Below are 266,252 nucleotides of genomic sequence, written 5' to 3'. Positions count from 1 at the left end.
GAATTATCACTGAACTGAGAAGGACATATCAGATTTTGCTCATGGTCATTTTATTTCAGGCCAGTTGGATTAATGTATATGATCGCAAGGCTGAGGAACAACTAATCTTGTTCACCAGAAAGGTGGGGTGAAAGTGAAGGAAATATCCAAACAAACAGCAAAACAGAGACACAGCAAAACAGAGACACAGCAATGACAAGCAATTGCTGTTGCCATGCTCTTTATTGCTTCAGCTTGGAGCCAGAAAACAACAATGGTGCATAGCAAGGGATGAATATAGAGAAATATGCTGAAACTTGCACGTAATAATTTTGATGATCACTTACAAGTGCTCTTTACAAAATCTTCTTGTGTTAGTGGGAATGTGAAATTCAATAGGACCCAAGTGAAATTTCACAAGTACTTTCGTGCTGCATTGTTCATCCCCAGAACATCTGCCTTCTTGGCAGAGCTGAGTGTCCCAATAATTTATCTTGTTTGGGATTTGCAAATTAGGCATCCTAAATCTGACTGAAATTTTCTTTGAAAACACATGGAAATGGCACTGCCAGTATGAAAGTTCGGTACCTGAGTGAGGTTTTTTTTAGCTAGTACTTTTTTAGCCTGGAGCAATTAGATCCTGCATCTTTTGTTTCCCGGAAGGTTGACCAAGGGGCTATAGGCAGGACTGGGCTCATATTCTGCAGCTCTTTGGGGACAACTAGTATGTCATACAGAAGAGAGTGCATGTTTTATGGGACCATAACAAACTATAGGAATCATGATTTTTTAAGTCAGTGATTAGGATTCCTCTTCTCTTCCAGCAAGCTAAAAAAAAATGTATTCTGTCTCCAGATGTACTCAGCTATACCCAGATGAGGATGAAATGTGCTCTTACTCCATTTTAGATGCCTGATTCTGGGAAGCACCAGACATCTCAAGAGTGATCAGGTATAAACGGTAGTCATTCTTCATCATTCCTTTAGGTAGCTGTTGTCTCTGTCATTCTGTATTCTGTCTGTGGTCAAGTGTGACTCTGCCCTTGTAGTCTCTAGAGAAGTCAGACATGTAAAGCCACAGAGTGCATTGTCAGGGCAAGAGGCTAAAAATTTGGTGTGACAGTGCTAGAAGATGTCATATTTAACTCTCTTGCTAGAATAGTCTTTATTCAGTGATGCAAATGGTTGCAGTTCACTAAGGTACCAATTTAGCAGTGTCCTTAATCATGCCTAATCTGTAATCATGTCAGTATTTACTTTGAAATCCAAGGGGCTAATTCCTTCCTGACATTTTTTCTTGCAGTTGGTGTCATCCTTGTCTTCAAGCACAAGCAATTTTGCTTTTAGGAGTCATAAGGACAGCCACAGAGTTGTTTTTTTTTTTTTTTTTTTTTTTCCCGACTTGATCAAATGCAAAAGAAATTATGTTGAAATCCTGTGAGAAGTTTCTTCAGAAATCCCTGCATTGTTAGGCTAAAGTAGAAGTGCCAGCAGAGGCATGGCATGTGGGATGTTGAATCCCATCTTTAAGAAAATAAATTCTAGAAAGCTTCCCGAAGTTCTCAGTGCATTTGAAACTTTGATTTCAGATCTGAATGGGTCCCATCAAAGGATTATATGCTCTGAACTTCCAGAGGCAGGTCCTTTTCATCTAGCTGAAAATTAAATACTAAGTTCCTTCAGTTTTTCATTGATCCCCCAGTTTTAATTATGTAGCTTGAAGTGCTTATTACAGGGGTGCTGCTATATTTTCTTATGTGTACTGATAAAAAGACTACAATTTCAAGAAATTAATTGGATAGTGTGGAAATTGCTGAAATTAATGAAGAATGTTAGGTATTTCCCATGGAGTTCATGTTATTAGATGGAAAATGTAGTTACTTGTGTGCTACATTGGTTCTGCATTTATGAGCTGAAATTGGCAACCACATGATGTAGAACTTTATCTCTAAACCATTATGTGGCATATTTTTGAGTCAGTTTATGTAGTTTCCTAAAAAATTTCTCATACTACTGGGGTAGCAGTTCTTTTTAGTACTTCATTTTCTATTGTGTTTAAATTCTCTATATGAGACATGTATTGAAACCAAATTAAGTTTCTCTTTTTATAACTGCAGCAGATTCTGAATATCCTGAGGCTATACCTGACTGGCATACAGAAAGATTAGATAACCATTGCATAATAGGAGTGGCTGAAGAACACTGGAGCTGCAAATACTCTTTTAAACATATGGAATTTTAAAAATGTGACTCAAATGAAGAAGGATTTCAGGGTCAAATATATATTAAATTAAGTTACAGCTTATGCCTTGAAGACTTCAAAAGAAAGGACATAGCACATAATTATTACTTCATTTCTGAAAAGTTATTTTCCCAGTTATCCTCTACAAACTCATTTTTTCTCCTAGTCTTCATTCTCATGTCACCTTTCACCATCTTTCAGTACATGCCTAAGGAATAGTCAGACAACCAGACAGACACTAGCAGGGCCTCTTCACTCCTGATACTCAAGTATGAGTGCTGCAATGGCCAGACGTTTCACTCTTTAGGTATTGCTCTGCATCACAAGTCTGACTTCATCCCCAGAGATCCTAATTTAGTCTTCTGTCTCTTTAAAGAAAAAAAAAAAAAACAACCAAAACACAAAAAACCAACAACAAAAAAGCTCCAACAATTGCTGTTTGAAGAGACATCATATAAGATAAAGGAAGGGGAAAAATATGACAGGTACCTTTTTGGATTGGGATCAACGTAGATGAAAGTATGTTCTGGAACTGGAAGACTGCAGTCTCTCATCAGTATCTCTGTGATGGGAAGCAGAGCTCAGGTGTTTCAAATCATGGAGAAAAGACAAGGCAAAGTGCTTGGTGTGAGGTACACTTTAATACTGCTAGTATTTTCAAGTGCATTAGAAAAAAAATCTTTGCAGTCACGAGGGCTAAACTTCTTTTTGAAAGTTTCTGCTCTGCACAAAGAAAGCAAGTGGCAATGAGAAGAGACCTAACTCCCCAGGGCATTTTTTAAGAACAAACAAAGCAGACTTTTTCTGCTTGTTTTAAAGACCTTTTAATATCCTTTTAAAGACTTTTAAAGAGGATAATGAATTGAAAGGGAAACCAGGCTATAAAATATCTTTTCAACGTATTTATAAACAGCAAAATATCACTTTATTCTCAAGCTAGGTAAATAAAGCCATGAAATACATAGCTCAGACCTGTCAAAAACATACTGCCTTTGAATCAGAAGAAATATTTCCCACTACATCTTCAAAACAATTTTAAAATTCTGTCTGGCAATGAGACTAGTCTTCAAAACAGTAACCCTACCTAGCTTTAAACTGTTAAATGTCAGAGCTGAGCTTATGTTCACAATGGAACTAAACGATGAACAGCACCAATTGAATGACCTTTATTGAGTAAACAATTTGTTGCAGTCTCTGGTGAAGCCTTTCCATTGACATGCCTTTAGATTAGAGGATACGTTAGAATAAACAGTACTGATAGCTAACAGTAAAGGAAACATTCAAAATACTACTTTATTTCCCCATCCTCCCTGAAGCCTGTCACTTCATTCTCATGTACCTGCTAAAGGAATGCCCAAAGCTGCTTGCAACATTCTGAGATTTCTTTAAAAATTAATCTGCGTGGAAAAGAAATTGAGGGCAAGGGCAACCTTCTTCCTGCTACACCGGTGATTGAAGAAAATAACTGTAATTTTTGGGTTAAGGGCCAACTTATGTCAGAAAGTCAGGTAGCAATGAGCTTTTCTTTTCCCCCACAACACTTGAATAGCTTGGAAATTAACTGGGCACAAGTGAAGTATCTTTGCTTTGAGATATTGTGGCAATGCCTCCTCAGGGAATCAGGAGTATTGAGGTGGGGCATTCATATCTAGTAAATAGCAAATTCATGTGCTTAATTTCAGAACTAAATGTCTCCAGATTCCTTCTGCTGGCAATGTGGCAATGCCTTTTTGGAATTGCATTCCAGGCTCCATTCCCTGCAGAATGTGCAATGGAAATAAGGCCATGTCTCACTTTTCTTCTTGTTGCAGTTTAGGGCATGGTATTAACATAATGTCACAGAATTACAGAATATGCTGAGTTGGAAGGAAACCACAAGGATCATTGAGTCCAACTCCTGGCTCTGCACAGGACCATCCCCAAGTGTCACACATTGTGCCTGAGAGGGTTGTCTTAATGCCTCTTGGACTCTGTCAGGCTTGGTGTGGTAACCACTTCCCTGGGGAGCCTGTTCACTGCCTGACAACCCTCTGGGTGAAGAACCTTTTTTTAATGTTTAACCTAAACCTCCTCTGACGCAGCTTCAGGCCATTCCCTTGGGTCACTGGTCAACAGAGAGAAGAGATCGGTGTCTGCCTCTCCTCTTCCGCTCAGGAGGAAGTTGTAACTGCAATGAGGTCTCCCCTCAGTCTCCTCCAGGCTGAACAAACCAAGTGACCTCAGGTACTCCTCACCAGGCTTCCCTTTCAGACCCTTCACCATCCTTGTTGCCCTCCTCTGGACATTCTCTGATAATGTCTTTATGTTGTGGCACTCAAACCTGCCCCCAGCACTTGAGGTGAGGCTGCCCCAGTGCAGAGCAGAGCAGGACAATCCCCTCCCTTGCCTAGCTGGCCCTGCTGTCCCTGATCCCTCCCAGGACATGCTTGGCCCTCCTTGCTGCCAGGATACTGCTGACTCACATTCAACTTGCCATCAACCAGGACCTACCTTGGAGAGGATATTGCAGTGTTTGGATACATCTTTTCAAAGGCCAATGTGTGGCTTTGGTTAGCCTGAAACATAGAATGGTGTTTAAGTGGTTATGGTTTGTTTTTCTGAGCACAGACAAATACATCTTCCATATGAAGTGTCTCCTTAGGCACCAGGCACTTTCAGAAGGGTGTGAAAGCAGAATACCAGCCTAAGAACGCAGCTCACTGACAAATGTTCAGAGCACAGATGGGTTGCAGTGCCTGAAGCCCACAGGGAATGAGCAACAGAGTTGAGCATGTGTTTTCTTCAATGATGGTTGGGTAGAAACTGTGTTTGGTAGTGGGTTCTGATTTTGTATTTCAGTGCAGTCATGAATTTTCATGAGGTTCAAGAAGTTACCTATTTCATTTGTCACACTGTAGGGAAATTTTGCTGAATGTATGAGTATCTTGCTCTCTTATAGCTTGTTTTCATTGGGGGAGAAGAATTGGTTCTTTTGTCAGTTATTTAAAACAAATTGGTGAAAAACAAGTGTGGTAAGCAATCTGGTAAATAAATCCTTTGTCAACTTGAAACCTATCAGTAAGTTTATCAGGTAAAGATAATTGATCTATGTATGTTCATGCTTCCGATATTAATCCAGCTGTTTATCTCCTTTTATATGTTTTCTCCTCATTAGTTGTCACATGCATAATTTATTATCTAGTTTTTCAAAGCATGGATTTCTGTACATTGGTTCTTGTATATCTTCTTGTGAAGTTTTGCTGTAGAAAACTTGAAAACAAAGAGGATCATTTCATATTAATGTATAAACCTCTTCAGAGTGATTGAAAGAAGCAGCATATATCCCCTGCAAACTGTTATTGTCTCTTTGCAAGGTTCCAGCTACATGGAGAAGGCATGAAATTGTTTGATTGCTTTTTCCAGTGAGTAATGCATGTATATTTGTTTACCTGAGACATCTGAAGTTCATTTAAAACAAGCTCTGCAAGATTTGGTGTATTTGGTAGGGTGCTTGTCACTGTTCAAGGTCATGTGGCTGGGTGACCTGCTGGAGCTCTCGGAACAGCTGAGGTATTACAGGAGGACAAAAGGATGGGAAGAGTAGGAGGGTGCAGGGGAGCAAAGGTGTAAGTAGGAGCCTACCCCAGGGCAACACGTTTGGATGTAAGTGGGGAGGTGAGAACTGGGTATTAACAGAGCTTCAAGCAGCTACACTTCCATATGGTTAAACAGCTGTGTGCTTGCTGCTCTCAGAAACATGTTTTCCTATTACAGCTTGGAGATGATTCACTCAGAGATGCACTCCAGACCATAGCATAATGAAGCAGAGTCTTGCTTTCTATCTGGGTTATGAGATTTTAATTAAATACCAGGTGAAATATTAAAAACAGCTCTAGGTGACTTAGAAATCTAATTTATTTTTTCATCAGATTTCTTAGAACAGTGTTGAATTGGTCTTAAACTCTGTTTGAACCACCGTGAAAATGGGGCCTAAATACCAGTGTCAAACGTGTAGCCTCAATTATTTAATTTAAAGAATCTTAGTGTTTGTTAGGAAATGTAGAAAATGAGAAATATTATTGTTGCACTTTTTCTTTAAATCGCTTAGGTTTAGTTGTTAGAATGAAGAGTAAGCAGTGATATTGGCAGAACAAAGTACGAGTTTTGCCAAAAATATAAAGGAGAAACCAAAGGCGAAAGAAATTGAGTGCCCTGAAGGATTATTTTTCTTATTACATAATTCTTTCCTAGATCCATAACACCTCTGGACAGATTATTCTATTCTTAATTTTTTTATCTTAAAAGTCTACATTAAAATTTCAGACTGTGGAACCTTGCATTTTAAATCTTCAATAATGTCTGTGGTAAATACCATGTTTGCATTGATGAAAGAAATGATTTTTTGTGGGGAATTAATCTTTTTGCTTCAGTACATCTTGCTTAACTTTGTTATAATCCTTTAGGTAAGCATTTTAAAATAATACATGTTAAAGAGAATCGAAATATGGAATAAATTTGGAAGATTTTAGGAAGGTAGCAAAATCTTAAATGTAGTTGAGATGTTTGCTGACACATCTTTGCTGGTTGACAAAATATGCTGCATAACAAAGCTATCAGGAATGGTGAGATTACATAATATTTGGATTTGAATCATTCTCCTGGGCTTTTGGTCCTGAGATAAAATACATCCACTTCAGATGTAGTTTGAACAGCTCTTGTTTTTCTCTATATGTAAGTAGTGCAAATATGACTGAAGCATCTGTGTACAGACATAGGTAAGAGTCACTCATCCATGTCTTTTCTGCAAAGCTGGTGCAGTTAACAGGGCTGGCAACCACAGCCTTCACTCTTTAGATCTTCCTTCTTCTTCCTGTAGAAGTAATTCCTGCTGGCCCAAATTAGCCTGAAATCAGTGAAGACAGAGCAGAACCCAAACAGTTCCGAAAATGACTTGTCATCTTGAGGTGAGGCTGTGACAGGAAAGGACTTCCTACAGTTTAGGTTTCTACTTCTGCAGAGGAAAAGCTCAGCCTGGATGTAAATAACTTTTTTACATATTCTGTGGGATGGATGAAAATTGTAGTATAGTATCACACATGGCACCATTTTCATCACATTTCATAATTTTGTAGAAAACCGCCTACTTTATTTGTCCACTTCTTTCAAGAAAAACTATGTTAAAATACTTGAATTGTGATAGCTCAATGTCCATATTACTTATTCATACTTTGACTCAAACCCCCTGAACTTTATGGAAAAATATGTACTGCATTCCATTTTTAGACCACCTACTCATGCAGTCCCATATCCAAGAGAAGTTGACTCTTAAAGAAGTGACTCCTAAGTGTTCTACTAAAATACATACCCACTTTGCAAGCAAATGTGTGTTTCTTAACAAAGCAGATTAAAAAACTTAAAGGTGCTTGTGAAAAACTCTAGACCTTTTTGCAAAAATATAAAGAATCACTAGCAACATCACTGAATATAATAAAAGATGTAAACAGAGAACTGCTTTTCCTTAAAAAGAGAAGTAAAAAATTCTCCCCTAAGAAAACCTTCAAAAAGAAAAAGTAGGATTATTTCAATTCCATGGTTCATGTCATAAATTTTCTAAAGGAAGTGTAATCCTGTGTTAATGCAGCTTCTTTAACTTGACTGTACAAGGCTGGGTTTGATCCCAAAAACTTCTTCAGGAGTTTTAATCTCTCTCTGAATACTCTGGAAGAAGAGTGAGATTTCACAAAGGAGACTTTGCAGCAGTTATTTTAAGTCTTCCAAAAAGAGATTTTGTATTTTTCATACATCAGTGGGGTTATTTTTTTGTGTTTGCAGAAGCTCAGACTTTTAATATTTTTTAATGTATCTTTCTCTTTTTTCATCACTTTGAGCATATATGGTTATAAATCTCTTTTAGAGTGATTAATGATAAAATTCTTGCAAACACAAATGTAAATACATCAGAACTGTATTTTCTAGGGTGGCAATTCTGCATCACTCCAAATTTTTCAGTCAGCATTGCATTTCTTTTAGTCAATTAATTTCCTTCAACTACAGTGTTGAGCTAGATTCAAGGACTGCTCTGTAGTATCTAGGAGATTTTTTTTTTTTTTTTAATCTTGGTGTCAGGTGACATGATTGTAAATTCTTTTCTCTTCATGGATACTGGGTCTTAAAAGGTGGGAGAGGATTGGGAAGGACATGAGCATGGAAGTTAGAAACCAGTAAATGAAGGCAGAGGAAAAAATGGCATGAAAGAGAAAAATATTAAATAAATGAGATAAAGAAGGATATAGATGAGCATTCAGTTTCAGTAAGTCAGAAAAATGTATCTGACAGACCACAACTGCAAGTGCAAGGGACAGACTTGATTGAAAAAAATTTGCTACGTTGCACATTTTCATCAGAACCAAGCTTTGCACTTAGCTGCCCAAGCCTTCAACTTCTCAGGTACACTGGTTCCATCAAATGGAGCTGAATTGATCCCATCTTTCTTTTGCCTGATACCAATCAAAAGACAAGAACATGAAGAAATTCCCAGGGCCCAGCAGGCTATGAAATGCATGTTGAATAATGCAGCTACTTCTACAATACCAAATTAAATTTATCAGCTTAGTTACTATGCCAATTAGCTATAAATAGATCTTGTCACTAGATAACACAACAGCTGTATATTTGATATGATTTACTTTGCTTCTTCTGATGGCAAACACTGCTACACTGTAGTGCCAGATTGATTTTTTATAAAGGGATTTCAAGCTGATACAAAATATCATCATTTCACTGACTTAAATCCATCCAAGTCTCAGTTTAGGTTGGGTGTTTGGCCAAAGTATTTGAAGCTGATGCCAAGAAGGGTAACTGTAATGCAGCAGAAAAAAAAAAAAAGAAAAAAAGAAAAAAGTGAGTGATGAGAGATCATCATTTTAAAAAACACTTATCTGATTTCTGGGTGAAAAAGTTATGAAATGATAGGTGCAAGCTCCTGTCTTACTGAGCGGCTCATTAATGTATGCTGACCACAGAGTCCTGTAACAGAACTCATGACTGGATACCTTAATTCTACCAAGAGCAAAAAAAACCTTTCACATACTCATTTGCTTTGCTTTGCATCAAGGAATGACAATGAATTTAATTGTCCAGTGCATGAGAACAACAATCTGCTGGCTTGTTTTGTAGTATTGGTAATTTCACAATGTTCAATTACTCCATTTCCCATCCTATAATAAAAGAGATATATTAATGTAATAGAGATACAATATTTGAACTTATTGTATCCATATCAACTCGTTTTTTTCCCAAAGCTTCTAGTAAATTGGAATCTGGTGTTTGTATGATTTCCAGATAGTATCAAAAGGCTTTTGATAATTTGTGCACCAGTTGGCTATGAATTTCTCTGGAAATTTCTGAGGTTTGAATCAAATTTTTTTGGATAGGACCTATGAACTATCACTGATTATACAAGAACTAACAGACTGAAATAAGTTAAACTACTACAAAGTGTATCAGACTTTCTAGGAGTGCCCTGGGTTACTACATTGGCTAAGAAGAATGGCTCAAGGTCCTAAAATTGCATGAATGGTGAGAGCTTTTCTTCACTGATGAAGGAGATAAAAATGCAGTTTTCTGATTTGTGTTGACTTTTAAAATTAATGGTAGTCCTAAAGAGCCAAGTGCTAGCGATGAAAAAAAGGCAAACCCAAAACGAAAACTCCATGTATATTTGAGGTTTCCTCTTTATAAATTTAAGATTAATTGTTTGACCACAGTCAAGTACAGTGTGATTTTCAGACCTTTCTAATTTTACTTAAAGGAATATTGAAATACTTCCATAGATTCTAATTTATATTTCTGGTTAACCATGTCAGAATTTTAACAGTTGCAGTTTTCCTCTGCTGATTTTATGCCTTTTGAAAACTGTTTCTTCCATCATCTGTATGGAACAAAAGCAATCTCTGAGGCTGATTGTCATGGTACTTTATTTCCATATTTTTAAACTGTGTGAAAAGAAAGAGTCTAGCTACATAAATCTTTCCAGAGCAAGGTCACTGAGTGAACATATTCAATAGTTAGCATTTAACAGAAGGTACAAGGGCACTGTTTTACTCTGGGCTTATACAGGCTCATAACTCCCTAGTGGGCAGGAATAGTTGAAGTATAGACTGTTTGTAGTCTAAAATAAAACATGTGGAGTAAGCCTTTGAAGGAAAAAGATCTAATTTTATTGGGTTTTGATGTCAGCAAAGAAGAACTCGACCTAATGTTTTAGACAGCTGTCACCTCCTTAAATGGCATACAACAGTGGATAATGCAAAATTAAAAGCAGTTTTGTTTAAAGGCAAAATCAAAGGAAGCTGTGCCCTATGAACTATTCTGCAGCCCTCTGCAATGATCTTTGCTGATGCTATCTTCAAATGGAAAAGTGAATTTGAGTGGTTCACAGAACATCAAATTTATAGTGATGTTTATCAGAAGATATTGAAGGACTCTGGAGAATGTTCACAATTCTTACAATGAGGCATCTTCAGTTTGAGTACTTTGCTGTGGAAGTTGTAGCACTGTATAGTGAGAAAGATGGGAATGCCAGATAATATTTACTGAAATAAAAATTCTTACGCATTCCATTCTGGTAAGTCTTTTTGCACATTTTTAAATTATTGTGTTGCATGTACTGAAGCAGTGTGTTTAGATAGAATAGCTGTAATATTTCACTACACAGTATTTTAGTTAATATAATGTAATTTAATACTGAAATAAACAGTGTAATTTAATACTTAGTATTTTCTAAATATGGAAAAGGCCACCATGTTATATATGTCTCCTTGATATATGGGTATGAAGTATTTTAATAAAGTACTTTTTAAATTAAATAAAGGAGAAATATCCACTTAAAATATTTTTAAATTCTGAGTCCTTTTCAATAGTGGTATAAATTAGATGGAGTGGCAACCATTTGATTGTAGTGCCTTCAGTTTTCTTAAAAATAATTTGACTTCAGGAGGGAGCCTTAATGCACATAGAGCACAGGAGAGAGAAACGAAACCCTTTTCAGTGTCTTTCCAGTAAGTCAAGTGCTGCTAATGCAAAGTTTGTTCAGCATCCCTATGGAGTTCCAACAGTGAGGCCTTGACCCTCGACTGGGATACGATAGCTCAGATTTCTGTATCTATGAAGAATCCCTTTTAAGTCATTGGTGTACACCTGAGTGGTTTTTTATCACAGTTTATCTGTTCTATTTGTTTTAGAAGACCACAAGTACCTAACTATATAAAACTAGGCTTAATACAATTCACAAAGATGGAACAAGCTAAAGAAAAGATTGATACCACAAAAATTACCCTTTTAACAAAATAAGGTCAGTGTCAAACAGAGTTTTTAATCTTGTTTCAGGAAATATTGAAATGAAAACAATGCTGTTCTTGATTTCAGGTTCACCATTCGTAACATTGGTCTTTCTCCTTGAAGGGAGAGAGGGGGAAGAGATCATTCTTATCATACTCTCTCTTCATCATGATAAGTAGGCAATTGCACCTGCAGGCAGATGAAATCTACCAGCTGTAACTAAGACCGGAGCTGCACCCCTCTTCTTTGAAGGAAGACATTGAGTGTGCACTTTGCCATATGCCTACAAAAATGGTTTCTTTTCGCTTTACTGTGCTCTGGCAGTCCAGCCAGATGTCTTGTTTATCTATACTTGCTTTTTATGTCCTTCAGAAAAGAGGTCTTCCAATAGCGTAAGTAATGTATACTCATCAGTAAGCTACAATACCCTGAGCTTGAAGAAACATTGAATTACCTTTGTTTAACACCATAGCTTGTACAGAAGATTGTAATTATTTGCAATGGGGACATGGAGAGTTCATAGCTTCCGCATTTAGAAAAGAGCATTTAAGAAATCACTTGCCTTATGTTTATTGTGTGACAATAAATGCTAGGAAAAGCAGATACAGATTTTTCAGATCCACATTCTCAGATAGAAAAAATATGTTTGAGAAACCAGGTTCTAATAGCAAGAGTGCTGTTATGCTACGGGTCTCATTTTGTTGAGAACTGTGCGCACAGAAAAGAAAAATTGTGCTTTTAGCCTATAAATTAAATCTTAAATACAAGTCTACATATTATAAAATGGGTGCAAATAAAGACCAAAGTGGGAGGACAAGGACTCAGTGGGCTGGTTTTGCTTAATCTGATAGCCCATTGTGTTAGCACACCAGTACAACAAAGCCATATATGAGGACAATAACAAGGCAGCTATGCAGATGTTAAGGTTAACATATGTCCAAAGTATCGTAGACGGAAGGAAGGAAAGCATAAATTATGTTGCTGTTTGCCTGCTTACCTGTTCATTTAGTGAACCTAAAATGAATTCAGCATTGACTGATCACCACGTTAGTAAAATTTGTTTCATAGGTAGAGATACATGTACACATTCTGAAAATGCATACCAGCCTTTTCTGATTTCTTGTAATAAGAGAGGGTAGCTAGTGGCAGCATGCCAAGAAAGAGCAGTTAAAATATGAACTTGGAAAATTACTTTTTCAGCAGCTTTCTGGATATGTATGAACAGAGCCATCTTTCATTGATCAGGACCGACAGAAAGGAGGTTGCAGTATTGCAAGGTAATGAGATGCAGATCCCATGGTTTGATAGCATGCACAGAATCTTAGAGGTGGAGTGGAAGTTTCTAACTTGATTGAGATTCATATGCAATGTGGGTGTGAGGATTTAAGAGGAAGTCTAACTCCAAAGCAGTGATCTGTTTCAAAGCTGCTATAATGAATACTGATGAGAGAGATTCGGTGATTGGCAAAGGAAGCAGAAGGGAGAGATTTAAAGAAAATGTAAGAATGTCTTAGTTTTCTCATGTTGATGAATCTGTGAGACAAAAGGAGATAGCTGAGGCATTCACTTTAACTCTTATTAGTGAATCTTATTAGTGAATCTGACTGGGTGAGTACATGATTGTCCAATGTATTCTTAAACAAACTCCGAAGTTGCAGCTTCTGCAACTTATCTACTTCTGCTACTTACCTATCTTTTATTGATTCACTACCTTTATCACAAAGATATTGTTTCTAATGCCTAATCTGAATTGATTTTGCTGCAGGTTGTGCATCTTCTTCAGCCCTTTTTTGCCATATTAGCTGTTTTTCATACTTCTCATGCAAAAATAACATAGTCACTTCACTTAATTGTTCAGTCAGTGATAGAGGTACGATTTTGAGCTAGGACTATAATGGATTGGTTCTCAAGTTACTGAGGTTCAGTTTCAGTGTCTATTCACGTCTTCTTTACCTTCTGAAGACCAAGAACATGTCTATTTCATATAGAATCAAGGAAATGATAAAACTTGTAGGGAACTTTTGGATGACTTCCCTGGTACAAACTCCAGTTCAAAACAATGCCAGCCAAGATCAGGTTGCTAGCAGCTTTGTCCAGTCTTTAATATATCAAAGAATGGAGAAGTTGCAGCCTCTTTGAACATCTTCTTTTAGTATTTGACTGCCTTCATGGGAACTTTTTTTTCTCTATATGCTCCTATGAAGCCACTGAAGACCAAGCTGCATCTTCTTCAGTGTTCTCCAGTAGCTGCTTTCTATTATTAGAAACAAATATTGGGGAATATTTGTGCGAAGTTCTTTTTGCATTTCAAGAGCTGACTAGACAAAACGTGTTCCTTCCCCAAGAGTTATCTGAGCAAGCAAACATCCCTCATTCTCACCACTCAAGTTTGTTTTTAATGATTTTGCAAAAGGCCTGCAGAAATCTTGATTTATCTGATTTTGATTGTTTGGCTTCATGATTAACCTTTCCAGAACAGATTCACCTTTTTTTTTTTTCTTTTTCCTGTTCATTCTTATGCTTTCAGTGAGTTCATCCACATTCCAGGCTTCAGAGCAAATTCTTCATGTGCAAGCTCATGTCACCTTCTCTCTTTGCTCACTTCTATCTTCCTGGAACAAACTGGGGTAAATGTAGGGCAACTGAGTTATACTTTTGCATATCTTATTTCACACCCCTGGTCATCTGCCACCTGATTTCTACCACCTTGTGGTTTTTTCTTTAGTATAAAGACATCTAAGTTGATCAGTGATTTGCAACATTTCTTGCTTTTTTCCTTCTCCTTTAATCTTCAGCCATTTGCTCAGACAATATTTCTTTGGCCCACAATATTGGATTACTATTAGTAAAACTGGATTACAATAGAATTTTAAAAATTGAAAGAAAGCAACACTTTTCTCACATTAATGTGTAGAAAACAAACTGTTTTCTATGGAGTGGGTTTTCTTCTGAAATGACTTGTAAGCACTTCAAGTGCTGACTCTGTAATGTAAAGAAACATTTCAAAAAAAATTAAGCGTAACTGCATGGAATGTCATGGTGAGAACTGATCTCATGTTATGAAAGGATGATCACAAAGAACACAGCACTTTCAAGAATTTATTACTCTATAAACTACACCCAGAATTTTAAATGAAGGGCTATAATCCTGTGAGATTGCAACATATAGGATGGATAAATTGAATTTATATATATTTATTTCCAAACATATAAACAATAAACCAGTTAATATGCGCTATGCAGTAAGGATTGCACTAGCATTTTTATTACATAGTTAAGGGCAAAAAACATGCCAAAGGAAGGAAAACAGCATAATTATTAAGTTTAAAATTACTTCTAGCAGCAGAGGAAGTAGTCTAAACCAAAAAATGTTTACTTTGCAAAGTATTCTTTTCTATGAATGCTAAATGTGAAGGTCAGCTGATGCTGTGGCCTCAACTTTTGTTTTGTAGTGTAATGTGGGCTTTGTTGGCTCTGATACACAAGGTTCCTGTGATCAGAAAACATAATTATAGAAAAACAGAATTTGAGTACTGAAGCTTAATGACCTTAGTGTATTCAATTTCATGCTATTCAAAGACAATTACACTTGAGTTTTTATAAGGCTATTTTTAATAGCTGCTGGACATTTTCCATTTAAGAGAGCACTTCCTGTAATTACAGAGCATGAGAAAGCTAAGCAGCTTTAAGAAATTTAACCCTTTTAATTGCATTGGTTCATTGCTGATTACATCATTTGACTCCTAGTTGTCAAAGTTACATGGAGTTTGTTGGGAAATAAATCCCTGTGGGTGCAGTGAACAGGGTGCTGAGCTGTCTCTCCTCTCATTGAAGTCCTGTAAGAGCAAAAAGATTGGACAGTCTAGATTAATCTACTTCAGAGTTTGTTCTTATCTTGGCTAAGAAACTGGACAACGTATTTAGTGAGTGTTTTTAGGCCACTTCAGCACAAGGCGTCTGCTTTCTGACTCACCTTTGCTTCTGCAAAGAAAGTGCTCTTCAGACAAGATTTCAGATTACCCTTTATCTTTGCTTTAATTCAAAACTATAATAACAGTACTATAGATAAATAATGCCCCTGTAGCTAATGTTATTGAGTATATTCAGGAACCTTGGTGTATACTAATGATAATAATTGAATGGCTTAAGGCAACTGTCCAATGACTCTCAAGGAAAACTCCATCCCTGTCACCCTCCTTGATCTTCACGTTCTTTGTGCTTTTCTTGATAGTCTTCTACTGAGTTTGACTATCCTGTATTCCTGTACAGGGCAACTTACTTGGATATAGATATAGATGTAGATATAGATATGCCCCCCTAATTAGGCTTCACAATGGAAAAGCATTTTCGTCTTTTAATAGTTTAAGAAAGACAATTTATTCTCCTTTTACTGCAGAAGTAGTCTTTTTACTTCTAGCTTATTTGACTTTCTAGAATTATTTTCTCAACTGTTCTAGATTAGTCACAGATCTTTCTTTCAGGTACCAATATCCATTAATCACAGATCTATGAGTCTTCTAATTTAGGTGTGAAGTTGCTGTCCATCTGTGCAGAATACATGTCTTGTGAGAGCATGGCTCCCTTACAGTCAGTTCTTCAGGCTCTCTACTGTTCTTTTTCCTCAGGTTTAGTGAGGAAGAGAATTCTACAGCAGCAGCAAATTATTGCCTGAAGAATTCAGTGGATTGCTAGAATCAGATCCTAATATAATACTATAGTATTTCCTATAAAAAACCTGTCCATATCTTTTAATGTCTACAACACCTACCAAATGTTCTTTTTGTTATATCTTACATATCATCTCTCTTTTGATCTGACCTCTTGATTGCTCATTTAGCTATAACTGACAGTAAACTTTAACAGATATATAAAAGTATTGTACTTGTTCTGTAATTGGTATTCCATTGCCGTATTTGTGTGCAGCAAATCTCATGTAAGGTGTTTGTTACATGTATTCATTTTTTTCCCATGTATTTATAGATATGGAGATGTAGTTCAAATGTTTTAGGGAAAAAGCAAATGGATTAGGAATTTAATGTGATATATCTGTGTCATAAAAGGAATTTATTGACTTTTGGCAAACATTCATTTATTTTCTGTCATTCCAGTATGTTCTTACACAGTAACGGAATAAAGGAAATCACAGGTTTGCATAATTGGATTTTTGGAGTGGTTTATACTTCAGGTTTACTTCTGTTCTCCCTCTTTCCACCTCTTCTTTCCAGTTTGGGGCAATATTTTGTCTTTGTGGCCTAAGACAGTATACTGTCTTGAAAAATTGTATCTATAAGGCAGTAGCTTGGAAAGATGTAGTTCCTCACACAGCTATGCATTTTTCGCACACATAATAATTTATGTGACCCCTTTATGTTTCCTGTGAGCAAGGGAATGAATTTCTTTGTTCCTAGTTGCAGAGTTATATTGGTAAAAGACAGGAGAGTTTCCCCTTTTTCTGTAAACTGTGAGGAAATAATTTGTATGGTCATTTCAGTTTTACTACAAAATGAATCATTTAATATAAGATGCTTCACTCTTCTTATAGATTACTCTAGTTGGATGTAAGAGACTGTAACTGCATTGACTTGGGAGGTTGCAATGCTACTGAAACTGATCCCATGTCTGACAGTGATCCATAACTGCTGTATGCTTGATTATTTATAGAAAATTTTCTGTGTTAGGTCAGTTTATTCCTCAGTTTAATTCCAGTTCTTCCAAGGGCAGTTTAAAAAATGACACTGTTTACAGGCAGAATTCTGTGTTCTGGTTTCTGGTCCAGCTACAGACTTGATTTAATTGTCTCATGGAATGGCAGTTTTCACTGACACAGTAATTGTGTTTGGGTGGTCTGCAGCTTTACAAATGCAGTGGATGCAAGGCCTTGTTTCTCAGGGAGTGTGGCAAATCATCATTGGATTGTAAATTTATGGTGGGTACTGCCATCAACATCTTAGCTGTTTCACTGGTTACCAATCTGCAGCAACAATGTAAAGGTGAAAATGAGACCTTAATGACAACAGTTAAAGTAGTCTATTAATTACAATGGAAAACCCCCTCAACTATTTTAGTTTTCTCTTGTTGGGTGGAGAGGTCAATACCACTTCTCATTTCTGAGACTTCTTACAAGCATGGAAAAATTAATCCTCAATGTCACTTTAGTTTGTATTATATTTCTAGGCTAACTGTTATTTGCCTCTTTAAATATTGTGGGTGCAGATCCATTATTGCTTTGTTTCTGCCACTATGTTCATCACCATTTTGTTTCTTGAAAGGAAGCAGACCCAAAAGTAATTTTCCAGAAGCTTGTGACTTTCTAATTTTAACACTTCGAGATTTGAAATTCAAATGTCTCCAAAAGAAAACAGAATAGGAAAATTTGTTTTCTACTTTTCTTCGACGAGTGCTCTAAAACAGACTTCATTGCTGAGCACTAAAACCAAAATTGTCTGGTTGTAGTCTGAATAAACAAGCTGTTCTTCTAAGAATATGTTTTGGAAGTCAGTGCAACTTTGAAGACAGTGGAGACAAATTCAGTAAAACAAATTCTGACCATTTGCAGGTGAGATGAGAAAAACCACCATGCATATTTCACAGTGATTTTAGAAATATAGTAGTCTGGATATGGGCTCTAGCTATTGCTCAAATATTGCATTACAAAATTTAAGACATTAACATGAACTAAAACTTTAATTTTGAATTCCTATTTCATTCATCATATTCTTTATGGCTGCAGTAATTAAATTACAGAATAAATTAAACCTGTAGTTTTTCTGATGATCTTTAGATGAGTCTTTGCGATTCTCCCAGTTTATGGAAATAAATTACTTATGATAGACCATGGGATGAAATATAAAATACTTTTCCCTTCTCATTTGTAGGTTGATGTTAGGCAGGACAGCAACAGCTAATAACCTTATTTTTGGCAATATTTTGACTCATACAATTTTTGAAAAGTGAGTTAAAAGCCTTAACTGTGCACAGATCAAGGAGCAATTATTTTTAACCTAGAGTGATTTAATATTAATAGTAAGATGCTTCTTTTCTTGTAGAAAAGCTAATGAAAGAAAAAACTGCCATGAGTAGAATCAGATGGTATAAAGGACCATTTGTTTTCATGTTTTCAAATCAATTGGTGCACCTGTGGGCTTCCACAATGCAAATAATGGTGAAAATAGAAATTATTACTTCACTTGCTTTTAAAAATTTTTAGATTCACATTCAGAAATGTTTTTGCAATATTTTTATTAATTAATGGCTGTGAAGAAGAACTCAGAGACTTAAAAGTATGAGATAAATCTAGTCACCATGTAATTACTTTAAAATTAGATTAGCAATAAAGACTTCATTAAAATTTTTGTAATATAAACCGACACAAAATATTTAGGTATTTAAGAGATCAGTCTCTAAAATTATTTAGATCTCACTTATAAGATTAGAGCCTTTAGTTTCTCTCTCTTTGAGATAAACTCTTCTTCAGTTTGCTGTGAAATAAATCCCTGTAAGTTGGAAATCTTGAAATTATTCTGTTGGAACTTGCATGAATGTCATTAAAATATATAGAGGGTAATTTTCTTTTTATCCCACTCACTTGTACCAGTAACTGTAATTTTAAATTGTAATTCCGCTCTGTCTCCTAGTATGGGCATCTTTTTACTTTGTGTGAAACATTATTCTGCATACCTATTCTACTTATTCTGTGTACTTAGTGTTAATACAGGAAATAGCGTTAACAGCGGAAATTAGTGTGTATTAGCTATTGAATTTCAAATTCACCAGTTAACTTCCTCATCTAAACAGGGCTATAGAGGAACAAAACACCCATATTCAGGCTCATTTTAAAACAGAATTTACTAGTCAATAGAGTCTTGCATCTCCTTCCCATAATTCCATGAATTTTCACATAAATAAAGGCAAGGGTGAATACTCCCATTAAATCACCTCTGTTCATGCAAATGCTATTACAAAAGTTCTGACCATTTTCACATACATTACATACCATATACACCAACACCATATCTATAGGGCATGTAAATATGCATCTGTACATCCCTTTATATGTACCTAAGATACTATCTATAACAAGCAGGTCTAATTTAAGACTTTATATTTGCTCCTGAATCTCAAGATGTAAGAAGACCTTCTGCCTACTCATTATTATGAAATCCATTTTGCTCTACATGCATACATATCTGTTACTGAATGTTAGTGATATTTTAATTTCAAAACTAACTTCCCTTTTCTTCATTCTCTCACAAAGATGGTTACAAGAACAGGCTGGTCTAAACTACTATCAGTGTCTAGTTGTTTAAAAATCTAATAGGATTTTTAAATGCATCGTGCATCTTCAATCTAATCTTGTTTCTAGTGCGATCTGGATCACAGTTTTCAGTAATCCATATCAAATTCTTCTCCAGGAATGTTTATTCAGTCGACAAAAGACAAATGGGAAATGTCTCATAAATGTGTGGGTCTCTTGTACGCACCTGAGATAATTATTGGAAGAATTATGTATTTTGAAGAAAAACGAGGGGGTTTAAGGTCTTGTTTTTACTGACATACTGAATATCTAGAGCTTAAAAAGGAAAATCTCTGCTATGTCTCTGCTAAGATTCTACACAATACAGAAGTTCTGTTTTTTCTTCTTGAACCCATATCTTGATTATTTCTTGTGTAAGAGTGATCAGGAGTCCATTCATCATTCTTAGTGTTTTGATTTTGATAATTCACGTACTCTTGCAGAAAGAAAAGACAAAAGGCAAGAATAAAACTTTTTGATTTTTTATTTTTAGGTAAGAGGATGTTTTTATCTGTTTGCAACAAAGAATGGAGGATTCTCTACTTCTTGCAGCCCTTGCAGCCACTTCAGTTTGAGGTGATGGGGGCACACAGATGGTGATGGTAACATGAAGTTTTATGGGGTTTTGCAGTGCTGTTTCAGAGGGGAAGCAGTAGTCCACACTGAGACAATGTGTGCCATATGCACTCATGAACATACGAAGTAAAATGCAGCAGTATGTGACATCCTCTTGAGGCTATAGCACCTTCTATTCATTCAGCCCATTACTCTAATAACACTGACTGAAAGGCAATGTCAGGAGTTAACAAATACAGCTCTATTCAGAAAAGGAAATGCAGTTTTAGCTGTATTTACTGAAGCACAATGGTAATCTTGTAGGAAGATCTGCTAAAGGAGCTGTTGTTTGTACACCAAATTAGGCAGATCACGGCATGCAAAGCTGCTTTGTTTCAAAGTGATGCAACAAAAGCTCTGCCTGTGTTCATATTGCCCTTATGGACATTACCACTTCTTAGCTATTTTTCATTCATTCCCTTTTAGCTCAGAGGAGATGCTAAAATATAAAAGGGCTGCTCAGAAAATGAGAATATGCTCTAAACACAGTTATAACAGGAGAAAGCCTGGTGCATAAAATCCCAGTAATTAATTGAAAATAATTAGTAAATGCCTTAGGCAAGGAGATACCCTGAATTCCTCCTGGAAAAGAAGAAAATTATGTTATTCTGTTGTATTTCACTCTTCTGAAACCTCTATAGAACTTGAGAGATCTCCTGAAATTAAAATCCATCAGTCAGAATCCAAATACTTCAATATTAAGCTTGAGAGCCATGAGCCTATGTGGTCATTAGTGAACACCAGTAGGTACAGATACAATTAGAAAATATAATACTCAAATCATATGAAAGGTGCAATGTATAATAAATAGCTGAGCAATCTGTAATTGTAAACATGGAATTAGCTGAATGCAGCGGCGTGATTTTATCTCTCAGCTGAATTCTCTTCATTCAAAGAAAAAGAAAGCTTGCAAGATTGGGAAGGTGTTGAGATAAACCTCTTTCCACTATCTGTGGAAACAATGTACTCACTTCAGGCAAGAGCCATTTGTACTAATTTCTGTGTGTCTGTGTTCATTGTGGAATATCTTCCTTTCAGTCACGCTCTTTCTCCTGTGGCTTCACGAAAACTTTGCTGCCTATTTGCATGGAACTTTTAGCTGTATGGGGAAAGGATCTGAATGGAAGAAGTGCATTTATATTGAAAATAGACATCATCACAGCTACAGCTGTAACAGAGCACATGGCCATCCTTAAAGGACCTGGACCCTGGCAACCACCATCAGTATCTCGGGCAGGGCCATTCTAGGATCATGGCTGTTGCCAAATGCTCTTCAAAATTGTCAGAGCATTTACATGTTCTGGTGTTAGGCTAGAAGGACAGAATTAGACACATGTTCTGTGGCAGTTAGGCTTGAGTATTAAAAGCGTAACTCACAAAGTTGAGAGTTTGGATCAGAAAATGTTAAGAATTTCCTTAGTATGTATCAAAGTATTTAAAAGGAGTGGCTAATTTTGCATCAAGATACTAAGTAAAATGCCAAGTAAAGCACAAAAGAATTGTTTTGGGAGTTGGAGACCAAACTGTATTATCAAATAGGAGTTTTGACCCAGGAAGAACTGTGATTCTGTGCCCAAGCACTTAAATAAATCAATTTTTTTTTCTTTATTTCCTTTGGTGTTGGAGTTTTAATACACAGAAAAGGCCAGTGTAGTGCTTTGGAAAGAAACCAAACTTCAGAGCAGTATTTTTTTTGTTGTTGTTTTAGTATTCTGCTCCCTTTGGGGAATATTACACTGAAAAACTGAGGATTAAAGCAACTTAATGGAGAACTATCTAGGCCTACTGGTGGGTGATGGGTAGGGGGAGAATATTTTGCAGATTTCTTCCTTGCTTGGAATGTTGAAGGGCTGGTAAACACAGCATTGAAGAGGGAATGATAGAAGGAAGTACCAAAAATTATAATCAAACATTCTTGGGTGGAAAAACAAAACTTAGAAGAGTGAAGAGAAGCTGCTGAAGATGTTTTGTTTTCAAAACAGAGAGGATAAGAAGGGTGGCAGGGGAGTAGAGGAGATTGTGGCCCACATATCCAGAAGTCTTAAAAGAATTAATAAAACTAAGCAATTCAAAAATCTTATCTAAAAAATAAGTAATCTACATTGGCTATCCTCTGTCTGGTGGGGAGATGAATCCATGACTCTCAGGGGATATAATAAATCCAAATGTTGTCCATGAAACCGGATGTTGCACGTGGGTTCCAGCCTGACTGACAGATATGTAAAATCTCATGAAGACAGACAGCTCCCCACGGGCTCTGCATATGAGGAAGGTTCCTGTGCAATGTTTTTAATTAAGGTTATTTATTTCTTTATTATGATGATTGCATTTTAATTGCTCATGAAGCACCCCAGGGGTGGAGGTGCCTTATAAATATTATAAGACAGTTTGTGAGGAAAAATGTTGTAGTTTGAGAAAATTCTTCTGATGCAATCGAAGAATGAAAGCAGAAATGCTTCTTTAAACCCTCTCATAGCTTTTGAATAAACAACATTATCTTATTAGTCTACTCCATTTAACATAGGTGACTGGCAGTGTAACTCATAGCCATGTCCAAGTCACAGCTATATGAAAGATCTCTGATGTACATCTCTGCTTCCAGAACTCTGGGACCTTTTGGACAGGGTCAGGGTAGACATTTATGCTTCCAGTGAAAGCACTGCCTGAATAAATCTCTACTGGGGAAGTAGAATGGGGAAAAATAACAAAATAAGGAAAAAAATCCTGTTTTATGACTAGTCTATCAGTTGTTTCTTCTTCAACTGTTGCTTAGGTCTGAGTTTCACAGATGGACAAGGTGGAGGTGAGATCCACCTTGTACAAAGGTATGCTCTGCTTGTATGGCTTTTTATAAAGCCTTAGGATTTCTCTGTCTCATCCAAGGAATGGTTTTGAGATCAGGAATTAAAGCTTCTTGTTTGTATTTCTATATACTGCTCTTCACATTCTTAGATTCTTGCAGTTACAAATTCTTGTTTGTAGTAGAAACTTGTGTTATGATGCATTGCAAAATATTTGCATCCATCTGAAGTTGGTTGTTCTTTTTCTGTTAGCTATTTTTGCAATTTATTTCTTGAATCATAAAAGTGCTTATGCGTGGGGAGAGGTATTTTTTTTTCTTCTACCCCATATTTATTTTCAATGCTTAATTTATGAATTCAGAAACTGGTATTTTTCAAGATGTTTTTTATCTGGCCAAACCGGGCTCCTTTTTGCTTCTTTCAACATTGAAAATCATTCCTTACATAAAAAGATAAAACTGAAACATTTCATTAATCTTCAATTATTTGACATTGTACAACAATTTGGAATTTATTTGAGCATTTCAGGCTTTAATATGTACTTAAATTAGGAAGAGATTTGGCATTTTTTCACACAAACATTGAAAGAGATATCTCATTGGGTTTATAAACAAGAATATTAGTACTATCTATCAGAGGATATTTTTATTCAGCAGTAAACATAAGATCATATGTATATCTCTCATTTTCTCTATCTTATTATTTAATAAACACAGGACCCTGGCGTACTGTCCAAACTGAAGTTTGTGTACTGTGACAGTAGAGACTAGCCTAAAGAGTTCTGCTGCTTTTTACACCTCTTCAGCCACCTAAAAAGTTGATTTAAACAATGGTTATCTTCAGGAATAAGGTACCTTAATTTGTGGCTGGATAGTTCCTTGTAGTTTCTGTAAGTATCAATAATACTGTGGGTTGATATTAATCCCCTTAGAAACTGGCTGCTTTATAACTTACTTTTTCAGAGGTAATTGCCTTAAACAAAATAGAATTCTGCATGTGAGAATGTCCTGTTGTATCCTTGCTGCTAAAAATAGTATCACTATTAACATGGCTACAGCTTGCTGTACATATGTGGGTGGTTTTCACGTGCAGAAATCAAAACTGCAACTTCCAAAACATTCTTTAGATCTGTTCTGTCTTTATTTTATCTGCCTCTGCTTTGTTTTGCTGGCAATGTGTCAGAAAGGATGTTCTGCTGGTCCTTTGATAGTAAAGAAACTTCTCAGCCTCTCAAGAAAATAAAAATGCAACGGTGAGGGATATTTTAGGGGCCACATATCCATGCTAATGATTCAGTTGCCAGAAATGCATCCACTGATGTCTGTTCCTTAGCCAATCACTATTACATGAAGTTGTGGTAGAGCCAGTTCTTCACCACTGGCAATTCTCTTCTGTGTAAGTTCTGTCCTTTGAGGGCTATAGGTTCAGGGTAGCAGAGCCTTTGTAAATAATTTGTCCATCACACACTCATTCATCACTGCACACTGTAGTGGTGTGTTTTGAAGTTTTCCCAGTTTTGTGTATATCTGATTGTCTCTTATTGTTTCGGAATGGTTTTTCCCATATGTCCATGTATTGTCCCATAATGGTTTGCCCCAGCTATTTATCAATCCATCATTGTTATGTGACACCTGGGTCCTGCCTGTCACTTTGAAGCCTCACCCTGATCTCTAGAAAGTTCTGGTGAGGACTTTGAGAGATTGGTAGGGTCCAGGTTCCCCTTCCCCCTGTGTTTTATGATTTGTTCTATAGTTTGTCATTTCAGATCAGGGTCACTCCCTTCCTGTTCTGGATTGGTTCCAAGTTTTATCCTCCCCACTCCCCCACCCCCACATTTAAGGTGAAAACCCCCGGGTTCAGTTGGCTTCCGCAGGCTGACTCCTGGGTGAAAGAAAGTTGTGTACATTTAATGAAACCCGGTTGAAGTTCCCCACCGGAATTCCATCCCTTAATTTCTTGTTTAGTTCATGCTTCTGCTAAGGCAAGGACCCACAGGATCGGAACTGTATTCCCAAATACAGAACCATACCTTTTTGCAACGTCGGTGCCAGAGCTGGCCAGGATATGCGGGTGAAAGCCCCAGGAAAGGCACCGTCACAGCACACAAATAATTTGCATATGAAATCTGACAAAAATTGTTCAATTGTTCCCTCTTTCCTTTCTTTGATCTCTCTCACCTGCTTCCCTTTTTTGTCTTTATAGTTTCTTTGTTTATTTCTGCCTCTTCCTCTGGTGGGTCTTCATCTTCCATTTCCTCCTACCAGTCCGTTTCCATCCCAGACAATGCTGTCTGATGCAGGGCCTGCAGTACTCAGACAGCTACAGCACACAGAGGCAGATACGAGCTAGCTTTGTTTTAGTACTGATAGCACAGTTTATATTTTTGTCTAAAAGTCCAAATATGTACCTCTGCACATACAGCCACTGTTGGTGTCCGAGCTAGTTCCAAAATGTGCAGGCACGGTGACAGCATTTTAAGTGCACCCTGAGAGTAATGCAGCCAAGGTTCAGTGCATTCACTGCCTGTAGTTTTCGGATGCTTAGTTATTGTTTAGAGTAAAAAAGGCACCTAACTTATTAAGGGGCTACTGGCTTTAATCAGTTACTTATATGCAAGACCTGTTTACTCTGCAGGAAGTTGGTCTTAAACTCTGCAGGAATCATGGCATCTGCAAGGCCCTGACTATGCTTTTCTCCATTGTCTGAATATTTTTAAACTGTGTTGAAAGCATCAAAAAGGGTACAGCTAGAGAAATTTTTTAAGGAGATTTGAGTTTTTTTATTGATTGATAATTTATGGAAATGGTTTCTGAGCCTGAAAAAATTAATTCACTAATTATTTTAGATTTATCAGAGATACAATTTTTTTTCATTATTGTCCCCCTTGCATCTCAAACTGAGTTTAATATTAAAGCAGCTTTTTTTGATTTATTGGTTTGTGCACCTGCGTCATCAAAAGCTTCAACATCTCTTTGAGAAGAGTGTTCAGTGTTTGCTGAATACACAGGGAGAAGGTATTGCTTAGGTCAAGTCTACAGCAGACTGCATTTTAATAGGAGTGGATGACATCAGTGAAAAAGTCAACCAGTCAACAACTTTACAAATCTGGAATAAACTGACTCAAAGCAGTCAAGGACAGAGGTGGTGCCTAAAGGAATGAATGCAGTTACTTTGCATAACGATGATGTGGACACAGTATCCAGAGCAGTGGCTTACTCATGACTCTAGACAAAGAGTCCAAGATGCTTAGAGAAAAAAAGCCTCTAAGAAAGTGTTGTGGTAGATCAGGACATTTCCCTTCAATCATGTTAATCTCCTTGCAGGAGTATGTTACATGTACGGCAGTATGCCATTTCCTTGCTTATTAGCAAATCTCTAACCTAGGATAGCTTAGTTATGTCAATGAATGCATTTCTCTCTCTTCCTGGTTTTGCTGTTTCTACCTGATTGGAATAGTTTAGGAATTTGGAACACGCGGAGGATAGGGCAGCATACAAAATATATGAATTGCTAAATGCCTGAAAGCTTTTTTCCCAAGGAGGCAATGTTAAGTGAGTTATGTAATACTAGGTTTGTGAGATAATAAGCTCTGTAGCACTCTTGGACAGTGCCAAGTTCCTTAGTTCTGGTACCATTTGTTTGCTAGGTGCCATTTGTGCCTGTCTCTGCTTGGATGGAAATGCTCCCTCTATTTTGTCTTAGCCACTATCCCACTCAGGTTTTCAGGATTTTATACAACTGTATTTTTGTTAATTGCTGTAATGATTTCATTGCATTGGTAGCAGGTCTGTTTCATACTGGGATTCAAGTAACATGTCTTGTAGTGTGTTAGAAATGCCATGGTAAATTACACTAGATCCAAGTGCATTTAACAAATTATGATATAGTCTGACTTTGATTAGAAAGGTCAGATGCATACAACATATATGCTCAAGGTGGAAATTCTTTTCAAAAAGCATATTTAACCCAGTTTAACAGCAGTTCAGCTCAAAAAGAATAGAAAAGGCATACTCTGTATGTAGAATGAGTACAGAATATATCTGATTCTTTCTAATCATTCTAGGTTTTTAAAATCCACCTGCAGCCGTCTGGTGAGTGCTCTGGGCACTCTGTATGATGGATTAAGACTTACAATATCAGCTTTGACAAAACTTATTACAACTGTATCTCCATTTTCTGAAAACTTCCTCAAAAGCTATAGAAAAGAAGGAGGAAAATGGGAGCTGAGAGAAAATTAGTCCATTTGGTGTTCAGGAAGCAACTAACTCTTCAGAGTTACCATGATCTTGTTGATATAGTGCCATCATAACTGAAATCCTCATAGAAGGAAGATCAGGGCCTGTGTATGTTTTGAAGGAAGAGGATTGTTGTGAACAATTTAAATAGCATAACAAAATGTCCAAAAATTCTTGGTATAATTTGTTCAGACTGTCTGAAAGATTTTTTGAAAGATCTTCTGAGGCCTGATAGAATATTAGGTTTAAGGTTTTTTTCATAATCCACACTGAGTTACCTACTCCAGTTGAGAATCTGAAGATTCTTCTGCAGAGATACATGCAGCTGGAAACCTCTGTTTTAAGTGTGTCTTTAAGCTGAAAAACCTTTGTTATTGCTTTTCAATCACAATCCTTGAAACATGAAGAAATACTTTAAATCTTTGCGGATACAGATACCTAGTCTTCAGCTTTCACACTTCAATCATAGTATGACTGTTAATAGAAACAAATTTTGCAAATGTCAAAACAGCTTTATTTCTTGGGCACACATTTCACTTTATTCTTGTTAACTTCTGCATTTCAGTCCTCTAAAGTCCATTTTATGTCACTCATTTTCTTAGCATATGAACATGATTGTTTAAAGAATAAACAGAATCTATTTTAGTTCAATGCATTTAGTTCAAGATTATTTGGGGCTGGCCTTCTTTTTGCTGAGTCTTTTCTTTGTGTACCATTGTCCTGTTTTAGTAATGTCTTTGCAAAAGATACTATTCTGTTTATACAGTCTTCAAGTCTCTGCACTGATATAACTGACTATTTTAAATGCAAGGCAACAAGGAAGTCTGCTCTTACTTAGATTCCAGCTCCCAAGGCTAAATGATTTTCCTTCTTTGTTTCTCAAGCTAAAAGACTTTCCTTCATTTTATGCTTTGTGCTGAAAATTCAGCCTATGGCTATTAAGAGAGAGATGGGGGGAGGGAAGATTTCATAATCACTGACAGTGGTACGAGATGATCTGAAAGGTTTTGTCCAGCCTAAATGATTCTGTGATCTTACTTGGAACTTTCTGTTCCAAGGTTCAGGAGATCTATTTCTAATCTCTTTCTGAATGCCCCAGTCAGGGATTGTTTATGATAGACACAACTCATATTACACAAAAAATGTAAAGGTCTTTCAGGGTCCACAGATGTTCCTTTCTAAATATTTAAAAAGTAGGTGCAACACATACTCAAGTCATAATGAAGTAATGTCAGCTGGGGGGAATGAACAGTGACTGAAGAATGACAGTTACTCATTAACTCTCAAAGATTCTGTAGGAAACCAGACATGAATATGTTGCCATCATGATGTTAATTTTCATTTCTCTGCTTTGTTTCTCCAAGTAGTTTCTTGGCTGGAAAACCAAGAAAATTTTGAATTTACCCACTCTTCATTCCAGAAAAGTCAGATACTTAAAATATCTTGTGCATCATCTTGTCATCTGTATTTTTGTAAACTTGAAGGTGTAATTTTATTTCTAGATGATTTGGCTGTAATTCTTTTTCAGCGATTCAGAAGTATTTTATTTAGCAGGATTTGCTGAAGAACACTGTCAGTGGAAAAAACCTGTGTAACTTTTTATTTAGCTTTTATTTAGGTGAGATCACTTTTGACTGGTTAAACTAAAGACCCTGCCAGGTGAAGATGTAGTTGAGATTTCTTGAAAGGTTTGACAATGAAGCTTGTTTGAGGTTTTGTCTTTTCCAGCTCTCCTTGTTTCTACATTGCAATTTCCTACGGGGAAATCAGGTTTCTTTGAGCCAGACAAGTTGTTTTTATTTCTTCTGCAATTGGCTTGAGGGTATTTTCAGTTTCTGTCTGCTGTGTGAGACTCTCATTTTCTGATGTTGGACTAATCTGGAGGTGTTTTGCTTTTTATGGTTTCTGTTGTATCCTCCTAGTATCTGTTTTCCAAAAATAAAATTTATGAACATATATTTATGATTGCTATATACTTGGAGTTGCTGTAACAGACTGCTGAAGTTCTTTACTTGATTTCTGCTGTTCTTGCTTGCCTTCAAAAACAGAGATATTTTCCAAAATACTGAAAATTAGAGTAGCTGTTGTAGCTGAGATATATTGTCATTCCGAGGTATGATCAAATGATAAGAAATATACTTAAAAGTATTGATTTATATTAGCCATCACAGAATTTGTATTCAATAAGAAAACTATCTCCTTGAATGCTGAAAACATCAACCATATTTTAATTGTGAAACATTCAATGTTTGCATGTTTTTCCAATTCAGTATAACTTGGCCAGCTGGTTATATATTCTTTGCAAAATCAAAGATACAGCTATTGATATATGTCTTTATGAACGTTCAGAAACCTAGCCATATGTATGACACACTAGATGTTACCAGTTTTTTTAAATTTCTGTAAGGGGCCTGAAGATTTAGGCCTATACTTTCTATAAGTTTTACTGATGTCACTGTTTTAAAAAGAATAACTATATGACTATATTCAGAACACAATCTTTTTCTGTGAGTGTTTTTGTAATGCAAAAAGTACAATCTGTCTACCTGAAATAACAGCAGATTTGCCTCCCGTGACTATTGGGTAAGAAGATGACACTTTGAAGATTGTAATAAATTTAGCAGAAGCTATTCTGTTGAACAACATCACAGTGTATGGAAATGCTACATGCTGTTATGTGGTGGTGTTAATTTGCATTAACAATGAATGCATTATAAACCTCTTGCATTCTTTTTAAGTACAGTCATGCTATGTGTTTGGTGGTGGATGTATTTAGAAGTTTAAATAGAAAAGCTTTGAAGAACTTCAAAGTGCTTTTGGTTTGAACCCCATCTAACAATGATGTGTAACTTACCTGAATTAAATTAGCAACCAAGAATATAGTTTTTTCATCCTGCCTTCATTGAAAAGTCTTATTAGGATTATTTTTGAAGTAGCATTTGCCCATGGTTGTTTTGGGAGAAAGAGGGAAGCATACTAACTAATAAGGATTATAATTTTCTTGTTCATTTCTACAAATCACTTTTTAGAGTCATATTGGTGTTGATAGTTTTCATTCTGCCTGGCTCGTCTGCCATGCAGGGTTGGTCTTTGGTGAAATCCATATTGTGCATAATGGATCACACAGTGTAAATTCATACTTGCAGGTTGCTCTGTACATTGAGTTTTCATAACTCTGCTTCTTAATCCAGAAAAATATCATTAGTAGAAGCCATGTGTCCTACATAGCTGAAGTGTTATACAGCATCCTAATGCTAGAAGCAAGACTTTGATGGAATTATTATAAATAAGACCATATGCTTATACAAACTCTGACAATGGTGACTGCTTAATTCCATCAGTCATCAATCAGTTCCAAAATATAGTATGTGCAAAATATATGTTATAAAGGATTTTTAAAAAGAAAACTTTAAAGGAAATATATGTGTGTGTAAGAAAATAACTCTTCTTACAGTTTGGGTTGAAGGTGTTAAATGAAGAAGCTTCCTTTCAGTTCAGTGTAAATGAAGGGATAGTTAATTCACTTTTGTTCAGCCATCGCAAAAATAGGAAGAGCAGAACACAGGCCTGGATAAAAATGAGCAGAAACCATTTTTGCTAATGCCTTTTCTTGGGAAATGATAAAATATGCAGGAACTAGGATTGACTGGAGAAAGGAGAGAGGGAAGAGGAAATGCAGACAAATTAAAACCAAAGAAACCAAAGTCACAATGACCTTTAAAAACCTGAGAGAGACGCAGTCTTGGGCTGAGTACTGACTGCAGTAAGGCATGGAATTACTCACAGGGGTTCAGGCAAACAAGAGTTTACACTCCTTTGGATACAAATAAGGATAGCACTAAAGCTACTTGTGCTTCCATTATCAGTTTTTCCTCCCCAAGGAAGCAATTTGAAAGCTGCCAAATTCTGGTGACCAAGTAGGTATTCCCTGACAGTCTTCTATTAGTAGCTCAGCTGATCTGGTCATCAAGAATAGTAAGGCATAAGAAGACATTCGAAAATTACATGCAAGGGTGTATTGGAAATGTGTGTAACTACTTGTTGGCTTTCTTCCAGGATTAGCTGCTTAGACTGTGGAATCAAAATGAGCATTTGGATGATCTAATAGTTCCTACTGCAGAGTACAGATAATAAATCTGCAGTTAGTAATTCGCTCACTAAATACATTTAGGAGGCCAGACGTTTTGTAGTTAAAACTTGTAATGGAAGGGAACTTCCCATCTCTCTAGCCTTCTCTGCATCTATTCAGCAAGCAAGGGGAGGGGAAATCAACACAGTCTTAATTTTCTAGCCTTGTTTTTCAGCTGTCCGAAAAAGTTATGGTTTTCTCCTACAAACTGAAAAATGCTGACAAGAGAAATGGATGGATCAGATTTGCTTTTCTTGTAAGTGGGTACAATTCCATTGAAATTAATAAAGTGCCATTGAATTTGCCTGAAAGTATCATTATACTCCTAAGATTTTGATATGTAGTTCAGTAATACAATATTACTGTTGGGTTCATGTGCATGATCACTTTTATTTGCATCTCTTCCAGCTTTTTGCCACATCATTCCGGTAACTGCAACTGAATCTGTCCATAAAAATATTTGTCTGGTTAAGATGGTAATTTACCAGCTTGAGGAAAGCTTTAAAAATAATGATACTAGAAGATTGAGGCGAACATTGATTGATAGTAAAAACATGGTTGCAATAGTATCAGTTTCCCACAGAAACAAAGGGAGAGTGGTTTTGAAAATATGTTCCAGTTTAGACTTTCAAGTCAGCTTTCCTGTCAACACAGATGACTGTCTGCTTTCTGAGCTAATCCTGATGTTTCTTTCCCTGGTCAGCCAAGTAGTAGAGCTACCGAAAATTCCCTTTGACTTCACACAGATCAAATGTACTCTGTAAGTTTTGACATAATAGAAGTTGAGGAGAGCATTCTCTGTCAGTATTATACTAGCCTAGAGGCAGCACCAACGATTTGCTAGCCAGGTTGCCAGCAAAGTAAATACCAATTAAGATACCTTTTTGGGAAATATTGAAAGCGGTAATATTAAGTATCAAGAGGCTGATTTGTCAAAATAAATGGGATATATAAACCAAAATTCAAACTTCAGTGATGTTGTTTTCACTTCTCCACAAACTACTGTTTTACTTTCTTAACCTCCTCAAATTACAAGTTCAGGAAAACTTGAGATAAAGCAACTTGATAAAAGGTTCCCAAATGCAAATGTTTGCAAAGTGGAAAGAAATCAACAAATGTTACCTCTGTGGCATCTATGTCTTTCAGAGGCAGCCTTCCCTAGATGCTGTTTCTTCCCAGGCAATAGAATAAGGACAGTGCCATCACAGTTAATATTTTCTTTGTTTACAGTCCCTTTTGCTTGTATGAACTTCAGTTCTTATATTCACTTTTTTGTTCATATTCACTTCAGTGAAGTAAATCCTTTTGAACACAAAATCTGCAAACAAAGGAAAGGAGAGAATGAAGAATCCTGGAAAAAGAATTATAAAGTAGTAGTAGTAGTAGTAATAGTAGTAGTAGTAGTAGTAGTAGTAGTAGTAGTAGTAGTAGTAGTAGTAGTAGTAGAAGTATAGAAATATAGAAGTGACTGGAGCCCCAAGCTGCAATTCTCAGCAATCTGTTGATGCAAGACCACAATTGCAACAGAGGAGAGTTTGTGCATAATTTTCCCAGCAAACTTTTCTTATTATGGTTGTTGTATTTGGAGTTTTTAAAATCCAATATTGATAATATTTGCATGAGTCTGACATTTGCTGCTTATTTTTCCTTATAAAACATATCAACTACCCATCGGTCTACATAGGAAAGAAATATTGTACCAACTGTGAGCCTGTATCCAGACAGGAAAATAATCACATCCTTTCATCCTCAGTGTATGCAGAGATGTCTGGAGTTGAAACAGACACAGAAGAAAAGAGACAGTGACTAAGTAATTCCTGCCTTTCTATTGTTAGGATTCAGACAGCTTGGTCAGCAGTCAACACAAATAAATTCCAGAAGGGAATTTACAATCAAGACGCTCATGTTCTCCCATTCAGCCCAAAATAACATGGGACACTGTTACTTCCAGGATGTAACTCCAGAAATGACTGATAATAGAAAACAATAACCATAGTAAAGAAGTTGAGAATACCTACCTGTATCAACCTTTATTTTCAAATCTTAGTTTTATTTAAAGACTTTACTGGTTGTGATCTGTTATAATTCAGTAGTTTTCTTTGGAAGGGATTGAGTAGAAATTATTTTATAGCTTTCTTTCAGTGATTGTGAAAATAATTCATGCTAGAAAAGGACCCATTTTTGGTTAACCTAATCTTCTGAGGCTTTTATGGTGTACCTGGCACTGTGGTGTCTTAAGAGTACTCCAAAGAGTGACTAAGGAAATGTCACACTGAAACATGCTTTGTTTTATTTCCTGTAATGTGTTGCTTTGCCTAGGAAAAAGATGCTGGCTGTGGGAGAAATGGCTTATGGGACAGGATGTGCTGATCCAAGGTAGTATAGAAGTTGCCAGTTCCTGATTACTTATTGATTCATCGTGGTTGTTTTCTAAAACTTTGTGAGACTCTGCTTTTGCAGTATCTTGTTGCATTAGTTAACACTGTGTGTATCTAAGTATTTAAAATATTGGGAAGTGCATGCTATTTATTTGGACATTGTGCAGTATACTAACTGGACCTTTTTTTAAGATTTGACAACTTAATATACTGCCTGTAGTCAAATTTTATCTGAATATCATGGGTTTTGAATGTCCAAACCATGGCCTTACCCAAAGCTGCTAGATTCTGCAGAACTAGGGGCAACGGAATCTTCTCTCTTTGTTGGCTTTGGTGGAAAGGTTGAACAACTCTGGCCTAAACTGCCACTGGCCTCATGTTAATGCCCCCAGGATTAATGTACAGTACAAGTCATGGGCAAGGATGAAATATAGACTTTCATTTTAGGGGCTGAGGAATGGACTCAGTAGTTTTTGATGTCTAAGATCTGAGAGGTAGACTAGAAGTCTGGTAGTGTGTCTTCATGTCTTCTTTTCTGTTTTTCTGGCATAGTCTTCTTCTTCTTTTTTTTTTCCCCCCTCCTTCCCACACAGGTTCTTTATGCACAATGAAAACCTCTTTGGCTTTTTGTTGTGAGTTAGGAATGGTACTTCCCAATTCAGTGCCCCCACCCAGACTTCTCAAACCACGTTGCTGCTTTCTCTCACTCCCGTTTTTCTTGCCCCCTTCCCACTGCAGTGGGATGGAGTTGAGAATTGGAGGTACAAAAGGCAAAGATCACGGGTTGAGATAAGAACAACTTACTGGAAATGGCAATGAGATAAGAAAATGAACACTAAGAGCCACAATATTAATAACAAATGTAACAAATGTATGGAAGAAAAGTGGTTCACATGCAAAATGCTCATTGAGCCCAACCTGACCCAGCCGCATCCAGAGCCACTCCACTGCTCTCTCCAGCTTGGGACCGGCACCCTGCTAACCCCATCCCCCCATCTATCCACAATTTTCTTGACTGGAAGGAACCCCTTCCACCTGGAAGAGAGTTCCTTCCCCCCACCCCAGCAATAACATGAGGTGGTATAGAATAGTCTCAGTATCCTAGTCGTGGCCCACTCCTGGCTACTGCAAAAATTAGCCCTGTCCTGGCCAGAACCAGACACTTCCATTTGAATATTCCTATAAACAATGGGAAACACTTTGGAGTCTTATTTTTCTCTACCTCTGCTTTTATTTTCTTTTGAGATTTTTATTGTTGAGAAAAGTCCTGTGGCAGTCTTTACCTGTCTAGGAGGCATAGTAATTTTTATTTTTTTAATTCTCTTTCTATTGTATTGGGGGTTTTAGGGATAACATTCTACACCTGCATGTAATTCTGGAAACGAGGATACACCTGTGATTTTGATATTAGCATTATATCTTCAAATCTGTATTTCCTTCTTAATGAAACCTAGTGTGTTAGCATGATTTTTAGGTACTGGCTGAATACTGAGCAAATGTCTTTATTCAGTTCTCCTTGATGACTCCTTTTTTTTTTTTCTTTTTTTTTTACCAAGATCTTACAACTAATTCAGAAGTTATCAGTGCATATGAGTAGTTTAAATTGTTCTTTCCAAGGTGCACTGCCTTGCACTTTTCTACCTTCAATATAATATGATCATCATAACATCCAATTGCTTCGTTATAATTGGTGCTGGTGGAGCTCTTCAGAATGGCTCATTCAGAGGTTCCTGAACATTTTATCCTGCTGCCTTCTTTGTCAGTATGGTAACATGCAGCACTTTGGCAGGAGTTAGGAGATCAATATGTTACCCCAAGGGGAAAGCTGTGTGTAAGGTAACAGAAATAAAACCTCCACATACATTATTATTAAGACCATGTTCCCCTTATTAAAAAATGACCTTTTTTTTTCCCCATGGGTTTTTAAATTATGCCTAATGTAACCCTTTATTTTTAGATGAACTTTAGTTGGCAATTCAAAAGGATAAGACACCATGGAAAATTGATGTTTTTTCTAAATGGCATTGTAAAAATCCCTTCCATAAGGGGAAGCACTAAAATATAATGATGTATTTGAATAACAAAATGTACTTTCAAGGAGAAAATAAATGAGAAAATGTTCATAAATTTTAGAAAGCCCTTTTAAACAGACCCTATAAATAGAGAGAAACAGATACAAAACATTCCTAAAATATTATAGTATTGCATGATTTCTGGCTTACTGGATGCCATTTCAATCTTGAGTCATTTGCTGTATATGTGTACCCCTACATTTGAAATATCTTTAGTACTGTACCAAATCCTTTATTGCTCTTGGCATTTGATGGTTTTCTAACTAAAATTAGAAAACTAAAGTTAGAAAACCTGACCTTTTAGAATTTTACTTATTTGCACTTACTTTGCAGAGCTTTTGCTCTCATTCGGCGTTTAATTAATGATACTAGAATATTCTATTTTGAAGCTTTGAATAAAACAGTTTTCCAAGGTATTAAGTTTTTTTTTCTCCAGGCAAGTGTTTGGTTTTCATTGTAAATTGAATCTGCTCCCCTTTTTTTTTGTTCTCGCTTATCCCATGTTTCAGTTTGTTTGTTGATTGATTCAGGAGGGTCTTGAAAACATTTTAACAATTCCGTGAAATAAAATATATTGCTATATTCAGGGTAAATTTTTCTAACATGAAAAATAAAATTCACCCAAACTAAAGGCTATATTGAATACTGGGTTTAAGTTAAGATTCCAGTAAATTTACTTCTTCCCATGTAAGGCCATCTATAGTTTAAAAAAATTATCATCTTGTAAACTGGTTGGTATTAATGAACCTTCTGGGATTTTGTGGTCACAGGGACCTCCACGTGTCAATAAGGCTATTGTTACTCTTCCCCTTCTTGTGCATCTAACATTAGAGTAGTAATGAATTTTTATGCTTGATTTTAGTAATATTTTCATTACCTAATTATACATAAAATCAAATCTCAGAGGATCTTTGTCTATGGAATCATGAACCTCCCATCCCATCCATATTTATCACTTGCACAAGAAGATTAAGTTCAAATGCTTGTGTGGTACACGTTGCATATGTAAAAAGGAATAGAAGAAGCTAGAAATTAAATCAAAATGGTGTTAATTGCTAATAAATGCAGGATGCACAGCTGGAATGAAATTTTGTTGTTGTAGATAGAGTCAAGATCCATGTTATTTAGATGTTTAGCAGGATCTGCAAACTTGGCCTCCTTTATATATTCTTTTTTTTTTTCAGTGTTTCAAAATGTGGACTTGGAAAATGAGAAATCCGCACTTGTGCCCAATCCTCCCTATCCTCACTCTGGAGACAGCAAAAACATAAATCTATGGGAGAATACTGCATTTGACAGAATATTACTATTTTTATAAGCTATTCGTTTGCTTCCAATACATGTGAGGAATATTATATGGAAAGGTTCTTTCTTTCTCCAAATACTCAATATTCCCTTACAAATAATATCAAGATAGAGACTCAGAACAATATCATTTTTCAGATTATCATAAATGTGAGGATTTCATAGGGCACAAATACACTCCCTCTCAAAATACCATGCAAGATGCCAGTCAATTCTTTCAATAAAATAAACATCTGCTTGCCTGTTGTAAACAAAGCACCAAGCCATATTTCACAATTGCATAATAGATGGAAATATTTTTTCTTTAGTATTTTAAATAACATCCCCAGGAGAACTCCATTCTGTCTTTCATGATTAAAACATTTCTACAGAGAGAGTTAGAGATTAAAATCTATTCATTATGGAAACTATTTTCATGTTGTTGGAGCTTTTATGAAAGATTCCAAGTTTCCACACCATTTATTAGGCAATAACATCACAAGAGAGAACCCCCAGGAATATTTTAGATTGGAGGAAATCTAATAAGGACTTTCAGAACTGGGGTGAACATGATTTGAAAATATTTCAAAGAAATCTTATCATTGCTTTAGAGATAGGGAATAACCTCCCTGCCCCACCCTCCCATACTATCCATTTGGGCCAAAGTCATATCTTTGCAATTAAATCCAAGTTATTATGAGTCATATGGTGACTTTCTATTCGCTATGGCAAACAAGGATCTTGGAGCAATAGGATAATCAAAAGGATTCACTGAACTGGAAAATGCAGTTTTGACGATAAACTCCAAATAATTTAAAACCTATGGAGATGTGATGATGGGCTTTGCTGGCTTTTTATGGAGAGACATTTAAAACTGTCATCTGTTTAACAGTAATTTTGCTGGAAGATACAGCAACTGAACAGTGTAAAAACATCCAAGGGGGAAAAGAGATAAAAGTGTGATTTATTTTGTATTTGACTGCCCTGTGAAAAGGTCACATGTAGACCTGTGACCCACTGGGTGAGAAGCCCATCTCTTTTTCCAGTAGAAAGTGTTGGATTTTTCTTTCTCTTGCTAATATACAAAAATCCAGAAAGATAGCTGTGCTTTTCTTTTTCTTTTTATCTGGAAGTTTCTCAGGTTTTTGTGGAGTTCTTTTCCTGTATTGTAACCTTAGAGCTTCTTAGAGAAGAAAAGCACTGGAAATCTTTTGTGCCCAGAACCAGTGCAGGGTAGGACTGCTGTTTTGACCATTATAATGCACTTAAGCTCAAGTCTCAATATGCTTGTGAAACCTGTGAGATGTAAGGGATTTTCTGATGGTAGACAGCTGTCTATGCAGAGCTAGTGAAAGACGGTGAATTCCCTGAAACTGCTGGATGTACTAAAAGAGGTACTAATGTAACCTTAATACATGGTAAATACATCATCCTTAGCTGTGATATTACAGCTGCCTTGTCCAAGCAGGCACTGCATTTCTTTATTGGTTTTATTTGTTCTATTTTAATCTATTTCTTTAAAATATTGTCCAACTCTGGCCCTGTGCAGGACACCCCAACAGTCATACCATGTGCTCGAGAGCATTGTCCAAATGCTGCTTGAACTGCGCCAGTCTCGGTGCTGTGACCACTTCCCTGGGGAGCCTGTTCCAGTGCCCAGCCACCCTCTGGGTGAGGAGTTAGGTGAGGAATTTTCCTGATATCCAAGCTAAACATCCCCTGACTCAGCTTCAGGCCATTCCCTCGAGTCCTGTCACTGGTCACCTCAGAACAGAGATCAGTCTCTGCCCCTCCTCCTCCCCTCAGGAGGAAGTTGTGACTGCAATGGGGTCTTGCCTCCGTGTTCTCTTCTCCAGGCTTAATAGACCAAGTGACCTCAGCAGCTCCTCATGAGGCTTCCCCTCAAGGCCCTTCACCATAGTTGTAGCCCTCTGGACACTTTTTTTAAAAAATATTTTGTTTTATTTCAATGCTATTTTAAAACAGTTACTGTTGAAAGGCTTCAGGTTTTCAAGGACGCAATAAGAGAGTGCCAGCACTTCTTTAATCTATTGCCTTTGGCTTTACCTCCTGGAGTTGCTAATCTATATTTATTTGCTTTTATTTTAGCATGTGGTCAGAAAGATCTCTTCAAAATTATTTTGAAAAGCTTTTCATGTGTGAGTGCGTATATGTCTTTGTGTGTGTGTTTATATAGGGGAGTATATGATGGCTCATTATTAATCCATACATTATAATTTCATTTCTCTTCTGTGGTATTTTTCAAAGCCTTTACAGACAGGAGCTTCTTTTGTTTTAGTATCCATCTGCTCTGGATGCTTTTATCCTTATTACAGTCTCACATAAGTCATAAATTTCAGAGTCATCTGAAAAATGTAGTGTGTGATAAAAAGATTCAGCATTTTTCCAGGCCAGAAGGTTGCAGCTATCCAACGTAAAACAACACTGTGCAGGGATATCTGCACTAGAATACTAGAAATTGTATAGTTGTGTTCACCTAAAAGAAGAGCAGTGCTAATTGCCATTGCTGAGGAGCCTTGTCTAGCATGAGGCCAATAAAAATGTCAATAGAAACTGCTGCAAAATTAATCCAGTCAGGAACCTGCCATTAGCAGCCAGAGCCTCCTTCTACGGTAACTGGTAAATTCCTGGAATTGATCAGTAATTACACGAATTGGCAACCTTTTTCTTTGTAAGACAAAACAGTGCAAGACAGTCTGAAAGATAATAAAGAACCTATTCCTTCACTGTGCATCATTTTGTGCCATAGAAATCATACTTCTTACTTCTTTATTTCCTAGCACTATATTTTATAGCATTGTTTATTTTCATTTCACCATGCTTTTTTATTCTTTCTCAAATAATATAAATTATACTTCAGAAAAGGAGAACAATTTACTTGGAGTATTCTCTGGCATGAGTAGGGGTGGAAATACCTTATTGGATCAGTCAGTTCACTCCTTTCCAGAAACAACAATTCCTTATGATATATAATGGCTGCAACCAGTATTTGAATTTCAATTATTTATTAATTTTATTTTTTCATTGGATAAACTATTCCATGCTCTGGAAAAGCCCATGAACTAAAGGCATGTTCCCTGCAGGGCATACAAGCCTGGACACACAGCAGGACAGTCATTATTTTAAAGTTGTGTCAAAGTAAGATTTGTGAGAGATTTGTAAGATTTTGATTTCCATGTAGAAAAAGTTAAATTCACGGAACTGAATGGAGTTACTAGGTATTCATAATAATGAAAAAGAAAAAAAAAAAAACAACAACAAACAGGAAAATAAAGGGGGAAAAAAAAAAGGAGGAGAGTTTTAAAGCAAATTTTGAAATTGTTAATATCTGGGCCCAGGTAGAGATCATATATAGGCAAATTATAAAGAGGAGGTCATTAAACCCAGTAAACTTCTAGGAGTTGGTAGATGCAGAAATAAAACCCAAGGTGAATTGTTGAATGTGTAACAAGGTTCAGAGTGCTCCTTACTATCATGGCTTTTGAGCGTAGGACAGAGTCCAGCTATGCAGTGCCTGATAGTTTAGGATATCCTTCAAGAGTTGATAATAAAACTGTAGAAAACATGGTCATAAATAAATGGAAATAAAAACCAGAGCATAAAAAGAACGTTTTCTTGCAAACCCCCTTAATTCTGAAATCTGTCAGAGGCTGAGATGAGCTGGAAAGATGACAGAAAGCTCAAAACAATATAAATTATGCCCTTCATAATTAAGAATTAAAAGTCTGTAGCTCCTTCTTCAAGGAAGAGACCAAATGGTTCTAAATAGGTAATTTTGTTCCACATTAAGTCAGCAAGCACCCTTCTGACTAGTGCTGCTTCCACTGACAACAGTGAGTGTAAAAGCCAGGAGCTCTGCAACTCCTTTGTAGTTCCTTAGCTGCTTCTGTAGTAACTTTCCCTGAATGTTCTAGGTTGGAGACTGCTTTCATCTTGAAGCCCTAATTCTGATGTTGTTCTTTCCAGTGGGACACACAGAGAGCTTGGGAAAGTCACTATGAGTTTTCTAACCAGAACCAAATTCATAACTCAGAGTGCAGTGGTTAAAAGGATGGAATATTTCATTTTTAGAATAGTGTGTTATGGCACAATTACATTAACTGGGAACATCCATACTACACTTTTAAAGTCTCTAACTTCCTAAGTCCTTCTGAAATGGGAACAATCTGTTTATAAAATGCAGGCTTCATGCAGAGAAATTACTCCTTGTGAAGTTGTTTTCAAGACCTCAGCAACTTCTCTGTGGCAGTTTAATTACAGAATAGCATTCTTTATATATTCTAGCTAAAACTAATTTCTTATTTAAGAATGAGGGCAGAGAATAAAGTCACAATAAAATAAAGATAACCTGAAGCTGGCTCATTTTGTTCTCAAGGGATAAAAATTCACAGTCTAATAAATTTTATTAGAATTTCCTATTTTATTGCTGGAAAAGAGAAAGTACTGCAAGTAACTAACTGGAAAGTAGCCTGTTGAGTTATTTGTCTTCGTAGCACGTAATACATTTAAATATGCAGTCTTTCAGCAAAGTCCTCCATGAACTAAATTATAAATGCCTTGTGCTGTAGGTGGACAGAAAGACCAGAAATTAAGTTACGGTTTTCTCGTGGAAGAGCAGAATTTGCAAATATGCTCAGTGCCCTGAGCCCAGGTGAATGTCTTCCTGGAGATGTGTGAACTCAAAACAGGTGAATGTCTTCCTGGAGATCTAGTCTGGACTCTGAACTATGAATTTGGTTCCAGTTAGAAAATTCATAGTGACTTTCCAAAAGTCTTTGTGTGCCCCACTGGGAAGAGCAACATCAGAATTAGGGATTCAAGCTGAAAGCAGTCTCCAACCTAGAACATTCACAGAAAGTTACCACAGAAGTAGCTGAGGATGTACAAAGTATTTACATTCAGACATTCTGGCTTTTAAAATATGTACATCCCATCATTAGTTACTGCTCTTTGGTACAGTTAGTCAGAGTCAGGTGTAATTCTCCACTGTCATCTCTGAGTCTTCCCAAACACATCAATTAACAGGCTTTGTCCTACTGATCATAATTTGCTTAAAGCCAGGTACTTTGTTTTTCTGAATTTATATTTTCTAGGAGGAGTCAGAGGGACAGATCTGTCATCACTAATCCACAGAATACAAGAATCTATTTAGAACTGTTTCCTTTCCCTTTAAGTGGTACTTTGTAATTGTGGATGATGCAGTTCTCAGAACATGGTGATGGTAATTGACGCTTTAAGTTTTAGTTGCATAGTGGACACTACAGAGAATTGACAGCTAAGTGAAATTGGGCCTCAAATCCTAATGGAAATAAGTGTACACCAAAGGTTTGGAGCTGATTATTTGTGATTAGACATATAGGTTTTCTTCCTTTTAATTATGTAATTTTGAAATACAAGTATGTCCAAATGAGTTCCAAACATAGACTTTCAGTTGCTGTGAGACTTAGGAATTCTCTATCTGAATTCTGCAGCTGAGCCCACTTCCAGTGCAAGCTAGAAGTACCTCATCACCTCTCAGTTACCTTTCTGAGTGTTTAGAAACTTACCTCCCAGGCATTAATTGTTGATATCCTGGAGGTTTTTTTATATGCCACTGTATCTAGTGGTATGCTGTTTTCTGTCAGAACTTGACTGGCCTTAAAATAAAACCCTAAAATATTTAATGTTTGAAGATTCTGGGAGGGCATCTGGTCCAACACATCCCACACCAACAGCTTTCTTAAAGCTGGAGCTGACTTGCTAGCAGAAAAGACCTTGGGTAGAAAACAGTTTATATACACAATTTTTGGGGAAAAAAACAAGAAAAAAAAAAACGATGCTCAGCATTTTATAACATTGGATCTAGAACTATTACAGGAAGTGACATTTATTTCAGGTGCACATGTTCACAGTATCCCAAGAAAAGTGACTTTGCACTCACATTCAAAATTTCATTGTCTTCTTTCAATGTTTGATGCAGGATTTCAAGTAAGTGTTATAAAAATAAACCAGTAAGTCTGGCAGTCAAGCACATCTTGCAAGTATACATGGAAGGGATCCCTAATTTTTTAACCTGTCATGATATATTTAAAAAATGGTGTATCTGCAAGTTTCTGAGCTGCAGATTAATTAAATAAAATATAAATATGAACAAGAACAATTATCCAGCATCAAAAATATTAGCTGTTTCATTTTATCCCTTTGATATGTTTATTAAAATTATCTAAGATACAGAAATTGCTGCTGTGTAACACTGCAATTCTCAGCAAGATATCTGTATTTTGTCATTAGCTCATTAAATCTTTATGCCGTTCATTTTTTAAAATGTTTTAAAATAGAATACAAATAAACCCTGATTCTGGGTCCCATTTGTAGACTTTCAGAAAACTCGGTAATAGCCCCAAACCAACAAGTTGATAAAAATGGAATGTGAAGACTATGAGCATGGGCAGAATGGGAGTTCTGGGTCTTCACATTTTCATTAGAACTGGAAGAGAGTGAGTTGGTTAATAACCATAAACCTGTTTATAAGAAAAACCTTACAAGTACAAGATCTATTTTACCCTCTGATTATATCTTAAATTAGGCAGCCAGGCATAAAACTATTTTTCCCCCCCTCCCCTCTCCGTACCAGCATGAATCTTGGGATAGCTTAAATACCTAAGCTGAAGCTCAGATCTTGGCTATAGAGCTAGTTGGCCCCCTAGCAGGGAGTGCTTGCTCAGACATGGATTTCGTACCAGCATAAACCTTTGCTAAATGCACACAGAGCTTGCAGTGTCCATACCATTCTGCTTGCCAGGTCAAGTGGACATTTGTCATGCAGCAGTTGGGTGGGTTTTGTTGCAGCAGTGATGGTCTGAACACAGTGAAATTAGGTGTAAATTAGGTCATTTAGCTATTGCTTCCAGGCTCAACACAGAATGACCTTTTAGGTCTTTATTTGGTATCCTGGGTGCTTTTTGAGGCACAAACCGAGCTCCATGTCATTACAGCTTTGCATTTTGAAATTGCCTATGCAGCTTAAAGTTAACAAACTGATTAAACTATAATTTAATTACATACCTAAGTTGTCATCACTGTCATCACAGTGCACACATGTCCTTCTGCTTTGCATAGAGCTTATTTTGATGGTTTGATAAGATGGTGCAGAGACCTTAATATAACCTAGAATCATAGCCATAGGGTTTCCCAGGAATTATTTGCCAGAACACTTGGCTCATTCTGTACTGCAGAGCGGACAAGCTTTGGAGCAGGCAGAGTTGAACACATGCCTTTGATTTCGAGGGTACTTACATATTTTGATTAATGATGCTGTGGATCTATATCCCTTTCTGGGAGCCGTATCCAGGAACGTGTCCTTCCCTGAATAGATCTTATCCAGCAGAGTGTTATTGTGAAATAACTCTTCTGTAAAGATGCAGAAACCTCACCTTTTGGTACTGTTTTGCAGATCTGAAGATCACCTGGGGATATTACATTTTATTCTAGGTGGGTTATGAGGCTTTCACCATTGTGTGCAATCCTGCCTGTCTAAATGCATATTCAGATAAGAAAAAAATGATCTTTCTTTTCTCCTTGGTAAAAACTATCGTAAAATGGGGTTTGGATGTAGGAAATGTTCTCACATGAATATTTTAAGCCTAAGAAAATTACTGCAAAACATTGGTTAGGCAACAGGGATTCAAAACGTGCTTGACTGCAACTCTAAATGATTGATTCACAGAAAATTTGACAGATGTTTTTGAAAATTCCAGAGTTGCCCTTATATTGATAATCTTTCTGTCTGAATTTGCAAAGTGTAATTTCTTTTAAAGTCTTTACATGAAGAGCGAAAAGTGACTTCTGGTATAGTTTTAAAAGAATGACATCAGAAAGTCATTAACTAGCAACTGAAACTGAACCTATAGTTCAGACTACAGCTCTATACATCTCAAAATTTAATATGGTTCTAATTAGGGTTTTATTTTCAGAACATACATAAGTCCTTCCTGCAAATTAGCCATTATCAGTGAATCATTCTCTACATGGTATGCGTTATAAATCCTGATTTTTGAGAATGGGCGATCTTGACTTTCTGGCTGTGATCTTTTCACCTTCCACCATGTTTGCTTATTCCTGTGGGATGCTGACAACCCTCAGCTCTCTCTGTCTTTCACACAACAAAGCTTTGAGCCTACTTAGATTCTTTGATTAAAAGTTTGTTCCTGCGTTTGCTTTGTGCTCCCAAAGGCTTTTCTTCCAGGCAGCCCACATTCATTAAAGACTTTGTGGAAAACACATGGGACAAACTTAATTGAGCAGTGCCAGTCCAGAATAGCAATGCATGTTCAGCCAGAACAAGGTGCAAGGCAGTTGGCATCTTGGGAACTGTAAACCATCACCAAGGTCTTCAGAGACAGGTGCATTTGCTGGAGACAGCGCACTGTGTCAGGGGATGTTGCATCTCTCTACTGTAGAAACAGGGATTTTAAAGGTTATTGTATATCTTTCCCCATTACCAAATAGCACAATATCATTATCAAATATACTCTCGAACTATATGTAGTATACACTGTACGCTTATTCCAGATAGTTTGGGGTCTTTTTTTCTTTTGTATGTAACAGAAATGGACTTTGGTCCTGTTTCTGCATTTACTGATATACCTCAAGTGTGTCAACCACTTAAGCAAAGGGCAGATTGAACCAGAAAAACCCCAACACTGTGTTAGTTGGTGTATTGAGTAGTGTATGTACTACCTAGAGTAATAGATGCCTCATTGATACCTAGCAAGTACTTTTACATGTAAGTTAGGAATAAGTATAATGCAAATTATTAATCTCTGATCTAAAATATTTACATTCTTAATTGAAATACAACTACAAGTGTGATTTGCAAAGTTACTGTAAATACTACTGAATTAAAAAAAGAAAAAAGTACCAAGTAGACATGATTTCCCAATAAGGTGATTCAGCAAAGAATGTTTGGTCTTGGTGAAACAAATTCTGCATCTATTTCCCAAGGGACTTTAGGGAACTACAGAATTAGGATATTTATTTTTAAACATAAATGTTATTAAAGCTCTGGATTTTCCCCTAAGAACTAGATTTTCTTCTCCCTGGCAAAAAGTAATAGAACAAAATATTTTATAAAAATGGTGTTCTAAGTAGTTACAGTAGAAACTGCAAAGCTATTTTTGATCAACATGTAGATACCTTAAAAGCACCTTTTCCAAATTTCCAGATAAAGAGATTTGTACAGGTTGTGTAGGAGTCCAGACTTATGAGGCAACAGTCAGCAAATAAAACCCCAAGAGTCAAACAAAAGATTGAAGCATTCTGAATGCAAAATAATTCACCTGATAATCGCCAGTGCTACCAGGGATGCAGTCAGGGCACTGTTTTGTTTCCTAGATATTTTTTACCTGTTTTCTGAAGAAAGGTGAATTGAGAGACTGGTTTTCCTTTTTCCTACAGAAAGGAGAGGTGATGGAAAAGGTTGTTTGCAGCTGTTTTTGAAAGAGAAGGAACTAAAGTTTGATGTGTTTTAGAACTAAAATCGATGAAGTATGAAGCTAAGACCCTTATGGAGTCTAAAAGATCTTGTTTACTTTTTCATCTTATGTGTGCAACATTAAAAAAAAAATCTATTAGATAACACTGTCTCAACTACATAAGCTCATCTCTGGAAATTCCAGCATCTACACAAAAACGAAAATTAGCAATTAAAAGCCCAAGTGTCCCATAATTTCTACTTTATAAAGCTTTTCAGTATCTGTAGGAGCCATCTCTCCTCCTGATATTATTGAATCAGCCACTGATGTTTGATGGGTTATACATGCTGATGCTTTTTCTGCTGCTTTACTTGTAAAACTATGACTTGTTTCTAAGTCTATTCTATTTTTTAACTGGATTTCAGAGTCATTAATGTGATTTTGTTGTACTTAATTGGAAGTTGTATCACCATCCTGGTGATTTTAAAGAGCAGAAATAACAAAAGCTTGGTTGGATGGCTATACTTGAGAAGGATCCAAACCCATTCTGTTGTGCTGAATGAGTTTGGTTGCAGGTAAATGATGAATACGCCACTGAGAGTTTCACTTTTAACTCCTTATTCTACTACCATGAGCCCAAAACCAGAAATAGGTCACAGAAACCCTTTAGATGTTATAAGTTCAACTGACACAGTGCTGCCTTGCAGGAATGATTGATATGGCAAATTAAATCATAGTGTGTTATATGCAGCTCATATTTTTGAAATATTTCTCTGCAGTCCCACATCTTTCCTGTTTTCAAAAACAAACTTATAACTCCCATGCTCTTGTACATTGTATAAATAAAAGGAGAGGGTTAGACTGTAGGGGGAGTTGAAAATAAACAAAATAAGTTTGCAAAGTATCCTATGTGGAAGAATTACACAGAATTTAAGACAGGGGAAGACATTAATATTCTTAGTGTTTAATTGCTTCATTCAATTCTGAGTGGTGAGTGACAGTCTTTGAATAAATGACCAGCAAATCTTTTTCTTGGATGCAAAGCAAGAATATGATTTTTCACTAGGGAAAAGTCAGAACCTTCAGAATTTACAGTTTCTTTGATCAACACATGTACAATTTAAGAATATATTTTCATCAAAAGTACTCTTAGTGGCAAGGCAGAATAAGATTTACATACCATACAGCTCAATCATTTAATAGCCTTCTCAGAGGCTATTGTTGAATATAGAAGAGAGTATGTCAGGAATCCTAAAAGTCTGCTTTTAACAATTTGTTATTTTGTACGTTATTCGTTTCTTTCAGAAATTATGCGTGGTTTTGCCATTCAATTGTGTTTGAGGATGAGAACTTACTGTGTTCTATGGGCATAACTTGCCTAAGGAAAAGGTCCTTCTTCCATGCCAAGAACCTGTTTTTTAATCATAGAATCACAGGACAGTTTGAGTTGGAAGTTAACACCCTCTCTGGTTCAGTTGAGTCCCAATGCTGGGATATGCCAGAGGTCAGTAGTGCAGTGGAAATGTCCTGATGCAGACTACAGCTTACAAAGCAATACACAGAAATGTTTCTGCAGCACCAGTGTGTTGTTGGATACTTCAATGATCACACCAAAGATTCAATCTGTTGAAAGTTTCCAAATGCAGTTGGATTGTAATTGCCATCTGCATTTTCTGTTTTCTCGTCTTTCAACATCTTGCTCTGCTAGAAAAGCACTGTCTTCTCTGAAAGCATTGAATTCAGTCTCCCATGGCTGGTCATTTGATGAAACAGGTTTATTATGTGGGTTTCTGAGTGAGAAAACAAAATCAGCAATAAAAAGAAAGCAGATTGGCAGTTGCTATGGCAATTCCGTCCTTTGCTAGGGTTTGATACAAGTCTTAGGAGCTAGGGGAAATGCTCGGAAATGGTAATTATTCTTTTTTCAAGGGAATGTAATTTTCCATTGTGAACAGAGATTATAAAGTCAACAATTTAACTGGTGCAACTGGAATGTAAATTTTATATTATCCATTTCTTAAGGAGGGGCAAGGGACATTTTCTGTAAAATAGTTGTATTGTTACCTGCATTTCCAATTATGTACTGTCAAATTCTGTTTCAGATTATTGGCTTTTTTTACAAGTGTATATTGGTGGAAATGGTTAATAATATCTAAGCAAACACAAACCCAGTAAAGTGTGCTATTTTCTGCAAAGAGATTCATTAATTTCAATATAAAACATGGTGCTAAAATTACTTAGTTTTTTTCCCAGAACTTGAGAGGAAATCATTAAGTGAGTTTGGGACACAACTTTGAGAGATGATCTCTGCTGATTTCCTGAAAATGATATCAAGTCGCAATTATCCATACTGTACATTTAGTAGATAAAAAAAGGGCTTCCAAATTAGAAGTTTGATACCAACCCATTTTTTTCTGGAGAAGAAAATTCTAGTGACAATGTATGTACTACAACTACTAAACTTATGAAGTAACTCTAGAGTAAGGGTAGACTAAAGGAATATGCAGTAATACTATTCCTCATTTATTATTCCAATTCCCCAGACACCTAAAGGTTCTTATATATTGCTTTCTTATTCTGATATTCTTCGTGTATTAGTAGTTATTAAATATTTTGCAGTGACAGATTTTTTTATCTTTCTAAGGATGGATTTTGGAAGTGTAATTCTTGAAATCCTCTATAGAAACTGCAGCACAACCACAGGACATCAGTTGTGTATCACTTGACATTTGTTTCCAAAAGAGTTGAATTTGTAAGAGATAATATTTGTTGTCACAAAGAACAATTGATTCCTACCCTCTCTTTTAAAATCAGTATACTTATAAGGAATATTAAACTTCTACCATTTGGGAATAGTTGCATCCAATGCCCTGTATTTTCTAACACAGATGTAACACTGGGGAACATACAGTGAAATGCTCTCATTGCTGTGTCTGGAAAGACAAAGGAGACATTTAAGGAAAATGAACTAAAAATGGAGAAGAAGTCATTCAAAATAGCAACATATGAAAATATGGAGTCTAGCTAACAGCTGAGTCACTCTATATTCTGAAATAATCCTGCAAATTCAATCAAATAATTGTCTGGCTTTCCTTTTTTTTTCTTGGGTTTTCTGCTAGGAGATTTTTCCTCAAAGTACATTGACGAGGCAAGATTATAGTAATTTTTAGAGCCCCATTTTAATTAAATTGTCATTGCATTTTAAAACACTTTTTAAAGTATATGACAGCAGAACGCAGTCAAATTTTGAATTATTCTTTTTTTTTCCCACCAGAGTTGTATTCCAAAAAGAACTTCAAAGGAGAGGGATACTGTAAGTCAGTATTTTTCTATTGTGATCCAAGAGATTGTGATTTACAAAGCAAAACAAAACCAACAATCAAACCACAACACAAAAAGGAAGAAGTTAATTAATTGCAAGGACAAACACTTCAAAGGCTGAACATGATGTCTTTCTCTCTGCTTGCTAGTTGCTTCTGGTTCACACAAATGAGAGAAAAAGCAACATTCTTGTGTGCTTCAGCTCTGAGCTACACAGGAGTATTGGACACCTGTGTGGAGAGAAGACTCTTCATGCATGTGGATGCATTCTACCTCTGAGGCTATCTGCTCCTCACTGTCACCAAATGTATAAGGAACCCTTTAAGTGAAATGATTAAAAAAAAACTCCAGGGTAAATAACCTCTCTGTACTTCAGAAAGATGTATTTAAGAAATTAAGGGATATTATCCTAAAATCTTCATATACTTGCATATTTTGGGAGGATTTCAGGGCTAACTAAATAACATTCTTGGAACAACTAGTACTCACTTTTTGTTTATTATGGGACATTAATTAGCCTTGGAGATGACCCAAAGTTGTGCATAACCTACCTGCACTAATTTTCATACCCTGGTGTGCTCTGTAAGGAATATCAGGCATGACTGAGGCCTGTACTTGTCCAGTAAGTGCCCCCCAAATGTAAAAGATCAGATGAATCCCCTCCTGGGGACTGTGGGCTGGCACAAACAAAGGTAGTACATAGCACTTCAGAGCTCTGAGAATCCTTTAGGAGATCTCACAAAGAATATTTCTCCAAGAGAGATCATCTCTGATCAGGAGCCTGCAGCAGAGCTCTTAGAGCTTCCAGGGAATTTCTTTACATGCTAACATGTCTAGGCTTTTGAATAATTTGTGTTGCAGAGAGATGCTCAAAAAAGAGTCCAGAAAAGTATTTTCTCAGGACTCTGAGAAGGGCAGTATCTATTAAATTGTGCTGATTAGCATTTTATAACATTTTCTTAGTATTACCATCGAGGCAGTAATTTCCTATTGGTTCTATGCCATAATCCAATGAAACAGTTTAATGCAATGGAGCACACAAGTGCCAGTGTTGGTGAGAGCACTTTGTCCCCTGGCTGTCTGCATTACAGGTTCCTCAGCAATGGGAATATACATATTAGAATGCAGATTTGTTTTTTTCTTTCCCTGTAGTGGTCACAGACGTGAATGTGCTGAACAGAGTTGGAAAAGGTTTGCAGTATTCAAGACACAGAAGGGCATCTCTAAGTCTCTACAGTTGTCGTAGTGTTCTTTGCAATCTGTCTCACCTGAAGGTGCAGAGGTGACGGAGGCTGGGCTGATCTAACAAGATTATAAAAGTAACTGTAATGTTGGAGAGTGAAATTTCATCCCTGCAGGCTCTGGCTCTACACAGAGATGACCCTGAATACTAATCCAAAGCAGCCTATATCTAGAGCTATTCTAGTTAAGGTCTTAAAGAAGTGTTCAGTCTTCTCAGTAAATTGCAATTGGTTGCAGAGGTGTGGAACAATTATTCCAATCAGAAACACAGCACACACATTGTCTTCTTCCCTAGCATCCTAAAATCTGGCAAAGCAAGGCTTGCATTTATCGAGCTTGACCCTGTGTGCCATGGCTAGGGATGGAAACATTTTGAGCTCTAGCCTGCATAAGCAAAGAGGCTCAAATCCTTCAGCTCCCTCTGTAATGAAGAAAGAGAATTAACAGTAGGGGAAGTGAAAAAGCCAATGAGTGGAAGAAAACATAGCAGTGGGAGGTGTTCTGGAGCATCTAAGTATCTGGGTGCAAGAGCACCAGCTCAATGACATTAACTTTCCTGCCTTAGGTAATGGAGGTTGCCAAAGTGAGACATGGATTCTAACAGCTTTGGGAGAAACAAAGCAGGAATAGACAGGAATGCACACAGGCAGATACTTTCTGAGCAATTAAACCTTTTTAGTTCTGCAAGTTTCTCTGTGATAATGTAATTCTGATACAGTTTTACAATGTGATAAGCTTGAAGAGAACAGGGATTTCACAGTAAATGGAGGTACAGTGAAAGTGTCTTGTAAGGTTCACACCCCATATATCAATGTATTTAAAAACCCAAGTAATTTTGTATGATATCTGACATTTTAATGTATTAGTTAAAATATGGTACATGGTCTAAAATGAAACAGCCTGAGGTGATCATATGGTAGAGGATAAAATATTCATCTCCTTATAATTACGGAACTTAAATATAAAAGATTTAAACCTAGTAACGTTGCATTTTGAAAAAATATTGTATGGTAATTCTAGGGGGTTATGTGAGCAACATCCACTCTAGGATTTTAAAATATTATTTCCTGACCTTAATAAAAGCATTTTCTGTTGCATTCAACTTCTTCTTTCCTCTGTAAAACAAGCAAACTAACAGTGTCCTTTTCACTGAGTGGCACAGAGAATCATGGTACAGAGAATTTCCATATTAAAATGTACAGTTGCTATAATACCACATGAGTAATGGAAGAAACTGCTTCCCTCTCTGCCAAAAATATACACACAACAGAAAAATCCCCTTGAAGTCTACACAAGGAGGATGTGAAAAATAGCCTAGAGAAGCATAATCAGAGGCAAGGTAATACCAGTTTTCAAACAGGAAAAAGGTTACTTAAGAAGAGATATTCTGAGTCCATCCTCTCTGTTATTTTAAATGTAGCACCCTCAGAGGACATAAAAAAGCCAGTAATTTGTACCAAGAAACAGCAATCCACCTTCATTATGTACTCCCTCCCCTGCTTATAGGACATCTTAGACACAGCAATTATGGCGAGACTACATGGCTGGGAGCCATCATGGAAAAGATATTGTTATGAGAGAACTAGAGAACCTGCTTAACTTGAAACGAGGACAGCTCCCATTCCAGCTGTGATTTACTATTAACTGTAATGGCACCAAGGTTTCCTGACTCAATAGCTTTTGAAGCACAAGTTTCTGGCCTCTCTATGGCCATAAAAAGCCATAATAACGTTATAATAGGATTTTAGATTGGAGAAAGGAATATAGGATGCAAATTCAAATACCACTGGGCAGGTTTGTCATAAGAATAATGGCTAGAGACAAAGTATCAACAAATCAACTTATTTGTAGATATAAACTCAGCTCAGACTTCAAAAAACGCTTGTCAAGGACAGGATACAGTCAGATATGCATGGAGAAAGCTATTGCCAAACACATCAGCCTTTTGCTACCTCTTCAAAGTCTGCAAGGAATGGTTTAAGCAATAGCTCTACTAAATAAATGAAAATTATATGGGGTATTAGATGTAGATCCCTTTTTCCTCATTTTATCTTTCAATTATTGCAGACATGCTATTCACCTGGAGCATGCTTTTTTAATGTTGTAGCATTTATGATGCTTCCTTTGAATTTTTTTTTTCATGTGAACAACTTCTTTAGTAAAAACATAAGCTTTTGGGTCTGTTTTATACTCTGAATCTCATTAAGAAAGTGACACATAGCTGTCCATGAGGTCCAGATCAGTGCCCACTCATTATTGTCTCACCATTTTAATGGTTCTTTCACTTTGCAGTATTGTTGTTTCGTGTTTATAACACACAGGAGTGCTAAAGAACAGCCAAGAACAAGGATCTGTAAGGAACAGGTCTCTTTTATAAAAAAAAGGGAGGGAAAAAGGTACACTTTTTTTCAGTTTTTTGAGTCTTTGATATTGACTGTCAATCAGGTTGTCATCAAATTTGGTCAAACATGATGATCTTTCCTTCAGTCTTGTCAACAAAGGAAATGCCATCCTGCTCTTCATTGTTTCTCTAGTTTTCTGTTCAAAATGCTGTACATTTCATAAAATTGAACATATTCCTTGTATCAAGACTGATTTTTTTGGTTTTGTAATAAGATACTTGATAAGCTTCCAGCCACTTTGACTCTATCCTCCTTTTTCTTCTTGTATAAATCAGAAAAATTAAATGCAAACCTACACTTGTGTCACAGGCTGGTATTGAAGTTTCTAAGCTGTGCTTTTTGGGTGTCATGAAGAATGGGAGAGTTTGAGCAACTCTTTCCTAAAAGAAATAATAATTCCTCTGGCAATAGATTGCCTGCTAGATGAGGTTAAGTGAGCATGCTCTGACCTAACTACCAGTGCATTTTGTGCAAAAGATTTGAACTATTTGCAATTTTTGGAATCAGAAAAAAGTGTTAGTTGCAAAGAGCAACTTGTGTACAATGGATTTCTGGGGCAAACATGTAGATGTGTCAATATTCCTGCTTCACTGTCTCCTCCATAACAGCTGAGGTAAAACTTGAGCTTCTGTCCAATTAAAGACATTTTGACTAAAAAATGGCCTTCTCAGGGCTGCATCCAAAGCTGTAGCAGCAGCAGCAGCAAGAAGAGGGGAAAGACTGCATAATCTCTATTTATGAACAGTCCTTTGGCTTTCCCCCATCCACATATCAAAGTGAGTAAAACGCTGTTAATCTTAACATCAGCAATCTAAACCGGAAATTAGACCATGTCCATTATTTATGAGGAGGGGTGGAAAGTAAATAATCTTTTAAAGCATTAAATTGCAAATTTGGAGAGAGAAATGCAGGTTTTGGATGATATGACACAGAGAAATAAATCTTACTGCTCTCCCAATTTAACATATCAGATTCTAAAGACATAAAAGTGGTTTTATTTGCTGCATCCCATTTGATTAGTTCCCTCTTTTGGTCTTACATCTTAATGCATTTAGTCTCCAATGTTTTCAAAGAGACCAAAGTAAATCTGGGGTATATTGTCAAGATGGAATGAAAAAAGTATGGGCCCTAAGCCTCCTTTCAATTACACCAATCTAAAGGAAGAATTTACTTGAAATTACATTCCCTTGGTGAAAGACCTGCTGACATCAATACTCCCTCCACTATGAATCTAGTAAAGTAAAAGACAGTTGATGGATTTGTTCCTCACTCTGGGCAATGGCAGCACCTGCATTTCCATTGACCACACCTGAACATCAGGCCACAATAAAATTTTGCTGCTTGTTAATCTGTCATTGTAAATCTGGTGTTTTGACATAAAGGAGAAAACAAAATCGTACAATAAAATTTTTGTTTGCCATTGGCAAGTTTTAAGGAGTTCCTATTTAACAGGAAGAGACATTCTTTCCCCATTCCTTCATGGTATGGTTTTTTTTATCTCCTTCACCCTGTGTCACTTTTAAAGTCCTGTTTCTTGAGTGATGATGGAAAAATAAATCCTTTTGCAAAGAAATAAGGACAGCTCCTTTTAACTTTGCTCCAGGCTTCTTTCTTTGTTGCTGTAACTCTACAGCCACTTGGTATGAAACACTCCGTAATTACAATCCAGAAAGACAACTTGTGGAATGTGTTAGAGCCTATTGACCCTAGAAAAATAAGTTAGCATTTCCATTTAACTTCTACCCTAGAGGCTTCTTACTTGCATGTTAGGATTCATTATCTACACAGAAAATCGAGCTTAAAAAAAAACAGGCAAGAAGGGCTGGATACACAAGTGTTGAGCAAAAGAGTTTCTTGCATATCACAGCATTTCTTGCATATCTCAATGTGCTTTCTGGGGTTGCTGATGTAAATTCAAACAGAAAGTGCAGTTTTCTTAATGTCAGGGATATAGCACACTCCCAACTATGCCTTCAATTTCTGTAAGTAATTCTGTTTTTCTTCTCCCTCCACCATCCCCTTCCTACTGCCATCCCTCTCACCCCCTTGCCTTTTTCTGCCCTGCCATACTTACTTTTGATCCATTAGCTTTTCAATTCAGTGTTTTCCCTTTTTACTTTCCTCAAGGAAGCTACACTCCAGAGTGTGGCCTGGAGTCATTTAGTTCTTCTTTGCAAGATGTTGCCTGTAAGAGTATATTACTATCAGAAAGATGTTTTTCTACTCCATTGAGTGCTTTTCCCTATGCACTCCTTGCATTATGGAAGAATTCATTAGCCGATTGACTCCTATCTCTTTCCCCACAGTGGCTGGTAATGTTATCTATGAGCATTCAATTTAAATCCCAGCCCAACTCTATGTTGTGTGGTCATGAAAGAGCAGGCTAAGGCTGTGTCTGTACTGAAGGATAGTGAGATCAAACAGGAGAAAATTGGATCTTTGTTCAGGAGCTACAAATTCCTTATGTGCAGCACTCTGTCCTTTTGAGAAAAGAAGTTTACAACTTCCTCACACACAGAGTAGGGTTTATCTTCTGGTAGTGGAAATAGACATTGATCCACTGACATTACTGGAGCTTTTTGGATCAAAAACAATTAAGGACTTGGCCCCCTAATCCTGCTTTCCCATGCTTTTTCTCAAGGAGAGGCTTCCAGTCAGAATACATGAGTAGCAGAGATGGTTTATCATCACTGTTCAAAACAGAGACATCTCTGTGAGGAGCACTAAAGAGAGCAGGGCACACCTGAGCTGCAAAGACCATTGACATGGGCTTGAGCAACCTCACTGCACATTTGCATCAGCTTAGACATAGCACAGTGCCAGGTTATGCAGTTGTTTGTGTTTTTAGAGGTCAGTTGCTATCTCCACATGAGACTGGAGCATATGGAACTGCCATCCCAGTTGGAGTTGTTGTGGGAAGCAGTCAAAGTAGGGGTTTACATGGCTGAGATCTATTCTGCTGCTATCTAGCACTTAAGTGCGGTGGAGGGTTGCATATCAAGGAGGGAGTTGTCTTTGCTTGTGTCATCTGGCTGCTGCTCTGAAGCAGCAATGAAAAAATATCTGCTAGGAGGGCTTTTTTTAGGCAAACGGCATATAAATTTCTCATACAAAAGAATGGTGATTTTGTTAGTGCTTCAAAGACATGAGGGTCTAAGGACAGATTAAAAGTAAATAATGCAGATTTCTTAGGACTGAGCTTTTTCTGCATCCTTTGCAGTGTTCTGCCCTCTAAAGACAACTAGGATTTCCATACAGAAGGGAAGGTTAGCTTCAGTTGCTTGCATAGGAGGAACATTTGTTTGACTCCATTCTAGTGGGGTTTTTTGCCCCATGGCTTGGGGCTCTTCACCAATAAAATCAGTGAAGTTCCACAAACATAATCTCCACATTCATCTTCTATCCAGTCTTTCCAGATCAATAAAAGATTTGCATTTGAAATGTTAGTAAATTCTTAGTCCATCTGCATAATTTTATACTGGCTGCAAGGTTACCAACAGGAACCTTTGGTATGCACTTGGGCATCAGACCTATGTTGTCAGTGTCACTGCTTCTCCAGGCGTAAGCAAGTTACTTTACTTAACTAGTTCCATCAATTTAATAACAAAAAACAGGTTTTATGTGACTATCATAGATTTGCAGATGATGACACAGAGGATATTAGCTGAACTCTTGCTTATATTTACTGCTTAGCGAATATATTTTGTTGTAGATGGAAATGTCCTTCTCCTTTTAGTGCAACCAGAACAGATGTCAGCAGATAAACATAAAAGGCAGACTGCAGGATGTTAAAAGGTCTTGAATTAAATTTGGACACATAAAATTATGTCACAACTATCACAAATAGGGTGCCATGAATCCATTTTTTACACAACTAGCTTAAGTTCCATGCTTATAAAGTTGTGTAGGATAAAGTTTTGAAAGCAAAAGCCCAAAATCTGACATGTACAGCTGTATTCAAACACATAAATAGAAATGCATGACTAAATTGTTAATAAAGGTACCTGACTTGCTATTTCTTTTAGACTCACAGCTTATGTGATGACTGGTGATTTTGTAAGTAATATTTCTTATACAAAAGAGCTACAGCAGGTCAGACAAGAAAGTGGCCTTCCCTGGCATCTTTAGCAATGTCCAATAGTGGATGCTTTAGAGAGAATATTGAAAAATAACAAACATATGCTGACACTACTATCAGCATATCCTCCTAACTTCTGTCTGTTTAAAACATTAGAGGCATCTCTTAGATTGGAGTTTGCATCCATAATTGCAATCTATAAAACTATTTGATTCCCATTTAAGGATTGTTCTTACATTAATTTAGCTAGAAATCTTTTGGATTTTTACATACATTTGTCCTACTGTAGCCTTCAGTTCCACTGCTGAATCATTTTATTGTGTTAAATTGTTTTTCTCCTTTGTTTCTTATGTCCCTGCATTTAAAAACAATGTGGCAAGCTCAATCTTTCCTGGTCTTTAATTATTCTTCAATATTTTAAGAATTATTTAAGAGTGTGAATGATTTTCACTTAAAAAAATACAGTTCTCTTGTTTCTAGTGTTCTTTGCTGCTAACTAGGCTAAACTTCTCTCTCACGTAGATACTCTGCTAGCTTCCAGGAGACAGACAATGACAGTACCATATGCCAGTTTGTGATGTTCCCAGGTGGTAGGTAAGTGATTTCCAAACATAGGAACAGATTGGTGATGTTTTAGACTCCTCTCTCTCTATGGAAAAACACTCAAATATATCTCAATGTTGTAAAAGCAAATCAATTTCTTCAAATATTCTTTTAAAAATTCCAAAATTAGCACACACCTGAACATTTCAGAATAAATCAGAATAAAGAGATGAATTCCCAGTAGGAGAATGTGTTGTGGAACCTCACAGATCTATTCCCTTTCTAACTTTTGTTATACTGTCATTCACATTTTTTTAAATTTATGTTTCTGACAAACAGAAACCCTCTGGAACCTATTAGAGAGATGTAAGCAGCCTCTTAAGATGAGGGTGGTGCTCGCTAATGGTACACCAGTACATCTGAAAGTTTGCAAAGATTACCTGTCCAATTGACCCAGCAAATCTGAGCACTGGGTGAGATATACATTTGCCGCTGACCTTAGGGTGCCAAAACTACTATTTATTCCTCCCTAATGCATCTCCTTCACATTTCTGCTACTATTTCAAACTGCTTGTTAAGGAAAAGATGGCACAGGTATGACCTCAAATTCTGACTTTTTGAGAAAGAAACAGTAAAGTAGAAATGTACCAAATTTCCTGGAAAAAATATTAGCTTTTTGGATTCAGGATACAGACTGCTGCAAAAGGGCCATATGAGGAAAAGAAACATCCCCAGAGAAGCTAATAGCCACTAACCAAGACATTCATTTGGCTTAAAAATAGATCTGGTCGAATCAATATGTTGAATACAGAGCAAGGGCTCAAGCAAGTGCCATTGTATCTGATGAATGCCTTACACTGAAATTATTGGCTTTTCCAGAATGGAAGTCTCTCAGACTCATTGGATTCAGTTCCTGTGCTTTGTGTAAGAACTCCACCTCACTTGGCAGCAGAGAAATTAACCCTTGTGATGGATGGTTAGATTTCTCTCCTGTCTAGAATATGGGAGATTCAAGAAAGGCAGGACAGTGGACATGGGCCTCTCACGTGTTTGGTTGCCTTGATTTAAATAATCTCTGTTCAGCATGTCTCTCATTATTCCTGAGAAAATATTGGCAATTCTTTATAAAAAGAGCAGCCAATGACTGAAATCTCAAAATTTTTCATGCATTCTCATTTTCTGACCAGTTCTACAAAAACATTCATCAAAGGTCCTAAATTACAATTCCTTTGTAAGGGCAGTAGGTTTTAATTATGCAGTACTTTTGTGAATGTGAAAAACACTGCAGTTTGTTGGAGAATAAGACCTGAGCACTGTCCTTATAGTTACTGCTCCATCTAGGTAGAAATGCTTTGCTCCCAAAAAAGGTTTCTGAACAATGCAATATAAATAATTTCTGTAAATTATGTGGCATATGTAATATGCAGCATGGCATAGATGTTCAAGTGGTTCAATATGGGATGATACTCGTGACTTCAGCATCCCAGGGTAACTAGTCCTTCCACTGTTCCTTCTGCTTCTTGTCTCATGGCTAAACACATGTTCTTTCTTCTGTGAGGGCAATACACTAAGAATTTTTATCTTGTTCTATCAGTCTTCTTTAAACAGAATATAAACTCAAGACAGTTAGTCACATTTTCAAACCATTTTATTATTGGGTTACAATTGCTCAGCACGGACTCTACTCCTTTCTCCATAACTGAAACTAATCCTTAAGGGATATGCAGAATGAATTTCTATCTTCTGTAGAATGCCAGTCATGTCTGCACAATGATACAACAAGGAATTTTAAAAAATGATACATTACCATCTTCTAAGAACAGCATTTGGCATTGCTTAAAATTAACCACTGACTGTTCAGATCTTAAAACTTTTAGTGGGTATGGTAGTGGAGATCATCGCATTTTTCACTAGTTGTCTGCATGACCATGAGATGAGAGATGCGTAATTTAGCATCATTTCATCAAAAGGATGTCTGTTCTAGTTTACAGCTATTATTTATGTCCTGTGATATATTTTTGAGCTTTAAAGTAATCAGATTTTACTCACCATGTAGACTAAGGGAAAACTGGCAACCTATACGCAGTACATGAAACACTTGCCATGTACTGAGAAAGAAGTAAAAATCAATCTCTTTTTTTCACTGCTAGTCTGCTGATGGAACATTTATTTTTTGAAGTATTTCTGTGTAATAAAATTCTGAGATTCTATTTGATTATCTTTCTTATTTTACTTATAATGCATGTGGGACTTAGTCTGTATAGATAATTAAAATAGACAGGTAAAACGGATGAAGTTTTTACCAACCAAGCACTGTGGTTTGGGCTGAGGTGAAAAATATGAATCTGGTTTCACATTCAACTCTCTTTATGAGTCAAAGACATATGACGGCACTGGAATCACGAATTCTGGAACAGCAAACTCTGTAAATAAAAGGCAAGTATGGATATGGAGGAAAAAAAGTCAAATTTAGATTCAGAGTTCAGATCTGATATTTCAATTTAAGTTAAACTCCCTTTATCTCTTTCAGCTTTCAATTCAAAAAGGTAGGCATTGTGTACCCTGTTGTTAGATTCCCAGAAACTAGGCAGCTCCTGCCATCTGTGTTCCAGTTTTTCATGCTATGCTTCCCATCATCATTTTCAATAAATCTGCTATGCAAACTGACCTTGATATTTAATGTAGGGATAAACTTTTCTATTGCTACTGAGATACTGAATTTAAAGCATGGGAAATTGTGTAGCCTCACTTCAGTGCATTTTGCCATTGATGGTATCTCTCAGTTTACTCCTTAAACTCCAGTGGTTGCTAAAAGCTGTATCAGAACCTCAAGTCATTTGTCATTTTTTACCCTTACCTAAGAAACCATTTCTGGAAATCAAATTTTTAAAAACAAATAGAAATTTAAGCAATACTTTGTGTTTGTGTCTGTTGAAAAAAAAAGTGTGATGTGTAGTACCAAAAGGCAGCACTGGTTTCTCTTAGCTGGTCCTGGAAAAGCTACTTCAAGGGATGACACATCTCTGTTAGCCTCATTCTCATGTAAAGCCAGTGGTGGAAATGCTGTATGTTGGATAAAGCAGTGAAGATAGAGATGATAATAGATCTGTGAAATAAAGCAGTAGGCCAGGTGCTGAGAAAATAGTATGGTTTTGCTCCAGTTGTAGATAAAGCTGTGACTGAGTTTAATATTTTCACTTGTACTAGGACTTAGTTAGAACCTTAAGGCTTGACCAATACAGAACAATCACTCTTATAATCTGCCATGTGTAACCTATTTATGTCATGGAAAGGGCAGGGATAATTACAGGTTATAAATAACTTGGTAGACAAAACATGAGGACAGAGACCTCTCATTGTGTTTTTATATGAAATCGGTACCTTTTGATCCCTTTTCCCTTTGATTTCTTATTGAAGAAAAGATAGTAATCTCACATTATTATGCTGCTTTGCACCTCAAAGCACATCAAAAAAGTATACACACATAGTAGCATGTGTGCGTAATGTCTTACATAAATATGAGGCCTTCTATTTGATAGAAAATACCAAGGAGATGGAGGCTCAGAAGATGGAGTGTGAATATACCCCAAATAACCATTTTAAATTTGTTGGGCATTTAAATCTCCAGAACAGAATTCTCCAGGTTGGTCTGGTTCTGGGAAAGGGATTCCTGAACTTTTTAGACCACGTAGCATCCAGCATTTCAGGTTTATCAATGCATAAAGCCACCAGCTTCATGACAATACGGCTGCACAAATTTAGCCCAAATCACTGATACTGGAAGTGTTGAATATAGGTAAGACCTTATAAAATAATCTAAAATCATGGATCAGGCCTTCTACTTTGGCTAAGTAGAAGAGGACTATGGGCAACTGACTCAGTTGAATTAGAGGCAGAAAAACAAGTTAAATAACCATTACGCGTTCACATCCTGGTGTATGGTAGTTGGTTGAACTTTGTTAGTTATGATTTAAAGCAGTTCAGCCTTTATCAGTGATATAGTTTAAAAGGCCTGGTTTTTGCAATAAAGTGGCTCTCCTTTGCAGCTGCCCAGGGACTCTGCGTCACTACGGACCCTCACCCACATGAAAGCAATTTCATCAAAGCAATTGAGAATTTCAGTGACTTGCAAAGGCCAAAAGGATTAGTTTTGTTTCATCATCTGGATGACAATCACGCCCATTGCCATGGTGATGAGGAACTGTGTAGGTGTTGATTTGGTGCAGTAACTGTTGACGGTCCTGTGGCTTCGGGGTGGGGCTTCCACTGTCAAACACGGTGCTGGCCTGATCCTCCTGAACTTGTGGAAACAAAAGTTATAGCCTCAGGTTTTCCACAGTAGAGTGAGCTAGAGAATGAAGGAGCAGTAATCTCTCCCTAGAGCTGGTTGCTGTGCGGCAGAGGACATAGCATTTAGGAACAATTTTGTCATTCCTTATCTGCAATAAGCACTACATGGGCCAACCAAAGTAGGGGAGGATCAGACATCTCAGAATGAAAGCTCTGAGAAGCACAGGCTAATGGACAGAAAAAAAACAGCAGCTGTGCTCCTCATGGTCAGAATAGAAGCAACAGTGTATGGATCACTCTAATAAACACAAAGATTACAGAAACTTTGTGTCAAATATATTATGTTTCATTCTTAATTTTCTTTGTGTATTAGAAACACATGGAAAGGAGACAGCTGTGTGAGAATGATACATGGAGAACTTTGCAAATGTTGCCAATGCATAGAGTTAGCAAATAAATTTAGTAATGGAAAATCATGGAATCATAAATTGAGTTGTGATGCAGGGTTTGGTTAGGAAAAGACCTTAAAGATCATCTAGTTCCAACTCTCCCCACCATGGGCTGGGGCCCTTTCACTGGACCAGGTTGCTTAGTGCCCCATTCAAGATGGCCTTGAACACTTCCAGGCATGGGACAGTCACACCTTCTCTGTACAACCTGTGCCAGTGACTCACCACCAAGACAGCAAAGAATTTCTTCTTAAAATCTAATCTAAACCTGCCCTATTTCAATTTAAAGCCATTACCCTTTGTCCTATCACTACATCTCTGTGTAAAAAGTCTCTCTCCAGCTCTCCTGTAAGCTCCTTCAGTAACCAACTGATGCAATAAGGTCACCCTGGAGCCTTCTCTTTTCCAGGCTGATCAACCCCAAACCCCAAGTCTCTCATCCCTTCCTCATAGGGCCCTAATGATGTAGCAGAATCTTAGGCAAAAGAGGAAGGCAGAGTCTGAGTATACTTTGGAAACAGCAGAAGAAACACCTTTTAGGCTGTGCCCAGAACCTTGCAAGAGTGATCTGAAAGCAACACTGGCATATATGGAAACATAGGCAGGAAGTTTACATTTTGATGAAATCTGTCCAAGCCTTTCTTCCCCCTCAGTACTTCAAACAAACCACCATGTGTTACTCTCATGAATAATGGGGCCAGAAATGTGAGCAGTAAGTAGCATTTTCTATTGTCCCATCAAGTAAATTATGCTTTATATATCCTTTTAATCTTGGCTCTGTCCACTGCATTGTTGTGGTGTGGTATGGTATAAGTCCTGCTAATGTTAGCCTTGGTTACAAAAAGCATTAAGTTTCTCAGATGTGCTATTTCTTTTTGGAACAGCAGCAGTTGAGACAGACTGGTTTCCCCAGGGCCCAGAGTAACTGTTTTCTTTGAAGAACTTCTTCCAGTTGATCATTTGGCCTGATCCTATGGTTGTAATAGCCAAGTTGTCTGGTAGTTTTTCATTGTTGTTTTGTTTTTGCCATTAGGAGCACGAGTACCTTTGTTCTATAATTCCATCAGCCTGAGACCTACTTTGGAATCACGAGTTCAGTGGTCCAGCAACTTAATGCTTTCCTCTTCCTTTGGTAGAACCTCTGCTTTAATCTGCTTGGTAGACATAATATTGATATAGCATGCACTCTGCCTCAGACTGACATACAAAAAACCCCACTTCACTGTCTTGTCACTTACCTGGACAAGAATTCCTTGATTTCACCAAGAAAAATCATTATCAAAAGTAATGGGTCTTTAGTGGTGACAATTTCTGTGATGACTGTCAGTGCAAGGACATAATAGAGAAATGTCTTGATTTTTTTCATAATCAGATTCAGAAGTAGGGTACATTTTAGTTAAAAGTTAGCAAAAAAAATGTTTTAAATCTAACCCGTTGATGAAAAAATGTCAGATGAATGACAGCCTAGGAACATTGGTATACATGGGGATTGAGATCCTAGTCAAGGGCAAAATCTGTGGAGAAATGTCTGCAGAGGGCATCTGTAGCACTTATTTTTATTCTATATTCCCAAATACTTGTGTGATTTCATTCAGATGTGATACACTGCATTGAGCTTTGCCTTTGCATAGCTATATATTGTTTCTTGGCTGGTTTCTCCATTGTAACACTTTTCTTTGTCAGAAAGAACCTTGGATTTTGTCCTCTTCTCACAGGTGTTTCCTTTTCCCAGACTAGTTTCTTAACATTTCCAACACTTGCCGTTTATTTCTCCCCAGCTGTCACACCATACCAATAAATTAATGCAGTAAGCATCTCAACAACAGAGTAACTGGAGAGAATGTAAATCAGCACAGAGCAGCTAAAAATCTGTCATGATATAAATTTATGAAACCCAGAGGTCTATAGACATGAACCTCAATCACAGTCATCTCACAAAGAAATTTGCAGCCAGTTGTGTGCGCCAATACCTACTCTATATTAGTCTTCATAAGCAAAAAAATCTATTGTTCATTTTCAGGGAAGTTCAGTCTTCTCTCTTAACTGTTCCTCTTACCTATTTTCCTCCCCTTCTTTTCCTTGACAAAACCTGGAAATCAGGCCTTATCAATAAACCCTCCTTTGAAATTAATGTGCAAGGCACAAATAAGTAGTCTGTGTGTGATATTTGTGTTTGTGCAAGACAGAGAGACAAATCTTATGAAGAATGGCATTAAACCAGCAGACACAGTTGGGACACACAATCAATTGGCTCCAGATGCTTGTGCCTAGAAACATGTCCATTTTTCCTGACTGAATTATTTGAACTAGTAAGAGGATGTGCCCATCCTACAGACCTTGCTTTATCAGAACTATAACAATAGTTTTTTATGCACCGTAGTTTCCTCAACTCTTGACTTGCTAGCAAAGCAAAGTCTTATACAGTAATTAATTTGGCACTGCAATCCTGTCAGCACAGGGTAAATTTGAGTGACATGAAGGAATGGATGTGAGGGATGAATGAAACTAAATGAAGACTTAAGAATACACCTGTTCATCAATCCTGAGACAGCAGTGAATAAATGTGTTTCAGTAATGTTCCAAAGAAACAACAAGGCATAGCCCTCTGTTACTGGGACTGACAGGAATAAGAGCATGGGAAAAAATTAATTGCTTGCTGCCTGTATTGGATTAAGCAGTGAGTTATCCAAACAAAGATGGAGAACATAAAGTGAACTGATACTTCTTTTTATACCTGATGGGGTAAAATCTGCATGCTTGACTTGTGCTGAGCACAACCTATTTATAACCATGCTCCTGCAGACTTAGTGGAATTTTTTCCTGTAATCAGATGTTCATTGCAGCATCAATGAACCTTCAGTCAGGACCATGCCTTTCTATTCTTCAGTAGAGCAGCACCTGCAGATGGGTACTTGCAATGTGAATAAATGTGTCAGAATCGTCATCTTTTATTTTTAGCAAAGTGGGTAAAAAATTAGGAATTGAGCTATAGCAACCTCTTTCTCTCTGAAATATTTTGTGCAGTTGGAGGTCATTATAGTTGATCTCTGATTTTATAAAGGCTTATGTAAATTAAAATTAGGATTATATAATTCTATGCATTGACATCCACTACTGTTGTTTTCATGCTGGATAGCTAGCAAATGGATATGCAATAATTAATTCAGAATTACTATTACAAGAAATGACTGATATAACTATCCACCTTCTTAACACAAATTCCTGAAAATTATTTCCCTTTTAAAAAGTCCATTCCTTTTGTAGAATATCTTGTTCCCATTTCTCTATATTATTACTAATATTTTCCTCCAGTCCCTTTAAAGATATGACAAATAGGCAGCATTCTCAGAAGCAAATTGTAGAAACATTTAAATCATGGCAAATGATGTCTGAGGAACAGTTTTTAAAACAATGTAAACAAGGCAGAATAGAGGGGTAGAACTGTGTTTTAACAACTAGGATATAGAGGCTGACAAAGTTAAAATGAGAGAGATGGAAGTGAACTGCTTCTGGCTAGTGAATGGTAACTTACCTGCACTTTCTGTTAAAGGAATGCATGGAGAATGCCCCACCTTATCAGCATGTTGCTGCTGTTTCCAGTGGCATTTACTGTACATTCAATTAGGCAGAACCTGACGAAGAAGCTCTGAGCTTCTAGACTCCCCCGTGTTGTCTTACTGTACCACACACAACCTCCAAAATTTACCTTCATTCATGACAAATTTGCAAATTTGTCTCCACGTTTTGAACAGACTTAGGTCTGTTTTCCAATTATGTCTTCCTTCACATTGTCCATTCAAACAAGAGTAGTGTGCAGAAAATTACAAGTGTACTCACTTATATTTTAGTGAACTTGAACAGCTCTTTCAGTATGAGGAAGCAGAAGCCTTCTAGCAGAAACTGTAGCTTGTTGAACAGGAAGTCCCACCCAGGTCACCCCCTTGTATCATCTCAGTTGCTAAAAAGAGTGGTGATAAGATCAGAAAACTTAGTATGACTTGTGCCTTATCTATTTTCTTTTGTAATCAAGGATGTCTGATAAAAATGAATAAGCATTGCTAGACCATACTCTAGGTATGTTTTCTTAAGCAACTTCTTTTTCATTAAAATTGCCTACACACAAAGATTCATGTCTTTAATATTTCACAATCATTTGCTGCTTTAGAAAAAACTCTTGAAAGTAAAAATTCGTTTTAAGCAAAATGCAAGGAAAATTAATTCTGCAAGAGGAAACTGTCTGCTTCAAAGCCAGTAACAAACACACAGGGGTTCTTTGCAAGGGCATAATGTCCTTCCAGACAAAAAAAAAAAAAAAAAAAAAAGGTCTGATACCTTACAAAACATTTGGGAATTTGCATCTTCTAAAGGAATTATTTCTTACTCTTTCTGTACAACATTTAGCACTATTGTTGGTCCCATGACTGACTGGCGCAGCTTCCTGCTATTTTTAGTATTTCCTTAGACCTTCATTGCTCAGTTCTCTTTAATTTTTTCGCATTATGGACAAAAATCACCCCTGACTATTGGTACGTCTGCTATAAAGTTGTTAACCAAGACTGTTTGTGTCAGGCAGACAGATTTCATTTCAAAGTGAAACGTAGGTTATTTCCCTTCATTTTAATTCTTATGTCTTTCCTAACCTTCAGTCCCAAAGTTGACCAATTACAATTACACTCCAGAGGAGATTATCCTGAACAGGTTTTAAACTAATGCAAAAGATATCTCCATTTTCTTTTCATTTCCCTTTGTATTCAGGGGCATTAGTTATTTATAACCTGGTAATTATTTTTAGTCATTCAACTGAACAAGATAGGAAGAAAGCAACAGGTAAAGAGAAGGTAAAACCACTTTTGAAGCTAACAAAAAATACATTGTTTCAAAAAAGCAAAATCCTGACTTGAATCTGAAATAAAGTTCTTGATCCTTGAAGTCAACAGCAGGGCTTACATTGACGTCAGCGGGACAGTACCACTGCCAGAGGTCTTGTGATACTACTGCAAATGTGCAAAGGGATGAGCAGCAACTGAAGTACAAAAATTCTGGTAGGTCAGCATTATGTAAACTATGCTGTGTATTTAATTTTTTTTTTTTTTATCATTTGAGGTGCTGTTCAGGCAGACTTTTAACGAAGTTTATCTCTTTAGACTATATTTTCTTTTGCCTGGGCATACTGTGTTCCTCATATGATCTTTCTTGCTATGGCTAGGACAGAAAGGAAATAAAAATCAAAAGGAAAGAGGAGAATCAGTCCTAGTTTACTTTAATAGTGATAGAGTCAAAGCTGAAATTAATATAGATAATGTAGGAACACAAACTTTTCCTGGTAGACAGAAACTTTTGTGATTGGAAAAACCTGTAGTGAGCAATGAAAAAATATATATGTGCATATAAATATGTGCATGCAGTTGACAAAGTAAAACAGGTTCCTTCACTGCTTACTTTGAGAAATAGAGAATTACAGCTCTTCATTAGGTAAAGCATTTATTGGAGGAGATAAATAAGCAAGTTCCTAGCAAGACATTGGTGAAGTTGAATAGGGCTGAGATGAGGCAGATGCCACACTGAATGGCATTATAAATCAAAAGGTACCAAATAGATAAAACCACTGGTTGGAAAAAGTTGATTATGGATTGGCTAAAGTTTGACTTGAATCTGTGATGAGGCTGGAGGGGTAGAGGAAGATGAGTTTAGAGATTTCTTATTTAAGGACGATAAGTCTGAAGATTTAGCTGTCTGACACAGGTACTAAATAATTGAAGCTATAAGTTGTCTAGGATAAAAATGGTTACATCAAAGCTGGAATGTGGTCAGTGTCTCCCAAAAAAAAAAAAATCTGACTGAGAAAGAGGAATTTAAATTTTTGTTTCAATTCAAATATGTGTTGCACGAGTTCTAAAATTCCATGCGCAAATTATATTAGTTTTACAAATGCTCTTTCTTTTCTGTTCATTTCTTCATTCTTTCCTTTCATCATTCCAACAATAACTGTAGTAGTAAAAAAGTACTCATGGCCCTCCTCTAAGACAAAAAAAATAGAAAAAAGAACAGCACTAAAACATACTCTTTCTTTTTGACTGAATACAGCTTTGCCTTTACATTTTCTCTAATTAATTTTATTTTTGAATGTCAGCTTAGGAAAAATGAATTATACACTGCGTTACTACTCACATAAGTGCAAAGTTCAGTAAACTGTTAATATTGTAAATCTGTTACAATTTTCTCTGCTCGATTACGTGTACATGACTTAAGTCGAAGCTCAGCACATTTGAAAACTTGGACATAATTTTGAGTCCTGAGGGAGCAAGGCTTAATAAGTACTCACACTTCTTCCCACTTCATTATTATTAGATTATTGCTTTCTTATTCCACTATCTTAACTTGTATGACTTCGCTGTTCAAATAGAAACTCATTGACTTGAAAATGAGCCCCTTCAGTTGGCTCTACGACTTTTGCCTTAGAGAAGAATTTTTAATGATGTAAACCTTGTTAAACTGCAGATACTTGCATAGGAAGAGAGAAGAATGAGGTAAATATTTCCACATTGTCTTCAAGAGAAAAAGGGGTATGCAGGGAACATTGTATTTTTTGTTTGCAGTTCTTAAGCAAAAGCTTTAACATTTCTGAACTCCTTATTCAAGCAAAATTATTAACTTCCAAGTCTCAGAATATGGCCAGGGGCCTGTAAAACCATTAGGATCATCTTGGTTGATGCGTGTTGGACTGTGAGTTGCTAGAGGATTAATAACAAGGTTGAATTAAGCAAATCAAACCAGACACAGAGATTGGAAACCTCAATTTTCCATGTACAATGAGGAAGTTACAGGACAGATGGAAGAAATGTAAACTCTTCAATGGCTTAAGAAAACTCCTTTGCTTTTGAGCTGAAAAGTTAACGCTGATAAAATAGTTAATTTGGGAACACTGATGAAAGAGGACATGGATGCTGTGTTGGAATTGAGCTGCAAATCACAACATTTATTTACTACTGGACATATATGCACATTCACACTCATAGTTTGTTGTCTATTCTGTGAATTCAAGGCATGGCATGACACCCCTAAGAGAGGGATTCCCAAGTCCTCTTGGGTTGGTTGTTTCAGGTGAAAGAAGCCCTGCTACTATCAGTCCAAGTTCAGCAGCTACCAGCCTGATTCCTTACACTGTAACCAGAGGCCTGGGTGAGTTACTGTGAATTTCACAGCCTGAATACACCTCTTTTCTTTACAATGATTGGCCTGTTGGCATACTATTGCTTTGGATACTGCTCATTTCAGAGTGTGACCAATTTTCAGCCAAGCACGTTATAAACAAATTCACCCACATTTGACACCCTCATTTTTACTGAACATGAGTAAGAAGGCAAAACATTTGCTGACCCATTCTTTCCAGGGAAATCCCTACGTGATTCATGGAAATATCAGCAATTGACCTGCCTGCACTGAGAAACTTGTAATTGCTTTAAAATCTAGACAAAGTGGATGGTGTGCTTGGTTTATTGGATGTTCAGAGGTGATTGAGCATGCCAGTAGACAAAAGACCTGCTTACAGACAGACATCTGCAGACCTGTCAGTCTGAAGCTGCATCTGGTTGACAGTGAGAGGGTTATTATGAAGAATGTCCTTCCTGACAGTGCATAACCTGAGCCCAGCACTCTCCCCAACAGGAAACCAGGCAATGGCACTCTTTAAGACTCATCTCTCTGATGGTAGTGCTGTGTCTGACAATTAATGTCAAAGTTGATTAATATAGCTAATTCATACAGATTATGGGATAAATGTCCAAAGAATATAATCAGAACTGATGTGACAAATGTAGAATTTGGAGCTTTGTATTGCAAAGCTACACACTGGTCTTTCCAGAATTTTGGAGGGGTCAAACACCTGAACCCACAGGAAACTGATGGGCAGAGGTTGTTTAAAAGGTTGGCCCTATGAAAATGGCTGAGAACCTTTTGCAGGTGGGGATGAAGGCAACAAATGGTAGAAATGGTAGGCAAAAGGAGGATGGCAAGGTGGGGGCAAAACAAAGAGGTTTTTTTTGCCCTGGAATATACTAAAAGAAAGGAGAGCACTCTCTGAAAATGATTTTATTTTTCCTGTCTGTGGAATAAACAAAAATATCACACTCTGAATAAAAACAATCAAAAGAACTCAATATACTAGAACAGATTTCACCTTCCAGGTTTCCATGTAATACATATTTTTACTCTTTTTTTTTCCCCACAGAAAACAGCCATTTGTTTTTGTTTTGTCAATGCTCCATATTTATTTTAATAAGAAAAAAGGCAGATACCTTGGCCATATCTTCTGTTTGGCTGAAATATTTTCACACTTTAATTGGAAGTCATATGTAGACAAAGTACCTTCTTTTTCTTTTTCTTGTTAAAGGGATAAAAAATACTGTTGTCACAACATGGAAGCTGTTGTGGAACATCAACATGTGGAACATCAGACAAGTAATGCACTACGGAATCAAAATCCAGCTGTACGTTTTGTGACCACATGCACTTAAAAATCTCTACAAAATGCTAACATTTACATGGCTGAATTAATAGCCCCTGAAAAAGACTTATAAAACTGTTTTGGTAATGCAGTTGTTCAAATACTTTCATCCAGCTATAAAGAAGAGATCCAGTAGGCTCTAAATGGTTGTATTTTCATAAAACTCAGAAAATAAGTGCCATGATGGCAGAGGGATAATTTTCTAATTGGATCAGGGACAGTGCAAACAATTTTAATCAGACATCTGTTTCTGAAGTCTCTAGACTTGTAAGTTATGTGACAATTAATTTTCAGTACAAAGTGTCCCAACCCTTGAGGTTGGAAACATAAATTTTCTATTCCTTATCTATGCCTTCTCTCCCTGAAATGCACAGAAGAATGTCAGTAGAGGACAAATAGCTCATCTTATTTTAGTCTTCTTAATTTGGAGAACTATAATAATGAATTAATCCAACACCTTGCTAATTGGAATGTGATTGTACTTTTAGAGATTTTTACATTTAGGAATAAGAACTGTACTATCTTTTCAGGGGAACTTTTAGCTGAATATAACCTTTAGCAACCCATTGAAAGTTCTCACTGTCTAGATAATTTCTTCCTCTCGAAAGTTATTTTAAAAATGAATGCATCCAATCAAAAAGTGCTAGTGATACTACAAATGTGGACAAAACAACTCCAAAGGAAAAATTCAGGAAGAAAAAGCAAAGAAAATTTTACTTTACCTGTGTTTACATGACAGATGGTGAGCACAATCTTGGGTAATCTGTTAGTCCTTGTGAGTGAAATCAATTAAGTTTAGAAAATCTATTTATTGCCAGGGAGATTAAAAAGTAATTAGCAATTATAAAGAAATCTGTAAAGGTCCTAATTATAATGAAGCAATGAATTTAGTTTCTGAACAGGAGGGAGCTTCTAAATACATGGGAAGTTTGTATCTTATCTGTTGTTTATTAAGAAAATAAGCCCTATCTTTTTGCTGTTTTGGTGATGATGTCTGGAAAGCCCATCTGAATTTTTTTATCACAATGCTGACACAATAGCAATGCCCCTAATACCAGTTTATTAAAACGCAACTGCAGGATTAAGTACTTAGTTAAGAGCATTTCGCAACAGATAGGAAAATAATCTTAGATTTTTTTTTAATTTTCATATTCATTCATCTTTTCCTGCAGTTGCTTTTAGTTTTATTTAGCCTTTTACTTGCACCATTTTTTTTTCTAAGAGCTGGACATAAGAAGAATAATTTAATTTCCATGCTAAGTTTCCATGAGATGTACATCACCTGAGGTCTTTGCTGGAAAGCACATATTAAACCCCAGCCTAAAGTTGGTGGTGAAACGTTTCTGTTGACCATACAGATAGAAACTAGGGAAACACCTAAAATGAAGGGAAAGTCAGCAGCAACAAATCCATGGAGTTTATGGGACACAAGAAGATATGTGGCTTCTTGAAGAGACTTAGGTATGCTGTGGGAGGAGGTCTTACAGGTCTCTGTCCAGATTGCCTCAGCTTCTTCCCTGCTGTGCCACTGTTGTTAATACTGATTCTGATAGACACATGGTAAAACGGAACTTAAGCCTCCACTGTCCTGGTGTGATGTAGTGACCTTTCAGGAACACAGCTCCCACCAGTAGTGATTGCTCAAGCAATTTTTTATGGGTGAGGGCTACTTTAAACTAGTTTTCTTTGTTGACATGTTTTTAAAAATGCTTTTCTCTGTGTGAATTACTGTCTTTGTGCTGAACCAAAAAAACCCAAATAACCCTACATTTACTTTCAGCTACCAGTGATCTTCCTCAAAAATGTGTTTCATTAAGGTATGAGTGAGGTATACACACATCCTCAACACGTCTGGTTTTGAATAATCTATTCAACACATTTATAAGAGAAGCATTACCATTCCAAAGCCTGATGTGTAATATCTACAGATCTAAAATAATTGTGACAAGCTTTGAAAATGTTATATTTTAGTTTACTCTTTTCAGTGGCATACTCCATGCTGTTCTGCGAAATCCCTGAACAGACTCAGTCTTACCCAATGAAAAGTACTCTCAATGTCTTTTGAATTCTCCTATAAACCCTATGGTTTTTCCTTCCCTCTATGAGAACTTTTGAAGCATTAGTAGGGGTTTTGTTTGGTTTTTTTTGTTTGGTTGAAGATTTTGTATTTTTAATACATTGTTTCTTTTCTATCTTGCTTAATTAACTGCTTGGAGACCTCTGTTATGTTCATGCAACCAGCACAAGAGCAACTTTCCCCTGTTAAGAACTGCCTTTTTGAGAGTCCATCTTAACCAATATGCATCAAAACGAAATCTGTGAGCACTTTCCTAAAACCCTTTAATATATGAGCATGTCTTATGAGTAAATGACTTTGGCAATCATAGCTGATAATCTTTTCCTTCTTCAGTCCTTCTCTTTCTCTTTACAGATTCTGGGGAGCTTATGACACGCTTCTGAGAAACAAAAGAGGATAGAAAATCCCAGATATGAAATTTAGGGTTTTTGAAATCTGTAGGCTTAACGTTGGATTTCCAGGACCAGGTATAAACATTTAATTAAACAGTGCTCAGTCCTAGAGCTGCTAGGTATATAGCTTCTATGGCAGGTAAACATTTAGGATGCCTGAAAATCAGACTATTTAATAAATATTTTACCATGGATTCAGTGACTCAATGTTAAGTGTAAGCATAAATAAAAAATTACAGTAGTTAGAGAACACTCCACTGCCTGCTGTTATCTGAATTCACAATCAAAATTAATCCAGTGGATGCAAAATGAGAAACATTATTTTTAAAACTTGATAAAATGGCTCAGGCCAATATTGTGGTCCTGAATGAATGAAACTCAAATATTTTCCTTATTCTTCACAGTATTTTTATTATTCCTTTTATCAAATCTTTGTCAGGTCCTTCTTTCTTTCATTCTAACTCATCATTCTTAGCACATGCATAATTTCATGACTTTGTAAAGACCTAGAGATGAATTAAATTTGAGATGAAAGGAAAAGAGATTAATAGTGAAAAGGAAAAAGCTTTCTCCCTTAAAAAAAGTGATTCAAATACTACAGATTCACTGCCAGTGCTTTTCTGAGAAGTATTTATGGTCACAGATGTTTATAAGCCAAGACATTTTTGTAAAAATATATCAGGGATAGTTTTATGCATCTAAGGAACATATTCCTAACAACTCATCTCCAGGTTTTATTTTTAGAGCAGTGCCACAATATTTTAGTATAATTTATTAAAAATTTATTATGCTGTTAGCTCTCAAGTTGTAAATGAAGCATGTAGGAGGAGAGGGATTACTACTGTACAACTTCTGCAACAGGGAATAATTATAGTCCTTCTAGAATAAGAGGGGGGTGGAAAAATACTGTGTAATAAGTCGTGTATAGTTTTTCCTTTCAGTTACAGACTGATTCAGTTTTAAAAACTGCAAATCTCTCAGCTTCTGCTGGGTGTTGTTCACCCACCACGTGACTGGCCTACAGAGAGAAGAAATGGATATGGTCAGAGGGCTCCTATGGGGCTCCTTGTGGCTGTAGCCCTCAGCTGACAGCTCAGTGTTGCTTGTGCACCTCATCCTGATCCTTTAAAGCTGATGGGGACCTATCAGGATTCAGTTCTCTTGAGTGTTAAGGAATCCTTCAAGGACAAAGAATTCATGTATATACCCTTGTTCATCCCATTTTACAACTTCCATTCATTTTGCAAAGATAAATTTTACTTTATATCTAAACCAGTTCAGTTTGGATTCTCTGTGCACTAAAAATTTACATTCGTTTTGATTTGACACTCCTTTTTAAAAAAATTTTATTAGGCAGAAAATGAATAATGTCATGTCAAGTCCCATGAGGATTTTGAAAATTTCTTATAACTATAGTTGTAACACCAAAAAAAAATTTTGTTCCAGTGAGAAAGAAACTCCAATCATTTTCGTTTGTCCTTTATAATTACTTATGAATTACAGTCCCTCAAAGGAACTAAGCTTGCTGGCTTCTGGCCAGAGACAAGTCATACATAGCTCTCTTCAAAGTGTAGATCTCTGAAGTGGCTGAACTTCAGTCTTCTTCAGAAAACGTCTTTTAACGTGTAAATATCAGTTGCTGGCTAGTTAAATAAATGGACTTAAAATGGTTAACAGTATATAAAACGTAGGCAGACAAGTGATTTCTCTGAAATGTGGTTTCCAAATGTGGTTTGTGTGAACCCTGGGATAACGTTTTCTTAGCAGCTGAAATTTCCTCCTGAACTGTATTAAGCAACTATGGAAGAAAAAGCTTTTACAGAAAAAAAAAAAAAAAATTAAAGTTTAGCAGAGTTGATGGACATTCTGCCAACAAAACTCCCTCTGTGTGGATGGAGCAAAGGGGTCTATTTAACTTCAGGCTGTTACTTTATTCTGTATAAGGTAGCTGGGAGATTAAGCAGACTGATGTTCCTTCTCTCTTTGACTATGAACCAGAGTATCCACAGAGTGGCAGACATAATCGAGGCCGCCAGCCTGGGAAATTGTCCTCGTATCTATTTGCTCTTCATATAGGAAGGTGAAAATCTTACACTTCCTAGTCAGTAAAAGGTTACTGTGTTATTACAGCTTCATTAGCATATTTAGCCTAATTATTTAATATTTGTACTGTGATTGAAAACATAACTAACTAGACATATTGTTACTTGTTGGTGTATGACATGGATTCAGCCATTCATGCAGCAACTTGAAGGAAATATTGAGCAAAAGAAGAAATAAGAAGGGAAAGCCAGAAAAACACGGCAGTAGTTGATTTTGCACTGACAAAGTAAAATCTCACTGAATAATCCATAGTTTCAATGTTAGTGATATTCCACCAGCAGCAACTCTTTCTTTAATTAGAAGGAAATCTGCAAAGATTGCAAAGCCTGATGAATGAAGTGTGGAGCAACCAGGCAGATGGGGAGTTTAAAACAAAGTTTTTAATCAGGCCAGTTGTGGTAGGACAAGGGGTAGTGGTTTTAATCTAGAAGAGGGTAGGTTTGGAGGGTGGTAAAACACTGGCACAGGTTCCCCAGAGAGGTGCTGGACACCCCATTCCTGGTAACATTCAAGGTCAGGTTGGACAGAGCTTGAAAAACCTGGTCTATTTGAAGTTGTCCCTGCTCATTGCAGGGGGGTTGGACTAAACGACCTTTAAAGGTCCTTTCCAACCCAAACCATTGTGTGATTGTTCTATATATCAGCAGCTCTGTGTACCACTTTGCATTCTTAAATCCTTAATTCCTGACACACTCAACATTTCCACTGAAGTAATGAACAAAATGTGAGACAGCTTATATGTCAGAAGACAGATGTAGCAGGTTTGTATTGGCTGATAATAATTATATATCAACAGCAAACCTAAGGCAAAAAGAGGTAACCAAAAAAGGTAGGGTTTTCCCCTCTATCAGTTAATATGGAAAAATAGCAACCAATAATGATTCTGGCTAATGAGGGGAGAGGAAGCAAGGCTTAAAATTTTCAGGAAATAGTAGTGCTTTGGGTAAGGTATTGAACTGGGACGGACCTGGGCTGAGAGCTGCCACTCTTTCTAGATCTGCACTTCGAGGCTCAGCTTCTTTTGGGGCAGCCACACCAAGGTCCCTACAAACGTTCCCTTCCCTACGCGATAAACCCTAACTCATTTGTAGCAAATTTCCTCTGGAGGTCACTTCCAGCCAGGCTCAAACCTGTAAGAGTTGCCCTGACAGCACACCAGCCCCAGTGTAAATGAGTGGTAAAACACCGCCAGAATGTGAAACAACCCACTGCTCTCAGCGGAAGGGGCTGTGTGGAGCGAACCGCTGTGGCAGCCACCTGTAATTTCACCGTAACGCCGTATTCCTGCCAACAGCTTCTGCCGTGCATTTAACCTCTCCAGCCCGGCTCCCCCTAAATCCTGGGCTTCCCCTCTCGGCGCAATCACGGCAACCCCCCCCCCCCTCCCAGCCCCGGTAAGACCCTGCCCCTCATCCCTGACAGCCGCTGCCGCAGCCGCGGCCCCTCATTCCCATTCGCCGCCCGCGCCTCGCCCGCCGCCGCCGCTCCGCGCCCCCGCGGCGGGGCCGCCGCCTCCCCCGCCCTGCCGCATCCAGGGACCCTTCCCGGGGAGGCCGGGCCGGCGGAGCCCCGCCCGCCGCCGGGCCAGCAGCAGCAGCGGCAGCGGCGGCAGCAGCAGCGGGCGGCGGTGGATGCCCGGCGGTGGATGCCCGGCAGCAGCAGCGCCGCTCGCTCCGCAGCGCAGGGGAGGTGAGCGGCAGCGGGAAGCGGCGGCCGGCTTCTGCTCGCCGGGGCTCCGCCGCCGGGGCGGGGGCTGCGCGGCTCGGTTCGGCGGCACCAGCTCCGGGACGAGGGGTGCGAGAGGGATGGGGCTCCGCTTGTGAGGCGCGTTCGCTTCCCGGTTTGTCTTCTTGTTGTTGTTTCATGAGAGGTGATCTGAAGTGGCGGCAGGCTGGTGGTTTGCGCCCATAGTTTAAGGAGTGCTGTGTTGTAACTGTCCTTCTGCAGCGTACTGGGCTCGGTTATATGTGAATAAGCAGTTTCAGGGGTAGGCACGTAGTGAAAATAGCGTGTGGATTATTACTCTTTTCGAATGGATGGGAGCTGCGAGGGAAGGTGACATTAGTATCTGTCATTGCATGAAAAGCATCATATCTCGCGTAGAAGGCAGGGGTTTTTAAATTTTATTTTGTTTTTTCAAGCAGGAACTACCAGGTGCTTGTCACGACCAGTTTGCAGAGGTGTGTGTTGGCAATATACAGCCAAAGGCACGAGACTGCTCCATATCGTAATGAAGTGGGAGCCTGTGTCTTGCATGATGTATTTAAAGTAGAACACTGCGTGTAAGACGGCATCCTTTTTTAAAGATGTCTTGAAGTGTAACCACAGAAAAAGCCCGTTGTAGTAGTGATAGGCAGTTTACTAGAGATACCTTCATGTATTTCTCATAGTAGGAGGGGCCTGATGACTGGTTCAGCAAAATATTTTAAAGCATAGATTGCATAGATGGTTGTATCAGAGATAAAACAACTATGGATAAATAATTAAGGATTGAACAGACTTACACGGGAAAAATTGGGAAGAAAATTGAACTATGCTATGAATATATGGCCATGCTTGTGCAGCAGAACTACAAAATATATACTGTATCAGAGAAAATTCACCTCTCTCAACTGCAGAAAGAAGTCAGGCGTTCAAGGTCTATGGAGAAAGTCCTTTATATGGAGAGGCTGCTGTGGAAAAAGCCACTAATTACAGCAAGTAGGATCAGTTCCTCTTTATCCTATTGACAATTTAACGTTTAAAAATTACCCTTCTACTGCCTGAGAAGGTAAATCAGCAATGAGAATGTGCTTTTGATGCATGAGGGTGTCATTTTACACCTGGCCTTTATTTTTTGGGGGGATGGAGGGAGATGGGAAAGTGTGTAAATCAGTAGATTAAAGAATGCAATTCCAAAGGAGAAAAAAAACCCAAACATTTTCTGCTAATGCTTTGCAGCACTACCTCTGGAAGGCAGATGTAACTGTTCAAATCTATGTTAAGTTCTGACTCTGATGTTTGCAGAGTGATTTTAGCCTGAAAATTTGTAAGAATAGATAACAGTATGATAACAGTGACGCTAGCTGTATCTGAAGATACTCTAGTGGCTTAGAAACTTAACTAGACCTAGAACTACACATGCAAGCAGCTGGCCATTGCCTAGTATGCTGTTGTCCGTGAGTGACCTGCTCCCCTCTAGTTTATGTCAGATTTACTGTAAGTCATAATCATAAAGCAATACTTCATGCAGATGCAGTGAAATTATTATGCTAAATTTCTTACCAGCTATACTGATTGTGGTGGACTAGTTACTCCTTAAAAAAAAAAAAAAAAAAAAAAAAAAAAAAAAAAAGAAGTTACTTCTGAGGAATTGAAAACTGCAGAAACACCTTTAATCATGTTAGAACTGATGGAATTTGTTCCACCCTTGTAAACTGATGTTCCCGAGACTAATGCCACATATGGAATAGTTTGAACTTTTGTCTTTCCATTGGAGAGATTAAAGAAAGAGGGAAGCCAATTACAAGTGCTACAATGGTAGAGATGCAATTACGTGATTGCACTCAGGATCTGCAGTTACAACAGCCTAATGCAGAATAAAACAAAACTCAAGGCGATTATTGACAAAATCTTTTATTTCTGCTAATAAAGCGGATGTGTCAATATACTGCTGACATATCTGCAATATTGTGCATACATTAAAGAGATTTTATGTGTTGTCACTGCCTTTAAAAGTTTGAAAAAGCTGGGCAATCTTTCCTCTCCTGGCAACAGGAGGCAATATTCCTAAGTGCTTGTGCTGTGGCATCTGCTCTGGTCCTGCCTTCCGTTGGAGGTCTTGCCATGGCTGTGTGTTGCCTTAGCAGATAAGCTGAATCAGCACAGATTACATTTCTTCACAGCCTGCAGCTCCCCAAAGTAAGCGTTCATCTAAGCCTGATCCCTTGGTGGCCATGCAACAGACCTCAGTTGTATCAACAAAAACCAACTAACTCCTGCTCCAGTCTAGCTCACTGGATTATAGACAGACCAGAAGTTTTGGTCATGCCATAGATTGGATTAATCAATTGCCAGGTAAATAGAGGCAATTAATGAAGTAAATTATAATAGTAGTAGTGTATGTGTTTGCAAATAATTTATTCTTGTCAGAATTAGAGGATTTGTGTAGAAAACTTTCCCAGACTTATTCCATGACATTGCTGCTTGTGCAAAATATGAACTGGTATGCCTGGCTGTGCTAACTAAACAACTAAATGAATTAATAAGCAACATATGATTTTTTATGAATAGGTACTAAGTTTTTGTATCTGAAGCTCAGCTGTGTTTTGGAGCACAACTGAAGACAATGTGGTGTCAACAACAGATCTCCTTTGAGTGATAGGGAGCAATTTTACGACTATGATACTGAATAGATCTAAAGCTTAAAATCAGTAGAAACTAAAGTGAACCAAAAATCGTGTTATTCCCTGAATTATTTCAAGGAAACCACTAGACACAGTTACTGTGGAGTAACTACAAGTGACTCATCTGGAGGCATGTGCTGGACACAGTAAATATACAAAATAGGAAGTATGGAAATCTCTGTTAAGTTTTTAACATCCACAAAGAGAAAGCCTCATGATTAACTCTCTTGTCTGACTGAAGACTTGAGTTATTCTTCAAAAGAAACAGGAGGGAACTCAGGTTATAACTTTGGATCTGCTTTGTAGTCTGTTATAAATAAAGCTTTTCAGACTTCAAGATACTAGGATTCAGAATGGTGAGGTTAGAGGTGTTACCAGTAGATCATTAGTAACATGAATGTGGTAACTGTTGAAATAAGGAGTGATGTGTGTAGGAAAGAATGACCTATCTCTTGCTCCTGGCTGATGGAGGAGATGAATTATGCAGGACACTTAGCCACGTCTTTGGGCAAGAGCATGATACATCTCTGCTTGGTACTGAGTAATCCTTGCCACTGATGATGATATATGTAATCCATAGGTAAAACACTCATTTTGACCTTTTGTTTGCTGATAGCATTCTCTGAAAGAAGTGTATGAGCTGGCATGCTTGCCAGTTTTCCTTAGAAAAGCACTTTGGAGCTGGGTAAGGGTCCAACTTGTTCTTCATTATGGCAATGAATTCTCTGTGCTTTCTCTTCATTCTTTCTGCACCAGAAAAGCAGGTTTTGTCCAGTGTGCTGGGAGGCTGAGGAAAAGATTTGCTGAAAATTGCCTTGGCAGTCACCATTTGGGAGCATGATATAAAGGGCAAGACATAAATGTAATTTTGCAAGTGGGTAATGCATTAAATGCTGAAAGAAGGAGTACTGATCTTGCTCCAGGCAACTGTGACCACTGGAGCTTTTCTCCTAAGAAAAGCATAAAAGGAGCTGCATGATTCTTAGAGTAAGAAGCATCTCTAACATCTGGGTACATTTTCAAAGTCATTTTTCCATCAGTCCATTCCATCTGTGAAGTGTGGAGACATCAAATGAAATTATTGTACCACTGTTCAGGATCAACTTTTTAATTTGGCCAGGTCAGTAACATACTGTGGTGAACCTGTTTTAAAAAAAGAGGAAAATTTGGGAACAGGGCTCTGTTTACAGGGTCGTAGAATTGCTGTGGTTACAGGGATCTCTGGAGGTTTGTAGCCATCCCTTTGCTGAAAACATCTAGAGCAGGTTGCACAGGACTGTGTGCAGTTGGGTTTTGAATGTCTCCAGTCTCTGGGGTTGGGTGCTCCACTGCCTCTCTGGGTCACCTGTATCTGTGTTGGACCAGCCTCACAGTGAGAGTTTTCTTCTGTTTAATTGCGTGTTTTTGGTTGTCCCTGTTTCATCTTGTTCTTTCAGTGAGACCCTGAGAAGGGCTTAGCTTCATCGTCTTTGCTGTCCCATCTTTGCCACATGGGCGTACTCCTTGCCTGTGGCCAGCTTGTCCACTGGGAGTCCCAAGTCTTGCTCTGCAAATCCATTTTGATGGCCAGTAGCCCTCCAACCTGTACTAGCACAAAAGGAGAGGGAGGGCTAAACAAAAAGGTGGGAAGAAGAGAAAATGGCAAAGAGAAAAGAGCAGGAGATGTGGTGGGAGGTGGGTGGGAGTGTGCAGAGGAATGCAGGCATCTGGAAACGTTATGCTGGTTGCAGCAGGCTGGTTTACCTCAGCCCCATTATAGTGCTTTTGAGGAAGACCACATGTCAAGCCACAAGTGCTTTTATGTCTGGTGATTTAAGCAGGATTTAATGCATCCTGTCGTTGTAAACAATGACATTAGTATGAATCAACAAGGATGTGTGAGTTTTTTCTCTGAGGTTGGTACATACGCTTCCCAGGGCAGCCAGAATATTCAACAGTCTTTGCAATGGCATAAATTCAGTCACTTTTGGTGTGATTTAATAAAAGGTCTGGCTGGGCAGCTCACTTTGCCTTATTAAGCTGCCTCTTAAGGCAGACTTTTCCAGGAATGGCCTTTCAGTAAAACACCATGATGCCTAAAAGGAACAATAGTTTTATATGACAAGCCACTACAACAATATGTTAGTTACGGAGGAAATGGGTGAGACAAGCCTTCTATAGTTGCTTAAAGGATCACTGGCATTCATATTTTAATCAGTGGTAGTCCTCTAGAGTAGATGGTGCAGAACTACATTTAGGAGAGTCCTTTATGGTGGTTGTAAAATGGAGGTTGTGTAATAAGGTTGATTCTGGTGTTCCATAACACATGTATACTGAAGCAGAGAATTCCTTGGTGTTTGGAAATCACACAGGTATACTGGGAGTCTTTCCTAGCTCAGAAGTAGTTGCACCTTGTCCTTACCATTATCAAAGTCAATGGAGCAGTATCTGTTCACCCTTTGTACTTTTTTCTTCCAGAGGATTGAAAGTCCCCCAAGAAACATGAAATACGGTTTTCCTTTTCAAAGTCACCAGAGGTATGATCCATGTGATCCATGCTGAGGTGTTAGAACAGTGCCATCAAAATTCTCTTTACCTGCATCCAGGCACATGCCAAGTTCTATGTCCCAGATGTCACTTTTCTTAACCTGCTGCCTCTTTCTGCCAAGTTCAGTGGTCGTAGTCCATGTTTCGGTGAAGCTCTTCTTTTGCCCACTATTCAAAGGACAGCAGCCACTCATCTCTGTCTGAGACCTGCTTGCTTTAGGACTTGGTGTTACAGGGAAACAGAGATCACAAAGACTTGCTGGTTGCCTCTCCTGACCTACAGGCCCTGGTCCATCCAACAGGTCTGAGATGGCAGGAGGGTTTTGTGTCATAAGACCAGATTTATTTATTTGAAGGTATTTGACATTGTGTTTGATTTGTATTCTGAAAGAGTAACACAGTATTATGCCAAAATCCTGGCAAAAGCATGGTGCAGCAATTGTAATATATAGTGGAATTGCAATGCAGCTGCTTCCCCGTGCCAGTCTCTGCATGCTCCACTGTCATGAAGAACGTGGATTTATTCTAATTAGAGAGGTCCAAAACCATGGGTTGAATACAAATGCAGTCTGCAAATGTTCAGATAACCCGCATAGTGTGGCATTTTCAGTATTTTTCCCTAGCAGTTTGTATTGTGGTGTTTAATTTACAAGAGTGTGTGTTGTATTTTTTTCCCATGTTAGGGCATTTTATCCAGTACTTCTGAAGGACAAATCTTTTACTTCACAGAAACCACATCCTGAAACTTGTTGGGAGTAAAAGGAGAGCCTGTGTAATGTTTTTATTATTTGGAGATTCAAAATCAAGGATTCTGGGGTAATTGTGTGTGACCTTTCAGATCTGAGATCTGTCTGCATCAAGGCAGAGGCACAGATCCCTTAAAACATGACCCAAGATAAAGGCTTTTTCTAGCTCCATCAGGAGTTTCAGATCTGAATAGCAATCAAACCAAATGTAGTAACATGTGCTATCAGTGTGTGACATGCAGGGATGGGTGGCTTTGTGTGCCACCCTTCATGGTAAGAATTTACATCAGGAGATAAGGCTACAAATGGTTCCTATGTCACCACTTAAGATTTTTAGGCATTCTAACTGAAATGAGTTAATTTTCAAATTTCCATAATAAAAAAGGGAGGGAGAGAGCAGCCTACAGAGGATGTGTATAGTACAAACCACATATAGACAAAGCTATACTAACCTTTGAAATGCCCATAAACAATTTCTGTGGAGAGCAGGGGCTGCTTTTTAGCAGCAGGAGCCAAAATGTGGAAAGCAGCAAATATGCATCCCATTTTCTGTGCCATGGTGCTGGAGCCAGGGGTGTCTGGTGAAATCTCATAATGAAACAGTTGTTTGAGCAGTTGAATACAGCTCAGCAAAGCAGCTCTTGAACTAACATGGGCTGCCTGTCTGCCAGTAAATAGATAATTACACTCTGTTGTTTAATTGAACTTTCATGAAAACTGCAATATGTTTTTTTGTAAGATCCACCATGAAAATGTGTTCTGCTTGTGGATCCTGCATGTAGGGATCAAGATATTGTGGAGGGGTGTCAGGTACAGAGGTAATGCTCTTTGTGCTGAACAATCTGCAGTGGGGAGTCAAGCATATATAAGTGACTCTCTCATAGCTTTCACAGAAGAAAACTGTACTGTATAAGCAGAGGACCTGTTGCTTGGTTTTCTGAGGTCCTTTTGATTCAGATGATCAAATTTTAGATACCTGGAAGGCACTGCAGCTCTGGATACATTTGAGGAATCTCACTGTGATTCCCTGAGTAGTTAAAAAACACAACAATGACAACAACAACAAAATCTCTGACTGAATTTTCCTGTTGTCCCACTAATTCATTTTGTTCCTGGAAACCACTGAGCAGTGGCCAGGGTCACTTTTTGGGAAGGTTTTTTTTTGTTTGTTTGTTTGTTTTTTTTTTTTTTTTTTTTTTTTTTGTTTTGTTTTGTTTTTTTTTTTTTTTTTTTTTGTTTTTGTTTTTGGTTTTTTTTTTTTTGTTTTGTTTTGTTTTTTTTTTTTTTTTAATTACCTTGATTGCTGAATATAAATCTTGGCCACTCTGTAAACCTCCAGTTTCTCAGATTAGAATTCTTATTCTGAAACTAGTATTTAAATTGAATTTAGTCTCTTTCCACAAGAATCAACCTTTAACAGATAATTTAACAAAGAAATTGACAATTCAGAGATGGAAGTTGTACCATGTTTTTTGTTAAGCGTTTGAATTTCATAAAATTGGGAGCGTGTTCTGAAATCTGTAGGATATACACATACAGAATGTGACAGTCTGGAAAGTCTGAGTCTGCAAAGAGAGCCTAAAGAGTCTTCTACTCATACTCCCAAAAATCAATAACCTACAGAAACAATGTGGTCTGTAATCCATTACACTGAAAGCTCTGAAGGGCAATGGGAGTCGCATGGCACAGAGCCATATGTATTTAAATTGAATGCCTTATAAAATGAGATGAATAAATATCTTGGAATAACACACCCACTTCTGTAAAATTACAGATTGTACCACTTGGCAGATAAAAAATCAGAAAACAAGAAGCTAGAAGAATTTTGATCACCAGGAAGATCTGAACCAATGGACTGTATGGATATAGATATGTTTGAAGGCATCTGCTCTTCCCATTACAAGGTAAGGCACAAATGGATTTCTCTGTTGGTTTGTGTCTCTTCATTTTAGTGAAGCTCCCATTTGTGGCATTGCCTAAGGTAATAGTGGAGGTGTTCTCCAAAGCTTGTTCAACCTAGTGGCTGGCTGCTAATAACTGTGGCCAGCTATTAATAACATAAATGGACAACATGCAGACCCAAAAAAGCCTCAAGTTTCAAAAGCCAATGAAAAATTTGGATCTTCAGGGGCTGTAAAATTCAAAGTTTTACTATATGAAATACCTGTTCAGATGGCTCTAGAGATGCTCTATTTTTAGCATGTGCTAATAGAAGACCTTCCTGCTCACCTAAGGCATCTTTTTTATGTGCTTAATAATTGCTGTAGATTGAAGTCGACTTGAAACCTGTACGTAGTGTAGCAGCTAATCAGGAGAGACAGTCTCTAAACTGGATGCCTGAAAATGTCTCTGACTGGAGATGCGAGTTGTGCCACTTTCTTTGTACAGTTTTAGTGTTTAACTTTCAGGATTGTTGCAAAACCTGCTTAATTTTCTTTTTTTTTTTTTTTCCCTACCAGTAAAAATAATTACTTACTGATCTAAGCAAAGGCAGTGGAGAGATTGATAGATTTGCTGGGCATCTTTTGCCCAGATATACTGTCACTTACTCTGAATGTTTCCTTTACTGAGTTATTTTCAGGGAAGGTACAAAACACAGATTTTTCAAAAAGCTACTTGAAACTGGTAGAAACACTTGATAAATAATGAACTGGGCTTGTTTTAAAGTAAAATTTCTCATTTTAGAGATGATGTAGTTCTGCATGTCTCAGGAACGGCTATGTGGGGCTTCTACATATTTCAGCAATTCGGATCAACACAAGTTTGCTACAGAGCAAAACCATACCAGCTCTTTGTTACTCAGGAGCTCAAGTTAGGCAGCTTAGCAGTTGGAAAAAGAGGCAGCTGCAGCTGGGCTTAGCTGGTCTCTGCTTTAAGCCAGAGAGGCTGAAGAGAGGAGGTTCAGCTCAAGTCAGTGCGACGCCTAATTTCTCCGTTTTCACCAGCCAGTGTTAAATTATAAGGGAACAATCATGTGCAGTGCACTGCCATTGCTTCTATTCTGTATGGAAATACGACCACCAGTGTTATCAGTCTGCCATTTCCACAAGTGTAAGATAACCAGTCTCCTTCTTTTGTGGAAGAACTAAATTGGAGAGATCCTTAGCTGGGAATGTAACAGCCTGTGGCACTGCATCCTGTAGATATAGGGGGGGCTCCCTTGCGTGCTGAAATAACAGGAGTGACATGTATAAAATATTCAGAAAATGCAAAGATAAGCAATAGCAAACACAATTTAAAAGGAAAAACACGTTCAAACTCTTGAGTACTTGGGACATTCCAAAAATTTTCCGCAACTCTTATTAGGAAGGAATGTACATAGATCATAAAAAACTGTAGGATCTGTCTAGATAGCAGACACTTCTCTAGAGAGTTTTATTTTCTCTACCAGATGGTTGTGTAACTTCTGGTGTCCACACTCAAGTCCCCCAGAGGAGTCTGTATTGCCACCAGTTACTGCCAGCTCCCACAAGTACAAATGTCTGCTGGTCTGTGCTTTCTTGTTTGGACACCTTTACGCAAAGTGTGTACAGTGGGGGCAGGGAATGACATCTTTGGTTCTGCATGTGTGAAGGGAAAACACCATTTCCTGTGCCACCTTGCCTGCTTTAATCATATCCTTCTCTGGATCAGAGCTTCTGAGTTTGTCCTTCTTGGCACAGCAGGGAGCCCAGCCTTGGACAGGGCCTCTGGCTGTTTTGGATTTGCATTCTTGCAGCGGCCGTTCTGGGCATAGAGACTGAATGCATGGAGGCAAATTGTGCTTACACAGACATAGCTCAAGCCCAGCCATTCAGAACACCAGTCGATGACAGAGCTGCACACAAATTGAGTATCTGAGTATCTGAAAAGGACTTGTACTAGGGGCTAAGAAAAATGTACAGGGTCATAGTATTCTGCAGTGTCTTAGTTAACTGGATTTATTGGTGCTGCTTCACAGCAGAAATGTTGTTAGAGCCCCAGAGTTGCTTTGTTACTTTTCATTGCCAAAGGCTGTCCTTTCTGCAGTGTTGCTGTGTGGAAATGAGATCCTGCAACTCAGCTACCTCTGTGAACGATCTTGGTCTTCACCTAAAACATCATTGTTCTTTCAGTGCTGTGCACTCCCTGCTTTAAAGCAGCTGAGATGATCTATTGTCGTGGCTCTCATATTGGTATAGTATATATAGTATAGTTTTTATTGTAAATGTTGTATGGTGATTCTTGATGTTAGCCTGCAGCTGCTGGATAGAATAAATAACTGGAGGTAACAGTGGCTTAAATCAAAGCCAGGCTTTGAATTTCTGAGCTCCTAAATTGTGGCTTATTTGTGGGCATTAATCTTATTCTTGATAGCCTTTTGGCTGTGTTTATCCAGTTTTGGCTGAGAAATGGTTGAAGCACCAAACAAAACTTAGGAACTGAAGGAACAAATGACCCTCTGGTTTATACCTGTAGTGGTTTGAAAGCAAAACAAATGAGAGGCTCCAAGTCAGAGATACAATTTAATGGGAAGAAAGGAAAGAAAGTAAAATAAAATAGATGCAATAGTACAAAAGACCACTGACAGAGTCAGAATACAACCTGAGCAGGGTGATGGAAGCAGTCCAGATGAGGTGGTCTTCCTGAAGCAGTGATCCCATAGAAAGGTCTGGTAGCTCTGGTCCTCTGGGAATCCAGTGGGTAAGGGCCCCCCATACTATCCCAAACCCCAGATTATATCCAGGTGAGAATGCTTGGTTCCTCCCCCTGGGCGGAGCATCTCACAATGGGATAATGAGTCATGCAGGGGGTCCTTGATGGCCCATTAAACAGAGATGACTCCCGGAGGGAGTTGTCTATGAGTCATGGGCAAGGCACTTGATTGACCATTAACAGAAGTTAATGGCCCAGAGGGAGGGGGTCTGGGAAAACACTGCCCCACCTGGATTCAACAGTTCATGAAGATGGTGATAGAATACTTTGTGCACATCCTATACTAGAACCCAGGACAATACCCAACGCAGATTTTCCAATATTACAAGAATCTGTGAGTTTCAGTTAATGTTCATTTCATCAAAATGAAAGCCTGAAAACCTCTGAAATGTCCTAGATTAGAAAGGTTAGAAACTGAATAAAAATTTTATTTAACTCATCTAAATATTTTGTAGCTCTAGTTTTGTTGTGGGCTTTTAGTTTGTTTTCTCTGTAGAAGATAAGGACGTGCTTTTTCTCCATATTGAAGCACCAGTAATTTTTAATTGAAACATTTATTTTTAAACTAAGGATAGCTGAATCAAAATGAGTTCACTTTGCTAGGAGTTTACAGTCCAGTGAAAGAATTCCTTATAATTAAATTAAAAAAATTTTTTTTCTAATGACTTAGTTCTGTCTTTCTCCTTTCTGGTGCACTGAATTTTATGTTCCTATTATTCACTTTTCTAGTAGTGCTAAGGGACCCCAGGCCTTGATGAGGCCTCAGTTGTTCTACATACTGTGTTGAGTCCCAAATAAATTGCAAATGCATCTTTCTGCAAAGAATATATGATCAAAGAGGCAAGAAAGATTAGATGGGTATGACCCGGGAGCATAGGGACAGTTTCATCATCATGGTAAGCAGTTCCTTCAGGAACCTGCAGGCAGCCATTTACATATACAACTCTGTAGCCTTGAGGTGATGATGTTTTAAGGTGGTGGAGAATCAAAGCATTTCATCCATGCAAGTGGGGAAGGATCCGAGGAATTGCACATTGTGTCACTATAGTATTCCCTCTATGCTGTTTTGATTTGAATAAGAGCAGTTTGATTTAAATCATCTTGGAAATGGGAGCAGGTTCTTGGCAGTGGGGGGAAGCCTTTTTCTTTTGGAAGTTAGTGTGGCATTTAACTCACCTGTCCTGCTGTGTAATTTGTCCTGACATTTGCTGGCACAGTAAGTTCTTACTAACTGCAGTGACATTTGCCCCGTGTGACATAATTCTGAACACTTTTTCATAATACTTCACTTGAACTGAAAGCAGCCAAACTGTCTTTTCTAATTTCAGCCTTCTTGATCCCTTGTCCCCAGTGATAAGTTCTGCCTTGCAGTGTTTCCCAGTGCTGCCTGAAGAAAAAAGATGAGATAGCAGCTAACAACTCCAGGTTTTTCCCTTGTTGGTACTCAAATCATGCTAGAAGTCACTGGTCCTTTATGAGCTAAATCCTGAAGGAGCTGGCTTCCCAAGTCAGCCCTCCCGAAGCAGACATTAAGATACAGAAGTAACAACCGAGCCGCCTAATAATCAAGTGAGTTTGTTCTTGCCTCTATTACTTCTAACATTGGTCACTAGTCACAGAATGTTATATTCAAAACCCATCTAAAGGAAAACTGCATGAACAAAGATCACAGTCTAAACATGTAAAAAGCATTTTTTTTGTTTTGATGGGGAATTGCTTAAACTTTGTTTTGAATTTGTTTCTAAGAGGAAAGTATTCCGTATTCTTTAGTAAAGAATACCTAAACACTTGTTGCTGCTTATTCATCTATTCAAGCAGGCTGTGAGATGCAGCTGTTGTTTCTTGATGATTAGGTGGAAAATAAAGTTGTTTTGACAGCATTTTGTTCGTGTTGATGACCTTGAATGTACATAATTTACTCGACTTGGTGGCCTGGCCCTTACAAGTTTGATTACTGTTTCTAACAGTGAATGATAGTGTATCTTTCGGGGTAGTAGGAGACAGGGGATGAAAAGCCTTTTGGGTGCGGTTAAATGTTGTCAAATGTGGTGGAGAATTCACCTGTAAGTGGAGGAAGTTTGGGATTATGGTGTCTTGTTTGGTATCTCGTATGGAAAATAAACTTATATTGCATAAAATCCGATTGTGAAATCTGATAAAAAGATAAACTTGCTGTGAGGCTAATCTAAGAGGGCCTGTCATTACTGGCAGAAAGAAAGAAGCAGGAACCTGGCTATGAGTATGTCAGAGTGCTTCCTCTGGTTTCTCATCAAGCATAGAAATGAAAGCTGGGGGACTTTTAGGTATTTACTTATTTAGGCTAAGGTTCCTCCCAATCCATAATGAGCTGTGGTTTTGAGGACAACCTCATATCAGCTCTGTGGTGTGAGGAAATGCCCTTATCCCACCCCCCCATACAGATGGCCACTGAGATTAGCCCAGGATAGCGCAAAGCAGAGAACTAAATTCGACTTCTAAAACTAAGCGGCAGACCTGGCTATACTCTTACATCCGTGGGCTCATTTCTGCAGAATGAGTGAGCCACACCATGCCTGTCCTCAGATTAAGGATCAGTCTGTTAAATTTCAGCTGTACATTTCTAGGTCAGATTTAAAGTGAGTAAAAAGGTCACACTTCAACTCTTTGCTCTTCAGGAAGAGAACTGAAAATAGTAAATGGAGTACAGAGAGCTACAGAAATTCAAGAGAGACTCAGTTTTCAAGAAGCAGGCCACAATGAACTTTTAAACTCTAATCTGTCTGCAAAGGTGAAATTGCAGCTGAGATAGAATCACTTTGTGCCAAAGAGGTCCCTACAAATAAAGTCAGTATAGAAAATCTATACAGGGTGACTTGTGTATTTGTTTTTGTATTTATGCTATTAATTGCATGCTAGATTACTAGAAGTGAATTTTTAAAGCTCTGTTTGTGATTTAAGTTTTTCTTTTTTGTTTCTGTTTTCCTCTTGTTTTTTATTCCTTCTTACATGCATATGGTGATTGCTTAGATTTAGTTAGATGTTAAACTTCTTTAAAAAAAGCCTTTGCAAAAGCAAATGCAAACATTCTTTTTGAAAACCTCTCTTTCGGCATTTAGCATGCCAACAGCAGTGCTAAGAAACCAAGGGAATGCCTGCAAGTAGGAAGGCAGAGGCACATCAAGTGAAGTTTCACGAGTAAAGTCAGCATCCTCTTTTGCAACTAATTGGGGATGTTTATGGCTGTGAAAAGCTTGCTGACTGCAGAGTTGTCAAATCAAAGTGGTTAAAAAGTCTGGAATGATTTTGACTTCTAAATGTTCTGTAAAAGCCCATTTTCATGCATTTCAGTGTGGGATTCAAAGTTAAAATGTTCGCTTCTTTCTAAATGTGTACAGACATGGGAAACTGATGTGTATGATAGACTGTGTCAGAAGAAGGCACAGTGGTGGTTTTTTGCTGGAAAGTGAGATGAAAGATGATCTGGTCCTGGTCTTACCTGCAGGATCTGATTGCAGGTTTTTTTGCACGGCTTTAGCTAATTTCTTAATTGTCCATCTTAAATCCTTCCTTTGATTTGATGTAGTAATAGCTTAACTTTGGGAATGAAATGAAGAGGTGTAAATATATGTGCAGTTGCTGAAGCTCCAGATGGTTAAAAATGCAGACTACTGGTATTATACAACTTTGGTCTCGTTTGAACAATATGATCAGCAGGCAGCATTGTCTAGGCATCCTAGTGAACTACCAAATAAGTGTTTAATTCCTTAAATCCTCTATTGTGGTTGTCTTTTGTATGCATCAATGTCATAACTCATGTTCTCTTTTACAGCTATGAAAAGAAAAGGTTGGTGCTTTTTTTAAGGTTATATTCTTTGTCCTAATACTTTTTTTGGAATACTCTGAAGAATTGTACTTCTTTCTCATTTAGTTGGGTCCACTGCTGACTTCCCTTGCTCAGCTTAATCAAATTTTGGAGGTAGGATGTATTGTCTATAAACTTTAGGTAGTTCAGCTGCTATGCCTTTTATGCTGAGTCTTTTTTAATTTTCCACACCATTGTCCGGAAGAGACTTTCAAAGCCAAGAATGACTTCAGAGAGTCACCTTATTCTGTTCTTTCTGATTTGGTACTATTAGCTGTTCATGCCTTGTCTTATGGTAAAGGCAATTCTAAAAATGGTGCATGTAAAGTCTTATTCTCACAGCTTTTCTTTAAATTGAAACATGTTTAACCTATCCACAATAAAGATACTGATTTGCAATTGTTTCTTTCTCTTTTGAAATGTCATCTTCATGCCCTTGAGTATAATCCCTCTCAACATGATGTCTTAGGCAGACAGTGTTTATTTTATTTCCTGATTCTGTCACAAAAACTAATAGCTTTCAAAATGGAAGCTGTCACGTACCAATTGGCAGGAACCACCACACTTTTATTTTGTACTTTCTTTGGGAATTTAATAATACTATATTCTTTAGTTTTCTGTTTCTCAGTAGTAGTTTGTATCTTCCTTCATCTTTCATTAAGGCATGACATCATTTATGTCTTGCCTTGATTTTCCCCTTTTGGAGGATGTGACATCTTTCTTCCTTCCCCTTAGGCTGTAGAAATTCTTCTTTCATCTTCCTGCACCTTTCCCAGGTTAATTTTAGTTGTCTGCTTACGGCGATCAATCTGTTTTTATCCAGCTTTACACTAAGCAAAATCTTCTTTGTGTTTCCCTCCTGGGACTGTCTCATCCCTTGAACTTTTGCTCTGTAGAAAAATAGAAATATTCTGCTTCTCAATCACAGAAATATCAAACACATTTTGCTAGTAGGTAGCTTTTTTTTGTTTATTACCTAAATGCGTATCAAATAGATTTACATGGCGTCTCTTAATCTAACGCTAGCATTGCTGTAGTCCTGTGCTAAACTTACTAGGCATGGCTGACATCATGTCTGTCTGTCTCTTGCAACAGCAATTATATATATATATATATATATATATATATATATATATATATATATATTTATATTTATATATATATATATATATATATATATATATATATATTAAAAAACGGTGCTTTGTGTCCTTCACACACTTGTATAAAACTTCTCAGTGACTTTCAGCTGGGTATCTGCTGAGTTTCCAGCCTTGTTCCATCCAGAATCTTTTCTAATTTCATGTTGCTCCTCTCATGATTCAAGTTGCAGAACACCTGACTTCCAGGCCTAAAAGAGTGAAGGAAACCTGGAACTTGTTAAAAAAATTTTGGCAAGAAGTGGAGGTGGTAATTTTCAACAACCCAGCCAGAAATAAGTTGAGAAAACTTAATGCCTCATTTCTCTCTGATGTAACTGGTACCATGTATTTTAAAGTAAGCTCAGAAATAAAAGGTTGAAATTCATATGCTGTACACATGGCAGATCAGACCAAAGCAGTCCTAATGAAATAGCAGTCCTTTCTCGCTTCACATAAGCAGCTGCTGGGACAGAAGTGCTGTGATTTTCTCCTGCACAGGTAGAAAAGGCACAGAAAAGTGATGTCATGTAAGGGAAATGTTCCTTGAAAGTTTCCCTATAGTGCTGGCTTTCAAGTATGAAGACTGTCTAGATTGATCAGTAGATCAGTTTAGGTATAGAAGAAGCCATTCTGCAGATCTTTCCCTGCAAAATAGCAGAAAATTTCTAACTACCTCAGATATCAGAAGCACCATCTCATCTAAGGTGTGCATCTGTTTCAGTGGAGCAAAAAGGAAATAATTGGCCACTTTCCCAAATGTGTGTTTCCTTTTTAAGAACCATAGGGTACAGAGTACCAGCAGGGCTCCCTAAGAATTAGGTTTGGATAGATAGCTGCCAGCAGTGACTTCTCCTTAAAAGGAAAGGTGATTTTAGATATCAGCAACTAATAGTACAGAACCAGTCTAGCACTCAGTCTGATAGCAGCGCCATTGAAGTTTGGTGCTGAGGCGGGAGGTTGGGAGAGAGTGGGGGAAGGTGTTGAGGGGGTGGGAAGATAATTTTCACACTCTGCACAAGTAACATAAGCTCTGTGTTTAATCTAATATCCTGAAATCTGACATGGATAGCTGTCCTCAGGGGATATTCACAGGCTAATTGTAAGTTCTTATTTGATGAGAGCAGAACTCACTGAAACATTGCAGGAAGGGTAGCTGTGAAAATTTTTCCACACTTTTTTTTTTCCAGTGCTTCTTATCTCCAGTTTAACCCTATGTCCCACTGAATTGCCTTCACTTTCGCTGTCTGATATAGAATACATTAGTGGGTTATGAAAAATACTCAGACCTGCTGCAACAATGGGATCATTCATTATTTTTCTCCAAACTTCCAGTAATATTGTTCAGTGGCTGTGGCACACAACCTTGCAGTGATGCAATGGCCTAGCCTCAAGCTTTCCCAGTGTTTTGTGTGCAATAATTAAACGTTACAATACCCTTCTGAGGCAGCATCCGACCTGTGTTAGGCAGTGCTCTGTGAGTAGTTATATTGTAATTATTGTAGCTATTTATGAGTGGAAGTATGGTGTTGGGTAAAATCATATACATGCCATATATCCTCCTCCCAAGGTCTTAACACCATGATAACAGGAATAACAAAAATAGAAACTATGAGTCTCAACTCCTGGGAGTGTGATTTCGTCATCGGGCAGTGTCGCTTCCCTTAGGACCTCCTGTGTATTTGCTTTAACCAATCTTCTTTCTACCTTTGCTGCAAAGAGGTGGTCTAAATAAATTTTTAAATTAGGGTAATTGCAATAAGGCATCTCTTCCATAGGGGGTTTGCATTGTCTTTCTTTCTAAGTTAGGTATACTAGGAATTATACTGAACTACTTGCTGTGTAGTCAATATTGCATGAAAATTGACAACAATCAAGCACCTTTTCGGAATAGAATTCCCCTACTGATGTTGCAAGGCTATTAACAGTTCTGTTAATTTTATTTGTTGAAAATCAACCACAACACTATTTTTTGTTTCCCTCACCCCTGTGTCACAACCCTCAAATTTTTGTGTAGATGTTAAAAGCTAAGATTCTCATTCTTTAAGAGAGCCTGCACAATAACTTCACTCTGTTATTGTTTGGATTATCATCTGAGGTGTAATCAGGTCTTTTTATACCTTACATAATTAATTATATAATTAATTATTATTAAATATATTATATGAAATAATTATAATAATTTTTGCATTCTAAATGCAACAAAATTTGCAAAACGTGATCACCAGAGGACTGTTAAAGCTGATTTCTTATCACTGGAGCTTACAAGCTGTAGCTGACAGCTGGGTATACGTGTAACTAGGTAAAGGTCAGAAGTAATCCACCTCTTTGCATTCTGGCACTGCAGACCCATTCTAAATACAGTAACTAGCTGCAGAAGTGGGTTCTGTTCAGATGTCCCCCCTGGCATGAACAACGTGATGAGAAAAGGAGCTAATGAAAGCTTAGTTTTTTGTTTTGAGAGGGCTTGCCCAATTCCTTTTACTAAAGATCAGGCTGCCCACTGCTTTGCTTTAGTATCACCATCATCCAAAATTACGTACTGACTACTCCAGAATAACACTGACCACAAACCTGGTCAGTAACAGTAAAAGTAGCTGATGCCATAGTGCTGCAGGGGAGGGGCAGGAGCTGTTACAGAGACAGATTCTGTGTGTGTTTGTTCACTGGTTTCTGGGACCAGTCCCATGGCTAAATTTATTTGCTCTGTCTTCTTCTGTTTTATGAACTTTGATTTATTTATTTTTAAGTTGTGATTTGGTTTTGGTTTTGTTTGATTTGGAGGGGTTTTTTTGTTTTCTTTTTTGGTTTGGTTTGTATTTTTAACTTGGTATTGGAGATACCATCTCAAGAGAATCCACAGGGGCATTTTCTCCCATTTATGCAGCATTTTCTACTGTGGGGATAATCAAGTCCCTACTAAGTATGAGGCAATCTTTAGTAATTTATGCCTGTACCTTGGCTGCAGACTACAGACTACTTCATACATATTTTTGGAAAAGCACAGGAGATCTCTTACTGAAATTAAAAGTAAACTTTCTGTTGGCTTAATGGTTGAAATTGTTATTGTGTTTTTGTGCAGTTGTTTTCAATGATTGAGACAGGACTGATCACAGAAGAATGATGAAGGTTTAATGGCAAGAAGTTAGGGTTATTTAGAAACCATGGGGTCCTGCAATGACCCTAGAGATGACTGAGGTAGGCATGACGTTTTTGAGCATGATACTGGTTTACTTGTTTCCAAAACAGTTACACCCCAAAGTGTGGATAAAGTTGTTGTAAAATGTGCTTCTCCAGAAGGTGTCATTCATAGAGATAAAAAAGCTTATTTTTTGTTTGTTTCTGTTTTGGAACTATTTGAATAAACATGAATCAGTTACTCTCTCTCCCACTGACTCGTGAGTCAATGTGAGAGATTTTGATCCTATGCTATTAGTGATCATAGTTTTAATTGCAATGTTTTTATGCAGGGCTTTTAGTTGGAATTCTTCTCTCAGAGTTTATGTTATTTTTGTTACTTTATGTACTACAGCATTGTTTAGCACATTTGAAAATTATATTTCACTCAAACTCAGACTTTCTTCTGTCATTTTGCAGTAAAAAAGTGTTATGTTACCATGTTTTTATAATCTTCTGAAGAACACCATCGCCTGATTCCAGCATAATTTCTGTTTATTTAAAAGGCTGACACATTATAGTTTATTTCAGATCAGAAAAAATTAATGAACACTCCAGAAATATCAGGGATGAATGACAAGTATTAGTCATCTTCACAGCTTTTCTCTTTACTCCTTTTCCTTCATAGGAAGGAAATATTCAACTATTAATATTTTTATTCTTCTTTATTCAGTGAAGATATAATTCAAAACGTATCAATAGCTATTAACAGAGTGCCAAAGAAGTCTAACAAGATAACAAATTACCTTAAAAACTGGGTACTTTTCTGTACTTATTCTTGATTCTGGACCATGTACTTTCAAGGCTATGTACTTAAGCCACTGTCCTCTCAGATATTCTCTTCCAGTTATTACAGGAGGTTACTGTTTGGTGTGAACAGGAATACAGACTCAGGTTTCAAAATAATTTCTCTATTCTGATCTGTGAAATGAAATACCAGTAGTTTAATGTATTTGTTTTAATTAATAATTACAGTGTATTTATACTATCTTTCAATTTGCATAGTTACCCAGCAGATGATGAAAAAGATCATAGATAACTCAATTTATTGCCATGCCAAAGCAGGATTGTTCCTGGTGTCATGTTTTCCATTGCGTTATGCAACGGAAAAGAGTGTACCCTTTTTGGTAACTTGAAGGACAGATTTCCCATAATTTCTTCCGTCTGTCTAGGTAAGGTTGAGGTTCTTAAATGAGTTTTGTTCAGAGGCTCATTCTTTGTTGCAGTCAGTAGTTCGTCAATGTAGAATGACATTTGCTGAGATGAACCCATGTGTTTTGTGTAATAATGGAGCAGTTTATAAACCTTAAACCAGATGGTGAAATTGGAAGAGAAAGTGTGTGACCCCTTGACTTAAAAGGGTTTGAAAAGGTAGAACTGTTGCTTCTTGAGGGTCTTCTCAGCTGGTTTATTAAGTGATTGGTTTACAGACTCTGCAGTAAACACTGGGCTTTGTATTCCAACCTACTCAGAGAATTCAGTGGTAGCTAGGTTTCCTGGTTAGCCAGGAAAAGTTGTGTATTCAGTCCCTCATTATGGAAGTGGCTGTATTTCTTTACCAGAATTACTAACCTTCTTGTAATCTAGAGAGAGAGGCTGATCTGTAGTATGAGTCTTTTCCCATTTCATAACTCTTTATCTGTGTGAAAGGATTGGCAGTCCCTCCTACTCATAAAGTCACCTTAATGCAGGTAAAACTTTTTTCTCCTCTCTTCTTTCTCAAAGCCCACCAGACTAACTCTAAACATTTAGTAGTATTTAAAAGGTTATTTTAAAAACGTTTCCTTTACCTTTTGCAAAATTATACTCAGACTCTTCCAGAAATAATTTCCAGTGTGAAAGTGCTTCAAGTGAGCCCTTTCTTCAAGTGGAAAGTTTTTGCACTCTCTTACTTTATTTAGTGGAGGAAAACATGGAAGAAGTTATAAAACTTTAACCTCTGTGGCTTGTATTGTCACTTAAACCAGCTACCATAAGTGATGACTGAAGAATGTACAATCCAGAATTTATCTTGCTTGATTAGCAGACCCATCGACTGAATTTTTTTCTTCGTGACACTAAGAAAGTGAAGCTGCTTGCCCAGCCTTCTCAATTCTGGGCACCTTATTATCTCTGTAGTATTAAATGCCGACAAACAAAAAAAGGCAAATGGTTTAGGCTTGGTTTTGAAAAGAGATGTTATATATTCATTCCCATTTGTTCTCATTGTTAAGGAATTGTGCTGACAAAAGCACTTTGCTCATGAAATAAGAGGAATGGAAGGAGAGGGCAAGGCAACATTAATAGTACTGAGGGATGTGCATGTGGCTTGGCAAATTGAGCAAGTGGAGGAGGTGGGGTCAGGTCCTGACTTCACAGCTGATATACTGATTTTCTCAGTTTAACTGATTAAGTCTGTGACACAGAGTACCTTGGCTCTCCAGTACGCCCATCCATAAGAAGGTTATGTTACCTGATTTAATAAAGGGTTCTGCAGGTTATTTTGTAAAATGCTTTGGGAAATTTGAATGAGAAGATTTATAGCTGGATAGGTACAGATGTAGAAATAAATACAGATATGCATCTTAGCCTACTGCAGTTACAGAGTACAGCACTACTGCCACCAGTGGAATGGACTGAAAGAAATTCCCTGGAAGCTATTAAATAATTCCTTGAATCTTTTCATACCTGTACTAGATGCTGGTCTTGTTTAGCAACAAATGCAGGGTGCTATGCAACTTCTAGTGCATGGATAGAGGCAGAATTGTGGGGAGGGAGGATCACTTGTTGGTATTTTTTAATTCCTTTGTAACTTAAGTTGTCATTAGAACCAAAATTCATTCTTTCTCTCCTCTAGAGCCCTAGCTCTTTACTCGGTGTTAAGTCACTGGCATTTTAAATGAGAGAATTTCAATACCCACGAATTGCATCTTGAGGAGAAATAAAAAGGCTTTTTATTCAAAAGCACGCTTTTCTTGAAGACAGAGTGCTGGGTAGATTTTTCCCTGGTCAGCTTCAGTGTGGCAATTTTTAGATGATTATAGCAGCTCTTCTCTGAACGCTTACTTCTCCTATGGCTCATCAGTTCCATTTGCAAATCACTCAGTTTTTAAACCATTTAACGACTCTGTTTAAAAAACTATTTAAAGCTGTAGTGATCTGCCAAAAATAACACCACCAACCTGTTCTTCTACATCTCTATAGGATTCATTCCCCTTGCTTTGTATCTTCCATGTATTTTTCCTTTAGATTCCTCTTCCTCTTTCTTCAGCTGTCCTTGTGGCAGTGGTGTTCAAATGAAGTAGAAAGCAAGGAGAGCTACCTGAAAGCATTTTTGCTACACCACTGAGAGAGAAGCCTATTGGTGTGTGTCAGCAGGGACACAGGCAAGAGGTAACAGATGGCATGAAAGGAAAGGTAAGAAGCCATGAAGCTACAAGGGAACAGTATTTGTCAAAGAAAGATAAGTAAAGTCAAGGCAATGTTCTGGGAAGGGAGACAGCTGGGGACCTAAGGCAAAGGGTGGGCAGAGCTTGAAAGTGGACAAATACTATTCTTCCCAGAAAGAGCCTTCTCTGGCATGAGTGACCCACGGTGACCTGCCGACTACCAGGGGGATAGCTTTGGCCTCTTCACACTGAGCTGAAAGACCCTGGTTTTTTAGATCAAAAGACAAACAGACCTCTCAAGTACTTAGATTCATGTTTCTTCTTGAAAGTGTCCTGTGCTATTAGTACAAATTTAAAGAGGGGGAATTTAGGTTCAATATTAGGAAGAAATTCTTTACTGTGAGGGTGGTGAGACTCTGGAACAGGTTTCCTAGGGAAGTTGTGGATGCCCCAACCCTGGCATTGTTCAAGGCCAGGTTGGGTAAGGCTGTGAGCAACCTGGGAGATGTCCCTACCTTTTGGGACTAGATTTCTTTAAGGTCCCTTCCAATCCCTTAACATTCTGTGATTCTATGATTAAGCTATGCAATAAGGGAAGAAGCTACAGGGCTGCAGCTGGAAGGTGTTTATTTTGCCTAACCTGTATGGCTGCATTAACATTAATAAATGTGGCCAGCATGCCCAGGGTCACTCAGGCCCTGAGCATAGCTAGCTACTTGCAGCTCAGCTCTATATACAAACATTTTTTAGTTTTTAGATAATAGCTACATGTAAACTGCTTGCTGGGTGTAGTATCCGTAGATTGCTAACTCATGAAGTGTGGGAATTGTCAAATCCAGGACAGTGACCCTTTGAGTGATTTAACAGCATTGATGATTGATTTCCAGCACCCAGGATGCAATAGGTTGGCTTTCTCTGAAGGGTATAGAAGGGGGTGGAAAGCTGGCACTATAATGATAGTGGAAGGTCAGAGATAGGCTGTAAGGATGCACAATGAATCATGTTGATCTTGACATTCTTGACAACTCAAAGCCTTTTGGGTTGACTTTACTTCACCTTCAGGAACTGAAGAGAATATTTTGAGCAAGTTTTGCTTTTGAATGTCTGAAGTTTGTTTGAGCCTGAGAAGCTCAGTTGGAAAAGTGAACAGGGACAGATTGCAAGTCTTCCTCCACAGATCTGCTCCAGTTTTTTTCAGAACTCTCTGCACAAGGAGAACAAGATTCTTGGGACTTTATTCCATGAGGACCAGCTATGAAACAAGGCTAAAAAGAGGCACTTTTGTGTTGACTGCACAAGGAATTACACTTGCCAATGCCATTATGTCAATGTCATTGTAATGCCCATTTGCAGCAATGCTGTAAGCAAACTTATACCATGGTTTATTTCTAACTAATTAAAGTCTTACTTAGGAATGAGTAGTTTGTACACTAGAATGATTTACTTATTTATTTAAAATCACAGAGGCAGGCATTTCATGCTGAGGTCTGTTGCTTCTGTAATGCAACTTATTATCTCAGAAATGATCTGGGGTTGCTTCTCTCTGAATTCAGGCATCTGACGTTAATGTTACTGCATTTTATAATTGGTACTTGAAAGTTTAAGTGGATAATCAGCTAAGACATAAATGCAGCTTACCAGGAAACAATTGAGAATTTAGGATAATAAGACTGATTAGATACTGTTATGCCAGTCTCATGCCAAGATAATTCAACTGAGTTGAAGTTGTACAAATAATGGTGTAAGATGCACAGTGGTCAGGCAGGCCCCCTTCACACATGCTTAACTGCCTATCTTTGAGCAAACCCTGTCTAAAAGGTAATAAGCTCTTGTTAGTGAGAAAGATCATACATGGTCCTCAAGTGTAGGATCATATACATTGCTTTCCTGAGATCTTTTCTGCTTCTTTTAGGAGGAGTTTGAAATGAGGAGTTTGAAAAACAATAATAACATCTCAAAGCAGACATCATTTTAAATACTTTTCTCCTGTTATCTAGATGCTTTATTTTAAATTAAAACCTAAAGGGAGAAGTATCTTGCCCAGCATTACATAAGCCTGGTGGCTTCCAGCGTTCTTTGGGAATTCTTGTGTGCTAGTAAAGCAGGTTTTAATGCTTAGTGAAGGAGGGAACCGAGTGCATTTTTTCTGGTGGACAAGCACAAAGCTGGCGGCACACTATTTGTGCAGGCTCTTTACTTGGGGCCCAAGCAGTGGAAGGAGCCATGTGGTCCACTTGAGCTGTTAGGTAAAGGTGAACAAAGAAAGCTTTATATTACCTTTGGTACAAGCCTTCATCAGAACCAATTTAGTCTGTGTCACAAAAGATATCAGCCTTATTGTCTAGGCATCAAAGAGAGCTGACACAGAGACTGGTGTGGAGGATGTTGTTGCTGGATATAGTGGCGCAGGAAGGAGACCATTATTTGTAGCACAGGAAGAAGACCACTCGCTCTTTTGTCCCAAGGGCTCATTCCGGCCCTGTTTCCCATGGTCTGGGAATGGAGAGCAATTGGAGAGAGTTCAGTGATGATAATTACAAGGTTATTTTTTTTTTTCCTAGAGTATGCTTCCCTGATACCAGGAAGTGCTTCTACTAAGAGGATTGACATGTCAGTATCTTGTGCTGCTCTGGGACTTGCATAACCTGAATCTTTTGGATCCGTTTCTCAGATTCCTCTGTACTTATTAGGCTTATGAAATCCATGCGCTCTGAGGAGCACTTAATGCTCTCTCCAAAAGTGCTGGCTAATCCCCAAGTGTGTGTTTGGCACACCCTTGACAACTTCAATGTCACAGGAGCCGCAGCTGGAGCTGTATGTTCAGTGGCCACGAGGTGGTTAGTTGGGGTGTGTTAGACATATGCTGTGTGTTCAGGGCTATTTAAAGGATTAATTTACATGAGCCATGCAACTCTACTGAAGCTAGTGATCTTCAGTCTGGGCTCATTAGTCTGTCATGCTAAAGCACAACAAATTATTCATCTTATTCCCAGTTTATTTTTCCTCCCAAAAATTCATCAAGGGGGAAAAAAACCCCCCATGAAAATAACAGAACAGCTTCCATGACTGTTTGGAAGGGAATGAATGAATGAACGAATTAATTAATTAATTATTTTCCCTAACTTTCCTGTTCTAGGCTGTATGGCTGAAGGCAGCTACCCAGTCTGTCTGGTTCCTAGGTGGGAGTGAGCCACAGTGCCAAGGAAAGACACTGGGGTGGGTGGGTGGGTGGGGAACTTTTCTGAGATTATTAAAGTAGAGGGGAAAGAAAATTACTGTTTAGGAAACAGACTACCAGTGCAATGATTGCTTTTTTAAGCAATTTGGGAGAATGGCTGCTTTTTGAGCTAATAGTCCCAGATTTCTTCTTTAGTTATTCTTTTAGGTCTTTACAACAGACTTTTTTTTCATAGTGGCACTTTTTTATTTTCTGTACAATAAGGGCTATTTCCCTGTGTCTTCCAAGCATAGAAAGCTTCACTTTTTTTTTTTTTCTTTATTGAAGTTAATAGCTTTTCTTTGTTGTTCTTAGGCTGAGAATTTTTTAATTATTACTTTGTTTGTATAAGTATGGCAAAAGCCCTGAAAACTGTTGTCCAAAAGGAACTGGCCTCTGAATTTTTGCTTTGATGCCAAGCAATTTCTGTAAAGGAAGAGAAAACTGTTCTCTTTGTCACTGAGAACATATCTGAATTGATTTCAGTAGAATCTGTGAAATTGATGTAATCCTTAACTACTGGAAAAAGACACTTTGCATTATTGTCTTACTTCTTAATAACAGTACAGTACCATTTCCAAGTTAGACAATTCTGAAGTGTGCTAATAAATATCTAATGGCAACTGTTCCAGTGGATCAGCATTGCTGTGACTCAGGAAGACTGAGATTCCGATTTCTGTTCATTTTTTGAGGTACTAACTGTCCATTGATCTGTCCTTCTATCAAGCTGCTATTGCTGAGCTATACATTAACTTTCTAATAGATAACTTTTTCCTTTTCCCCCACAAAGTTCTGGAATGCTTGTTTTATTTCTTTATGTGTATATTTATTCATTTATAGTACATCCAGAAAGATGAATCTGCATGAAGAGCTGACTGTAATTCAGCCATGTCATCACAGCAGATTTTTTCAAGGAAAACTGGAAAATCCCATTATGACAGTCACAGCCCAGCTGCACATCTTAAAACTTATTGCAGCTCTGAACAAGTCAATTGAACAATTTAAATAATGAAGTGGATCTCAAATGTTTTTATTGCAACCAAACAAATAGACACACAATCAAAATGGCCCTTCCACTATTGACTGACATAAAACATTGGGAAATGTCATATTTCATGGTGCTGTTAAATACCCAACAGCCCTATGTCAGCATGGATGTCACATTTATATTGTAACAGTGCTTTATGATGGCCATGATTTTTATTGATGACCCTTGCTACCCATATAAAACATGTTTTCTTCTTGCAACTGTGTTATCAAACTGACATCACTCCTCTTCTTTCCTACTCTACATCCACGGATTCAGGCATTTCACCTGTTTAGCTGCTTTAAAAAAAAATCACTTATAGGTTAAAACTGCAAGATGAAATTACAACATTTCAAACAGTTCCCCTCACAAAAGTGTATGTGGCATGTAACTCTGTGGGAAGGAAGTGTCATATCAAAATCTTATGTAGCAAGAAAAACGAACCCATCTCCTGACAGAGGTGCTGATTTTGGGGTTTGGGAATGATCTTAGCTTTGATAATGAACTGAATATAAATCACTTGAAAAATATGAGCATGTGCCTTGTTCCTTCAGAGGAGTTACACTAAACTTATGGTTAAATATCATTTCCACTATGGTCAGCCAAAGATAGTGTTAAAGGAAGGAAGTTTGTTTAAGTTTAGAGAAGCCAAATCAGCTCTCTCAAATAGTCAGTAGGAATAGGGGTTTTTTGATTATTTTGGCACATTTTACATCCTTATTCTTGCAAAGCTGGAAATACTGTGTGAATCGCATCCCTCTGGGAAAAAAGTTGTATTTTATTTTCAGCCTGTCAGGAATGGGGAGATCTGAAAGCTGGTTAAAATGAAAACCAAAGAAAATTGTTTGGATTGGGCTGCTGCCCGAAGAAAGCTTGCTCTAAATGCTGGACTATGTATTACTTCATGTTGAAAATGTCCCTATTGTTCAAACTGTGTCTTAGTTACTAGATTGAGTTTATTTAGGGATGTCAGCTGAAGGTGCATTCTGTGTTGGGATGGGAAGTGACTTGTATGTTTTGTGGAAAGAAACCTGATTTGGTTAGGAAAATTACTTATAAATGCCAGGTACACTTGTGGCTGGAATTTTGGTCTGGTAATATACTGAATTTACAGTCAGAATTCAGTTTTAAGTGAGATGGGAAATAGAGGAGGTTAGATAATCTTTCTAGCTAGATGGGTGAGCATGTTTCCTAGGAATAAACAACTGACTGATTTTTTTCTTTTCCAAAGTAGTTAATGTTCTCCGAGGTCTCTTCTTTAACCTTTACAAGCAGAGCATAAACAGTGAGGGATGAATCTTCAGTGCATGCTGGTTTCACATCAGCCAGCATGAAGCATTCTGCCTCTAAATGGTGCTGAACCCTCACTGTACAGCAAGGCATTGCCTGAACATGTGCAGCAGTTCTGCTTCTTTCTTGTTGCATTGAACACGCTGCACTTTGGGAGGTTTAATCAACAGGGCAGGTTGTACAGTTGTCAAATGCATTTTTATTATGAGGTAGTCCTCTGACCGGGGATGTTTAGTGTCCCAGAAATTCCAGACAAAGGGTTGAAACTTTTTTTTCTTTCCCTTGTCTGTAAAATTCCTCAAGCAGTAAAAAAGGATGTGAAGAGGAAACCAGAGTAGTGTTAATTGCAGTTATCTGCTGTAATAGGCTTGGAATTCAAAGAAAGGCTGATAATCTTGAGGCTTCTAATGTGCCTCACTGCAAAAAAATTGCTCAGTCACATTGGCTGTAGGCCCTGTCCCTTTGCTTGTCCTGCTGCATGGGCTGTGCCACTCATAAACAGGATTGTGCTCTCCCCTGCTGAATTCTGTGCAAACTTGGTGTGGGTTCCATTGGAAAACTGAAGATAAAAAAGCAGACGTAGAAAATAGAATTATGTGTTCTCACCTGTTTTATCTGAGGTAAAGCAAGTTGTTTACTGACCTTTTCTTGCTTTAATGATCTCCGTGTTCCATCTCTAATTCCAGGAAGCTTTGCTTATCTGCTGGTACCTATGACTAGAAAGCATTAATTTGGATACCTGGATGACAAAGAATTGTTTATTTACACTTAGGCAGCTGCAGTGTTGGAGTGCATCCTTTGAGGATAAGGGCACATGATGGACACTAATTGGAAGACTTTGAAAACTGAACAGTATCTGCCTTGAATTATAACCTTGTGCTATGCTCTGCACAAGATCTGTAAGATCAAGGCAGAAAGTCTCATTGAGAACTAGGACAGGGTTTTAGAGGCTAAAAAAAAAAGCATTGGCAGTCCTAGAAATGCCTCACTCAGGGGTGAGTGGTAGACATGCCTCTCAACTGCATGAAGGAGAGAAAAAAATTTGATGTGCTGTTGAGTAATTCTAAGCTGCGTTGTGTTAGTTCTGCATGAATTGTAGATCTTAAAAGATCTACAGTTTAAGAAAGTGTTAAGGCTCGAGACCTGAACCAGCTGAATTTTCATGTGCAGAATTCTGCAAAGACTGCTTTGTAGATTGGTTCTTTAGATATCTATGAGCTTTACAAGCCACTGTACAATGAGCACAATGAAAAGTATATAACCCAGAAGTACAGACAGTGAAAACTATTATCGCACCAGGAAGTGTAAAAAGGGAACACCGCTGAGGCGAGCAGCTGAGTGAAAAACTTTGACAAATGGTAGCTTTTTTTCTTTGGAGCTTTTCTGGATTTGCAAGGCTGTGGGTAGAAACCAAGCATCAGTTTTAATGGGACATTTGTGATAGCAATTACTGTCATGTGAGAAGAGACAGAGAGGAGGCAGCAGCTCAATGGAGAATTACCTTGTCATTCACCTAAGATGGCAGCATCTGAGAAAGGGGAGCTAGAAGAAATGCTAGTTGTGTCTCGCAAGGTGCATTGTTGTTGTAAGGAGTAAGTGCAGTGATGTTTGCCATTTTCCTTTGCAGGACTGCCTGGCAGCCAGGCTGCTCTCAGGAGCAGTATGTTGATTTGCAACAGAGAAAGGCTTACTGTGTCTTGGTCACTTTGGGTAGTTTCTGTAGTAGACACCAGTTCAGTGGCAAGATCCTGTGTTTTCTGTGTGTCCCCTAGAAAGGAGAAAGGAGTCGCTGCGCCTGCCCACCCTTTCTTTTGTAGACGTACATCAGCCTGTGATGAAACATAAATTTAGACTATTGTCCTGTGCCAGAAATCTGTTCAATGTTTTCATAATGCAGCTAGAGTGTTTTTAGGCATTTGTTTCTTTTCTTTAACTTGCTTGCCAGTCATGTTTATGCCTTAAAGAGCACATAGTTCATTGGCACTGTTTGGCCGTCTTTGTGAAACCCTTTTTCAATTGTGTTGGCGGTTCATGTCTAAAGGTGGAAAGACAGTGTTGGTCCTTCACAGAAACACTTCAGTAAACATAAACTCTTGGTATATAAAGTACAAGGGTAGATGTAATGAAAGGGTTGTTTGCTTGTCCTATTTGGGTGCAGTGATTTTCACATGGATGCAGCTAGTGCTGCTTTCCCATGATGACAGACTTTTAGCAGGGGGTTTTCACTTACAGGGCTGTTTTGGGGATTTGTTATGTGCGTCTCTTATCATATAGGGAAAATGGTATTTTTTAAAATTATTTCTACATGAAGCTTTCAGATACCTGGGTTAGCTTTAACCCAGGTATCTGAAATGCAGATCTCACTTCTGTAGAGATTTGAGAATTAGAGGTTCACATGTTCCTGTACAACAAAAAACCCTTTATTGCTATGTGTGTCTCATCTCGTTATGAAATGCTGACCTAAAGCCTTGCTTGCATTTCTCTTTGTATATGCTGGCATCAGAGTGTAGCTGGTGTTGCTGCTGCAGGAGTAACAAAAGCTTCCAATTACCATCTGTCATGTCATACTTATAATTTTCAAGATCCAAGCACAGCTCTCCTGGTGCAATTGGCTATGAATCATGATTGACGTTAATAGCTATTTTTAAAAGTCAAAAACTGGGCTTTATTTCTGACAAGAGGAGCATGTTTGATACTGAACTCATTACAATAATATAGTCGAGTCCAGGAGTCCTGCAGTGACATTTAGGACAGCTTTGTTTCACATGCACATGTATAACTATGTTCTAGTTGTGTAGGGCCTGCTCCAATGCTTTGAATTTAATGCCATGTTTGGGGGTTTCAAAGAAAGAAGAAGGGGAGCCCTTTTAGAGAGCTGTCCTATTGCTGAGTGGAGGAAAATAAATAAAATGTAACTCTTATGCACTGACTTCAGCCATATTTTTGTTTGCAGAGATTCATTTACTTTTTTTAAACCATGGCCTGTTGGCATCAAAAAATGCTTTGCAAGGGCAGTAAATCCCAAGTATTTGGAACAGGCTTATTGTATGCTTGAGGAAGGCAGACTTTTGATTATCTTTGCTTTTGTCATTCATACCTGATTGCTTTTTATTTTATATATAGTAAGTAGTTATGAGAGATACAGGCAAAAAGTTTTGATTGAGCTTTGAAGCCAGGCTAGAAATAAAACTTTTTTGGCAAAATGAAAACAAACAAACAAAACAAAACAAAACAAAAAAAAAAAAGAAAAAAAAAAAGAAAAGGCAATCAGACTTGTGTGAGCTAAGTTGACAAAAGTAAATACTGCACTAGCTTTAGTTGCATTGATTACTAGAAAAAGAAGAGACAGCTGTGAATGAAATCTAAAGGACACCACCTGTGGCCTGAAAAATCAATATATTAGAATAAACTGTGCAAAATATCGGCTGCAGTTGAAAAGCATGTTCTGTTGAGAAAATCTTTAGAAGTAGGTATGTACGTCAGAACTTTGCCTTGTATTCAGTGGTTTGTCTTCTTCTGTATATTGTTAATAATTTGTGACAAACTAAAATGAAATGCTGAAGGGTTTTTTTTATTTTTTGTGGTGTAGTTCCAGACTTTTCAGTGCTCAAAATACTTATCTTTAAGGTTAAGTGATAACACAGTAGCATCTAAGTCTGCCACCAGAACTATCCCTATAATTTCTGTGCAATGTTAAGGTGTTTCTGATGATTATGAGTCTGTTTCTGTCCTGTATAATAAAGTTTTAAAGGGGTTTCCCTCCAGCTTTCCACCTCATTTTTTGTGTTGTGAGTTTGAAGGGCTGGGCTGGCACCAAATTAAACAGAGCTCTCATGTCTATTCTCTCTGTCTCCCTGAGACATGGAATAAGTAATAATAAACAGTAAAGACTAGATGAGTTTAGAAAATCTGCATAAATAAATAATGGGATAAAAATCAAGTTTTACAGAGGCAATTTTGCCTTTAAACCAAGTGTCATAATTTTTAGAGAAACACCTTACAAATATGTAAGTTTATGTAATAATTTTTGTAAATGGCAAGCCATGAAAGGCAGGAGTTCTAACAGGACTATATAGCAACATGATACATGAGTAGAATTTCTTACATCTAATTGTGTTCACTGCTACTTCTAAAAGAAGGCAAACTTCAAATAGGCATTTGTCATTACCATCTTCTGTCAAAAGGTGGGATAGAATATACTTATCTTGTAGTCTCTGGGAGTACCACTAGTGTTTGCCTAGCCAACAATAAAGGTTTTCTAGCAAAATTTTGCTCGTGGCTGCAAGGAAACAAACCCACATTTGAGCAAGTATATTGGATTATGGTGCTTACAAGCAGATAGCAGCTCTCAGGATGCACAGCCAAATGTTTACTAGCCTATGTACAAGACATTGTTGTTCTTGTAAGCAGTGCATGAACACTTTTGCAGGTAGTTATTGGACATTCTTGTGAAAACTTGATCTTTCATTTGATAGCCTAATGGACTGATACTATATTTTCATTTTCATTAATACACATAAACTTGAACTGGTTTTGCATGAATGTCACTGAAGAAAGGATGTAATCTGTTTGCAGACCTATTAAATTTTGTCCTTCTTATCTTTTTCTAGGCCATACTTTAAAAAAAAACAAAATTGTAAAAATTGGAGTGTTTCTTGGCACAAATTTCAAATGTCTTCTGAAGCAGACTTCCTTTTCTGAGCTGACTTAGCAAACTACCCTGTCTGCTCTGTAGCATTAATGCTCTGAAGGCAAGTTTGAAATGCAAAGAAGGTGTCTGTTTTAATACCCCCAGCCAGGAGCAGTGAAAGGAGTGCAATTCTACTTACCTTTAACATAATTCAGTGCTCCCAGTTCTGGGGGAGAGACTGTTGAAAGAAGAGTCCTCAGTCTGGAAACAACTAATGATTTGTCTTTGGTTGGGTTTGATTTCAGATCCTTGACCAGGTGTGACACATGACCCGGATATAATGAGAAGATCATATTTTGAATTAAACCTAAGTAGAAGTAGCTGGGGCAAAAGCTTTTAAGCACTTCTGTACATAATAGAGAATATTTTTCTCAAGTACACGAGTGAATGTTTTATGTGAAATTTGTGATGACCATTATGTTCTTTTTGATTCTCGTACATATTAAAAAGCTGAGACATGAGGTATTCAGTAAGGCAGATAAATTTAATCGTAAGTTGGTTTTCTTCTATTTGAAAAAAACCCAAAAACTAAGAGATATGGGACTTAGTACTATCTTCCATAGCTGTGAGGTGTGCTAAGGAAGGCTTGTGAAATTGTTTCCACTAGGAAAACAGGGTTCAAGTACAAGTTGAAGTTTCCCTGCTCAAGGACGTGCTCATACCAGTTTGGGTAGGCTCATGGAGGCAGCACTGTGGTCCTGGAGCTCAGTATACAGATGCCTGGGTAACACTGAGCTTCTTCATAAGTGTTCTATAGCACACAGCAAAGTAAAGTAAGTTTACTTCAGGAGGTTTAAAATTGATTGAAACACAGGCTCACCTCCATTGGAAAACACCAAGGGGGAGGTCTGCAAATGGAGGAAGATTGAAAATCACTAGACTACACAGTTACATGGGTATGATTATTACAGGGAGCTAATCTAAATGCAGGTAAAAGCTCTCAATATGGGTTGCTTTAACAGTTTCCATTGTGTATATACTGGAAAAGAAATTGCTGTTCTTTTGATTTCTTCAGATGAAGTACATTTAAGTGTTAAAGAACACTTGCCCCATCTGGTGGGACAAAAAACTCAGACACTCTCACAACTGTCTGGTCTGTTTTGAGGTATTTTAGGCAACAGATAGAATGCTTTTATGGTCAACCATCAACTAACAAGACTTTCAAATCAATTATTTAGATATCAAATGCTGCCTTGGCACAACTGTTATCTTCAAGCAATGACTTTTAAAGTAGATTGTACTCCAGAGAGGAATGAAAGTATCTCTCTGCTGTTAGTGTGATTTATGCTTCAAGTAATGTGCATACCTTGAACAATAATACTTGCATACTCAGTTTTATTTACAAGTGAAGCTTTTTTGTTTGTAATTTCTACTAAGTTTTGCTTACATGAAAGGTGGAATGGTTAACATAGACCAAATTCTAATGGATGGGACTAGTTACTGCAATATGGATGCTTTTTTGAGCAGACTTTATGAAATTGAGGTGAGTTTCATACATAAATTCATGTTTAGATATTACATGATTACCTTTGTCTAGAGACTCAGGTGTTCACATGTATAGATATTTGTAGATTAAGTGCTAGACTACAGTTTAATAGCCTGGAATTTTTAGAAGATACGAGTATGCTGTAGAATCTATTGTTTCAGCTTGGCTTCAATGTATTTGATGTACCTGTTGTCATTTTTTAGCATGTGCATGTTGATATTCTGGGGTGATTTTTTAAATTCGATTATTTTGCATTAATGTTTGAGTCTGAATGAAGTACATTTGTGAGCTCTCTCTTAATTTCCTTTTAAAGAAATAGATTGTTGTAATATCTAGGGGTGCTAGTCCAATAAATTCTGCACCTTGCATACGTGAAGAGCATGGAATACTACAAGGAGTTTTGCAAGTTCTTCTGTGTCTTCATTCACCAACCTTCTGCTAGAGAAAGGGCTTCTGATGAGGGAGGAGACTTTGTAATTACTACAGACCTCTCTTTTAATCATCCCTATGGTTACCTCTTACTTTGCTTACTCAAGATCATTTTCTGGGCCTTGGTCAGGATGGAGAAAGCATTGTCTGTAACATCTCTTCCTTTTGCTTACAGTCTCTTAATGTGACAGGATAGTATCATTCTGAGGATATGAGACAGCAGAGGATTCCAAACATATCCTCATACAATGAAGTCTTCCATTTCTGATTGCCAGTGAAGGCTCCCCACTGAGAGGAATGCTCTAGAAACAGCTGTTCCAGGAGCAGTGTCTTCTACATCTCAACCATTGACCAAATACAAAGTCACAGAACCATATAGATTGGTGATAAGCAGGTGTCTTAGGAGGTCACCTGGTCCAGCCTCCAGCTCAAAGGGGGCTACTGACAGCAGTAGATCAGGTGAGGTATGGCTTTGCCTTGCTGAGTCTTGCAAATCTCAAAAGGGTGTTTTGCAACCTCTTTGAGCGAAGTAGCACTGCAGCATACTAATTTTTCTCTTGAGCAGGAGGTTCAGCCAGTAGTCAGTTGGTGTTTCATGAGCACACAGTTCTAGGTGGAAGAAGAAGGAATTAATCTCTCAAACTGTAAGACCTACACTGTAAATCAAAACACTTTCCATAAGTAGGTTTGCTGAAGAAAGAATAAAGGGGAAATTCCATGCAGGTTCCCTTTAATCACTTCAAAGCTCAACAGAGGAATTTGAAAATCAGTTATGCAGACATGACTGCAAGCCAACACATCTCTTTTAGAAATAGCAGAATTGCTACTCCTCATTTTGCTGATCATGTCATGAGGAATCTGAAGCAGCAATCTGAACAAACTGCAGCTTAGGCAATGCTTTATCAGCAAAACAGTTATGGATTTGTGGTTAGCAGCCTATCGACCATGTGTTTTAGTGCATTTGGCAGTTTTATCCTTTAATCTGCTTGTAAACCCTTTTCACCAGCTTGTAAGACAGGCTTTCTCAAAATAAGTAAACTACAGAGGTGATTGTGTATAATGTTGCACTGAGATGAGCCTCTCTCGTGGTTAATATGATGCCATTTTTTCTTATTGGGACTATGGGAACAATTTGATAAATAATGTCATTATAGATTTCAATTAAAAAAGGGCAAAAACAGAGTAGGTCAAGCTGGACACCATCAGATACCACAGTAGTTGGTTTGAAAATATTTTTGAAAGTTGGAATGAACCCAATAAAGTCTGAATTGGGCAAGGAAATGCACTCAACACTTACTTTCAGAAGTCATTTTTGATTTATGCTGGAAATAAGACTGACTATGAGGGAATAACAGTGATGGAGATCCTTTGAGATACCTTGGATTTTGCAGTGTGTAGAAACTCTTCAAGATTCTTTCAAACTATTTCTCACTGGAAAATTTGTGTGCTTTTTGCAAGCAAATTTGCCCATGCCCTTGAATTTCAAGAATGAGCAATTGGTTTAAGTTACAACTCGTGGATGATGGAAAACACCTAAAAATTTACAATATTTGTTTCAACAGTCCATGTCTAGTTATCAGGAGTTCACATGACTTAGAGATGAGTGCCTGAGAGCAGGTCTTCCTTTGGGTGCCTCTTCCCTGCTGAGCCCTGCTGCTTAGGTCTGCTTATCCAGACATGAACTTGCTGCAGTTGAGTTTGCAGGTTGCCATGGGCATTAAGTAGTTAAAAATGTGTTCTCACATTGTAATAACAGCAAGTTCCTGCCCTTCTGGGGCTAGATGATAATAAAATTACTGTGTAGAAATGGATAGAGGACAAATGACATGCTGCTGAAAAGCTACATGTGACAAGCAATATGGAGGAATAAGACATTTCCAGGGCTTTCATTTGTGCTGCATTATGTGAAATGGATGAGAAATGGTTTCTTTGTTCAGTCAAGATTTTGTTATGAGGCAGCTAGGTGACCGAGGTTGACTTGAAGTGAAAACAGGAGGAGAATATTGATGACTCCTGATTGCTAGCCAAAAGCAGGAGAGGGGGAACAGCAGTTCATTTAAAATTGAGAAGCGTAAAATGTCACAGAACACAAGCTTTCTGTTTCAGGAGAAAGCTTAGATAAAAGACTTTTTGTTCTCACTGTGAATAGGCATCAGACTTGAGTGTACATACAGTCACAGGTATGCCAGGTCTTAAAGCTGTACAGATACCATTATCAATGGTCTTCCCTTGCAATTCATGCCAGCTCTGTAGTACTTGCATCCACTTACTGCATTGAAAAGTAATGACTGATAAGTTTGTGTTTATTTCCATGTCTCTTTCCTCCCTCTAATAGGTTAAACATTTTCTGTCTCTGTAAGAAATGAATCTATAAAAGTGGCTGGAACCCCTTGAAATGTACATCTAAGTTACTTTCAGTTATAGGGGTTTTTTTCACGACAGCACTTCAGGTCTATTATGTAGTTAGGAATCCTAACCTTCCCCTAAGGTAGACAAGTGATATTCTCTCCATTTACAGCTAGTTAAACTGCAGAAAAGCAATAAAGTAGCTTATCAAAAGCAGTGTAGCATCATGTCCTGAGAGGAATCCGAGGCTCACAAGTTTCTAGTGACAATGGAGTCACAGTTTGAAAAACTGTGGTGCTGGATCCCGACGTAATGCACATAAAATTTGCAGGTAGCCACACAAGTGAACGAGAATGCTGTTTTCTGTATTTTTTGACTGTTTCCTCATGCCGGTCATTCATCAGTCATTTAGCCAGCACCATTTGCTAATATTTTTGTTAACTCAGGTTTTCTGAGTACTCCGTCAGTGATACATTGAGAGTGTTATAAATTGCTAGCAAAAGGGTAAGAGTCAACTTCACTAAACCAATTCTTGAGGCCTTTTCTCCATTGGGTACAAATCCCTCTCTGGCACGTACAAAAGACTAGTTGATTTCTTGGTACAGTAAATCTTACCTGTGATGGAATGGGATGAAATTCTTCAAAGGGTTAAAATAGTTATCTGTGCCTGGTAGGGCTTCTTTTAAGTATGTTTGTTTACACCTTTTTAGATTGTCTCCATTGATCAGTGTTCAATGCCTTGTTTTCTCTTTTACTGTTTAAAAGTTACTGTGTTTCCTCTGCAAGCAAGGCAGAAGGGTTTGTACATAAAGAACACCGTGGAATATTACCTCTCTGTGTTCAGAAAAATATGGAAACAAATCCAAACCACTAAATTGTTTTGTACAAATGTTTGAAAAAAAATACTATGCATATATGTAAGCATATTAATATACCTGCATAGATGAGTAAAGATACAAACATGCTTTTCCTAAGTCACTACAGCTGCTTGAGATGCTTCTTGTTCACAATTGTATTTATGAAGTTATCAACTCATGTACATCACCACTTTATTTTTCCTGTTAGGGAAAAAAATGGTTTGAGATTGACATTGTATGATTGGTCCAGAAAAGAAGGGGTACTTGTTTTATGGTTGAACACTGGCATAAGGTTCTTGAAAGCATAAGGTCCTCCTAGCTTGTAGTTTTTCCAATCACTCTGAGCTGGAACTGCATGAATTAAGTCCGTACAGCACTTGGACAAAAAAAAAAAAAAAAAAAAAAAGAAAAAGTGGGAGACAGACATCACAGACCTTGATGAACATATCAGAAGATCTATTGATACTTTAAGACCTAAAGTATTAAAATTGCTTGGAGTTTGATATGAGGAAAGCATCCAATTCTTTGTGTAGTTTTAGTTGGACAGCAGCTCAAAGTCAGTTCATGTTTATGACCAGATGATTGAAAATAGTATATGGCCCACATGGACAGGTGCCTTGAACCCTTGCTAATGCCTTTTTGTCTCGCCAGTGAAGGTAGGACAGTTAGAGCAACGTTAATTCTTGATGCAAGTTTGCTTTATGCATTAAAAATTGGGCATTGAATGTTGCTGTTGGCCCAGATAACTCATGTCTGACATTGGTTGATCTCTGCTAGCTAGCCAAGGCATGCATGAGGTAGCAGAAAATTCTTATCTCCTACCTGCTCAGGACTGCTTTTTCACAGACCCAAGAAAATGATAAGTTGTACAGGGTTGTAAGTGAAATTCTTCTGCTTCTCTCCCTTCTGAATACAGTCACAGCTTAGTCACTTCTTTTCTGTTTAATACCAGAAAGATTCAACACTGAAACTTAAAAAATCTATACTTCAGTGTTATTCTTGTGATCTCTACTGCCTGTCTGACACTGTCTTCAGTGGCTTGTACAGAGAAATTCTGGTCTCACATACACAGATAATTTTTCATTCAGCTGAGCAATCTCTGGAGCAGGAGATGGGAGACTTTAAAATGCATGTCATGGCTTCACAAGAGTAAGGCTTTGAAATTATGAGAGAATGTCTACAGGCTGGCAAACAGCATTTCGTAATGGAACATTAACAGTTGGTCATGATCTACCAGATGTACCTTGGAGTTTTTTTCAGCCTGGTTTTTGCACCTCTGAAAGATGGCACCCCCAGCCCTTAATATCACATTTGGTTGTCTCCTCATTCTTGACTCTGAGGTAAGACTGCCATCTATTGAATCCTCAGCATTATCTCCTGCAAAATTTAGCTTTCCATCTAAATACTGACCAGTTGCAGTTCTGCTTTGTTTATGGGATCTGACATGATTGGAGGCCTCCCTGGCATGCCTTCAGGCTAGATCACCTTGCAAGCAGAGATCAAAATGTCAGAAAGCAGCAGCTGAGCAAGTGCTCTTACCTTGGTGCACTGACTCTTTTTGCACTGAAGGAAGGCATTACAGATGCATCTTTCCAGAGCGTGGTTGTCAGATGCATTTTCCAGGGCTTGTCAAATGCAGTAGGATGCAGCTGTCTTCCATCAAAGAGAATTTCAGGCACTTGAGGATAATAGAAAGAAAGAGATAAGAATAACTTTCAGAAAACACAAAATTGGAACATGATTATAAGGAAAAAACCCTTCCATTCAGCTCATTGATTCCTCTCAATGATTTCTACTTTCATTTATATGCAGGAATACTCTCAAGTGTAATAAGATTCATACCCTGCACAGTAGTAGCAGAAATTTTTAAAAGCACTGGCAGTATGCAATTCTGAAATTCTGCTGTCTCCCCAGACACCACTTCACCTTAATAGTTTGATAATGTGGAAATCCCATAAGCACAACACTTGAAATTCTGAAATTTTTTTTGCATTTCAAGATGTATTAAGAGCCTCCTCTAAGGCCCATGGAGATCCTCTGCTGAATGCAGTGGACTTTTAAATAAAACTCCCTCATTTAAAGAAGTGAACTAACCACAGCCCAAGGTTGTTTGAAGCCATGTGGCTCAGTGGTCTTTTCTGGATGCCAGCGTAGTGGGGCTCTAGCAGTTTAGCTTAGTTGACAGGCCTTGAGCATTTTTTTGTTTATCTCCAGGGACTTCTCTTGTACAGTCAACAAAGGGCCTGTGTGGGACGATGGTGAGGAAGCTGACAGGCTCTAAACACACAAGGATCACTACCAACCTAGTGTCTGTTGTGTTTCAGACATTCGTTCTCCAGGCGCTGAACAAGCCAAAGGTGTGTGGTTAAAAGCTTTGTTTCACTTGACATATTCTGCACATCTGTCTAGAAGACCTCTGTAAGGCCATCCTTCCTTAGAAATTTTCCTTGGAATATCTCCTTTGTATAATCATTTCCAGTAGTATCACCTGTTTTAAGCAAAATCGTAAATATCATGCACTGCAGGATGGAGCTAAGCTTCGAAGATGTCTGATGTTTAAGTTGTGAATCCTCAGAATATTAAGGATTATTATTATTATTTTCTGTTGCATGCAATGGAAATGTTTGCAGCTATGCCAGCTGAAAAATAAGGTAAATTACAGGTCCAGTTCTTCTTCTTCGCTATCCCAGAAACTGATGTGGAATACTGGGAGCACTCAATTCCAAAGTGTGGTATATTCCCCTTCAGTGATAAAGCAGCAAAGCTCCTTGTACCTGCAGATACTTCCCTCTGGGTTTAGGACAATGCTTTCCTGTTCAGGCACCATTAATGAGATAACCCATCACCATCAGAAGGCAACAGAAAAAACAAGGGCCAAAGGTCAGCGTGAATCTTATGCTAATTTGGCATTGCCTGGACATTGGAAATCCACTGTCCCCTGCTCACAACCTACAGCCCAAGGAGCAGAGGCCTCATCTTGTTCTGCACGTAGTAGTAGTCACTTGTGGCCCTTCTCCCGAGGCTGTATGAGCAGTGAACTCCTCATGGAGCTGGAACAGCTCAGCCATTGTAAAGTGCAGCATAAGAGATAGAAATGTCCGCATCCCTTAGGGTCATAAATTGGATGGACACAGAAATGAGAACAAAAGGTTTTGGAGTGGATTGAGCAAATAATACATTTTACCACAAAGAGTATCAGCACATGCTGGGTGAACATATTACTCAAAAGGGTGTGTTAAAGCGCAGAACTGTTCATGTGTGGGTTTGTATGCTCCAGTGCTCTTCTGTAGGTGATATCGTCACCCACTTTTCTCCCTTACACATGGGCAAAATTGGGCTTCACCCAGCCTAATGCTGCACAATGATCCTGTATGAGGACTTTCAGCACAATAAAAGTACCTGTGCAACAACCTCTATCTGAACTGCATCTCGCAGGGGCAGGACAGACGGAAAATGACCTCAAAACTGAAGCATGATTTTCTTCCTTGCGAAATCTCCATTTTCTCTTAGTCATCCTTTGGGCTTTTCATTCAGACATCAAGGAATTCTTCTTTGACTGCTGGGCACCTGGAAAATGATGTTGGCCCAACAGCTCGCTGTGTGCTCCAAATGGACGCATCTTGTCCAGTTCTTGACTTCAAAGTTTAAGGGAGATTTGGTTCCCCTGAGCACGTTGGGAAAAAAAAATAAGAAGTAGTTGGGAATTTACAAAAACAAATTTCCCCACACTTTGTGTGAAGTATTAGCCAGAAAAAACAACTAATGAGTTAATGTATGTGTTTTATTCCTGCTGAGGCAAATATGAATATGGATCATATGTTTGTGCTGGACAGAGAATTTGCATAACTTTAATAGGGCTTTCTGTTAGTTTGTGACAAATAACAAAATGCCAATATATTCATCATTCCAAACCCATTAAGCCTGTCAGCTTTGTAAATGATTGATAAAATGCTCTGATTTAGCCTTGCACATTTCATCCACATTTTACTACAACCACTGCTTCATGTGTGAGGCACAGCATTCTCACCAGTTTCTCATCAGGCATAAGTAATTGGCCAATTAAATCATAGCCATGATATCTTGTAGAGTGGAGTTAAATCAGTGATAGTCTATCTCTGAACAATTTGAATCTTAATATAGGATAAATTAAGCTCCCTCCTTTGCAGTTGTCTTCATATGGAATCCTTTGGTGTGAATAATGGAAAACCTGAATTTGTCAGTCAGGCAGGGCTTTACGTTCCTTTTTTGTCACAGATTTGTTTCCAGACTGGGTTCCACCTCTACATTTGTTACTGAGAAGACATTACCAGCTTAGTTGATGAAATAATGCCTCCCTTATTTATGGCTGAAGCCTGATATCTTGGTAGCAGGAATGTTTTGTCAGGACTAGGACTCCAGGACTTGATTTTGGAGCTTTCACAGATTACTTTCCCCCAGTAATTTTGGCTTCTTAGTGCTAGGAGTTGAACTAATATTAGTAGTCCAGTAATGTCTAGAGGTTTTGAGCTGTACCAGAGCTCCATTGTGTCACAGACTCTATATAAACCCCTGGTGGGGAAAAGTCCCAGTCATGCAGAGACTGCAGTATAATCAGGCAAGAAGATGGGTAACAAAAAGGAAATGGTATCTCTCTTTTTCAGATGGGGTTTCGCTATTCACACGGGATAACAGAACAGTAACACTGTTTTCAGAAGTGTGCAGAAATAAAGCATTTTGCCAAATGTCAAAAAGAGAATTTGTGTTAGAGTAGGGAATGAGCCGAGGTTTCTTGAGTCCCAATACACTACTCTGATAAAAAGACAATCCTCCTGCTTTGTGATTTCTAAACAAAATTCAGGCATATCTCCCATAGGCTGGAAGCTAAGTAACATTCTTCTGGTAGATGAGAAAAAGCACTGTAGCAAGTGGGGAAGGTGTAAAAAGTAAACAGAGATCATAAAAATAAATTAGCTTTTCTTCTTTTCCCCTCTAAATAATTTACAGATATCTTAGCAACAGTGCTAAAAATGTAAGAATTGCTTCTATTTGACTCAGAGCACTAGCTCATAGTTGGAATATCTCTTTTTTAGCACTCAGGGTTAATCTGGGTGCTTGGATAAGAAGGAACAAAAGAAGTGAAGTATGTGTTGAAGTTCCTAGTAACAAAAATTGTGTATGTGACCAAGGTTTGCTGTTTACACTCTTGGATCACTTTTCTGCATTCCTGTGCTGGCAGGGACTTTTCCCTAACTCAGGACTGAACGTTTTAAGCGAGGTCCCTCCCTGAAATATGCAGCAAACTCAAATCCTTGTTTTTGAATTAAGCCTAAGCCTAGGTATTTTGCCATAGAGGCAGGGACCCCAGCAGGGGAGGTACAAAACCACTGTTAAACCTATAAGTTCTCTTAAAGAAACTAGAATCATAGAATCATTTACACGGGAAAAGACCTTTAAGATGATCAAGCCTAACCATAAAAAAAACAAAACACAAACCTTTTTGGTTTTGAAGAAGCTGATAAAACATGGTTTATCTATTCTTAATCCATCCTTTAGTTGCGAGTCAGACAACACATATGCAGAAGCAGTAGCAGGACCATGAAAAGTCCTGATTTGCACTACATTTTCCATTGAATCTGTGGTAACTGCAGTTTCCAGTAGTGAGGAATTTGGTGTGATGTCACTTGGCAGTTGCAGGGGCAGATGAGGAGGGCAGTAAAGTTGCCTCTGCTTCACTCGAAAATTTTCCTGATGACAAAAGCAAAGTGTCAGCCCTGATTGTGGGGTTTTCCCAGCCCAGCATAGAAAAATGAGTATTTGAGCATTTCTTTTTGGTGCTCTGTGAACTTTTTGTAGGTGGATCATGTGTTCATACACTGAAGAAGGAACAGACTCGGCTTTTCACACCGCATCAGAAGAGCTTGATTGCTTTTTTGGAGGGAACGTGCCCAGACACCATCAGGGGATAAGTAGTAACCAGCTGGTGAGAGGTATTTAGAACAGAGATACATTTGGCGATTAAGTTTTGACTGTTGCACTGATGGCCTTCAGCCTGGTTTCCTTAATGGGGCAGACTTGGCAGCAGGGAGGAGTGGGAACACCTGTCTGTTGGCTTCCCCCGCTCCGACTTGAGCCTCCTATCATTTGAAACACTGGACATCTGCTGCTAGACCCTGTCTTTGTGAGCATTTGCATACGTTTTCAAATAGTTGCACGTGAGATAAATGCCAAATTCAGCAGGGGCAGGGTGTCAGGAGTCAAAAACTGACGCTGTACACCTTTGCCTCTGGAGTGATCAGTGGGTTTATTTAAAAAGAGCTGTAGAACAGTAGCGCAGTGGGTCTCAGCTGTGATGCATGGTAGGCTTGTGTAGACTCTGAAAACAAGATGTAAAAAGCACCTGCATTTAATCAGTCTGGGGAGAGTTGTCTCTGAGCTTTATCAGGACTTCTGATCAACCGCTGGGGCCTAACAACACCCAGGGAGGCACTGGGAGTTGTTATGTCACTGGCAAGATATAATGCTGTCGTTAATTCAATGCTCTTTAGATTGTTTAATTTGGAAATTCAGATTTAATCAAATGTCAAGCTCACTGTCCAAATTCCTGAATTAAACATGAATTGTTTGGAAGCTTCTCCAGAACTGCTGTTTGTTACATCAGTCCCACAGTCACTTTTATTGGTTGCAGAAGCAACCATTTTGCAACAAGGTAATTTGGCCCTTACTACAGGAGTAAGAATAGCTGCCTTGAGACATACAGGGCCGATTTTCTGTTAGAACCTGTGATTTCTAATAACATCATCAAAGTCATTTTGGTGGAGGCTGAGCAGGAGTGGAAAAAAACTCACAAAAGGAAGGGTAATTCCCATTCTCATTAAGGCATTAATTTGGTCTCTGTATCTTGATGTATGTCTGCTGAATGACTGTCATCTCCCCGATCCTCCCAGGGGTATTCATGTTTGTCTGCTTTTATAAGAAATGAGTCATCGAGTTTGGGCATCTTTGTCACATAAAAGCATCTACAAAGATCTGAATGTAAACACCACTAGGGTTTTGTTCTTCTAGTTAAAATCATGCTGCAGGATTCTACTGTGCAAATGCTGTGCTGGCTAAAGCTGCTTGTAATATCTTTGTGAAAAGGGGGAAGACCAGACTTGGATTGTAACTATGTATGAATATTTGTTAAGAGATGAAGTTCTGGAGCAACTTCTTAACTTGGTACTGGAGTTTTTGCTGTAGTGTCTGATTGCTACAACACTGCAGCCTGGTTCCTTGCTAACAGCAGGAGTTGTGTGAGCTGAGCATTCCTGAAAACTTGTTCCCCTTCTGTGTGTGAATAGTTCACAACAGAAGTACGGGTCCATCTGGTTTTTAGTGACTTCTTTCCACACTGGCACTTGGTAATGCCATTGAGGATGGGCTGTGAGACAGCAGCTATTCTAGATTAGAGTACAAGTGTCTCCCCATGTTGTCCTTCTGAAGAGTTGAAGGATTTGGAGCAAAGGCTTTGTGTTAGCTTGTTATTGCATAAATGTGTGTGCTATCAGAGCAATTTTCAGAACAGTATGGTTTCTGATCTTTTCTAAATCCTGAACAAATTAAATAGTTTTATTTCATATTTTTTGTAAGTGAATTGAAAGCATAATTTAGTCCTTAATGCAGAGTATAAGAAATAAAATGGTCTTAAAGTCCCTTAAAATAGTGACATTGCACTCAGTCCAGGAGGGCTTACTGAAACATACTCTGCTGCTCCTCCTTTCTCAGGATCGCAAACAATGCAAATGCCCTTGCTCCAGAAATAGACTTAATCAATACCACTCATATTTAGATTTTTATTGCATTTATGATTGTCTTTCAACTTTTCTTAATAAAACAAGCTAGCTGTAGTTCACTAATTCTGTTCTTGCTGCTACTGGCAGAAAGGCAATTACAAATGTGTTCTGTTAGTGTAAAATGGATTTTCAATATGCACTTAAATTTCAGCCTGACCCATGTACTCTTACGCTAAGACCACTGACACTTGTGTCTGACATCTATTCAGGAATTGTCCGTGGTACCAAAGAACTTGCATTCTGGGCAGTGTAAAAAGAGGTGAATCTTCACTGCAATTCTCCAGAGAGATACTGGGGTTGCTCTGTTGAGACAGTCATAGCATTTGGTATTGATGGGACCCTTTACCTTGCCAGATCCATTGCAGCAGGATGTGACTGTAAACTTCTTAGCCTAGACCAGTAAAAGTGCTTGTGTTTGTCTGTAAGGTGTGACTTCCCTCAGTTCAGCTGAGCTGATGAACATTTTCAGAAGCCAGCAAACACCTGCTGCTTACCTTTTCCTCACACACTTTGTCATTTTTGACCTGTTACTTTAATTTTGTTTCAGCCTTGTTTTCACCCAAATGTGTCTTGGACTTGTCACTCACACCTCCAGTACATGGAGCAGGAAAGGAAAAGCAGGAGGGAGAAAGGGATAGGAAAGAAGCTGGCAGTGTGGTCAAAGCCAGATGGTGTAAGAGTATGTTTGGGGAAAGATATCTGGCTTCTGAGAATATTTTATACCCTTGTTATTTATTTTTTTTAAATGACATAATTCTGTGGTTAATATTGCTTTGTCACCAATGTGTAACAGCTAAAATGTGTTCTTCCTAGTGCTGCAGAAAGCTGTGTCCCAACTAAAGTGTGAAGCAACATGTCAGAAAAGCGAAGTGACATACCGAGTCCTGAGCAAGACTTTTCTCTTTTTTTGCTGAAGGGTAATGAAATCTGAAAAACAGGGAAAGCTGTTTAGGTTTAATATATCTTGCTTTAATGCAGGACTGGTAAAGGACAATATGAGTGTGCTGTGAAGTGGATGTACAGAATGGGTAATTTAATTTTGTTGCTGTTGTAATCTGCTGGGCATTTTTCCAAAACAAGAGTAGGGAGTAACTGGCATATTTCATTACAATTGCCCAGATGACTAAGAGGAGATTAAGCCTTTAATTACAAGATGGAGCATCCTGAGCCAGCATTACAGCTTGTGACTGAAGCCACAGTCAATCCTGGAAAAATCTAGAGGGTCTCAAATAGATGACCTGTATGTATCTGCTAAAGACTTTACATCTTGCCTATTTACATATTTATTTTATTGAAATTATACAAAGGTATGGATAAGAGGATGAATATTTTCCACAAATTGGAAATACTCTCATGCGTCTGGTCTCCTAGCCATGTGGCATTGAAACAAACTGACAGCTAGTTCTTTTCCTCTGTGTTTGCATATCAGCAACATAATTTTTAGAAGGTGCTACCCTGTGTGGATAGAACCTTTAAACACCACATTTACACCCCTTGTCTCCTTTTCGACTTTTCACTTCAAATTAGCAAGGCTGATTGCCGTCAGCAGTGGTGAATGGTTAACATTCTTGATGATTTCTCTTGCCATCAGACTGTCAAGTTAGGAGATGACACGCAATACTCATGTAAAAGTGGCAGGGAAAACATTTTTGGTATTTTTTTCCCCTTATTGTAAAAATAGGTAAAAAAGCCGAATGGAGAGAAGAGCTCAAGTATCAAGAAGGGTTCTCTTTTGACAATAGTTCATTAAACCAACCTGTATGATGGAGCTGATTTCTCATTTATCCAGAACATTTATAAGGAATAATGATCTATTATTTGAATATTTTGGTTTTTAGGGAGCTCCTTCAACTCCATTTGGCTGTAATGAGAGTTGGAGGGGCTCAACTTACTGCAGGAAAAGAGCCCTAAAATTATGCCTTTATGCACAAGACTTAGGTGATTAAATCTGGGACCTTTTCAGTAAATTATGCAGGAGTAGTAGCCAGAGCAGAATGAAAAAGTTATTGTGCTAGTTCACGTATATAGGTTGAAGATTTGGCATGTATTGTGCCAGTGTTAGATAGTTTGCCAGACAGGAGCATAAAGACATAATGCTTGAGTATTGCAGGCAGTACCTGTCTGTGAAGAACAGTCATTCTCTGTCAGCTGCACTAAGTTTCAGGATGTGGGTGGTTTGGTTATTCATATACCTCAAGGCCTGGAGCAGCACCTGGCTTTAATAAAGCTCTGGTGCTGTGGAAGGTTCTGTTCTCCAGCACTGGGAGCAGGATGCACTAAAAGGGGCAGTTGAAAACAGCCATCAAGTTGGACCTTTTTTAACACACACTCTGTGTTTTCCTCACATGTGTCTGACTCTGGTTGGCATGAGGTGGCCTCTTCCTGACAGAGGTCTCTAAGAAGAAAGCAAAAGTACAATTTTTTTAGACATTACAGTGTTTGTCTGAGACAGCAAGAACTAATTGGTTGCAGACATGTCAGCTGTAGTTGAATGACTGAAACATGGTGTCTATCAGGAAAGACCTAAAAAGGAGCACAAAATTGAGCTTTAATGGGATTACTGTGAGAAACGGTGTCCTGTGAGCGTGCAGTTTTTGATGTTGCTACTCAGAAATCCTCTGGATGACAAAAAGCGTTATGGAGAAGCTGTAATTTTACATGGGGTAAGTGCACTTTTTTGTCTTGAAATACAACACATGTGGGCAATGGCCTAGTGAGTTAATACTCTTCAGCATCTCAATTCAGGCAACACTGCTGTTACATCAGTGGGATTTTTCTGCAACTTAATAGTCACTTAATAAGAGGAGAGAATATTTTCAAAAGTGAAAATATCCCTGCTAGCTTTTGTTGGAAAGGAGTTTTACCTTTGAGAGCTTTGAAGTTAACATGAGAGAAGTCAGTAAACTAGCAAGCATTATGATATGTAAAGGTCAAGGATAACTATTAGATAGAGTGGCTGGCAGAGAAAATCCAGGCATTTAGCAGTGGATTCATGCCACAGCAAGTTATGATCAGGCAGTTAAATAGCGGGGTTATTTGCATCATCCATGTGGCTCCCCTATGTTATTAACCATTCCTCCTAGTGTCCTCTGCAACAATGTTTTTGAAAGTTTGTATTTAATTGTATACATATCCTGAGGCCCAGATTTCGTGTTCTTGTGTTAGTGGCTTTAGGAAGGATATCAAGAGCTGCAGGATAGGGCATATTGCTTTAGCTTAAGAAATTCAAAGACTGCATTAAAGTAGCTCTTTCCCTTGTTTGTTCTTACATGTTCTGCTTTTCATCCTTTGAACATGACAGGAATTTATTTTCTATTCCCCAATAGTAGAGTGCATTGTGAGCACTGTATATGTCCCTCAGCTATGACTGAAAAATAAGGGAGAGAACAGTTGCAGCTATTCCGTAGCCAGCGGCAGCAATCACTGCATGCTGAGTCGCCTGCTTGGCAGGCTCTACAGCTCCCTGCTCAGTAGCTAGTACAATTACCTCAGTTTATTTATGGTTATGGGGGGACATAAAGAGTAAATTTGGGGAAAATTTCTATTTTCATGGTATACCTGGAAGCCTCAGTCACTGCACAAACTCAGCAACCTTACTTCTGTTGAGGCAGAAGCTGAAAACCCATCCATTCTAACCCAGCTCGAAGCATCTTGGATGTGGTTCTGTTGTGACCTCACATCTGTGTTTTCAGTGATGAGCCCCATTGAAAAAGAAAGATAGACAGTGGAGGGTACATCTGCACTAGTGTTTGAGTTTTGTTTAGGAATCTGGTTTTGATGAGAATCCCTCCTGTTCTTATTATTTCATTCACAGCAGTCCTGGTGCTCGTGAACTGGACTGTTTTTGGATAAAACTAAAACAGAAGCTGCAGTTCTGTATGCAAATTTGTCAACCCTTGGGAGACTAAAGCAAAGCTAGTCCCAAGTAAGCTGCCCTAAAACATGTAGGATGTGGTTGCTGGATCTTTAGCAACACTGTCATGCAAAACTACTCCAACTGGGCTACACTACTTGCTTAATAGATGTAGCCTGGAACTACCGAGCTCTGTAGTGCAACTCATCCCATGGAGTTCAGCTCAAGCTTTCATGCATCTCTACTCCCATGTAGAAGACTCTGTATTCAAAACCTCTCTTGAGGGAGGTGCTGATGGTGATTTTGTCACCAGCCCCTGGGTACTCACAGCAGGGCAGGGTGAGATCACCTCAGACATCAGCAGATTCCCAGCTGCTCAGGGAGGAATGCCTCCTTTATCCTACAATAACTGTGGTACTTTGAACATGGATGATCCGTATGAACTCCACTTTGATTTAACTTTCTCAGTGCTGTAATGAAATGCCACCACCAGGACTCCGGATCTGTTGAGGAATAGAACAACAATTGTGACTGCTTCATTTCAATTTGTTAATTAAAAGTTGCTGAATACAGCACAGGATACAAATACTTCCTGAGTAGCAATGTTTATTACTACTAGTGTCTGAATGAAACAGGAGAGATGGTTGTAGTTATATAGTTGTTAAATGATCAACAGAACACACATTGTATGGAGGCTGTGGAAATTCAGAAGATGCCCCACAGCAGCTGAACAAAAGAGTGGAGTTATTCCCACCATGTGGGCTGGGTAGTAACCAGTCCAGTTCACTCTTGCCAGGACAACTGGGTGGGCCTGTTTTCTTTCGTGCTGTACAAGAAAACTGTCTATGGTAGCCAGACAATGCCAATGTTTTCAGTATTACATTACCATAATTGAAAATACTACTGAATTGCTAGAAAACTGCCAAATCAAATGTTCCAAATAACCGTGGTGCTATTTGTCTGACAGATAATGTTTGATTTTCTGAAGAACCATACAGCATGCAGAATTAGGCAAGGAGAAATACACTGCATGGTTATTAATTCTTTAATACTTGAAACTACTTAGCAAAGAACATGTAGATCAAAGCTTTTGCTTGAGAAGATTGAGCTTCCGAGACAGGAGATAGCGGGAGCAGTCTGGAGCAATATAACAGAATCCTGGAGGATAAAAAAAAAGAACTGATTACATTTCCATTAGTTTTAAAATCTCCTTTGTGTTCAGTTTAGACATTTTCATGGCTCTTGAATTCCAGGTTAAATGTAACCTGTTAAGCACTTGATCCATTTTCTCAAGTTGACAGGCACTATCTTTCCATTTTTAATAAACATACTGGGAATTTGGGTAGCCATCCTTCAAGAAGAAAGCTAAGATGCTTGTTGATTTCTGACTGTTAACCTTACATTATGAAAAGAAGAGATGGGTTGCAATAATCCATTCTTTAATGAAACCATCCCCAAAAGACATATTTCAGACAGGTCAGAATTTCATGACCTCAATTGCTATTATGCACAGAATGAAAAAAGAAGGGATAATCCTTTTTTTCTTGTTGTGATGTGCATTTAATGATCTGATTCATATTTGAAGCCCACGTCTACCATAAGTACGTTCCCTGTTGACTTCATTGGGAACAGAAATAGTATTTTATACCCAAAAATCCTGTAAATCCAAAATCTGACCCTCCTGAAGTCAATGACAACTATACCAGAGATCTTGTAAGTGGCAAAATTTGACCTCAGGCTCCTCTGGAGATATATGGGAGCTTTGGAAAAATGGTTTGGGGCACTACTCCAGTTCAATTACGTGAAATGGAAAATAAAACATTGAGGGTGATTTTTCTCTATTGGTAGCTTTTTAGCATTTAAAGTACTCAGTAATTTGATAGTATCAAATCATCTGAGATTCTATGCTAGTATATATTGCAGTTTAGTGTTACTGAAAAGGATATATTTTGCTTAAGAAGCAAAATACTGATTTTCATTGAAAACCCATCGTATTTCATTAGAAGGAATTGCATTTCTCCTTGGGTAAGTTATTGAAGAACCTGAATTTCATCTTATAAATCTCTAAATCAGTTGAAGCAAATTAAGATCCCTACAAATCCTGTATTAATAAGAAAAAAAGATGATAAACTGCATTCTTTATACTTCCCTGACATATAATTGTGTTTATTTCTGTATTTAGCACAAGTGTGAAAAATAGCACAGATTAAGACAGCAAACAGTCCAGTTTACAGAGCTGTGGCTTTGAGTCACTGGGAGGGGAGTGCTGAGCACTGGCTTAGTTAAATACACAAGCCAAGGAGTAAATCATCAGAACACACAAGCAGGCTTTAGGAGATGTTAATGCTACTTATGTTAATAACCCTCCATGTGATACAAGAAAGTATATAAATGGTTCTTTTACCAATGCTGGTTTTACCATTTTGGTACTAAGTGGCACAGCTTCAATTAAGAAAAGGTCAGCAAAAGGTTAAATTCTTAGTGGAATTTTTTTCAGCTCTTGAAATGAAAAACACTTTTGTGTCTTCCTTCTTCTCCCCTCTCCACCCCTTTCCTGACCCCTTTTTAATGGTTATAAGCAGTAGTGGGGAGGGCTTCCAGACTGTTTAGGAGTCACTGTGGCCTCACCGATTTATGCAGACATATGTTGATTTTGACCAAACACCTGAAACTTTATTTTACTGTGTCTTTTTGTCCAAAAAGGTGCCAGAATCTTGACTGCTTTTGGAGTTTTTTTGTCTTAAAAATGCATTTAACATTGCTAGATATCAACTGGTTGTTTTAAAACAGCGGCAGTAAACAAAAATTGACAGAAAGTATAATATACCATAACAAATATAACTCTATATTCTATTGCAAATTGAAAGTTGAAAGTCAGGTTTTTACGTATAATTTGTGTGTGAATGGAGCAAGTCTTTGTAGTTGAAGGCAGTCAAAAGAAGAAACTCTTAACAGCTATCTTTTCATTTTTAAGGTGATTTGTTTATTAACTGGTTCGTGGCTGCCACAGTTTTGGGTGCACCTGAGTGTGTGGGTACCCAACATACTGCTCTGTGTTTTAGCTGTGTGCCTCTCCCCTGGAGGTTCCATCACACCTGAGACTCTTGTCTGAGGGATGAAGGGATGCAGGGTATGTAGAATATGTAACAGCACGCAGCAGCTTGGCTCTTGGTGTGTGTCACAGCCCACAGAACACACCTGAGGCATGTTGTGAAGCACCTTGGAAAGGCTCAATCACTTTTACAAACCCAAATTTACTTTCATGCTCAGTATTGGTTCATTAGTACTGAAGTATTGAACTCTTTTATGAAGGGGCAAATGTGTAAAATTCAAAATGAAGGGGTTTATGTGCGGTAGGCTGGATTGCACCTTGAGGCATCATGTGAGTCAGAGCAGAAAGGAAAGCTTTTGGCTTGCAGTGGCAGGTGTATTGAACTTTTCAAAGGTGTGATTTATGCTTCTCTCTGCTTTCCAGCCACTTCCACTAGACTGAGGGTGAGAGAAAACAATTTATCACATGCCTCTAAAAAACAAATCAAAGTAAGTTAAAATCTGCTAAATTTTCTTGAACCTTGAATTCAGTGTACAACGGTACCATTCAGTGTAATGGTATTTTGTTAGCAGCAGCACAGACATCACTGAAAACACTGAGAGAAAATCCTCAGGTTGTGCCATTAGCTATATCAGAGGAAGCACTACTTAGCAGGGCCCAGCTATGTTCTCTTGAATTTTGGACATGTTTTGTTGGTTTCTGTCCATACTTTGTTAGTGTAGCATTATGGTTTGCATGCATTTGCTTCATGGCAGAGCATTTGCCACTGATGTCATTTTGTCTGTGCATGTGAAGTGCTGTGCAGTCAGTATTCCTGTTGGCACCGAGCTTGGACCTCTTAGATATGAATTACAGCAAGCGTCAATGTTCAAAATACAATATATTTTGTCAGAAAATACTGTTGCATTGAAAGGAAAGTGTTGTTTTACTAAAATACACTGCCATTTCACCTAATCTTTGTTTGTCAAGTCCAATGTAAGACAAAGAATGTCCCTCTCCAGGGACATTCAGGGTATGTTATGCCCTGTTGATGTAGACACTCATGGGAAAAGTTGGAGCTATAGATTCAAGTCCCTGATTGAATCAGACAAAGCAAAAATTTGAGCTGGTACTTTTCGAGATCCAAGGTGAGGGTTTTTTTAGGGTTTCCAGGTTTATGGGGGGTTTTCCCGCTTTTTTTTTTTTTTTTTTTTTTTTTTTTTTTTTTTTTTTTTGCCCACTGCAATTTTAAATGTAAATTCCCTACCCCAGTGTGGAAAAGAAAAATATTTCAAAATGTTGACAATTTTCTTATCAGAAAAAAAATCCTGCCCTTTATGATAGATTGCAAGGAACTCTTTATTTAAGTGATGTGTCCTTAAGGAGGAAAACATGATGCGTTAGTTTGGATTCTGTAGTATGTGCTCTTGGGTGGGTGAGGAAGGTGCTTGGGGCTTCAGTAGAACTCTTACTGTCTTCTGTTAGAGACAGAAGAAAGCCTTTGTTTTGTTCTCCTCCTTCTCTCCATCCCCCACATAAGAACTGTGAAAAATCACTCCTTGTAAACACTCTTCAAATACATGTCCGTGTGTTAAAGTACACAAGCACTCAGATGTGAGTGTATGTGGCTGTTTCTTGGAGTGTCCTGGGGACATGCAGGTGGTCAGCAGGTGGAGAGCACTAGCACACGGCAAATGACCTGATTAGTTTTCCCCTGTTAGTCCAAACAATGCCAGCCCTGCTAGTTATTTCTGGAATGTGTTGTAGCAGAGCCATGTTCAGCAGACTAGGTTTGTTGCTAAGGAATAGCGGCAACCACAGGGAAAAAAAAAAAAAAAAAAAAAAAAGGGCTGATTTCTAAGCTTTTTGAAACAATGTCTGGAGGGATTTCCCTCTGGATTTAGTACATTAATCTTTCCATCTCTTATCAGAATTACAGTGTATTCATGTTCAGGTATCATAGCTTGGCTGGGGGAACATTTGTAAACACAGACAAATGTGTCTTCTCTAAGTATTAGGGGTCTTTTTATTTCAGGAAAGCAATTTGGCCACTTCAAATAAATTCTTTATATCTTGTGATTTTAGCACTTGGGAATAGCTCTGGCTTGACAACCTCAGGTACATGGGGCTTTTGTTTCGCTAAACAGCTTTTCCTTAGAAAAGGGAGAAAGATGTTGTTTTTTCTGATATGTGATGAGCAGATCAGCACCTGGTCCACAGAGAAGGAAACCTAAGTAATATGGCAGCAGCGGAGAGTTCTTCATATCTGTGTCTGTCCTGTGGCACTCTTAATTAGGTGGTTGTAAAGGAGAGCATGGGTTTGTCTGCTGTTGCTAGTGAATGATAATATCTGTTTAGTTGCACAAACAGGTGCACTTTGGTGCTAAAGCCCGTTCTCTGTAGCTGCTGTAGGTGGTCTGTGGTCATTCTACATGAACCTCTTAAGCGTAGGTTTCTTAGCTACTGTTCAATAAATTGAATTGGAGGTTGCATCTTTCTTGAAAGAGCAGCAAGAAATAAACATGCAAGTAAAGAAAATGGTGAGGGAGAACAGTAAATCTGTATGTATCCCTTCAATTGTAAGCATTACCTCTACACCGATATCTGGCTTAAAGCATCTACAAGAGCCAGGTGCACTTTACTGCTGTAATAGAAGGGGGACAGGTGCTTTTCTGTGATTGCTTATGGCTAATGGTCAGAAAACTGGATAAGTATGATATTAATACATAAATAGAATCATAAATATGAATTCTTACTCAATATAGCTCCCTGTTTAGCCTTTAGATATGTGCTACTAAATTGAGCCTGTTTCACTAAAGAATGAAATAATAGAAGGCTTGGTCAAGAAACTGTTTCCTGCTTCAGAAGATAAATTCTCTGTAGCTAAAATGTTTTTTTGTACCACCAAAATTATAAAGCTGAATGTAGATTGTGTAAGTTTTATTTTTCTTGAGTATTACTGTCAAGTAAATCCATAAAGATGATTAAAAACTGGCTTCCTCTCGGCCCTTTCATTTGTAAGGAAACAAATGTGCCAGTCTCAGCAAACAGATGTCCACATCATAACAATCATCATCACAGTTGGCTTGAAACTTTGCCTGTCTCATAAATACATCTAGGGACTGAAGAGACAAGGAGTTTTACCTCTCTTGGTCTCTCTAGGTCAGACCCGAGAGAACAGCAAAGGAGAATAAAGAAATCTGGTTTGTTACTTGAATGTTATATTGCATGGTTTTTGAAATCCCATGACTCCTGTTGCTGTTCTTTAGGGATATCTTGTTATTAAAACAGACTTAAAACCAAAAATATGTAGACAATGTTGTTATGCAATTGTTACTTTATTCACACCATGCTAAGGCTGGGAGGGGTATGCATTAAGGATTTAGTGCAAAAGGAGTGGGAGAAAGAATTCAGTTTTATCCCCAGCCCTGGCACAAGCACTTGGATCACTGTGAAGGAGGGAACTTACCAGAACAGGGAGTTGATTTGAGTGCTGTGGAGTGATTTTGGGGAGCTTTGTGCAAATTCTTTTACTGACTCCTATAAGAGTGTAAGTCAGACTCACTGGATATGCCTGGGATTTGGCTGCATGTTTTTCAGATTCAAAGATTGCATGAAAATGCAATTTCCTGAATCCTGGCTTTTTGTCCTTTCTCTGCATAACAACTACTCCTAAGAGCCAAGAGTAAATTTACTGACAAAATAAGGTGTTTAGACCAATACTTTATTGAGGAACAACTTCAGATTTGCTGTGGGTGCTATAGCTTATCAGCCACCAGCATATGCAAGACATAAGAGCAGGATGCTTTGGGGGTGGCTTTGTTCCCGAGTGGCTTTGTGGATTTACTAAAGCCTGAGATGTCTGCCAGTCAGCGTTGGTAAGTAGTGTCTCACTGCAGGATGAGTGGGGAGATTGCTGAAACACTGAAGTCCCACTTCACAGATTATGGTGCTGTTCAGTGCCTATGCAAAGAACAAAGAGGCTGTATCTCAAAGTGCTTTTAATAATCTCAAATTTGATTTTTTTGGGGAAAGGAGTGGGTGATTTTAGACTACTACATTGTAGGGTAAGGTCCTGTAATCCCAAACTACCACAGACTGCTATCTCTAGTTTTTATCAAGAGTCCATGGTGCCATGAATGAAGTCTGCTGGGGCACTGGGATGGGATGGATCTTTCCTTACAGTCCTTAAAGTACTGACCTGTATGAGGAATCTTGCCATATCTGGTGTGCTGTGCATGGTATGTGTGTCTTCTGCTTCTGGTGCTGTGACCTGTCTTGTGTGTAGGATGGTGGGGGTAGGGAGAGGTGTCTGGAAAATATTTCTTTCGAAAGGGCTGCATCTTGCCTGCCTATACAGAAATGATAATGCTGAATTTCTTATATCGTTAATTTCCATGGCAACGAAAAATAATCTCATAAATGTGGGATTATTGCTTTAGGATCAAAGAGGGGAGAACCTGGGCTGTGAAAGAGAAAGTTCTCTATTTAAATATCTTAGCAGCAGAAAGAGTAACAAAACAACTCTTGAGATTTGAGCATGTTTTGCTTTTACTTCTTGATCACCTATAAACCCAAGCCTTAAATATTAAGCAAATAAAAAGAATGTTCATTTCTCTTACTCTATTATCTTGTCAGCATTGTTCATTGCTTCTGAGTGCTCAGCAGACAATGAAATAATTGCAGTGGAGCAATGAAATAGATCTAAAAGAAATCCCTTCCTTCTTTCTGCAGTGCCCTCACAGCAACTGGCTGGAAAGTTAGACCCCAAAAAAGAACACGACGCTGTCCATGTTGTGCGAGTAGGTGACTCATCGCAAACAGCTCTTAATGGGGGCCCCAGTGGAAATATTTCTTCTGAACAGGCTGGTTGGAGAGCAGCAAGAACATTAATGGGCTTGCTGAAAAATTCTAGATGGAGTCCACCGCAGTTTTCACCATGAGAGGATTGCTGCAAGCATCTCAGTGTCCTCTGCTTCTTTTAATCACATGTCATTTTGAAGCTGTTTGTCTCTCACATACCTACTTACGTATTGAGAAGCTACAGAGGAAATGTAGGTTTGTAGAAAGGGGCTCACCAGCTGCCATTTTTCTTAAAAGAAAAGCTGCAATTTAACATTAACCTAGCAATTAAGCAAAAATTTACGCTAACATGCTGCTTTCTTGCATAAAATCCCTCTCAGCAACTCTGAAAATTATCTGTGAGAAAGGTAATAGAATAATTCCCAGCATCTTTGATTTGGAAAAGCCATTTTCTGGCATGATTGATATTTCCTTTGTGTTAGCATGGGAGGCCATAGAAAGACGAGTAATCTCTCTAACGGGTGTACTCCATGCTGGTGCCTGGGGTCCATGATACATTTGTCAGGCTTTAATTAAAGCTCCGGAGTTGAATTTCCACAGTAATTAACTTTTATTTTCAGTTATACTATGTCTCTCATTTTTGACACTGACACTTTCCTGTTAGAGATAGGGGCAGCAGTTGGCACAAAAAATAAAGAATGTGGAAATGAGGAATAATTTAAGAAATGGCATTGTATTTGTCATGACTTCTGACAGTAGACAAAATCAAATTTTCCTTCAAAGCTGTTTAGTTGTTAGCTACCTAATATGTTTTCTCTTCTGCATAAACACATATCCTATTATCTTGGTTACCCTTCCTTATGCAAGGTCTGGTAGTAAAAAGCAACTTTTGTTCCGTAGTATCCTACATCCCTGTTACAACATTAACATCTTTTTCATTAAGTCTCGCAGAAATATTTTGTTGCCTTTTGGCAAATCTTGACTTTTAAGCATGAATGTGTGCTTTTATTAATAGAAGTTAGGCACTTGTATCTTTCTCTTCCAGTTTTAATTCATGTGGCTTTAATACTGTGAAATAATATTATGTAGGAGCACAAATAGCGAAATCATGGGGTTACTGTCATTTGGTTTGGCCTCAACAAAACAACCTTTCCAGGAACAGAGACATGCAGACCTGGAATCCAGTCCCCTTCTGTCTGTACTGCTGTATCAATTACCCTTTGATAGACACACTGAGCTTCATTTTTAAAAGTAAGGGTTGCTTTGGGTTTTTTTACACAACCATGGTCTAAAATCTCCGCTATGTGTTGTCTGTCTTCTGATTTCCACTTTGAATGCTGTCCCAGCTGGCTGTCACCATGTCCTCACATGTGCCGGCCTGTATGTTCCTGTGCTCCTAGGTGGCACAGGTGAAGGCCTCCTTGCAGGATGCTGTAATTGAGTTAAGAACTCTCAGAAAATATTAATTTCCCTGGTGTCTGAATGTTGTCACGTCTCACCCTCAAGAATAATCTTCCAGAGAGGAGGCGGCAGCTTTCTAGCTTCGCTTTTCTCAGGCCTGTTGGTGTAAAATAACTTTGGAATTTGCTTTCTGTAATTTGCAGCAGCTTCTTCTTTCCCAAATACTTGAAATTTATCCCTTGTTTCTAAACTGCAGCTCTGGTCTTGCTGCTGTAGCTTTGAAACAGGTGATGGAATGGGCCCTCCAAATGCAATAGTACCAGTAAAGAAACAGCTAAGAATAGTATCACTTCTGAAATAAAGCAGTAGAGATAATTAAGCAGAACAGTGCAGTAAATCAATGTGGCACTTAAGGGCATGGCAAAGGCCATGGAAAAGAAAGGTAATAAATTGTATGGTGAGATATGCTAATTGATCGTTGTTTGCAATTTCAAGCTGTGTCTCCAGATTTCATTTTAATATTTCTTGTGGACTGAAAAGCAAATGCCGAGCTGAACTGATTGTGATCAAATAGAAGAATGGAAGCTGCAGAGAGACATGGGCTATTCAGGCACCAAATTCCTGTGGGGTAATTCTGACTGGCAGTTTATTTCCAAATGTTTTGCCTATCTATTTTATAATGTGCTGGCTCTACTCACCCCACTTGTCTTACAAAACTGTTCCATAACAGAATGTATCTGGGTGCTGTGCAATCCTGTATGATATTTTCTCTATACTTTCTGTGTTTTAATTTGTCTTGATTCTTCCTTGATTCCACCATCTCTGTACTTCATGTGTCCATAAGTTGTTTATCCACTATCTATTAAAATTATTCATTGTAGATAATTTTACCAGCTCTTTGATCAGCTGTATCCCTGAATGTACTTCAGTGCTAGCATCTGTTTAGCAGTGCTATGTCAAAGGTTGAGTGGCATTATTTTACATGCCACTAGAGATGTCACAGGGAGGAATCTCATCTATGTGTTCCACTGCAGTACCCACTTGGAAGAGAAGCTTGGGGTTTGTTTGATTTCTAACCCTGCTCAAGTTCCCAGATCTGATTTTGGACTAACTTGTGGTTATTGACCCATCCTATTTTAATACAGGACCTCGTTCCAACTTTGTTAAAATTGAAAAAGAGCTTATGGCTCTTTAAATGGCTAACAGGAGATTCCCAAAGATGGGCCTTGCATCAAATCTGCCATTAAACTGAATAATACTTCCTCCAGACACTTGGAGGAAATATTTGGAGTCTTGCAAAGCAGGAATTAATGTGCATGGGTCCTGTACTGGTAGAGGAATAGCCACTGATGAGGTCACAACTCTGTAAACCATATTTACTGCATTGCTTGGAAACTTGTGTGTGTGATATATTGTGTTTTATATCATTACTATTGATCCTTTTTGTTATAAGTATATTTCCAAAGTTTCCTTCTTCATCTGCAGAGTATTTTATGCCATAAATGTATCATGCAGCTCTTCCAGGATCTGTTTTCCACACAGAGCTATTACTTCATGTTTTACAGAGAAACCTCTTACCAGGAGTAGGGTATCCTGCCTATTAATTGTCCTTTGATGGAGTTTTGCAGACAAGTCTGAGTTCACTTTGATCTTGACTTCCCCAAACCCAGTTTGAATAGGAAGCCCTGTAGCTGTCTTAGCTGTGCTTGATCCAATAAGCTCTCTCAGGAGGCTGGGTTTATTCCCTAGAGCGCAGTGCCACACAGTGTGCCTTTTGCCTTCAGCCAGCTCACATTGTCAGTAAAATATGTCTGTCCTTATCTGCGAAAGGCTGTGTAGATGTAACGCTAATGTGTAGAGTGAATGTATCTTGCCTGGGCTTGCAAGCTCTTGGCTCCTTGGGGAGGCACTTCTTTATATGTAGACAGTGTCTAAGAGCAACAGTTGCTGCCATTCCCAAACCTTTGGGATGTTTGAAATCCTGCCCTTCATGTGGAGAAACAGACTGAATGTGCATGCGGGTTGCTTTTATGGCATATATTAAAGGTGAAAGCACACTGTGACATTGACTGGAATCATCCCATCACACAGGGAGGCTTTCAAGGCACCTGCTAATCATTTACAGCATCTGTGGTCTTTTGTGACTCTTGCTGTAGCCAAAATATTGTCAACACAAGTTAGCTGAGCTGCTTTGCATCCTTGTGCAAAATATCTCTGTCAAAATGAGCATACGTTGTGAACAGGATTTAATATTGACCACAAATCTCAGGCTGTTGATGTTGATACATAGATGTCTGAGTCAAGAAATAGAGAGAGGAAATAACGATCTGAGCTTTAAATCTATGTGTGCCATTTTATTCTTTTCACCCAAACTGTAAATTAACAGGCTACAGTCAGTCTGTGAAACTTAGTCCTGCTATAGCCGTTTTGTCTCAAATAAATAGTTCAGTGTTCATGGCCAGATAGAGACAGAGGAACTCATCCTTCCATTTAGTGTGGATTTTAGGGCATTCTCATTATAGAGACAAGACTCAGGTTTTGTGTCTTATTTATACAAAATGGAAAAATAGCTCCAGGAGGGCAGGGAAGGAAGCCTTATCTTAGAGTACTCAGCAGAATGATGGTTAAAGTACTTATCTAGGCTGTGGATAACTAGCTTAACCAACAAACTGGAAGGAGCCTTATTTTTCTGAGAAGAGTTCAAAGGCCATTTTTCCATCAAAGAAGAATGGTCAAATATCTGAAACCTCAATAAAAGAAAAAAAAAATTTGGAGTGGGAAAAATATCTAACTCATCTCACTGAACAACACTTTCAGTTGTACACACCTGTCTTGGTTTGGGAAGACAGGTATCTGCCAGGTAAAATTACAATCAGAGGCTCTTTGGCAAAGATTTGGGAAATAGGAATAGCAGTTCTTTACTAGTATGTAATACAAAGAAAACAAACACAAAAAAAAACTCCCCCCCCACCAAACAACTACAGCATTAATGACAAACGACAACAGTACCAAGAACCTTGAGGGCTTTGTTTCACAAAACCCAGGGCAGTTTGGTTTCGGTGTCCCTGCAGGATCCTCAGAGCACCAAGCTGGAACAGTGGAAAAGTCCCGGGCTGGTAGCTGGGATGGCAGGGTGTCCCGGCAGGCAGGGGCAGGGTGTCCCGGCAGCGCAGGGGGTGCAGGGTCACGCTGTAGCAAGAGGAGCAGCGCCGAAGAAAAACCGAAGGAGAGGCAGGGCCTGGACCAGCTCCCCGCTGGTGGCCGGGAAAACTCCGGATTCAGGCCGAACCGGTGATGGTAGATTTCCCAGGACTGGATCCCTTTGGCCACAGTGAAACTCCTCCAGCCAGCAACAGCCGTTCTCCGCTCGGCGTGCTTTGCGGCGGCTGAGCTCCTCGAGGAGCGGCAGACACGCGTCTCCCCGAACGCCGGAAAAAGAAAAGCCCGCAGCTGCCTCAAGCTTTGTCTTTTACCTGCGTTATCTCCCCCTTCCACCTTTGTCCACCTCTTTTTTTCGGTTAAGTACTCTCAAGTATCCAACACTTGGTCTCCTTGGTAACTTGTGGGGAAAAAATTCTTTAGAGAAAGAAGGAACAAACCTAACCCCCAACAACACCATCGGAAAGTGCCAACATGATATTTCACTCTTCAGTTTAATATTTCTACAGTTGACAAACCAGAGGTTGAGGCAACACTGCATCAACTCTGCTATCGCTGCAGTATTCTAGGCCTGTGAGCTGAGACAGTAAAAAAACAAGCCAAAACTTTAACTCCTGTGTAAGCAAGGATTCTCCAAAATTCACAAGTAGGTGAAACTGGAGTAAAAAAACCCCTTTACTCCTTGAATTTGCAGTTTGTGGCTAGTGCAGTTCCGAAGTGTAAATACAAGGAACTTGCACATTTGTTAAGCTCACATATACGAATTGTTCTCCTACTGACATCTGTAGAGCTGTTTACATGGCCAGCTTGCTTTCAGAGCAGTCAGGTGTCAGTAAAAGCGTCACAAACTCTAGGTAAGATAAATCTGAATATATGGGTCTCATCTGCCTTCATAGCACAATGGGAAAGACTTGACAGAGTGATGAAGATGTAAGAAATGGAAGCTTGCACAATTCAGGTGCTGTGTGCTAAGTTACTTAGGTGTTCTAATATAAAGATATGTCCTGCTTTTTCCTGAATCTGTGATAAGAAGGATTATTCAAAGCTGCAATTGATTCATGGATAATGCAGACGTAGTATATTTTCGCTGGAATGCAGAGAGAACTGGTTCATACAGATAAGTTATTAGAGAGGAATGGCACAAGATTTTCTTTCCAAGTGAATAGTCAAGCATCTGCATTGCCCTCAAAATGTCTAATATTGACTTTTCCCAACAAAAGAACATCAGATTCAGTGGGCCACTGCTTTTGTGTTTGTGCCTAGTTTATAGATCCAGGATCACTATGACAAATCCCACTGTCTTTTGGTGTGAGCTGCACTGTTTTCTCAAGAAAACATTAAATGGTTTATGTAAAGTCAATCTTGCTCCCAGCCCTAACAAACTATTCCAGAACAGCTCTTTGTTTGCATTGTTCCATGTGCATTTTGCCTTCTAGTGAACAGCAAGTGAAAGTTTTGTTCTGCTGTGTTACAGTATGCTCAGTTGTACTCCTACCTGGTGGGAACAGATGTATCTACTTCTCCTTCTTCAGAAATGCCTTGCAGGGCTTTGAGACTTGAAATGGCCTATTATCTACCAAATAACAGATGTCTTCACAGATTAGCCTCTCCGAGTAAAACACAGGCACACCACACAAAAGATGATGATTAGCTAGTTGAATGACAATAGAAAAACTCCAATGCAGATGTACAGGAAACAAGGAAAGGATCAGACGCTTATATTTCTATTTTTCTGAGTTCATTATATACATTCATTTTTACAATGACATCTTAATGTTAAAGCTGCCATTATGCAGCTTTCTGTTTCAAAGCTTCTAACTTATGATTTTTTCAAATTAAAATAATGTATTAATATTTCTCCCAATTACATGCTAATAAAAGACTTAATTCAGTTTGCATACAATTAATGCATTTGTTGCAAAAGTGTTCCATATGTTACTTCAGCTAATTTCTTTAAATGTATTTCAGTTAAAGATTTAAATTCTTATCTTCCATTATGAAGGAGACTGAAGAATGCTTCAGTGATAAATCCTGCAAATCATAATACACCTCTCTGTATGTGGTCTAGCAGAAGCCAGAAAGTTTGTTCACATAATTTGAAGTGAAGCACATGAAGAATCAGACACATTTATCTACAGGACTTTCCCTTCTTTATGGTTTGATTGTCTCCTTGCAAGGACTTGAGTGCCTGCTGATCTGGTGGGTCTTTGTCTTCCTGAATGCAGAAAAATACAGACAAGGACTGTGTTGACCTGGAGTCTGGGAAAAGTTGCCTGATGCCTGTTTTAGTCTGTAATTTTTTTCATTTCAGTAAGAATAATTTCATCTCTGAGACAAAAAAAAGATGAACAAAACGGGGACAGGCAATCATGTTTAATCACATTACAGTACCTTCTATTATTTTGTGGAATTTCCTTATCACAGATCAGGACGTTGAAATACATTGGGGAGAGAGGACAACGCAGGACAAAAACTAAGGGAGATTTCTGTAGTGGAAGTCAAGGTTAGAGTTTTTTTCACATAAGTGGAAAACTGCCACATTAGACTATCTTCTGGTCTGAAAAATTCTTATCAATGTATATTTCTTCAAATTTTGCAGTTCAGCTGTCCTAGGATTTTGTCAGTAGGGAGCATGCTTCAGATGGGGGAGATACAAAGGTTGTGGCCATGGCCCAGGTGGTTGCCTTGGGTATTGAAATGATTAAGAAAAGACAGGGCTGGGGTATGGTGCCCCTGGAAGGGAAACTAGGAAAGGGACAAAGAGATTTTTAATATGTGGAAATGAAGTGGTGAGACAGAGAGAGAAGGAGCAGAGGGGTGCTGAGGAGGAGAGGATGGGACATTTAAGAAGGGATGGAACACAGGAGAGAGAGAGAGAGGTGGACAGGATTCTCGTAGTAGGGACCAGACTAGGAGTAAGGCAAGGTCAGGTGTTAGCTCAAGGGTTAAAGTCTGGGCTCAGAATAAAAAAGGCTCCAGTTCTCTGGAGGATTGTTTTTATTTGGATTTTTAAAAAAATACAATTTTTTTTTTTTTGTTTCTAAACTGTGTAAGTTACACTTAAAAGCCTTTTAAAGGTACAAAGCAAAGCTCTCTTAAATATGCAGAGATTTCAGTCGATACTGCTCAGATGAATCAATATTTTATTTTATCATAGTAGTTCATTATGTCACCTCTTCCGCCTGTAACTGTACATCATTCAGAGTCAGCTTTGAAGCCAGAGTTATTAATTTCCTAGAGAGCACTTCTGTGGCTCTCATTATTTTGGCATCCAAGTACTTTAAAAACATTAATGAATTTATCTTCACAATGTGCCGATAAGGTGAAATGACATTATGCACCAGGGAAAATTATGCACAGAATCGTATCAACAAAGGACATTTAATTTAGATGCCCAGCTTGAGATGTTCATGCCCTGACTTTCCAGAAACAGCATTGGATCATCCTCTCTTTGTTCTAGAGTTGGCTTCTACTGAGTCCATCACAGTTGGAATTGCTCCATGCTTCCACAGTTCAGAGCACAGGTGTTCCGTGCTCTGCTCTAAGCAAACAAAGAAAATGCAATTAATAGCTGCCTGCATGGAGTTTGGGTTTTGTGAGTTCCTTGGCATTAGGCACTGAGGCAGAGAGAGCATCCAGTTCCCCAGGGCAGCTTTCCACTGCCCTAGGCACAACCATGGTCATTTTCCAAGCCCTTATCTCAGTCTTGTTGGACTGTCCAGTGCCATCAGTGGTGAGGCAGAGATGCAGCAAACAGCAAGTTCCTTCTTGTTGTGACCTTGACTTGCTGAATGTGTGCAGTCAGTCCTTGCTCTTACACTGAGTGAAGCTGTATACTGGACTAAAAACCAAGGTATTTGAGTTTATTATTTGCATTGTCACAGCGTGTACACACCGTACCCAGTGCAGATTTTTTGCGCTGCTGGGATAGATGCACCAAAAGGGCTCTAGTTCCTCCATATTGATTCATATCTTCTGGAACTCTGTTGTGGCAGTCTTAGCACACAGGAGCAGGGGCTCCTGAAGCAGAGAGAAGCTGCAATTTTATTTGAAAAGGATCCTTCATTGTGTCCCTGGATGGCCTCAAATTGTGTGAGCTGATTTGGGGATAAGGTGGGAACCGTATCACAAAATATACCTGTGGCTGGACATCTCCTGTCTTTGTGCTTGCAAGGCTGAACTCATGGATCAGAAGTGCATTGCACCCAGAAGACACAACATATTTTCCCTGACTTTTTACAGCCTGTAGGAGCAAAGCCATGGTGCAGTCAAGCAGGACACGGAAGAGGCAGTCTCTGCATCGCTGAAAGATTTTTCTTTAGTAGGAAAAGAGAGGGATAGAAAGGTACAGAGAATGTTTTTCAGGTGCACAAATAGAAGTTGGTCTCTATTAGCTTTCACAGTGGGAAGGGAGTCTCACTGAAGTCTGTAACTGCAAAAATGCTGCTTATTAATCCAGTGTCCTCCACATCCTCTCCAGTTCTGTTCAAGACTGTTCTTCCCCATTTTCCTTCATCAGTTGATTTTCATATTGGTGGTGGGACAGAGTCACTGAAATTACCCTGGGTTTGCAGTCAGCAGTTCAGAACATGGCTTAGTCCATGTCAATTGCAGCGTAGCAAAAAGTATTGGACTCACCTGAAATGGCCCATCATGTTTTAGCTGCAGACAATTATTCAGGCTCAAGTTTATTTATTAAATTCACCTATCAATCCTTCACTTAAGCAGTACTATTCTTTGCCTGTCTAGGCTCTTCCTTACTTCTGTCAGGAAAAAAAAAGAACAATCTTCTTCAAATGGTGACATTTGCTTGCACTGCTTTATGAATCTTTAGCCAGGTGCTGCATCAATACTGAAATCTCTTGTCTGGGTCAGTGGGCTTTACCTGAGGAAGAACGTCACAGTCCCAGGCAGTAAATGAGAGTTTTCACTAACCTATTAAAATAAGCTGTGCATCTGAGCATAATCTTACTTGACAGCATAATGTGTTTTTAAATGGCTGGTGTTTGAGATTTCCCTTTTTTTTTTTTTCCCTGTGCATTTTCTTCTGGCTCACTTGCACCTCTTTATATGCTTGTGAACCTTTTGAAGGAGGGAAGATGAGCTTTTTAGCCAGTAGCAGTCTTGCTGGCTGCACAAACTGAAAAGGAAGAAAATAAGACACACAGTCATCTGCATGCTAAATCCTCTCTAAAGCTACAGACCTGTCATGTAGAGCTAAATCTCTGTCAGTGCCAGGTTTGCATCTTGCCCAATCATCTTACCCTACCTCTCCTTTTGCCTTCAGTCACCCTCTCCACAGCCTTAAGTTGTAGACATCACATTGACACAGGCTTGGGCATTATTATTATTATTCAGAGTTGCATAAAACGTGAATTTACATTGAGTAAAACCAATAAGCCATGCTGCCCTGACATTTAATTTTCTTGGAAATTCTTCCTATTGAATCAGGCAGCACTACATGCATTTTCAAATGAAATTCATTGTTTGCACTACAGTAACCTTGTAGGCAGAAGAATGAATAATTTGGAAATTACCAAGAGCCTATTGCCTGCCACCTTCCTCCAAACCTAAATTTTTATGCGGCTATATTTCTGTGTGATGCCATGTTAAATTTTAGTTTTATTTCCACCCACTGTCTCAAAATAGTGTGCAAAATAGTCTTCTATAAAAAGGGTTGCTGTTAATGGCTGGGTCACTGGTTGGTAGTCTCCTGTTTTTTCTGTGACCATTTCTTCTTTTGACATCAAACCCTGGGAGAGTTGAGGATAAATAAGTGGTGTCCCTGGAACTAGACATGGTTATAATAAACTCTGAGATGAAATGTCAAGTCTAAGCCGGTGTACTGTTGTACTTTCCAGTGTATGTTGATCAGCCCACCAAAGCAGTGCAGTCATATTTCAGAGCTCACTTTATCTTCCTTCTCTTCTTACCATATTGAGTGTCTGATTATAAAGGAGGTAGTAAATGGCTCTGTTAAAAGGAAGTTTAACCAGAGAGACATAGGTCAAGACATCGTCTTAGTTTCTGTGTCAAATGATTATGCATTTATGCATCCATCCATCCAGACCTGCCAAAGATGTTCCTATTCTTAGAGCTGAAGTTGTTATAATTTCATAGAAGAAGCTAGTTCAGGCAGACTTTGTCTTTGAAGTGATAGACTTCATGTCAAGATGAATGTGTGTTCTAAAATAGCTGAGCAGAGGAAACCAGCAAACACTCCAGTTGGGTCTGCCCCTGAACTAACACCCTGTCATGGGGGCAAGAGGATCTGGCAGAGCACACAAGAAGGTCTTTGAAATACCCAACCTTTCACATCACTGATATTTTTACAAAAAATATTATTTTAAACCATGGTGGGTTTTCTTGGGATTTATGGTCTGTTAAAAAAGCTAGCGGTATAGGTTAGTATTAAATACATTAATGCACCATTGAGACTGAATTGTTAAGAATTCAAAAGGTGGTTATGCTTTCCTACCATGCGTTTTTCAATTATAATAAAATGTTTCTTTCAATCTTAGGTACTTGTGTACGTCTATTATAACCTGTCATTGTGAAATTAGATCCTTATGCTGTACTTACACATTATGATTAGAGCTGGTTTAAAACATTCAATCCAAAACTGACATGGAAATAATCTTGAACATGTATTTCAGTAGGAAATTTAATATGATTTTCTTTTGTCTGAAAAGAAAAAGGGGATATGTTGTACAAGTTTATTAATTTTTTTTCCTTTCTTCTTTTTTCTTTCTTTATTTTTTTACCTTTTGTCACTGGGAGAGTCATGCTAGTATTAATAGGGAAGGAAAGACAAACGGAAAACATAGTTATCATCTATGCATATATTCATAAACAAATATATATAGATGCAGTTCAAAATTACAATACTGAATGCACTGCTTTTAATTTAATTTTTTGTCAACTGAAGTCGTTATGTTCTCCTTAACTGTGGGATCTTATTTGGTACAATAGGATGGGCCACAACCAAAATGTGCAGGCAAGGCACTCTGACCTGGTTCAAAGTTCTTGTTTTTCACCCATCTTCAGTTCTCAGAAAGGCTGGGTCTGTGGGTTTCGCTCAGCCCCTGACAGAGCCAGAAGAGCACTACATTGCCATCCTTCACTGGTAATTATTTCCTCTACGCTTTGTAGATGTAAACCAGCCTAGGGAGTTGAGAGGCAAGATGGAATGCATGGGTCTTGGACTCAGGTCTGCTGTGCTTATCTTAAAGCAGGTCAGTTGAAATTCCCCTAGGGATGGTCCAAAACTTAATTAGCCTATCTTGATCTTTTTTTTTCCCTTCTTATCCCTCAATCTCCTTAATCTTTACAGTCTCTTAAGGAAAGTTAGTACAAGGGACCTTTTTTTACAGATGAAGTTTTCAAAACCAAAACCCAGTATGTGAGATTTCTGTCAAAACAGTTAGAGGCACTTTCATCTCTTAGCTTACATCTTTAGTTCACTGTAAGTCACAGAATGCTGATGCACGATATTGAGCCTCCTTTGTACTGGTGTCTTAAGGATTATTTGTTTAGCTGGGTAATTGTGACATTCACTATTGGGATGATGATCTTGCAGTTAAAATGTTATATTGGGATGTGTCCGTTTCTACTATAGATTTCCTCTAAAGTCATCTGAGGCCTGTTTAACAGTGTTTTCGGGACTCCAATACAGGTATGTTTGACAGCACAAGACTTGCTTGCTTGGAGTACTTAAGCATCTTTGGCCTGAATTTCAGACATGCAGAGCATGCATACTCCTCTTTGTGTACAGCTGATGCTTTCCATTCTTGAAATCTCGACCCAGTCAATCCACCTTAGAAATACAGTGCCATATTATAAGAGAGGGAAAATAGTACCTTCTCTTTTGCATGCTTTTTTATCTCCTTGAAATACTTGCATTTAATCTAGGTGAATAATATGAAATAATGTGAAAAACCTGATTTCAGCTGCTTCACAAAGGTAAACCCTTTTTCGACTCTCCTGTGTTTATTACAATGCAGACAAAGCTATTTGCTTGTCTGTCATTTACATTAAGTCTTTTTTTATTGTATATCCTACACAATGGGAACAAGAGAATAGTTTAACACAGCTGCAGAGAAGTTAACCCCATAAGCCTTGAAATCCCTGTAGCTGGAGAAAGCTCTGAGTGAGATTCCTTTTGCAGATGTTGGCATCCTCATTTTCAGTGTTATGGGCTGAAATCAATTGATTGACCTTCAGCCCTTTGAAACTCAGTGGAGAAAAACAGCCCCACAAAAGGAATGGGCCCCTTCTTCCCAAGAGAGGCATTTTAAACAGGGCACAGGCATCAGGCTGCAGAAGAGCCAAGCCACCTGCTCATTTCAGAGAGAGCTTCAGTGAGTAAATCAAATGTCACATCCACAGTGGGGACATCCTGAGGCCTGTGAGAGGCCATAGAAGATCCTCCAGGGAAAACCCACCATCACAGGAATGGTGTGGAAGTAGAGCTGGTTTCTACGTCCTTTCCTTGCTGTGTGTGAGAAGGAAGAACAGGCTGTATTTTCATTTTTCACCCCCCCCAGGAGTTATAGAAACATCTTTACTAACATAGTCTTGTGTGCCAAAAAAGTCTTTTAGCAGGAGAGCTTCCAGTGGTTTTAAAGCTTTCCTGTCAAAGAGCAGGCAATTTACACTGCTGAATGCTTCCTGGGTGTAGTGCAGCCTGTGAGATTTTCATCATGAGCTTGAAATGAATATTAAAAGATTTTCTTTGGCTTGGCTGTGATAAGAAAATGTTGAAAAATTACACAACTTAGTCTTAAATTTGTCATATTTCATTTTTAAAAAAGTCTTTACAAGAGGACAATTACAAGTTCTTTTCACTATGAACTTTTTCTGTAAAAGTTTGTTGACTCATTTCCACTTTTTTTTCATGTTGCATTGTGAAAGATTATTCTCCCAGAAACTCAGAGAAGTTGAACTTCTTTCCTTCAATCACCCAAAACAGGTGTGCAATAGGTGTTTCAGGGTGTGCAATAAAATTTCATTATCAAAGTTTCAGATGCCCATATATTTGCATGCATTGAGGGGATTGCTTACTGGGGAAAAGAATATTTCTAGATTGTCCACAGGGATTTCACAAGAATGTTTCATTATTTCATCATTGGATATTTTATATTCAGCCATATACAAGTTTTAAAATGAGTACACAAGTCTTCCCCTGCCCATCCCTAATATGTATTAATGACCAAATTCTAATTATCCCTACAGCTGCTAAGTCAGTTTGGTCTTTGTGAAGATGTTAGCTTCTCAGGGCTCCACAGACATGAATGATGCAAAGGAAGGGCTGTTTCTTTTCTTATTCTAAAACTAGACGGACAGGCACACACAGTCATGTCTTTGCACCATTGAGAACAAGAAGCAACCAGAACACCTGTTCAGAATTTACTCCGACTGGAGCTGCCAAAAGAAGTATTTCCTAATGGTAGATAATTAGGAACAAAGAAAGAGTCAAGAAATAGTCCCTTGCACCACTGATGTAGTGTGAAGGCCATTTAGTAGCCCAGTGCTTTATAGTTTTTCTGATTTTCGTCTCTGGGACTTCTCAGTTATAATTAACCAAGAGAGTAACCCTGTCTGTCACAGCTTTTCCAAAATGGTCATGTCTCTTGTGAAATGTCTTTCATTTCCACCCTGGTATCTTTCCTCTCAGTTTTCCCTGCCCTTGGAATGCTTGCCTTTTGCTGTTCAGTGATTGCTCATGAGATGACCATAGATGCCAAGACATTAACTAGCCAAAGGCAACAGTAATTTTACGCAGCCTTTTCTCACTGAGTCCTTCCCCTGGCGATGGTCACTTAGACGTGCAGTTCTTCATGCCCATCTATTTTTATGACTGTGAACCCCAAGAGTTCCTTTCTTCCCTCTCCCTTTCATTAGCATGCCCCAGGTCTGACATGTGAATAAAGGAAGATGGTGAAGGGTGAACTAGCTGGCAATGTCCTCCGTTTGCCACACGAATGACAAGTAGTCTTTAAGTGGTCGTCTTGCCTAGAGTTGTTCGTGGAAACACTGCCACAGTTGGGAGGAGGGCTGTGGGAACATAGGAATTGGAACTGTTATGTTAGAGAGATGAGGGATGGGATCTTCAACAGTTAATGATGAAGTAGGGAGGCTGAGGAAGAGGGAAAAATTGCTGTCAGGGTTTCCCTTGTATGTCAACACTGCTTTCTCTGTGTTTTTCTTGACTGGTCCTTATCTTTGTGCTTATGGTGAGGTGTGGATCCAAACACCAATACAAAAACAACAGCCAGCCTCAGGCCCAGTGGGGTTTGTAGATGCTGTGCATCTGTAATCAGAGGGGAGACGATTTGGGGAGGTTGTTTGGTTTTTGGTTTGGTTTTTTTTTTTATTTTTTCTGGATGCTCTGAGGTTCTCTGCTTCCAAGTTCGTACATAGGATGCAAGAAAAGCATGGTAGTAACTTTAGTTCAGTTCCCACCTGACTGTTCCTTATGCACATATGACAGGCCTGCACTCCACACCAAGACTGGTTTTGATCAGCTGTGATATCCTGAAGGTAGACCCTACTCTTTGGAGACCTTAGAAAAGCCAAGGATGTACACTTCTCTGGGTAATAGTGGATGTGAATTACTCATTCTTAAATCTGCAAAGAGGAATATACTTCAAAGAGTGCTGAAAGGTCTAAGTATAAAGTGGATATAAATACAAAAATTTCTGCACTCAGAATTTTATGAAGAAGGATGGTAATGGTGGTTTGCATGTTCTAAGCAGTGGGAAATAAATCACAGCAAACAATGTGGCACATGTTGAACAAGAACAGACAATTCCTGCTCAGAGAAATCTTATTGCTGCAAGTTAATCATCTTTTTATTAGCATGCCCTGAAGCTTTTTGGGATATAAATTTTTCAAAATAACATCTGGATTGTGGAAGCAGGCCTTAAAATTAAGAAACAAACGCAAAGAAAGCACAAAGTTGTGCTTGAGCCCTGTGTAGTCAAGAAGGGGACACCTGCTTCCTTTTGTGAGGCACACTGGAACACCCCCTGGGACTAACCTGTGGGATGTAGTGGATGAAGACCATGGTGGAGGAATTTACACTGGGGGAGTAACTCCTGGGGGTAGTCACAGCTCTCTAGAATTGTAAGTGAGGAGCCTCTGCTGTTGATGTCTTGTAAGAAATTCATTGAACATCCTGGGGCAATGTTATACTGAAAGGATCAAGGCTGAAAACTGTCTGTGATGTAGCATTTTCTTGGTTCCAGAATGATCCATAGCAGTCAGAAATAACGTAATGAGGTTTATGTGCTTCATGGATGGGAGTGGCATGTCTTTTGCCTGTCTCCTCTTTTCATTACCATTTTTCAGCTTCTTTATTTTAGTCTCCTGGTTTCCATTTGACAGACAACAAAAAAGAGTTCTCCACTGACTGTTGGCTTTGCCTCAACATGCAATCTTCTGTTCTTTCTCCTCTATTTCTTCTTTAATTTAAGACCTGGTTGGCATTTTTTTCCCATCAGACATAATGAATGGCTGGGAGCTGTCTGCTCTTTTGGACTCTTGTCTTCAATCCATCATTATGTCTTCATTGTCCTCTTTAATTTAACTGAGATGTTGAGGGCATCACTTACTGTGAAAGACAATATTGCTAGCTGTCCACAGGGATTTCACACATCTATTCATCATCTTGGTAAGATATATATGTGAGATATTGTGTACTAAAAAATGCAAAATACATAAGTCCATTTCAGACATCAAGTGCTTAACCAGAATTTTTAAACACAGGTGTCTGTGGCCAGGCATGTGACACCTTTTTTGGATACAAATTTTGTCTAATTTAACTATGGAAGATATATTTCAAACTTGCAATTGATTTGACTACAAACTTGACCTAACTTTGTTGCTTTGTTTCAAAGTATGTCAGTAGGTACACCAATATGAACTGCAATACAGAACTGAAACAAAAGTCATAATTACACCTTTATTTCCTGGTTTTCAGAGGGAGTTCAGAGAAATTGGGAATATGCCATTTCTCTCGGAGACCAAAATCTAGGAAATTAACTTTAGAATACTGAAAAAAATCTCAGGGATCAGGTATATTTGTATCAGATAATTCCCTCAAATACTCAGAATGGTTTCTCTAACATTAAAGCTCAGTATGTTTCAAAATTAGTATTTTGGAAAGGTCTACTTCCATAAAACCTCAGGGAAGTGTTGAAGAAATGAGTGAGGAGTATAAAATGGATACAAAACTCAGAGACTCACATTAGATTTTGCATTATTGAAGTTCAGCACACATTTTCCAACTAATTTTTTTTCCAAGACCACTTCTGTTTCTGCTCATTCTTTTTTTTTTTTTTTTTTTTTTCTTTTTTTTTTTTTTTTTTTTTTTTTTTTTGTAAGTGACATTTTGGGTATTTAAAACAGGTGGCAATACTCTGTTTTTAAATTACGCTGCCCAAAATCAGGAACTGGCTGTTTGTATTTTCCATCTGCATATGCACAACTTTGTTAATCTATTAGAGCCTACAATTACATATTTAAATACCTAAGAGAACATGGGTTGGTGAACTAGAGCACTCTCAGCTACCAGCCACTCAATCTGTGACCTTCCTTGATTGTGATAAATAAATGTACCTACAGGGCCCTCAGAAGAATATTGTGACGGCTGGACATGGGTTGATACTCAGAGAGGAGATTTCCTCTGCAGCTATTGAAATGTCTGACTGTGAGATTTTGCTTGTCTTTTTAGAGGTACAGAAGAATTTCCATGATTGGAAAGTATTATTGTAGAAACTGTGGCAACTTCAGAAGTCCTCCTATATGATAGGTATATATTTGTAGAATAATAATTATAATAATAATAGTAATTCAGTCCTTCATTGCCATCTCTCAGGAAAGTCAAGGTTGTAGATTATTACGTGGTAAAAATGGCAGATGAAGTTCTGTGATGATAATTGCAAAGCCACATCCACAGGCAAAAATTAGTCCTAACTCTAAATACCTGAGGAGAGGCTTCAGAGGAGTTATTGTTCCTTAGCAGGCAGCTCCATAAAACAACGGAGTAGAGCTCAGGAGCAGTGATGAAGACAAAGAGAATTGTAGGCACAACTGGAAAGAGAGTAGAGAAGAAACAGGAAGTATCACTGTGCAGTTTGAAACTCCAGTCCACACCCAAATTTTGGTGGCTGCATACAATTTTGTTCCTTGCTCCTCAGATCTAGAATGGATAAGTTCAGCTTAATGCATGTCAATTATCAGACATAAGGTATATCTTATTTATGAAAAAAGAAAAAAGACAAGAATTCCTCAGCTTGAAAAAGAGATTTAAAATGATCTAATGAATGACTAAAATTGCATGACATGGAGGAGATGAGTAAGGAATAATTATTCTCAAGTTAAAAAAGTATGGCACCTTAGGCAATTTATTCCACTCAGGCTTGCTAGAGATAGAGCAATCTGTGTCAGGGTGTAAAGATTACCTTGCACTGACGTTGTTTCACAAATCATTTCCCTGCTATTCTGCTGGCAGCTCAAGTTTAAGTCAGGGTAATGGGCTTGCTGGAGCTTTCACCTGGATGGGTGCAGGAGTGCTTTCTCTGTTTCCATGTCAGGTCTTGATTCTGGGACTTGATGGGCTGGTTTTCATCTGCCTCAGCTTTGTGCAGCCTTGATAGTCATTGCAAGCAGTCTCTGCCTTTGGAAAACCATCATTGGTATTCCTGGGATTCCAAAGTTATACAAATAAATCTTATTAGATGTCTCTCGCCTCACAATAAAACAAATCCGTGTTTCACACACATTTCCTGTACACAAGAAATAAACTGTTAAAAACTGTGGAAAGTTTAATTGCAGTATTTTCCACACGTTTAAATTTAAGTTAGTTGAACTAGATGATCATTGTGGGTCCCTTATGACTTAAATGTTCTCTTTCATTAAGCCCAAGTCACACTGAGGACTTTAAAGAAATTGGGACATTGTAAATTCATGGCAACATTTCATTTATGTATGTTCACTGAGTTCTCTGTGTATAATTTCATGGTCATGTGGTTGAAGGATAAATCTTCTAACTGAGACCAGCAGAAGAACATAGTGAAGTTTTCCAGTGATAACCTTTGTTTCTTTGCCCATGAGCACACTAGTTCATATTTCTTAGCACAGGGTAAATTACTGGTCTAAATAAATATATACACAAAAGCATACAATTTATTTTAACAACAATACCAGAATTTATGGGCAAATACTTTTATTTATTATGGGTGGCCATAATATGGAGGTGGAAGAGAAAAACCAAAAAATTGTGGTTCACAGCCAAGAACTGCATCACATCAACATTGCTGAGCATAGTTCAAATTATACAAAGTCAATAATGTGGATTTAGGGTTGCAATTTCAGATTCTCCCTTTTTTCCATTGTATTTTTATGACTTCACATGTGTCAGTGCTTGTAAATCCTGTTCTGATAAAAACCTAATTTATTTGTACTTCGTAGAAGTACTTGGGTGTACGGTTTCTACATTGTCAGTGGCTAATCTGGTTCTTGTCTTTTCCTGCATTTATTTTTATTAGTATCTTAGTGGCTGCTAAACACAAACCTTTTGTATATGCATCTTTGAAGAGTGCTGTAATAGATTATATGATGTCGGTTTATACATAAAGACTGAGGGGTTTTATTACATCGGTTTCATCATTTGGTAAACCATAGGGAAAAAGGGGTAAACAGAAATCCCTCAGGAAGTATCCATGATAAAATTATAGCATGAATCTAGTGCCCATTCTGATTAAAAATGGTAAGCTAATTCACAGGTGATTGCTTCCATTTAGGAGAAAACTCCTTGCAAATACTGACATTTCTGCAAGTTACAGAAATATTTTTAAAGTCCAGTTTTAAATGAAAAGCGTGGGGGCAACCCAAACACACAGCATTTTTATGCATAAATTTCCATGTGGAATAACTTAAAAAAGCCCAAGCATCTTTTGTTATGGGCAAGAGAAGTCACGATCCTTTTGAATTTTCCACATAAAAGTCAAATATTGCTCTGTTTTCACAAGCGCTGCAGCATTTATGCAGTTCAAAGGTGTTATTCATTGGTTTGATTTGTTTATCTCATGCCTTCAAGATTGCATTTTAAGTAAGCTCTGAAAGACTTATATGCATGTTAAAATGACTCAGAAATGTCACTAGGAGTTCAGAAGATGAAAATGTGTTGAACTGAAAGCTAAAGGATACTACATGCTTTTTAATACTGACCAAGGGCCTTTCAAGGAGGTGATCTCAGTGTCCTGCTTTTCACAGGAAAGTTTTGAATGTTTAGCAAATTCTTTTTTCTGGAAAAAAGGGCTTGAATGTTGTGTTGTCTTAGGGTACTTGGTGATACATTGCTCACAGCAGTGCTTTGGGACCGCATTTGCTTTTCACTTCTGATTTATGCATTTATTTTCCTCACAATGTGAATAATTAATATCAACACGATTGGGATATATTTTTTCATAGTATCTTTTAAACCGAGGTGAAAAAATATCCATGTCAAGTATTTGAAAATACCATCTGAGGACACATAGAGTATTATTAGTTGCTCCCCAGGTGGACAAAGGCAGGGAGGTGGTCACATATTTTTGCCACATCACATTTTCAGACAGCGGGCACAAGAATTATGAGATCCCCTTCTGCACCAAGACAGTTCAGTTTAGAAGAAACAGAAAATGTCTAGAGACACAGAGAAGGTTCTCCAGCCCAGGTAGCTGTTGAGGTATATCAGGAAGGAAGATGACCTACAACAGCTGATTAAAATGAAAATAAAAATGCCAGGACAAAGCTGCCCTCTGTGCTATCATTTCAGCAGAATTTGGGATCTCCTCCGCTTTGGCACCACTGAAATTTTCATTGGGAAAGGAGGGGGTGGGATTTCTCTGTCTTGTTCTTCTTGAGGGATGCGAAAAGGGGAGGCTCAGGGAGAAAACTACAGCCCCATGCGCCCAGCACAGCTGCCTTGTGGTGTCTGCATTTTGTGTTTGCTTCTCCACTGAGGACCCCTCCTCCAAACTAAAAAGGATCCTATAAAATTAATTTTATCAAGCCATAAACATGACATGAAAGTGACTTTCAGTGTGTTTATTGCACATACTCTTGAGGCATTTTCCCCTGTTTGGCCATAACTCTACCCTTCCCTGCCAAGCAGTAGGAGAACATGGCTAAAGCAAGTAAAGTGCAGTTAGGCAATTGGCCAATGTTTATCAATATAGTTTTCCTGTGAAGCTTCATCTGACTTTGTAATGAACAGGTATAACCAGGCAGCCTATGTTTTTCATATATAATCTTCTCTTTCTCTTGACTTTTTTAACAGAATCATGAATAAACTGGCAGACCAGCAGGACCACATGATACCATGAAGAGAAGCTTACAGGTCCTCTATTGCCAACTGTTTAGTAAGTAAATATTAATTTTTATTCTGTAAGAAAGAAACTATTCAAATCCTTATGTAAGATAGTAATATTTATGCAGAGCACAATTCATGGAAGTACTTAACCACATGTCTTGCTTCACGTACCTGACGGAACCATATGGAAGTTAAATTACCCTGTTGTCTGAGCTATTTAGCAATGTATTAAAAAATGAGTTGAAGGATCAGTTTATTCTGCAGAGTTTTGTACAAGAATCTAATTGATTTGCTGTACCTTGCAACTGAGGCAACTATCATCCTCAGAAAAATGAGATGTAGATACAGAGGATGGTGTCTGGAAGAAATAATGCAACATTTTTGGAAGAGGGATCCATCCCACTTAACATTTCCGGTGGTCACCACTCAATGAGATGTGTGGGTGAGGAAAAGTCTAGGCTCACACAGATCTAAGTTCTGTGTCACTTCCTGAGATACAAATTCTTTTTTTTTTTCTTAAGTTTTGGCTTTCAGAAGAGTCCATCCAATATGAAAGCAAAAAACATCAGGTGGAATTTAGACTGTGTAGACAGGGGCTGGCTCCTGGCTGTTCATGGAAGGAAGGGAAGGGAAGTTTTTAGGTGTAATACAGTACTGAGACTGTTTGGGCATTTTTTGTATACTGAGGATTTTCAGTGAAAGCATCATAAGCCACAACTTTTCTTCAAAATTGTAGAGCTTAAATGAAGTAGGAGTACACAAAATGTAAGTTTAACCACTTGGCATCAAGTTTTACAAAGGATATTGCTAATTTCCAGTAAAAATGAAAACAAAAAACAAATCCTTTCTTTTTTTTAATGCTGTCACTTCAATTTGGCAGAATGTCTCACTCTACTATATATATTTTCATAGACAGTTTTGTATGAATTTCTCTTATTCTGGCCAAAGCAAGAGAAAAACCAGGAAATCATGCTTAGTGTGCTTGGAATGAGCAATGGAAGGACTGTTATTTTTATTGGATGTGTGGAAATTAAATCTGAGGAATATTTTGTGGACTGTTACAGAAATCTGGTTACTGTCATATCTTTGCTTTACTCAAGATCATCAGGGTATAGATTGAGAAATTTCTTTTGCTTTTCTGGGTTGGTTGACATTTTTATTCCTATTTACAGCTTCTCCTATGACACAGGGGAAACAGAGGTGTGTCCTCATGACATTAGAGGGGAGGCTCCAGAGGTGCACCCAAGGTTATTTTGCTTGAGCATAAAGCTAAGCCAGATGTGCGTGCATGACCTGCCCAGCAGCACAGTTTTGGCTCCCAGAGATTTGGTGCCTGGCTGGAGTGCAATGTGGGTAGAGCTCCTCAAGGAGAGTTTTAACCAGAAATCCACCGAGAGCAGTGGGACTGTGGTATTTTTTACCGTAGCTACGGACGCAGAATATTTTGCTGCATTTTGCTGTGTTGAAATGCGATTTAATTCTAAAACTAACTTTGTTTCTGGATCAACATTAGGTTCATTGTAAAGAAAATACGAAGCAGAACTGTAGAAATACATTTCTACCAACATGTAGGGAAAAGAAGGAAAGTATACTGTTCATCCAACCTACCACAGTGTTGAGTCTTTCTGTAACTATTTATATATATGTGTATATATATATATATATATATATATATATATATATATATAAAAATACCATTCTTCCCTGCTTGGCAGCATTCCCCTTTGTCATCCCTGCTGCTTTAAACTATTTTTCAGGGTCATATGTTGAAGAGATAGGTGGCAAATAAAGGAACACAGAATATAAAGAGGGAAAACCCGAGAAAACTATATACATGTATATACACACACATATATAGGATGACTATGCAACAATATTGTCAACTCTGTGATGTAATTTGAAAAGATGGATTCTGAACTTACTGCTTCTAATGACAGGTAAAAAACCTGTTTTATTTCTCTGAGTGCAGCGAAACCTTGTAATAAATGTAGTTTACATTAACAAACGCAGCAGCAACTGTAGCGATATAAGAGGTATTTTGGGCCTCAGGAATGTGTTTTTTCACTGTTTGGTTTATAAAAAGCCTATGGCAAGTTACTTAATTTCCATTATACCAGCTTTCTTTTAGATGCACTGAGGTGTGTTACCTAAGCTCACTTTTTCCCCAGTTACATCACAATGCTAAAATCAAACTCCAAGACAGTGCATTCTGTCCAAGGAAAAGGAAATTACTTTAATGTGTTTCCTGTAAGTGTTCTTTATGGTATAAGAACGGCCTGCAGCATGGTCTTACTTGTTTCATTTGGACAAAAGAGGAAAATTGCTGCTACTATACAGCTGAAGAAAAAGCAGACTTTCAGATAAAGTATCAAAAGAGGATATTCTGCTTTGGGCTGATTCACCAATGTCTTCCACCTGCCTGCCTTCCTCATCTGCAATTGCAACAAGTGAGTCTATGATGCTGCCTGGATAATGCAGCAGTGTTTTCATCTTGCTGCTGTGGCATGAGTGAGTGATTGAGGTTCAAGGCTATAGAGAGAAGTGCCCTATGTATGCATTCTTGCAAACGTGAGCACAGGGCACGCATAAACATAGAAAACCTAGGCTAGCTGGAACAAAGCGGGTTCTGTGGTGGTTTTTGGTGGGTTTTGTAGACACAATGATCACCTGGAGACACAAGACTTTGTGTGTGCTTGTGGATGTGCCTGTGGCAAAGAAATGTCGGAAGGAGCAGTTTCACCTCCAAACTGGTGTGTTGTTATGAGAATTGCCACATTTTGCTTGAGTCCCAGCTGTGCTCCTGGGCCAATAGTGGCTGCACTCATCTGTGAATTCTTTTCCACCTCTTTTCATTTGTGCTGTGTTTAGCTGTGTTTGTGCAGTGTCTGAAACAGCAGAACTCTGTACTCTAGAGGGCTTCTTGGCTTTGGGACTGGAAGAAAAGACTTATATAGGTATTGGTTTGATTGTCAAACAGTGGGATTTGTTAGCTGCATTTTTAAAATTCAGACCCATAAATAAATAAGATTTTCGTTGTAGCTTATGTCTGGGTTTTTTGGTGGATTTCACATCAGTTATGTAAACATTCTATTGCCATGCATCTTCTTTTGCTGTGCTTTCCAAAAAGAGCACATTCCATTCATTCATGCTGATCAAGAATAGCAAGTGAAAATGGCACGAGCAACAGCTGCTGTTTTGAATAGAGTTGTAGCTGGCTTGAATCTGATCCCAGCTGTCAGGAGGTAGAGTTTGTGAAAATTGTAGTGCTACACTTGGCCCAGGACAGGGGCTCCGGGCGATGCTACTTTACCTCTAGTCATTCATAATTTATGAATAAGTAATCAAACATGTGATGTAAAACTATAAAGAAGTAGTGCTTTCATACTGTGTCTTCAAAGATTCTATTTAATCTGAAATCTCTTAAGACATTAAAGAAAAAAAAATTAAAAGATTGAAACAAAAAATTTGGAAGAGGTTTCCTAGTAAGAGCTCTTTGAAGTCACTAGCTGGATTGAGTTGATGAGGACCAATTAAAGCAAAACATGTGTCCACAATTTGCTGCCATTTGTTCTAGGCACATCTTTATGGATGAAGTTTGTTGCCTCTGTAATGATGAAGATGCAAATGTCTTTCCCATGAGGCTGAGCGATCTCTGTTTTTTATAAAGACCTAATGTGATGATTTAAACCCTACAGCATGAGCCACAATGTGTCTGCATTTTCGGTAATAAAACATGCACATTATAATTTGCCATGGGTGCACTGTTAACTCAGGGCTTCCAAGTTGCATATAAGCTAGAGAAAAATGTGGGGACTGATGAAGCTCTTGGTGCACAACCTCTATATGGGATTTCCTTCCTCAAGCATTTATTTTCCTGAAAAAATGCAAGGATTTCTATTTCTTGTTTACTTACAGCACTAGGGTCTGTGTGAGGACCTGCCACCACAGCCTCTGAAATAAACGGCCATCTGAGTGCTTCTTCATGTCATTAGCACTTAGTGTGTTCCCAAGTATCACACTTTTCATCTCGGAAGCCTGGCACAATGCCCAGTAATATCAATAGAAAGAGTTTCCTATTTGCAAGTATGTACCACTCTCTGTAGTAAAATGAGCAAAAATGGCTGTGAGTGGCCGTGCCTTATAACACAGGCTGTCACAAGTCTTGCATCCCCTTGCTGTGAATGCAACTTGCCTTCTCCAGTGTTAACTGGCAGCCTGGCTGCCTCTCAGTCAAGTCTTTGCAGTGAAGTTCACCCTGTAGAAAGGGTTAGCACAAGCCTTCACTTCCATTCCAGTCTGAAGCAATTCTAGGGGCTAATCTCTCTTCTGGTAAATATTTGATAAGCACGGTGAGTTTGTGAAATTCTTGTATTAGAGAAGACCCAGTTGTAAGTACCTTCTGAAAGGCATTGCGCAGCATTACCTCCTAATGGTTCTTGCCTCTGGTAGGAACCCCCACCCACCAGGTTTTCTATCTATTGCCAAGTGCTGTCTGTGAATAATTACGTGTTATTAATAAGATGGTATGCACCGATGGCTCGTTTATACAGTTACACATGGCTCATTTAGAGCAAGTCAAGAGGCATGGTAACAGGACCAGAAAGACTGCTGCCAGATGTAGCAGACTGTTCTCTGCCCACAGTAGTAGATGAGACGTGAAGAAATGGATTTATAGAGCAGGTAGCTTGGCATTAGGTGTCAGGCAAAAATGCTATATCAGGTTAGGGTATTGAAACTCTAGAACAGGCTAGTCAGGAGGATTTAAGTCCGCCACTGAGGGACCAAATGGAAAAAAACCACCCATCTCTCAGGGGAGACAGAGGTCATCTAGATGATTTCAAAAGCTCCCATCAAACCCTCTGTTCCTGTGACCACTAGGTACTGTGTCCTTAGTGCAAATGAGCCTGCTTGCTTCCACAGAGAGCTCTCAGCTTGCACAAGCCATGTATAATTAATCCCTGAGCCAGAAATGTACAGCTGACATGGGCTTAAATGTAATGGGGAACACTTGATACACATCAGCAGAGAGTGTCTTCCTATCATTCACAAGGACTCACAGAGAGGAAAGAAAGCAGCATTTTTGTTGTGCTCTGTTAGATTGGCAGGTATTAGCTTGAGCTAAAACAGCAGCAGGGAGTGGTTATCCAGCAACAGATTCCATCTGGTTTTCTTAAAAATTAGAAAGGTAAACAGCCTCTGGCTATGCAGTGTATCATATACAGAGCTTTTTGGGATACTCACTGGGCTGAGGCATTTGTTTATGAGAATCACGTGGCTTGGTAACAGCCTGCCCATCAGGCAGCTCACAGCAAGCAGTCCCTCAACACTTCCTTTTCCCAGAATTCAATTAAACGTTGTTGCTTCAGTTTCTCAGCAAAAACTGCCTTCTTAAAAAAAGCTGCAGCCTTCCATTTTGTCCTGGAAAATAGACCATGTAAAAAAGGACTTTAAAAGCAAACCAATGCACCCTATAAAGAAACTAAATAGAATATACATTTTCTTATCAGATGTAGGCTCCAGTGTCCTTGATGTGCTCTTTAGTGAGATTTCAGCTACACATACACACACACACACACACACACACAAGAGGGAGGGTTCCTTCTTGCCTCTGTGAATTGGATGGCTCTTGCCATTCCAGAACTGAGATAGTTCCCATGAATAGCTTGCAGTGTTTATTTTAAATGTGCTGGTTCCATGAACATTCATGCCCTTAAAGGCATTACAGTTTGGTAGAATTTCACAGATATTGTGAGCTCTTTAACAAGTTTGAGGCATGTCTGTGGGATGGAGATCTTCTGCCTTGTTTTTCCAAGAGCAGATACAAACTCAGGACATAGCAACATAAACAACTAACATATTGTATAAAGTTCTCCACTTTCCTTGCATATTTGCTGAAACACAAAAGAGTGTGGAATAGGCCTGGGACTGTAGAATTTCTAGTCCTGATTTAGGTCCTTGACACTGAATTTGGGATAAAAAGCCAACAGGCAGTTACATTATTATATTTGCTCTTTCTATTTGCAAACAGGCAATTCGTGCCTTTGCACATATCATTTGATAATCTAAGTATGTTCTTGGCATTAAGCACCTTCAATTTTGTACTTATGCTGGTGCTATTTGCACTAGAACCCCGTAGGTTTTTCAAAATTAATGAGCACGAATTCTTCACAGTGTTTGTATTCATCAAGCATTCACACACCAGTTCTGTGACATTCTGGTAACAATGTCCATGATTGGTATGCTAGAAAACCAAGAAATATTAAGTAAATATATATAAATATGTATGCTTAGCCAAATTTGAAAATGCTGCAAGGATTTGGTTTTAGAATTCCTTACCACCTGGTTAGAACAACAATCTGATATAAACCCACAATATTGCTTCTGTCTTGCGTTGTGAATTATTTTTATTTTGGACCTGAAGTGATCCCCATTGTACAACACCTTATATGTCTAATCTGTTTTAGATTCAGTACTGTTTGCCTCAAGCCCTGAGAGAGATGTTTTAGAGGGAGGGTGAATGGGCAGGAGTACAAATGTTACTTCCCTGTATTTCCCTTTCAAAAGTCTATTCATCCATCTCTAACAGAAATGAAACTTCAGAAAAAAAGATGTAGCAGCCTGGGCAAATTGGTGTGTGTGTTTTGAGACCCAGCATCGAGTGGAGGAAGAAATGTTGCTGATGAGCAGGCTTAGCAACCATGAAGTATCAATCCTATTGAGTTCAATGGCAAAACTCCCACCGACATTAGTAGGATTGGGATTTTATTCCTAGCCTTCATGTTCCCACCTTGCTTCGATATGTTGCAATATAAAGCAAAAATATCCTGTCAAACATTTATTTCTTTCCCCAGAGGAAAAAAAAAAAGAAAAGCCTTCTTTTCTTCTTGGCTGTGCCTAAGAAGCATTGTTACGGTTTTTGACAATATCGCAATCAAGACCTAATTCAGCAAAGACAGTTAAATATGTAAATTGAGTTGTTAGCCCCAGCCAGACTGCTCTTACAGCAGCCACTAGCCTTGGGCTTGAATTGCCATTGAACTATGTTCCAATAATTTGAAATAAGAAAATTTGTATGTCAACATGCACACTGGTGTCTCATGTCCCTGAATTATCCAATGCCTGTGACAGTGTTCCTGTGGGAAAGACAGAAAAATTGCTGCTAGATATTCTGTTATATTGTTATCTGGTATTCCCCGTGTGTGAGCTGCCCTGCACAAGGATTTGTACCACTGCTATCATGACCAAAGCAATATTTATACCCCCGTGCTTAGGTGCTGAAACTTTCATATGTTGAAAGTGTCTTTGACTACTTCCAATGCCTTTGAACTTTTCTCCCTCCAGCCACCCCTTGGCATGCTACATTCTGTTATTTTTAAGCAGGAAAGACCTAACTGTGGATGTTATTGCAGCTTTCATTGCTCAGCTGTGTGTCCGTTGTATCTCGCTGCAGGCTGTGTAAATAATTTACTTATAAAACCAGGCTCATTGCAGGCAGTGGAAACAGTTTGGAAGAAATACACATACACCAAAGTGTCATCTAATTCAGCAGCATGTGATGGGAATTATCCCTGTCTCTTCTCTTAACTAGAAAATATATGGATGCCCTCTGTGGGTCTACAAAAATTCTCCAAAGAACTTGAGCATATACCAAAACTTAAGCACGTTCAACTCAATGAAAAACTTCAGAACTCCACCTGTGGAAAAACTTGGTGTGAAACATCATCCAAGTTAGCCTTTGGAGCAAAGCCTTTCCTTCTAGAAGCAATGCATCCATCTGGCCTTTATGTGAAGACAGGCATCTGCAAAACCTCCTTGACAAATCAAGGCCCTGTATGTAATTGGTATGAATGTACTATTTAATAGTACATTATTGGTTTAAACTATAAACTACTCTACCCCTGCTCTGGTAACCTAAAGCCATCCCTCTAATGAGAAGTGAACCCTCTAATGGGTTCACAAAAGGTTCTGGAAATGAGGAGAAAAAGTTTATAGTGGGTCACAGCCCTTCAGCTAGAGAGGGCAAAGGAACCACAACACTGAGGCCGTATTTCCTTGGGGTTGAGGTGCTGGGCCTCCACTCTGGCTGGTGTGTATCTCATAATGAGCATCACGAGTGTCCAGGAGGAGCCACCGCTTCAGGTTTTGAAGGAGCAATACAGTGTAGCCCAGCCAACTTTCCCATTACTGGACTATTCCTTTTGCTCAAGACTAGGCTCCTGGTCATATCCAGGGCCAAGGACAGGATTTCTGGGGGCAGGTTTTCCATATCAGCAAATGCTTAATAACTGATTTTGGCACTCAGTGAATTTTCCTAAGTATCTAAGCAGATTAACCTGTTCTCTTCCTGGTGGCTAGAGCAGGAAACTTCTGCAGGCGGCTTGAAGAAGTGCATGAGGCACGTCTTGGCACAGAGTGCCACGATGTTTTGGAAAATCTGATCCTTTCCCTCGAATTTAAGGGAGCAGGCTTTGTTTCAAAACTATGTAATACTATGCAGAGCATAAATATTTTGCCTTAGAATTCAGAGTAGTATTCAGTGCTTGCTAAGACCAAGTTATAACGAAGGGGAAAAAAAAAAGAAGGATGTGGAAGGAAGCAAAACACTGTGGATGAGTAGAGAGATGGTTGGATATTCCTCATAATAAAGTAAATATATTAATAATAAAGAAAATACATTTATTTCTTATTGCAGATTTAATTTCAGTCTTTAGGTGTATTTCACATACCCATTGAAACATTTGTGCTGATTGGATTTATTGTGTGACTATTTTGTATTCATTTGTTGTTCCTAACTCTCTACTGCAGTAACATGTAAATATCTTGCCAGCACTGCCATCATCAGTAGAAATGTGTGTGCTGTGGCAGAATAAAGCTTGCTCTGCACAGAAATCTAAAATATTGCTTGGAGGGAAATGTTCAGACCACACAAAAAATTCTATCTAATGTGGGTTTTAACCCATGGACCTTCCTTATCACTAGAAAAGGAACAAGCAATTCCCTCTCATCCCTGAGGAATATTGGTCTTAAATAAGTTGATGACCAATGTCCTCAGTTGTTATGAGTCATTGCAGGAGATCCTGAAAGAGTTTGAAATTTTTGTGCACTCTTAGAAGGCTTCACATTGCTTTTTATTGTGACTTTCAGAGTGGACCAGTGAATATTAGTGACAGTACTTTGGTGTAAACTGTGAAAAGCTGCATGATTTCTGCCACATTACAAATCCATTTTGTAAAACCCATGGCATTGTTCCTGCTGGAATTCCCATGCAGACAGCCTGTGAGGGACACTCAGTTTTCTAATATGAAGTTTCTCATTCTTTATGCATTTGGAAAAGTCACTGCTTCCTTCAGTTAGCATTGCACGTGAAGGATGGTGACTTTGCACTATCTTCTAAAGCATTAGACTTCACTGGCTCCTGCACAGGCTACAAATTCATTATGCTATTGCAGCTTCTCATTGCTGAGGGCATTAACAATTAAGGTACAAAAACCACAATGAAGATGTCAAAGAGAGGAAAGTAAAGATAACAAACAAGGAGAGAACCTGATAAATGAATAACAGCACGCTTGCAGGGCAAAAACACTTGTGTTTGTATAGACAGATTTAGTTTTGCCTTAAAGCACAGGGAGAGAAAAAAAGTGGCTTAAATTCCTGTGAACTTTCAGCCTTGTCCTGGAGGTAGAATGGATCAATTACCTCGCATTTTTTGTTGTTCTCTTCAACAGTGCAGCGGCTTGGCACTTTTTTTTCCTTAGAGAACCTGGCCATTTCACCTAGTTCAAAGCTGTTTTGTTGTGCCATTTCAGGAAGGAAGAGCTGTTGTTCTGATCAAGGTTCTGTACATGCCTGAAAGCTTCACGTTAAATCCCTGCCCTGGGACCTACTTCTTAATGCTGAGGTTGTGAAGCATAAAGTTAATCACATTACAGTCTGTACTGCACAGAGGTGCCCTGAAAGTTATTAAGGATGAAGCATGTGCTGGAGAAAGGGCAATAGGTGCTTAGGGAAGGAGGATCCTCCGAGGCTGATTCCCAAGAGCAAACAAGGAGGATGTGCAGGAGTGGCGTTTACAGCTTATCAGCTTATTAGGAATGGTCAGTTGCAGCTCTTTTTTTTTTTTTTTTTCTTCCCATGCAGAGCAATCCCTTATGGGAAAGATCATCTGCAAGATAAGTTATAGAACCCTGGGCCTCAGCTATGCACACTGCAGTGCATTTTTCTTGCCCTTGGGATATTTATGACTGGGACCATTAGTTTTAAAGTCACTCAACATGTATGTGACTGGCAGGGAATCAGATATAAATCCTCAAGCCTCTGAGGTAGAGATGAATGAACTGGAGACAGAATAAGACAGAGAATTCTTAGTGTACATCATCAAAGGAAAGGCTTCTACAGGAAAAAAGGAAGGTCCTCTTTCCTTGCAGTTTAGAGCTGCAGAAAACCTGGGGTGAGTGGGGTACAATGTGCATAGACTTGACTAGCTCTTCTTTCAGGAGTGAAAGGCAGTTTGGAGGAAAAGTCTTGGTTTGAATTGTTGTTGGGAGCATCTCTTAATGCTCCAGGCTATTAAGCTTCTCTCAGTTCCAGGCCACCTGTCTTCACGAGTATTTTCCAACCCGAAAAAGATCCCTCTTTCTTGCAGAAGGTGGTGACACCATTTAATGATTTCTGTCAGCCCTTCTCAGCCTTGAGGAAGCCACTGTCCCCTCCTGTGAATGTTCCGTGCTCCTGGCACTTCAGTTCTAGCAGAGCATTGTGCCATTTCCACAGTGGTTTTCACTGCTGCATCAAAACTTTCAGCTTTATTCCCCTGGTTCACAGGCTCTGTGGCAACCCAGAGCTGCACAGCACAGCTCAGCACAGCAGCCTGTGCTTCTGTGGACTATGGGCTGGCTGTGCTCCAGAGCAGCCCCATCACAGAAAGAACAGCTTGAGGGTTACAGTCAATTAGCATAAATTGCTAAGGGCCCAAAATATGTTGCAGAGCCAGTGTGGTTTGTTAAGCCTCGAAACGTGTTCCCTTTTTCTTGCCTCTTTTTTCTCTGCTGACTCTGTGAAGAGGAAAAGGCTTAGAGCCCATTTTTGTCATTCTCAGAGGAGGGATGTAGCTGATGCAGCTGGAAGAGTAGGGCCAAAAGCATCTCCGAATATCCAGGAGACCTTGGGCTGTTGTTTTTGTCACTGAATTTCTCAGTATCTCCTGTTCCTGCATGTCTTATCTGTTGAATTGTAAGCATTTGAGGCTAGGGGTTGACAGTATTTGGATGTGTTATACAGTGCTGAGCATACTTTTGGCTCTTATTTAGTAATTATAACAATTAATAAGAAATACCATATGGCTAAAAATATTGTAACTCTCAAAAGAATTCTTGGGCCATTTAATTTTTGTGCATATGAGTGTGTGCCTCATTTAAGCCAATTATTTTTGTATTAGCAGGCATTGGTTATGCCATCCTTCTGCTTTTATTTTTAGTAGTATTCAGATTATTACAAAACGTGTGAAGAGTGAATGAAAAAAAGAAATTGGTTTCCTAGTACTTGTCTTCTAAAATTAAATTTTCTGGTTGAATAATCCTACGTTTAATGCTCAAAGGGATGTGTCCCCTAGGGGGAACATTCTCTGCACCCTCAGGTGCCTGCTGTCAAAATGTCAGAGGATGGGAGATGAATCCAAATGAATTAATGAATCCAAATCCTTGTTTGGAAATCAGGTGGTGTTTGATTGTGGCTTTGCCATCTTTAACCACAAATGTGAAATTTTTGGACTAGAGACATGTAACTCTCAAAATTCAATTCCCAGGTTGTGTTCTGTTTTTCAGACAGTGCAGCAAAATACGATACAGTCTCTCTTACTCCCCATCTTGTCAATTATGGGAGACTGGGAAATCTCAGTGTTCAGTGTTTCAAGATGAAATTTTTAGGTCTAGCAGAGATGATCCTTTTTAGCATGACATAGACAAGTGTAAAGCCTCTTTTGTCCTATGGATTGAAGGGATTCAAGCTTTATATCCGTGGAGGAATGGAGATCACATATGGTCCTGCTGTATCTCCAGACTGCCTCTGTGTGTCCCACTTTTTGGACTGGAGGCTATGACAAAAGTTGCTGTTCCTTTCAGTGACATTTTGACAGCAGTGTGTTGTTACTGAGCCTGTGATCTGGTGCAAAGGATGCATCCATGTGTGTTTGTACTGGGCAGCAAGCATCCACAAGAGAACAGGAAACACAGGCCAAAGACTTGGGCCACCCTGGTAGTTAAATCATCAAAGTAGCAGATTTTTAAAGTAATGGATGAGCTTATAGAAGTGTATGTCTTTAAAATTCAGCTGTGAGTAGAATATAATGCTTCTGCTGTTAAGAACTAACATAGTGTGCCCATTTTACTGATAATTTCAGAACTATTTCTTGTGTTTAAATATTAAGTAGAAATTATTGAAAAGCTTGGACTACTGCCTTTTTGAGAATAAAAGCACAGATAAATATATTTTTAAAGTGTGATCTGATATGCTGAGGGGGGAACACAGGGGAGAGATGTGCAGAAGCATGCAGGTTTGTGTTACTATCTTTTTAAAAACAGCTAAGATGTTATTTTGTGAAGTAAAGTTGTTTTGTGGTGGCAGATGTATAAAGACATTGGTTGTTTCAATGTCAGGTGTCGCTGGCAGATGAATAACAAGGTTGTGTGAAGAACTGCAGTTGGATCAGCAAGGCTGATTCTTACCAGTCAGAGAGCCTTTGGAGATTACAGTGTAGCATGGAGAATTTATTGAGGTGATTTATCCACAGTGCTTGTGAATACATTACATCCATACTTTGTCTCAGCTAGTGTAGAGTGGATCTCAATACCTGCAAATGTATTATTAATGTTACTTTAGAAAGCAGTACGTTTTTGAATAGTTTCAATATCCTTCATGCTCATGGATTTTGAACATAACTCTAAAACTCGCCATAAATCTTCTGCTGTTGAAATAAATAAATTTTGGGAAAACATTAAAAATACTTTAAAAATTATATTTGATAATAATGATCAGTCAGCCTTTCTGATGCTGAGAGCTCCTGACAAACAGAAATGAAAATTTCTATAAAAGAGACTTATGAAAGAAGCAAAGGAGGAAAACGGAATATTCTGGTTTTGCCTGTGGGGCTGTCTTCTTGTTTAGGAAACTTCCATCAGTAGGTGCAGTTTGTAGGAAAGACAGGTGAAGAAAAGCAAGATTAAAAAAGGCAACAGACAAAGCACTATTTCATGTTAAGTACTCCATTTTCCCTCTGCATCCATGAGTTCTCGTGCTATGAGGGGAACAAAACGAAAAGGACTTGTTAGAGGAGGAGACCAAGAACTTTTTTTTACGGTCAGCAATAAAACAATGACGTGAGAAAAGACTTTTCAGTTCATGTGGTTTCCTCTGTCATGGTATCAGAGAGGGTGAGTTCTTCTCTCTGCTTTGCAGTGTCAAGCAGTTCCTCAGCTGTTTACCTCATGCTCACAAGATCCACTATCTGACCATGCTGACGTTGCCTCCAGCCCAGTCTTGCAGATCCATATATTTTGTTGCTCAGTATCCACAGCCAGGGATGAGTTACCAAAAGAAGTAACTCTTTTACAGCCACCAAAGAATGACCCCTACCTAGAATTTTTTACTGCAGCATTTCTGAACAGTCCTTGTGAAGCACAGAGAAAGGAGTCTGGCAGAGCTGTCCCTTTTGGCATCCCTTTGGAAACTACCACTGGAGGTAGGAGAAGGGTGGTGTGGGCAAGGGTAGCTCCCCCAGCAAGAGTGGGGAAGATTGCTCTCAAATCAGTGTGGTACCCTGCACCTCAAAGCTGTAGTGAGAAAGAAAATGAAGCCGTTCCAGGAGGCCAGTCATCTGTGGCTGATCTTTCATAGCAAAACGTGTTTTCTGCAGTGTATCTTCCAACAGTAAGAGCAGGAAACAGTCATGAATTTGGCAGTGAGAAAATTTTGCCTTGATAAAGTTATTAGCTGCAATGGTTTCACTTTGACAGCCCTGAAAAACACATGACACTGAACTGAGAATTTTGAATTTTGCAAAATTCAAAACTGGTGTCTTTGCGCTGAATTATGGCAGAACACTCTGGAAGCCTCTGGTAAATGAGCTTTACATCCTTATGTTTGCTTTTCTGAGTAAGCCAATATATGTGCAGAGGCAGTATTTTTTATGCAAGTAAGATAGGATGCCAATAGTGTTGTGTTTGTCGTTATACAAGATCAAAAATGCATTCATTTATAAATATGCATTCCAGTCTCAAGACCCTGTTAATTTCAATGAATTTCGGGGTCTGGTTTGAGGGATGTTGTTTTAATGAAAACATAAATCACCAGTCATAGGCACCTCTTGCTGTTTTCATATGTAGAATGAATACCTGTATTAAAGGTTCACTGATATTCGTAGCGGTTTGGTCACTATTGAAGATGTATTTTCCCGAAACATCTGGGACTTTGTCATTTATAATAAGCTGTGAAAGCAATGGATTTGGAACTGTATGTCTCTGACTGAGAAGGAGAGGTACCTCATAGTCTACTGAATTTGCCACATATTTCAATGTTTATTTAAATATTAATTTATTTTTATTCCATTTTCTAATCCATTTGTCCATTGTTCAGCATAAGAGAATTTCAGCTTGTCTGCCATATGTCCATTAGGCACATCTCCTACCCTGTGATACAGTCATGCTCTGTAGATTAAGGCAATGCCTCTAGGGCAAGTTTGCATGTCAGCTGCATCAATGTTGCACTTTCTTCCCCTTCTTCTAACCCATTTTCATTTGCAGAGGACCTTGGCACTGCTGGTTGTTAGTGGAATGTGGTAGGATTGTTGAAAAGGAGCAGGGGAGATGCACAGCTTTGCCCATAATACATTCAGGCTGCTACCTCCAGGAGCTACAGCAGCAAGGGACGCAACATGGAGAGTCATCAGTGACTTCGCAGTTGCAATAATGTTCTGGTGAAGACAGTGAAATTTCAGTACTCCTGTTTTGAGCCCAAAAGCCTTTACAACCCCCATCAAGAGCTGGGAACATGTTTAAGTGCTCTGCAAACATAGAGTTGTTAAATATGTGTGAGGGAGGCATAACCTGCTGTTTTAGGGTCTTGTGGAGAAGACATCGCTGTAATGCATTTCACAAAAATCTTGCAGAACTTCTCAAGTGTTTTGTGAGGAGACACTAAAATTACCAAACTGTATCTCCTACAGCCTTCACAGAAGAGGCAGAAGCTGAACTGTGTTATGGATGGCTAGTCTTCACCCTGAAAGAGTGCTTCGTGGCAGTTTGGAGATGACGTAAAGGAGAGAGACCTGTCTCTTATGATCTCTCCTATGTCTGATTGCTATGCTTCTATACTATTCCTGTCAGCGGCCTTCTAGCTATTTACTCAGCTTTGAATGGAATTATATTTGTGATGGCTCCTCTCTAAAGCCAGTTTTTGTGATGGAGGAGATTAATGGGTCTCTTTTTAAAAAGAGCTTTGCTTAGTTCTAAGTCAATATGCTAAAAGCACCCTTAGGCTGTTTTTAATGTATGTTGGGATTGCAATGCTCTAAAACATTGCTGGCAGTGATGGAACACATGCAGTTTTCATTCTTTTAATTTTATTTCCTAGCATTTGAACAGGAATTAATCAGACTGTGAGGAAACCACTGCAAGGTTTAGGTAGAGTTGTGACCACCCAAGCTCCTTCCCTCAAAAAGAGAATGTCCATTTCTCTGTGACCCTGTCTATGCTGACAGTCACTGCATCAAATACTTGGCCTGAACAAGAGAATGGAAGGTCCAGCTGAAGAGAAGATCCAGAATATTTGAAGAAGGAAAAAAATATACTCCTGAACTTCTCTAAAGGTCATTGTTAAAATTAAGATAAAAATCGCTAACCTGCTTTGGTAAAGAGAAAGCTCAGCAAGTATAGGTCAGTCAACAAGGCAAGAATATGCATGCATAATGGGAGTATGGATGCATTGCAAATTAGGATTGTGGATGCATTGGAGTATTGGTTTTTAGTATTGTTTAAGAAATACCTCACAAAAGTGAACGAGAATGCAAGAGCCTGAAACATGCTGCATTTACTCCACACCAAGAAGAAATGCATCACCAAAGGGAAACCCTGGGATCTCTGCTGCTCCGAGTACCACCTTCAGGTTTCTGTCCGAATTTTCATCTTTCAGTATATATGTGCTTCTTGATACCAAATTGCTTCATTGCCATAAGGAGACAATAAAAGTAATTTATTATTAATGCTTCTATCGAGTCAAAAGATCATACTCGCTATTTCCAACAGTGTCAGAAAACTCAAATTTCTTTAATTCACTGAATCAGATTCTTAGTGGACAGAAAGAAGGGTGTGATTAGCTTGCTTTAAGTCATTATCACTCCACAGAAGTAAATCACAAGGCTAGTATGAGAGTTTTGTCTGGCTTTCTTGTACCCTTCTGCTGTAGTTCAAATTATTGAAAACACTGTGTATTCTTCAGGAGCTGCTCAAGTAATGCTCATCTTTTAGGCACAGCTTTACTGCAATTAATAAAACAGTGATACTGTATTTCAAACCCATAGATTTAGCAGAACATTTATTTGCAAAACCTAAAGCTGGAAGATATTCATTAAAGCATCTTTCTAAGGATGCTAGTGTAGTCTCAGAGAAATATATATGTAAGGTCTGTGCAAGCGTTTTTTTTACTTGCAGCTATTCACATAAATGCTCTAAGTGAAATCCATCAAGCTTCTCTTGATTTATTTTCTGATTCTTGATAACTTCTTTCTTTTGCTAGTACAGCATTTAGGCATTGTCAGAACACAGCTTCAGGTTTTCATCTTGGTTGCTGTGATAATTTAATTTTCAGGAGAAAAATTTAATTCAATAGATCATCTTTGGATTTATACTGATGTTAAGTGTGATCTGGTTCATTCTGTATCTATTCCAACGAGAAAGCCGATCTGTTGAATTATTTTAATATTTTCATATCCCTTCTTTGCTGCGGTTGTTTTAAGTTTTTCCTATTTCTGACAGTCCTAGATAGTAAACAGCTATCTAGGCTGGTTGACTGTCACGTGAGAGGCCAATAGTGGACATCTGGCTGGGGTAGGATGCTCTGTAGGAAAATGATCCCCTGAAGTGTACCAATTTTGCAGCTATGCACAGCACAAGGAGGAAAGTTGTGTGGAGAGACAGATGGATGCCTCTGGTTGACCTCGCTGTAGGTGCAGGAGGAGCAGATGGCAGGCAGGGTAATGTCCAGACATATGATTTTAGGTACCTTTGGCCCTCAGCCTAGCTGTGTACAGTGGCAAGGAAAACTGGAGTCTTGTGAGTTACTTTTCCATGGTGCAATGTGCTTCTCTGGCAATTCAGACACAGACACAGACACAGTTACAAACAATTATGAAATAATAATGCTGTCCATTATTTCTTCTTCTGAGGCTCTTGTGATGTCTTGCATGGAAAAACTGAAGAGCTCCTATCCCATTAGTGAGATCCACAAATTAATCATCTGTACCTGTTTCTGTGCTTCATGTGCTGTAAATACATGTTGTAGGTAGAAATAGGTACTGTAACCATGTGCATAATAAATTTATCTGTCTGTTTTGCAGGTGAAAACCCAGATCTGTACAGGGGTTACGATAGGTTATTAATTGGGATAACTTACTATGTAAATTATGTGAAGACCCTCAGCAAGTCAGTGGTAGAGCAGAGCTGGAGTGCCACCTTTTCTGTATGATTGCTGGTAGTGGTAGATTTTTGGTGAACGTGGCCCAGATTCTGAAGTTTTCCTCAAAACATTTGTTTTTCCTTGACTGGTCTTAGTTCAGATGGTCATTTGATCAGAGCAGGAGAGTGATGATTTGACCTGAGATTGCTTTTATTTCTCTGAGTGATGGCTGAATAATTCTCCTTTTTCCTTGAATGAAGTAATGCTTGATCATGAACAGACATTAATCTCTACTGAGAACATTTTGTATAATGGGAAAATGGAAAGAAAATGAATCTAGGCTTTTATGCAGCATATGGCTTTCTTCTTCTGGAGCAGAAAAGCTGAGTGTTTTATAGGAAGGGTCCCAGTTCTTCCTTTTTTGGCCCCAGCCAGCAAGCAGCTAAAGGCTAGGCAGAGGAACGTGACTGCACAGCCAGGGTATAGAGACCAGGCTAATCTCTGATATGACAGAGCCCAGTGACCCCTGAGGATGCCTGCCACAGCCGTCATGCCCAAAGTAACAGGATCATGCTAGGAAACCCTAATTTTGGGAAGCTTCTTCCTCTCACCTATGAACAGATCCATCAGTCTTTCTCTGACGCCTTTCAAGAGCCGCTGGAAATCGGTGTGTCGAGATAAATGAGGCTATTTAAGGTGAGGAGGGTGAAGTTACTGCTGCCAGGAGAGTTTCTCTCAAATACACCCATTTTCAGGGTTGTGCTCCTCAAATGTCAGGGACAAAGACACAAAAGCTGAGGAAAACTTTCTGTGGCTTATTATTTCTGATGATAATAATAGTCTTTTTGTGTTCAAGCAGGAGAAGGGCCCATTTTTCAAACCCTGTGCACATATGTGCAATGCCATCCTGGATGCTAAAGCATTGGAAATCTGAACCAAAAGATGAGCAAAAGCATTATTTTAGCGCTGGAAAACTGAAACAATGTAGAAACTGGCTTCCTCAAGATTGGGGGGAGATTTGCTGGTTCTAAACTCTACCCTCAAGGCCCACTCAGTGCTTTAGTGCATATTCTTCACTCAGTTTGTCAACCAGTCTAGCTCACTGAATTAGGGGGAAAATTTATCCTGTGTGAATTTCTCTTCTTTCTGGTCTTCAGTATTGTAGAAATTAAAAATAAGCAGCAAAGGGTAAATAACTTGGTTTTTATTCCCCTCAGAAGTGTATAGTAATTGTAAATACTACAGATAGTTGCTGTGTGATAAGCACTCTGCTCACATAAGGAGCTTATCTTCAGGGGAGGCGGAAGTCCCCTATTTCCCCATAATCAGTATGGTTTTGTGAGGGAGAAAAGCAACATGTAGGTTACATGTACAAAGGGAGTCTTTATCCCCAGAGTGGCTAAACTACAGTGAAATGGTAGTGCCTGTTGAGCACATGGTAGGACGTAATTTCTTGCCACAGGACAATGAAATAAGTGTATTTCTTTTCCTTTTTAGTGTATACTGAAACCTTTGCTCATTCTCTTCCCTTGGCATCTTTGTTAGAAGCTGACCAAGAGTATGGTATAATCATATTACATCTCCTATCTTATCATTTTACTCAATGGGTAGACTGAGCACACACTGAGATGCTTGTGTGCACCTGTTCTTTACTCGCTTTCCTTGGAAGAGATGAGGTTGCACATTCTATTAAGAACCACAGACTCAAATCCTCTGTTTATGTTGGGTGTTTTCAGCTATGTTGAGTTTCATTACTGTCTCATGTACCTTTTTTTTACAGTTTCTTTATCTGTCATGTATTTTTGTACTCGTTGTGCAGCTTCGCTTGGTCTCTCACGTTTTCTCAGCTTGCTGACCATGGCCAGTGGCATCATCCTGCTGAGTTATGCCCAGCTAGGAGTCATATCTTCTCTTAAGCATGGCAAAGCACGGCTGAGATCTTACTCTGAATGACTGGCTCCGCTGCCACCTTCCGTGTTTAAATCTCCCATTTAACCTTGAAAGACTTGCTCCATCTTTTGGCTTGTTTCCTCACCCCTGCACCCTGCCTGGCCCATGTCCTGCGTGGAGACTGAGGCATGCAAACATAGCAGAACTCGTAGCCGTAAGTAATGTGGTGATTTAATGTCATCTTTTCAGTTTTCTTTTTAAATTGAGGCCAACTGCCTTCAGCAGCTGTCGCAGATGAAAAGGTCTTTAAGTGCTGGTGAGGTTTAGCAGGAAAGGAACCACTTATTCTGAGTGTGCCTTGGAGGCTTCTCAGAAAGAGAACATTTGAAGAAAACAAGAGCTGATTTCAAGTCCACTCTGACCATCCTCTGCAAAACAGACTCAGTCCAGCCCTCTTTCTCTTGTTCATATTGGTTTGCAAATTGCAGTTCAACAAGCTTTCACACTGACCCTTTGGAATCACCTTATAAACCAAAGCATAGATTTTTTGGGTTTTGTTCCATGCGTGCATAGAGTTAGCGGCATGATTAAGTCTTTGCATGTATACAGAGAGAGATGGGGAGAAACAGGAGCTGGCTTATCAGCTCAGGTGAGATGTCCTGCTCTGGCTGTGGCTTCTGGAGACATGCTTAGCACGGTGAATACGTGAGTGTAAAATGTTTGTCTGCGCTGAGGATGCGCACGTACTGTACCTGTGAGGGAAGGGATGCTGCTCCTAACCTTATGCTTACAAAGCATTCACTGCCACATGCCAAGCCCAGTCACACTCACTCATTTGATACTCTGCTATTAAAAGCTGATTTTATAAAACTGCTTGTTTAGCACAAAATCACAGACACTGGAAACAGAAGAAAAAAAATATTTTAGGACACACAGTTTATTTTTACATGCTGCCAATTATCTCCAGATGTTCCCACCTCATACTTTCCAGCCCTGACACAGTCCTCTCTTAAGTCACACCTTTCGTATAGAAATTACCAAGGAATAGCAATTAAGGTCTATTTTTATTTCTCCCAATACCTCATGACTACACAGGACATGAAACCCAATTTGTATGACACAGAGCTAGAATTACGTGGGAAAGGCCACAGAAGTTTTCCTTGTCTCCTTTTCTTGTCTGTACACCTCTGGTTTTGGTTGAGCTGCATTTATTTCCCACTAACCTACACATTCCATTCCTAGTGCATTGTTCCTGTTTGGATGTAAAATGCAATGGACAGATACTCCAGTGCATTGCAGAAATTGTCCAGGGAAAGTTAAAGGTTCCAGTAAATAGACAAGATATTTTGGAGCTTTGGCTCTGTCAGGCAGTCTCTTCTGACATTGATCAAAACCCTGATTTAGGAGTGAACTTCCCCTTTTGTTCCTTCTTTACGGAAAGCTGGAGGTGGATTGGAAAGTAAGCTTGAGGGACCTTTCACAATAACAAATCACTATATAGCTTAATATATAATAATAACTGCTGCTACCTACTGCCAGGGAAAAAGCACATGGCACTTCTTCCTGCTGATGAGACCATGAATAGGGTAGAATGAAGATACTTAATTTGTCAGCATTAGTATTCAAAGTGAACAGAGCTTTGTAATAAGTCATAGGATTCCACTTCCAGATCTGGAACTGCTGCTTATGCATTGTGCTGGTTGAAATTAGGTGGGGTATTTGTTTATATGTATTTGCTTTTTCTGTACTTGAAGCACTACCAATTTTAAATCAAACCTCAGAAAGGCATGAAGCTAAGATTTGAACTTTGAAAATGAGGCATTCCTCTGGCTCTTTCCATTCTCTCGTGGCCCTATATTCAGAGGAATTAGATTATTATATTTCCTTGCACTCTTAATGATGAGACTAAAATCCCACTAATGAATTCACTGCTGTCTAATGTGCTGTGTGTACCCGCCAAAATGTCCATGGTGCCCCTTTACAGGCCAAACAAGAGCAGGGTCCCTGGCACCAGGTGCTAGCTCTACAGTGAGAAATAGGTGGTCTGTATTCCCATCCAAATACCCTCACCTCCCGTCTTCCTAGACGTTTCAAGAAAATCATTTTGGAATTTGGCAAGGGAACAGGAGATTATCCATGGAAAGATTCCCCTGCACAGATAGCAAAGCAATTATGTCCAATTTAAGACGACAGCCATCCAAGCTGTTCTGTGTGGAGCCAAATTGATGTATACCCAAAGCAGATTGCAGGATGTGAGCCTAAATTTGAAACCTCAATATTCTTAGAACTTTCCTTTTTATGTTTAATTATTATTTACTGTTTGTTTATTTTGTAGCAGTTCTCCCCTCCTTCATCAAGCAGAGCATTTCCATAAAAATCAGCCAATTGATTTCTGTAAACGTGTCAGAATCAAGCTTTCCTTATGAGTAATAAAGAATACATTTATGGGACATTTCCACAATGTAGTGCCAGCTCTTCTTTCCACCAAGAGAGACTGTCTGTTCCATGGCAACTGGAATAGAAATATGATTTTTCAGTTGAAATATCCTTAAGAGGCTCATAACAACGAGGCCCACTAAGACTGATGGAAGGGAATTGTGTCTGGCCATTTTAGACAGGGATATTATATGAAAAAGTGGGGCAGAAAGTCTCTGAAAACCTGAACACTATCAGGCAAAGAATTAACTTCTTGTTTATAGCTGCTAAATTGAATTATCACTGGAAGGGAAAAAAGGCTCCTTAATGGTTTACCCAGACACTGATTCTCTGTTGTTGTCAAACCCCCAGCTGTTCTGTGGAAAGGAATAGTGGGGTCAAAATATAACCCTTGTTCCACACCATAGAGGATCAATACCTGCAGTATAATTCAGGTAGTTGTAATTACAAGGTCTTGACAGCTTTGCCTGTAGGTTAAATGACAGTCAATACCAAGTTGGTAGATTTCTTTTTCCTGAAAGCCCCTAAACGTTTTGGGTTTGCTTCTTTTCCAACAAGAAGGGATATTTGAATCCTGAACCTCCTAAATTATGTGCTCTGCAGACTGGTATGACTACTGAGCGTGGGTGTGTAGGATAAACTCTGGCATCATTTACCTCAAGGAATCCCATTACTTTGCTTTCCATGCAGCCTGAAATCATCCTGTTTTATACTGTTAAGATTTTTTGGGTCATGTTGGGCATGGGGAAAGGTATTTCCAGTGACCAGGACCAGCTTCCCTTTCATGTCAAGGACAAGGCTGAGGTTTCCAAAGCAGCAGCATGTGGTGGTGGGTGGGACGGCAGCTCTGGAGTCAAATCACCAGCACTCCAGAAGATATGCTGGAGAGCTTTTTGGATGCGCTGCTGCTGCTCCTGGATTTCAAGTGCTGTCTTGAAATTCTTATCCACATCTGCTGTCACTGTGGATTAAATTATTTGTGTTCTTACCATTCAACGGAGGAAACCATAAGGCTCCTTGTGTACTTGTGTGCATGCAGGCACTCATGCCTACCTAACACTCCTCTTGTGAGCTTGTCACAGGCTTTACAAGAGACATTCTGCCCTAGAAGGACTCCTGCTTTACTCCAGCACAGCTCACCACTGCTGCTCAGCTCTTAGTGACTTCCACCAGTGGCAGGAAGAGGATGGTGCCCAACACATCAAGAGCTCAGTGGGACCAATCACCATTGCATTGATAGGACCTGCTTGGATGACCCTACCTGTGAAATAATGCAGGCAGTACGTCATTGAAACGATGCAGGTGCAGTTCTATAAAAAAATGATGGCTAATCAGCATTAAAATAAAAGCAGCACAGTCTGCTGTCCTAAGAGACCCCAGTGCTGGGGCACTTGGAGTCCAGCTGAGCACAGCCCAGCTCTGCATACCGAGTCCCAAAAGCCCAGAAACTAATCACGTGGGTACGGGCTGTGGTACTGTGTGTGCATCAGTTTGATATTTTTGGGTGCTGCTGAGCAGCCCAACTTACATAGCATCAAGGAGGGAAAAAACCCCCAACTGTGTTATATCAGTTTATGAATGTAGAATGCTTTTCCTGACATTCAGTACAGTCTCTGGCACTGGAAGAGCTTATAGACTGATTTATGTACTTCCTGGGAGTACGTTCATGTTGAAAATTTTATATTGTCAGCCTGCATTACAGGGAAGGACAAGTAGATTTCTTGCCATGATCTCCCCATCCAGAACCTCTAAAAAATTTGGTATTCACCCAGTAGCTGGTGTGCCCTTCCAACAGAGTTTTCTGTGTCTTTGGAACAATCCAACAGCTCAAAAATTTTAGTTGTCTGTCGTGACAGTTCCCCTATCTGGATATGAAGTAGATATGAAAAGAAAAAAATCCTGAACTTCAAACAATGATATATTGTTAATTATTGCCACTGGTGGAAACTAAAAGAAAATCCCTGTCTCGCCCTTGTAAATCATATTTATTCTCCTGCTTTATATTTCATTTGAAAAAAATAGCCTCCTTAGTAGCATCTAGAAGTCACACTGTAGTGACAGAAAGGGAAGTGTGCCACTCCATGAATAACAAATGTACTGTCAGCACTACCCAAAACCTATTACTTTTTAGAGGTCTGTCATCTTAGAATTCACTAGACTAAACCATACTTAGCTGTTGAGACCAGATGAGATAATAGATGAATTACAGACTGTCCCTGCTGTGGACAGCTGGTAAAGTCATTTAATTTTTAGCTGGAGATTTATCTGCAGACTTCCACTTAAACATCCTTGAATACAGAAACACAGAAAAGCATTGTATCTGTCTATCTAAAAGTATACATATAGATCTTACATATTTTAAAGAATGAGAACTACTTCTGAGTCAAGATGTAAGTTTTGGAACTTAAGTTTTTCTAATAAAATAAAAATTGCTCGATAAACCAAGTCTGCAAAAAAAAAAAAATTGAAGGACAGTGTGAGCAACATAACCTCATATTTTCCATATGGATTTGAAATGAAGCTGTTTAACAAAATGGAGACATCTTTCAGTTTGAAATTTCTATAATCTCTCTGAAATTATGGGATAGGCAGGTAATCGATTGGAATTTTGATTTTTACTTACACTGAAAATCCACCCTGATCCTTGTTTTCGCTGAAATATTTGATGTCAAAATAAATTGGATCTCCTTTAGCTAGGAATGCCTAGAACAGGATTTACGACTAATATATGCAACGAATGGGGAAACAATATTTACAGTCGTCCCTTGAGTCTCAATCAAGGCATTAGCAATGGTTATTGTAATAACAAAGGAAGGTGCATCCCCTCTTGGCAAATTCCTGTTGTTTGCTTATCTCATATGCAGCTCTCTGGTGTTTTATTTGAAGAGCATTTATTGATTGTTCCTCATTAACAATCATGTTGTATTGAATGAAAAGAGTCAAGTTATGTTTGATATACTGCCCTCAAACCCTTAGGCTTAGCCCATCCGTCGTGGTTCCATTTTTTCCCTGACTGCTTCTATTCATTAGTTTTAGTAGGCACTTTGAAAACTGCATGATTAGGAGCTGATTGTGCTTAATTATTTTCTTTTTATTTTCTCTCTTTTCTCTTTCTTTTCTCTCCTCTTCTCTTCTCTTCTCTTCTCTTCTCTTCTCTTCTCTTCTCTTCTCTTCTCTTCTCTTCTCTTCTCTTCTCTTCTCTTCTCTTCTCAGGGAAAAGGTCTTATATTGTAGGAACACACCAGCTCGTTCAATTTGGCACATACAACACCTAGATATGAGTCTATTTAATCTGATACTGTCTTACTGAGATTGGCAAATATGCTGGACCAGAGTTCAGGAACATTCCCTAGAGAACAGCTGCTAGCTTAACTTTGCTTATGTCTGACTTTTGTCCTAAAACGAAAGAGCTTATTGTTCCATTTTAAGCTAGCTAGATTAGCAGTGTGCTGTTCTTTTTGGTTTTTTTCTTTAGATAGAGATAGATTGGCTCTTAATGATTCTGATTAAATTCCTTTTTCTACAACAGTAACACAGGCCAAGTTATTTTATTCTCTCCTGTTCAGAACCATATACCAAACTAGTTCTATTTCTACAGCTTCTGTTTTCACACGTCTCGCTATTCTACATGTCTAGATACTATTGAATTTCCAGACAGAGTAAATAGACATGTCAGATTTACCTTTTATCATTATTAGTGCGCAGAACTGCCTCAGAATCCCTTTTGTGCATGACATCTCTAAGCCTTAAATCTTTATCTCTTCAACTTATCCATAAGGATAATCCTGAACAACTTTAATTATTTTTAACATCATTCACATTTTGCTCCTGCCAGGAAAAGTATTGATAATTTTGAGACTCAACATAATACTGTTTTATCTGATTGTATCTATTCCTGAACCGTAGGTCTGTGCTTTTGCTTCATCATATTTGGCAGAATATTGGCTACATAATTAAAAAGGCATGTTGTAATGTTATTTGATAATTATATAAACAAACATAACTCCAAGAAGTGACATTTTAACAGTCATCAGCTAATTGAACTTAAACTCATAAATAACTGGGGATGTATAACCTCTGTTTGAAGAATGTAGTCCTGCTCCTTCAGTGTGATAATTCTGCTTTCTGAGTCACCAATTCCCAAGCTGCCTGTTTTTCTCTGGATGGCAGTGCTGTACACATGCATCATGCAGCACTGACACAAACACGGTTTATTAAGCCACTTTCATCTCTGGTTAAAGTAAATGCTACTGCTGATTCCTACTGCAAAGTCACCAATATCAGCTGAAAAAGTTCTGCTATTGTTGTCATATCATAGGCCATAATCCTTCAGAGCTCTGGAAAAAGAAAACAGTGCCAGCTACTGGTTGAATTGAAAAAACAGATTATTTTGGGGGTGCCTAGTGCACATTTTGACATTTTTTTTATTTAATCCTCAGCATAGTCTGTTCTACACCAATAAAATTTAAATATATATTTCCATCTCCTTGGCAACTAATGCACAGATTTCTATCAAAATGCTGCCTGAACAGCAGTCAGGTGCGGCTAGATGCCCTACATCCCATGCCAAGTCAATTCTTTGTTCCCAAACCATTAAACTGATACATCTTGTGGAATGATTATCCTTTCTAAACTAGCTGCAAACTAATATCATTTTGCTCTCTACTGTCAGGTGATTTTCTTTTTTTTTTTATTATTTATTTTTAGTTGGAAGTGCAAAAGGAGCAGGTGACACCTGACAATGGGCAGGGTAGTGAGATTTTTGTCCAAACATCCATTTCTGAGCAGGCAGTTTCTTTATGACCTCAGCATGCCTTTCAGTGAGCAAATTTAACACCAGCTGCATTTCCCCTCACCCACAAAAAAAAAAAAATTGTCCTTCTGGGGCTCAGCTTAGTTTTCCAAGAAACTTTCTAGCCTTAAAAATTGTGGGAAAAGCTCAAGAATGTGACCTCAGTGTCACAGGACACCTCATTGTGGACAAGCCTTTTAGGTGATTGGTCTCTTGCTCCATTTTGCAATGTTTTGAAGCACTCCCAGTTTGCATGCTGACCCTACTTGCAGCCTCCCCACAGCCCATGCAGATGCTTTCCAACAGACACATACGTGTGTGCATTTTGCTCACTAGACTTTACCAGGAAGGTTTCCTGGCTCACTGCTCTCTTCAAGTGGTGTTTGTCTTTCTCACTTTCACAAGATCTCACCTCTGGGAGTCGCAGCTATTTCAAGTTTCCATCTCTCTTTGAATTCCCAAGTTACCAGAGGCTGAGACAACTCCTTTCACAAAATCCAGACCCCTGAGAATCAGGATATCACAGCAGACACCATGGTGTGCTGTGGCTCGGTGCTCTTGGCTTGTGCTGATTTGGAGTTGAATGCTTCCAGCAGCCACCAAGGTGTCCAGCTTCTCCTGGAGGCCAGAGCCCTAAGCCAAGAGAACTAAGACATGATCCACTGCTCATCACACATTAAGACCCAGCTGTCAAGGTTCTCCAAGCCTGTCTGATCTACATGTTGGAAGCCAGTGAGAAAAGTGGTTTTGGGACACCTGAGATAACGTGTGCTGATGTAGCCTCTGCTCTAGCACCCCACAGCTCCTTTTTAGATGTCAGCTAAAATGTACAACTGAGACAACGTAAAAACTGACTCTGGGGTCTGTGTAGTGGGCTTTATCTCTGCTTAAATTTGCAAAAAGCCTGAAATACTGGGTTTGAGCAAATAGCCCACCTTACTTAGAATTTTAGAAACAAAAGGCACAAAAAGAAGCACTGAAAAAAATGGAGTGCAGTATAAATAAAAGTATGTTGTCTCTTAAAATAAACAACAATAAACAAGTAATGATGGTTATTTTTCCTACTTTGTCCAATAGTCATATATTTTAAAATAATATACGTCTGTCCCACAAATGTTGTAATAATATCTAGGTGCTTTGCAACAGAGCTTGAGTCATGCCACCACTGAACTGTTGCAGTCAAGGCTGTAATACATATGTCTATGATGAGGTGTATGGAGAGGAATTTGAGTGTATGTGAGTATTTGAAAATCAGAGTTTGACTTTGTGGTGGGTTGACCTTGGCTGGAAACCAGGTGCCCACCAAAGCAGCCTTGTCACTCTCCTCCTCAGCTGGACAGGGGAGAAAAAAATATAGCCTAAGACTTGAGATAAGGACAGGGAGAGATCACTCCCCAGTTACTGTCACAAGCAAAACAGACCCGACTTGGGGAAATTAGTTTAATTTACCAGCAATCAAATCAGAGTAGGAACAGGAACAGAGTGCTCCAGTATTAGTCCTGCACAGGGTCACAAATCTTGCCAGCAAACCTGCTACAGGCCAGGCATCCCCTGGCATCACAGCATCCTTCAGCATTTTATCTGCTTTGGTGTGGGTCCCTCCATGGGCTGCAGGTGGATCCCTGTACAGTGGAACCTACACCAACTTCAGGGGACAGCTGCCTCACCATGGTCTTCATCACAGGTGATGGGGGAATCTCCATTCTGGTGCCTGAAGCACCTCCAGCCCTTCCTTCTCTACTGACCTTTGTGTCTGCAGCTCTGTTTCACTCACACACTCTCACTCCTCTCTTCTCTGGCTGCAATTTCTGTTGTGCCCTTTTTCCCACCCTGAACGTGTTCTCCCAGAAGCACTGCCACTGTCACTGATGTGTTCAACCTTGGCCAGCAGTGGGTCTGTCTTGGAGCCAGCTGGCATTGGCTCTGCCAGACACAGAGGAAACCTCAGCAGCTCCTCACAGAAGCTCCTCCTGTAGACCTCCTGCTACCAAAACCTTGCCGTGAAAACCCAAGGCAGACTTACAAGAATATAACCATCTCAGAGGAGCCAAATCCCTTGACGGAACTGTTGAGTAAAACTGATATGCTCAAACATCAAACTAAATGGAGGCCAACTGTCAGGAATCCCAGTCTCTGCTTGATTCTTCAATACCCCACTCATATCAGTATTTTGTGGAGGGTACCTGTTTGTCATCTCTGCAGAAGGAGGTCCTCTCCTGGCCTTTACAGTGAAAAGCTCACAGGCAGTGATGCACAGTCCCCTGACACTGTTAATCTCAATAGCTAGCTAGAAGGTCTGCCGTGGGGACAGGTAGACCACTCATCACCCAGTGGAACCTTGGCTTCTTTCAAAATAAGAAAAAAACCAACAAAACTGAAGCAGTTCTTCATAGCAAAACTGACAACAAGTTTTTCTTACTTGTTCTGACTGTTACCAGTTTGGATTGCCAGAAAATTGGAGTGCTTCTGAATAATGGTCTCTGCTTCACCAGTTGTCCACAGCTGCCAACTGTATGTTCTTCATGCAGACCATGCTGTATCATCAGATAAAATGGCAATATTGTCTCCAAATAATGATACATTTACCACTGCGTCCTGGCCCGGCCCATATCAAAATATTTTCAAATTAATTGATACATGGTGAGTTTTTAATATGGGTGAAAATAGCTCTACGGTAAATCTTGGGGGTTGGTATCAGAGCACTGGAGCCAGCTTTGAAGCTTTTGTCCATGAGTATTTCCTCCTCAGCCCAAGACAGTTTATCCTATGGTCATGTATAAACAGTAGCACACTGATGGATAAACAGAGTTCCTGCTGTGTCCTGTCTGGGAGCTGTAATTATTACTCAACAAATTACTGGGTACCCTGCTGAGACATTATTTAATGCTACTTCAGGTGCACAGGAACTGATTAATTGAATGCCCCTGTAAGCAGCCATTACGTTTCAGTAGGATTTTATTGTTTTGTCTTTCATCCGTTGGGTATTTAGAGGACTTCTTCATTGCTTAACTATCCCATATCCCAAGCATTTTCATCTAAGGAAGAGGGAGGAGATTTAGCCCTTCAAGGTCTGTCTGGGACTATGACTTTGCCTCTGTAAGAGTATGCACCACATGAATTGACATGGATCATAATGGTTAGTTCTTAAGCTGATATGACTGAAGGTTTTCCTCCCCATCTAACACATCCAATGGATTAGCAAAACCATTTAACATGACTCTTGGTCACAAAAGAGAACAGTAATCATGGAACTTTAGCCTCCAAATCCAAATGGGTATGTCTGAGATGGAGCTCACCGCTCGTATGGCGGTCAGGATTGGGCTAATCAAGATGAGTTAATGGAAAGATGAGTTTGGGCTGCTTGTGAGTTAATCCACGGCAAAATTCTAAATTAGCTGTCTGGATACAGAGAGAATTAGGATCTTTTATAAACCTTTAGACTGTTCACAGATCATGTATTATTCTGCATTTTAAATCAGTCTCATGCAAATCAGGCCTGTGGGAGGAAAAAGGGTTAGTTAGATGCTGATTTCTAACCTGCAGTTTTGCTTAAATTATGTTTTTCCGGCACTGATTTACAGACATGAAGTATAATTCTATAATCAGAACCTCAGATGGACTTAAAGAGCATGATTGCTATGGCTAGGAGAATGCTGTAAATTCGGATCTGCCTTTGTTTATGCTGCAGTAAAGAACTATTTTGCTCTTTCATTTTGCTTAATTTGCTAGACTTCATCCTGCAGAGAAAGTAGATCTGCAGATAGAAAAAGATAGTTTGCAGTTCCATGAATATATTTCTGTTAAAACATAAACAAGTTCTTACTTTCAAAGTGGTTTTTAGTGTCTGGCTGCCTGACACTGAGACATCTAGTGGTTTTCATCATAGCATCTGTGAGGCTTGTTACTAATGCCTTGATGATTTCTCAGCTCTAATTTTTCTCTCCCAGGTAATCAGCACTGTTAGCTGGATAGATACCTTAAGCTCCATGGTTAGATGGGTACCAGCACATGTGCATGATGACTTCTCAGTTTATCTCAGCCACTAATGAAAATCAGCCACGCATACATGGAAAAGCTAACTTGATGAACAAGTCCTCTTTCTTCTTTTCCCTTGTGCTCCTTAAAGACTTTAATTAATCTCAGTGGAGAAAAAATAATAATCAACACTTAAACAATGAGTTTTTGCTTGAGACTCTGGGCAGTGATTTTTAAGCAGCTCATGGTGGTTCAGTCATGTGCAACTCATTTGAACTCAGTGAGTGCTGCAAAAGCACTATGCAAAGCAGTTTGAAATTTGTACATACAGCAGTGTATAAACATTAAGTATGAATGCTGTCTGCTTTCAGGTAGCTTTTCATCCCACATCTTGTACATGAAAAGGCACCAATTCTGCTGACATCTTTATGTGGGAAGAGGAAATTACAGTTTTCCTGCTGTCACCTTCCCAGACAGTACACAAAGCGGGTAGTTTCTGTGGAAATTCTCATATCTTATTCAGTATCTTTTCCTTTGTCTGTTTTTCTTTAGTCTATCTATAGTCTTCCAATTCTAAGCAAGTAGTGTTGTCAATTTCTTAATTTCTTGGGTGCCTAAAGCATAAGTGACTGTATTAATGCAGCCTCAAAGTACCGTATTTAATTTATGTCCTGTTATTTTGCCCAAGAGAGATATGGATTTCAGCAGCTGAATCTCGTTCAGACTGGCAGTGTAGGCTAGGTCAGCATTTTTGTTCAGATTAGGATGATACTTTTGAAGTGAATCTCCTGCCTGCCCCGATTACTGCACTTTGGTTCACATCAGGGAGCTTGCACAGCGTGCAGCAGTTTGATCTCCGTGGATGAAGCCAGGCTGAAGTCCTCACCCTGGGAGCACACTGTTGTACCCCAGCTGCCACTGTGTGCTAGAGATAATCAGAAGTAGCCCCCTGAAACACATACGCAGTGTAGGTGTTCGGTCTTCAACAGCTCCAGCTCCACTCCAGAGCTTACCACCAGTTGCTCCACAGTATTTGCTAATGTAGGTGTTGGTGCTTGTTTCTGGAGTCCTCTGCTACTCTGAGTCACATTGGGTTGAATGTGCTCTCTGCTCTGAGCCTGCATTTCTGGGTGAGCCAGTTGACTCCAAACAAGTCAGTCCCTCATGTCATGTCTACAGCAAACCCATTATCATTCCATAGCAAAAGCATTGCTGCTGTGAGATTTACTACATGTGTGTACATGAGGTGAAATGAAGATTACAATTTTTTTCTTTCAAAGTGGGTTGACAAGATAATGAATGAATGAACGTGCAGCTCTTACTGACACTGGATGCCTAATTCGAAAGTCATCCTGCCCATGTTAAAGTCATAATTACCACCAAGTGGGAAAACATCCATTTAGCCCATGTTGCATTTATTTTAGGTTGCTTCTTTCTCAGTTTTCACGTACTATCAGATTTTGAGTCCCCTGTTGTCAGGTGTCATTACTTCAGAAGGTTCGGTCAGAAGAATCAAATCACAACGTTTTCAATACCCCTCTTGATACAGTCCTTCAAATCCTTTTGCCCATGACAGGAAATGCAGTACAAGTAACTTGGTAAATGCTTGAAATAATTGAATAAAATCCTATTTTGAGTGCAGAATACAGAGGTTCAAAGCAAATGGTTTCAAATCCAGAGATCAAAATAGAAATGCTACATAATGGGTGTTGAAGGAGCAGGGAAAAATATTTCCTTTCATTGTGATGAAATTCTGGATTCTTTCAGCTTCCCTTGCAGCGATTCTGATTTTTTTCATCATTCTATGTTTTAAACCACAATTTAGATTTAATACTGTGCCAAATGAGATAATTTATCTTCGTCTGACTGCATATTTCTACTTAATCTACTTAACAGACTTCTACTAGGTCTGTCAACCATAAACATGACTCTACCCTCATACAGATTTGTTTCAGTGCTTGTGGCTGTGTGATTACCTCTCCCGTCTTTGCTTCTGTAAGCTTTCTTTCATGCATAATGGCTTACAGCTCAGTTGTGACTTGTCAAAAAAAGAAATGTTTTGTATGCATGTGGTTATGCTGTTGGGAATATAGCATCCCTTCCTAATCAGGAAATGCATTTGGAGTATACAGCAAAACTGCTACCCTGCCATACTTTTCACTGATACTGTATTTAAGTCCCTTGCAACATGGAGTGTCCAGTTCTCAGTTATATTTTTGTGCTACAAATAAACAAATGTAGTATTTTGCATATTCTCAAGTGGTGTCAATACTTGTGAAATTGATTTCTCAGGCAGGTCCTGTGTTCCCGAGCCTTGCTCCCATTCATCACGTGGTTAACATTGTACCTCTGGAAGTGGTTCCAGCTGGTCTTAATCTTATTCCACATCTCTCATGGGCACTTCAAACTATTTATGCTGGTATTTGCACTAGTAAATTAAGCATTCCTGAGAACAGTCCTGAGAGCTGATGCCAACTGGCAGGAATCAGTGGGCTGCTGAGGTTTACTGACATCCCTAGGCTGGGAAACTCTCCCAGCCTGCACAAGAGAGTGGCTGGGTCCCCACTGCACTTGGCAGCAGTTTGGTAGCCCTGCTGGAGCAGTGCCAGTACTATGTCTGAGCACCCTTTTGCTTTTGGATAACATAGAGAACTGCAACCCAGGACCTGGGGGTCTTCCCAAGTCTTACTTAATTAACTAATATAGGCAGAGCTTTACTCAAGGCTTGTGTGCTGTATTCCAAGGAAGTTAGTTAGTACAAGTCCCTAAGTCAGATTTGCAAATTAAGATTCACATTTTTCTGAGATGGTGAGATTTCACAACACTTACCAAAAGAAACATTTGAAATTATTCATACTGTCTGGTTGTCATGCAAGTGAAACAGTGCTAATGGTGTAAAGGGGTCTGAAGTGAGTTTGCATGGCTCTTCTGTGGAGCACTTCAGTACTGAGCAAAATCAGAAATGTTAACTTGGAGATCAGTATCAATGCTGTGTCATAGAAAATGGGCACAGAATTACTCCCTTTAGTTAACTTATAGTCCTGATTTCTCTGATAATGAACTATGATATGACCCAGCTTGAAAGACATAGAAAAATTTCTGTCTTTGTTCCAGAATCAAGGAATGAAGAGAAATTAACATACAGCAAACCTCACTGATTTCTGTTAGGGAGGTCTGTTTGCTGTCTTCTATTGCAGTGTTATTGATACTGAATTAATGTGTGGTAAGAGAGCCCCGTGTAAAAATTTATGTCTCTTGGAAGGAGAGTTTGCTCTGAGATAACGAGAAAAGGGTTGCATTCATTCAGTCTCCTTGAGTAATGGTTTTAGTTACCAAATCATTCTTATTTTCAGTAGAGAAAGGGAAAAAAAGTTTTAAAACATAAATCAGGGTATATGGCAAATTATTCTCCCTTTAAACTATTTTAACACAGTGCATTTTTTAGAAATAGATTCCATTAATAAAAGAGTACATCATGAGCCAGAAAGTTCTGACTCCTTTTTTTTGCAATGATGTATTGTAATAAAGCTTATTCCTGTTTGAAGCTAATATATGTCAACTGATATTTATTTAATCTGGGCAAAAGAATTGCAAGAACAGCAATAGATCATATTCTGTTGTGTTGCATTTTTGGTCCACTGAAATAGATGGTAACAGGAGCTGGTAATGGTTTTTGCCGAATAAAGAAAAAAAGAAAGCTGATCTGATCAGTTACTGGCGAGCTCATCTCTTTTGGATGTTGTCACTTATGTCACCTGTTCTTCAGCTTTCCATAATAAACAAGATCAGCTGAGAAACGTGGAGAATTTTTCTGCAATGAAATAAAAATGAGGAGATCATTAATGCTCTGGTGTTAAACATCCTCTCGATAGGGAGCTTCTGTCTCAGTTCAAGATAATAGACAATGAAGCTCTAAGACAGGAGCAATTTAAATTACATTTTAATCAGCTCTCAGGAGGGAAGGCAGCATTATATGAAACTGTTAATAGAAAAACAGCAATGTTTCTTACTCTAACATTTGTGTGCATAATGCCTGAACAATCCAATGAATTAACAGATTATCTCCTTATTCAGTCAAACACTTCTGTGATGCTTTAAAAAAAATATCCCATCCTACCTTCCTGACACTCTTTCAGAACAATAGCATCAGATAATCAGAGTCTCTTATCTAATTCAATTGCATTTAAAGTCTGAGGGGTAAAGGCAGTGTGAATGTAAGAGGCAATGTTGTTATCACTGCTGCATTGTGACTTTGAATGGAATTATTTTTTCTTCCTTAGACTTTTATGCACCCTGTCAATGTTGCTGGAACAACCTATAATCTGTGTAATAAATGCTTGAGATTTGGCCTAGAGTCCAATGACTAGACTGGGTTTTCATATAGCTTGCTCTTTTTCCAGAAGGCAAACTCAATCAGCAAAATGTACCAATTGTAACAATTATTTAGTGTGAGGTATCACTGACTGAGATGAAATGGCAAGTGTGCTGTGCTAATCCCACTTCCCAGGCTGGGAATGGAAACTGCTGATTAAGAGCAGCAAATCAATTTGCTAACTATAGTTCTAAAAATAAGGTGTGCTGCAAATAGAAAATTAATGGGAAATGGATAATGTTGAATGGATTGATCAATGGAAATGTAAGAGAAGACAAATGATGTGTAACTTTACTTTTCCCCTGGCTAATCAACTTCATGCCTGTATGTAACCAATAAAAGGAGATGAAGAGTACACATTAGTAAAAATTAACCAATGACACTGAACACTGCTCCTCCACCACCCTGAGGAATTAGTGCAGGAAAGAGGAAAAATGTTTTACATGAAAAAAGCTTGTATTTCCCAGAGTCTTGGTTTAGCTGAAATAGATCCACTGTGTGCCTTATATTATCCCTGGATCCACCAGTCTGTAAGAAGGAGATACTGGAAGGGGATAAAAATAGAGGTGGGGGCATTACTGAAGGGAGAAGGAGTAATGTCTAAGGAACCTGCACTAGGCTAGGCAAAATATTGAAGTTTAACTGTTCATTTCTGTTGCTGGGTTTAACTTGCAATGGTGACTGTGATCATGGTTTCACCTCACATGCTATCCCAGTGACTGATTTGGGATTACTTAGGGTTAAATAAAGTGAAGAACTTTGCTTCTTAAGGCTGAGCAATGTTAGTGAAATTTGGAGGAAACGAAGCAAAATCTGCAGCTCAGAGATGCAGGTGTGCTGCGACCCAGATTAATCTGAATACCTGCAGTTGTGCTGTCTTTGGAATTTCCTCCTTTAAGAGGAAAAACAGGTGGATGATTCACTACATCTTCTGGGAGTCACACAAATATGTCTGCATGAGGCTCCACTACTGATCTTGTGCTCCTTGAGAGCACATATCCCTGTGTTGCTCTAGGAATCTTGGTTCCTGACACAAAAATCACTGCAGTGTTTCTCATTCGCCTCAAGCCAGGCATGGAATGGTGGACAGGCTGGAGGGAATCTGGTGTTTCGGTGCAAAGGTCTATATTTCACATAGCTTTTTTTTGTAACAAGGGGGGTTTGAACGTATTTTAAATAGAGAATACTGATCTAATAGGTAAACTTGTACTAATCTCTGTAGAACTGAAAACACTGAAAACATTCTGATTTTTGAAAAAATAGAGAAATCTGGGGGATGTTTGTCTTCACGAAAAACAAAACTAAATTGTTTTGTTTGAAGATCCCCAAAATCTAGTTGCCTTTTTTACTTTTAAAGTTCAAACAAACAAAAGAAAAAAAGGAAAACAACGAAAACAAAACCAAAACCAAAACAAAAACAAAAACATTTCATGCAGTGAAAATTCAAAGTCAATCCCCCATTTCTTTTAGGAATAATTTGCCAGTTTCTTTCAGGACTTATTTGCCACCTTCTGACCAGGAGTTTGTCTGATCAGGAAGCTCAGGAATAAACCCAGCACAGAGCAAGGTCCTGATGATGTGGATGCCAGTGCTGTGTTCTGCAGGCTGCTCTGGGCAGTTGAGTGTGTTTTGGCAGACCAGAGGTTTCAGCAGCCTGTGCTACAAAGGAGGCACATCCTGATGGGGGTTTGTTGGCTTTATGCGGCTGACTCCAATCGTCACAGCATAGCTTCATGTTAAAATTGTGAAGCAGGTCCAATCCCAATGCCATCATGATTTTGCACATGGTTTCCACAGCCAGGTATATTCATCAGTGGCTGGAGTATTTTGTCAGATCAATGTGTCTTCCCCATATCTGATCCTTCTGATTGTGGCAGTAATAAGATTCATGAGACTTAAGGCACAGAAATTGTCTTTTCAAAATTATTTGTATTTTCTACATGCAAAACCAGTTTGTGATTATTCCATAATTATTTTGGGGTGCTGAGATGTATTCTGAGATGAGCTGTATTTTTATTTAATTAATCAATTTCTTGAACATGGATGAATATAATAAGCACAGTTGCAAGTCTGGAACAGACCAGTGTTGATACCCAGCACAGTGAGACATTAGCTGAGATCAAATCCAGCTTGCATCTACTGCCATAAGCTATCACAGGGCTTCGCTTGGTTACTTTGGGAAGAGAAGAACTGGGGAAGGGAAGGTCTGACGTGGAGATCCAGGTACGTGCATGAGATGACTCGGTGACCTTAGAGATGGCATGTGCTGTTAAACAAACCAGACAGCACTTCAACAAAAACCTGAATTGAAAACTCTAACAAGAAATGGTGCTTTGAGAGAGTACATAAGTCAAATGCTGGTATTCTTTATTTAGCTCCAGAAGGTAAACCACCTCGAGGATTCCTGCATTAGGATATGACCATACTAATCTAGAATTTGTGAGGCATGAAGTGTCCATGTTCTTGCCAGGGCCTGGATATATGGAGAGCTTTTAATCTGGCATGGCATGTCATCCCGAGGAGAACACTGTGCCTGAATCTTCAAAGATGATCTTGTCTCATTGGCTTCCAGTTGTGTTTACTGGCAACCTGCAGCGTGTTGCCATGCAGCTGGTGTGCAAGCTGAGGAGAACATAAACAACACAGTTGGGAGACAACACATGCTGTTTCAAAAAGAAAAAAAAAAAAAAAGAAAAAAGAAGAAAAAAACCCAAAAAACCAAAAACCAAAAAAAAAAACCCCAAAAAAGCAGCAGCACATTTTTATGAGAATTCTATATGGAAACAAGGCACAATAGGGAATCAATATCACAAATTATTATTTTTGTGGAAAACCGTCCCTTTTCCCTGAAGCTTTCTCTTCAGCAGTCTTCCACTGTAATTCCTTACCATTGACTAAGGTTTTTGGCAGGCTGCACACATGGGTCTAGCCTGCAGCTGGCCTTTTTGGATGCTGCCATCCTGTAGGAAAGGGGTGCCAGGACCCCCTTATCTTTGCTTTGCCATTACTAAGAGTCAGCTCTAGTAGTCCAATAGCTCTAAGGCAGTAGCATCCATCAGCTCATGGCTGTGGCCAGGACACCCAGCCGTGCTCTGCATACACAGCAATGAATGCTGGAACACAGGCTGCTGTTTCTGAGAGCAGTGTCAAAGTGTGCTGCTGTAAGCCACATCATTCCTAGGCTGTTAAGCTGGCAAGACAGCTTAACCTCCTGGCTGCCTTTCCTTCCTGGATCCCCTGCTCTTCTAACTAGCAGTTTGCACATCATTCAGGTCTCACGGTGCATGTTCTGTTTCCGAGGTGTCACGACAGTAGCTTGTGAGAGCTGGGGCTTACTCCAGCAGATACAACCTGCTGCTGCTGTTAGCACTGCCTGTTTCCTCCCACTAATTGCATGCAAACCAGACAAGTTGCTTTACTCCCTTGCCTCCTGTCTGCTAAGGACTGCAGATCAGGAGCATGCCAGGAAAATAGGCAGAGGTCGTGAATGGGTTTCATCTTTCCAGGGAGACCGACATGTCAGAAAAGAACAGGAGGTCAAAGGCACCAGTGTGCTTCAACATCTTTGACTTCACAGATGGCTTTTCTCATCACTGCTTGGCCTTTCCTTCACTCTGTCAGTGTCTTGCTACCTTGGACTTAGTGTGCCTTGCAGTCATCTTAAGCTGTGCTTTGTGAAGGCAGGACATTGTCAGTGCTCTGTGTCCAGATCGAAATAATACCTGCGGAGGGTCAGGCTGAAGTGAGTGCCACAGCCTTCCCGCTGCAATGGGCTTTGTCTCTGCTTTTGTAAAACCAGGTGTCAAGCATCAGACATGTGAAAAGGCGAGTGGCTGTTGAAAAGTAATTTAGTAAATAAAATAAGTGGATATCACATCCCCAGCTGGAGTTATTGCAGTCCTAAGTGCTTGAAAGTCATTAGTCAGGCTCCAAGAAATCCTGAAATTGGCTTAAATATTATGAGATTAGAAAGTGTTTTCGGGGTTCATGTAGTTGCTTTTCAATATTGAAGCATTAAGGGCTCATGTGGGTTAGGAACATATTTTTATTAAAAAGTGAAGCAGGGATTTTCACTGAGGCTCCTTCTATGTTTGAAGAAATTCACAAAATGTGGCAGAACTCACTGAAGCTGTTTCCTCAGTTTTTGGTCTAGGGACGAGAGCAGCATCAGCTTTCAATGGGTTCGTTGAACTCCATAGGTGCCAAGGCAGCTGCTCCAGATTTACACTTGAGTGTATGAGAACAGAGACAAAGGAGACTTCAGCTGACAAAAAAATGGTACAATAAATTTATGATTAGTCTCGTCTTTGGTTACCTTCTAATTACCTCATGTACTTCCTAATTTTCAATGCCAGGCAGCAAAGTACAGGACAAAAAATGCGGACTGTTGTATAATGAACATGACCTTCATATACTCAGGGTCATGTTTTTTGCAGTAAAGGTGGTTATTTCTGGTCAATCCATTTGTATGCTGGCATGAAGATCCCATATGAAGATGAGGATTTTCTTTTGAGATATTCATGTATCTTCTAGAAAGATAAAATCTTTTAATTGATGTAATCTCTTAGTAGCAGCGCCAAGGTACATTTTAATAAGAGCAGGCTAAGAATTTTTAAAATTCTGTATATTTCTTATTGATACAAATTAAACTCACAGCACTTTTAATTAAGTTGTCAATGTGGTGACAGTGACATTGAGAAGGTAGTTGCACTGTCATTCCTTTTTAATGAGGTCTCTTCTTGGTAATTAAGGTAATTCCAGATTTATGTGGATTAAAGAGCCATATACCTTAAATTTGTTCTTGGAGGTTCTTGTAAGAGACTGAAAGTATTATGTCAATGTAGTAAAACCAGAGGCAAGGTAATGACAGGTAGATGATTCTCCTTTTCTGAAATCATGTCGTTTGTCTTCTGGAACATTTTTACATCTATTGTATGCATGGCTGGAGAGAGAGTACAGGCTGCCCACGGACACAGAGACTACACTGATGGGGAGGAATGATGGAAGAGTGTTTCTGAAGCAAGAAAGGGATGCCGCTTACTGTGGTGAGAGTCTCCTACAGTAAAATCATACCTGCCTTTTAAATGGGAATAATTATTTGGGGTACTTCAATCTAAAGCAGTATGAAGGTTGGGGAGTAAGTTCTTAGAGGACAGGTAGTAGCTGCCTGTTCAGAATGAGTGCTCTGATGTTTCTGACATTGATGCTTAAAAATTGAGGCATCCATGCCCAGAAAAAGTGTTGGTGGATGTGCCTGTCAAGTTAGTTTCCTTTTATTCCCCACATTTTCCTTCACACACTGCAGTCTCTTTATGTGCAAAGTTTCTGTTCAGTGTGTAGACTTGTGCAGGGCAGTGGAGGAGGCCAGGTGGTGGCAATGCCTTGTGTTCCTGCCTTCAGCCCCCTGCCAGTGCCTGCCACAGGCAGAGTTAGCTCGGTGCCACTATTTCCCACGTGCCAAGCTCTGTGCTGCCCACCCCCACCAGCACAACTTCCATTAAAAACGCCAGTGCTTTTCCCTGAAACAGCATTGTGTAAATAAAGCTGGCAGAGAACAGGCCTCCAAACAGGAGCTGAGAAGTGAGATCTCTGGGAAGGATGCAAGGGACTGGCCAGTGCCTTGGCTCTGTCTTGCACGGAAAGAGGCACTTTGCCCAAGCCCTGATGTCTCCTGCCCTTAGCTCTAGTTTGAGTAAGAGCCTTTTCACGTATCAGAATTAAGGTGCAAGGCATTCCTGTAGAGACACCTTTCCCATTCCTCAAGTGCCTGTCTCTCCTTCACAGGAGGACAGATCACCAAGCACTCTCTGCAGCATATACTCAATAACTATTTAACTACTGCCTGCCTTTTCATATGTCTGATTCTTGACATCTGTTTTTACAAAGACAGACAAAGTCACACCTTAGCTATCTGGATGTGAGGCATTCACATGCTGAAATACTCAGCTGAGGTAGAATTGCCACTGATCCCAATGCTACTCTTACTTGGGGGGTTGAAGTTTCAATTTCTTAACATAATAAACAGCTGCCACAGTGGGTGGCAGCCAGGGGAGCCAGTGCCAGGAAGCCCTGGGTTGCAGGCAATGGTGGCACAGCTGTTCCCAGCCACACTGGGGCTGAGGCTGCATCCCAGGGTGTCTGGAGCTGAACAGGAGCACAGGCATTTTCCTTTTTCCCTGAACTGGGGCATGTTTTACCCACTGGGCCATTTGGCTTATGGGTGCAGACATCCTTTAAATGAAAATCTTATTCACTCAAGAATGCCTCATGATTGTAAAGGAAAATGCATAAATGAAAATACAAACAGTGAGCAGAAAGTGGTAATTAATGTCCAGTGCACATGTGCAGCATCGCTGATAATGTTGCCTGGTAACAGAGGAAGGGGTAGCAGAGCCTCACCAGGAGGCAGTGAGTCCTTTTCAAGTCTGGGTTTTTGCCCAGGGGAGAGAGAGAGCCCCACTGACAGCTCTCTCCTCCTTATTGACCTCCATTTACAGATGAACATGCATGCATACATGCATACTTACATTTCTTTTGGGGCTGCAAAATGCCATCCTGAATAAATAAATACATGAGCTCTCTCTTTTCATCTCAAACCAGACACTCATGTTTTGCTGTGAGGTGCCTACAAAGGGCTTTGAATAGCAGCATGTGCAGTGGGGGAAATTTTTGCATCCTGTTCCTTTGATCATGATAGCATGGTGAGAAGGAAGCAGACTGTCTTCATTTCTGTAACTAGGTAGGGTGCCCAACTTGACAAGGAAAAACAGTTCTTACCTTACCAATTTGCTTTTTATGACCTAAAGAGCATTAGAACAATTTATGCATTTGTAAGTCCATTATAAAGAAGCTTGAAAAGAAGATTGGAAAATTCCTCAGGAATCAGCATTTTTTCAGTCCTTAACATATTCTGTTCTATGAAATTATAATCTGTTTTCCTTGGGGTTTTTACTATGTTTTCCACAATTACAAGGCTAGTGTCCTTTTGTGTTCCTGCTGCAGTACCAGACTGTTAACTAAAATTTGCAAACCGTGAATAAGCAAAAATATTTTATTGTTGGAGCAGCTACCAAGGCCGCAAAAAGACACTCCAGAATTTACACTCCCAGCAGGCTGCAGCAAAGATTTTTGATTCATCCACTCTAAGTCCCACCTGGTGCTGAGAACTCGAGACCCAGGATGGAGTCCACCCAGAAACAGCATGCACTGTCAAGTCAAACGTGCTCTCACAAACAAGATTTCCATCTTGTAAGGATGGAACTAATTGTATTAGGTGTTTCAATGCTGATGTGAGTCAGGCAGATTATTAATGGTTCTCACCAGCTCTCACAGAAGTCAGAATAGCCTTTATCTGCAGCTGAGAGTTACCCCAAAAGGATGTGCATTTTCTTTTCATTCAAAGCTACTTTCAAATAAATTCAAATAAATTCCTTCCTGCCAGAGGTGTGGCAGAAATTGCTGGTGGCCAGCGTGAGCTTCTGGGAGACATCTACATCTTTATTAACTGAGTTTTGCAATTCATTCAAGAAATAGTTTGTTGCTCTCAGTAATTTGTAAATGTTTTATTAAAATGTTGATGGCCTTGACTGGAAATGAAGTAAAAGGATTTTTAATTTCTAAAAAGCCTGTAAGTAATTACCAGTTCATGCCTAGGAAACCATTCAACTGCAATAGAGCCTCAGACCTTTTTTAGCATCTTCCTCTAGCTATTTTTTAGAGTGTAGAAGATTAGAATTAGAAAACCTATTAAACAATTGAATGCCAGCTTTTACAATAACTGTAATCTAATAAAAGATTAATGCATCAGTGCAGATCTGTGTGTGTTGCCAGTGGTAGGTTTTTGACTGAGCTGTTAGAGGTGTCACTTTCATCACAGGCTAATGACTAGATAAAAAAAACAACTTCACAATAAAAGAATTTCAGAAGGCTTTTTTTATGGTAATAAAAATTAATTGCCTACAATCAAAAGTAAAAATACAAGTACACAAGGGAGATCCGTTGTTTGAAGGGAATCATAAAAATTGTTAGGAGAATTAAAAAGTTACAACACAAATAATGTGATTCCTGTCACCACAGTCTTAGTATGCAATGAACAGCAGAGTTACCAGCTTTGTTTTGAAATTATAGCCACACTGATTGAGGACAATAAAAAATAAAAAAAGTCTTTTTTTAAAGGCACTTTCCATTTATAGACTGCATTATTCAGAGACCAAGTGCTGAATCCACCAAAAACCATTTCATGTTTAAAATCATGACTCAAACAACTTTGCAGGAGTGATATGCAGCCACAGTTCTAATTACTTGCAGTTCACAGAATAGATGGATTTTCTGCTCGCTTGGGATTGTCACAGCAGCAACAAACTGGGTGTTTCTGAGCGAGAGACTTAGTGAAATATTACCTAACAGATTGAGTAGCCATGAGATTGGAGGGAAGGTTAGGCACGCTGAAAGGTGTTTTTCTGCAACTCTGAAGCCATGGAATTGAACAGCAGCCAATCCCTTTAAAAGACCACTCAGTAATGAGCTGTAAAAAGCGGGGTAGTTCAGTGAGATGCTGCTTTATAAACAGTAGGAGAGAGATTTTGGCTAGCAGACAAACTCCTTCCAGCATCTTGATGAAGCAAGCATCATTTTCCTGCTGGGATGCTGCCCATTAGCATCAATCCAGACCACTGTGCTTTGGGTCTTCCAGAGGAGTATTTTACACTAATGACGTTAACAAATAAAAATTCAGATAGCACCTTTTAGCCTTACTGTGTGGTTTTTCATTACTAAACACAACAGTAATCACAACAGCAACGTATCTGAAGTAAAGTCAGGACATGGAAATACAGTAGCACCTCCACAACCTTGTTGGGTTGATCCTCTGATCTTAGTGGGAGCTTCAAGCCGTGGCAGTTGGGTTGCTGTTTAATAATGCAAAATACATTATTTTGGCTTCCCTTCATGGCTCCCTACACTGAAGAGGAGAACATAGCTGTTTATTTTCCATTTCTCTGTTCTCTGCTATCCAACTGTATTGTTTTTTTCCCAGCAATCTGCTATTGCCACAGAAAACACATGGCAGTGTCGATAGCCGTGAGGAAATGATTCATTGCAGGTTGTTGTGAATGGTGTCCTCTCATTCTCAATGTAGAATTATAATACCAAACCCAACCTGGTTTGGTAGGGTTCCTCCCTGACCAACTGCTCACTTTGAATATTTTCTGCTGACAGTCTAGCAGGATAAATGCCAACCATCAAAACTTTAGTTTGATGCCGTAATATGAAGCTAATTGAGCCCCAGCAGCCATGGGGGAGTGACAGAGAAAAACAGGTAAGCACAGCAGGATGGACTTGGGTACCATCTGGCTTCAGGAGTTCTTCATAACCTGGCTCTTCTCATTTTCTCCAAATTACTTCTGCTAGGGAGGGGCTACCCCCTGGAAATGGCTCACTTTTGTTAGGTACTAGAATATTTATTAACATACTTAATTTTACGTGTTCATATTTGGTAATCTCTGTCTAGAAACTCACACTTTGAATGGATGTGGGAAAAAACTGATGGAAAAATTCTTTTTTATTTCACATAAAATCTAATATGTTTCTAATTTTGGCCACTTTTTTAGACCTGTAGTCTAAAATTTTTTCATCACTGTACCTCAACACATTAGTTCCTCGGAGCTGAATTAGGTTCAGAAAAGAAGTTAGCAAATTAAAAAGTAGGGTTTTTTTCTTGTAAGTTATTTCATTCTGAAAATTGAGATTGGGTAACCTTCATAATGTCAAATTTAGAAGCTCATAGGCCCTGTTTGCCTTCACTTTACCCATGGTTGAGCCAGCACATTTTGATTAGCCAGGGATCATTTAGATAATCCTTTAAAAGTCTGGCCAGTTTCATCAGTCTTTGTGAGCCTACTGCACCCACCTAGTTGTTTTGGAAAGCACCAAAATCAGATCCTTAGGAAGTTTTTGTCTCTCAGAAGCTAAAAATTCTCAGAAAGAGAGGGGTTTATCTACTGGTGGCAAAGACGTGGTTTCATCTTAGTGCAATATTTGAGACAGTGTCCTGGCTAATCCTATTCTTCCTAGATGCTGTTAATCTGCAGTTCCACTGAAATACAATCCTGATGGTGACCTTCTGTGCAACTGTGAATTTCTTACCTTACTCCTGCACTCCCAAGTGCCTGTGACTTTATGGTGTATTAGAGGAAAAAACGGTCCATAAGACTCTTGGGTATCCAAATCTTTGTGTTCACTTGTGTGTCAAAGCTGTTGAAACTGGAAGGATTCTCACATGCCATATGTATCCATGTTGGATATACCTCCACCATCTATGGCACAATAGTAAGAACAAGATGCGGGCCTAGAAACTGACAAAAATGCAAACCTCAAAGCTGCCAAATTAAGTAAATTTGTCAGAGAAGCAGTGAAAGCATCTGCAGGCTGCATCTCATGAATTTCATAAGGAAGAGAATTCCACCAAATTGGGGCCAGGCATATTCCAGATGGCACAGATGGTTTAGCAAGTGACAGATTGGAAACAGAACCCAAATTATGAGCAAGTACATAAACAGAAATCAAAATTTCTTCAATAGGTAGGAATCAAAGCCTGAAGGGTCTTCAGAGACAATAATAACATGTTAATTTTAAGCCTTAAGAAGTAGCCAAGTTGAATGCCTGGGTAAGGATGGAAGACGACAAGTTGTGAGAAGAGCACACAGCTTTTCAGTAGCTGCCAATTTTGGAGTAGATCTTAACAAAACTGAGAGGCAGAAAATGGCCCCCCAAATGCATCTATAGTCCAACCTGTAAACTGCAGAAAAGCAAGTCAAGATTTCATTAACTGGCTCCTTGCAAAACCAGTCTGAATACTGGATGGAAAAAATTACATTGTTATGTCTTTTTAAATCAAAATCCAATTCAGACTAGTTTTTATGAGAGCCAATTTATAGATGGATGAAAATGTGCAAATTATAAAAACAGTAAGTACCTGTGACCATGTGAAGAAAATGTGTGAAAACAATAGGAGCAATGAAAGAAGAATCAGAAGTAAGAATTCAATATCAATAAGGGAGGGAAGGAAATCACAGCTAAGTTAATCCTCAAAACAGCATGTGGGGAAAAGAGAGAGGAATCTTAGCTCTGACTTAAAAAAAGACTGATTATTTTATTCTCCAGTAATACAGGCCACCCTATGCACTTTCTTAAAATTCAAGACAGCAAAACATTTTAATTAATTGGATAATAATTACATTGTAGGGGCAGTGTAAGAACTTTTGAGTGTGAAAATACCAATTATAGGTTTATTTGTGTACGTGTATGTACATGTATGCACACAGAAATATGTTTATACACACAGACATGTAAAATGCATGGATAAAATTTTACAGCTGCAGGTGTCTCCTACTCCCTTCAAGCCAATAGTAATAAGGCTTCCAAACAGCCATCCCTTTTTTGGCAATGCTGTCCTTCATTGCTGATTAATCCCTAGGTGTTAAACACGGACTGTGGGCCTTATTCCTGTGTGAGAGTTGGTTTTGTGGCCCAAGGAAGGATTTCTATAGAATCAGAGTGATCAAGAACATGCTGTGAAGCTGGTGTGCTCTCTCTTAATACCTCTTTGGCTTTTCCTGGCATTATGGACAACAACTATTTTCCTGGTAAAAGATCAAAATAATAAAAGCAGTGGTGGTTTGGTGTTTCAGGCATGGTTAGCTCTTCTGTGTGGTCCTTATACAGAGAGGCTGTGGGCATTCTTTTCTTGCTCTTTTTTAAGGAGCTGAATATGTTCCACCTCCTACAGCCACATGAAGAAGGCTGGAGGGCCTTAATAGCTCTGCTCTATCCCACCATGCATACTTCAGTTTTCTACATTCCCCTTCAGTTTGTAGGGTGGCAGAGGGCCATTCCATCTGGTAGGTTTTGTTTATGCTTTTACCTGGCCAAGTGCACTAAATGCCCATCTCCAGGATGCAGGTCAAGCTCTGGATTTATTCTGATGTGGATCCAAGGAACTGTCTTAGGCAGAGCTTGCTCCATAGTACTTTGGAGTAAAACTGTATCATGGCCCTTCTGTCACCCACTGTCAGGAGTGGGGGGGGGGGGGGGGAAACAAAAAAAACCTATGTGTTGCCTATGAACAATGCATAAAATGCCTGAGAAAATTAAGTGGGAAAAAAACCCCTGTATTTATGTTGAGCAGTTTTTCCTGCTGGCTAGGCAGGTCACCTCTTTTTTTTCATCTTTTAATCTGGTCTATCTGCAATATCACCTGTGTACTGGCTTCCTAGTTTCTTAATTTTCCTGCCAGTCTCTGCCCTACTCCTTGCCCCACTGTCTTTCTGAATTTCTTTGATATTCAGATTGACTCAAATGTGCTCTCAGATCAAGCAGCGGAAAAAAAGCAGTAATTTAAGTCACATTATAAATCCCAGATAGGCACTAGAGGTTTCTCTCCATATCTGCTTCCCTCCCCTCCAAACATTACCAGAATGTTTTCAGGGTCTGATTCTGCCTGCCTCCTTTATCTTTCCTGAATAAGGGAGGAAAAATCCCTTGTGGGTGGAGAACACAGAGACCCTAAAGCTCTTGTCTCCTCTGATGTGCAGCACGTGCTGATGGCGCGGGAAGGAGGGGAGGGAGCTCTGCCAGGGGGAAACGCGTGCTGTGCTCCTTGGGTAAAGGCAGCAAGCCTGTAGCTTAATGAATCAGCAGCTTTCATCTGAGGAGGAGCTTGCACAACATCCCTGATGGGATTTCTCTGAAGAACTGCAGGTCCTAGACCATCACCTGGAAGGGGAAGGTGGTAATGAATTTGGGCAGACAAGGTGTGGTGTTGCTTAAAGGAAAGGGAAGCTACTGGGTTGGAGACAGTGTCAGCACCAGCCTCATGAGGCTGCTGTGATATGACGGGGCACACATCAGTGATGACATCTCAAGCACAGCAGGAGACCCTATTAAAAATAAGAGAAAATTGCCAGCCTTCTTCTAACAGCACAGCTTCCTGTGTGACAATTTATCCAACCCCAGAGGGATGCCGGCATCCATGGGGGATATCTACATTCCCACCTCGTTGCCCCATCCCTCACCCTCACTGAAATTGTGCCATCCATCTTTGGGGTCACCCCACTGACTCCTCTGTCTCTATGGGGTGTCTGATGTGGATGCTGGGGGCATGGGCAGGTGGTCCCTTGGGAGCACCTGGTCAGGAGGTAGGAGCCTGCACTAGGGCTATGCCAGGGAGCAAACAACTGACAGCTAATGAAACACGGCTTTAGGCTGTGGTCACTGCACCTTTGAGAAGAGCATTAAAGGGAAAACGCATTGGTGTGTTCTCTGTTAGAAAAGAAGTGTTTAAAGTGTCTGTGGCAGTCCCATCATGTGTGGAGGTGGAGATGTTCTTTCAATGGAGGCCTGTGACAATATGTGATGGGCTCTCACTAAGCAAGAATACAGAGATACCAAGAAAATCTCCTGATGACTGGGAATTCCTCTGCAATTCCTTGGATGTCCGTATTTTGCCCCTGCTGGAGTTGCTGTTGACTTCAAAGGAAGCAAAGAGACAAATTCGGTTTCTGTGTGTATAAGAGGATGTATTCACTGGTGACAGCTTTGTCAGAAACCAAATGGAGTCTTCAAACTGGGAGCAGATTATCTGATTTTTTTTTCCTTATTCCCTCTATTACGATGGTTAATTTTTCTAAGTAGTTTTGTTCTTTCACCGTTCCACTTCAGATGCCTGATCCAGCCTAGTACTGTCTCTCTGACCTCACAGTCTGTTGCCATGGAAATTCAGCTTGGTTACTTCAGTGATGGATTAGGCAGAAAACAAAAGATAGACTGGATAGGAAATTGTTACCAAAAATCCATAAAATAAAACTCCTTAACACCAACCTGGCATGAAGAAGCAGGCATTCTTTATTTGGTGCCAGATGTGCAAGGGGATATTTCCACCAAAATATTGCCCATGCTGAGTACAGAAAGAGCTCTTGTTTATATACTATAGTTCACATACATATTCATTGATTTCCCAGAAGAAACATACATATGATAATCATTTCCTCGAAGTCATCAGTGTATTTCCCTCTCATCAGCACACGTGTTCTCTTGCCCCAGGGGTCTCTCTGGTGGGCTTTGGTGGTCACCAACCTTGAAGCTGTAGTTTGCTGCCTGATGAACATGATATTACCACCCAAATGTGGAGCTGAGGTGGCACAACTACTCTAGTTCATTACTTTGGAGACCCTTGATCAACAAAATGTATTCTCCCGTCCCTCTCCCTGGTTAACGCTGAACATGATCCTCCAAGCTGTGTGGTTTCAGAGGCTAATGGTTTCGCAAAATAATCATTGTCTTTTCCCTACCAGCAAATAGTTCTTCATCTGGCAACAAAAAAACTTTCATTTGCTAAATGGTGAAGACTGGGTGTGGCTGTGCTGCTTCCAAGTCTGAGGAAGCTGCTGAAAAGAAAAGTCCTGACTCTGGATTTGCTACACAATGGCTGGGATTGGGCTCTTGACCAGCTCATAAGTGCCTGCACCAGGAAAGTGGTATACCTGGCAGCCCAGTGCTGGAGGAGGGCATTCAGTCTGTGCCTTTGCCTACTACAGGTGGGTCACTCTCAGTAACCCCCAGACAGGTGCCAGAATTTCATCAGCATTTCATCAGACCCTGGTGGGAGCCAGGGCTACTAGGTCTCCAGTGGTCTATATGGCTGCAAATCCTTGATTTACCAAGCCAAAGCATGCAAGGCTCCCTGAGATACTTGCTTTTCTGTGGAAGGTCTTGTAGAAACCCCAAATAAGAAGCTCTCTATTAGCGAGACAAGGCCAGACGTCCATTTAATGTTTTGTCTTATTGCACCTAATCTTTGCTGTAGAAAGTTGTGAAGGGTATGCTCGCCCCCATGGGTTTATGTGGTGATTTCAGTGGGTTTCCAAGAGGGTGGGTGAGCAGTGCTGCTGCCCCCATGCAGTGCTGCACGTGTTGCTGAGGGTGCATGGCTAGGGCCAGATGTGCAGCACTTTGCTGATCAGCTCCTGGGAAGCCCACTACTTCCAGGACACTGCTTGACATTTTGGTACAATCTGAGGACTTGCAGCATGTTCCCAGAGCACTGGATTGATGTCACCGTGCTGGATGCGGGCCAAACATCCAAAGGGCAGTGATTTGGTTAACATGATAATCACGTTGCATCCTAGTCTCTCCGTATGACAGAGCTTTCTATTCCTGTTCATGACTCTGCCACATTTTTCTCTAAGGGCAAATGTGACTTAAGCAAAGTGGCAGAAGGGAAAGAGACTAGTCAGCATTCATCAGGGAAGAGAGGTATCTGTGATGTAAAACAGTAATATTTGGGATTAAAAACGTCAGGAACAACTCCCACCACTTCTGGATACAATCTGTTTGGTCTGGTAAATCTTTGAGAACTGAGAGCCCCTAGTAAGCAACAGGAGTGCTGGAAAAATAATAACCCAGTGAGGGTCAAGAAGCCTTGGGGTGGCAGGGATTTCCATGTCCAATCCAGCAAAAAGAAGGGAGAGCTGACATATCTCAGAAGAGGTGGTGCCACTTCTCTGAGGGATGAGAGCTGCAGCAGCTGGAGATTGTGCAGCTGGCTGCAGGCAGTGTTTAACAGCTGGCTTAACATACAGCCCTACCGAAGGGCAGAGCTATCCTCACATTGTGGGAGTTAATTGGGTTCCCAGCATGATGTGATGCTCATGCCAAGATTAGAGCAGTGCAGGGCCTCTGCCATTCTTTGGGGACAGAGTAGGGCACAGGAGCTTGTACAAAATGAGAGACAAGTTAATGGTTTTGGCTAAAACCACTTTAGATTGGTGGAAATCCTTTTTCTGATGGCAGTGGCCCCAGGATCAGGCCTTGAATCTTTGTATCTTCTCTTGAGCAAACACAAATCTTTTTTAATGTGGGCTTATGTCATCCTAAGGATTTGCCAGCATTCCCAGCCCTGAACTGAACTCTGGACTCTCCAGATGCATCTGTTTCTCCTGGGTTTGTGCAGGCTGAATTTGGTGGTATTCCTTTGAGCTCCTTGGGACCAAGGCTTTCAGTTGCTATGTGCTGGTAGTGGGCTTAGCTCATGGAAACTTGCTTCTGGCTGCTTTTTCCAATTTCTTGGACACAGCTTGGCCTCATAAACCAGCAGAACATGGGCAAGCAGACCATAGGGAAGGAAGAGGGCCATGATGCACCCATCCAATTTGTTTATGGCAAGGATGAGATGAACCAGCAATCCTTTGCTCTTGAATTTGGTATTTTAATGGAGTACATAGAAGCATTGTTTATTTGGTATTTTAATGGAGAACATAGAAGCATTGTTCATGCAATCATTGCTCATGCCATACATTTCTCACCATCAATCTGAAACAGAATACGGATTGATATAATCAGTATTTGATGAGCAAAGCTGTAATATCAGCAGATGTACCAGAAGAACTTTCAGCTGAGTGGCAGAATTTTTTCTTAATGTATCTATACAATACTTCAAAATATTTGCAATGGATTTATTTCCAGTTGGGTGTAAATCCTCCAGCAAACTCCAAATTTATTACCTCTGTCGTGTGCAAAATACTTTCTTTATACCTCATATCAGCTTCCTTTCAAACCAGATGGTACTTAGAGTTTACGGCATACTACATTATAGTCACTTACCATCATACATATTGTGTTCTTCCATGGCTCTAAATGTTAAAGGACACCTTTTTGCCCTATTTAAAAGGAGGGGAAGAGCAGAAAACACATGTATTAGCAAAATTGCTGTCATTTATTTCATCACATCAAGGCTGAAATAACCAATCCATTATAAGGGAGGTAATATATCATACATTATTTGCTGCTTGCTATGGCAAGCCACTGGCTCAGCACATACAGACTTACGGATTTGGTATGTGGAAAACTGTAATGAATGTGCAGTTGTGATGAGCAAAATTAATGCTAATATTTACTGCTCTGCACAAGTGCTATATATTAACAGCTTCCCCCTCCCTTGCTATTTGCCCCCCTCTGTACATGCAGGCAAATGTTCCAGCTATTTAATTTCCATCCCAGCTATCACTCAGTACCAAGCTTGTCAGCAGGGCCTCTGACCCTTTAGAGGACAGAAATGGAACAGAGGCCTGAGGGAGGTTGGTTTGCCATGCCACTGTGACCTCCTCTTTGGCTGCCGTTGTGCCTGCATGTGAAAAGAAGCTCCAGAAAGATGCTGCCTGCGAACTTCTCTCTCCACAAAATAGTTTAATCAAAATGTTTTGGATCAACTGGAGGATGTCTGGCTATGCAAAGCAACAGTGAAATTCGGCATCAAATGTTTTGAACTACTGGAACATCATAATACCTTATAGTGGTGTATATATATTATACGTCTTATTTTTATATCTAGAAAAACATTAAAAAGTATATGTTATAGATGGATGGATGGATGGATGGATGGATGGATAGATAGATGGATAGACAGATAGATAGACAGACAGACAAATAGATGTGTTATTATATACTTACAAAGCCGCCTTGTTGCAACACCCCATAATAAGACCCTTTATTTAAGCCCTTGCTCCACTGATGTCAGGGTCAGTGTGAGGCATAAGCAGGCTGGATCAGCTGTGTCCTGCTCAACTTGGAGTTGGAAGAGGACAGGACACCATGGGGACACAACAGGCTCTGTCCTTGTGCTCCCAGGAGCTGCAGACAGTCCTTCTGCACCTTCATGAGAGGATTCCTATGGCAACTCCTGGAAAGGCAGGGGTGGGCAGCATGACTAATGTCAAGGCTTGGGTGACTTTACATGTTCTCCCTGGTGTTCTTTGCATGCAGCCTTTAGGTTCCTTTTGAAGTAAAGCAGAAACATCCACATGTCCAAGCCTGGCTCTTCACAGTCGCCTGTCTATCGATGCAACAGGGCATGCTTGAGGCTTGGTGCTTATGGTTTCTGGACTCATTAACTACATGTTCAGGAAGGGGATGCATAAAATTAATTAACCGTGAATGATGCATCAGTACTCCCTATGGTGCAGTCATCAGCCCTGTACTCTTATTTTTGCAGTATGGACAGCAAGAGCACATTCCAGGATTAGGTCTGGCCAGAACACAGCTACTCCCTATGCACATCCCAGGCAGCTGAGCCTGTGCTAAATCACCTGCCCTTTAGGAAGGCAGGGAAAAACAGCGGCTCACCTGACCACCGATGTAACTTGTTTCACATGCAGTACAACAAAATCATTGCTACTATTGCAGTGTACCATTATTTTCAGGGTCTGATATGTTTTTCTAATCAATTTTTTACTGTTTTCCTGAATGCTGAGTTGCAGATGGTTTATAACTACCACTATCCTATTATTTTTAAATAAGGATGCTGTATGCTCACTGAAAATCTGAGTGGCAAACCTCCTATTAGTTTGTCTCTCCACCTTTCAGCATTCCCAGGTCACCCACTTTAGCTAAATGGGAGTTTTGTGATGCACCTTGGGGGAGCAAATCCCCATAAACATGCAAACACTGTAGCCTGTTTCTAAAGAGGAACAGCTGCACTATGACACTTGGTTTCTCAAAATAGCCAGAAGATAATGGGTCCAGATTTGCCCTCACCTCTCTTTCTGTAACCCCTGTGATTTCAGTGCATTGTAGGTGCCTCATGGATGGGCAGATCCTGCTTCCCCTTGTGTCTTGTTTTGCCCTGATTGTTGTCAGAGCACCAGGGTGAGGTTGAACCTGACGGGAAGCCTGGTGGCACAGGTGGACTATCCAGGCTTTTTGTCTTGAGAGCATGAAGCAAAAATGGCAGAGTAGGTATGTGGGTCCTTGAGAAATAGCTGTCTTTTGCCCACAGCACTTGCCCTTCATCACCATCAAAAACATATTTCAGCATCTCAGTGATCCTTCCTTCTGGTGATCAAGATATGGGCATTTGTGTCTCAATATTTCTATGTTTGCCAGGAGAGCTTGAGAAGGAGCAAAACAAGTCATTCATGGCTCACTACAGCAGTGAGTGGTTGCAGCTTTTGACAGTGTGACAAGTGAGTAATAACATGTTTTCACATGGTCGCCCCGCATGATGTCCTCAGCGTCTTCATCCTCTACTAGAGATTTCCTGTCCCAGGGAATGACATGTGAAACAGGGTAGTTACATGGTGTTTCATAACCACGGCCTTTGGCTAAGGATGTGCATGCAGTTAGGCTGGTCAGAAGGTTTTCAAGTGCAAATAATTCTTAGCTAAAAAGGGACTAAAGGTAAACCAGGTTTGTTTTCTTTTTTTTCATATTTCTCTCACATTCAACAAAACAAGTTGGTTTGTAAGCACCCAACTCAAATTCCTCCTTGAACCTTCCTACATGAGTATTTGGAGCTGTGGGGTTTATTCCCAGTGTCTCAGACTTCTGAAAATCTCATTTGATCTTATCAAACCTGCAGAAGGCAAACATGGGCACAAGTGTTCCTTGGAGAGTGACCAGATGACTACAATGTCCCTGCAGTGCCTAACATGGAGCAGGCTCCTCATCCGACCAACGTTTCTCTATGTGAAAGGCATAAATATATGAGATGATGGTACAACCCCTGGGCAGGCTTTGTGAGCATGGTTCTAGCTGTGGTCTGGGCTTCAAGGCTCAGCTAGAAAGATGGGGTTGCCAAAGCAGGCAGTGAGCAAGGATCTGGGGGTAGTCTTACACGCGTTCCCGATAGTCATCTTGGCAAGGTTCCTGTCTGTGAGACATAAGGAACAGATTAAAATTTCCCTAAACAGCCTATGATTATCTGATGCTAAGAGCAAAAGTGTCTCTTCTAGGAAAGAAGAAAGTCAGAGTCCCACTCAGGAGCATGTAGGCTCTTCCAAAGCTAATTTATGGTGGAGGTATGGGAATTGTTAATTACTTCTGTGAAAACAAAGCCACTGTTACTGCTTCAGATCCATTTCTTTTTCCAGGCTTTTCCCCAGTTTTCACTTGTTCCTAATTTTCTCAAGTTCCTTGAGGGGTAACAATGTACCGTTCAGGCATGGCTCAGCCTAAAGGTGAATCTTTTGAGAACTCTCAGCAAACACAGCCTGGCTGTTTTTATGATATGTGGGTGTGAAGAGAAACCAGCTATTCCTATTTGTTCCAGTTGCAGCTTCTCTGACCTCATAACTCAAGAAGAGCTGACGCTAGGAAATTTGAACCCAGCTTGTTTTATAGACCTCGATGATGAAGGAGAAAACAGTTCATGGCTGAAGAAAATCAATATTTCTAGAGTTGGGAGCAATTAGAATTGAAGGCCAAATTTTGCTTTGAAATACTGCAGCGCAGCCCTTCTGAAATGCCAGTCTGAGGGCAGAGCTCATCCTTGGCACAGTTTGTACATATTGATGAAGAATTTCATTTTTCCTAGAATGTTAAACAGAGGTTGAAGGGAGGAATGTCAGATTTATTCTGCATGAAGAGCCCAGTTCCAGCTCTGATGCCAAACTCTAGGCCAAAGTATAACTGATCTTCATTCAGCAAGGAGTAAATATCTCTGCCATGTCAATAGGAGGTTTGTGCAATAACCAGAAAGAGGACTTTGCCATATACAAGCAATTAGCTTTTTCAGATAACATTATTTTTTCTGAACATAGTTCTTACATCCAGTATTGCTTGGTAAGAAGATATGCCATCTTCCATTCTTACTTGATTCTGTTCCCTTTTTTCCTTCCTCTGTCTTTCTCCCTACTCCCTGTCTTGGGGTATCTTCTTTGTTCTTCCTTTCCTTCCTTAGAGCAGTTCTCTAAGCTTGCTATCTGCAGGGGTTTCCCTAATATCTTACCCAGGGAGTAGTAAAGAGTTAATGCTGGAAATTAAGTATCATTTTGGGGCTTTGACTTGATGTGCTGGTGGCAGTAGAGACAAACTTTCAATTTTTAGAAATTCAGAACACAAGTATGGACAACATCTCATCAAAATGTCAAGGGATCGGTCACATAAATCCATCAAGTAAGTTTGAATCAGCCTTTGACTTGGGTTTTTCATTGAGTGAATTTTGTTGTTTCTGTCAAGCTGAGCACTTGTGTGAAATTCCACATAAAATTCCACCAGATCTGCCCTTTCATCTTCAAATAAGCTTCTTGACCTAAGAAAAACCACTGTAGACTGCAAATCATTAAAGGGAACAGACATGCTAAAACCCCTTAAACCCATAACATATTTACAGAAAGTGGATTTTTCTAGTTCCTGCCTTTATTGAATTGTCACGTGCTGTGTCAGGCAAACTGCAAATGAACAGCTGTTACAAAATCAAGTCTTCCTAGTCCTAAACCATCAAAAGACACCTCTACAAATGACCCAGCCATCCCCTGACATCTCATGATGAAATTCTCTGCTTAGTCTGACAGAGGTGTCCCTAGCCCTCCAGGTCTAGCTGAGGTCAATTTGTCAGCTAGGGCTCTCTTCCACCCAGTTCAAAAGGATTCTGCCTCTTGTGGTTTGGAGGCAGAGCGCTCCATTCTTACCTCTCAGCTGAGTGTCAGTTGTCATGACATATATTTTTATGCCTGGATTTTTATCTCCTCTCTTAATGGAGATGATTCTGTGTGGACGCTTCAAACCCTGATTGATTCAAACCCAAACACTCCATCTGATTCACAGTATATCCTTCCTTGGGCAGTCTTTGTCAGTAGCTTTCTCTAACTTCCAACAAATGAAAGACCTTGATAGTTATACTGAAAAAGGAGGTAAGACCTAAACTGCAATAGATTGCATTTTTTTCCGATTTGTTTATTGCTAAAAACATGAACAAAATATAAACATGAAATATAAATGTGAAATGTGTGTGTTAATTATAACTAACACTGGTATGCCCATACTTGTACCTTTACAACTGCTGCTGTAACATACCTGTGCCTGTGGGTGGACAGGAGGGGCAGAGAAAACTCTTCAGCATAATCATACACACATCACGAAAAGACATGTAAATGCATCCCACGAGGTGCCTGCTAGGGATGGATTTGCATAGCTGCCACCAGCAACTCCTACTGTATGCAGGGTGAGTTTGATCATATTCATGCCTGTGAACAAATGAATGAACGAATAAATGAATGAATGAATGGGTGAATCATTTTTTTTTAAAACAGAGATTACAATTGGTTATTTTGTCCTACCATCTAAAAATATTTATTTTCTGCCATCCGTTTGTGTCCTCCCCTTCCTTTCTTCCCCCTTGCCATCAGCTCATTTGTTTGAGCACTGTCTCAGGAGGGAGGCGTAGGGAGAAGCATGCACTGACATGATCCTGTTAATGGACTGTGCCACCGAGACAAGGCTGGAGCTCTGGAGGGGTCAGTGTGCACTGCCGGTTCTCAGGCTGTGGTAATGATAGAGTGTTCTTGGCCTTGCAGCTGCCCAGCTGCAGAGCCAGACGCTGGATGGCTCCAGCTTGGCAGTGCTCTTTGGGTTTCAGGAGGGCCAGATGACTCACACGAGCTCAGGGTCAGGTCTGTTGCTCTACAGAGCCTGCCAGACAGTTGATATCTGCGTTGCCTAGTCCAGGAACTGAAAATAAGGGGTTAGGTGGGACCTGCTCATCCCACAGGTCCTGCTGCTGGGAAAGCCAAATGAATCACTTCCATCCATCCGTTCACCCATCCATGTGGCTGGAGCGCTGTGTTCCACCGGCTCTTTACCTCCACCTCTTGTGAATAATTAACACCCTCTAGAGTTAAATAGCCTTCATGAAATCACACAGGAAAAGTTTTAGCCTGCTGTAGAAAAAGATCTGAATCTTCATTAAAACTTAAAGGATTTTAAAGACTAATTTCTGCTGCAGCCTGCTGGTTTAATCCCTGCTAAACTTTCCCTTAGCTTTGTCCCATATGGGCTGCATGGCAGCAAGCAGGAAAGCCCTGATGCAATGTGCAACTGGCACCAGAGCTTTTGATGCCTTTTGATGCCTCCCTTTCTCACCAGACAGTTGTTTGGGAGCCACAAAGGGAGCAAGATTTAAAATGTTTCCCTTTCAAGCAGCTATGAAGCACAGCAGCTCTCTGCGAAGTGACTCAGCCTGCCCTTGGGCACATCTCTCTGCTGCCATTCCAGAAACCATGGGTAGAGCTCTCCAGCTGCATCCTCTCCCCTTCCTCCCCATCACCGTCCTACACTCACATCAAGGTCCATCACAGGCAGTAAGAAAGAGCTGTTCAGATAATTCAGAGCTACACAGACAGTCCTCTTGTATCAGAAGGATTTTGTTGAGGGAGGCTGTGCTCTTCTTGTTCTTCCAGAGACGCTGAATAGGTGACTGGGCAGTAAAGAATCAGCTAAAATCTCCTGCTTAGAGAAAAGCTTAGTGTCAGATGTTTTGCTTTCCAGTAACTCCATATAAAAAAATAAATCTCTCTTTTGTTTTCAGGGATCATTTTTAAATTAGCTTGTAAGAGTTATCATCATATTCCCTTTTTAATCATGCTCTGCCAAGAGCAGCTGCTCCAGAGGTGAAAGGGTGTTTGTGTCCAGCTTCTCCCAAGACCCCAGCGAGTGAGCAGAGACAGCACTGCCTCTGTTACAGTTCAGGGTTGGGCCTTTCATCGCTCCTTCTCCTCCTCTCTTCTGGAAATATCACCCCTGAACTGACTCCAAACCTGAAGTGTTTTAGCCCTGTTAAATAATTATTGTGACAGTTATATGTCTCTTAAAACCACAGGCTTATTAGGGAGCCATAATTTTGGTCTGTGCCTTAGGTACATTCTTCCCTCCTTTCAGTTCTTTCTAAACTGTTCCACATACGTTTCTAACATGTGCCAAAGATTTCACATAGGAAAAGAGGGAAATTTTGGAAACAGCACTGGATAAGTTAGGTAATATGATGTAATTTCAGGGAATAAGTCTGGACACTTTTTTCCTCCTGCATGGTATGTGCCACGTAGCTTGGAAGATCAGTTAGTCCCTTGGTAGACACGTGCATGGTAGCTTGATGATTTTTCAAGGGACATGCTGAAAAAATGAAGTTAGCCAAGCCTGAACCCAGTGCAAAGAGTTATACAGCCTTTGAACTTCAATTAGTAACTAAACCCAAAGATGAATCTGACCGTAGAAATTAAAAATATGTCAGAAAAAAAGCCTGTTAAGTGCCCAAGGCGCTGCTGATAAATATGGAACATTTGTGTCTTAAGAAATGTATTTTTTCATAATTATCAGTATATGGATTTGTACTGTTCAAAGCCCAAACAGTGAATGTTCTGTGATGGATGCACAATAAAACAGGACTAATTGGAAGCATTAATTTAGACCGAGGCAGAAATTGACATGCAGCTCTGAGTAAGAGATGCTTTCTATTACCATAGCAAGTACAAAGCGCTTGCCTGTAATTTGCAAGCTCAAATCACACCACCTTCACAAACAAATCATTGCAAACTGTTGCTGTGTCATTTTTTCATCTTTTTGTTTTATTGCACTTCTGATAAATATCTTGGACCCAAGGTCATCTTCAGGAAATAGTTGTAATGTAATAGAAACATTGCTGTAGGTGCTGCTGTGTTTCTGGCAATGTACTTGACAGTGAGTGAGCATGCAGGGAGCAGCTCCCAGCAGGGACACTTTTGAATAAATATACAATAAAGAAGCACAGAGGAATGGGAGAGTAATGTATCTCCATAAAGAGCTGTATTCTGTACATCGCCCCAAAGCTCTTCTGTGGTTTAGGCCTGTAAGAGCAGAGGTACATGTCAATTTTGCTGCTCCCCCTGCTTTATCTGCCTGCTCCCACCTCAGTCCCAGTTCAGTAAAGTGTGATCATGTGTGACATTTGTGGCACGTGGGTGATGCCACCAACATCAGATGGAAGCAGCTCTCGCTCCAGTGCCTTTCTGAGGCAGCGCTCAAAACAAGAGGTCACATTCTGACTGCATGGAGATATAAACTCAGACAGGTTTCTTGTTACCTTAGGGATTTCAGCCACTGACCTTGGTTCATACCAGATCATTTGGTTTTAGCCATTATATACAAGTTACTGTTTGTGAGTAATCTTGGCCTAAGCAGCTGTTTTACATGTCTTTGGTATGCAGGTACTAGAGTTTTGTTTAGATCTCCTATTTGACCGAAACACTGATTTCCAACAAACAAGGTAAAGGGGGAAATTAGGCACCCAAGCACCCAGCCAAGGTTGTGCTAAGCTATGATGGCTTCAGATGGTCCACCCACCACCCAGATTCGAAGAGAGCAAAAGATGAGTCTTTCCACTCCTTTGATTACTTGCAATTCCTAATTGCTCTTAATCTTCATATTATTTCTTACTCCAAATTTGGTCACTGGTCTTCTACTCCCAGCTGTGTTTTCCTTCTTCAGGTCCCTTTAGTGTTTCCTCTGTTCTCCTCTGAGAGTCATTTGTATGTTGAATAATCTTCCTAATTGCACAGGAGTTGTCCTGGATTTACGCTGCTGCAGCAGAAGCCACCACCAGTCCCAAGGGACTTTTTCTCACACTGCTCTCTATGGCCCCGGAATTGGTACCTCAAGCAAGCTTTCTGTTATTTATTTCCATCCAGTCCTTTGAACTCATACTGAGCAGGGCTGAAACTCTGCACTTAAAATTATGTCCTTTGTATAATGCTTCTTGATATTCCTTCCTCTTGGTGTCCTGACCTTTGCTAAGGCTATTGCTAATATATTCTCTTAGCCACAGTAGTTAATGCTAATGCAAGGACTAATGTTCTCCTGCAGCTTTAACGCTGATGTGCCACACTTAGTGCTCTGTCTCCAAACAGAATTACATCCTGAGCCTGCACTTTACTGTGAGAGTGATTTTGCTGTTCGGGTACAATGACAGCTGAGAATGCTTAAAAAGAGAGAGAGGGGGAAAATGTAATAAGGCAAAAGTGTGACAAGACACTTATGTCAGTATTATCATTGCGTTTCATGGGAATGTAACATCTGACTGCCACACAGCTCTTCCAGCATCTGTCTGGTGAGGACTCAGAGTGATGTTTAATTGTAGTTCATTCAAAGTGCTTGAACAGAAAGTTCTTTGTTTGTCAACAACTCCACTGCGCCCTAGTTTCAAGATTATGTTTTGCATATTAATAAATTAAGTCCAGACCATGGAAAGCCTGGAAAAGAGCAGTGTAGGCAGTAAAAACATGTTATTATCTATTTCGAAGATGAATTTGTCTTTCCAAACGCACCTCTGGGTATGTTTGCACTTGCACTGTTTCTAAGGAAACAACTCACAGCTGTGTTGGAAGTTTGTTGCCAATGTGCCAGCAAATCTGAAACCCTCTCTGAGGCCCAAGCAGTCACACATATTAAGGGCAGTGCAGTGAAGTCAGGTGCTACCACTGAGGCAGGCACTGACACTACCAGAAATCGAATGCCCCTGTTCCACGGCTGGCATTTCTGCCTTTCCACCAGAAAAAAAATATCAATAGCCTTCAAGATCTGTGCAGGTGGGTCACAGGGCAGAGGCACATCTCCCTGCAAAACACTAGGACAAGCACCTCAGGACTTGGCTCCTGCAGTGCTTTCTCAGCATGGGACACCCATGTACTGTAAAGGCAGAGGTTTCTGAGCACTTGGTGCTCTCAGTAGCCACCCAAGGTTGCTGCACAGCTTTGCACAACCACCGTGCTCTTGGAGGGGAGATGGTGCAGGGGAGAGAGAGGAGAGCAGCTGCCCTCTATTTTGCCTTCTGATGCCAGCTCCCAGATTTTCAGCTATCTGCAGTAGCTGAAAAATAAGCACTGTGCTTTGGGAACTGTTATAGCCTGTCTGAAATGAAATGAGGCTCCCAGTATAGTTTCTGGAGGGGGAAGGAGAGAGATAAGATGTCCACGTCATATCACCAACAACATAACTGGTATTAACGAAACAGAAGTCAAGGATGAATGAGCATGGAGGCTGAGCTAACTTTCACATCAAGAGAAGATCCCCAAAGGGCTGTGTGCTGACAGGGCAACATGGAAAAGCTGGTACACTTAATCTCTTCACAAGGGCTGTTCTGTGAATAATCAGGAGTTGTTAGGGTTGTCAGTCCAATTTCCTTCCAAAATAAAATTAAGTGTGGAGGTGATGACATTTCAGAAGTGGGTAAAGTAAATTCTTTCCTGAATATAAATAGAGGCAGGTTTAACCAGAAAGGAGAGACAAATAAAATATCTTACCGGTAAAGTACTGTGTGAACAATCCTGCAATAGGGTGCCTGCACATTATTATTGTCATAATTCCAAACAGTTATTGTGTGTTGATGGTGTCAAGTGCCAGCCCATCAAGTGTAAGGCAGGATGACTTTAGTCCACTCTGAACACTTAAATCATTGAATGTAAATGATGCTTCAGCCACACAATATATTCCTGTGAAAAGACAAGACCAACACATGTTCAAAATTGCATTCCAAAGCAGCACACATATAGTTGGTAGTGGATCTTTTATTTCTTTTTAATGCAAATGGGGATGTAAAAAAGAGGCCATCCACACAGAAAGGTGAAACATTTTACTTTGTTGTGTAACTGCATTCATGCTGAATTGCAAATATGAATTGCAGAAGTGAATGAACTGCAGAGTTGATAGAGCAGATTTTTATAAAGTGAGATCCTTTTCCTAACTTAACATGTATTTTCATCTAAATTACTCATCCCCTGGCTAATCACATACTCGGTGTCACCGTGTCATCTCATCCTTCTGTTCCTTGTGTATGATATTGCATATATCCACCTCTTGAATCAAATTCAGAAGCAATAACACTGAGTGAAATACAAGCAGTGGAGTCCTGCTCTCATTAGCAGAAATTATATCCAGCTCCTACTGTGACCCTACTTAAAAGTACATATGATTTACTACACCAACTTGAACCATCATTCCTTCCAGACCAATACCCAGCTACAGAGCATGGCAAAAAATCCATACCTGTGCAATCTTGCAATTCACCTAATGGAGCAAAACCCCCATTCTTCATCTCTGCAGCCAGCAGCTGATATTTTCAAAAATGGAATTTCATCTTCCCCTTTTATCTTTGTATGTCCCAATGCAATATGCACCTCTGACATTCTGGAGTTCAAGGCTTGCACCTCTGGTTTTTTTGCTGTTCTGGGGCTTTGCTGGCCCTCTCCAGCTATAAGCAGAGCTCCTTGGAGAGTAGCTCAAAGAGCATCCGTGTGGCTCAGTGTGCATGGACCATGATGTGTTCCAGACTATTCTGAAATCAGCTTTAGCCAAGGCCAGGTTCAGTTCAAGACTGCAAAGAGGCAGTACATTTTTTTTTTTTCCAGAAAATGAAGGAAAGTTGTCTCTAGTATGTAGGAAGGAAGAACAGAAATGAAAAGTAAGAGCTCACTTCTTTCCCTAGCAATCTTACATCCACTCCAGAGGCCTTGCTAGCCTGTATAATCCAGCAGATATTAAAATCAGATAATAAAAGCAGCACGTTACAGCCTTTCTGGCTGATTTATGTGCAACCTTACATCCTTGTGCTGTTCTCACAGGAGAAAATCTGGACATGGAAACTTTCACTCCCTATTATATCCCAAGTCCATCTTGGGAATAATTTCCATTTACATCTGACCCTTTGTATCCGCAAATCAGTCCCCAGTCCCCCATACCAGAAATACTGACTCCCTTGATCATGACCTGGTTTTCTTTTCACTTCCTCAGATGATAAACTGGGACTGTAAATAATTTGCACAATTCTCCCCTGTCCCCTGCCCATTTTCTCACTGAGGCAGTGCCCCTTTTCCTTCAACTGGAAATGATCAAAAAATCAGAATAAACCTTTCCTGCAGGTAAATATAGTAATTACTTTCTAATTGTGTCTTATCTGCTTATATAACAAATCAGTGCAAGCTCCTCATTACCAGCTCTCATTGGAGATCAAGCACAAGGATAACCAGGCACTTGGAAGTAATAATGTGTTTGAAGGGGGCATAAGTAATAAATCATCCAAATTACTTTCAGTGAACAGATGAAATGACAGAAATACCTTCAGGGTTTACAGAAGTTAGTCAGCCTGTGCATAACTACAGCATACCTCCTGGCTGCAATATCAGTGTTTCTGTGCCTGCAGCTGGAGAATTTAAGCACAGCTTTTGCAAGTAGAGGAAAAGAAGCTCTGCACTGTCGAAGCAGAAGGATCCACAAGTGGGGTGCCCTGCTCCCCCTCACCACTTGTCATACAGTGTGTTACAATATTTGAAATCAGCCATGGATCAGTAGTTAGTGGGAAAGATAAACATAGGGTGGATAGAGGATAGATAAGACAGGGTCTCTTCCTTTAAATGTTTCCATTGAAATGACTGTGCTGTAATGAAAGAGTATCCTGAGTCCAGAATAAGCATCCTTGATTGATAGGTAAGTCAGTGTAAATTACTTAGAGCTGGAGGCTTAGTCCTGAAGAAATTAGGTTTGGAAAAGACATATCATCTGGTGCTAGAATCATATGCCTTGAACTTGGTTGCCTCCAACAGGAAGTGGAAGGATTTTGAAAGGAATGCAGCAGGCCCAAGAGCTGTGTGTTTTTTGGGAAAAGGTTTATGCATGAAGAAGTGGCTCCTACTTCCTCATGCTACCCACCACTTTCCAGTTCAGCAGGCACCAGACATCTTGCCTTGCAGGGGCCAGGAGCAGCTGATCTGTAGTGTGCTGTTTCTTTGAGAGGCAGCAGCTCCAGTTTCAGCTGAATTAGTGTTTGCCCACTTACCCTCTAATATGTGAAAGAAAAATGCTTCCCCATGGAAAAGCTGTCAGGCCCTGTTCTAGTCCACTCTTTATGCCAGTGTAGTGTTGCTCTATAGAGCTTGTTGTTCACTTGGTGTTCTGTGAAAACTGATTCTGAATGTCCAAAGCAGTGGGATTTCATCTCCCAGAAAGTATCACAACACAGGGACTGCATTTTGCCTTTTCAAACATCACTTTTATTTATCCCTTTTATGGTTTGCTTTATGATGATGCAATCTAAATAGGTAGAGGGATACGAGGCGAGATTCCTCTCACCTAGTTTTCATCACCTGAAGGATGGACATCAAGTTACAACTTGATGTCAGGTTAAAACATCATCCTCAGTGTGACCTCTTTTCCGAATGCAGGAGGGGTGCCTCTCTGAGGTACTAGTCAGACTCTGGATGGAGTGAATTGCCTGCCAGAGCCACAGCTACCTTCGACCAAGCATGTAACTTTTATATATGTGAAGATACTCACTGTTTGGGGAACTTTTAGAAATCTTTTTAGGATGGCTTTGAATCCTCCTTTCCCCTTTCTTATCAGTGCTTGGGAAATGGACACCCTGGCTTGAGTTAGCATCAGTGACACCAACTACATCCTCTCTTTGGCAAGATCCTATTTTAAGCTTTTCATCAGAGGCCACAGCTATTTGTGTCATTGTCAAAACTCTTCAAAAGGTCCAGTGACATTGATGGTAGGTCTCTTAGAAGCCAAAGGTTCTGCAGTAACACAAATAGGATCAGCAGCACTAAGTGCAGGTGAAAGAAAAGCCAGCTGCACATCCTTTCTGTCTCCCTTGGCAACAGCATCCTGCCAACAAAAACTGCTGCCAAGTCAAGGCTGGAAAGGAAGGGATGTGCATTTGCAAAGCTGGGGCTGGACAAGCTTTGTGTGAGGGGGGAGCTGTCAGAGCAAGGAACGCTCATGTGCTTTTTAAATTATTTTTGGTTTGTTCCATGTGTTTTTGGACAAGGGAATGCACAGAGCCTCTGTCCTTATGAAGAGTTTTCATCTGAAATTCCAAACGACAGTCTTTGCAGTTTTGGGCCATATGTTTCCATCCATGACAGCATGCAGGGAAGAAATCTGTGGTGAATTACTACTTACAGATGTGGCAAATCCTCCAGTAAAGGTTAAAATACGTGGCATGGTTCTCTTGTTACACCAGCTGCAGCTTCGTGCTAAATCATTGTTTCAGCAGCAAGCTCTTAATCAGCCCCGAGTTCTAGAAACTGCTAAACAGGCTGATATTTTTAAGGACCTTTTTTTTTAAAAAAAAAATAATGCACTAAATACCTTTATTTAGAAAAACCTTCAGACTGGAAACAGTAAGGGCAAAAAGTGAACTGCAAATGGCAGGGAGACAAGGAGCATCATCCCAAAAGCACAGAAATGCAAAGCAGACCTAAGATTATTATTCATACTCTGTTTGTCCGCATCCTCCATGAAGTTATCATGCCTGTGAAGACAGAGTTTGTGTAACTGTGGGTGAAATATGCTTGTGATATATGCACCTGCTTACTTTCCTGATAGGGACTTTTGTCCCCAAAAATCAGCATTGGTGTCACTGTCAGAGTCCCCATAGCTGCTATTACTGCCAGATCTCAAACCTATTGTCACCGTATTACTTCTTACAGATTTGGCCACAGCGTCAAAAAAGAAGTCTGGTGGCAACATACCTATTTCCAAGGCCTGAAAAAAATTAGGATGTTCTTGCTTGGTATGGTAAGAGAGAAGAAAGAACCGACATTTCTCTGTAGAAAAATATTAGTAATTTATTTTGTGAGGAGCCCATGTAACAAACTGCTTGGGCTATTGCAGCACCCTTGGATGCAACAGGAACTCTGAATCAAAAACTCTCAAGAAGCCCCCAATTTGTTGCTCTCTTGACATTTTCTTGTCCCTTTCGAGGGATTGGTATTTTACTGCCCAGGACACATTTCTGTGCTCTCCAGGCAGCATGTTCTTCCAGACACCCAGCTGTGCCAAAGAGACAGAGAGAAACTAAAAAAAAAAAATAAAAAAATAGAAGAAATGGAAGAAGGGAGGCAGGATTATGACTTCAATAATCACAGAATCTGTGGTCTTCTCTATGGTTCAAGTTGAAATTGCCCATTCACCACTGAGGAATGAAGAAAGAAAATACAGAGTGTGCATTTTGATGCCAGGGAAGGAGAAGGAAGACAGGGTGATCACTCTTTCATTCCCTATATTTTCCTCTGACAGGAATATTAATATCATTAGAGATAATTGAATAAGTGGAAAGTCTGGTGGAGGTGCAGAAGCAGGAGGCAGGTCTGTAAAATCTATCCACACACAAAAAGCTAAGCACTGCTCTGGAGAGAGGGCACTTTGCCTTGAAATAGGGACTGAACAGCCTCACAAGGGCATGCAGCTGGGGTGCTTGTTGCTGTTTTGTTCCCGGAAAACGAGAACTGCCAGCAATCCTCTGGCATCTGAATAGACTCGTGTCAGACAAACTGTATCTGGACTTGATGGGAAACCAAGCTGGAATACCAAGCAGCCCTTCGATCTGCTGGCAGAGAGGGGGACTGGCTCAGTAAGTAATCCTGCCTTGCAGTTGCAAAGGTACTCCATAAAGGAGTGAGCCCTCTCGCTGCACAGCCCGGCAAGACACGCCTGCCTGGGCTGTCTCTGTCCTCATTCCTTCAAACCAGTTCCAACAATAACAGCAACTCCTGCGTGCAACTGCCTCATTAGAGAGATGTATTTTTCCTTTTTCCACTGAGGGATGAAGTTTCCAGATCCTTGTGATGTGAGCAGGTGAGGATGTCTGCTGACAAGTCCAAATGATATTTTCAGGTAAGTGCTTACCTTGAACGAGCAGCTAGAGTCAGGCTCTTTCTTTTTATTACTCTCCTCTCAGTAATTACTGTTGCCCTGATTGTCAGTAAGCCTTTTCACAAGCTTGAACAGCTCCAATATCTGTACATATTTAGCTGAGTAGAGGATCTAAATAATTTTTAAAGCACCTATCCCTATAGTATCTGTGAGTCTCTAGTGCAGTGTGAGAACAAATTGGGAACTGCTTGCTCTGTGGCTACACGACACTGTTCTTTTTGTATCACCCATTGTTTAACTCTCTGGAGGGCCAGAAATTAATTTTGATTCACAGGCTCACTCTCTCAAAGTCTGTGGTGTAAGTGCATTTTAAAGCAGTAATAGTGGTCTGCAATGTTTTTGTATCTTTAAAGGACCATGACTTCTCGCCACATGAAAACCGTAACTGCTGTTACTGCTGTTGCACAGGGAGTGTCAGCAAGAGCTGCTTAATTTGTGTTTGTACATGTGATTTCCAGAGCTTCTGCTGATGCTGTTTAATGTTACCGTAAATAGAGCTGTTACTCTGTGTGTCTCATTCCCTGCATTTTACCAAATGCTTGTTTGCTGAAGTTCAGGTTGATCACTTGTCTAATACCAGGGAAAACAGACAATAACTTGTAAGTTAATATCTGGGACTTCTGGCATGACAGATAGACTTTCAGAAAAGAGAAATTTTCTATGCAGAGTAACCTACTTTTTCTTCCTTCAGTTCTGCAACCAATCATGGAGATTAAATTTGCTTAACTCTTTGTTTGTACAAAGGCTGCTTTATTGTGAGTGAAAATCGTATTGCTTAGACAGACTACAAAGAAGTGACCGTAAGGGAAGTAATAACACACACTTTGTACACAGTTTCCACCTATTGAAAGATTCATTTTGCTCCCTGAAACATTTTAGGTTTGTTGAGAGACACATAAGAAGTTATTAGTGTCGAGAAGAAAGCTTTTGTTACAACAATAATGTTGTTGTTGCTTTGAAGAGGTTTTGCCCAATCTTCTCTCTCTATTAGTAAGTCAAGACAGGAGCACGGAGAGGCTTCAGCATCCCACACTGTGGCCGGGTGCACCCAAGCCCTGGGTCTGTAGATAATGGGTCCTTTGTAGGACAGCTCCCATTGCTCTCCTTGCCCACGGCAGTCTGAAATAATGAGTCCAGCAGTAGGTCTGAACAAAAAGCTCTTCCTGACTTCCTAGAGCAAAAATGTTTGCCAAGTACTGCTCAGGCTGGCTCTGTTTGTCTTGCTGCAAGGTCCGAGGTAGCAGAGGCCAGAAGGGGTCAAACACCAGACTGAGCTCTTTGTGCATGTTCATTTGCTGTAGAAAATGTAAATGTGCAGCTCAAAAGTTTCCACTGTATCTCTGGCAATTAGGACTTGATCCAAAGCTCGCTAAAGTCATTGGGAACCTTTCCACAGGCTTTAGAACAGGAGTTACGTAAGTTTGTGCTGTTTAAAGGGGGTGCCCCAGGGAGGCTGAACGCATGAGCTGACTCGACAGCCACATGCCTGCTCTGCCATGTCATGCAAAAAGGCTGATCTCGAAGTGCCCATGAAGTGTCCCGTACAGCACCAGGCAGCATTAACTCCTGAGTGGAACCTTTTAATGCTGTCCTGCACCAGGACACTGGCTCCTAGTGGAGCCTCTCAAAGTCCAGAGATAAAACAAAGAACATAAGCTGCTGAGGCCTGAATTGTTTATTTTTTCTGTTAAGGAGGGACACAGTTCTGCCACTTGTGTGTGAATAAAAGGGTCACAAGGAAGTCTCCAAGTGGTAGAACCCTAAGGATTTCGTAGTCTAGGAAAGCGAAGTACTCCTAACCCCAGACTTTTCTGAGACTCACTGAAGACATAAACCAGAGTCTTTTAAAACATTGGTGTAAAGGAACTACTTCATTTCCTTCACACATACAGCTACACACACCATTTCTGGGCTCCTCATGTGAGTGTACAGTGGGAAGAAGCACTGCAGGGAGGTCCTGTTGAGATTTGAACCATTGCATCATGTTGTCAGGAAGGAGTTTTTATGGCTAAATGCACATCAGCACCCTCTGTGTACATTCTGCTGTCACTCTGCTGTGTTTCATCCTTGAGTTAATTCATTTTGTACTTAATATGCCCTTCCTGGTGCACTGTGGTCTATGCAAGACCACAGTTCACACCACAGAGATGTCAGGTCAATCAGCCTTCTTATTAGGGTTGAATGGATTTAATGTAGCCATAAAATTAGGTTCCAAATGCGTGAATTTGACACATAGCATTTAAAAGACAAACCAGTTTGACCTGTTCTGACCCTGAGTTCCTGTACCTTAGAAACAGCCCCTTATGAAAAAACTTAATGGTGTGAGCTGACCTTTGAAATTATTATTATTTGCTATAATGTGTTTGCATCAGTCTATATTACTATTATGCCCCCAGATCGTAAGGACTGGCAGTCCTTACTCCAAAGGGCTCATGCTCTGAGTAAAATCAGCTCTAAGAGTCTTAGGCAGCCAAAAATGAAGGATTTTGGCAAAGACTGCAGGACTGCATTTTGGATTAAACAAGAGCATTTGCTGTCTCACCTGGGATATCGAAATTCAGCCAGGAGAACTTGATAGCGACCAGAAGGCTTCCCTTCAGTGGTAGTGGAATTGAAGGTAAGCTGAGGCACAGGGGAACAACTGGCATTGTACCCACCACAGTGCTTCAGTTAGTACGGGTGCATTTGTGATGCACAGACAGAGGGAAGAGAAGGAAAGAACGTCAGAGGTGCTGAATAAGTCCATTTCTGTGACAAGTGCCTCCTGCGCCTTAGTACAGAAATTTAGAATATCATTTTCCTAGGCTTAAGCCAAAGTTGCCAATAAGGGCAGTCCAGTATCAGGGAATTCAGTAGGAGCCCCACTTTGTAAGACTTTGCATATCCTCAGTGATAGAAAAGTACTTGGGAGCTCTGGGCAATCAAGTCACTGCAAATCCAGACAGCATGCTTGGGTGATGATGCAGAGCATCTAAAAATACCAATTCCAGCTTTACTTTTGCTTTCCAGCAAATTAATTCCACTTAAAAGAGCCAACAAAACCCACTGAAGTCCTTATCATCAGCTGTTTCTCTCTAAATATACAGCACTGGCTATTTTTACAATGATCTGCTAAGCTGAATATTTTTCCAGTAGTTAGGGGCACAGATTAGCTCTGGTGGTTACTGAAGGAATTACTGTGGTAGATCCAACCAGCAGAAAAAATGCCCTAAAAAGCTGTAGCTTATAGGGCCACAGGGGCACTGCAGCCTCAGCACAGAGGCTGTTAAAGAAAGAGTGGCAGATGAGCAAAACCTGACTGCCACAACCTGAGATGGCCAAATGTCATGGGAGTTACTGTTTATTGTCAGATAAATCACTTCTGATGTAGTATTTCCTATAAATATTTATTCATACCTTACAAGCCACCTAAAGGTAGGAGCTAAATGCATCTGGTTTCCCATGCCTGATGTGCGGTGACCCGCTACCACAACAGACTGCCCCAGAGAGACTATGAATCTTTATAGGAGTAAGCCTCAGATTTATCAGCATTTCAAGAAGTGGAGATGGATGTTAGGTGGGTTTTCAGCAAAAGATCAGGGTTTCTAACCCCAGGGCACAATATGCAGAAAAGCTGACAACTTCATTATTCCTTCAGGAATATCCTGCAGAAAAACAGTTGTCCAATAGTGATGGGTTGGGTTTTTTTGTGTGTGTGTGAGGTGTGAGAGAAGGTAGTTACACAAAGAACATCCAAAAACTTTAATAGGCATTACAATCGTTATAATCTAGTATCTCATAATATCTGCCAACGCACTTTATCTTGTGTGCTCAGAACAGCAGGCTCTAAGTTTCCTGGAACATTATTTCCACACACCAAATCCAACATAAATCGTCATCCTTTCCTCTTTGAATTTGTTCCGTGGCAGCAACTTGTCTTGGCATGAAATATTAGCCATATGGACACTAGAATATCTGCTTTGACCTTGACCTCAGAATAAGTGCTGCCAAAAATGTGAGGATAACTCCTGCCTTTTATTTCCAAGAGTGATGCTCCATGGGCACAGCCCAATCTGCTCTTCTGGTTGCATCTCAGTGTACAGAATTCATGGGTTTTATTTTGAATAGGTGTTCTGCTATGAGCATATTGTCTGTGGCTGGCTAGGAACTGGGAAGCAGTATCCCAGATGATGGTTTATTTGGCAGAGATATCTATTCCAGAAATTAAAAAAAAAAAAGAGAGCTAATTTTAGCATCAGGCAGTGGAAAGTGCAGTACTTGTAATTGGCTCTCATGATGTTGTTTAGTCAGTGTTTTCATCTTCTGGATACTCTTCCAAGTAACAGGAGGCTGCTGGGGGCAAGATGAGCTGAATTTTTTTGGTTGCAGAGCTCTCCGCTTCTCTGGTTCAGAAATGATGAGTAGTGATCAAAGCAGATCATTTAGCTGGGTAAGAGGAGCAGATACTGCTCCTTTGGTGAGTTTTTGTTACATTTACTACAATGATCATGAATGGCTGTGAACGATACTAAGGACTCAGAATAAACACATTTCATCAAATTTGCATTTGCCCAACATGAAACAGAATCAGGGCAGCAGACACCTAATCAGAGATCTCCTTTCATTTTCCTGAGTCCCTGTCTTCCTTTGGCCCATAAGAGACATTCCCAAATAGCGTAGAATGAATGGCATAACAACGCTCATGGAGAAAGCTGGCCAAGTAGGAAAGGTAGAGCAGGGGGCAGGAAGGCACTCCACAGTCCTGGCTGGAAGTTGATCATCACCCAGTTTGGAGTCCTGCAGTTTTGACGAACTCCTCTCCCTGATTTGTTAAGACTGTGACAACATTTTTCACCTTGACGCTGCCGGTTGAAACCCACACTAGCACAGTGCGAATGGTGCCATCTGATGATGTTCAGTGGACTGTGCAAAATGGATTTCTTCCATGTGCTTCCTAGTAGGCAGAGAGCCACATTACACTCGACAGCTTCAACATATGGAAATGGTGACATGTGATTGATGTGGTCCCGGCAGGTCACGCTTACTCACGGAGTATTAGCCCTGCATCCTGGGGAGGCTTATGCTACTGCAGCTGCCCACGTCCATTATCTGAACTAGGAATAAATGAAAGAGCTGATGTTCCCAGAGGTGTGAATCTGGCACCTCGTGAAATTATGTGCAGCGCTGAGGGAGGTCGGAGGCAAAATTCACACAATCCAACCCCACAGCACATGTGAGCACAGAAGAGGTTACAAGCAAACTTTGGTTATGGGTGCAAAGGGCAGTTGTGTTAGCTCACAATAATCACAATGTTTTTCAAAATGGCTGGGATAGCTGTGTTTTCTTGTTAATTTTTGACATTTGGAGTGACTAGATTTTCCTAAGTCACTAAGTAAAGCACAGCATGTACAACCCAGGTAGCACTCTCATCAGACATCCCTTCTTGACCTAATTTTCAGCAAGGCCTAAGCACCTGCTCTTTCAAAAAACAGATTGCTTAATGGCAGCCAAGACTGGAGGCAGCCAAATTTAGGATTTTGTGGCCAAAGTAGTGAGCAGACTAAGGTTTCCCATAATGATATGGACATTCATCTGGATACCTCCTGGCCTCAATGAAAATGAGAACATCTGTTGTTTCTGCCCCTGAAATGTAGTCTGCTTTTTTAGCTTCTCCTGGGAAATCACCTGCCTATGGGATTTGAAAGCTTCACGAGTCAATACTGCAAGCTCCTCTCTCTCTTTGCCACAGAAATTCCCTGTAATCTTGCTCATCGGTCTTATGGCCATGGGGTCACCACAGCTCCTGCAGGTTTCTTTCTCTTCCTCCTTTCACAGAGAAGCAAACAAAGTTGGATGCTAAGTCTTCTGTAGAACATGGAAGGTATTCCTTCCTGCCAGACACACAAACCGTGCTGTCCCTATCCACTGGTTCCTCCCCAGTATCTCACCCTCTTCTTGTGTTTTTTCCTCAGGTGTTCTACTGATCTTGGCACTGACAGAAGAGCTGGTGTTTTCTGTTCAGGTACTGTCTCCCACTGTCTCCTCCTCTCAGGGCTTCCCGATGAACACTACAACTATCACAGCCATGGGAACAACACCTCACCACAAAGACCACCACACGGCAGAGCCCCTTCCCACGTCTGCTCAAGCCATGTCCCACCCCATCAGCCTGGTGGAGAAAGCCCCTTCCACTGGGCAAGAGCAAGAGAGTGGCCCTCGCATCGGCGAAAAGGAAACTTACCACTTACACAACCAGAGTGCTTTGTACTCAGGACAGTCTCGCCCCAAGGGGAAAATATTCCAGGTTTTCAAAGGCAACTTCTCAGAGTCGTCAGAGCCTTACCTAAAGACGACCCTGCACTCTCCTTTCCCTACCCTGAGGAGCCCTTTCACAGACCACCCGTTTCAGTCCCAGACCACAGCATCCAGCGATCCAAATGGAATGGGGCTGGCAAGAACTACACATTCAGACGCTTCTCCCCACCGCAACACCTCGGGAAGCCTTAGGGGAGCAGAGCGAGGGGATGGAACCGAGGTAGTAGTGCAGGAGGCAGATTTTGCCACCACAACTGCTGGACCATCAACTGATCCTGAAGCAGTGTCGGTGCCTTTTAAACCCACCCGCTATGGTGTGTGGGATATGCTGAGCAAAAACAACTCTTGGGTAACCTTGAATCTCAGTACAAATGTCCCTCTGTTTGCTGGTTCTGGATCTGCTACAGCAGCAGCTGGTCACTCAGTTCAGACCAGTTTTGATGTCAGCATCTCGTCCTCGGCAGTGGGAGACCCTGAGGGACTCACTCCAACGCAGCATGGCACGGTGACCAACGCCACGTCACCAGGCAGTGCTCTCTCCTCAGTGCCTGCCACCAGGTTGTCCAGCTCCACTTCCACAGCTGGCTCCACCGCCACTGGGAACTTCCTGAATAGACTGGTTCCTGCCGGGACCTGGAAACCAGGTGTGCAGGGAAACATCTCCCATGTCACCGAGGGGGACAAACCCCAGCACAGAGCAACGATTTGTCTCAGCAAGATGGACATTGCGTGGATCATTCTGGCCATCAGCGTCCCTATATCCTCATGTTGTAAGTTAATTGCCACTTTATTTTGGTTTCTCTTTCCTTAAGATTCAGATTTCGGCCCACAGTCCGAGGACTAGCTGGAGACCTAACACGGGCAGGCCAGCTTGGGATGGATGAGATGCTCAGGCATCACATTCACTGACCAAAGTGTTTAACTTCAAAATGCAGGCCTAAAATGTTACAGTCTAAGCATACTTGCTGTATTGCTATTAAAAATCTTATGGGGTCACTCTCCATTTGAGGGTGTAACACTAGCCTGAACAACTCTAGAATGTGAAGCAGCTTTACTCCAAGGTGTTAAAGACGGTGATCAAAAACTTCATCAAAGACAGTGATTTTTTTTTAATCTAGGAACTAGTATTTGCTGCCCTGAAATTGGATTTAAAAATCCCACTGTTAACCCAAAGGAGTAATAACATCTGTAATGACTAATAATTAAGGAAACACCAGTTTTCCAGTGCAATAAAATATTCCATTGCAGGCAGTGCATGAACTATCCGATTTAAAAATCTGATAACCAAAGAGCTGGTTTCCTCCATTTCAATTCCAATTTACAGTTGCCAAGGGAAGAGAAAGTTGGAAACCTTGGCCTTCAGACACCTGGAGTCAGCCACCTGCAGGATCAGGGCAGGTTGAGTTTCCAGGGCTGACTCGGGGTCCTGTTGTTTGACTTAGTTACAAAAAACACATGAGAAATTATCAGCAAGGTTGTGAGCGCTTGCCAGGATGTCCCGTGCCTAGCTGTGTTGTATCAGCTTGGTGGGACATCTTCTGTGGGGTCTCACTGTCATAGGGTGCGATTATTCTGATCTGTCTGAAGTGAAACAAAACCAAACATTTCCCAGCCTTTGCTGCCCAAGGAAACATGAAGGGATAGCAGCCAACAACACTGAGTATTAATGCTCTTATTTACAGCCATGAGCTGTACTGAGGACAAGGCTAGATGAGCTGCCTGAGCCAGTCTCACACGTAGCTTGCTCTGGCCAAAAAGGACAGTGCTGCTCTCTCCTGCTCTTTCTGAGGTGCAGGCACCTGATCCTGCCCCTCTCCTTCTGCCTGGGCCTGACTTGTCACCTCCCTGAGACACTTCCAGATTGTTAAACTGGCCAAAAGGTATTCACTTTACTCTTTGGTACTTTCTGTCCACCCAGTGAGCTGAATCAACTCCCCACAGAGTCAGATGAGCATGAGACCCAGAAAGGATGAGGCTGCAGGAATGCAGACCTGGAGGGGGGACCATACTAATCCTCTCAGCAGCTGCAAATTATTGGATTGGGTCAGCATATTTGTTAGATTCACAGCTCTGGGACTGTCAATTCTGCTATTGCCAATGTGGTTAAAACCACAAGCGAGAACAAAGCTTAAGGCTAAAAGACGGGCAATCAAAGAGAAACCAAAGCAGAATTTGCATATGCATTTCTGTGCAAGATGGAGAAGAGAAATTGGGATTTAGCAAGCAGGAGGTCAGAAGCAGTGATGATTTGATGAACTATGCCTTGTCTGTCCATCAATAGAACTAGAGGATCAAATAAATTCTTCCAGGAATTACATTTTGGGCCCATATCCAGAAAGAAATCTGAGCTGGATAGAAAGCATCTAAATACAAAATAAGAAGTGTAAAGCCATACAACACAAGCATGGGAAGCATAGCCACTGGGTAAACTGAGTGCCATATATGAGGTAAATAATAATAACAGTAACAATAACAATAGTAATAATGAGAAGTCTGATAGCAGGAGTGCTAAGCCACTATTCATTAAATAGAGGTGTTAGCACTTTTCTTCTTTCCATTTGTGCTATAAGGGTATGTGTTCATGTGACTCTGCCTGTGCTGGTTCTTGTATTCATAAGCTACATTTTTTTAAAACATCAAACGCTATTTTGAAACTTATCTGTATCAGCTCGAATACAACTGAGTGTTTAAACGATTCAAGTACTTAAGGTCCTGCTTCCAAGACCAGATTCCTGACGATGGTCTTCATTGGGACTCTCCTTTTAAAACCCGGCGATCCTCGGATGTATTTCAGAGTTGAAACGAACGGCAGGCAGGCATTTTAATTACATTTTTGGGGCGTGATCTGGCTTTAGGGCCTAGGAAACTGATGTCATCCCGACGTTTCGCTGTTTACAGCGGGATGCACACCGGAGGGACACTATTGTGTGTGTTCGGTGCGCGCTGCGGGCTGTCCGAAGGGGACTGTCGCCACCTCCCGGGCACAAGCGCTGCAGCGGGGGACAGGCGGCTCGCCCTGGCATAGGCTCCTCTCCTCTGGCCTAGAGCGGGCTGGCGCCGGGAGAAGGACGAAGAGCAGATATTTGGGGTTCATTTCATCTTCAAACAAGGAAGAAGTTTTCCGTGAGAGGCTTTATTGTTGTGGGCACGGATTGAGAAAAAAAATACTGTCGTGTTCCTGCCTTGGGATGCTGAAAGGCTGTAGAGACACAATCCCATGCTCGTAAATATCTGAGCTGCCTTAGGAGGCATCAAGCCACAGAGGAAGTCACTGAGGACCCCTGTCATGGGGGGTTACAACTGAGGGCTGGTGGCTCTGTGCTCAGGCTGGCACCTTCAGGACCAGGCAGAGAGACAGCCTCAAGGCAGGGAAGTTAGCCATGCACCCTGGAAAGACATGGAAAGAGGTGAGGAGAGGCAACCAGAGCCTGTGCATGAGGCTGCAGAGCTGCAGGAATCCAATTAACTCAGCTCCCTTGTCCTGCTAATGAGGGGTGCCCCTGAGCCGAGCCAGCTCGCTGACCTCCGGGCTGTTTTTCCAGAGCCTTTGCAGAGCTGTGCAGTGGCCAGCGCATCTCTGCTCTGCCAGGAGCACTTGTGTCTTTTCATATAATCTCTCCTCTGTGCAAGGAGTCACAAGGAGGCTGGAAAAGATTTTTTTGGAGGGAGCTTGTGCTACCCAGAAATCCTGGGAAGGGAAAGCACACCATGATACGGGAAAGATATCTCTGTCCCTCCCTGATCCCTACATGCTGCTTCCTGTCACACCTTCTAGTGACAGGCACCTGTTAAATGAAAACCTGTGGGCTTTTGAGCTTCTATAGCAGGGGAAGTGATTTGCTAGAGAGCAACCACAGGAGCTTTTGGCTCCTCATCCCCGCTGGAAGAAGTGCTTGGGATGCTGCACTTCTCCTCACAGAGGACAGACCCTGCTGGGGTTTCCTTGCTGGCCCATCCCTGCCGTGGGGATTTGCACCAAACAGCAGGAAGCAGCAGAGTGTTTGTTCAGCATCACTGTGCCCTGACATCTGAGCCCCACTGAGAACTGGCAGGTCCCAATACGGTGGCACTGCTCAGGGGCTGTAGCATAAGCATGAAGATCTGTGCCTCAGGAACTCGCCTGCTTAAAGAAGAGCTGGAATTCACCCTCCCACCTTTACAATCCATACTTCTTTACAGATGCACAGATTTCTGAAATCCCTGAAACTGCTAGCCAGAAGAGTAATGCTTTGACTAGGAATGCACACACCATGTCTGCTGTGTGAACCTAAGGAAATCATTTCACCTTTTGGCAGCTCAGTATCATGGTATAAATATGAGGGTAATGTTGTTAGTGCCAGGGGAGGGCTTCGAAAATGAAGGATTCTGTATTATTCCCTTCCCAGAATAGCAAAATCATATATAACAGTGATGTCATTATTTTCTTCATGTCACTCAGTTTGAGTTGGTTTTGCAGTGTCCTTCAGGCAGCCTTGAACATTTTTCTGCATGTGCTGTTGTACATGTGTAGGTGCCTCTCTCTGCAATGCAGAACAAGACACAATATGAGCTCATTTTAAAACCCACCATTCCAGTCCTTGGGCTCCTAGCCCTTGCGTCACTGTGACTACAGACCGACACAATGAAATGTGGAAGAACAGGAACTTGCAGATCATATGCACAGAAGTCAATTCTTCCAGTCAGTTCTGCTGACACGGGAGAACATGAGAGGAAGGCTGAGCTTTTGAACACCCGCATCAGCACAACTCAAAGAATATGTGAAGAATTGCCTTGGGCCTAACCTCACTTAACCCATGCTGCATGCACTGGAATGCTTTCCAAAATTACCTCACTCACCTTCTCCATCACAAAACCTATGCTTGCTTCCCTGTCTGAAGCAAGAGGGATACCAAGCCCTGAGCCTAGTCAGCAGGTGTGAACTGAGGCTGAGCTGGAGTGACTCCTGCCTCCAGATGTAAGCAGCTATAGTCAATAACCAAATCCGTCCTGATACCTTTAGCACAGCTAAGTATGTGCTGGTACATATAGGAAACCAGGGAAATTGAAAGAAATATGGAAAAAGCACTTTTGGTCATTGAGGGAAGGGTTCTTTAAACTTAGTTTATGTTGTGAAGTGCAGGTGTAGGGAGAAGTAAATGAAGATCCTTCACCCTGAATATTGTATGACTTTTTAGTGCGTACAATTTCAGGTCTGTTGACACCGTGTTCTGTGTGGGAGCTGGAAAGTGGGGGAAGGGAGTATGCAGCTGTGTAAGACTGGTAAAATATTTTAGTGAGTTGAAGAGAAAGAATGCCAGAGAACTGTAGGGAATTGTCATGATCTCATTACACTACATTAATGAAGCTGGTATTGAATGTGGTATATTATCATAGTGGGTTATATTAAAAAAAAAAAAACAAACAAAACAAAACAAAACAAAACAAAAAAACACCAGAAGATTAGAAAAGAGTCATGGAATGATTTAGGAGTGGAGAAATGCAACATAATTCCACTTGTGCCATGATGTAGCATAAAAAGTGGCTGAAGCCTACATATATTGGAGAGATTTCTGACAGCATAGTGGAAGTTTTTACTAAAAAAGGCAAAAGAACATGGAGGAAGTGACAGTTGAAGGTGAAGGTATTTACACAAGAGTAATGTAAACGTGTCCCCACAATTGAAGTTAAACATTGAAACAAAATTTTTGGGAACGGGATTGATATCTGGTCACTTTGTATCCACTTTGTAAATAAAGCTGAGTATTTTCCTTGAGATGTGCCATAAGATCTTAAATACAGATTATGTTAAAGGTAACAGGTGAAGGTCTCCTGGTGTGCAGGTGCTGTGTGGGTGACAGTAGGTGATGGACATGTTCCTACCAGCCCAGAAACTTGTAAATATGTGAGAATCTTGTTTCTCCCATTTGTGTGATGTTTTATATCCTGTTTCATAGGTAGGGGGACAGATAATGCAGGTGTAACTTGCCCTATGGCCAAAGAATGTCCAGTGTCAGAGCCTGAGCTCATCAGCCTCTCAGTCCCTGAACATGTGAAAAGATATGGGTTAGAAATGCTTCCAAAATCTCTGAACGTCCAGAGACCCCTAATATTTCCTAACATGTGTCACAGTCTCTGTACAAGGGATTTCAGGCTGACACAGGGACAGCACTGACATGTCCTTCTCATGGCACTCGCTATTGACTTGAACATGGAGCAAGCAAAGGGAAGTTAGGTGAGCTTTTCTAACTCACAGAAAGCAACCAGAGGATTGCTTGGAAACCAGGGAGGAGTTAACCACATAATATACCAGGATAGATAAGCAGGGTGTTGCAGCTACTAGTTCTCTCTTCAGCACTGTTGTTGTCATTACTGCCGTTGGTGCCTTCCAAACCATCTTTGCTCTCTGTGTATTTCGTCCACTTAATATGGCCTCCCTGGCCATCAGAGTTGTCTGTCTGGAAGAGTTTTTCTGTAGTATATGTAATTCGAGATATGGGAACAATAGAATATCTAGGAATATTGATAAAGCTGTACCCTGGTCCCAGTGTTGTTCTGGAAGTGGGACGTCCTATGTTGGTTACATTAATTGCACTAAAATAGGCCCCAAATATGGCATGTTATGTGGTAGGTGTGGCACTTAATGCCATAGTTTAGTGGTGGATCTGGCAGTGTTAAGTTAATGGTTGGACTCAACATTCCTAAAGGTCTTTTCCAACCTAAACGATTCTATGATTCTGTGAAAAGGGAAGTTAATATAAGATGAAGAGGGAATAGCCCCATTCCAGCCTTGCTGTTCTCACTCACCCTCTTAAATGAGGTCTCCTCTGCTTTAAATTGGGGCAGTTTAGGTAGACATCCTTCTGCTAAAATACATAATTTGTGGAAACTCAGGAACCCATTTTACTTGCTCTTCCATCCATTTTCTTGTATCTGCACCATGGTTGGAGGCCAAGAGTGTAATTAAGAGAGGGAGAATTACTGCTGTATGTATCTCTACACATGGCAAGGCTGTTTCCTGCTTGAAGAAGCTGAGATCTCTCTCAACTCAGTGTCACCAGCTTTCCAGCCCCTAAACCCCAAATCCAATACTTCTCTGTCAGCAGCTACAGTATTTTTTAAGCTGTAAAACTTCAGGCTTTCAAAAAACTATTTGCACAGAGTTGCCTTTACTGGAGCTCTCATCCTCAGGCACCTTCAGAAATGCTCTGTGCCTTAGGGATGGATCACTTGTTGCTGGAGTACTGAAAAGCTCCAAGGACTGTTGGCTCTCACCAGCAGTGATGAAGACTAAATGCAAGCCCTGCATCACTTTCTAATTTTCCCGAGCCTGCAGGCTGGACTGGGACACGGAGAGGGCAGCAGCCAAAGTAGGGATAAAAGGTGCAGCCCTTCAGGAGCAAGGCATTTCCAAGGCAAGGAGAGCCGTTCTGGGGGGACCATGAGGTGCAGCTGCAGGATTCAGACTATTGGGCTGTCAGCAAATGAAGTTGTTAGTGACAGAAATGCCTGAACTGAAACAGATTGACTTTTTTTAAATCCTTAGTCATTTATTCTCTTTTTTAAAATAGAGCTCTAGCCTTGCACTTTTGTGTTGCTATTTTTTTGTGGTGGATGGAATGAGAAATTAGACCCACGGCACATAGGTAGCTGCAATGTTTGTCAAAACATACATAGCAGCAGTGATCTCTCTGCAGTCTTTTCTTTCCTCTGAGTTTTCATTCTACTACATAATTTTACCTGTAGCTGAGGAAATAGTATATTTTTCTGCTTCATGAGTATTTTCTCTCTTCTCTACCGTGAGGGATTTAGAAATGATAGAGGGAATTTACAGCAGGCCAGTTCCTATTTCACAGGTACAAATCAAAGCAAGTACACATGCAGCTACGTGTCTGTATAAATCAGGTAGATTACAAACACAACTTGGTCAATGAATTCCACAGGTGTAAGGGAAGCAGACTGGGCTCACACATTACGGCTCTGAGCAAACCTTTGCACACACCCCAGCTTCTGCCTGAGTGAGGGCCGGTGGGAGCAGTAAGTCTGTTGCTGTGGGTTTGCCTGTCTCTCGTAAAGTTGCCGAGATTACCCATCTGAATTGCAACAGAGATGAATAAATTGAAAGCAATTTCAGAAAATAACACTCAGCCAGCTTTGTGTTCAGCAGCCTGCTGGGAGAGAATTACCTGGGTATTTCTGGAGCCCGGGGGTGCCTGTGGCCCTGAGACCAGACAGACTCCTGAACATCAGGAGTTTCACTTGCTGGTCACTTTGCCTTGCCTAACTGCTCTACTTTAAGATCAGGTATTTCGGATTGTAAAAGCTTAAGTGTGCTTTGCAGGTGAGAAAAAAACCCCAAACCACTCTCAGATATTACCCAATGCCCAGGCAAGTGTGGGTGAACAGGTTACCCTTATCAGTAGATCCCACATCCCATGGCTGATGGAGACAGGCAGGAAAACCCCAGCTCTGGCATTAACACTATCCTGGAAGTGTAAGGTATGTGAGACTGGTGCCACAGGGGATCTCCATGCCACCTTACCCCTGTCTCATCCTACTCAAGAACCCATCTGTTCCCCTGGCTGGTTGCTGATGTGTTGGAACATGGTCACAAAACAAAATCCAAGTTACGAATGGCAGGCAACAGAGGCAGGGATCGGTGGTCCTTCAGGACAGAAGCTTTTGGCATTGAAGACACGCAACTGTGGCATTTATGAGTTTGCTGTTTGAGCTAGGACAGGTATCTCTCACTGCCCACTTGCTGATGTGCTCATCACTGCAGCCTCTGAACACACCAGATGCAGAAAAGATCCCCACAGAAGCATCTTAGTCCCTGAGGAATGCCCTCTCTCCTAGAAGATCTGTAAATCCCTGCTTAGGTATTAAAATGCCATGAGTTACAACAAATGGCATTTTGCTATCAAGCATAATCAGGCAGCCACATCTTGAAGATTATACACTCACATCAAAAGGAAAGTAAAAACTGCATATTCTGCCAAGCCCAAAGCCTCATATTCTTGGCCCAGATCGTGACATAATTGTGTAGGGTTTGTTAGCAGAGAGCTAGGACTGACTGAGACTGAAGCAGGTCACCAGCCCTCTTCTTAAGTAATATAAAGTACAAATCCATAGTACTGATGAGTCCTTATTGAAAGGAAATAACCAGATTTTTGACATGTTTCTATTGACAGCAGTTCTGCTGACAGTCTGCTGCATGAGAAGGAAGAAGAAGACATCTAACCCAGAGAACAACCTGAGCTACTGGAATAATGCTATTACCATGGACTACTTCAACAGGCATGCTGTAGAGTTACCAAGAGAGATCCAGTCGCTGGAGACTTCAGAGGTACCTTGCTTGCAGAACTGGTTTCTGAAAACTGTAACTGAAGCCATGCTGAGAGGAGGAGAGGGGAAGTCATATAAATAAAGCCTTGAAATCCCTACACATGTTCAGGGGAACAGCTTTTAGGGAAGGACTCACTCCTGCACATGTATTAGATGGCATAAACGTGTCAGCAAAACTGGACTGCCATCCTATTCCCAGCCACTGCAGATGTGTTCCATATTGCTGCATGGTGATGGGTGTTAACCACCTCTGGGTGGATTTGTTCCTGGGTTTCTCTTCTTTGTGAGCCTACAGCCAATGTCAAGCCATGCAATGCTTAAGGAGAGCCCTTTGGACTGGCTCATTACTGACAGTCAGTCTACTGTGAGTGTGCCACACAGCATAAAAAAGGAGGCTGGTGGGAGTTAATAATGTAAAGAAAATTTGTAAATTTATGTCTCAGGAGCTGCCTGTAACTTCTCAAACGCCAGTTCAGGGAATGAGTGATCCCACTATAAAAGTAATCGGAACAGCAGTATGTGGGGGTGTGTGGTGGTGGTGTACACTCATCAGCCTTTACTTAAGGGATCTGACTGGTTCAGTGGGATTGTTCACACATGGGCAGGTGATCCTACTGATAGAAATCTATTCCCTGGCCTCAGAGTCAGAGAATAATTCAGTTTAGTTCAAAGGTATTTAAAAGCTGGAAACAGTGGAGTCTGAGTTTATGCTAAAGTGATTTTCAGATCAGCTAGCTGACTAGCTCATGTGACTAAATTAAAAAAAAAAAATTATAAAGGAACCTCTGAGATGTGATTAGACAAACAGTCACAGTCACTTCATTAACCCTACTTTGCTGGCAATCACGTTGCTCAACCTAAGGCAGGACCTGGTCTAGCTTGCCCAGAATCAGGTATCAGGCCTATTCACATACAGGATGATCTTCAAAAGCTGACTCATTTAAACCTGATCAGAACATGACTGAACTGGGGCATGCTCAGGTGGCTTGGACCCCTATATGTAGCTTTCTAACCTTTAAAGAGAAGTCAAAAATGCATCTTTGAGGAGTCAAGCCCAGCTGAGAGACAGGAAACACTTGCAATGAATCAATAAAGTGAAAAAAAAAAAAACCACAAGAAATGTGAAAGCTCCAAAGGGGTTTGAAGCTTGGTGCAGCTGACTTCTGGGTCCCCAGGCTGAGAGAGAATCAGCAGACCCTCAGAGGAACTTTTCACTCACAACTCCTCCTGCCTGACAAAGGGAGAAACCAGCTCACCAAACCTGGCTTTCCAGAGCCGCAGCCCACAACATTAAGGCACCTTTGGGGGATTGGGAGGAGTGCCCTGTGTGCTCGTGGAGGATGAAGGGTGTGAAGTGCTCAATCTGCTTCTCTGTTTTTCCCCACTAGGACCATCTGTCCGAGCCGCGCTCCCCGGCCAACGGCGACTACCGCGACAGTGGGATGGTCCTGGTGAACCCCTTCTGTCAGGAAACGCTGTTCGTGGGACACGAGCAAGTCTCTGAAATATGACCCCGCAGCTGCCCCCCCCCCCCCACTGCAGTTTCATCTCTACTGTCTCCAAATTATAAATAAATATATATATATATTATAAATATAACCTTTGTGTAACCCTGAATTACAAGAAATGTTTTCAGCTTTTCTTTTGTCCCTCAGAATTGTCAGCCCCTTTTTTATAAGTGTGGTAAAACTTTACAGAACAAACTGTGGCTTTATAAAATAAAGGTATTTCTAAGCAAAACACCTGTCAGGCGGACTGTTTGCTTTGCTCTTATTTACAAACTGCTACTAAATACACATGGCCTGGAAAAATACTGAGTAAGGCTGCGCTTGATGCAGGCAGCATGTGGTGGGTACAGCATCCTGCATCCTACGTGATACCACTCAGCTGAGCATAAGCATTTCTGCTCAGTGACTGTCCCTTCTCCTACTTCAGAATGACTTCAGTCACTCCTTTCCTTCAGGCTGCTAAGCTAGAATGCAAACCAGACAGGGCCAGCTCAGTTTCCAGAAGCAGTCTGTACAGCTCCTGTGCCAGTTTTGTATCTTTTCTGTGACTCCAGTACTGCCTGAGCACCAACTGGAATGAGCCGTTTACTATCCCACTTCCAGTCTGAGTTCCAAAACTCTTCTATATGAGCAAGGACAAGAATGGCCCTTTTTTCCTGCATAAGTGTTTTAACCACACTACACATTGGACTCACAGCTGCCACACTTCAGCCCAATAAGCCTAGAATTATTTCCTGAAGATCAAACAGCCTTAAAAGAAGGCATATGGAGTGCTCCTTTCAAAGGAACGGGAAATTCCTTTGAGTTTATCAAAAATCTTGCAATCTGGTGACTAGGGACTGACACCAATTGAATGCTGTGGCTTTGACCACATTTCCACTTCCCCACTGTTTTACTTATCTTGTGCGTTTCAACTGCTGGTGCCACTGAATCAAGTTTCCTCATACTCTCTTCTCCTCTCTGGGACTTTCCCCCTTAGGAAGGAAAATGCAGCATTTCAGAGCAAAATGGCAATTCTGTCCTACGCTGTTAAGTGCTAGATTGCAGACTGTAAAAGTGTTAGGGGAAGAGTAAGGGTGAATGAGGCTTAAATGATGGATTAAAACCAGGTTGCTGCAAGGTGAGACTAATACAGAACACGGAATGACTTGGCCCAAATCGATGCTCTCTCTTTGAGTAACCCAGAACTGTTACTGTGGGACCAATTCTCAGTTTTGCCTCTCAGATTGCTTTTTTTATCATTCAAGCCTCTGTCCTATGAAGTCTTGTCTTCCTTCTCCCCACCTCTGGCCACCAGTTCTGCTAGACAATTTTCTGCTTTCACTCCTCAGCTCATCAGGAGCAGGCTGTGAGAGGCAATCTAGCCCCTGCTCCAGCTGGCTGCTCACTGCCACCAGCTGCTCAGGTTTAGTGCTTGGCTGCATGAAAGGGAAGTTTGAGTAGGACAGGGTTAGTGTAGCATCATTAACCATATGTCTTGTTTAAGGTGAGCCACAGCTGGTACTAGAAAAAAGACAAGCAGTCGCACATCTGGTCCAGCTGTTCCCACTTGCCAACAGTGTCCCAGTGGCTGCTGTTGGTCAGAGCAACATGACAACCTTACTAAATGATGGCTAGACCCAGACTTGGCTCAGGGGGCCGCAGAGGCATCGTTGCTCCTCCTTTCTCCCCATCCCACATATGCACTTCTGCTGTGCTGAGGCACAAGCCTGACTGTGGACTACAGGCTTCCGGAAACTGGAAGACTGCAATGTTACAGGGACTCTCCTGGGTATTTGTTTCTCTGCTCAGCATCAGAGAGTAATGCAGGGCTTTGTCATCAGGTGATGGGGCAGGCAGGATGACAAGGCTGTGCATGGACATGGATGGGCACTTCGGGAATATATCTTTTCACTGTGGGGTAAATGCTATGCAATATGATACCTGTGATCCTCATGATCAATTACTAAGCCTCCTTGAAACTACTGTTTGACAGGAGAGTAAAAATTCCCTGAGGGTATTGACAAGAGCAAAAGCAATCCCACAAGGATCTTTTTATTTAAAGATGGAGGTGGACAAAGGGAACAAGGTTAAAGAAAACTAAATTCAGTTCTTTGAAAAATAAAAAATGTCCATATTATTACATTTGTTTTCTGTACATAGTGTTACTTTTGCAAGGGAGATTTTCTAATTTGACACAGAGCAGCTACACTGAAAATACTGTGTAAGAAATACTGGAGGATGCTTCTCATTTAAGCAGCATGGTTTGCTTGGTAATCTAAAGGCAGAATACCTAAACTAGCCAAAAGTATTTCCAAAGCTGAGAGATGCCGCGCTGCTCCCAGTCTTCGCACAACCTGGAAATGGTGACCTGACTGTAAGCAGTCTTGCAATTCTCCAATTTAAAATAATGAAACAAACTCCAGCCATCAAGCTGGCGAGCCAGGATTAGGCACCAGTGGAAGACAGGGATTTCTGATTGTATCTTGTCTCGCCAAAGATTCACCACTGCCCCTGCACAAACCTACACTGCATTAGGGCAATGTCCAGCATCAGCACATTACAATCGTGCCTACAAAGATGTGCACGTGGTGATCCTACACTGGAACAGCATCCTGGCTGTGAAGTATCCCTGTGTGTAGGTAGAAAAAGCCAGACCTAACATTGTATTGTGGAGGATCGTCCTGTACCAGGAACACATCCTACTTATTATTACCTATAAACTACCCACCTGAACACGAGTAGCTAAAGAATAGTGACATAAGAAGAAGAGCCGGGGAAATCTCCCCACTTCCCTGCAATAAGTCTCCAGGATTGTTGTGCCCTTTTCTTTCAATTCACAGTTGCCTCACTTTGTCACCACCTTATGCAGGTAAAGAAGTGAAACAGGCCCTTGTTAAACAAAGTGCAACTGATTATGTGAAGTTAAACTGACTGAGAAGGGGTGGACATGAGGGTGCTTGTCCCCATAAAATCTGCTGAGATTATGTCAATATGTCTTGGGTGGGTGGTGGAGCCAAACTGCAGAGGAATCCAGAAGCTGCAGCAGACCCAACAGAGCATTTGATGCTCTGCAGTGGCAAAAGACTGGCTCAGCTCTGGTCAGGCTGTGGCCCAGTTGACTCCACAGGAGCTTGGGTTTTGCTAAGTTAGGAAATGTCTTGCTGAAGTAGACTACGTCTGGAGCAAGCACTGGTGTGAGAAGCAGATGTGTTTGTAATGTATAACTGGATACCTGTGGCTGTAAGTGTAGGAAATCATCCGGGTGTCAGCGTAGAAAACACTGCTGGTATTTTAACACGTGCATTGTACTGAATCCCTGTCCCGCTGTCCCCGTAAACACCATTGTGCTTTTCATCTGCCACATTTGCAGCAGCAGCAGCAGGGAGATTTCCCCTGAAATGGGATTGCTGACCCAGCAGCCGCCCGGACAATGTGACGGGTGCTCCCAGGCGGCACAAAGCCCCCCTTCCAGAAAGCCGTCGCACAAAGCCGAAATCCCGCGGCAGCCCCAACCTGCTGGGCTCGACACATCCCTCCCGCCAGTGCGGGGCGAGGCGGCCGGGCTGAGCGGCGGTGCTCGGCAGGCTGGAGCGACAACATGCCCTTGCCGAGGCGCCGGTCGTCCTTCCTGGGGCAGCAGCCCTCTACCTCCACGGCGGAGAGCTCGGGGCCGCCCGGCCGCCGGGTGAGCGTCGGAGGTGCAGGGAGCCTGTCGAGACCCCCCGGCGTCTACGTGGGCACCGTTCCCACCGGCGGCGTGAGCAGCCTGGGCACCCGAGTGTCCCGTAGAGCCCTGGGCATCAGCAGCGTCTTCCTCCAGGGTCTCCGCAGCTCCGCCGCAGCCGTGCCCCTGGCCCCGGGGCTGGATAAGGGCAGGGGTCTCTCCTACGAAAGCCTGAATGGCTGCTTGGTGGAGTACATCGAGAAGGTGCGAGCTCTCGAACAGGTCAACCAGGAGCTGGAGGAGCACATCAGAGTCTACCTGGACAAGAAGGCGGCCAGCGTGGGCAGCTGGGGAGCGCTGCGGGAGAGCTGGGAGGCGATTTACCACCAGGTGAGCTCCGGGACGCTGCCGGCAGCCGCGGGAGCGGGAGGGCGGCCAGGGACCAGGCTGCTCGTGGACGCCGTCTGATTTCAAGGCACGGTGCCCGAGACAGAGGGTTTAAAGTCTATCTTCATGATAATTAGCATTATTATGCCTATTAAGCAGGAGAATTGCCTCAGGCATCGTGCGCATGGGAGAGACTGACATGCACCCCAAGGCGCCCAAGTCTGGGCTGATTAGAATGGGTCGGGTTTTTTCCTTTTTTATTTTTTTCTTTTTTTTTAATCTGTGGTTATTACACTGAGTATCAAAATTATTGAAAGAAACACGCTAGGACTGAATTAGGTTATCTCTCAACATGATATCATTACGAGCACATTGAGGTTGGTTTTTTTTTAATCAGCAATTCAGATTTTTACTTTATTCCCTCGTTGGCTTAATAACATTTTCAAAAGCTCTATTTATTTAAAAATAATAATTACATGACTACAAATGAGTGACTCCCTTCCTTTCCTTTGCCATCACCCCACCATCCCTTACTCCCACCTTCTCCATACAGCACAAATGTTTGTTGTGGGGCAGTGAAATGGTGTCTGTATTGACCTCATGGACAAGAAGGAGTTCCTTTTGCTGGCCAGGAAGGCCTTGCAGGTCCTGCTTGCAGCAAGCACAGGGCTCTGTCTGCTGAAGTCTTGGTGCACCACACAAGCCTGGCTTCCCAGCTCCCAGCCGGTGGGAGCAGACAGGATTCCAAAGACCTGGAGTCTGGCATCTCGCACACCTCTTCCCAGCAGCACTTGTGCAGGCACAGAAAATGCCACCACTGGGTCTTCAAAAAGCCTGAAAGCCAGCTTCAAGTTGCCTGGAATGACTGTGTGTTTTAACTTGGGCTGGCCAGTTTTACTTGGCATTTTTAGGGCAGGTCTTCTCCCAGAATGCTACAAAGGTTGCTTGAACTCTGAGTGTGTTGACATAAGCTGTTGTACATAGATTGTGTCAGCAGAAACACCCAGTTAAGCACCAGCTTTTAAAGTTGCTACCTTTTAGTATTAGTAAATGATGTTACAGCTTCCTGAAGGGAGCAGCTGCTGAAGTAAAGGGGTGCTCTGAATCTGAGGTACAAAAAGCCATCTTCTTGAACCTGTTATCTCACTGGGGAAGATGGGGACTTTGATAGGGGACAGGGAGTTAATCCTTTGCAGCCGCCATCCTGTGTTCTCCAGACCAGTGTCCCATTTTGTGGTTGTAAATCCTACCGGGATTTGTGGTTAGGACCAAAAATGTGGGACCATAGGCACTTTAGGAAGGACTGTTTGATTTTTCATTATATAAACCCCCAACATTGCAATGCAGATTAGTCTGCTCATGTAATAATTTTTCATCCAAATTGCTTTCCTTTCAACCTTTCTTTGTAGTCATCCTTGCCTCTACCTCCTTTTTATGAGTGATTAAGAGCATCTCATAATGAAATCTAGCCTGAATATTGACTCTTCCTACAGGAAAATCAGAAAAATAAGGCCATGTGTGACTATACTCACATAGCATTTGTGAGTATCATAGAAAAGAAGAGGGAAAAGAGTAGCATCATCTGTATCTATTTAACTATCAAAACACATCAGAGAACACATAAAATTTTCTGAATTGCTTCAATTAAATCAATAAAAGAGGCATCACTTAGTGGGTTTTGTCTTTCACGGATGTGATCCAAGCTGTTATGTACAATTCTGATTAATAGATTTCTTTGCTTTTTTTATTTAGCATTTAACCAAAAATGAAAGTAGGACCCTATCCAGCCCAAACACCAATTAACTCATTCGTCCTGGAGCTAATTGGCAAAATTATGCTTGCATCAACATCAAAACCATCACATTTATTAAAATAACATCAAAATCAGTTGCTGCAGAAACATGAAGTCAGAACCCTCCTGCCACAACTCTCCCAAACAGAAAAATAAAAGGCGTTCAGGAGAAAGGTGTAACAGAAATGAGAGACACCTGGCAGATACATTCCTAAATGTAATTTTTGTAGATATATTCAGATTTTCTGCAGATGTCCACATCCACCTTGATTTCTCTAAGAGCGGCATGCTCCATTTTCAGCTTCTTGTAAAATCTGAGCACCCCATTCCCAGCCAGGCCCATGGATTCAGCAGGGAGAGATGCCGGGCAGCCATAAAAACCCTTGGTGCCATTTGCATAAAGCAGCTATGAAAGTTTTGGCGGAAAAAAACACTGGAACAGGCTTAAGTTTAACAGGTTTAGCCTGAGCTAAACCAACTTTAACCAACTCACGAGAGGAACAGTTGGTGAACAAGAAGCAGCAAAGAAAAATACACAGTTGGGAGGGGGTCTAAGCAGGAGCCCTTTCCTCTTGTCCTGCTAATGAGAAGACAAGGACATGGCCATGAAGGACTCTCCTGGTCTCAAAATCACAAACATGACAGGCCCATCTCTGCAGTGGCACAGGAGAGACCTCAGCAGACCTGAAGTCTCATTTCTCTCCTGCCCCTCCTGGAATGTGCTCCAGCATCCCAAATTTTGGGAAGTTTCATTGCCAGCAAAACCAGCTTGGTGCCAGCATATCTTCTGAACACAGAGCCAAGGGAAAAAACGTGTCAGTGAGTGACTCAGAGGGGATGTGTGAGTGCAGAGTCCCTCAGGAAAAAACACTCGTGTTTCCTCACAATTGTCAGAGCTCTGGCTGCAGTGGGGGATCACTGGTGGGAGCTGAATGATGGAAAGCCACTATCTAGCTCACAGGGTTAATTGTCTGCCTGGGCAGCTGGCTTTTAGCAGAGCAGGTGGACACAAACTAATTGGGACAGGCACAAAATGAGAGGATTTTTGCAGGAAAAGAGAGAAATGAGAAACCTTTGCCAAGAGGAGTTCATGTGACAGAATTACAATTTCATGATGAAATTTTACTCTGCATACTCTTCTTCTCCATGCTACATTCTGGTCTTCTTCTTTCTTTCTTTCTTCTTTCGATAGAAAATTCTATCTCTAATCAAATGTCTCTTCTGCAGACTAGGAGACTGTTTGCAATGGCAATTCCTTCCCAGGGAACAGGGCAGCACCTGGGAGAAATAGATGCTTGAAACCATCTGAGTGAGTTTACAGAGAGAAGAGGGTAGCTGAGCCTCCACGACTGTTCAATTACAGCTGCACGGGGGACACACAAATTTATTTTGTCTATGAGAGGACACATAGTGCAGTTCAGATCACAGGAATAAACACAAAAGCAGAAGAAGGAATCAACATCCTGGACCAATTTTATCACTGCTGTGACTGATCATGACATCCTGTGCATGGTTGGGAGTATTTGAAAGACCTCCAGAGTTGTTCTATAGAGCCACTTTGATTTGCACTTGGCCTTTCTATCAGCATTTAATCAGTGTGAACATTAAGCCTGGAGAATACACAAGTCTAACAGTCTCATGAATTGACACATTTGGACTCACACCCACTAATTTACTTGCTGCAGGGTCAGAAGAGCCGCTGAGTGTTACTTGTGACACACTCTAGCAAAAGAGTGCATGATCAGTGTCTGGAAATGGGTGAAATAGCACTCTGCCACTCATCTAAGGGTACAACAAACTCCCACAAAATGGCACAAAGCTTGTTCAACTGCCCTACAGAGGATGGCAGTGAATTAGTTTTAATTATGTTCTCTCAGCCACCTCCAACAGCATAAATTTGGGCTGCCTTCACAGGCAGCTGTGAGGAGGTGTGAGGTTTTCTCCTGGTGCTTGGGCAACATTACAGTTTTACAGATCATGTCTTTAAGAGGTATCTCCTGCTTTGAGAACCAGGCATCCTTTGATACAGTCCTGTGTACTTATAAAATACTTGATGTATACGTGAAGTCAAATTTCCCTGGATGCAGCAGGAATCAGCAAAGGAACCATCAATCTCAGCCTCTCTCCAGGTATTACCTTTCCTGAGGCAAAGCAACAAATGCTGCTCATGCCGCCTTTGAGGTCTTCTCCTTTAGGCTCTGAGAAAAGGTTCAACATGGAGAGCATGACCAAGACCATTAAGAGTTTATTGCTTGGCAGTGGGCTGCAGGCTTTTAGCCCGATTTTAGTTGTGAATTAAAATGTGTTGGAGGCAATGGTCTGGCATCAACTATTTCCTTGCCTGTGTGGAAGGAATTACTCAATCGGCATCTGATCTTTCCCCACAGAGGCGTTCGCTTTCCTGAAGTGAACTTACGAGCCAGAGAAGTTTCCATTAGATGAATAATTAAACCATGAGATTCATTATCACAGGCCACACCTGAAGCCATGAATTTAGTAGCAGTCAGAAAGGATTTTGACATTTGTAAGAAGAGCAAAAGTATACAAAGCTACAGATAAAGCACAGCTAAGAATTTGAACAGCATAGTAAATCTTGCCATACCAAACTTGGCCAAATCTCTGTTAAAAATCAAAAGTTGCTGGTCACCAGAGAGAAGGAGTAAATTCTCCCTGTAAGTGCCCGTATCACTTCACACTTTATCAAGTCTGGCATCTGCCCACTCCCCTGAAGCAGCTGTTTAATCCTTGATGCCAGCTGTAACCCAGCAAATGGGCTGGCATGTTGATGCAGATTTTGATGACACTTTTCTTCCAAAAAATTAACATAGCATTTTCATGTCCATAAAATCACAATGAAATCAAAGAAAAATGTTGCTGCTTTGTAGTTGTTTAATACTATGAATATTCACTGCTAGTTCAAGAGCTGAAAAAAAATTGTGATCAAAAGTGTATGTGCATCACAGAACCGAGTGTTGCAAGACAATATGTGACTGAAAGGAGCTATTATTAGCAATAATATTTCCATTTTTTTTTAATTCTTCCCATTTTGGCTCTTTGAATGGCGCATGAGCATGAGTGACTTAAGCCTCCCAGAAGCTCTGTGAGGCAGGACAGCACTGCCTTCTGCTTTACAGGCAGAGGAGGCAATGTCTAAGTGCTTGCAGCATTGCAAGGCCTCTCATTCCCCATGGACACAAGGAAGGGTGTTTCCTAAACTGCTGCATCATATGTTTTAGTGTGTGTGTCAGCAAAGTGTCTACAACTCTCACTGATGCTGTGTGTTTGCATACAGCTGTTGATTAATAGGAGAATTAAATCAAACAATAGAGCCACTAAATGGAAGACTTAGATCTCTTCTTCTAGAGCCTAGGAAAGGGCTTTCACAGCTCATGCAAATCAGAGGGAATTTCTCAGGAAACAAAGTTTGTACCATGTTAAACAGTATTAGAAACTACTGTCTAATTACTTACCCTTCAAGTTCACTCTCAGATTTAAAGGGTGATTTCCAGGAGGGCTGAAAAGTTGAAGCATGCTGGTTTCCAAGAATTGCTGCCTCCAAGTCACCCCTGAAGTCTTCCAAACATTAGTTTGGGGGGGAGTTTATACCATTTTTACTTACATGGCAGAGTTCAGGGGTTTGTGCAGTTTTGGAAAGCCCCGAACTTTCTCACAGAGCCCTTGCCTTCAGCTGTTGGTCTGTGAAGAGGAGAGTTGGGGTATTGACTAGAATCCTCAGGAGCATGGTAAAGACATCCACTGTGGGGCAGGTACAAGTCACCTCAAATGCCTCAATAAATCCACAGAACCACTAATGAAAAACACTTTTAAAAACCAGTCTGTCTCCATATAGATAGAGAAATCCAGGCAGCAGCAGTTCACCAGCTATTGGCTGCTTCTGCCTTTGTTGCAGCCCAAAAGCCCTTTCACACTGGATGCACCTCTAGACTTTGCTATTAACATGCCTCTGAGTGACACTGTGCAGCTCCCAGGATTTAATGTTACTTTTGCTGGCAGGATGCTCCCAATTCATTCAAAGACAATTAATTTCATCAGACTTTAGGTCAGATGTTGTAACTGTGTGTGATCCCTGCTGGAGGCAAATGGGTTTGTTTCAACAGAGCAGGGCAAATCACAGGGCAGAATTTCTGCTCCTTGATTGAGTCAGGAAAAAAATTAAAGCATCTCTGAAGATCCACACATGTAGGAGTTCTCAGGAAGACAAATAACTTCTGTAGGAAAAAAGAAAATAAAGGAAAAAAAGGTAGAAAATAAAGCAACCAAGATTTCAAAGCTTGTGTCAAAGAAGTCCCTCTACTTCTGTGCTGACTAAATGACAACTCTCCATCCTTCAAGAGAAACTCAGGTGTCCTGGTGCAAAGGATACTCAAGACAGAAGAGTAGCATGTCCCCAAAGTCCCAGCTCTGCTCAGCTACTCTGAAATGCCACAGATGGACAAACTAGGGCTTGGGGAGTTAGGATAGTGCTGGTAAAGTGGGGTTGCAAAAAATCGGGGAGAAGGAAATAAGGGGTTGAACAATGAAGAGTAGCCAGTTCTGTGTGCAAATGAGCACACAGAATTCTTCTGTACTTGTGTGCTGCACAACAGGACTGGCTGGTGTGTGGTGAGGGACCATCTCTTTGCCCATCTCTTCGCTTTCGTGACATCTCTGACTCCTATGCTTTTGCTGCACTCCCCGATTTTCCCATACCAAAATTGGGGTGCTTTTTTTTTTTTTTAATTGAAGAAAAAGAGGTTCCCCATGCAATGGTGTAAAACAAGCTTCAGTCCCAGCCACCTTCCCTGTTTTTTTGTAACAGTAGGTGAGAAGTAAGAAAACCACTTTTTTACCTCTTGTTCCTCATCAGATTGAAAAGATGTAGAGTGCTTTTAACACCATGATCCATTATGGACACAATGGGTAGTGAAGGAACAGGATATTTATCCACATTTCTCCTTACCAGATGCCTTCAGGTATTAAAATTTGTTGGTCCAAACATTTGTAAGACATTTGGACCAGTAAACCACTCTCCATGAGGGTAAATGTTAATTATCACCTAGAAATGCTTCACTCTTGCATGCCTACCTCTATCCCATCACCAAGCAGCCTCAGGGCAGGTGGGTACATAGGGCAACAATCTCACTTGTGATCCACTTGAGGTAACTTGTCTGGATGCAGCCTTGATGTTTCCACTTTGCATGGTGTGTTTCACTTTGGAGGAGCAGAATGCTCTGGGTGATTTGCAATCTTAGTTACAGACTTAATTATCTAAGGAAAGATTTTTCTGCTTCAAGAACTGTCCTGGCCAGCTTAAAAATTTGATCTTATTCATGAGGTGATTTATTTTTGACTGCAAATCTTCATGGGTGTCTCCTGAAAAAGACCATAGGAACATTCTGTTTAGGTTTTCCAGAGAGACAGCATGGATCATGGGGTGACTGGAGCTCCCGACAGTTACTTGCAGAGTATTGCTCACTCTAAGCCTGGTCCTGAATTCTGCATGTCTTTGGTCACCTCCATAGCTCAGTGCACGTGTGACTCCAGGGCAGGCAATGGCCTTTTTTTTCCCCTGTTTATCATTTTATATAACCTTCCTGAATCACAACAAGCTGCTAAGTCACAAGCCTTTCAGGTTTACTTATCCCTCAAGTGCCTCTTGGACATTAGAGATACACCCCAGAGCCATAGCAATGATACCACAGTCTGACTTGCACGATCTTTCCAATCAGTGTAATAATCTTTGAAGGCTTCTCAGGTCTCATACCTATCGCAAGAGCCTAGAAGATCCCATAGGAGAAGGAAAACGACGCTCTGGGAGCTGAGGAGGGCTCGCAGGCGGCATGAGCAACAAGTACTCCGTGGCTCCCTGAGGAGGACGACCCTGAAGAGGACTGCTGATATGGGAAGTAGAATAGGAACTGCATAAGTGCTGCTTAAATTGTATCTAGAAAGTATAAGTGGGACTTGAATGACGAAAATACCTTGAGCACAGCAATGAATTCTGCCCCTTGCAAAGAGCTGGTGATCAGAATAAATGTGTTGCTACAAGAAGATGAGGGTTTAGGAGGAGTGAGCAGTTTGATGACAAGTTACAGCCTATTTGCAGAGGATTTATGGACTTATATGTACAAAAATAATTGATTAAGTTATCTGGAATGAGTCACTCGAACAGCCCTAGGATAAAGGATTGTTTTCAGAATCAAAGCTGTACATCTGCTTAAGATACATGTGCTGAAGCTCTGCATTGCTTGAGCTCTGTTGTATCTTTCTTCTAGGTGGGTGAAGCAGTCCTTGAAAATGCCCGTCTTATGCTGCACACCGAGAATATTCAAGCCTGTGCTGAAGATTTTAAAGACAGGTAGTCCTGTAGTGGCACACAGCTAGCCACTTTCTTTAAACTTTGCCTTTGTGAACACTTATTTTGTAGGGGTGTAAAGCTAGGGAGTAGAATGGACTTGGTTTTTTTAAACTGCATATTCATGTTCAACACCCTGATTTGGGAGAAAAATAATGATGGTGCTAACATTATTTTGGAAGATTTCGAAGATTCATAGTAACAAAATGTGGACAAGCACAAGCAAAATGACCTAAGCTGTTCTTAACACAGACATTGGTCTCTCACTGAGAGGTCAGTATTCATTCAAAATTGGGTTGGCATTTTATAAAGGCGAACATCCATGTGCTTTTTAGTTGAAATTTTCAGTACTTCAGTACCAAAACCAAGTGGTTTTTTGGAAGCAACAATGATTCTGCTACAGCCACAAAGTGAAAACTGCACCACTACAGACATCAGGGTGGAAATGTTAGACAAGAAAACAGAAATGGGCTGCGCATTATTTTATTTAATCATAAAACCAAAATGTGTTAATCATTCTTAAGTTTGCCTTTTATTTCAGAATGGCACAACTCTAAGATACTCATTTGGCTTTACATCCAGCAAGTTACATTCATATTTGTGTAGTTTTAAAAAGTACTTTTTAGAAGTGTCAGCTGACTTGGACAAGCAGTCTACATAACAAAAACAATGTTGAATCAATCTGCTGCATAGTGAAAGCTCCTGGGATCAGCCGCCACTCTCCCAAGCTTTAAACTCCCAGCAATGAAGGTGGCTATCAAGGAGCAAAGTGTTTATGAAGCAGGTTCCCAACTAACCTGCCAGCCCCTCCGGTCTAACCTTCCTGGCCACTAGGTCCCCAGGTTGGACAGGTTTGGCACAAATGTCACCCACCCAAGGAGATTCACAATGCGATCCATGTTTTCTATGGAAAGCCTAAACCAAAAATTACAAACAACAGCAATGCAGCAAGCAGTGCTGTGGAATAGAAACTGCTTGCTAAAATTTCCCTACCATTACAGCCATGGTTTGGAAATGAGCTGTTTGTTCCAACAGCGATTCTAGCTGACAAACCAACCACAAAAATTTCCTCTTCATTTTGATACTACTGGGATCTGGTCTTAGGGAGGGCCAGGACCCTGGAACATAGATCAGACTTCCATCAGCATGTCCGTTAGTAAAAGTAATGCACGATGTACATGTTTTTTCTTTAACCATAAAAGGTTTTTATGTAGACAAGTGAGTAGGTATTCTCATTTTATAGCCAAGATAACTGAGAAAAAGCCACCCATGGTGAGACTGTATATAAATATCAGATCTAGCAAGAAACCATGCGCCTCTCCATGCTTTTTCTGGAGTCCTATCAGATTGATAACCACTGTAGCACACACGGTTAGCTTGGCCTGTTTTCTTACACTCTGAATTAATGACAGGGCACTTCAGGCAGTTAGCTTAAAGTATGAAGAGACAAGGTGACAGCAAAGTATACTGCCTCTGTTTCTGTGCCTCTGTCTGGGACACATTTGCTAATTAGCAGAAAGAGTGTTATTCAGAAAAAAAAGACAGGTTGTACTTGCCTGTGCTGTGCTGTGTTGAAGTTTGGCTTTTTTTTTTTTTTTTCTCTGCAGGTATGAAAATGAGCAGCCATTCAGAAAGGCAGTGGAAGATGAAATTAATTCCCTCTATAAAGTGATTGATGATGCTAATTTAACTAAAATGGATCTGGAGAGTCAGATAGAAAGCATGAAGGAAGAACTAACTTTGCTGTCAAAGAATCATGAAGAAGTAAGTCCAGACTGGGGACACTGCAAAGCCAATGTGTGCCTGTTTCATCTGGTTGGTATCATACATCTAGTGCAAAGCAAACATCAAAACTCTGCCTGCCATGTCTGGGCGGGGGGATTTTACTGAAACCTACTGCTATTTCTTCCTTCTCTTTTAACTCAGAGGACTAACCCCTGAGGCATGATCAAATTACTTACATGTAGGTGCTAACCCTTTCTCATTTGATAAATGTGACATGGAAGTGAAGCCATCCCTTCATTTGTTGTCAGGCACTGCATGGTGCTCAAGGGGCTGCACAGTCATGGATGTGGGGCTCTCAGCAGTGAGATCTGATGGAAGGAGAAAGTGCATGTACAGGGCAGCAGCTCTGCTCCTGCTGCACTATTGTTCAGCATTAACCAGGTTCTTATGAAAATACCCTGCTTGGCTTAGCAAGGTGCTCAGTTCCCAAAACTGAGTCTCTTGAGAAGCACAACACTGAAGCAAGTCACATGGACAGTGGCATGGAGTGGCTCTGAAGAATCCTCATCAAAGGTGCTGGCCAAAGCAGGTTTAATATGAGATGTGAGAGTGCAATTTAACTTTGACAGCAAGGTTCATTTTATTACTTACTGTATAATGAAGGTCACAAAGAAAAATTGGATTAGAATCAATCTAGAATGGTTTACATGGAAATCGGGGATGCAGAGGGTAAAGGTGCTAAAGGATAAAGGTTCAAAAGGATTAGGGGAGGCCCTCCCATTGAGTCATGGGTTTCAGGGCAGACCCCCTTGCTTTCTGAACTCTTGATGGAGATTAAGTGCAGCTGAGTCCAAACTTTACCTCAGATGTGGTCAATGGTGCATAGCTAAAGAATTTGTCAGCGCCTGATCACTGACTAATTTAACATTGACAAAATGACCTAATAGGATTTCCTATAAGCGCAGCAGTAACTTAACTGTAGATGTGGGATGGCAGTATTCATATGGTACTTGCCATAGGGTATTTAAATCAATTCACACACTCACACAAACAGACATGAAGAAGTTTGTACAAAAGTGCCTGATAAAAATTTCCCTCAAGGTCAGTGCAATACTCAAGTCAGAGGCTTCTGCACCTCTCAGCAGGTGAGGGCTGAGCCTTGAGGACTATTGGGGAAATCCCAAGCCCCACCAACAGCATTTGGCAACAAGTATTGCAAACTTGAGAGCTTGCTAGCTCTGGGAGGTGTCTCAATCAGAGGGAGATTGCTGCTCACAACCCACTGCAGTCCAGGAGATCTCAAAGGGCCTCACTCAGGACTCCTGTTTATAGAGTCCCAAGATGATTGGCTCCAGTCACCTTCAATCTCTATTCTGGCTGTAATCCAAGATGGTAATTACTGGAGTTTTCCTCAGAAGTCTGGTAACAAAAATATTGTCCCACTTGGGCTGTGATTCAGGCAAATAATATTCCAAGGTTATGCTAGGATAGCTGACTATCTCATCCCCTTCCTTTGTTAGGCAACAGAAGTTTGTTAGGCAACAGAAGCTCCTAGGAACAGTATTTCTGATAAACTCAAGGGAAGGTTAATTGCCCAGGAGCCATTTACTGATTAAGGCTGAGGTCTATAAAGAATTCCTGAAACCACAGAGAGGCCTGAGTGAGTGGGGAGGATGCACCACCACAGACAGGCAGCCAGAAAAGGAGCCCATACTACCAAATTTTGCAATACTTTCCCACTTACTGCATTCACCAACACTATTTACATGAAGGTGGTTTACTTCCTTCAGCAGAGATTTCAGGATTGAACACAAATCAGCATCTTTATTCATGGAGACTTGAATATGGTGTTCTTACTAATCCCTCAGAAGAGACAGCACCAAATGTGATGGTGCTCAAAAGTAAGATAGAGCTTGAAATGTGATGGCTCATGAAAGCAAGGTACTATCCTACCTTACATTTCTTACCAGTTGTTCCTCCAACCACAAGATTTCAGCAACACTGGCTTGGTTGCATCACCAGCTCCCTGCTTGCATCAGTCTAATTCCAAGGCTGGCATTTTGCAGAAAATAATCAGTGGCTTCATCACCAGTGCATGGCAGGAGAAGATGTTTTAGATAAGAGGGTAAAGAGAATAATGATAGAAATAAACAAGATCCTCTTTAAACCTCCAAGTAATGCAACGATTGGTTTGAAACCAGACAAGCTGGTGCTGATGCTATTCTCTGTCTGTAACTATGGCATAATGAGAACACCACCTTGATCCTCATGTAGCCAGCAAGGAGCCCTTGCAGAGTGGAAAGATGCTAGGCACGACTTCAGCACAGGCCTGGTTTCCCCATGGCAGCAACACCAGGGGAAGCTGCTTAAGAGAAGTCATAGAATACAGGCTAGAAGCAACTCTTGCTGAACTATGGCACAATAAAGTCCCAAGGACTTTCCCAAACTAATTCAAACCTTTCTTTCCACTGGTGTTCCCACTAGAAAATCCATGCCAAGTCCTTTTGAAGCTTTTGTGAACTTGGAGTGGGCACATTTTGAGGTTTGCATTCTTGCAGGTTCATAATTCACGATTCCCGTCCATTTTTTCCAGTATTGTCACTGTCAGGGGCCATTGCTTACAAATACAATTCCCAGATGCTTTTAAACTATTTTTTTTGTGCCAATAACACAGATACACACGTTGATATAAAAGGATTGCAGTGCCTGACAGTTAAGACATATGTGAAAAATCTCATTAATTCTTGTGTTCCTGAACACAATGTACAACTGATATGCTACCTTTAAGTGTGCAATTCTAGACCTGGTAATTCTCTACTGGTTACATATTTTTGGAGCATTTAAATGTAAAGAAGGAACAGAATGCTGCCACAGAGGAGAATCCTCTTCATCTAACATGCACATGCATAAAGCACACACTTGTCTCACACAAGCTGCGAGGCTGCAGAGCTCCTGCTTCTTTGCACATCTTGTATCTTCCAGTGGATGCAGGCCCATGCTCCTGCTTGGTGCAGCAGCAAGGGAAGAGTTTTTGATGTCCTGTAAGCTTTTAGTTCCTTGGCCCAAAGTCCACAGTACAGCTTTTCTGGCAATATACTTAGTGATTTCGGGTCCCAGCTGCGCAGCGTATACATGTCAAACACTGGCTGCTGGAGAAACCTGCCACTGTTGAGAGGGCTGCTCCAGGCACTGCCTTGGTGCAGGGCTTCAGTCTCCTTCCACCAAGGGGAAAACTCTTCTAGTACCCTAGATCTGCAAGAAGAGACCCCATGCAGAAGCAAGACAAATCCACATCTGAAAAAGAAACCCTTCAGTGCACTAAATCATTAATGTAGAGATTCCTTTTGGGACCAAATTTAATTACTCTCTCTGCTTGTGGCACCAAAAGAGCTCTTCCTTGAGCTTCTCTGAAGATACCATTCAATTGTCCAGTTCACTTTCTTTATGTTTGTTATTTTTGTTCAAGGATGTGAAGGTATTATACAAGCAGCTTGCTGGATCACAGCTGGAAGAACTTGATGTTCCCCTGGGAAGTGGCCTGGATGACATTCTGGAAAAAATCAGAATCCACTGGGAAAGAGACATTGAAAAGAATCGTGCTGAGACAGGTGCCCTGCTCCGTACCAAGGTCAGCACTCTGTAACCCACTCCAACATCACAGGATATCAAACAAACACAAAATCGCTCTAATATTCTGCAATATCTTTGAGGGTTGGGTGTTTTTTGGTTTGGGTGTGTTTTTTTTGTTTTTTTTGTTTTTTTTTTTTTTTTTTTTGTTTTTTTTTTAAAGAAAAAAATGTTAAAAATCTAAAGTATTTTGGTCTAAGTCCAGAGGAAAATGCACTTATAAAGGCTTTCTTGGGATGCACAGAGTTAAGCACTGGTGGGAATGGCCCTACTCATATGGCAGGTATCTGGGGGAGCCTTTCAAGGGCTCTGAAATGTTGGCTAAGGAAAACAAATTTAATCAGTTGATACCTTTTGTGTAGGATGAGCCACCATTATTATCCTTCTTACTAGGGCTATACCTCCACTTAATAATTTACAGGGGTCCATAAATAAGAAGGGCAAAACACATTGCCCTCTACAGTACAGACTCCTTGTTGGTTTCTCCCCAATATTGTTTCCTTTGGCAGCAGTGGGAAAACTATATATTAACTTAGAAATGAAAAGTGATGATAATAGCTATTCCCTTTAAATAGGCATTCTTCTCTCCTGAGGCTGAGTCTGAGACAGCCTTTTAATGCAGCTTTTTCTCTGTCATGAAGGATCACTCATTTTCCAAAGTGTCTGGCTGAAGTATTTTTGCACAGATGAAGCATTAAGTTCGGTAGATGATCCTATATGTAGAAGCCATCTCATTCTGAGTTGGCTCTTACAGCACAGCATGTCAGAGTAAATCAGGAGAGCAACGAAGATGAAGAAGGCCCTTGAGGGGAACCCTGATGAGGAGTGGCTGAGGTCACTTGGTCTGTTCAGCCTGGAGAGGAGGAGACTGAGGGGAGACCCCATTGCAGTCTGCAACTTCCATGTGAGGGGAGAAGGAGGGGCAGGCACTGATCACTGCTCTGTGGTGACCAGTGACAGGACATGAGAATAGCCTGAAGTTGTGTCAGGGGAGGATTAGGTTAGATGTTAGAAAAATGTTTCCTCACCCAGAGGGTGGTCAGGCTTACTGTAACAGGCTCCTCAGAGAAGTGGTCACAGCACCAGCCTGACGGAGTTCAAGAGGCATTTGGGCAATGCTCTCAGGCACATGGTGTGATTCTTGGGGATGGTCCTGTGCAGAGCCAGGAGTTGGACTCGATTATCCTTGTGGGTTCCTTCCAACTCAGCACATTGTGTGATTCTGTGAAATCAGAACTGCAGCAGCGCTGTTGAAATACTTAGCAAAACCATATAAACATATACCCCTTGTCCAAGGTAAAGAGCTGCCATGGGGGGTGTAGGGGTTATTGAAGCCAAACAGAGAAAAAACAACAAAACCAAGAAATATGTTTGCAAACATATGTGCAAACTCTGAGTTAGTTTTCAAAATAAAGAAGAAAAATCCTGTGACAACAGTGATCCCTAAATTTCTAGGAAACATACAAGAAGCCAAGTAGAGGGGTTTATCCCAGAGGTCCCATCAAGTTTGTGAGAATGCCAGACTTATTAAGCAAAGTTTTCATAAAGTTAGTCTGTGGGGCCTGATTTTCAGCTCAGACGGTCCAAAGGAAGTGAGTGACACAGTAATAAATTACACTAGCCTGGAGAGTGCCTCTATACAAAGCATATGCAGCCCTGAAAAGCCAGGGTATCCTCAGCAGCCTCTTGACCCAGAAAAACCTGTTCCTGACCCACTGCCAGGTTTCAGCAAAATGAGCATCACTCTGATGGCACCAAATTCTTCAGTGTTCCCACTTGCCTGTCCTGCTTGTTCCTGCTCCTTCTCCTCCTGTGCAAAAACACCCTTATAACTGCTTTCTTCCTATTTATTTCATACCTTCAATAACTGGTCTTTTAGCTCAGAGATATCATTTGAGGAGAAAATGGACAGCTCCTAGTACACTGCTCTATCATGTCTTTGATACCCAACCCACCCCTACTCAGCCATTTAAGCCTAAGCTCTTACTAGACTCAGTTGTTCCTGTTTTGGTTTGGTTTTTTAATGGAACAAAGAAACAGAGTATCACAGATTTCTGGAACTGTCAGTTCTGGTTCTGCACAGGTTCTGGCAAGACATTCTAGGGGCTTTTTTTCCCACAAATTAAACTCAGATGATGCAGTTTTGTGTCCCTTATCTCCTACAGAGACAGATCAATTCAGATTACTACTATGTATACAGATGACAAGTGTTTAGCTTTTATCAGCTAAGCTTGTGGTTTTATATCATCTTTTGTGGTTAAGTTTTATAATTTGGTTATACACACAGTGAAAAACACGCCCTTGCTCTTTTGTGACATCACAGAAGGGAGAGCAGTTCCCTGCACTCCCTTGCTCTTCATTACCAGGTTTTTCAGTGTCTCTCTGTGAGGTTTTCCTTGGTCCCTAAATTTACTTTTTCTGCACCTACTCTCTGGTATACCTGTAACCAGCTCAGACCAAGGTGTTTCAAATGATGTCCTAGCACTGACTTAGACATGAGGTTTTTTTGTATTTTGTAGTATTTTTGTTATTTTCTGACTAATTACCTTGCCTCATTTGCTTCGGCTTGTGACTAGATTTGCAGTCTTGGCTAGCTTTTTCAAGGATATTTGGGCACCAAAACACACTAATTTAAATTCATCCCTAATGGGGTTTCACATGGGCATTTTTTAGATGAGTAACCTAAGTCCATTGGTTTCACCTGTGCACTTTTTTGTCTGTAGTGGTCAAAATCTTTCCCCAAATCGACACAAGTGATTCAAACCCTTGCAAGACATGCATGCTATTAAATAATTTTCCCTGGAAAGATGCTTTACTCACTGATGTGCTGTTCATTCATGTAGTTTGATTCCACACATCCACCTCTACTCATTGCTAATCTGTATGGTTTTCTGTCATCCATAAATCCTTCTAGTTCATGCTTCATTCCCAAAGCAGTAGACCTTGAGGCATCAAGCTGTTAAGCTTCTGTCTTAAGGGAACTAGACCTTAATTTTGCTCTTCATGTTCTGTCTCTTGACCAGCTGTTGATCCATGGAAATGTTCTGCCCTGAGCACACAATTACACAGCTTTCTCTGTTGTCCTCATAAAAGGTTCTGCAAGATCTTGTGAATTATGCCAGTTGTTTCTCCCTTTCTTGCTACTTTGCTAAAACTTTCCCAGAACTCTCAAGGTCTTTTAAAAGTAACTTTCTTCCTTTAGATACCATGCTGGTCAGCTCTGAGTGTTGGTGTTCCATTCCTAATAATTCTTTCATTATCTGGACTCCAGGAAAAGCAGACTAGAGAGGGATTCTGCACTCATGCACAATGCTTGGCTCGGAACTGTACAGATGTTTGAAATCCACAGATTTCTAGGAAACACAATATAATAATAACCAAAATGATAAAGACTTAGGAAGACGATTTCATCCTCTCCATTAATCCAGTTGCTTGTGGCCACCACATGTATAGCTTTTCCCTTATGGAGCATCTCAGGAATAGGAAAAGTTCCCAGACAACAGGAATTGCCTAGTGAAGAGGACACAGACTACTTCTGCACCTCTCCACAGAAGGAACCCCAAAGCTGAGGCCAAGTATCATGCCCAGTACCACCCCACACATGGACGCTTGGGGCTGGTAGGCCTCTAAGGAGAGTGGGGAAACCTTGTGTGTCCCAAAAGCTTTAGAGCGCATTCAGTGTGTGCTCACTTGCTGTGTCCTCCTCAGGGTTTAGGACCTGATGTGACCATCTCCATCTACTCCATCTTCCTGTTCTCTTGTTCACACCACCACAGTCAGGTGCACAGCTTAGAGTAGCTCCTGGAAGGGTTTCAGTGCCACCTGAGGTGAGTGCAAGCTGGATTTATAGGTAGCACTTGGACCACCAGCAGGGTAAATGTGAAAACCAGGCTTCAGGTAATGGGTGTAGGCTATAAATATAGATGCAAAGGCACCTTCCCTTCCCTGTGTATCTCTTTAAAAAGAGGCATTTGCAGTCCTTGTAGCCTAAGAATGTTCAGAATACACTCTCAGCACAATTTAGGACACACAATTTAGAGTGGCAGGTTCATGATCACTGGTTCACCAGAAATAGTCAGACAGAATTATGACTCTCTGAAGTACAAGCCCCAACAAAGCATTTCCAGAAAGCACAGGATCTGTGCAATTTGCCGGAAAAGACAGGTTTGATGCTTGGATTGAAATTCAGCCCTCTGCAACACAGGTTCTTGAATCTAAATTTTTGTTTGAGACTTAACTGGTATTTAAATGACCTTTTTCCACCGAGGCTATTTCATTCACAATATGCAAGGTGTGGGGTTCACATGGTAGTACAAAAAACACCCCTATTTTTGGTGCATGGTCCTAGATTTTTAAAAATTCGATCTTACTTTTAAAATAAAAGAATGCATAATCAGAAAAGCAGAACAGGGTCAAGATGAAGTTTCAGAGTGGGATGGAAGTATTTTGCATAGTTTAATTTTAGCATCAACCACAAGAAATGTAGGTTCTGACTGAAGAATTGTATTTTCTAGAGAGCCCAGAGCTTTGGGCTGAAAAACCTTGATCTCAGCCCTTATTAAAAAGTATAGAAATTCTATTTTTACTAAGGTACTTTTTCCTTCACCTATTTTCAAGGAAGCTGAACTAAACACATATAAAACCCCCCAAGCCACAAGAGCAAGAAATAGCATAATTAACTTATGACTTAATTAACAGAATTTTTTTTGACCTCTGTGATATGACTTGCTGTCTGACTCATAGACTCTTATGTGCAAAAAGTAAGGTGTGAGTAGTTCTGAAGACACACAACTTTTTAAGAAATATTATAGTATGGCTATGAAATGAACAATTACAGCAATGTTTTCTCTTTAGAGATAATTTTAAACATGCAAGTATGAATTCTGAACAGCTGTTGTTGACACGGATAACATAAATATGGTTGTATGCATAAGCCATTTTACAGTAAATGCCTACAAAATATGATAATTTTGACACTAAGACGTATCCAGAATTGTTCAACCGAGGGATTTAATAGAGGAATCAAACTTAGAGTCAGAATTGCCACCAACTGTGAAAATACTACTGTCAGTTTGGTATGTAAGGAAGCTAAACCATAACTTGCGTAGGTTGTGATGACAGTCGCCTTCTCTCACCAGCAACAGGCTGAGACGACGGCTGCCATGCGAACCCAGGAGGAAGAGCTGGTGGAGGGCCTCAGAACCGAGTTCCACGAAACTGCCTGCAAAATACAGAGCTTGCAAGCAGAAACTGAATCTTTGAGAACCTTGGTAAGGAATGATGAATTTTCAGTGGGCGTATTCTCGGTGAACTCAACATGCCTTCTGAGGGGAACATTCCTGTCTTGGGATGCAGAGTTAAGAATGAATCCCATTTTCCACCAGATACTGTTTCCAGAGATACCAGACATTTCTGGGCTCCTTTTGATTGAAATGGTACTCTAAGTGTACCACCTTTGACAACCAGGGTCCAAATTTCCATGTTCGGTGTATTCATACTCAATCTCACAGAGATTGCTTGGTAGTGTGGTACTAGACAATGTGAGGAATATCTGCACCTTGTGAAAGTGCTTCAACTTTTGTAATGGTAATACTAATATCAAGGTAGCTAAAAAAAAGGAATTCTCAAAATGTATAGTCAATAGAGATACTGGGCAAACCTGAACAAAAATCACTATGAAGCATATGGAAATAGACTGATTTATTGTCTGCTGTCCTGCCTTTGCAGAAGAGGGGTCTGGAGAACTCTTTATATGATGCCAAGCACTGGCACGACATCGAACTGCAGAACCTAGGCTCTGTCATTTCCAAGCTGGAGGCAGAGATGGGAGAAATCAAAGTAGAAACCGAGCAGCAGCAGAGGGATCGCGAAAATCTGCTGACTAGCAAACAACAGCTGGAGAAAGACATTGCTGCATATCACTGCCTCCTGGACGGAGAGCAAAGCAGGTACTTGTCCTCAAAAGGATGGAGAACGTGCTCCCTGGGAAGGGGTTGTGAGGTTGCTGGAAGCAGGAGGACTGGGGTGCTTCTCATGTTTCATAAGGCTAGCTGGTAGATGGTGAAGTTTGGAGAAGCTGCCAAAGGGGAAGAATACACCAAATCCCATCAAATAAAGATTCCTAATGTATTTGAGATGGGTGAGATTTCCAGCATCACCACAGATGGACATGGTTTGGGAACATGTCATGAGTTTCACTTCTCTGAAGGTCTGAGATGTGATATTTAGAAGCTACTACCAGGGACTACATTAGTGGCTGCAAAAGCAGATGTGTTGTTTTTTTTCTCGATTTAAATACATTATGCCATCCCTCCTCCTCCCTCAATACAGTCCAAATATTATAGATGTGATCCTGGGAAAACTCCCTTTCTAAACTTGAAAGTTCCCCCTGAAGCCCAAGGACGTAATCTGGACCACTGACTGCACCTTTTGTGAAGAAATGTGGCTCCGACTCCTAAGATTTTTTTCCCATGCGAGTAACCTGTAAACACCTTTACAATGCTCAGGTTGGGTTGCTTGGTTGGGCTTTTCTAAGATCCTTAATCAACCTTCGTCATGGAACTTCTGAAAATCTGATCCACAGATTTTGACTTGCTCTTCTGCTCAGGCCAGGGAGAACTTTAAAACAATCAAATCTTGCCGAAGCTGGTGAAATTTCACCAGCTGAACTGAGGACAGGACTTGGTTCAGCAATTTTCCAGTTTGTAGTAGTGACCAATTTTTATTTTTATCTTTTTTTTTTCTATTTTCAGCTGATTATGAAATTCCCAGCCCACAGAAGACCATTGCCATAAAAGCAAAAGATGTCACTGCCAATTATGTTCGTGGAAGCTAAAAACCCATCAAAGCAGCCTGCTTTATTCAGTTTGATTCAACAATCAAAGTAGGTTGTAGCTTGAACAACTTTATTAGACCCTCTTCATGTAATTGCTTTGCTTACAGATTTCAATTTACTCATGTTGTTAAAATTATAATAAAAATAAAGAATATCAGGCTTTTGTTTGATTTTTTATTTCCCTCCAGTATTTTCCATTTTAGCTGGAGGAGGTTGGATTAAGAATATCAGATCTCCATTTCTCACCAAGTAAACTCTTTCTTTTCACAGTACAAGTATTTCAAGACTGAGCTACCCCATCACTGTGCACACAGCATTCACATGGAGATGATGAATGCTCTGTTGTGTCACAAGACCAACAGCTCAGTAGTGTGAAATCTAATTCAAATAATGCCGAAGGAGTTAAGTGCACTGTTACTCGATGTGATTAATTTTGGCAACATGTAAACCAGAAGAATCATTAATCCAAGCATCCCAACAGTAGTTCAAAAACACCTTTTTAAGTCTAGACTAAACTTTTGGAAAAGCTGAAGGTGCAGGAGAACAACAGCCGTTCTGCCTGCATCCAGGTTCCATCCTTTTACTGCATCCTGAAAGTCCAAGCCAGGGTATCAGTTTGTGCAAATTTGATAACTTTTTGATATATTGATATATTTTTATATTCGTTTTTATATGGTTGCTCTTTCTTAATGTCAACATCTCTCCAAGGCAGGTCAACCACTCCTCTTTCGAACAGGAATCCACATAGCATCAACCTGTTGGCTATCCTTAGGTTGTTTCCTGTATTTTGATGGCATCACAGGGAAAAAGATTTGCCATCTTTCACTTTTGACTTTCTTTTATATTTTAAACATTGATAATCTCATCGTGTTGCGTGTGCAGTATGGTCACATAAAATGCCAAGATGAATCTTGCATTTTCAGAGAAACATAATGAACCTTAGCTCCTATCACACCAAATTTCAGGCAGATGGCTGGCTTTCCTTCATAGGTTTCCATCCAGCAATGAAGTTAACCATACATGTGTGTGTTGGACTGGGACTTCACAAGACCAACAGTTTCACTAGGTGACAACATAGTTCATTAAATGGACTCAAAGACTACTGGGAAATGGCATATATTAGAGAACACAATGGCATACAGTACAGATGAGAGATAGACTTTAGATATTTTGATTTTCAATTGAAACATTAGTTAAGAAAGCTACTTAGATTTTAATGACTGATAAAATAAATACCCTCCAAATCCACTAAACTTGATCCACCAGTGAATGACAGGAATAGGGACACAAGTGTTGTCAT

At 39.9% G+C, this 266,252-nt stretch overlaps 2 protein-coding genes across 6 annotated transcripts; both read left to right on the top strand.

The window, feature by feature from the left end:
- Positions 1-77,844: 77,844 nt before the first annotated feature.
- TMEM108 (transmembrane protein 108) lies at positions 77,845-240,817 on the top strand. Of its 5 annotated transcripts, XM_066178711.1 has the most exons (8): positions 77,845-77,907; positions 85,650-85,779; positions 121,249-121,382; positions 134,843-134,910; positions 155,799-155,880; positions 229,414-230,526; positions 238,924-239,078; positions 240,466-240,817. In XM_066178711.1, the coding sequence occupies exons 5-8, from the start codon at positions 155,841-155,843 to the stop codon at positions 240,586-240,588; spliced, it is 1,431 nt and encodes a 476-aa protein (XP_066034808.1). In that variant the 5' UTR covers positions 77,845-77,907; positions 85,650-85,779; positions 121,249-121,382; positions 134,843-134,910; positions 155,799-155,840; the 3' UTR covers positions 240,589-240,817. The 5 variants fall into 5 exon arrangements, with proteins under 5 accessions (XP_066034808.1, XP_066034895.1, XP_066034979.1 ...); XM_066178798.1 differs by lacking the exon at positions 134,843-134,910; XM_066178882.1 differs by lacking the exons at positions 121,249-121,382; positions 134,843-134,910 and having other exon boundaries at positions 238,927-239,078.
- A 3,348-nt stretch (positions 240,818-244,165) lies between these two features.
- BFSP2 (beaded filament structural protein 2) lies at positions 244,166-265,103 on the top strand. Its single transcript, XM_066193237.1, has 7 exons — positions 244,166-244,621; positions 252,686-252,768; positions 254,373-254,529; positions 257,957-258,118; positions 263,256-263,387; positions 263,845-264,065; positions 264,870-265,103. The coding sequence occupies exons 1-7, from the start codon at positions 244,166-244,168 to the stop codon at positions 264,871-264,873; spliced, it is 1,215 nt and encodes a 404-aa protein (XP_066049334.1). The 3' UTR covers positions 264,874-265,103.
- The last annotated feature ends 1,149 nt before the right edge of the window (positions 265,104-266,252 follow it).

Source organism: Chamaea fasciata, unplaced genomic scaffold (assembly GCF_029207755.1).
Source record: "Chamaea fasciata isolate MVZ Bird 193981 ecotype frontalis unplaced genomic scaffold, bChaFas1.0.hap1 SCAF_1, whole genome shotgun sequence".
Lineage (NCBI taxonomy): Eukaryota > Metazoa > Chordata > Aves > Passeriformes > Sylviidae > Chamaea > Chamaea fasciata.
The sequence above is the reverse complement of the archived record's forward strand: the minus strand, read 5'-3'. Positions and strand labels throughout refer to the sequence as shown.

Bases quoted from the DNA above. Each gene is read 5' to 3' on its own strand.
- TMEM108 (XM_066178536.1), top strand. From the start codon at position 155,841: ATGAAGAGAAGCTTACAGGTCCTCTATTGCCAACTGTTTA. The intron at 155,881-229,413 runs GTAAGTAAATAT...TTTTTTCCTCAG, and splicing joins CCTCTATTGCCAACTGTTTA to GTGTTCTACTGATCTTGGCA. The intron at 230,527-238,923 runs GTAAGTTAATTG...TTCTATTGACAG, and splicing joins CGTCCCTATATCCTCATGTT to CAGTTCTGCTGACAGTCTGC.
- BFSP2 (XM_066193237.1), top strand. From the start codon at position 244,166: ATGCCCTTGCCGAGGCGCCGGTCGTCCTTCCTGGGGCAGCAGCCCTCT. The intron at 254,530-257,956 runs GTAAGTCCAGAC...TTTTTGTTCAAG, and splicing joins TGTCAAAGAATCATGAAGAA to GATGTGAAGGTATTATACAA. The intron at 258,119-263,255 runs GTCAGCACTCTG...TTCTCTCACCAG, and splicing joins GTGCCCTGCTCCGTACCAAG to CAACAGGCTGAGACGACGGC.